Source organism: Sus scrofa, chromosome 13 (assembly GCF_000003025.6).
Source record: "Sus scrofa isolate TJ Tabasco breed Duroc chromosome 13, Sscrofa11.1, whole genome shotgun sequence".
Classification (NCBI taxonomy): domain Eukaryota; kingdom Metazoa; phylum Chordata; class Mammalia; order Artiodactyla; family Suidae; genus Sus; species Sus scrofa.
The window spans coordinates 142,176,157-142,464,514 of record NC_010455.5 but is presented as its reverse complement, the minus strand read 5'-3'; the positions used below and the strand labels follow the sequence as shown (position 1 = coordinate 142,464,514).

At 37.8% G+C, this 288,358-nt stretch overlaps 1 long non-coding RNA gene and 1 pseudogene across 1 annotated transcript; one reads left to right on the top strand and one right to left on the bottom strand.

The window, feature by feature from the left end:
• On the bottom strand, positions 42,399–45,545 carry LOC100623228 (annotated as a pseudogene).
• On the top strand, positions 263,938–269,571 carry LOC110256528. The gene is made up of 3 exons (XR_002338131.1): positions 263,938–266,650; positions 267,017–267,114; positions 269,492–269,571. It is a non-coding gene; the product is annotated as an uncharacterized LOC110256528 (long non-coding RNA).

Sequence of the window (288,358 nt, the reverse complement as noted above, 5' to 3'; positions counted from 1 at the left end):
CATTTCTGGAAGCGGCCAAACCCCACTTTGTCTCCTTTCCCATTCATCCCACCCCTGGAAGAAAAGAAACTTCAAGCAGTGATCATGAAGAAAGACACAGAACTTTCAAAACAAGAAGTTGTTTCCCTCACCTGTAATTTTCTACTTTCCTTTTATACTGTTAATGCCAGTAATGAACGGAAGTATTTGTGTTTGAGTGTGATTTCTGTCCTTCCCTCTCCTTTGCTGATGGTACTTTGAGAACCAACAGACTTCTCTATCTGTGAGGGGCAAGAACACCACCACGAAGTGGTGCATCGTTGAAGGAAGAGAAAAGATGAATAAGGATGAGGAAAAGGCAAAGCAAAAATGAAAAATTTAACCTCCAGGCTGAACTAAGCTTGTTTCAACTAAGGACTATTGAATCAAAAAGACTACTGTCTCTTAACTGTTTTGAATTTATTATTTCACTTCCAATAAGTATATATAATAAATTACTTGTCTCTGAAAATATGCTTTATTTCCCCCAAATGCAAATTCCTCTTACTATAAAGGGACATTCAAGGGCATGCAATATGAATTTTAGGGGGAACTCTTAGGTATCTCATGATCGCATACCAATATAAAGCCTAAATAAATAATTCAATTGCTGTTCACCTGGGTTGAATGATCCCTATGCAGTCTCTACAGCATAATTTTATTTGATTTGTACAGTAACACTATGATGGGGATACTGCTATTCCAAACATGGTAGAGGTAATGAGTTTATGCAGCCTTTGCAAGGCTTCACAGCAGAATGAAAACTACCAAGATGGTGTGACCCAGAAACCAGTGCTCTTAAGGACTATTTCACACTGAGATAGAGCTTATGGGATTTCCTGTGGCAGAGATTATATGAAAGGTGTTGTCACTAGATGAGAGGACTGGGTGAGAAGTCAGAAAATATGACTGTAAATCTGGGTTCCAATGTGTGTTTATTATACAAATGCTACCAAGTCATCAGTTTCCTTATATCCGTAAAGTGGGCATAATTGTTTGGTGGACTCCACTCCTGGGTTGTCCCCCAAACAAAATGAGATACATGTACTAGCACTTAGGAAACCATAAAGGCTATAAAGAATTATTTCAATATTATAAAAAGATATAGTAATCTCCTGGTTTCTTAAACGGTGGAGGAGGATACAAGTATGAGCAGAACAGAGCTGTGCAGACACAAGAAGTCAAAGAGCTCATTCCAAGTGGGAGAAACAAGGCCCATCAGTGGGAAAAAAAAGAGAAAGCTTGGTGGGCTTCACATGGCTGATGGAGCTCACAGAAAGCAAATACAGCCCGGGGCAGAGGCTCTTTCACAAGATCCAGAGGAATCAGGCCTTCCCAGGCCGGACAGAGAAGCAAATCTGATGGGGCAGAAAATTATTTGAGACCTTCTAGACTCACTCAATCTATTTCACAGGACACAGAAAAACATAAATATGATGATCTGCCAAATCTTAGACAATAATCAGTTGCATGCAATGAAAAAGTGAAGTAAACAGGGGATGAGATTTGAAATGAGGGCAACCCAAGCCTCTTTCCAAATAGGAAGGTTTTATGTGCATCACTGTGGATGTAATTAATTTTCTGGTTTTGAACATTAACCTATAATTGTAGCTTCCATTTTTACATCCATTCTTGTATTCACATGTTTACTTCTATGTAAACAATGCCAAACCTTCAGCTCCAACCTGCTGCCTTTACTGAGCACCGGTTCTGTATTATCCACGGCCTTCCAGTTCATATTATGTTATTATCTACAGCTTATTATTTATCCTCCTTCTTGTCCCATAAAATATTTCTGCTCTTTGCTTTTTTAAATTGGTTATGCTGCCATTTTTCTAATCAGCCAAGGTCAAAACCTTGGAGTTGATCATATTTAAAAACATCATCCCACTTTGATACCACTGGGAGAATGAGGCTATAGGTACATTGCTCTCACATCTAACATGTGCATCAGATTTCCCCTCTTCCCCTTAGCCCCACAAAGTACATGGGGTGGCACCCTTATTCCCAGACAATGTTTCTCCCAGCCACCCATCTATCCATCTTTATCTTTCTTTCTCATTGCCACCAGCCTAATGTAGGTCTTATAACTTAGTTTGTGTAAACTGACAGCCTTTTCTAATTGAAATCACTGTTTCTCATCTTTAGTCTTTGTAAAGCATCACTTACATGCAGCCAGATTAGTATTCCTAAAATTTTAAAAATTATTTTTAATAAAATCATTTCCCTAATAAATAATACTGGCTCACTAGTCTAAGAGGACACACCTCACCCAGGCATGTCATTCTCTTCAAAGTTTTCATTCATTACACCCTTACTAAAACCCTAGTTTCTCTCAAAATATTTTCTTTTCATTGCCTATGCACACATCTTATACTTTCCTGCCTTTGTGCCATTTATCTCATGGTACCATTCCTTTTGTGTGCTATAACCTTTTATTAACTTTGAGGCATTATGACCCATATAAACTTTAAGTCTTGTTTTCATTACCTCCCATTTACTCGTCTGAAACTAAAACTGTCACACATGGTCTATGTGTGCCTGGATGAATGGGTAATGTACAAAAGTACATGCAAATTATTGAACAAGAATCATTTGTCCCAAAGAGCCCTATCATGATGAAAATTCAGATCCTCTGACCTTGTTGTTCACTCTTATCTTGAGAAAACATAGAGACATTTCATCATGACCTGAAGGTCAACCCTCTCAGGTTCACGGACAGTAGTCCTATGTAAACAAACTCAGATGTCTCCTCTTATCTTCTTACCCATCCATCAAGCTAAGAATCCTTAAGCTGTCACAGATGCTCCCTGTGGCCACCTCCTACGTCTAGTGTTGCTAACCTTGGCAGCAATACCTCCCTGCTTTTCACCTGGTGAGAGAAATACTGGTGGTAGAACGTCAACTCAAAGCAGCGGGAAGACAGTGTTGGACTTCAACCTGCTTCCTTGGAGACGCAGCTCCAGAGCTGTTCACTGAGCACAGTGTCTGCTCTTGGACGGGTGCCCAGTGCCAGGGACTGCTCCTAAGCACAGAGGCAGAGCTCTGCCAGCAATCAGTGAGGCTCCGTGCTTCCATCCGAAAGTTAAGTTACAAATAGAGCAGAAATAGGAACAGATACAGGACTGATGCTGCATGGGGTAGGGAATGGTCATGGGATGAGAAGGGGAAATACAAAGAAGGACATGGCAGCTTGTGGGGAGGGGAGATGCGAATCCAAAACTATAGGTTTGAGTGCAGGTTCCCAGGAATCAAATTTTCATCTATGAAGAAGATTGCTTTACACGATTTTTTGGGAAATTTCAGCTCTTTGTATTCCCATAATTCTATGAAGGAAAGTATTAGAGAAAAGAAAGGAGAGAGTGGGTGCCCCCTTGACCAGAGCCAGGTAGATTCATTCGCCCATGCATTCATTCCTATAATCTTCTTTCATCTTCAACACACACTTCATTAGTGATTAATCAGGAAGGACTGTACAAGTTTACCACTCCTTTTTCTTCTTTCTTGCTTTGTCTCCTCCTTGCTTTGTCTTCCTTCTTTTGTTATGTTTCATTGCAATACCAGCCTTAGCTGCCATCAAAAGCTCAGTGGGGCTCTAAGGAAATGAATCCCATGAGGTATCTCTCCTTTTTGCCAAAGCAGAACAGAGTTACGTTGAAGGGCAGCCAGGAACTTGGCACTGGCCAGAGTGAGGATTAACAAAATATCAGAACAGTGAATCAGGCCCACTCCTCAACTTGGATTAGCTCTTTTTATGTTCTTCACCTCCCATGTCATATTCTGCTGCCACCTGTATGGCCAGAGGTAAACTGTGGCCCAGCTGTCTGCAGTTTTTAAGGAGAACAATGCAGCACTCAGCAAAGCTCGCACTGCTTGCCCAGGGCCTCTTGATCACAGCCCCTGCATTAGAAGTATCCAAGTGACTCCATGAAGTCCCTGTATCTCAAATATCTTCTGATGTCTTTCTCTAGATCAAAGGTGCTTAAGCCCTAAACACGACAGCTGAAAGAAAGGAAAATCCTAACCTTAGTTCATTAATGAAACATCGCTTTTTCTGCTCACATTTTACCCAGCATCGCTGTTTGGTAGCTCTACTTGTTTCAAGCATGTGCTTTATGATAGGTCTTTCTGGATCCTGCTACGCTAAGGCAGAAATGGGAGATTTCCATTTTGTAGCTTTGTGAATGATAGTTGTGTATAACTTTGGGTTAATATTTAGGAAGTGAGGCTACCACCAGTATTAACGAAGGCCGTCATCATCATGATCCGGCTTCTGTCATGAATCCTTGCCTAAGTCCTTCACCCTGGATGCAGTTTTCTGCATTTCTGGAGCAAAAGAAGTGAGGGATATGTGGACACACACACACACACACACGTGTTTCCTCTGGGCCCCCATCCACCTACCCACCAGCAGGTAGGGACCTAAAGACTCTGGTGACCATGTCGAAGTTTGCAGAGGCTTTAGGGAAAGGAGATTTGGGCTCACTTGCCAACCAATCTGGTCATTTTGGTCAAAGGTAAGCACTTTTCCTCCAATACTCCTTCCCTCTGCCTTGTCCACACTTTCCTTGCCTTACTCTATGCAGCAGAATAGGAAATTCCATGGTTAAAAGGAATTCACTCATGTATCAAATATTATGTATGGTGACACTGGACACCCACAGGTGAATTATTTGGCTTATGAAATTACACTTTCTGTAAGGTAAAGATAGGAATATTCCAGGATGCCCATGATCAATGGTTAAAGAATGGGAAACATAAGTTTGCAGTAGTAGATAATGAAAATGATAAAGATGATCATGACAAAGCAGAAGCTTAAATTTCTCAAGCTTTGCATGTACAGCTCTAACAACCTTATGATAATGATACACACACACAAAGATGAGAATCAAAACCATGTTCATGTGCACCCTGTGAACCCATTTTTTGTATTTCACTTATTTCTGATGTCACCATTGTATGATGCAATTTAAAGGGTTGAGAAGTACAACTATGGAATTAGACAACCAAAGTTCCAATTCTAGCCCTTATACTCACTCTTTATATAAACTTGGAAGATTCTTTAACCTCTCTAGTACTCCATTTTTTATCTTACAAAATAAAATATGAACATTTATTTCACAAGGTTATTATGAAATATATATTCATCACCCCCATAGATCTTGCCATAAAAAGTCAGGTTGGGGTACTCAAAAATGCTGATTACCACCTAGCATCCAGATCTTGATTTCTAACTCAATTCTACAATCAAAGGAACCAGGGTTCCTTGACGAAATGGTCATTCTAGGACTGGGGAAGGAAATACTCAAGAGGAACCTGGAATATCTTACAGCAGCTAAAAGAAAGAAAAGAAAGGAAACAAATAATATAGAAAGGAAAGAGCTCATAAACAAAGAAATCGAAATCCCACAATAATGGGGATATGGTCAAAGGAATAGAGGAAACAAATGAACAAATGCCCAATAGCCAAAGCTACATAATTTAAGCAATAAGATAAAATAGTGTTATATTCCAACTATAAAATAAACATCCATGAGTCCATACTGTTACAAACAATTGAATTAATAAATTGTGGAGAATAGACAAATTTCATGATCAGAAAACTGCAAATAATTTATGCAGATGTCTTACATTCAAGCAGATGGTATATGACTCCCACCCCTTCAGTGAGGGTTGTGTATAGTGATTTTCTTATAAAGAGTGCAATATAAAAAGAGGGGGAAAAAAAAACCCAGTAACTTTATGGCAGAGAAACCTGTCAGTGCTTCCTCAGCCAGGTGATCAAGGTCAACATGAACGACAGTAAGTCATATTGACAATATATAATATACTCTTGATAGGATGTGTTGAAAAGGGTAACTTTACCCTTGTGGTTTCTTCCCCCAAATACATGAGCCCAACCTTTGAGAAAAATATCAAACAAGTGTTGGTTAAAGCATAGTCTACAAAACATCTGACCAGTACCCCTTAAGACTGTGAAGGTCATCAAAAACAAGAACACCTGATAAATTGTCACAGTCTAGAGGAGCCTAAGGAGACGTGACTAAGTGTCATGCTGTGTCTAGATGGGTTCCCTAGAACACAAAAAAAGGACATTAGATAAAAAAAACAAGGAAATCTGAATAACATATAGGCTTCAGTTAATACTTATATATCAACATTGGCTCATTAATCATGACAAATGTGTACACTAACGTAACAGAGGGATATAAATGGGTCTATTGTGGGAAGCTGCTATACTACCTTCACAGTTTTTATGTAGATCTAAAAGGGCTCTGTCTTACTTATTTCATGCAATTATGACAGTCTCTAGTTCCATCCATGTTGCTGCAAATGGCATTATTTTGTTGTTTTTTTATGGCTGAATAGTATCCCATTGTGTATATATATATACCATGCTGTACAGTAGAAAATGGAAAAAAACCAGCTATAATGGAAAAAAAAACCACGATACATATAAAAATTAAAACATACACATGGTTTAAAATAAATAAATAAAATAGCTCTAAAATAAAAATGTTAAAGTGAAAAATATCTTACAATGTTGCATGCCTTCTCTTCTAACTGGTGGATGACTATTAATGCAAGGGAAGCTCAGCAGAGGTGCTAGATTTAGACAGCTGCAGTGGCTGTCTGTTAAAAGTATCTTCACTACTCCTCATAGTCCTTAAAAGGATCATGTAAGGGAACCTCAGTTAAAAGAAGGCTGTCTTTGACTCTGAGGCTGGGAAACCTGTGAAGAGCTGGAAGGAGGAAATGTGATTTTCTAAGGGCCCTGTGCTCTGGACATGGGTTGCTAGAGTGGACCATAGTGATATTATTTTATTTCCTTCAAACATAAATGGTGGAGCCCCATCACACACTCCATAACGTCTCCGGGATATCTGTGAACGACTTCTGCTCACAAATATACAGAGGGATTGCCTGAGGTGGGCAAAGTTAAAAGGGAAAGGACAGTGGCACTGGTGGGTGAGGGGGAAAGGGGAAACCAGCCCACTGAGGAACAAGGAGAAGACTCTGGATCTCTGTTAGCAACAAAAGCAACAAAGATCTCAGCTTAGGGACAGCTCTGGGCTTGGGTCCTCAGAACAGCCTCATGTATTCCCAATGTCCTCATTCCCTAGGTCCTTATATCAGCAAAAGACTGATGGCCTATGACTGCCAGGCAATCAGAAAAACTGCCAAGTCAAGGAAACTTGTGGAGGGAAATGATGTGGAAATTCCAGTTAGCTGAAGGAAGAGGCTCAACTTGCAGAATCAGGGAGGAGCGTGTTATATACATACAACGGCTCTTTTCCACTGGAAGGTATATTTACAGGCCTGCTTCCCCCACTCCCATCTATGGAGCTAGGAGTAGGGAAACCCCATATATTCCATCTCAGGCCTGTGAGCTGACTGAGGAGCCTGTAAAAAGAGGCAGGCCTGATTTATTTCTGTTGTGTGGAGCGCAAGATCTATTGACATCTGTCTTTCATTGCAAAAGCTGGGCTCTCGGATGTTAAAGCTCCATTTCACAGAAGTTATGTTAACATTTTAGAGATGGTTTTTTAAAAAAGATAGACTAGGTGATGTAACCACAACTATTAAAACCATCTTCTTCATCAATTTACCTCTAGTAATCTCCTCTCCACCTTCAATGTCACATGGCTATAGAGATGACTAAGAACCTACTAAGAACTATTAAGTCCTAGACCAAGAGAGTTAAATATGAAAGATGCTAGCAAGATGAAGGGGTAAGGAGTGGCAGCACTACATCATAACAGACTGAATTCACAGTCCACATGGCATATTATGGCAGATTTGGACACTGGAATTAGAAGCTGCAGAGCATAGAGATAAAAGCACCTCCTCTGTCAAGTAATTGGTACCCAGTTGTATGATGCTTCTGACCCTGAGCTCAGGGCTTCCAAAACTTCAGGGGCCTCCTGTATTTCCACTTGTTGAATTTCTATGGCTCCATGGAGGTCTGGTCAGATTCTGAGATACACATCTCTTCATGCAAAGCCTCAGGGAACCAAAGAAGACTGGGGACAAGAAAAGGAAGAATCTAGGTAGTCATGTTGGATTCCACCCTCTCCTTCTGTCCTGTGAGCCAGACAGCCCCCAGGCAAGCTCTCATCCCTTCTACCCAAAGAAAAGAATATCCAAGGATGGCATCCTTATTTCCTGCCTCTCTTGTCTCAATTCTATCAGCATGGCTATGACAACAGGCTGGGATGCTACTTGTCTCCTCTGTTACCCCATTTTCTCAGAAACCTACTACAGCTTTGCTTCCACATCAAGCCTCCTCTCCTTCCTCAGACTGTTTCTCAGAGGACGGTTTTCCTAATCCAGCCTGCAGCTCCTCCCTCCCAGACTAGGCTCTTCCTTCCCACCTCACCAATCAACTCATCATCCTTCAGCTATGGTAGGCTCTTGCCCACTTCAGTCTGCAAGTGATTCCTGCTGCTGGCAAGACCCTTCTCCCTCCACCCCTCCCAATCCTGCACCCTTCTTCAGACTCAGCTTAGTTTCACTCTTCTCACAGGCTCCACCTTACATGGTATATGATATGCCCACCAAGAATCATTTTTAAACCACAACTATTATTTTCCATTTTTTATGGAAAAACTTTATTTATTTATATTTCATCTCATTCTAGAAAAAAATTCACAGAGTTTCACATTTTAGTCTTTCTTTACCAATTACAAATATTAAGTTGCTTGAAGGACACAAACTATGTCTGTGCTTCCTTGTTGCCTTTAGAACCCCAGGTCCAAAGCCTGGGCTCATGAATGGATTGGACTAGTTGACAGGGGATAGAATCCATCATGATAAAGGGAAGAAGTTCTGGAATCCATCCATATGTTCAAAGACTGGCTCTGTCACTTTGCAGGCAGAGACCTCAGCACACTGCTGTCAGGGTTCAATGAAACGTCACTTGAGGCACTTAAACCAATGCCAGGTATCTAGCAAGTGCTCATTCAGAGGTAGCTGTTTCTGTGGTTTGTATTATTATCCTCATCACTCTCATGTCCAGTAACAGATATGGCCCCATATTTGAGACCTTTCCTCCATCAAAAATTTGCTCCTAATCCTTCCTTACACCATGACTTTCCACTGCTGTTTTTGCTAAGAAACGTCTCACCATCAACACACACTGCCCCGCCTTTTTCCATTCTATTTTTCGAAAGTGGTGCTTCTGAAAGGCAACTTTGATGGATTTTTCCATCATTATTCAGGGCAGGGGGTGTGCAAGGTGATTCATCCAGGCTTCCCCAGAGATGTCCAACCACCTGTGATTTTGGCTTCCAAGCCTTCTAAGAGATGGAGAGAGTCATCCTGAAGCTAGCAGGCAGGTGTATGCTGCATGGTGGAAAAGGATATCAAATTTGCCAATTAATATACTGGCATTCTGAGTTGCAAAAAAGCTAGAAACCATTTACACTGCCTACAATCATCTCAAACCTATCTATTAGGCAACCCACCTGTACAAATCTACAAATCACAGATTTTGCTTAGAAACCTTTGGGGGTGTCCACTGTGAGCTAAGGCCTTAAGTGCCCTCCTGCCCATCATCCTCATAGTATCTGTCATCTGGCAAGACAGAATTTATCTGGTTATCCTTTATCAAGGTGAACACTGGCTATTTATCCTTACTAGGGAAAGACAGAACTCTAAAACATTAAATACCAATTATTCAACTTCTGATACAGCCACATACCAGCCTGATATTAGCATTACCACTCGTTGCTCCAGTCATTGTCATGTGCCCTTGCCCTAATTTTTCCTCTATGCTCCTTCTCATTCCAGTTCTCATTCTCCTGTCAGTCAGGTCTGGACACATCCAGACTGGGACCAGCCCTCTAGGAGCACATGAGCAGCAAGGCCATCTGGAGAGGCTGACTCTTTCCTCGTGTTCGCTCTCACTCACTCCTCGCTCTGCCCACGCTTTACCCCCAGTGGATTGTGTTGAAGGCCTGTAACAATCCTGGCAAGGTCACACTGTTTGATTCTGCTGTCAGTTTAAATTATGTCTCAGCCTTTATATCTAAATCAAAATACGAGAGAATAAAGAGAAAGAGAGACAGAAAAGAGACATGGCAACATCCTACAGCAAGTGCAGAAATGACATTTCAATCAGCCAATTGATCTGTTCCCTTGACAGCTGCCCCCCTCACTCACCCAAAATCATTATTTAACATACATAAACTCTGAGCCCACTCTAAACCCTCTGTGGATGGAATGTACACCTTCTTCTGAGAAATCAAATATGTTCTATAACGGCAAAAGTAGGAACATTATTTAAAGATGATGATTTTTATTAATAAAATACTTGATCATTTAGATTAAAATCAATTTATTCTCAGAACCTATGACTACAGTGAACTTCAATTTCCTAAGTTCTTATAGAATATGTGTCTATATTTACAGTTTAGCAATAACCAAGGCAAAGATTTTAAAACAACATTTCACTATTGAGCTATGTCTAAGTAGCATTTTCTAGCAGCCAATGGTAAGAAAGGACTGATTTGGTGCATATGGCAGTTCTCCACTGGTCCTGAATTTTATAGATTGCTATTCAAGAAAAGGATAATTCTCTTTGTTTTACAAGCGAGTTGACATGGAGACTTTAACTAAAGAGAGCCTACAGAAGGTTCTTTAAGACACATGAAGGTTCTTTAGGACACCTGTCTTTTAGTCTTTAATAATTTTGAAACATTATAAGGAAAGCTGACAGAATTTGAGGAAAAACTGTTAAGTATTATATAGCCATGAGATAACACAACATTTAAATATGATGAGAATTGCTATCTTACTAATGGTATCACCATCTCATTATAAGGGGTGCAGCCAGCCTTTTTATTCTGTGATTGCCCCTTATTAGAATATACAGTCCACTAGGTTCGTAACCTTTCTTGAGTCTATCTTAGACGGAAAAACGTTTTTAAAATGGGCAGCATTTTTCCTTGTCAATCCTCAGGTGATGTTTGGTTTATTCTGATCCAGCCTTGACACACACCAGCATTTTCCAAAGGCGGTTTACATTAAAGACATTGACTGTCTTAAAATAATTTGTAATTAATTAAAAGTCAGCTGTCCTAATTCCATTTCCACTCTACTACTATGTGATCATTACTTGGCAAGTTTCTAAATTTGTCTGAGCCTCAGTTTTGTTTTTCCTTTCAGTCTGTGAACTAGAGTTACCACCACTTGACACAGGTACTTTTCAGTGTTCATGAAGGCTAAAGTGTGATAACATGGCATTGCTTTTTAAACAGGTGTTTATAAGACATTATTAGGATTTTGGCCTTGTTAACACCAGGTACTAACCACCTAAACTAAAAGGCATCTCTGGTCTTAAATTCTGCAAAGACAACTTTCTTTGAGGAAAAATTACTGTGTATTTCAATTATTTAATAAGATTTTGATTTATACCTAGTGAGATGGTCAGTGGTTAGAAAGATCTTGGTGGTACTCTAGAAACAGAATGGTTGGTTGTTACTTCCCTCTTTGGGATAATACAGTTATAAGTGGTTTGTTCTTACAATCCCTCACCAGAGCAGTAACAATAGAAGAGTGTTGTTAATCTTGCTTCCCCTCCATTCCAGTGGCAGCAGAAACGCTGACTTCACACCCACATATCCACTCCCCCCACCTTCAAGTGATAATGTAATGGTCACTTGCTAGAATATGTATCAAATCTCTCAGGAACACTATACTTTCATTGTCTTTGTTTCCCTGAGACTGAATATGTTTACTACTTATCACCATTAGGTGGAAATCATGGTTCTCTCCTGAAGCTACTGAGTATCAGAATGTCATGACACTGTTTCTTTGTTCAGACTTATTAATCTACCTTTCTTTGGTTCTTGCAAAATCTTAAAGTCATTGTTTCAAGGAGGTTTACAGTAAAAGCCTGTCCCAAGCTGCTCATGTTGCTTAACCCAAAGCCTAAGTAGGGGAAAGGAGGAAAGGAACTACAAAAGGAGGAAAGGTGGCATATTGTGTGTGGAAATGTAGGTGGTGATTTACTTACTAATATAATGTAACTGCCCATTTTTGCCACATAAAAGACCAGGTCTTTTATGCAATTGTACTTTAAAGGGTTGGTCACCTCTAAGATAAGAAAAGTGATATTATGTTTTGGGCCTTACTTCTCTTTCCTAAATCCTGGGAAAGCAGTTCCCAAAGCCAAGATAGAGCTTGGGATGGGGGAATAGTCACTCTGGGGAGGCCACCGTGTATGGGTTTTTTTTGTTTTTGTTTTTGTTTTTTGGTAAATTTAATGAAAATTTCCTCTACTATGGCCTTGACTCAAAGAGAAATCCTGAAGATGTGTAATTTGGTAGCTGGTTTTCAGAAACAGGGTAAATCCTTACTAGCCTCAGATCTATTCCAATAGGTTGTAAGAATTTCGACAACGGTGGAAGAGATGAGTCACTGCAGAATCATATTATAGATTATATCCAGCTCCTCAGTAGAGACTTGCTAAATTTTATTTATCCAAGAAATACAGAGGAAAATACTCTTTCCTTCCATCATGTCAATGAGGCCATTAGCTATGGTATATTCTGCAAAATCACTTAGGTGCTGTGGCTCTTGCCTCCCACCAAGATGCTCTTTGCAGTCTCAAAATCCAGCTGTCTCTGAAGGTCAGCAGCTGTGAGATCAATGCTTCCCTCAAGCTTTTTCTTTTTTTTTTAATTTATTTTTTAATTATTTCCCCCAATACAATTTTTTTTCTACTGTACAGCATAGTGACCCAGTTACACATACATGTACACATTCTATTTTCCCACATCGTGCTTCATCATAAGTGACTAGACATAGTTCCCAGTGCTACATAGCAGGATCTCATTGCTAATTCATTCCAAAGGCAAGAGTTTGCATCCATTAACTCCAACTCCCAATCCTTCCCACTCCCTCCCCCTCCCCCCTTGGCAACCACAAGTCTATTCTCCAAGTCCATGATTTTCTTTTCTGTGGAAAGTTTCCTTTGTGCCCTATATTAGATTTCAGATAAGAAGTGATATCATATGGTATTTTTCTTTCTTTCTGACTTACTTCACTCAGTATGAGAGTCTCTAGTTCCACCCATGTTGCTGCAAATGGCATTATTTCATTCTTTTTATGGCTGAGTAGTAGTCCATTGTGTATGTATACCACATCTTCCTAGTCCAGTCATCTGTCGATGGACATTTGGGTTGTTTCCATGTCTTGGCTATTGTGATTAGTATTGCAATGAATATGCAGGTAAATATGACCCAGCAATCCCACTCTTGGGCATATATTTGGACAAAACTTTCCTTAAAAAAAGCTTTTTCTTAAAGCCCATGTTGGAGCTTTTGCTCTTCCAATAGATGCCAAGGACATCTGGCTCATTTTCAACAATATTATTGGGCTGACTATTCCAAGCTCCTTATAAATAATGAGGATCCAGTTTCAGATTAGGGCCTGATGGCATCCGCCTTTTCCTTTCCTGATACCGTCCATAATACTTAGGAGGCTTAAGTGTTGGAATTGATACCTTGTATGTGTTGATACTGATGTGGCAATTAGAGTGGCTGCCACCTCCAGGTGCACCCCAGGCAGGTTACTGAAAAATACTGGCTAACCCACAGATGGAAAAGCTGCCAACTTAATATGAGCCTCACTAGTTCTGGCTCATTGAAATTTCCTGGCTTACCAACATTATCTCAGTGAGCTGACAAGTGCTCACTGAGGGATAGCAAAGTAGGTGAAAGCTCGAAAGCATATGCCCACCTTCTCCTGAGGTGAAGTCATCTCAACTCAGATCTAGTCAACTTCACCTAAGCAGCTGGTCATCAATGTGAACCTTGCAGTGGCCTCCCCTCACTCACACAAGGGCAGATCCAGCTCTGGTGTGGCCTAGAGTGCTAACCTATCTCAGCTTAGTGATAGTGCTTTCACAACTTTACAAAATCATGTGACTATAAAAATTCATTGCTAAGGCCCTACCAGGGGTGAGGCAGAGCACCTTGCAGGAAAGGGGGGAGAATATATGTAGCTTTGACCTCAATAGCTTTAAGCGAACTTGCCCCGAAATGCATCTTCTAAACTTAAATACTTTAGGGGGGAAATAAAGACTTATCTAAGCATGAAAATCTATCCCATAAAAAATGAAGGACCCATATAAATTACGCGTTGAACTAAGACTTTCAGTATTTGTTTAGACAATTCATTTTTTATTGTGTTCCTGCAATGACGTGCTGGTGGGATCTGCTCTGAGGAACTTTCACAGATGAGGATGGATTGCCCCTTGCGTATGAGGAGTTCAGTGTCTAGTGGTAGAGTCAAGCATATATTTTAAGTAATCAACAGATGATTAAATCATAAAGCTCTGTAAATCAAGTCATTTGACGTAAGTGATCTATGGAGACTTCTCTTAAGAGGCAGATTCTGAACTGGGCCATGAATGCTAAAAGGTACTTGTAAGCACATGTGGCCAAACTAGTTATTGGACAGAGAGTCTTGGTAAACCAAGGCCTAGAAGCAGGAGCTGCAGATTATACCCATGGAATAAACTGTTATGGCTAGAGTTCAGATCCAAGGATGCAAATGACAGAGGGAAGGAGAGAGATTTTCCATGGCACAGGAAGAAGGGAAGATTAACTAGAACTGAACTTTGGAGAGCTTTGACATGCAAACACGGAAGTGTGGTTGTTTTTTCTTTCCTATGGACCACATGAAATCTATAAAGCTCATATGAAAAACTAAATTTTGTTCTGTATAGGATAGGATTTCCTTGTATCCTTGTCAAAAGTTTGGTGAGTTTTGGAGCAGAATCGATTTGTATTAGAACCCCGCCCAGCTAGCTAGAGTAGACGTGGAGAAGTTTCTAATCTCTTTTAGCTTTTTTTTTTTTCTTTTCTTTTTTTTTTTTTTTTTTTAAGGGCCACACTTGTGGCATATGGAAGTTCCCAGGCCAGGGGTCGAAACAGAGCTGCAACTGAGGCCCACATCACAGCCACAGAAACACTACCTAAAACCTATGGCTTCAGCTTGAGGCAAACCTGGATTCTTTTTTTTTTTTTTTTTTTTTTTTTTGGTCTTTTTGCTTTTTCTAGAGCCACTTCCTTCTGCGGCATATGGAGGTTCCCTGGCTAGGGGTTGAATCGGAGCTGTAGCCGCCAGGCTATGCCAGAGCCACAGCAACGTGGGATCCGAGCCGTGTCTGCAACCTACACCACAGCTCATGGCAATGCTGGATCCTTAACCCACTGAGCAAGGGCAGGGATCAAATCCAAAACCTCATGGTTCCTAGTCGGATTCGTTAACCACTGTGCCACGATGAGAACTCCAACCCTGGATTCCTAACCCACTAAGCAAAGGCAGGGATTGAACCTGCATCTTCATGTATACTATGTTGGGTTCTTAACTTGCTGAGCCACAACAGGAACTCCATCTCTTAGCTTTATTTTATTCATCTAAATAAGCCCTTTCAATGTACACTTTCCTCATGGAATCCTCCATGATCATCCCCAAAGTGTTCTAATCACATATGTTGCATTATATTAAATTGCTATAATATTCTTGTCATCTTGTTATTTATTTCACTTCCTTTTCTGCCCTCTAAAACTTCTCTTAGAATAGGCTGTAAGCTCTTTCAAGAGCACTGGGCCATATTCAATTTTCTAGCACATATTCAGGGACCAATTAAAAACTCTGTGCAAATAGTAGGTGTTTAAAAATAATATAATTGCCATTATAAAAAAGCTAATATTTATGGAGCATCTAGATTGTGCCAAACAGTGTTACATATAAAAAATACTATACTATGGCAATCCTACAAAGTTAGTTTTCACTCCTATTTAGATGAGGAAAATAAAGCTAAAAAAATTAAAAACTTCCTCTAGACCAGTCTAGCAGGGCTAGGTTTCAACACAAATCCGCACTGCTGCAAAGCCCACCAAACTTTTCACAATGATATAAAAATAAAAGATCTACAGGTAGGGAGTTGCCACTGTGGACCAATGGGTTAAGAATCTGACTGCAGAGGTTTCTACAGAGGCATGGGTTCCATCCCCAACCTGGCTGCATTGCAGCAGCTATGGCATAGTTTGCAGTTGTGGCTCACATTAAATCCCTGGCCTAGGACCTTCCAGATGCTGCAGCGCCATTTAAAAAATATTCTACAGGTAATAATATCCACTTGAGTCTACACTGAACACAATTTAATTTTTCCTAAAAATAAAAAGACATTTAAATTATTACTATGCCTTACTGTTGGGATAGATACAATACCATCTTATCCAATGGCTTTGTCGAGACACTTATTTTTGACATTAAAGGTTAAGAGCATTCTGCTTAATAGTATATTTTATGCACTAGGTTGAGAATAAGAATGAATATTATGGGAATGTAACTTGTGATATACGTTTTTCCCATTAAAATTGTGTTGTAAATAAGTAATATCTTCCCTTACATTGCTTTATTTTCACCTGTGATTTATGATACATCATTTATGTCATATATTACAGTTACTTATGCTCCCTTCTTTGTTCCTTCACTGCCCAACACAGACAGTAAACTTCCTGAAGGTAGCAAATTAAGCTTCTTGCCTTCATCTTAATATATATCCTCAGTATCTAGCACTGCCCTTTATTCATCATACACACCCTTTCCTCCAACCATCCTAACATTCATTCATTTGTAGTATTTCTACTACGTGCCAGGCACTAGGACAGATGATGAGGCTATAAGGCAAGTGAAAGAAGCATGCACTCTGCCCTTATGAAGCTTATAATATGATGAGGAGGACAGCAAATACTTATAAAACTATGCAATTAAAATCTGTTTTATGTGCTATAAAGAAATTTTATGAGGAATACTGAAAGCATAAATAAAGGAGACTTAACTAAGTCTAAGGAGTTAGAAGTGAAATAGTAACTTTCACAGATAAGAAATTAGATGAATGACATCAATATGTGTGCCTATTGCAAGTGACTTTTAAAAAACTATAATTGGTTGTAATGGTATTTTAAACAATTTACAAATGAATAGTCATTTACATTTCACATTCCAATGGAAAAATACATTCCAATGGGGAAAAAAAAAATGACGTGCTTCTTCAAAGGCTCAACATAAAACCTGGACCCTCTCTGACCCTCCATCCTCGGCAGCAGAAACAGGCATTTACTTATTCCTGTTGAGATTTAAGTACAGAGAAAGGTTGATTTCCTTCTATCACTGAAGACAATGTTGTAATTATTGGGCCCTCGAGGAGGGAGATGATGGCTTCCAAAGCAAAGTGTGAGATCTGAGCATATTCTAGAACCATTCTGGGATATCCTTAATTGAGGATCTTTGGAAACTGGCCAGAGAAAGAAAGTGCATCACCATACTATCACGAAAATGGCTGATTTCCCTCTGAGTCACTTCCCAGCCATATCAGTGCTATGCCAACTTCTTCCATGGTTCTCACATGGGGGCTGCTCGAAGGACCCTGCCAAGTCTATCGTGACAGCTGTCTCTTTATGAGTCAGCATGAGAGCTGCTGTGGATCTGAAGCCCCTTGTTATTGCCTTTGCAGATACATGCCCATGTGATTAGGTGATCCTTGTACACACTGGCACACTGGATGTTTGATAGTACCTGATTGTAGACACATTCTAAATAGCATGGTATGTGCCCAGTGAAATAATTAAGGGGCTTAGTGTTGATCACTGACTTTTGTGTAAGCCTCAAGTCCAAGTGAACAGCAATACTATACTTAATTTGTAAATAAAATAAAAATTGATAAAAACTGAATAAGCTCCAAATATGTTTCCAATTTGAATAAGCCAAAATTAGAACTATTATCTTTCATCTGTAATCTTTATCCAATGTTGCTGATTTTATTCAAAAAGTATTTTTCTCTTATAAAATAGCTAATTACATGGTTTCTTCCCTTGCTTACACCATCCTTTATCTCTTCTCTCCATGGGTTAGTCTTCTCTCACACTTTTGAGAAATGACTTCTATTTTAATTTGATTTTGAAATCATTCATGCCCAAACTTTTCTTATCCAAGCAATGCTGTATCTTCAATCTTTGTTCTTCTTAATGGACTACGTTCATCCAACACAAATACACACATACACACACACACACACACACGCACACACACGCACACAGGCTTTCTACATGAATGGCAAGGACTAGCACAGTTCTCTATTCAATAGGTTTTTGAATAAATGGCAGCATGGAGAAAGAAGCAGGTATAGGTTATGAAGTTTTGGACCCAGAGAAAAATCTAGTACAACTTATATCTGAAAGAAGCTAGGTAGCAAGTCCACATTAGGAATGAGGAAGGACCATTCCTTAGGTAGCCCCCAATGTTGTGTACATAGCTCTGTTAGCACTTATTTTAATATAATATCATTTCTTATTTATTTGTCACCTTTCATCTTCACTAACCTATGAACTCTCTGAGGGCCAGAATGGCTGTTAGTCTCTTTGTATTGCCAGTACTTAATACAATATCTGGTTCCTAATAAGTGCTTGAAAATACTTGTGAAGAAAAGGGGAAGGAAAGGAGGGTGGAATACAAGGGAGCAACCTCAATTGTAAAAAATAGTTAGGGGATCTGGGTCAATATCAGGCAAATTGGGAAAACTTTACGGATCACAGATGTATCTACCCTGAAATGCTTGGATCTGATTATCTTCAAATTTCTTCTAGCATTGTACTTTAAGGTTGTTAATGGGAGGGGGTATATGTATATGCATTTTGCATGGTCTGTATGAAGAGCCTTGCTATGTACGTAAAAAGCAACATAGCCACAAAAGATGATGACTGCTTTAACAAAAAATTTGACATCATTGTTGTAATTAATCAACATTTCATATTTTTCCTTTGAAAACCTATAAGTGGATAAATCCTGAATTTACCTGCCAGAATTCAGATAATCCAAAAGAGGTCTATCAAAATCCCAAGCAAGAAGAGGACAAGAGAAAAGTACTATTGTAGACTTAACAGTATGCAAGCATGGAGCAAGGTGCCTTGTCTAAATATTCTAATTTAATTCTCATGACAACTTTTTTAAGTCTCACCACTCTTTAACTGAGGAAACTGAAGTGCTTGAACATGAAGCAATGTGCCCCATCTACAAAGCTAGTGGAAGACCTACCAGTCTGATCTGAGTTTGACTCTAAAAAAGTGCTCTTTCACTACTTAAAACTGCATCTGATTATAAAACTTAAGCTTTACTTTGTATTTACACTAGAACCATGTTAATAAATAGCTTACACACTCAGGAACACTGCCTCTCTGACTTTTCTTCAAAGAACCTAGAGACAGAGGGAAGGAAATGAGTACCTTTTGGACTGGCTTTAGTCACCTGATGTATCTACTGTAGCAAGAGTAACATCTGAATCCAGGTGTCTTCGACAATACTTGACTTTATTCTCCTAAATAAGAAACCTATGTTCATTTTCATATAGAAATGACAACACTTTCCTTTGAAATCATTAAGTAAAACTGACATTCCAGGAACATGTGTCACGTTTTTCAATGGCTCAGAGAACCTGTGCACTCTTGGACACCTCTAGGAATATTCGCATCTCCAGTGAAAGGCAATAGCCCAGATCCTGCATGAGACATAGAGAGCTACATATTTTCCCCCAGCCAAAATGAGGGATGTCTACTTCCTTGCAAAAATTTATATTTTTTTAAGTGTCCAAAAGCAGTGTTAACTGGTTTCTTGAACCTCAATAAATAATGGCCCTTGATCATTTTCTTTTTCTTTCTCTTTCTTAGGAGAGAGACATTTTAGTCTTAAAGTCTTAAAAAAAATAGCAAAAAAAAAAAATAACATTGTGGAAATCCTGGAAAATGTTTTAGAATATTAGAAATTAAATTATTCCTCTTGTTCCTACTCATCTAAATATGAAAGCTTGGAAAATGTTACTGTCTTTTTTTTTTAACCCTAGATATATTTTCTTTCTTTAATTTCATGGACTTTAGACTCTTAGAGCTAGAAGAAATCTTATAGATCATTTATTCCAACCACTTTTCCATATGTGAGGGAATGGAGACTCTGTGAATGAAACTTACGAATCCAGTGTGTCAGAACTAATTGGGAATAGATCCAGGCCTAGAACTCAGACCTCATGCCTCCTAGCCAGAGCTCACAGCATAACAGACACTTCCAATATTAGTTATAACTTGGCTTTCTAAAAGAATATCTCACCTTGCATTAGAATTATATTTGGGCAGGTGAAACTTCTGAATTAGAACCAAGATTTTAGACTTCTAGTTGGAGAAGATTCACCAGGACACCAAATTGCCTTATAGAAGCTGAGAGATAGGAAAGAGGCCAAGATGGGTCAAAAATGCTTACTCTCAGAGTTGTCAATGAGTTGGAACAGCTTAAAAATAGCAAAACCTATTCTCCAGCAGAATTACACGGAGTTTCACTGGCAAATACATTGCTTTCTAATTTGGTTTGATTAAATTCAAAGTTAATTATATAATATCAGTTTTAAAAGAGCATGTAGTAGATTTAAATATTGCTAATCTGATCCATTTTCTGTCTGCCCTTGGTTGAGAAATTTACAGTTTTTATGATTGGATTAAAGCAAAAAAGTAGTAGAGGGTAGTAGTAGGCTCAATAAATATGTTCTTGTCTTGTGAAGATAAAATGAGTCAGTACATGGAAGACTTTTGAACAGTTCCTGGCACATATTTTGATCTCAATAACTGTTTCTAAAGGGATTATTTTAGGATCAAGTGCTCAGGTAGAGAAGGACAGAGTGATGACACTTAGAATTAGCCTGGAGATGTTTGTTTCAAGGGGCCCCCGGGAATTTTCTGTTCTCTTTCCAGGATTTCTCCTTAGCTCCAATCAGTTCCTCAAGCTCCAGGAAAAACTGCATTTACATAAAACACCCAAATGGCCAAAGGCTTCTTCTAAGACACCAGGAAGTCAGAGACATTTCCTACTTGAACTGCAGTTCTGCTCATTTAGCAAAGTATAATTGTGGAAAATTATCTGAGACTTCTATACCTACAATATTCACTTTTGCAAAACCCTGAGGTTACAACCGTAGTGTTTAAGGAAAGAGCTCAGAAGCACTCCTAAGACGATTCTTGTTAGTTTCCTCTTAATTGAATGTCAGTTAATAGAATCAAGTCTCTATTTTTTTGCAGTGATTGCAACCCCTTGAATTCATTATGATTTGTCCTTTATTCTGGACTTTTTGGATTTCTGCAAATCAAAACGGTATCATCAAACAGAATTCCCTTTCTACTCTTATGAAAATGAAAGGGGAAGAAAAACACATAACCACTAAGATCCATACCAACATTTAGATATGTATTCATCTAAAAGATTTAATTCATATTAATACAATATCACCTTCTTTCTTGGTTTCCCATGGACTTAATGAAATTATTTAAGTTCATCCATGCTTAGTTTATTAGGCAGACACATAAGAATCTTTCATAGAATGATTTTAAATAAAGGTGCTCTAATGAAAAAATACCTAATAATTACTGAATTTATTTCTCCTATTTTCAAAAAATTACATTAAAATTAATTTTAATATTACACAGTTAATACACGAATATTGTTGAAATTCAAAGTGTATAGGAAAGTGACTGTTACTTTTAATGGATTTTTAAAAATAAACTGTGATTTATAATTAGGATGATACTGCCTAGAATGTAAGGTATACTGTTTTCAACTGTACCAAAAGATTAGGCATAAAAATAATATTTAACACTGTGTCTCCTTTACATGAGATTTGTTAAGTTTTTTTGTAGTGGGGTAATTCTTGAACATAATTCTGTACTCACGAGTCCATCAGCTCCAAAAATTCTGTCTCCCATCTCCTTATAGAAAGAGCCTGAATGATCTTGCGAGCAGCCATGGAGGTGGGCATTGCTCCTGCAGTTCTGAGGAGTCACATTGGGGGTGGGGTAACTATTTAACTGAACAGTAATAAGAGTTAGGGTAAGCATCTAGTTAAGAGATACTGTTCTTGATTAGACAGGCAACAGACAGAGTCATCTACAAGCAGAGAGAATGCCCAGGACACCCTACGCTAAGGATGCAAATCCCTCAAGGAGCTCTTTTTTGCAGCAGGTATTGGCAGGAAGGCCAAATATATAGTTTATCTATCAAATCATCTATCTTAGTAAAGAAAAATTAAATAAGCAAGTAAATTTTGAAACAAAAATTTCCAGGGTAGGAGAAGAAATTATGAGTCCAGGTAGTCAGGTAGATTGCAAGTTGAAGGTGAACAGAAGCCCTAATAGGTAACAAGTAGCTTAACAAGATGGAAAACAATATTGTATTCCCTGATCTAAGGAAGGATCCAAAGTTCAGAAATAGTGTAGTCATGTTAGGTTTCCCATTGTGCATGTGTGTGGTAATGGAGAAAACAGAGGATGAAGGAGAGTGGGGGCGGGGGAAGGGAAAGGGACAAGTTCACATAGTGTTTTCAGTATAGAAGAAAAAGAGCCTTGACATTTGCCAGATAACATTGTGGTTACAGCTCAGTTTCGGGCTTTTGAGAACAAGAATGTTACAGAACGAACTGTAGAAGGAAGTTGGGTGGTACGACCTGTTTTCAAGGAGTCATTTTCTTTTTAAGAAGAAAGCAAATCACTGTCTCAGATGACACGGTGTTGGGTGTTATGTTCTATTGGTGAGAATATGTAATCGGACCTCAGAATGGGTACCTCATGATCTGCCAATGACTTTCAGTAAATAATATATATGGAAAACATGCACTTCCTTTCCATTTCTCAAAACTATTATGAAGATCTCCTTATTAAAACAGTGGTTTGAACTCCTGGTAAATAATCTCTTAATACAATACGTAATTATTTATTTCCATGGGACAGTACATCAGACAATGACTTTTATTTAATTTTTTATGCTTTTTTTGTTTTTTGTTTGTTTGTTTTTTAGGGCCGCACCCATGGCAAATGGAGGTTCCCAGGCTAGGGGTCGAATCAGAGCTACAGCTGCAGGCCTACACCAGAGCCATAGCAACATGGGATCTGAGCCATGTCTTTGACCTACAGCACAGCTCATGGCAATGCTGGATCTTTAACCCACTGAGCAAGGCCAGGGGTGGAACCCCCAACATCATAGTTTCTAGTCGGATGTGTTTCCACTGCACCACATGGAAACTTCCAGACAATGACTTTTCGATGCAGTTTAAGCTGGGTTTAATTACCTTTTCTGAAACTTGGAAGTAGTCTGTTTCTATTTGGACAGATGCCAAGGCAACATATCTAGCTGATATAGGTTGATTTATTTCAACCAGCTCTCTCAAGTTAGTATCATCTAGTTTATAAATATCAGCTAATAGGCTTTTGTAGGTTGCAAGAAAATTAATTACAGTAGATTTAAATTAATTGCAAATTTGATAAAGGAATTCCCAAGGAACCCTCAAGTTTTCAAATGTATAATGTTGCTGCAGGTAAACATCAGATGTTGTGACTCTAGAAAGGTCCTGAGTCCTGGTTTGTTATCCTCACTACCTAAACGGTAAATGAAAAGGACAATCCTACACTTTCAGGCTATCTCTATTAAATTAATAAATAAAACATATCTACCCAGTAAACAAATATTTTGGGAGTATCCATAATATGCCAGACAGTGTGCTGGATACTGGAGATAGAAGTATAAACAGACAGAAATGTTTGGGTGGTGAAAATATTATATAATCACGTGCATCTAGTATATCTTCTAACAAAGACATAGCTGTTGAAAACAGAAATGTAGGGAGTTGTAAGGTGGCAGCGACATATGGCTCTCTGTTTGGAAGTCTCTCAGCAGGTTTCTGGCTTGGTGGGCTTGTTATAACAAGCAGCTTATGTAAAGAAAGTATCAACCCAGCAAGTCATATACATGGTGGAACCCTGGAGGAAGCATTCTTTTTTTTTTAATTTTTAAAATTTTTATTTATTTATTTATTTTTGGTCTTTTCAGGGCTGCACTCATGGCACATGGAGGTTCCCAGGCTAGGGGTCAAATCTGAGCTGTAGCTGCTGGCCTATGCCACAGCCACAGCAGCTCCAGATCCAAGCCATGTCTGTGACCTACACCACAGCTCATGGCAATGCCTTAACCCACTGAGCAAGGCCAGGAATTGAACCTGCGTCCTCATGGATGCTAGTCAGATTTGTTTCCGCTGAACCACTATGAGAACTTTGGAGGAAGCATTCTTAAACAAAGAGACCACTGGCTCTGCTTGGAATAGTTTACACTAAAATTTTTAGGGGAAAAATGACACTTTCAGTAAAACAAAAGAAAACTGTATCAGTACATGATTTTCTATCACCAACTTAGGAAAAACAAGTGGTATGGTAGAGCAGTTTTACAAGTGTTAAGCCCAATTTGGTTTGATTTTTTCCATCACAAGTAATGAAATAGAGAACACGATAACTTAAGAGCACCACCCTGGGTCAGTCAAATAAGGAATGAACTACACCAAGTTAAACTGTTGCAAGAGCAATGGGAGGACTCTCCAAAATATGTGGCCTGGCTCTAGACACTGGCTTGATAAATTTAAGCAACTGAGGATTTAAAATAGAGTAGAGAGAGAGAGAACAGTGAATACTGGGAGGAGGGCACTGAAAATGCTTAGACTAAACACACCAAATGAGAAGGAACATGCACAACTTAGAATTTTTAAACCCTCACTATCTGGGGTTGCCTGAAAAATGATCTAAATAAGTAAAAATTCTAAAATATGTAATACATTTAAAGAAATCTTTTTTTAAGGCTTTCAGAGAAACACAGTGACTAACTGCTGACAGTTTATCCAAGCATGCTGGACCAGTTTTAATGAATAGTTGAGACTGATTGTAATTAGCAGCACTCATCTGTATAAAATGAGTATCTGATAATTTATTTAAATTGGCTCCCCCCTTCCTTAAAATGGTCTGTAGAAGTGCTTTCCTTTAGAGTGAATTAAACTTAATTTTGTTTAGAGGCTTTTGTGGATATATTGAGATGTGTTCAAAACCAAATGGAGGCCTTCTGAGTTATAAAGAAGAGGTTGAAAATCATTTATTTATAACCCTATTATTGACCTAAGAAATTTCAAGATTTTACAATTAAAGTAATCATAAATTAGATCATCAAATGTTATGAGATATACTGAGTATATCTGAATTATAGATTAAACAAAATGCCAAATACATCAAGAGTGATCAACCAGTAAATACAGAAAGACATGACCAGGAAGCACTCCATCATTAATTTTTTGGGCAACATTAATTCCAGCCAAAATTTTGCTAAGCTAGAACTTCATAGACAATCACCTTACTTTACTTGCAATGTAAAAAGTACTAGTTATTAAAACATGCCCCCAGGAGTTCCTGTCATAGCTCAGTGGTTAATATATCCAACTAGGAACCAGGAGGTTGTGGGTTCGATCCCTGGCCTGCTCAGTGGGTTAAGGATCCTGCATTTCGGTAAGCTGTGGTGTAGGTTGTAGTCGTGGCTCAGATCCCATGTTGCTGTGGCTCTGGCGTAGGCCAGGGGCTATAGCTATGATTCGATTCCTGGCCTGGGAACCTCCATATGCCGCTGGTTCGGCCCTAGAAGGACAATACAACAAAACAAAAACATGCCCCCAAAAAGGTAGGTTAGTAAAATTACTAAAGCAATTTTTATCTTTTGAAAATAACTTTTATTCATTTTGTAACAACAGACTTTCATAGAGAAAGGTCACATAATATAAAAGATGTAGAAATGTGAAATGATGTATTACCTCAAATGCTACCACCTAGAAATAACCATTATTGACATTCTTTCATAATGACTCTTTTAGATATTTATATACAAAAAGAAACACATAAGGATACATTACTAGGAAAATGTCTTATATAATGTTCTGCGATCTTTTTTTTTATTTGTCCTCCACTCAACAATATGTTCTGGGCATCTTTTCAAATAAATTAATTCTACATCATTATTTCAATGGAACTACAGAATCCAATTAAAAATGAGCCATCATTCAATTAAATTATACTTGATGAACATCTAGGTTGTTTTATTATAATTCCTATTATATAGCATTCTGCTGTGAATGCTATTATAGCTTTTTACCGCTATAATAGTAGCTATAGTAACTTTAGAACTGAAATTGCTAGGTCAAATCCATGCATAATTAGCATTGGAATATTTGTATATTAGTGCACAAGAGTGGCCCCTTCTTCAAATCTTTGTGCAATTTGTTAAGTGAACAATGGTCGTTTCTCTCTTCCTTTGCCCCTTACTCTGCTCCCTCTCTCCAACCCTCTTTACCTACTACTCTCTCTCTCTCTCTCTCTCCCTCTCTTCTGGTCTTTACTAGTCGATTGCCAATTCAGATTCTTTGCCAATTTTTAGCTTTTGTCGATTGTCTATTCAGATTCTTTGCCAATTTTTATATTGAGATTACTATTTTTCACTCTTATTGATGGGTGAGAGCCTTTATATATTAATGAGAAAAATGCTTTATTCATGATGTTATTGTAAATACTCTAAATTAATTCTCATTTTATTTCAAATTTACCATACATCATTCTTTTGTCCCTAAGAAGTTTTGTGGAATATGTGATTACTTCGCACATCTTTTCCTTTATTGCTTCTAATTCTTGTAATATTACCAGAATGAGCTTTTTTACGCAAAGATTTTATATTTTATCTTGAAGTTTTTCTGATTCTATTTAATTTTTACATTTCAGCCTTTCATGCATCTTTACGTTGAGCCTAACCCAAGGCCTTAAGTCTAATATAAGACAGGGATTTAGCTTTTCTTTCTTCCTGATAGCTAGTCAGCTCACACAATTTAGTGAATAATATACCTTTTTCTGAAATTTGAAAAGCCCTTTTTGTCATATATGACATTCTCATACTTTTGAGCCTTAGACGCTCTGTTCTACGGATTCATTGTATCAATTAAACCACACTGTTTTAAGAATTGAAGTTCTATAACAGATTTATTAACTGATTAAAAAAACATATGCTTTATTTTTTATTTTTGAAATCTTTCTTAAGGTATATATGTATCTGTGAAACATATTCTTCCAGTTAAAAACTTCCAATTAAGAAACTGACCTGATGATTTAATAGTTATTTTTCTGTGCTTATGACGTCTTGACATAGACAGGTTATTCTATTCATTCTTCTTCACCAAGACAAATCATTGAATATATAAAGATACAGGCAATAAAAAGCAGGCATATATGCGTTTTCTTGTTTACTTGCTATTCCCTTCTTTAACTCATCCTTTAGTGGACTTATACCTTTTTAAAGATACTACAATTAAGGCATTCTTACCCATTATACTTCTCTCCTGTTTGAAAGCAAGATTTGACCCAGGTTATTTCAGAGCATGGCCCCTCCTAGTGATCTGGGCTTTGCATTGGAATACTTTTTGTCTTCCTTTCTCAGTCTCCCTGAATGAAATAGCAAGAGAGATCTTTCTGGAGGAGCATCTTTCTCTGAAGTGACACGGAAGCAGCATCTCTCACAGCTGGCAATGCATGCCTGCATAATACTTGGATGCCAGAAGTGCTCTTGAAGAACAAACAGGCAACCTGTTTCTTCCTCAAGCAGCAGCAAAAGCTGTCAAAACCACAGGTGCACCAGGCACCACCCCTCCATCAAGCTGTTTACATTCCTCTTTCAGTCTAGCATTTGGCAGCTGAGGTTGATTCTGGCCTTGGCAGCAGAGACAATATATCTCTGAGGATTTAAGTCATACAGATGGTGATGGAATTTAGCAGTTTAATGTTTGTCTCCCACAATGCTATGGTGTCAAAGACCCTGGGCCAGGTAGTGCAGTATTTTTATTAACAACAACAACAACAAAAGAATAGATAGGGTCATACAAGCCAATTATGCATTTTCCATCCCTGCTCCAGGTCTTTATATTCTTGCTTTGAACTAGACAGCCTAGGCATCATAACTGATAATTGGTAGCTATGGAGCTAAAAGGAAGAATAGAATGAGATGTACTTACTCTTCCTTTAAAAGTATATTGAGGGGAATTCCCGTTGTGGCGCAGTGGTTGACGAATCTGACTAGGAACCACGAGGTTGCAGGTTCGATCCCTGCCCTTGCTCAGTGGGTTAAGATCTGGCGTTGCCATGAGCTGTGGTGTAGGTTGCAGACGCGGCTCGGATCCTGCGTTGCTGTGGCTCTGGCGCAGGCTGGCAGCTACAGCTCTGATTCGACCCCTAGCCTGTGAACCTCCATATGCCGTGGGAGCGGCCCAAGAAATGGCAAAAAGACAAAAAAAAAAAAAAGTATATTGAGAATAGTTAAGTTTACAGATTCTCTTCACAAATGATTGACAGGGACATTAATATATAACTAGGTCTTTACATATACTTTTCAATGAGTATTCTCATGAAACCATTGTCTATTTTTCATTTTATCTATTTATTTTGCTTTTTAGGGCTGCACCTGTGGCAAATGGAAAGTTCCCAGGCTACAGGTAGAATTGGATCTATAGCTGCTATCCTATTCCACAGCCACAGCAACTGGGAATCTCAGCTGAGCCACATCTGCTACCTACACCATAGCTCATGGCAATACCAGATCCCTGACCCACTGAGCAAGGCCAAGGATTGAACCCACATCCTGATGGATACTAGTCAGATTTGTTTCCTATGCACCATTATGGGAACTCCCAAGAACTGTGTATTTTTAAAAAGCATTCATTTTCCCTACAGATGTAATACCATATCTGTATTCAAATTTTATAACATTCTTTACAATGCAAGCAATTCTGCTTGAAAATAACCTGACCATAATTTGATTCAAAGTGTCAGAATGAAATATAAATATATGAAGTGAACTCTCCATATTTTTAGTACTATATCAAATTTTGTTAATTAACTCAACAAAATTTATCATGAAATAGAAAATAATGTATATGCTTAACAGTCAAATGATGTTATTGCTTTAATAATAGCTTATCTGAAGCCAAAAATGAATAAATTGCTTGTTCCAGGATATTTTTTCTTTATTACAGATGACAAAACTCAACATAGTGGAGCCCTATACTCTATTTTGGTTAATCAAAATGTATACTCAATTCTTTAAGTGACTTCCTGATTTGGCCTTGTTACTTTAGCAAAGATTTTTTTTTCTTTTAAAATCAGTTCATGCAAATGTACTAAAATAAGAAATCCTAATTTTCACTAATTTTAGTGACAATACATTTTTTTCCAACCCTACCAGGGTATTTAAATGTTTTCTTTACAAACCAACTTTAAAAAGATAATACTTCCATTCCCACATCATTTGAACCAATCTATGCTTCTTTATCAGGCTTTATCACTATATCACCATCTTGTTTCTTCATTAATTAAACTACTTTCTGAGGAGTTTGAATCTTTTACTATAATCTATCTCCAATTCATGCTTACTAGGTTCAGCTATAATATGCTGGACTCACTGAGGGTTCGGGGTTTTATGCAATCCATAACCCAAATACAATATTCAATATTATATTCATAAAATACAATGTATGGCATTAGGGACTTAGAAATCCACCAACAATTTTTCTGTCAAATACACATCTTACATTATAAGATTTTATGCCATCAGGGGATTTTGAATCTATGGCTTGCATTCTGTCTGTGAAGCTGTGCTCTCCATCTAAGTAGATGAGCCAAAATCCAATAGTAAGATGTTGCCATGGTAAGACAGCAGACACTACTACTTTAGAGGCTGAGCCCTAGGCTAGCCCTCCATCAAAATCAAAGCACATAGCAGCTGTCCCTAACCAGCGTGGCTCATAGATTGTTTCTGCTCAACCAAAATCAGGAAAAACATAGACGTTTCCAAGGCTCTAGAGAGAACAGAATGCTATAATTAACACTTCTGGCCTGGTCTCTTCCTTTACCAGATACATATATGATCTTGGGCCTTAAAAATATATTAAATGTTTCTTAAGGGTTGCTTGACCCTCCTGAGGCTTATCTAATCAGAGAGGTATGGGAAGGCCCATCACAGGGCAATCTTAGGTGAGGAGATGAGCTCTCCTGGCCTCATCTCTGATTCATAAATTCGTCTTGAGATTCCCAAGTCAACACAGAAGGCTCTTTACCCTGTCTAACAGGTGGTTACTTGAGCCAAATCTGGACTCCTAGGGTAATACAGTCAACAAAAGGCCAATGTGGGCCTACCCATGAAACTTCCAGTCCAATTTAAAGCACATTATTAAAAAAAAAAAGTGATCAGCATGAACTTAGGAAGTGGCAATGCTACATGAGACCACTCTGTCAACCCTCAGTAGTTAGAGAACTTTAGCAAATGTGCATGATACAGCTCATACACAAGCCCCCATTCCAGAGAACTGGCTAGCACAGAAGGTGGAGGAAAAGGGACTCTATACAAACATAGACCCTCCAGTGGGTCTCTCCCATAACCTTGAGTTTTATCCAGAATGTAGAGGGTCACTGAAGCCATGAGCTTATTTCACAGACACCCACATATCTCGTAGACTTTGACAGGGGCAATAAATTCAGCTGCTACACTACTAGGACACAGCAATTAGTGCTATGATAAGATAGATGAGTAGGTCCTGGGATGTGGTTTCTTTAAAAACAAAACAAAACAAACAATAAAAACCCTCCTTGTTTTAAAGAAAGGATTACTGAGGGGAGAATGGGTATTCCCAATTTATAAGCTTTGACTCAGAGAGCAACTGCCTCATTCTTAGAACTGCTGATCAAGCATCATTACTCTCATAGCTATTAGGGAAATGGAATCAAATCCCCTCTGGGGTGGTAGTATACAAACTTCTCCCTGTACTTCTGGTGGAACTGACTGATTATAATCTACTTTCAAAAGATAAAGTGTTTTTGTAAGCAGCTCTTTGCAGGAAACCACCCTCAGCAGAAAACCTCTTTCCTTGTCACTTTAGCAAAGTGATATTGTAACTCCATTTTAAACCAGGCACCCCCATGGTGTACTCATTTCTGGCCCAAGTGCACCTTTCAAATATTTTAATCACACGCTTCACCTAATGTGTCGGTTCTTTCCATAGATCAAAGAAGTAGAAATGAATAATAATTAACAGATGACCACATCTCTTCTCTATCTTCCCTTTCAGTAATCTCCCAAATGAACTGTGTGAACAAGATAACAGAGTCATCAAGGAACTGCCCAAGGAAGATGACAAGGAGCCAAAAAGCCTGCATACAGAGAGGGATGGAGAGGACTCTGAGCCCTCATCTCAATGATTGAGATTACTTCCTTGATTTTCTTTAAAACTTTCATGGCCAAGCAGAATCTTGGGAGGTTTTTTCTGGGGGATACTGAGTCCACCATCTCCCCAGAATGCCAGCATCCTGATTAAAGACAACCTTCCTTTCTTATGAGTTAGATTTTGTAAGCAGTAAGCAGGAGGACCTGATTCTTTTGATAACATTTTAATATATTAGACTCGCTGCTTTAATGTTAACTGGATTCTGTCCATTTAAACTAGGGAATAAATGGTATTCTCATATCTTTGAGAAGGCGGCCTTTGAAACCAAGCACTCACACACAGGCTATTGAGTGCATAGCTATGGGTCAGGTGGTTGTTTATAAAGAGTTCCCATACTAATAACAGAGCTGGCCATACTTCTTCAAACCATTCTGCCTATGATAAATCAATGTTACCTCTCTCCAAGTTTCCCTCATAAGTTTCAAAACAATATGTATGACTGGGTCACTTTGATGTACAGCAGAAATTGATCCAACATTGTAAATCAACTACTTTAATAAAAATGAAAAAAAACCAGCTTCATCCTTATGGAGCACATTGGTAAACAAAATCACTGGGTTAAGGCATAGACATTCCTGCCATCAACAATGTCCATTTCTACCTAAGGTGGTAGTGGAGAAACTCCCCGTTTCAATTAGCTGAAAACTCAATAGCAGTCATGCTCTGCCCTCTTTGCCAAAAAATACCATTTCCCTAAAGACTGATAACATATACATACTACTGTATAAAACAGATGATTAATGAGAACCTAGTACATAGAACAGGAAAATCTAGTCAATAGTGTGTAATTACATGCATGAGAAAAAGAATGAGTATGTGTATATATATAACTGATTCAACTGTGCTGTACACCTGAAACTAATACAACATTGTAAGTCAACTATATTACAATAAAATTAAAGAAAAAAATAATGGTGTCCATTTTATTTTTCTTCTGCTTCAGGTCCTCTTCCTAGGTCAATTTCATCTCTTTTTTTTTCTCCTTCTGAATAAATGTTTATGTTCCTTACTCTTATTTATACAGAGTAGTTTGTTCCATTTTAAAAAATAAAATCTTAAGTTTTGTTCAGTTTCACTTGTAGTCATATTTTTCATGCTTGGAGTGAGAGGACAGTCCCTCCATGGGCCTAAGGCTATGACGGCTGAAGTGGGCAGGAACAATCCCACTATATTCAGGGCTGTCAATGTGATAGAGTCCATTGATTTTCCTGGCTGAGTTAAGAAGAACATGAGGTCTGAAAGATTTCTGAGCATAGCTGGCCCTAGGCAAAAGTAAAAAAGAAAAGAAAAAATAAGAAAGGTTTGTTTGGTGCTCAGTAAAAGAAGACCTTACTCTATTTTTCTTCCGAGTTCTCACTTTGTCTTTCGGGAACCATGGTCCCTGTGGTCTCTCTCCCAGATCAAAAGCACTTCTGAAGGAAGAACCAGTCAATTTCCTCTCCTGCAACAATTGTTCTTCTCTTTACTTGCATATGAAAAATAAAAGTCCATCTTCTTCTCAGGCCTAATGAAGACTGAGAATCTTAAATTTGTTTATCCATCAGAGCACCTCTCTCCATCCCCCCCTCCATTTTTTAATACCTCTTTCTCCACTTGCTTTGTCTATTTTTCAAAGAAACAGTCCATCATTCCTTGTTCTAACAAACCTACAAGCAACCAAAAGATATAAAATAACTAAACACCCAAGAATGGGGCTCCTGGTTTCCTACACCCCATTAAATGATCACCCCCTCCATGAAATCCCTTTATGCGAGCTCCAGAAACCAGATCTCACAAATACCATCTGCACCTCCTCCTACAGTTCATTCCTTATCACTTTCCCATTGGACATCTCTACTTTTATTTATTTGTTTATTTATTTTAAATTTATTGAAGTATATTTGACTTACAATGTCATGTTAGCTTCAGGTGTACAGCAAAGTGAATCAGTTATACATACCTATATATCAATTATTTTTCAGATTATTTTCCTATAGAGGCCATTGCAGAGTATTGGGTAGATTTCTCTGTGCTATACAGTAGGTCTTTGTTATTTATTGATTTTTGTATATAATAGTGTGTATATGCCAATCCCAACCATCAGTTTATCTTTTCCCCCAAAGTTTTCCCTTTAGGAACCATAAGTTTGGTTTTGAAATCTTTGAGTCTGTTTCTGCTTAGTGAAGTAGTTGCTTTGTATCAGTTTACTGGATTCCACATATTAGTGATCTCACACGATATGTTTCTTTTCCTGTGTGACTTACTTCACTTAGTATAATAATTTATAGGTCCATCCATGTTGCTGCAAATGACATTATTTTATTCTTTTTTATGACTGAGTAGTATTCCAATGTGTATGTATATACCACATCTTCTTTATCCATTCCTCTGTTGATGGATACTTAGGTTGCTTCCATGTCTTAGCTATTGTAAATAGCGCTGCAATGAACATTGAGGTGCACACATTTTTTTCAAATTACAGTTTTCTCTAGATATATGCCCAGGAATGATGTCTCTAACTTCATAAGCTTTTTTTGAAAGACTCCAAAAGGCCTCTAACAATCTAATCCAATTGCCTTTGAGAGGTTGTCTCCAATCTCTTTTCAGAATTTATTACTTGCTTTGTCTTTGGTGCTATTACTTTTTCTCCTGAGACTCTCTTCCACCAAACTGCATCTTTCTTTACTTCCTAAATGTAGGTGTTCCCTAAAGCATGTCATATGCCCCACTCATCACTGTATGTAGTCTTTCCCTTAGTGATTTCATCAATCCTCCTACTTTAACATTATCTCTTTGAATATCGACATGAAATCTACATCTCTAACCCAACTCATCTGCACACCTCTACTCATGATTCTGAATGCTTTTTGCAAAAAATTCACCTTGGTACATAATCCATTCATCAAACATCTCAAGCTCAACTTCATTACTCCTTCCTCTCTCTTTTCCTCTTCATGTCTTTTGTTATTCATTTTGCCTTCACTATTTCAGGCATCAGTTCTAAACTACATAGCTTTTAATCTCAGATGCTTCCTTTTCCTTACCTTGACACAGTCTAACAGTGTCAGCCTTGGCAGTTTTTTCATAAAACAGGTTCCTTTCCACAGTGGTATCACTGTAATTGAGACACATTTTGTCCTTTACCTGAAATACTTGGTCTTTTTACTTTCCCATAGCACTGATAGATTAATCTTTTTAGAATACAGCTATCATCTTATTATCTTATGCTTAAAAACCATCATTAGCCACTCACTACTTTCAATTATATTCTAATTACTTTACCTGACACTTAAGACCCTATATGACATAGAATTGAAGCAGCATGACCAAAATTCCAGCTAAATAAAACTACAGGCACCTTCCAAAAAAATGACCTAGAATTTTCCAAATCTCAATGGCTTTGCTGTTATTATGGATACCTAAGAAACCCCGATTCCAAGTCCACTTAAGGAAGTGATTTTCATTATTCTAGGCCAAACTAAATACCAGCTTTGTCATAACAGCCCCTCTATACTTCAAAAATTGGATGGGAGTGCTCCTTCTGAGCCATGGAAATATTTGTGTGGTCCTTTACGATAGTTACTTGGAAATGAGAGAAGTGAGAGTGAATAACTGTAACCATATTCACATGAGGAATTATCATGGGTCTGTCTTTAAAAATGCCCTAGCTTTAAGTATGACCTTAGAATATTTCATAGCATATGACACAGAAATAGGTTCTCAAAAAACATAACAGACAACATTTCATTGAATTGCATTTAATTAATTTACCCCAGAAATAAATTTGCGTGATGGCTTGGAACCAATGTTATCTTTGAGTGATATTTACATTGAAGCTTTCTTTCTAATTAGGCAAAGGCTTAGCAGTCTTTTATTAAATAAATAGGTTTTATTAAGTGGGTTTGGAAGTTGTCCTGTTACTGCCTCACTGTTTTTAGTGTGCAAAAGGGCTCTCTCAGTGCTGCTAAATTCACCCTAGCTTCTTCTGTCTCTTGGGCTTGAGACAAGCACTGTTTCTAATTTAATAGTTGTGGGGAATAACTCACCCAAAGATGTTCATCTGGAACATGTCTGGCATGCAACAGACATCATAAGTGTGTCACGTGATACCAGCAGGATGCCAATAGGTAGATTGTAACCTGTCGGTTCTAAATGAAATATGTGACTGACTCAAGCTGAGCCCAAATTCATTGTCGATAAGTCAGCAGTTAACTCCAGGAGAAATGAATAGAGATGAGGGGATCAGATTCCTTCCATTTTCTATAATCCACTTTTAGTCCACTCGGCTTGTACTGTCTTAAACTGTGTGTGTGTGAATGTGCCGCGCGCGCGTGCATAGGCAACATGTGTGTGCATACACAGGTTGAAAACAGGTTGGTTGGATGATATTTGAAATGAGATTAGAATGTACTGTAATTATTTTGCTCATGTAGAAATATGCAGAGAACATCTGACCCCTTGTAAACAATGCAGTTTGGGGAACTTAACAGAGGGCTCAGTTCTTCTTCACTAATTAGCACCTCGTTAAGCTATCCTAATACCAAAACTCTTATTAATGCAAAGGCTGCTTAAGAAATCAACAGAGAAATGCCCCTAATAATAGTATCTTCAGAATACTTGCCTCTGGTTCTACTCTCTCATCACTTTAGTTTTAAAACATAGCCAGGGCCACAGGGCATATTTTCTTCCCATCTTGCCCCATACAGAGTTGCTGCATATTTAAATCTGAAATGTACCACACACTGCATGCTGATTTAATGCAAAAAAAGAAAAGATGCAATCCCAAATATAAGTCACTCTCAATATGCTAAGAGCATGCAAAGCAGAGAATGAGAAAGAGAAAATTCTCTGTGGGGGGACAGCTCATGCACCTCTAGTTCAAGCAATTGGCCAGCCGCTTCTGTGGATTTTAGTTCTGCATCCGTGTGTGAGAAAAGCAGAGTGTTTTAGGCTAAGCAACACTCCATCACAATAGATTAAAATCAGCAACTGCCATTTCTCTGTGGACAGCAAGAGATAAATAGCACAGATGACTTTATTTTTACTTTTTTAAGCAAATGCACTGTGACATTTTGTACCATCTCAGGCCAGGTCTCTAGGATAAGTGTTTTACATTCATCTGACTAAAAGCCCAAGGACAGAGATGAAGTGACCATACTTCGGGGAAATGAGTGCGTGGGGGAGGGGTGTGGTCTAAGAGTAAAGCCAAGGGTAAGGATGAGCAAAAGCAGGAGGGGACATGCAAGGTGGCTCTTGAGTTGAGCTGGGTGTTTAATAGTGAGGGACCCGATAAAAGGGTATCTCAGGCCTCATTAGCCTCTTCTATTTATGACACAATGGAGAGTGGTAAATGTGTGTGCTGAACAAAGTTCAATCGACCTGAGAGCTGTGGAATCCTCATGTTTCCAGCTGATATAAAAAGACTGCTCCAGCAGAAGGGAAGGGCCAGGAAGGAAATCACCATTTACTGTGTATCTACTCAGTGAGTCAGTGTGTTCTTTTATCAAACACTATACTTACTATGATTTTACATTTATTTTCTTTAATTTTCATCACAACTCTACAAGTTTGGCATTAAGAGAAGCCGTTGAGACCCACGCCCCGCCATCATAAGCACATTTTTATGGGAGAGGAGATGAGTTGCCTGTACGGCTGCCAGGGGAAGGGAACCAGTGTCGGGACGCTGGTGTTCAAGGGAGACTGCTTTCTAAGTGGTCAGATCCTGTTCCTCAGCATTGGAGGAAGCTGGAGAAAAAAGGGTCGCCTGAAATTTGTTTAAAACTATAATCACATTTGAACGTACCAAGGTGGATCCCCTTTACACAGTAAAATATAATCAGAGTAGTGTAATATTCAAGTTGATTATATATGTGGTCAGGACAACATTACAAATAGAGACCTGTGGGCTATTATCAAAATAATACCATCATATCCTCCTAGAAAGCCGGGACTCCATTTATTTATTTATTTTGGTCTTTTCTGCCTTTTTTCTAAGGCCACACCTGCAGCATATGGAGGTTCCCAGGCCAGGGATCTAATTGGAACTGTAGCCACTGGCCTACGTCAGAGCCACAGCAACACGGGATCCGAACTGCATCAGTGACATACACCACAGCTCACGGCAATGCCAATACTTAACCCATTGGGCAAGGCCAGGGATCAAATCCACAACCTCATGGTTCCTGGTTGGATTTGTTAACCACTGCGCCACGACGGGAACTCCCCCTCCATTTATTTTTCAAATATTTTTTTTTACAGCTTTATTGAAGTATAGTTGATTTATAAGGTTGTGATAATTTATGCTGTACAACAAAGTGATTCAGTTACACACATGCACACATCTATTCTCTTTCAGATTCTTTTCCCACATAGATTATCATAGAATATTTGGTAGACTTTTCAGTGCTATATAGCAGGTCCCCATTGGCCAATGACTCCATATACCTCAGTGTGTATATGCCAATCCCAACCCCCCACAGTCCATTCCCCAAACCCTCCATCTGCTGGACCTCCATTTAGAATCCTCAACAGCTTGAAGTTCTGTGTCTGAGGAAGGTGGAGCTGGAAGAGCCACCCTAACTATTGGTCTCTGCCCATGAATTTCTCTACTTCTCAACCTGTCCTGGCCTCAGCCGTAGAGTGTGTTTGGGAGGAGCCCTTACCCTCATGTTCATACTCCTTGACAGCCCCTGAAAACTTGCCTGGGCCATCCCTTTCCAGGACAAGCAAGATGCCAGTGCAGACCTAGGAAATGTGTCTGGGATTCTTGGGCAGTGGGTACTGGGATATCAGTGCACAGGGTAGGAGAGGGTACCCTTCACCCTACAAGGAGAGATATGGCCATGGAAGGGCCAGGTGGAGAAGTGTGGGACCCAGTGCAGGGCTCTTCTTCCCTGGGTCTATGAAAGAACTAATAAGGCTGTGAATATACCTCAGGCACCCAGGTAGGGCCAACAACCAGAAAACTGCTCACCTAAGAAATCTTGGAACTTCTACAAACTCTGCACAAAACAGCAGAATTTTACATTCATGTCCTAGATTGAGAAGACAAAGTGTCCCGTATCATACATCTTATTATTTCTAACCACAGATGGTAACCTAATCATCAGAGATGTTTTATCATGCATAGAAAAAAAAGTTTCCCCAAATAAATCCAGGAAAATTTACCTTTTGAAGTCAACTAATCTGAAATCAAATTGGCTGTTCACCATTTACTTGTATGATTTTAGGTAAATGAATTAACTTATTGGAGTTCCAGTTTCCACAGCTATCAAAAATTAGGGCTAACACTACTTATTTCAAAGGCTGTTCAGAGGATTAGATTAGCTATTCTGTACAAACACAGCTACCACTGTGTTTGAATACATAGTAGATGTCTAATAAATATTAACTTCCCTTTCCCTCCCCCTCACTCTATTTTCTCAAGTTACATTTCTTAGAAAGCCCTTCTAATTAAGTGATAAAAAATATTTTTCATCCTAAGATTCTTGAAGGTGACAGTACACGTTGTGTATCTATGTAATTACTTTCTCCATTAAAGAAAAACTATTTTCTGTGTTTATTGCCGTATACTTATTCTTGTCTCCTTTTGTTTATCCTCCCCTTACTAAAACATATATAAATGTAAATGCAAGATAAAAGTACGCAGTGATCCAAATTTGTGCAAATTAAAAATTATTCATTGTAAAGGTGAGACTAGAAAATCCCAGAACTGTTTTCTGAACATTTTCCTCTTTTCTGTTTCTCCCTCTCCTCTCTCACCACGTTTCTTTTTTTTTTTTTTCCTATCATTTCTAACCACAAAAAGAGAACAAATTCATTTAATGCTGGGAAAGAGAAAATGGCAAATGATATAACCATAGCCAGAGGCCACACACAGAGCTAGAGGGTGACACATGAGGAAAATTGGTATCAAATGGTGCCCCTGCCCCATGTGACATCACCGCACCTTTGAGATGCACTGCCTTATTTTACTCTTTCCTTAGAATATGCATTTTGAATCCTCAGGCTCATCACTCAGTATGAAGGGACAAAATGCTGTCTGTGGCTTCTATTTGATCCTTTAAAGTGTAAATCAACAATTCGTTAGGTCCTTTCCCAATGGAAAGTTATTAAAAATACAAAATCTTGGCCTCCTTAGACCCTTTAACTTCTCTACCATACAAATCAATGCTCCATATTCATTTGGGAATCCGAACCATTTTCTGATGGGATATGCATTGAGCAGTTTCAGGCTGTTAAGCTTTAGTTCGGCTTGAGTGATGCTGCTCATGCATAAAGACGTGAAACAAGGCAGTGGAGAGACACAGATACATTTGCTGAACTAAAATGCACACACCATCCAGCAACCGCTGCTCCTTATACCTCTCCCAGAGGAAACAACAAGTGACATACACATGCCACATGAGAGGTAAGAGAAGCAAAAAGAAACCATGTTCACAAGTTCACTTGGGGATAAGCAAGAGATAATCACATACAGCAAACAAATCGGGGGCTGAGCAAGACATAAAAAGCAAAACAGACAAAAAATAGGCATCAACAGACATGGGAGCATAAGAGAAAAAAGGTCTAGGGAGAAACCTCAGTTGCACAAAGCATAAGAGGGTCACAGAATCAGTCATCTTTTGGAAGAAGGGGTGATGGCCTGTGATGACCACGAGGATGAGGTAATTAAAAACACAGAAAAAGATGAGAAGGGATGAGGAATGTCAAACTCTGGTGACTGGGGACGAAGGAGGATTTGTCCCTTGCCACTCTGGAGGGATGGAATTCCAACTCTCATGGACGCAGGTGGGGGAGGGGGAAAGGTGGAGGGACCGCATTACCACAGAGACAGAAGACTCAATGTTTTATAATCTCTATGGAATAATCTGAAAAAGAATGGGAGCTCCTGTCATGGCGCAGCAGAAACAAATTCAACTAGGAACCATGAGGTTGCGAGTTCCATCCCTGGCCTTGCTCAGTGGGTTAAGGATCTGGCATTGCCGTGAGCTGTCATGTAGGTCACAGACGCAGCTCAGATCTGGCATTGCTGTGGCTGTGGTGTAGGCCAGAAGCTATAGCTCTGATTAGACTGCTAACCTGGGAACCTCCATATGCTGCAGGTGTGGCCCTAAAAAGACAACAGCCAAAAAAAAAAAAAGAAAAGAATGGTCACATGTATATGAATAACTGATTCACTATGCTGGACACCTGAAATAAACACAATATTGTAAATCAATTATACTCCAGTAAATTTAATAATAGCTAAAAAAACAGAGAAGGCAGCTTGTGCTGAAGACAACATTCTTTTTCATTCTCTCATATGCAGATACACACATACATGTATATACACACACATAACAGCAATATTCACAGACTAGCTGGTGAAAGTTGCAATCAGCAAGGGTATTTCTGCCTGAATGGCTTGTAGGGTGTGATTACTGAATTAAATCTAATGAGAGAGAGAAAAGAGGCAGATCATAGGACAGAGTGAATTATAGTGTGGGTCTCTGAAAATTATAGGAGGTGTGCACCTTGGCAGTATGAGAAAATAGAAATATATGTCCTTTCTCCTTCCATTTTAGCAGTACATGGATATTACTGATTGATATTCCCCTCAAAACCACACAGAATTCCAGGAAGACTGTTTCTGAAGTGACTTCTCAGAATCCACATTTGGAGTGTGCTTATGGCCCTTCCTATTATCCAAAGCACAGAGCTGGAAAGAAGTTGGATTGGTTGAAAAGAAATCAGATTATGACCAAAGACTACTTAAGAACCTAAGAAATGCATTTCTCAGCATTGATCTTGAATTTCTTCATGCCTTGAGCTTGGCATCAGCCTAATGTGGTAGGGTGCTGACAAGGTTCTGCAGGCTGGGGTATTTTCTAATCTATCTGCAAAAGTAGATTAGGCAGTTGCTGGGAATGGGAAGAAATGAGTAGATCAGGGATTCGATTCTCTTTTCTCTCTTCTCTTATTCTTTCCTTTTTCACCCATGCATTCTGACTAGCATTTAAAACACACTTGTCCCAATTCATTTCTAGCCTTGTAGAGCAAGTTGATGTCATTTAGTTTGATTTAGCCTATTTAGCTCAATAAATTGATTGGTTAATAGAACATGCATTGGCTAATATGCATCAGGTGACGGGACACTCACAGGCATGTGATCATACCAGAGTACATGCACATACACACAAACTCATGCATGACACCCTTGTTAAAGATGACTGTGTGGGGTTGTATGAAAAAAAGATCAGCTCACCCCCTAAGAGACTGCTAAGATGAGGTTTTCCCATTTTAGCTCTGTATTGCAGCTATGCCCTTCACATTCAAAGTTCTGCTTGGTAGAGTTCACAGGCCATAGCAGTTCAGGAATTAATTTCCATAATTATCTTTTTAACTTCCTCATTATAAAAGGCATCATCCCTGGATGGCAAGAAGCCAACCTGCTGACCCTGACAGGACAGTACTCCACGCAGACGCCCACATCGGCATGTGCCTCTTTTGTCTCTTTCCATATTACATGAGCCAGTTGCAGGGATGTTACCTTTACTGCAAAATAAGGTTATCAGTGAAATAGTCATGTGAAATCTCAACACTCAATCACAGTGGCATCATGGAGTAGAGTGTGGACTTCTTGGTGTAATAACCAGCTCTAAGCTCACCAGCCCTGTCACAGTGTGAAAGCACAGGTGACTAGACTGAACCTCAGTTTATTCCTCTACTAGTGGAGGGTGATGGTGTTTACCAACTTGGACTGCAATAAGGTTTAGAGATCACAAATTTCTCCATAAATGCTTTACTTGTCAACAAAATTATGGGCTATTGGTTGAGGAAGTTAATTCAGTTGAGACATTTTGGAAGAAAAACTTTTAGGAATGTGGAAACCCTAGAGTTAGGTAATGCAGAGATGATATAAAGGGCATTTTTGTTGTGCCCTTTGCTTTTAAGTCTAGAGAAGGGGAGTTATAAGCACTTACTATAGCCACATTAATGTAATAATTCAGAGTGGATGAAATTATTTTCAATGTTTTACTAAATTATATTTCACAGAGAGTTTCTTTTTGTTTTGTTTTTGTTTTTGTCTTTGTTTTTTTTAGGTCCACACCCATTGCATATGGAGGTTCCCAGGCTAGGGGTCTAATCGGAGCTGTAACCACCACCTACTCCACAATCACAGCAATGCCAGATCTGAGCCACATCTGCAACCTACACCACAGCTCATGGCAATGCTGGATCCTTAACCCACTGAGCAAAGCCAGGGATTGAACCTGTTCTAATGGATGCTAGTCAGATTTGTCTCTGCTGAGCCACTATAGGAAATCCAGAGAGAGAGTTTCATTTAATCATCATGTGGTAATATAAAAAATATTTGTCTTTGTCCCTGGTGGTCATTTGTGGTACAGAGCTCCTAAAACCCTTGGGGGTTTCCTGTGTGATAGAAGCATTATCTTTTGTTACTCATAATGATCCCCTTTTGATTACACTTTAGTTTATTCTCATTAGGTGACTTAGGGTAGGACCTCTGGATAGCTCCCCAAAAATCAAATGATTAGAGGAATGGAACTCAGAAACCCACCCACTGACCTCTAGGAAGGGGAGGGGTGTGAGTTAAGTCTCTTGCACAAGGAGACCTAATGGCTTTTGAATGGACATGGCAAACTCATCCATGTGTCAGGAGGCCACTGAACCCCAGTTCCATGGAGACAGAAGCTCTTCCACTTGGGTCACTTCTGGATCACCCCATGTACTTCTGCACCTGACTGTTCCTTGTATACTTTATAATGAACAGGTAAGCCTAAGTAAAATGCTTTCCTGAGTTCTGTGAGTTGGTTTAGCAAAGTATTAAACCCTAGGAGGTGGTCATGGGAGCTCCGGATTATGGTCTGTCAGTCAGAAGTAAGAGAGGCCCAGGACTTGTGACTGGTGTCTGAAGTTGGGGGAGGATCAGTCTTGTGATACTAGACCCTTTAACTTGTGAGATTCAATTCCAGGTAAACAGTGCTTGAATGGAATTGAAATTTTATTTTTTTATTTTTTCTAGTTAGAAACATTTTATTTAAATGTGCCAAATAAAACCCCACATTTTCGGACCATAGGATGTTAATACATTCAACAAAAATTTATATTACTTACTGCTGTGAATTTACAGAGTAATAGTCCAGATCCATTTTGATTAGACGGTTGAAATACCCTTCCCTAGATTACACATTACAGACACCACAAATCCCTTACAATTATGTAAACAAAATAACTTTTCCCAAAAAGGTGAACTTAAAACCTTTATTCTACTCTTTCAGGACTTGCACTTCTTGGACTTTCTGATGGGGAATGGCTTCTTTTTGGAGATGGAGATCTGGTCTTTGATTGGCTGCTTCTTGGTTGTGAAAGAGACCTGGATCTTGATCTCAACCTGGACTGGGATTGGAAATACCTCGATCCTTTTATAGAACCAGACCTAGATCATCTGAGTGAAGCTGATCTTGATCTACGAAGAGACACAGATCTTGATCGCCGAGGAGAGGCTGATCTTGACCTCCTTCTCCTGCTCCTGCTGCATGAGCGAGCGTATCGCCTACCGCTGGATCTCGAATATGATCTAGACTGTGACCTGCTGCTTCTTCACTGGCTATAGTGATGACAACCATAAGCATAATGTCCCTTTTCTCCACACTCATAGCATCTATCACTGGGATCAAAGGGACATCGGGCAGGTGGTCTATCAAAATGAGATCTCCGAGGCATGCCTGTTGATAGTTCAACTCTCACTCGAGAACCACAAGTCACTTTGCCATCCAGGCTTCACACTGCATCTTCTGCATCTCTAGGATCTTCAAATTCCACAAAGGCAAATCCTGGAGGATTTCTGGCAATCCACACAGTTCTTAAGGGACCTAATAACTGAAAGCCCTTTCTAACTCTCCTTTGCCATGAAATTGAATTTTTAGACACTATATTAGTGTCTGGAGAATCAGAGAATTGGTAGTTGTTGGATAACAACAAATCTGTGAGGTAGCTAGAAGCCATTGCCTCCATCTATCAAATGAGTAAACTAGGGCTCATAGTGAATAATATATAGAAAAGGTCACATTTAGAATTGAGAGGGCAATCCACTTCATTGGAAGCTGATGGTAAATATGTTAGATGACATCACATCAACACTCTGGTGGATGGTTCCACCTCAATAAGCCATCATGAAAGTAATAGCTCCTCATCCATCTATTGTGATTATTATTTACATGAAAAAAAAAAAGGTAAGTGGTAGGAGTGGAGATAATCGGGGCAGACTTTGTAGAGGAAAGCCTTGAACTATTAGTCCAAGGAGAAAAAAATGTTATTTGAAGAAAACAGTAAACACCATTGCTTAAGCAAACCAGGGCCAAATCAGTAGCATTAGAGATAAACTTAGTCAAAAGAAGGACAAGGCACTGGGTCTCTGTGACTGTGCTTAGGCATTTGGATTTGGTAAGTAAGGCAACTAAAAGTCCCTGCAGAGTCATCATTTTTCTTATATTTATTTATTGGTGGATTTTTTCATTTCTGCACTCAACTGTACATTCATTCTTATATTAACTACACAAAATTGTGTACCAGACACAATGTCAGATATTATGTATGCAAAAGTAAGTAACAGATAGTCCAGACCATAGGGATTCAGGTGCAGTGCAGTGAAAAACATGTACATATTATTTGATGGTACCAAAGATGTAGGGGTGAGCGGTAATCAACCACAGAGTGATCTCTGAAGGCTTTGGGGAGGCATTAGCATTTGATCCAGGTCACAAACGATGACTGGAAGTGCTCTGGGGGACAGTGCAAATGATTGTGGGCAACTGGTTTGTAATGGACAGAACCTGGGGGAGCAAAGGCCACCTAGACCCATTACTGTAATTCAGAAACAAAGTGATTAGAGCCTAGGGTAGAGTTATGGCTGTGGAAATGGACTGTAAAGGGGGAGATCAGTAACATTTAGTAACTGATTAGACTTAGAGGTCAAAGAAAAGGGAGCAATTGCATAAATTTATGATGATGAGATGGGGGCATTGAGAGGATCCCAGTGAATCATTAATAATCAGGAGGTGGGAAAGGCTGTCGGTGCTGCTTCTCAGTTGGACGGCCCTTCTTCCCATCTGGAAAAGAGCTCCCAGACCTGAAAAGCCAGAGCATAATTTTGGCCTTTATCTATCCCTCTGAATTCCATTAATGGGTAAGGGGACAAGAGGAGACTGAAGGAGAACAGGAGCTGGTTGGCCCCTGCTGGGCACTCAATCAGTAGGTGCTCAATGGAATTTGGTCTGAGAGGTGTGAGAGGCAAGGACAGCACAGATGACAAGCCAGGGGGCATTCCAAGAGGTGGCACCGCAGCATGGCCAAATGCAGAGTATGCGGACTTAGGAGACCATCAGGGTGGAGCCTGAGCTCCCCGGGAAGTGGGCAATTAGGACAAGTGACTTCATCTCATCTGTCTCAATGTCCTTGTCTGTAAACCGGAAGCACAGTACTCTTCACAGTATAGGATATTGTGAGAATGGTGACTTGACTGTATGATTAAAGTGATTAGAACAGTACTTGGTACCGAGGAAGTGTTCAAAAAATTCTGCTGTTATGATCACACAATGAGAAGCACATTGTTAAAGGCAAGGTAGAGACCAAGAAAAAATAAAAAAATGCGACCTGAATGCAAGTGCTGAGTGCCATTTTAAAGAACTCCATTTCAGTGTGGAGATAAAATGGAACCCGTTTCTTGGAGCCATAAAGGAAGGAGACAGTACACTAAATGACACATAAGGAGAACACTCACAAATCAAAGCCTTGATGCCTAGGATGGGATTCATAAAAACAAGGGTGGTTGGGAAGGTTTACACTGGCTCAAAGTATTTAAAGAAAAGCAGCAAAGTGCTTTGAAAAAATGAAGAAAAAATATCATCAGAGAAAATACTGATGCTACTGCTGTGGCTACTATTAGCTACTATTAATAATAATTGTTAGTATTTCAAGCATGAACCACAGTACCTCTCAAGGGGAAAAAAAAATGTGAAGGGGACAGTAATCACTGCGGTGGGCAAAGGATCCATCTTTTCTAATATCACATATAAGTCTGAAGAAGACATCCTGGACATGGCAAGTATGAGCATATAACAACATCAATGAATTCTCTATCATTTAAAAGAACTGATAGTAATAGAAAAATGAGTTTGTTACCAATTAAAAATAAAATAAGACCAAATTATCACAAATGAGCAAGAGCATTCACATGAAAAATTAATACTGCTGTAAAGCTGGAAACAAACATACTCTCGGCAGTACAGATAATAATGGAAAAAGCCACATATGTGATATGCATTCATGTATTGAGTCTGATAGTAGCCACAGTAAACCTTATCCTGGGGTCTGTAGTTTTTTTTCAGGTACTCTCCAAAATGCTCTCTAGTGTTCTCCCTCTTTCTTGCTGACAAAATCTAAATGATCTAAAAGCATTTCCAATGAGTACAACAGGAAAGAACACAACTGTTAGCAAATGTGCATTTGAGCTCTACACTCCCAAGGTTTCGAAGTAATAAAAACCAATTAGATAACACTCAGCAGCTACAATGAGAGAGAACAGTGCCATCTTCCCAGTACTAATAGGATTTTTAATAATAGATGGGTTTTTCTCTGCAGAGCTGGAATTGGAAGTAGGAGTATCAATTGCACTGAGTTCTGCTGACCAATACTCAACACAAAAATGTGCCATTTATGTAGCTGGTCTGTCAGTTAAAGCTGGTCAGTTAGAGCCAGGGCAAGACTTCCAGAATGACCTCAGGGAAACCTGCATATGTAAGAATTAAAAGAAAACAAGCATTCTTCTAGGATATTATGGGCAAAGTTATAACCTATCTCAGGAGGAAACTAGGGAGATCCAATTAAAGGTACAATTTAAGGTTAAAATTGCTGGGTCAAGGAATGCTAGGGACTTTCATGCTACTAAGATATTGACCTTAAATCTAAGTAGAACAACTTTTACCAGCGGGTAGAATCATACTGCACAAATCTGTGGTACCTGATAGTAACTAAATGCCTATAGAGTTTGTTTTGTTTTGCTTTGTTTTTACCACATTCACTATTCAGTAAAAGTATTTGCCTAATGTCTCCTTGCTTGAAACACAAAGTATGTGGAAAGTATTTGTCTCGTTGTCATAGAAACCATCATTAAAATAATTCACCAACTCTACTTAATTCAACATTCCCTCCTCCCTTCAAAACTGTCAAAAGAAGGCTCTACAAAGAGAAGAAAATAGTGTCTTAGAAGAGGAAATGACTGGGAGGAGGCTTAGAACCAGCTCCTCTGTGGGCTTCCTAAATGCAGACCGCCAAGAGCTCCACCTCCTTCCACCCCTTCCAGTGCATAGCTACACTTCCTCTGTTCTTCCACACCATTCTTTTAAGTCTAATCATTTAGGTTTATGAAAGGAATTTCCTCAGGGCGTGTGGTTATAGCGAAAATTCTGTATGATCAGATCAAGCTTGTGAATAATACATTTGTCTGTGAATAAACTCCCCAGGGCATATCCTCCTAGCTGAGCCTCTGTAATGAAGCATTTGCCTGTAATTCAGTTAAGAATGCTGGAGATGTAAATATAGGTGGGTGGAAAGAGTGTAGAAAAGACTTCCAACCACAGTGAAACATTTTCCTCCATAGGATCCAGTGTTGCATTCACATGCTGCTTCCAGAAAGCAGCTGCTAGTTGGCATGGGGATGCATCCTAATAATATTTTAGAGATTTCATAGCAAAGGGGACAACAAATTGACCCTGACCAAAAATCCTGGATGAGGCAACATAATCACATGGAAAAGACATGGACAGCAGTCAAAAGATCACCTCTAGTTCTGTCCCTGACAACATCAGGACCCTGGACAACATGTTTCTCCCCTCTGAACTGTCCCATCTGCAAAGGGAAGCAATAAGATCAGTGACTCTTGGAGTTCCCTCATGGCTCAATGGGTTAAGGATCTGGCTGTGTCACTGCTGTGGCTCTAGTTACAGCTGTGGCGTGTGTTCAGTCCCTGGCCTGGGAACCTACAATAAGTTACTCCCATGGTACCTCAGAACAGAAGCTGTGTGTGTGTGTGTGTGCACGCACGTACATGTGTGTGTGCACATGTAAGCTTTCAAGCAATAAAAGTAACAAGGTAATGCTGATAGTTCATGAAACTGTGCAAAAAGGTCAGCAATGTGTTCTTAATCAATGATTTAGAATTAATGTTTCCTTTATAACTATAATAACTAATTTCTTCTGAATATGATTATTGTATAGAAATAATACATATTTATTATTGACTATCAGCTTCTTTTATTCTGCAATACATTATTTTTTTCTACTGTATAGCATGGTGACCCAGTTACACATACATGTATACATTCTTTTTTCTCACATTATCATGCTCCATCATAAGTGACTAGACATAGTTCCCACTGCTACACAGCAGGATCTCATTGCTAGTCCATTCCAAAGCCAGTAGTCTGAATCTATTGATTATTAGAGAAATGAAAATCAAAACTACCATGAGATACCACCTCACACCAGTCAGAATGGCCATAATTAATAAGTCCACCAACAAAAAATGCTAGAGGAGGTGTGGAGAAAAGGGAACCCTCCTGCGCGTTGGTGGGAATGTAAGCTGGTACAACCACTATGGAGAACAGTATGGAGGTAACTTAGAAAACTATACATAGAACTACCATATGAGGCAGCAATCCCACTCTTGGGCATATCTCCAGACAAGAACTATCAGCTTCTTAAAGCCAGCCCTCATACAAGCATTTACAATACCCAGTCCAATGTTTTAATGTACAAGGTATAGAGGAAAATATTTAGGGTATATGAATCAAATACGATCAAAGATACAATCGAATAGGAAGATGTGCCTAAGAGCAATTTAGAAGAAATCTTTATTCATAAGATGAGAAAATGTGACTGTTTGCAGTGCCAATCAAACAGTATGAAGGTGACACTGGACAATAAGCTCCTGTCCTGGATGGGTGCCAAAATTTCTAAGGCTTAAAATGTGCCCTCTCTTCTCTAAACATAGGCTCACACAAAGACCACTTTTTCAGGTCCCTGAACACTCTTCCCTCTCAGGGACTACAACATATTTTCTGCTCTGTTGATTTCATGGTCATAGTGGCTGGGGGGAGATTTGCTTCTATGGTTAATTTTGCAACCATTGACTCAGCATCTATTATGTGCAAAGTCCTTTGCTAGGATAAGTGGAGAGGGCTGAGATGCATGAGACATAACTCTAGCTATTAAAGAACTTGGAGCTCTTTGGAAAGACAGAACATATAATAAAAACTGTAAGACAGATTTCATATATATTTATATGTATCAAATTAGTACTGTTAATTCACAGTACAGAAATGAGATGAAGCAATAATTATTGACCAACCACTATGTTTCTAATACTACATCTACCAATTTTACCTATATTATCTCATTAAGTCTTTGCCTTAACCATGCATGGTGTATAATATTCATTTCGATTCTCAGATAAGGTGAGACCTAGAAATGTTTTAAGCAATGTGACCACAGTTACACCACAAGTGAGTGGTGCAACAGAAAACTCCTCCAATCTACTGATCTGTATTTAGGATGGATATAGGGAGCTTGATGTATAAGGATGCTTTTAATGATGATGACAACTTACAAAGATGGACAGAGATGAAGGGAGAGGGTCAATCATAGGCTGAGACAGAAAAGCTAAAGGCACAAAGGGGAGACTATCACTTCACTTAGAACAAACTAAGTGTTTCTAGGCAGGCTCTGGTGATGACCCTGCACTAATGAGTTTGCACTTTATCCCATATGTAATGAGTTACCACTGAAGGTTTGTGAGCTAGGGAGTGACATAATGAAAGAGGTTAAGGAAATATAATCTGCTGTTTCTGTGCTACACAGAGGATGACAGTATGTAGACAAGGAGGAAAAATTTATCCCTTAATTGGCTAGACATAAATGAATTAGCAGCTTATAACACATCATTATCCAGGCCCAAAGTCAGAATCATCTTTTCTGAGCCCTGGGTTCAGTAAACCAAGACTCCTGTTCAGTTGGAAACAGAGAATTAGAAGGCTGAAGCCCTGAGTTGGGAAGGGTTGAGAGGGAGCTGGAGAGGCCATCATCCACCCTGCATGAGATGCAAACACAGAAGAGTTTCTTCATGCAGGTGTATTCATCTGAATTAACACATGCATGTGTGAAAGGTGGAGACTACAAAGTGCACTTATTGTAAAGGGGATCCCATTCCACAACCTCTTAAAAAAAAAAAAAAACCATTGCAGAAACATAAACAGAATTCAACAGATAAAAGAACTATCAGAAGATAATTTCTTTAGGATCAGAACTTTAGGATCATTTGTGTTGTAATGCTTAGAAAAGGCATGGGGTTATGACAAAGTTGTATTTTTATAAAGTATATCCTCTGAGTTGTATTAAGGATAAATTTTTCAAAAAAGCTATGCATAAAAGAAGAGAAACTTGAGGGGGCTAAAATGAAACATTTTCCATTACATGTTTCTGGGAGAAGAGGGAAGGTTATAAAAATAATAGCTGGGACTTAGTAGTAACCACTTGTGAAGTACTATATTAAAACTTGCTGTTAATGAACTCATTTCATTCTCACAACATTCTGAGGTAGTGGGATGGTACCATTATTATATAGAAAGGAAGAAACTAAGAGGTTAAGGAAAAATATCCCAGGCTATGCAGTTAGAAGGTGGTGGGGCTGGAGTATTAGACCCTAGGAGTCTGCCTCCCAAGAACATGTTTGCTTCTTAATCACTATTCCCCTCCACCTCTTTGCCATCATTCTAAACATGCTTATATGCTCAGTGGAGCAAACAGGTTAGCAATGAACTATTGGGAATATTCCCAGGAGAATCAGCATCTCTGGGCCCAAGGGGAAACACAGTGAATTGTCAGCTGGGGTCTGTAGGACTGAGATAACCGGAACCACCCAGTGGAAGAGTCAGTGTGATGTCATAGAAAAAGTTTGAGGCCTGGAGGCCAATGACCATGTTCAAGTCTCAGCCTCTTTGCAAGGCCTCTAAGTTATTTAGTCTCTAAAAAGCCTTAGTTCCTAACCTGCTAAAGAGAGAGAAAAAGCAAATATCTGTATCACAAATGTGTTGTAAAGACTAAACAAGAACATCTGAAAACATTTAGTTAAAAACTTCAAAAGATTTGGATTGACTTTGGAGTGTTACAAGGATACTGATGTTCAAATATTTATTTTAAATTCTTTTATCTTACCACAACTTTCTCAAAAAACAAGCAAGCAAACAAACAAAACAAACCAAAAAACAAAACCTCTCACTCACCACTGGATAACTCTTCAGGAGCACCACGAGTTCAGGTGTGCCCAAGAGCATCCCAAATGAGCTGACACGATTTCTCTCTCTACATGGTATATATGCAGAGCCTGCCAGTGGGGAGCTGCAAAACTCCCTGCCATTGACCTCTGAACTTGGCTTCCTATAGAATTATGGATGCTCTCTTGGAAAATCTTATACTTGCAATTTTTTTCTTCTTGAATCAATCATTTAGAAAATTGTTAAATCAATGCTTTGTTTTCCTGTATTCATTCAAGCATCCTGAGTTAATGATCATTTTTTTTTCATGTGTCAACTCTTAGAGGAAAAATTAAAATAAATCTTTCTATAATTTGAGCTCTGAGCTTAAAGAAATTGAAAATATATGGCTTCCTGTCTTGACCATCAATTTCCTTATTTTCAAGAGTTGACTCACATGAATACGCTCCTAGAATCCCTCCCAATCCATCAGGCTGGTACAAAATTACATTCTGTAACTGATTTTCTCTTTTTGGGGGGAAGAGGGCCTCAGAATCACAGTTCAATATATATTTTGTAATTTACAAGTGGCAAAAATCAACCATTATAATTAAGTTGGGGAATGAATTAATTAATTAATCTAGAGAGACTATTTTTCAAGGAAGTCTAGCCTTCATATCTGTTCTGATGAATACCCTCTTCAACTGGCCAGTATAGAAATAACTTATTGTTGGAGTCCCTGCTGTAGTGCAATGAGATCTGCCATGTCTCTAGAGCACTGGGACACAGGTTAAGGATCTGGTGTTGCTGTAACTGTGGCATAGGTCATAACTCTGGCCTGGGAACTCCATATACAATTGGGCAGCCAAAAAAGAAAAAAATAAATAAATAATTTATTGTCACCTGAATTTATATACCATTTTATGTCCAATTGAAATGGAGCAGGATCCTATGGTCCTTCCCCCACCCCATGTCCTCCAACTGCCCTTTGTCTGTAGAAAAAACTTAGTCAAAGAGTAAGTTTAATCAGAGAAGTGAGAAAATACAGGAGCAAAGGAAAACAATCAAATGAGACCAAATGATCATAGTTTATGCATTAAGCAAAGTCAAGGACCTTTAGTTCTCCTCAAGGGGTATAGATAATATTCTGAGCCATACCCTATATTCATGTCTTATAGATACCAAAACCTCTACCAGGTGGAAGAAGTTAACTATATGATGACCAGACTGTAGCCTTGTCACAAGCTGCCACAATTTTAAGAATTGTTCTCAAGGAAATGGGAACAAACCAATCCTGGAAGTGAAGACCAACTGATTGTACTTAAAACCAAGATAACACTGATCAGACCATCTACAGCCAATTTTAAGATGACTGTCAGAGATGACTGTGCTGTTTCTGCATGTAGCCCCCTCTCTCCATCTGTAAAAACTCTTGCCCACTGATCGTCAGTGGGAAGAGTCAGAGTGTGGCTTAGGAGTCCATCCTCCCTGGCCAGGTACTGGCAACCAAAATAAAGCAGACTTTCCTTTCCACCTACCTGGCCTCTTTATTGGCTTTAGGGCATGAGCAGCCAGACTCCACTTTCAGTGACACAATAATATAGTACCCCCAGATTCATGCATTGATGTATTTTTTACTCTGTTTTATTACTTAGCTCCCCTATTTTTTTTCTATTGATACAAGTCCAAGTAATTGGATGGGTGGTAAACTAGAGGCACTAACAATACCTCAAATTATACAATCCATTTTATCTTAACTCGATGCATTTAAACAACTTCTCACTGTAAGGTATTTTTCCACTAGGATTTATTCACTAATTATCCCCCAAACTCCTGATTTTACAGTCCCTTCAGGGGATAACAGCCACAAAGAAACCTGGGACCCCAAATGTCCATGCCTTCTTACCAGAAGGACTGGGGAAGGGCAGTTGGTATTCTAATTCTTCTTTAAGAAAAAAAATTGGGCTTCATGTCTTCTTTGCTAAGCATTAAGAACCCTCCTTCAAATGCACAGTTCCACGCTTTTTATATGTAAGTATTTTTAAAGGTAATCTAAACTGCCATGAATACAACTAGGCTTTTCTCCCATTCTTTCCATTCAGAAAGAAGCTGTGTGGACTGGTGTACACTGAAAGCTCATGTCACTTTATACTGCTATGTTAAGGTGACAATATAAAGCTATAAAAAATCAAATTGAACTTAAATTTTAATATAGTTAGAGATGGGATTTTGGAGGAATGAATATATGTGTATTGCACAGAGTACACTTTTATTATTATTTGTAATACTACCTGATTATTACTGAGAAACCATTAGAACTAAAATAATCATTCCAAAGCTTTACATTAAAATTATATAAAATATTAAAAATATTCTTAGTTAAAATGTCAGCCCTAAGGTATCTCTAAAACTACATAATTATCGGTGCATTGTTACTGTTTGGGAAATTCTAGCAAAGGAGTGAGCTAAGTTATTGCTTGTAGGGAATCCACCCACCCTTGTCCCTACATTATGACAGATGAGGAAAAATATAAACCACTGAAGTTTGAATATTTCCTTATTTCAATGTGAGACTAAATACTCTTTCCCTCTAAGGCCTGGAAATAACCATGTAAGAAATGAGGTATACCCATATTTTTTTAAAGTATGAAATCATTATGCTTTTCTTATTGTGGTATAACTTGGCTGGCCATGTTATTTCCTAGATTCCTAGGTACCACCCTGACGCTTCTTCCCAAGCACAACAACTGCATCCAGAGTCAGGAGGATAAGATGTCCTCTCTCAGGTCTGTATACCTGGACCCAGCCAGTAGCTAAGACATTGGTGACATATACTCTTTAAATATCAGTTGAGTCATCCCTTCCTTCTTTATTGTGCTACTGACCCTTTTGTGTGAACCATGTGGCGGGTTTGAGGAAGAGGCAGGGAGGAAATGGATTTTGGTATCAGGCATAAATGGGGTAAAATCTTGGCTTGCTAACTAAAAGATAGGATGAACTAAGTCAAGTTACTCAAATTTCTGATTCATAATTTTCTCATGTTTTAATTAAAGTGATAGTAAAAAAAAAAAATGCCTACCCTTGGGTCTGGTATCTGGTAGGCTCTTGAAAAATGGTGCTACTAGCGATATTATGACCACACTCCTTCTGTTCTATTGAAGTATTATTATTATTATTATTATTATTATTATTATTACTGTATGATGATGATGATGACTACATGCACCCGTTCCTGTCTTTACAATACTTTTCATTTATCATAACATAGGTAGGCATATGGCTGCCATTTATATCCTGGTCAGAGATGATATCACACATATGCATAATTAAAGTGTCACTAGTCCCTGAATATCCCAGCAAATGCTTAAAAACAGTTAGAGAGCAATTTCTGTATCACTCTGATTCTTCATCTGTTAAAATGAAAGCAGTCAGGTGAAAAGCAATCTATCCTATGATATTGTAAGCATGGTGTGTGTTTTTTTTTTCCTAGGCATTTACCCAAAAGCCTTAGAAGTAAAGTCTTTAACCTAACAAGATCCTGAGCTTGGAGCTGTATGAAAAGCTCAGCATCCCTCACCTCCCTGAGGCCTGAGGAGAGGGGTGAGCTGTCAGGGATTGGAATGAAGCAGGACATAATGAGACGGATGCTTTGGGGTCAGTTCCTTATACCCAGCACCTCATTAAATCCATATCAGAGGGGGAAAGGTGCAAAGACACTTTTAGAATACCAACCTTTTCATCCCGCATTGTTACAAAATTGGCCTCGTGTAAGGAAGGAAAAAAAATGAAAGGAGTTTTTAAACTAAAGATCTTTGTGGGAAATCAAGTACATTTTTTAAAAAGCTATTTATTCAGCATGCTCACTGCTCATCGCACTCACCTTTCTCTCTATACATTTCTCACTTTCACTTCCTATAACTTCTGCCCTCAAGAGTGAGCCCAGCTGTACCTGTAGGGCAGATTGGATGTGTCCCTGTGCCTCTGCTGGCTTTCTTCTCAACCTTTTTTTCCACATTTCTTACACTCTTTATCCTCTTGGTTTGCCTTCCAGGTCTCTCTTTTCTCTTCCACAGCCTGTGCTGACAGACTTCCTTCTAAAAACAAACTCAAGAGCAGGTGTCATACTGGAAGTCATTTTTCTTACAAAAACTGCACAGTAAGCCACCTGTGGCAACAATAACAACCACAAAAAATGTAGAGCAGCTGAGATTATATTGATGACCGTGGTTACCATGGCATGGATGACAGCTCTAAAAACCTACATGTAAAGAAAAGTGACATTCAAAAATTCTGTAACCAAAGAGAATATGGACTCCAATTTTTTTGAGGACATCATGGGAAATGTTCAGGAAGGCCAGGAGTATCATAGAATGGAGCAAGGGCAAATGTGAAATTCAAGAACAAGCAGTGGTATCTACTCGATAACTTTGGAAGAAGACAGATCTGCTCTGCCCTTCAGAAGGGGCTGAACAATTGAAGAGAAAGATTTGGAGAAACCTGGGAAAGACAGCAGCCTAATTACCCACAGTTTGGCCCATTAGACACCTGGACCTCATTTACAAAGGACTGAGCCTATTTTAATGTAGGAAAACAGGAACTGCATGGGTTAAGAGCAGCCATTCTGGGCCAGACTGCTGAGGTCAATTTCAGGTTCCACCTTGGGCAAACAGATACCTTGTCAGTAAAGAAGAGCTAAAAATGGTACCTACTTCTGTTTCGATTTGATATGTAAGTGGGTTAATACATAAAGTTCTTCCATCAGCACTGGAAGTACAGTAAATGCATACTATTATATTTAGCACTATTACTACTATTATTATCATAACGCATTTATACAGTGTAAACACTAATACAGGAATGCAATTTATTTACATTTTCCTAAAATGGACCAAATACTTTCCCTCCCATTCTCTAGTTGCTCATTTGGCCAATTAAATTTTTCATTTTCCTATTGTTACAAAGTTCACTTAAAGAGCCTTCAAAGTGTCTGTTTGAGGGCCCTAAACACCTATATTTTACTGACTTTTAAGTAAAAGATTATTTGCTATCCACATCAAGGAATCTCTTTCAGCTTATAAATACCTGAAGTTGCACTAGCTTAAGAAAAGTACTAAGGTGTCAAGGACAGAGCCATGGGCCAACCCAGTCATCCATAGAATCTGGATGGTTTCTTTGTACCAGTGAGCCTGAGAACATATAGACTGGTATTTTTCTCTTAAACAATGACATATCCTCTGACATATGGCCATAAGAAAACAGAAATATATGCTCATAAATGATGCCTTAAATTTTAAAACTCCTTGATTTAAGAACTCTTATTTATTTTTTAACTCTCTGCAAAGCCCAACTAAGCTCTCCAATACAGAGATGTTAGCAAGAGAAAAAGCCTGGAAGTAACAATGACTCTACATGAAATATCCTCCTGATTTTCTTTGCATCTAGACCTTAAAATGCACCTTTAATTTGGCTAGTGATGACTGCGGCCACCAGTCACTGAGCTATGGGCTAGGCACTGAGACCAAAGCCATGTATTTAATCCTGACAACAATTCTGTGAGATAAGTCCTACTGCTGTCACATGAAAACCTGAGGCCAAGAGAAGTCACATTACCACTGAGAGCCATACACAATAAATAGAAAAATAAGGATGACACCCAAAGTCTGTTTCACTCCAAATCACATGTATTCAGGAAATGGCATCCCAAACCTCACTTTTCTCCAATCTCAGGTATAATATTCTGCATCTAAAAGATCATTTACTGCCTGTTGGTTTTCACTGTGGATAACATTGTTCACAATTCCTTTTTATGCAATGAATTTATAGATGCTTAATTATGTTTTGTGATTGTCACGCCTTTTTGTTGTACCTTTCAAGAACAGATATACAAAATTAAATCCCTCTCATTGCCAGGTAGATATTTTGAAGGCAATATAATGTATTTTTTCTTTTCTTTTTCTTTCTTTCTTCTTTTTTTTTTTTTTTTTGCTAGATTTAAAGCAATAATTGACTAAAGATGTAAAAACTAAACACTGGTCTCACTTCCAAAAAGATGATGGATGTCTATGGGGGAATAAAAGAAATAATTTTCTATGTACCATTTTAAAGGGGGTTGAGGGAAAATTTTGGAAAGATAAGGCCTCAGGCTAATGGAAGATAATTGACATTTTCTTTTAGGAGTTGTTAATTAAAACAACATTAAATATTCCCCTACAATCTTTTGTCAGTCAATAAGATAGGCCAGTGGAACTGCCACTGAGGGGCCCATCAAAGCCTATAATATTCTCTCAGAGTAGCTAATTATAGCCATTTTAAAAGGTTTCCAATGCACTCACCAACATCTTTTTAAGAATTCACTTCTATAAAACATTCAAATGTTAACAACCTGCCATAGAGAAGATACCATGTAGAAGCATTCAATCAACATCTTAGAGCAATGTCCAGTCATCATAATTTTATATAGGTCAAACCCTGTTTTTAAAAGGCCTATAAAGAGATCCAATTATATATAAACATATAATATATGACAAAGCAAGCATCATGAAACAATGGGAAGGGAAAATTAAACAATGCTGGGAAAAGAGTTTAGCATTTCACTTGAAATAGAATGCTTTATATCATATACTTTATACCATATACCTGAATAAATTTTTACAGGTGAAGAAAAATACTTAATAGAATATACAATATTGATTGGGTCATGGATAACTGTGAAATTTCTAAGACTTTAAAAAAATAAAAAAGGACAAAGTCAATCTTTCTACATAAAGTTAAATTTCTTTTCTTTTTCCTTTTTTTCTTTTTTTAATGGCTGGCTGCACCTGGGGCATGTGGGAGTTCTCTGGCTAGGAGTCGAATCAGAGCTGCAACTGCTGGCCTACACCACAGCCACAGCAATGCTGGAACTGAGCCATATCTGTGGCTGACACCACAACCTGTGTCAATGCTGGATCCTAAACCCACTGAATGAAGCCAGGGATTGGACCCACATCCTCATGGACACTATGTCAGGTTCTTAACACAAAGAGCCACAATGGGAACTCCAAAGTTAAATTTCTAAGAAAGAAAAATTGAAATATAAGAAAATTAACAGAAAAGCTTAAGTTGTTAAGGTGTATGTTATATAGATGTCATATAAATAAAATACATCAAAGACATCAATAGCTAAATGGACAGAGGCTAATCAGAAAAAGTCATTTACACAAGAAGATTCACGGAGCCCCCGTCGTGGCTCAGTGGTTAACAAATCTGACTAGGAACCATGATTCATGATTCCTGGCCTTGTTCAGTGGGTTAAGGATCTGACATTGCCGTGAGCTGTGGTGTGGGTTGCAGATGCGGCTGCAATCCCACGTTGCTGTGGCTCTGGCGTAGGCCGGGAGCTACAGCTTCAATTGGACACCTAGCCTAGGAATCTCCATGTGCCACAGGTGCATCCATAGAAAAGGCAAAAAGACCAAAAAAAGTTAAAAAAAAGAAGATTTACAACTGAATTATTGGAAATGATGAACCTGGCATCTCAAACAGAAGTCCATACTAACCTGAGCCATTGGCTGATACTAATGAGAGGAAGACAAATGCATGATGATAGTAACTCAATTATAGAAAGCAATTTAAACACAACACACTCATGAACTGCTGCTGACAAATTGTACAACCCTTTAGAAGATTTGGCTTTACAGTTCAGGTGTCATAAAACTTTTCAAAATCCTTTGACCAAGTCACCTCACATACAGAAATCTATCCTACAAGAAGGATACTGAGATAAATATATAAATAAATATAAATGTGCTTACAAGGGAGATTTTATAGTGGAGTTTACAAAAAAGAAAAAGAGAAATAGACAGGTCTATCAAGGGGGCTTGGTTAAACAAATTATCAATACATATAACAAATGAAAAAATATCAGTGAAGAATAACCACGAGGAGAAACACTCATGATCTAATGTTAATAAAAAAATACAAAGTGGAAAAATAAACACAATCAGTCTTGGAAAAAATACAGAAAAAGTGTCCATTTCTTAAAATGACAGGATTCTGATGCTGGTTACCCATTTTCAAATCTATTACTGCGACAACTTTATATGAGTGAAACATGCATAAGGAGTTTTCATTAGAGGAGATTTTATTTTAATTAAAATCTTGCTGAAAATGTCTCTAGTGTGCTGGGGTCACTGTAAAACAGAAGGGCAGAGTTCTAGGTTTCTTACAGCCAAAATTAGTAGTATAGAAATTGAAATATTTGGTGTGGGGTATTGTTTATTAGGTAATAAGTTGTTCTTTGCTGGACCAACTGCCAGCTTTAAATCTCCTGACTAATTTGTTGTGAATGGAATATATAACAAATTACATGCAAAAAGTGTACAATCAGATACTTTTAGTGTAGGAAAGGAGATGTAATTTTATTGGTATAACTAATGTATTTATCCTTAAAAATCTATAACTCCAGGCTATCCATGTAGTCATAGACAGAAACATAGAGACATAGCATCTTCCAAACACATCCTATGTTGTTTGAGATAGATTTTTATTCATATAAATTGAAGAATGTTTGCCATATTTTCCTTATTTCTAGAATAGATTGAGTCATGATACTAGTTAACATTACATATTTAATGTAAATAGGCCTCTGTTATAAATGATATAGTATATATCAAGTATTTATCAGTCACTATTAATATCCATTTTACAGGTGAGGAAATTGAGGCACAGAGAAATTAAACTACACAGCTTTAAAGAAACGGAACTGAAAATCCATTTAGTCTTATATCTTCACAGCTAATACCCTGTAAAAGACCATGCTCTTCTTCTTCAGTGAGGTGTTATTTGGAACTACATGATATAGCTTATCTATAATCCATAAAGACTAGGATTTGATTTATAAAATGGTTAATTTTGTCTTTGTGAACACTTTAAGGAGACATTATTGAATTACACCGTCCCTCACTCACTTAGTACAGAATATTAACAACCAAAGCCTCTGTTGAGCATGAATTGCAACTGTATCAATTTCCTACTGCCTCTTGGTCTAACAGCATCAGTAGGATGATGGAAAGTATCTTGAGGCTTAATATTCTCTCCATCGTCGATTGCATAAATACTACAGACAACACAAACTTTCTAAAATTCAGTTTACTTACTTGGAAGGTGGGACAATAACATTTCAAAATTGTAGCTTTATAGGGAGGATTAAATTAGATAATACAGTTGACCTTGGACAATACAGGGGTTAGGGGTTCCGACACTCTGTCCGGTTGAAAATCTGCATATAACTTCATAGCTGGTTCTCCCTACCTGCAGTACCTCCATACCTAGAGTTCAAATCTACAGAGTCAACCAACCTCTGATCAAGCAGTACTATGACAGTATTTATGGGGAAAAAAATCCACATCCAAGTGCACCTGTGCAGTTAAAATCCATGTTGTTCAACGGGCACCTGTATATGTAAAGTGCTTTCCTTAGCATCTGCACATAGTAAGCACTCTCTATTTAATGAAGAAATGTGAACATTTTTCTTGTTTAACACATATGTATTGAACCCTCACTTGTTACAAGAACAGTGATTGGAAACAGAGATGTAACTGTAGACCCAATAAACCAATTCCCTGTCCTGATGGCACTTGCATTCTCTTTAGCACAGGATAAGATGGCAGAAAACAGAAATTATTCTTAGGAACAAAGAAGGAAGGAAACACATACCGAATTCACAACTTCATTTTCCTCAACAAACAATTGTGCTAATGCATGGGATAGCACTAATAGCTCAATAACCACCATTGGATAATGAGGCAAAACATTTATTGAGACTGGAAGTGTCAACACAGGCATAATCTACTAAGATGTTAATTGTTGATGGACATTTGCTGCTTCATAGAGATTCACCTTGTCACCCACACAAATGTCATCTGCTACAGCTTGCAAATTTCCATTCAGGCAGGGATTACTTCTAAACCAGGCTGCACAACTCGTTGTAGAGTAATTAATAAATATTCATGATGCTGATATTGCTGCCAATGATGACAAATCTTGTACATTAGAAAGAGTATTATAAAGATAAGGATATTAATCTTATAAGATAAAGGCATTCTAAAATTGGTTCCAATATCCCAGGAGCCTTTGAATACTACAGCATAGACACATGTATTTGGTACTTATACCTCTGGGAAATATGGAGTCATGCTCCAGCAAGTATTTTTATAAGTTTATAACTTAAATATTTATTTACAGATCATATATACTTTCAATACATAACACAGTTTCTATATAAGCACTTGGAATTGTTATTCTCCCACTCATGGCTGCACATTAAATCTAGATTTGATTTTCATTTTGGACTCTGCAAAAATACTTTAGTTTAAATCTCTTTGTATTTACTATCATTGTTTTCCCCATCCAGATACACACACTTGTCCACACCAATATTTACTGGGCCATGGGCACACAGTGGTGAGGGTTACAGATAATGCCAACTTTCATCGATTTTTCAAACTCCTGGGAAAGACAACAAATAGGTAAACAACAGTGCATAAAGTAACTGCAAACTGAGGCTCTGTGAGAAACATTCAGGGTGTTGTGATAAAATTTGGCAGGAAAGGCCACTTCGAGGAATTAAATAATTAAGATCTGAGAAAGAAAAATAGATCCATCATGTGAAGAAATACGGGGAGAAAACTTAGATGGAAAAAAAAGATCCTGCACAAAAGCCTTAGGAAGAAAAAGAGGGTGAGGTGGAGAGAAGATGGAAAATGTACAAGCTGGTAGGATACAGTGGAGGACATAAAATGATGCTGGGATCTCTGCTACTCTTCCTGAAATCAGGGCTGAGATGATCATGGGCAGCAGGGAGGCTGGTACAGTGCCTGCCCAGCCTTAGTGGAGCCTAACAGAGAACATCTTCTAAAAGACAAGTGCAATAGGTTGCTTCCCAAACAAGTCACTGAATAATTCAGAAAGGGATAGATCGGAGAGTTGCAGGTTGTTTCCTACCAATTTTATTCATTTCAATTCACACTGTTCCCTGGGCTTGTTTAAAAACAGGAAATACGTCGAGTACTTTGAATTTGAGAAATTTCCAAAACACAAGTAAGTCAGTATTATGTTCACACCATGTTTTCTGATGCTTAAGATATTCTTACCAACTTGGTGCTAGGTAAACACAAAATTAGTTATTGATGCTAATAAGCAAAACCCCAATAATGCATCTTTTTAAAAGACAGACTTTTTAAAATTAATTTTATGTAGCACATCTTAGAGAATGTGTGTTCAATAATAACAACAAAAGTTACGAATCCACAAATTTCTTTTACATAGACATTTTGGTGGGCAAAAAGCTTTTTGAGACCCCTGCTGATAGCAAGGGAGAATTGCATCCAGGTTGCTGTTAACTTACCAGAAACTGAAGACATAATTTTCCTCACTAATCTGGTCACCTTAAGCATCTGCCATTTCTCAAATGCGGAAAATACATCATCACAAGATGAATCTATAAAGGTGAATTCTTAAAAGGTGGCAATTTTCTACATATAGCAAATTTTATTTTGCTTCAGGTTTCTAGGTCTCCGAAATAATTACATGTCTTACATAATATAAAATTACTATTTTGGTTTATTTTTAAAAACTATGAAAAACTGAACAACTCCTGAGAAACAGGCACCTGATGTGAGAACAAGAATATCCATAATTTTCAAAGATAGTGTAGTATTCTAACAAAGAATGGATAACAATGCTAATTGTATCTGAAAATAAATTCATTTCTCCAACAATTTTATTGAGGGTATATTCTCTGTGAGACACTATACTACATGTTAGGAATACAGTTTTTTATATCAGTCAAGTACTCTGCTTTCAAGAACTTACATTCTTTTGAGGGAAACAGACAAAAAATTATGTAAGATAATTTCAGACTGCAATGAGTATACTAAACATTACAACACGAAAAGAAGATAGGCTGATAAGAAGGAAGCTATGGAGGCGGAGTGGATCAGGATTGTTTCACTGAAGAGTAAAATGTGGGGGAAGTCTATCTTCTGATTAAAAACAAACAAACAAAAGACTTGTAAGGATTTTAGGTAGAGCAACAAGCGAAAGATCTGGAAATTAAGACAAGAGATAATTAGGTAAATATCAAGATTATATATAATAGGAACAATGTTGGCTCAGCCTCCATTAGATTTATAAATTGAATCTTTGTATTATCCTCTTTTCAAGGCACTGAGATATAGTAAAAAACATCAGGACAAACAAATCTTGGGAATAGTCCTAAGGCTGCTTAGAGAAACCTCAAACAAATCTCTGAACCTCTCTTAGGTAGCAGCCTCATCTGTAAATTATTAAAAACCATACTCACTCAAAAGGTTTTCTTGATAATGAAAACTGATATAGTATGTAAAAAGCCTCAGCATAATAGGCACTCAGTAATTTTTCATCACTCTTTCCTCTGATGCAAGGTTCTCTGGGCCTCACTTGACTAATAAGTCTCAGCTTAGCTATGGGAGGCAATGAGAAACAGTGAGTAATAATAATCAAAGGGCAGGCAGGCAGGCAGCTGGGTGTGAAGTTCGGTTAGTGAATATCCAAGGGCAAAGATGCCACTTCAGTCGTCTTCTTAAAACCTAGACCTAACACAGGGGCTGACATATAGTAGGGATAAATAATTGCTAAATAAAAATGAGACGCAGAAGTAACTCACTTTAGGTAATCTACATAAGGTAGTGTATGGCCCTAAAGTCATGTGAAAAGGAGATGAGGACTTGATGACCTCAGCAGCTCCCAAACACCCTTGCAATCTATGAGACAATGACCTCATTGCTTAAATCTATGTTAGGGCTAGTCAGGTACAATCACAGATCCTTAAAAAATGCCTTTATCTAACAGATATTTTATAATGGTTATAGGAGGCTCTGGATATCTTAGCATATCTACAGAAATATTTGTTCAGCACTTCCCAAAGTCTGGCTTATGATGACAAAGAAAAATCCTGACATATTTTTCATGAAAGTATTTTTTTTCAGTGTAAAGGACTTCCCACTTTTGATATTACCATATCAATTTTACTTTTGTGAAATCCATTCCCAAAGAAGTGTGAGAACTTATGGCACAGCTAATTAAATGAAGCATGGGTCCAAAGAGGGGGAAGCCTGGTCTGAGTTTCACAGGGGGAACAGGCTCAAAGATTAAGGGCATAAAGGGCTTAAAAGAGAAAGGGAGAACGATTGATGCAGAGGTTACATTATGAATAAAGGATCCAATGCAAGACTGACCATGTAAAGACTTGGACATAGCAAAGCACCCCCCCCACCCCCCCGGCCCCTTTAGAAGAAGTTGGGAGATGGTGAGCATTTGGATAACCACGAAGTTATGTCAGTCAAGAAAACAGACTAAGGCTGATGAAGACAAGAGAAGGAAAGACTTATTTCAAATTCTTACACTGTTGCTCAGTCTCTGACTACAATTCGCAAGATCAAAGTAGGATAAAAACAACACCACAAAAGTATCAGAGCAGAAAAAGATGTAAGGGGAAGGAGGTGAACACCCTGAGAATGTCTTGGCATAGAACTTCTCAGGATTCCTGGTGCTGTACTGATTCAGGTTCAGGTTGAACATGATACTTCTGCACTCCCCCAGTCCCATTACTATCCCCTCCTTCTTAAGGCATCTTGACTAGGTAAATGATAGAACCTTAAAATTTCTCTACCTTCCTTAATTTTTTTTCAATTGCATTCTGCATATGTCTTTCATGTAAGCTTACTAAGAAAACACTTATCCTCATTCATCCACAGATGAACTATTCAGCATCCTGCCTGAACTTACATAATCAGATTACACTACAATACTTTCTACCCACTGATAATATGGCTTAGCATTCATCAATCATTTTTGAATACTGTATATGCTGAGTGTTTATGTGTGTCCCCTTTTTATCCATTAGAACACAATCATCTTGAAGGCCCTGGCTTATATTTCTCACTCCAGCATAGTGTATTAAGTCTAGATTCAAATCCTAGCTCCCCTACTAACTACATGTATGAGTGTGGGAAGGGATTTAACATATCTGTGCCTCTGTTTCTTTTCCTGCAGGTGATAACAATATTGCTCTGCTTCAGGGAGTTTTCGTAAGACTAAATATTTAGAGGAGTGGCTGGTATTTAGGTAGTGATCAATAAATGTTAGCCATTGTTGTTGTGGGGATGATGTTAAAATTACAGTCTTGGGAGCAAATTTCCTTGGGATTAACTTCCAGCTCCCATTTCAGCTGAAAGATTTTAAGCAAGTTACTTGATTTCTGTGTATCCCAGTTGCCTCAACTACAGAAATGAAGATGATTAACCTACTTCAAGGATTTTAGGGAGGTCTAGGAAAGAGAATCTAGTTAAAAGCTCTTAGAAAATATTCACCATGTACAAAGGGCTCAAGTTACTATTATAAACCAAGACGGTTTTTACTTAAATCTTTTTACTTTCTGAGTGATGGATTTAGGTCAGTTCTCCATCACATATGTTTGAATTACTTCTTTTCTTCTTTCATTTTCTCTTTCCCATCTTCTTTCTTTCCCTCTGTGTCCTTATTTACTTCCTCTCTTTTCTTCTCCTCAGGTTTTGTTTCTATAATTTGAAATCAGTGTTCAAACCAGAGGCTCTTCAGAGAATAGCTTCTTCAAGAAAACAAAGGTACCTACCTTAAGCCAAGAAATAAAACTGATTTCAAAAGAAGTACAAGTCCTGTGATACTTTTCTGAAAAAGGCAGCATATGTAGCTATTTATCCTGAGATAACTCTGCCCTATCAAAATTGAATCAGAAAGTTGCCAGGGACTTGAAGCAGCATGTCTGCCCTATGCCCCCATGAAAATGCTAAAACTGCATTCTTCTGTAAAAGGAGGGACATTCCATTATTGAGTTGTTTGGGGTTCTCATAAAACTCCTAGTAGTTAATTATGTGATATACTGAGGATTAGAAAAGTGAGTAAAATCATTTGCTGAATGTGAAACACATGACAGTAAGAAAGATAGGGATACATATATCTAATGTTTTTAAAATAGAATTCTAAAGCTAGGATTGATGCCCTCATAGAGGGAGAGAAGGACCAAAGATGGAAACTACGAGAAGAGAGAGCATAGGTCTCAGGGAGAAAGACTTTTCTAATGGATTCATCCAAAGAACAAATGGAAAGTATCTTGGGAATGAGGGAGGTATCCCAACACAGGATGGATGATCACTAGATGAAGATGTCACACAGGGCTCAACAAGACTTAAATTTGAGTTCAGATGACCTCCAAGCCTCACAAATAATTTATTTGTGACAGTAAATCATGATAATAAATCTTAATCCCAAAGTAGTCAAATGACTGAAGAAATTCCGAATGGTGGATTTTTCTTTTCTTTTTAGCAGTCTAAGTTATTCCTTTATTTTGCTACTTCCTTTTATACATATGGCCCAGCTTGGATATGCAAAAGTAATTTAAAATTCTAGCCTTCCTAATTTGAAATTCTACAAGTCCAAAAGAGTAACCAGATTATGAAAACACTTGATTAATTGTGCAAACCAGCAGTTAAATATTATAGTTTAAAGACTCAAGTCAAATTTTTTTTTCCTTCAGGAAGAAATATGAATGTTAAAAATGTGGTGCCTCATGGAAGCAAAGCTCCATAATTAATCTATAGAACCATCACCACTTTCAGAAGCAGAAAGGCCCCAGAGGAACTGCTTTTCCTATAGAACAATGGCAGTGTTAGTGCTAAAGGTGATGATAAGAAAGACCCTGAAAAGTATGTGAGAATCTCCTTTAGAATCCTGCTTGGATCCTCATTCCAAGAGTATTTCTTGAGCACTTACTACTGACCAGAGAATAATCTGAGTGATTTCTGTGAATTAATTTCTTAACCACTATAAGAAGGAAGTAAAGTGATTTTTCTCAAAGTTGCTGAATTGGTAAGCAGAGGAGCAGGATATGAATGAGGGCCATTTGACTCTGGTGTACAAGTACTTGTCAACCTAGACTATTATCTTCTTCAGCCTAACGTGAAGTATGCAAAAAAAGTATTCTCCTCTGAGGATCAGATCCAATATCTGCTATCTGCTCCTTGAGCAGTCATTTGTTCATTGCGTAAATTTGAGTTGCCCTGGCCAGACAGCACCTGGAAAATTAGGTTCAATTCTCCATCTCAACTTGAAAGATACTGACTAACTGGAAAATACACAACAAATGTTATTAGTGAAGATTAAAGAAAACATGTAATCCTTCAATAAAATCTCAGGTGTTAATCACTTAAACAGTAGGGGAAAATCCATTGCATGTATATATCTGTTTGTGTGTAATGAATTCTTCAAAAAAACTATGTTCAGATAACTGTATTTGTTTTACAGAAGATGTTTCCATATGCAATCACTTTTTCATCATACCACTTCATAAGAACAAAGGACCATTGAGAATGTCTTTCTCTTCCAATCCTGAAAAGTACCACACAGCAAACTTCTGCAGATCTAGGTAGACCATTTCTACACATGATTCTATGTGTGGTTTCTATGGACTTCCTTCAGTCTCTAATAGGAGAGAAAATGATAAAACCCAGCAAAGTAACTGATATGCGTACACTACCAGACAGTTCTACAAATGTATTTACCTTATTTTATTGAAGTTTTTCAGTTATTTTCAGTCTTAAAACTATGAAAAAACATACATCCATCTATATTACTATACTTCAATTCTGCTATGCTTCCTCCCAGACCTTGACCTCTAGAAAGCCAGCAGAACTGAGAAAAATAAACCCATTTTGGAAAAGATATCATAATGTAATGGCAAGACACATCCCTGGCTCATGACACATTTTCCTGAAAACAATCAATAAAGGTAGCCTGAGGCAGACAATTTCATCATACATATACTTTCTGAAAGTAGATCATTATTACCAGAGCCCTTCTTCCTTACTCAAAAAGACAGAAAGTATGAGAGAAATGATATACATAGCATTGGCCGCAGGGGAAATTATGTAGTAGGCAAATTGCCTCCCACCTCATTGTATAGTCTTATTCTCCCCTTCCCTTTCCCAAAGAAGGACCCTTGCCTCTGAAACTTCCTTAGATACCCAGGACTTGTTTGACCTCACTCTCCATGACCTGACCAAAATCCACTGGGAGAAATGACTTTATAAATTCATTCCAACAAATGTGTAAAATAAATAGCACAGGTTTTAAGGTGTATCAAAGCCTTGTACCCAAATGATGTAGTTCAGAGGGGTGTAAACATTAACTAAAAAATAGTATTTTGTGGCAGCAGATCTTATGAATCCAAATTCAGTCTATTTGAAGGTTTCTACATAGAAAATATAATCAAAAGACAGGAGACAATGAGGATTTATAAATTCTATCAGCTTATACTGAAAACAGGAATATTTTTCACATTGTCTTGGCTACTCTGCTATCCTGGGCTGTCAGAGATGAGAGACAGGTGGAGTGAAACCATAAAATATTGGAGATGGACCCAAATTACAGATACGTCTTAGCACAGATCTGACCTACACTGAATTACAGGATTTAATAAATAGTGCCATACAGTTGCTCTGTGGAAGCTTGCTCAACATTATCAAATGGTCAGTAATTACATAAAATCTAGTGCCTGTTGTCATCACTGCCCTGGATACTTGGACCTAGGCTCTGCCACAGAGCTATTCCGCAAAGAATACATGCTAGTCAAGCTGGGAGACAACACAGAAAACAACTCCTGAAATGCACACATTCCCACAGCAGCATCACTTACCACCAGAGTAGCCACAACTATAGTAAGGATATTCTATGCAATGCTGTATAAGGAATAGTTTTCAAGGTGGATAAGATGTGGCCTTGGAGTCACACAGGTGCACCCCCACTCTCTAGTTGTACATGTAGACTTGTAGTGTCACTTCTCTATCTGTTGGTTTCTTCAATTATGAAATGGAAAAACAAAAGTTTTTATTTTTGGTCAAAGTTAAATGAGATAAGGTGATTATGTTACCTGAGATAGAGAGCTTATAGGGAGGTTAAAAATGACAGTAAAATGATTATGCTGATAATAAAAATGGTATCAACAAAGTAGGGGAGTCCAGAATAAGGAAATTTCAAAAACAACCTTCAAAGTCAACCATATTCTGATAAAATTTATTTTTTAAAAAAAAAATCACTCAGTCCTGTCATGAATATTCATATTAGTTTAGAACTTACACTCAGATAAGAAATATTTTGGACAAACAATTCAAATTTCCTATGATTAAGCTTCCCATCTAAAAAATGAGATCAGTAACAGTACCTAGCTCACACACTTGTTGTGAAGATTAAATGAATTAACACATGTAAAAAACTTAGAATGGTCCTTGACATGAAGGAAACAAGAGATAAATATGAGCTATTTTTTTATTACTATCTTTGCCAATGGTAGACATAAGAACATGGCAAAAATATGGATCTGAATCTTGATAAGTCATAGCTTTCTAGAAGAATGAGGAGAACTGAATGCTGGAAAGGCCTCATCACTTTCATTTGGACACATCTTTATTTTTTTTCCCATTCATTGGTTCACTTGCCCACTGTCAATCACAGGAGTCCAGCTGAGATTCTAGTAGCCATAACCCAGAAGTTGCTTCATTAGGACAGAGAAGGTTTGGTCATTACTAAATCACAATGGAAATGTTTCCTACTGAGGACCTATGACTCATAAACTAATAATACAACCCTCGTTACTTGGGATAATACTATGGCAAGGAAAATTGTCTATTGGGTGGTGGTCTGCATTTGCCTGGAAATGTAAAGACACAAGAAAGGCAGTGTCTAAAAGAAGCTATGGCATTGATATTCTAGGCTCAGAGCACCGTTACTATCACAACCACCATCATCATTATCACCATAATCTTCTTCATATTAGCTACCATTTATGGATTATCTATGAACTTGTGTTCTTCACATACTCACCTTGATTCCAAAAAGTAACTATATTTATACCCATTTAATCTTAGTATTTGTTTTTTTTCCCTAAAAACAGAAGTACTTTGGGCCTTTCCACTTCTGAAATTAAAAGCTACATAATGCACAGTAATACTTCCATCCTACATTTTCCACATATAGCAAGGTTCATTTTGACACACAATAGTAAACCGCTGAACAAGGCACTCAATTAACAATGGAGCAAAATGAAATGTTTAGTTGATAATAATGTATCACAGAGGGCCAATTCCAACAGTGACCTTCAAGTAAAGCTGTTCAGTCTTTTCCTGTGAGACCATTCCATTATGCTTTGTAATTAATAATTTCACACATGGATATTGACGACAGGATTCAAACAGGGAATCAGTAGCCCCTCAGAAAATCTGTCCCCATCAAGTGAGCAGAGGTGATGTCTCGCTGAGCTCCATCAGCTAGGATAATTGTTATGAATAAGGAGGTGTGTCACTTCCCTGCAGAGGTAGGGGTGCCTGTACCCAAATTACACACAAGCTGTACACAGTTCAGTTCACTGGAACATCGGAAATACCCTCGGTAAATGCAAATAGCTACATTCAACATGGCTGATGGTCTCAATGCAGAAAATGAAAACTGAATTTGAAAACATGAGAAGGAACTGAAGAATTGATAGATGTGAGAAGCCAAGAATATGGACAATCCCAGGCCAGAGGCCAAGAAGATTCACTGCCAATTTTCGAGGAGCAGTCACTGTTCAAATATTTAATAATTCCCACATATTCTTTTCCCTCTTTTTACTATTTATCTTCCATCTTGCCAACTAAATCCTAATCCACACTGCGCTGCTAAGAATTCATTTTCTTCATGTCTAAAGCTTCAACCTCCAAGTAGGTTTGGATAATGCAATGGGAAAGAAGCCATGAATTTTAATATTTTAGACCTAGAATACACCAAAAATCATGCCAATTCCATACTCTTGAGACTATCTTTTAAGAGGGAACAGAACAAAAAATGAAGTAATGACAATATAGAAGTGTTTTTCAAATGATAAGAGATACATACCTGAAGATTCTATCAAAAAACTTTAACGTAAAGCAAATAAAGAAAAGTTCATTAGATAAGAATGTCCTTTAATGGAAATCCATTACAGATAGTACTAGAAAGGGAATAACATTCCCCTCAGTACTTCTCTGCAGAAGACTGAGATTTGAATAGAATTCACTTACCTTAAAAGAAAGGTACAACTAAGCATTATATGGAGATAGAGAAATGACCATTTAAATACTTCTTAATCCTAGATTATTCATTAGTTATTTAATACTTCTGGGTTAAGACTCACGATCAAACAGAGGTGGTGGAAGACAGTGAGGTATCACTTTGTGGAATATTCAGTGGAGAAAGTCATCGTGTGCAGAGGCAATTCGGTAACCACAGTTCTGTTGCAAAACTGGATTTCACTTACCTAGAAAATATGAAAAGAAGAGAAGAAAAGGAGAAAAAAAATGTTTAACAGAAATCTTTGAAATCTGAAGGCTGTGTTTGCTTCTTGCCAACCTTTTCCTCCTTTTTCATAGTCTCTTCACTTTTTAGGAAAACGCCTCATCAGCATCTTCGTAGTGATATAAATGATTACATGAACACAGCAGAGAAGATGATGCCTATCTTTGGCAAAGGACAACAAAGATCCACCTCCTCTGCTTATTTTGCTCTGCAGTTATCTCAGGTGGGAGAAGTGAGAGACTAATTTTTTTTTTTCTCAGAATGGAAAGGCATGGACCAGTACTCATTGGTTTAGAGACACACCTGCTCATTGGGAGTTTCCCCCAATCTCATTCTGCCTTGCTTCAGAACCTTTGCACATGACCGCCCTTCTTTCACCTTCTCTCTACCACACTCCATCCTGCCATTCAGTCCTGCTGTGCACACAGTTCTCTCTAGCTGTCCAATCTTGAGGGTTCTGTTTAGAAATAGTATCCTTTAAGGAGCATGTATACATCTTTTAAGCCCAAGCAAAGTGCTTCTTCTCTGTGCCTAGCTACCTGTGTTTATGGATGAAGCAGGACTGCCCTATAGCTAATTGTTCACTTGTATGCACCTGATAAAACGTAAGCTTCTGGAAGGTAGAGTCTGTAGTAGATTCTGTACTGGATTCCTTGTATTTTTTCTTGGTGAACACACCATGATCTGGGATAAGGCAAATTTCAGTAAATATCAGAGAATGAAGCAATGAGTTAAATAATAAGTAAAGGGAATCCAGCACAAAGCAAAAGAAAGTTAGAGGGAGCTGACTGCCTCAGGAGACTCTAGCATCTGTGATTTATATGAGAGACCTAAAGGTGTTACCCTGTTTCCTTCTTGTTCAACTTCAGGTTAAGAAAATAATCAAATAAACATACAAGCTGTAGGGTAGAACACTGAGTATTTAAGTATTTCAAGGACAAAACATGGTACTTGGTAGTAGGTTCACTTGAGGATCCAAAGGAAGCAAAAACCTCTGAGTGACTCCACGTCAAAGTGTCCATTTCATGTGCCTGTCTGTGACCTTATACAAACGGCCTTACTTTCTAACCCTTACTTTTCTCAAATGGAAATGGAAATGACCATTTTTGGCCTGCCTATATTAACACTTTTTAAATTTTGTATTTTGAAATAATTATAGGAACACAGGAAACTACAAATTCTCAACAAAATTTTAGCCAACTGAATCCAACAATATAGAAAAAAGATCATATACCACGACCAGGTGGGATTCATCCCAGGTTCACAAGGATGGTTCAACATAGGCAAATCAATCAGTGTCATACACCGCATTAACAAAAGAAGAGTCAAAAACCACATGATCATCTCAATAGATGCAGAAAAAGCATTTGACAAAGTCTAACATCCATTTGTGATTAAAACTCTTAGAAAAGTGGGTATAGAGGGAACATAACATAATTAAAGCCATTTATGACAAACCCACAGCAAATACAATACTCAATGGAGAAAAGCTGGAAGCCTGCCCACTAAAATCTGGAACAAGACAAGGATGCCCACTCTCACCGCTGTTATTCAACATAGTACTGGAAGTCCAAGCCACAGCAATCAGAAAAACCGAAGAAATAAAAAGAGAAGGAAGAAATAGGAAGAGAAGAAGTAAAACTGTCACTGTGTGCAGATGACATGATACTATATATAGAAAACCCTAAGGACTCAACCCAAAAACTACTTGAACTGATCAACAAATTCAGGAAAGTATCAAGATATAAGATTAACATTCAGAAATTAGTCACATTTCTGTATGCTAACAATGACATATTAGAAAAGGAATACAAAAATACAATATCCTTTAAAATTGCACAACAAAAAATCAAATACCTGGAAATATACCTGACCAAGGAGGCAAAAGACTTATATGCTAAGAACTATAAAACATTAATCAAGGAAACTAAAGAAGATGTAAAGAAATGGAAATATATTCCATGCTCCTGGGTTGGAAAAACTAATTTTGTAAAAATGGCCATACCACTCAAAACAATCTACAGATTCAATGCAATCCCTATCAAATTACCCATGACATTTTTCACAGAACTAGAACAAACAATCCAAACATTTATATGGAACAACAAAAGACCCAGAATCGCCAAAGCAATCCTGAGTAAGAACAAAAACAAAGCAGGAGGCATAACTCTCCCAGACTTCAGGCAATATTACAAAATCACAGTCATCAAGACAGTGTGGTACTGGTACCAAAACAGACAGACAGACCAATGGAACAGAATAGAGAACCCAGAAATAAACCCAGACACCTATGGTCAATTAATCTTTGACAAAGGAGGCAAGAACAGAAAATGGAAAAAAGACTGTCTTTTCAGCAAGTATTGCTGGGAAACCTGGACAGCAGCATGCAAATCAATGAAACTGGAACACACCCTCACAGAATGCACAAAAATAATCTCAAAATGGCTTAAAGGCTCAAACATAAGACAAGACACCATTGAACTCCTGGAAGAGAACATAGGCAAAACACTCTCTGACATCAACCTTATAAATGTTTTCTCAGGTCAGTCTCCTAAAGCAACAGAAATAAAAGCAAAAGTAAACCAATGGGACCTAATCAAACTGACAAGATTTTGTGTAGCAAAGGAAACCAAAAAGAAAACAAAAAGACAACTTACAGAATGGGAGAAAATAGTTTCAAATGATGTAACTGATAAGGGCTTTATCTCTAAAATATACAAACAACATATAACTCAACAGGAAAAAGTCAACAACCCAATGGAAAAATGGGCAAAAGGCCTGAATAGACATTTCTCCAAGAAAGATATACAGATGGCCAGCAAGCACATGAAAAAATGCTCAACATCCCTAATTATTAGAGAAATGCAAATCAAAACTACCATGAGATACCACCTCACACCAGTCAGAATGACCATCATTAATAAGTCCACAAATAACAAATGCTGAAGGGGTTGTGGAGAAAAGGGAACCCTCCTGCACTGTTGGTGGGAATGTGAGCTGGTACAACCACTATGGAGAACAGTATGGAGGTACTTTAGAAAACTATACATAGAACTACCATATGACCCAGCAATCTCATTCTTGGGTATATATCTGGACAAAACTTTCCTTAAAAAAGACACATACACCCGCATGTTCATTGCAGCTCTCTTCACAACAGCCAAGACATGGAAACAACCCAAATGTCCATTGAGAGATGATTGGATTAGGAAGAAGTGGTATACATACACAAAGGAATACTACTCAGCCATAAAAAAGAATGAAATAATGCCATTTGCAGAAGCATGGTTGGAACTAGAGACTCTCATCCTGAGTGAAGTAAGTCAGAAAGAGAAAGACAAACACCATATGATATCACTTATATCTGCAATCTAATATAAGGCACAAATGAACCTTTCCACAGAAAAGAAAATCACGGACTTAGAGAACAGACTTGAGGTAGCCAAACAGGAGGGAGTAGGATGGATGGGGACCTTGGGGTTAATATATGCAGACTATTGCCTTTGGAATGGATTAGCAATGAGATTTCTGCTGTGTAGCACTGGGAACTATGTCTAGTCACTTATGATGGTGCATGATAATGTGAGAAAAAAAATAATGTGTACATGTATGTGTAACTGGGTCACCATGCTGTACAGTAGAAAAAAATAATGTATTGTGGGGAAAAAAACTACAAATTAGTACATAGAGCTCATCAATCTTTCTCCCAAATTCCTCCACCAATAGCACCATATATAACTGCAGTAGAAATCGACAACAGGAAATAACATCATTTGTTCAGAGGTGAGATGATGGAAATAAATATCTAATTTATTGTATACTTTTTTAAGGTTAATCATTCCTTACTCAAAAATTATTTAAGTTTTACTCTATGCTAGGTATTGTACTGTTCACTTGAGATACATTTATTATCAAAAGAATCTGTTCCATGTCATAATATCATTTATATTGAAAGGGAGAACACAGAAAAATGAGATGATTAAAATCTTGTAAAGTTAAATTTGCATAAGAATCTAAAAACAGGAATATCTAATTCCTACCAGAAAGAAAGATGCTATATTCAGATACGGCTTCTCAAGGTGAATTTTCCAGTCTAGACTCATTTCAAATGATGAGTTGAAATTGTGCAGGTAAAGAATCAGAGGAAATACATGCACGTGGAATGAAGAATATGAGTAAAAAAGGCAAAAAGAAAGAAAAAAAATGGACTATTTTAGTTTGTACCATGACCATATCTGTAGGATGGCAATTTTATCTGATTCAAAATAATAAGCCTATTGAGTGTATGAGTGTTGTAGTGAAGAAATAAACCTAGCAAGAAGGAAGTTCTGGATAAAATAGGGCTTGGAAGGCCTGGATAAGGATTTTTGAATTTATTGTAAGGGTAATTAGGACACAGGGATATATTTTAAACAGGGAAACCTTATAACCAAATAAGCCTATCCTGAATGCTCACAGAAAAATAGATATGATGGGGTAAATGCAGAGAAGGGAGAACTGTTCAAGGTTGTAGCATTAATGTAGGCAAGGCATTCCAGCAAGTCTGGGCAAAGCAGTGGACAAGGATAGAGAGAAGTGGGAGAACTGTTTCAATGATGGAACTGATTTAATTTGGAGATAAGCTGTATATAGATGTAAAATGGAAGTTGTAATAAATGTGTTGCCCATGTTTCTAGCTTGATCAATACATGATGTTATTAATCAGTTCAAGTGGAGGAGCAGCTTTAGGTGAGCAATGATAGTGAAAGTACTTTGTAAACTTTAAAGGGCTACCAAAATACATTTCACTGGGGGTTGGTTCCAGGACCCCTGTAGATACCAAAATCCATGGATGCTTGTGTAATTTACATAAAATGGCACAATATTTGCATATAGCCCATGCATATTCTCTCATATACTTTAAATCATCTCTAGATTACTTATAACACCTAATACAATGTAAATGCTACATAAATAATAGTAAATACAATGTGAATGCTATATAAATAGTTGCCAGTATATGGCAAATTCAAGTCTTGGAACTTTCTGAAATTTTTCCAAGTATTTTCTATTTGTCGTTGGTTGAATCCATAAATCTGGAACTCATGGATCTGGAGGGCCTACTGTGTTTTCCTATACGTACAGTATGTATAATACATGCAAATACAATTCTCAAAAGGATCAGAAAAAAAGTGGCCTACTTTTAGAAAGCTATGTCACTGCATAGCTCCTACAGAGCGTATCATAATTGGTTTGTGGTGCCATTTAGTAATGCCAAGATAATTCATTAAGAGAATCAAGAACAAGCAGGTGTTTCCATTAGAGCATGCTCTAATAAATGCGTACACACACACACACACACACACACACACACACACATACACACTCAGGCCAACCTAGGGCAGGATTAAGCTTGCTGAAGCACCCAAAGAATCCATTCAAGAAAAATGTAGTAGAGAGGCATTCTTTGTTCAAGAATGGAAACTAATACAAAATAGAAAAGAAAAATTGCCCAGGAGATTGGTAATTAAATAAGCCATCATGCTTATTACTTCTTGGTATAACATTTAAATAAATATCAATCAACAGACCATACACTCTGCCATTGTTTGGCAACTTAAATAAAATTAGGGATGTCATAAGTCTTAAGGAGCCAGAGATCAATTAGACTATTGTTTTTCATTAGATGATTTGTCATTTGTGTACTGTCTGATTCCACCTACTTAATTATGTGTTGCTTGAGACTTGGGGACATATCTTGCTTATCTGTGAATTCCCCAGAAGGCATACCAGACTGCCTTGCATGTTATAGGCACTCAAGAATATTGTTGAATTTTAGGAACTTCATTAGAAATGAAATGCACTCAATTTTGCAAAATGGTTTCTTTCCAACTTAATAGTATTGGCTGTGATTACTTTAAGAGGGTCCGAGTGTTGGTAAGGTACATTGTCAACTTTTCAGGAAGACGCCATTTCTCTTAAGTTGACAAGAGGTAATTTATCAGAGGAAAGAAAGGAGGTACTTTGCATAAATTCCAGGAAATGAATTTCTTTGAAGTAACAGGCTTATGAGTGTTACTAATTCATAAACTATGTCTAACAACAAATCTTGAAAACATTCACACAACTGTGTTATTTCTGTAAGTTTCTTTTTTTTTTCTTTTCTTCTTTTTTTTTTTTGTATTTTTAGGGCCTCACCCACAGCATACGGAGGTTCCCAGGCTACAGGTTGAATCAGAGCTACAGCTGCCAGACTACGCCAGAACCACAGCAATGCCAGATCTGAGCCGAGTCTGCGAGCTACACCACAGCTCACGGCAATGCTGGATCCTTCAACCCACTGAGCGAGGCAAGGGATGGAACTTGCCACTTCATGGTTCCTATTCGGATTTGTTTCTGCTGCACAACGACAGAAACTCCCTGTAAGTTTCTCTTAAGCGTCTTTTGTCATCCCCTTTTAACTCATAGCAAAGTGTTTAACGAGATAGATTTTGGGGAGGAAGACAAGGAGGAAATATCAGCCAGCAATACAACATTATTATAACAATTATTAACTTTAATTATCATTGGTGAGTAACCCTTCTATTCCTCACTTGACCTAAACAGATGATATTCATGACCCCACCCCATCTTAGCCCAGGGTGATTTTAAAGGCCCTCAAAAGTCTACCTCTCTCTTGGGCATAGGGCTTTTCAAATGATTTCTCATCAGTAGAGACTAAGTAGTCTATATGATTCTTGTCTCATTCCAACCTCTGCTTCATAGCTGACTGATTTTCTGCGACAGCATTACCGAAACCAAAAGGCAAGAGCTGGAGAAGCTAGGCAGAAGATCACAGCCCTGCAATTCAAGTAGACATGGCACTGACCTGTTGGTGCTGAAGGTGTTTGGAAAGAGATTAACAGCAACACAGCATGGGCATAGTATCTAGTAAACTTACTACGGCCTGTGTTTTGTCTTGTTTGGCAAAATGTGTTTTATATCCTGATGAAATATTGAAATTCCCCTGATCTTTGAACAAATTGCAATCTGTTTTTATGGAAAGTTTAGAGTTAGATATTCAGCACTACAATTCTTTGCTTTTTTTTGGCGGGGGGGAGAGAACACCTGAGGTGCCCACCAATATCCTTCACACCAGGAAGTCAGTGGGCCCCGACCTAGAAAAGCACTCTCAAAGGTGGGTTGGGGAGTGCATCCTAGCCAAGCTTTTTTAAAGTTCACAAACTGTCTGGATGAAAAACTTGGAAAAAAACACAACTGGACTGGGGGAAACTGTGATGGATGCAAGTTAATCTACCCCACGTCTTCAGAGAATGTCCCTGTTGCCACTGCTCAATGTTGTATATGGGGTTTTATAATGATAAGAAGGGAAGAACTATGAGGAAATGCTGTGTGAAGAGAGCTAAGCTTATACAACTTTTATAGAAAACTTATTGAGTTGGGATTGACTGTTACCAAGCTGCTTCCTCCTGAGGTACTAGCAGGCATTATAGGGCCAGCACCCTCTTTGCAAATTTTATAAGCAAGTTTTGCAAGTTTATGAGAGAGCTGCCTCAATTAACCTGGTGGCTTTAGAGAGGCTAACACATTTAGAGATGAGGGTGGTGTCCCAGCTCTAGAAACACCTGATGTCTGCGTTATTCAAAATGGTTCTGCAGAGAAGCACCCATGACTCAGTGCTGAAAAGAAGCTACTTTTGTCTTATCCATTTTGTTTGACACCTTTAATATTTTTCACTTGAGCAACCCAAGAAGAAAGCAAAATTCTGAGGCTGAAAGTTGTAACTAGTTTTCAACCTTGCGAGGCAACAGGAAGGTCGTACAATGATCTCTCTGTCATTAGGTTCGATTCTCTGACAGCAAGAAAGAGAACTCCTTTCTTAAGATTAGTCTGGAGCTCTTATCAAGTGGTCTCATATCTAAAGGGAGAAAAAGCCAGTTATAGCAGGAATGGGAAGTGTTTACTAGTGTTTACTCTTTCCTATCAGGCAGTATCCCAACAGATAGGTCATTTTGTGTGAACACTTATTTGCTATAGCAATAAAAAGTCAGCTGACCATTAGGGCCAGATGACTGGTTGTTGCTGATTGGTCTTCTGAAAAGGTTTTGGTGGGAATGATTACCCCCCTTCTTTTATCTAGAATGGTACATTAAAGTCCTGCTGAGTTTGAAGAGGTTTAAACAGAAAGTCGATGCCCCTAAAAGTCCCATGCAAAATAATCAACACTGTCAACAATGCGAGATGGGAGGCTTCAATCTAAAGCTATAGCTATGGTAGAGGCTCCAAGTTATTTCTGGAACTACATCTATTTGAGATGGGAAATCATTCTTGGTAAAACAGTATAACTCAGAATGGACATCTACAGCCCAAAGACATTCACTAGAATAAGGTTTTCCTTACATGAGATAAAACTACCATTTCACACACACACGTCCTCACAGCAAAGAGAGGTTTAGTTGTTCTCTCAGACTTGCGTTGTGAAGGGAGCTTCTGTGGAAGAGGAACTTGAGGCAAAAAAGCCCCAGAGAGGGCTTTCCTCAACCAATTGCTTCAGCCTTAAACCTTTAAAAGGGATGTAAGAAACAACTCCAATCTGAGCCTCCATATTCTTATTTCCTCTCAATCAAAATGAGAATGAAGGAGATTATGCGACATGGTTGATTATTGATATCTTCAAGTAGCTGCTTATACCACACTGAGTTCTAGGCTGGAAAACCTCCATTTCCTTTTCCATTCCCCAAATCCTTTCAATCTTCCTTCTAGAAATAGCTATTGGCAAAAGTTCAATTTCGTAATTGTATTATTGGCTGAATTAGTAATTGAAATAAAAACAACATTTTAATGGGCATAAAAGTCATTTGAAAATGAGATAAAATGTTCTAGGTACTGCCTGCCCAGATGCAGACTTACAGCAAAAGCACTCTGACAGTTTGATTATGCCACACATGAGTGCAATCTGGTTGGCTCTCCATTCCTAGAATGGAGTTCCCTATTTGCATAACTGTCTCTCCTGATTGTTTGCTTTTTGTTGCATTTATGTGAAAAGCCCCAAGGGTGATACTTGCTCACTGATTAACCCCACACATAGTGTCACTGCAACCCTGTGTCTTATTGGTATAATCATAAATGTCTTGCTCCTTCTTTGTACCTGGATTGGAGAAAGTGAGACCCAAAACTGTGGCTCAGCCCTCCAAACTGAGTCCTTAGAGAGGCCCCTCAGGACCTATACCACCTAACCCCTGCTTCCTTTCTGACTTTATTTCCTACTGTCTCCACCCCAACCTCACCACCCCTCTGTCCATGCCACCCCAGCAACACTAGCCCAGGCATGTAACACTAGAGAACATTCACATTGGCTGTTAATACTGATTAGAACAGGCTTCCCTTTCACCTCCTTTAAGTCTTTTCTGAAATGTTAACTTCTCAAAGAGGCTTACCCTACCTACCCCTATTTGATCCTGACACCTGACTCCATAAACTGTTTTAATGCCCAGTCCCTTAACTGGCTCAATTTTTTCTTTTATTCCTTGAACTTTTTCCTTATTAACCCATTAGTTAATTTATTTAGGTATTTCTGATTTTCCCACCAGAATTTTATATGTATGAACAACTCTCTCTCTATACACACACACACATATACTTACATAAACACACATATATATGGTATGTATATCTACATATATGTATACATATGTATAAAGTACATATAGAAGTTCCACAGTGGCTTAGTAAGTTAAGGATCTGGCATTGCCCCTACTGTGACTTGGGTCTTTGCTGTGGCACAAGTTTGATTCCTGGCCCGGGGAGTTCTACATACCACAGGTACAACCAAAAAAATATATATATATTATATGCATATATGTATATGTGTATATCTCTGTAAATGTTTAAGTGGATTAATGAAATGTAGGCCTCTTAGTGAATCTATTGTTCTCCTCCTTCTTGAAACTTGTATACCTTCCAAAGAAAAGATTATCACTTGCCCTTCCCTCTCCTAGAAACTGTTGTACCTGCTGGCACCAAATACTTGTCTTTTTTGCTGATCCTGATTTTTCTCCTTTTCCATAGTATTGTTAGGTCTACTTTCTTTATTACTATCATTGGGGTTTTTTGTGTATCTTTTTAGGGCTGCACCTGTGGCATATGGAGGTTCCCTGGCTAGGGGTAGAAGAAAATCTGAGCTACAGCCACTGGCCTACACCACAGCCACAGCAACACCAGATCTGAGCTGCATCTACAACCTACGCCCCAGCTCATGGCAATGCGGGATCCTTAACCCACTGAGTGAGGCTAGAGATCGAACTTGCGTCCTCATGGGCTCATTACCACTGAGCCACAATAGAAACTCTTCTTTATTATTAATCAAGTCTTCAAATCTCACTGTCAGTAACATTAACAAGAAGGATGTATCACTGACTGAAAATAAGATTAAGTCCTAAATGTGTAGAATTGAAGGAAATCCAGATACTATCTTTTCTGATCTCATTACCTATCAACCAATCAATGAGAATTTCTTCTCACTGACTAGGAATTCTAACACACATCAACCAACCCGGAAAACACAGAAGATTAATCCTTTCTCTTATATGCCAACCATGTAATTTAGTAATAGCTATTCAACCACCACAGACCTGCTAATTAATCCATAGATTTCTTTGTTGTGTTTTTAATCATTTCTACTGATAACTGAGTCACTTTAGAAATAGTCATTCTCTGTTCAGACTTACCCACTAAATGCTACTAGACTCTTGTAGTAATAAAACACTGAAATATATTGACTCCCTGCCAACTTGTTCTCTTTCTCTTCCTTTCTGGTCCATGTGTCAGCTGATGCTACTATGTGGACAGAATACAGAGAACGTAAACTAGCAGCTAGTAAATGAGTAGTTTGTGTCACAGGTGAGGGTGAAAAATGATTTCTCATCTCAGTCAAGAAACAAGTTGGTCCTACTCTCTCCGAATTGAAATTTTACCTTCCCTCTGACTTCCCATTGGTATTTTCAAATCAGCCTGCAAATAATGGGTTAGGATCTTATTCCCACAGTCCTCCTTTCTGATTGATTTTCATCTTCTATCACCAAGCAACAAGTGATGTATGTTTTCTGATGGGACCATATTTGCATGTGATGATTCACACAGTGTCTTCTGAAAGTGTCTGGTGATCCTACGGGAATTCCAACCTTTGATTTAAAAGGTGCTCAATTCTACCCACCATCTGAATAACAACTTAAGTGCTGGATTCTGTTTCCTGTTCTGATATTTATCTCCTGTGCCTTTGAAAATGTCAATTCACCACTATGAGCCTCAGTAACCAGGATGCAAAGATCTGGCTGCTTATCTGCCTCACAGGGATGTTGTTGAGTTTATGCACTATCACATAAAATTCATACCAACCATTACAATTTCCTCTAAAATATCATGGGAAACTTAATTTATTCATTAGCCAATGTTTGAGAGAAAAGGGAACTTAGATGTTAAATGATTCAGTTGTTCTAAGCATCTAGTTACTGCAATCAAAATAAGTGGCTCTATCAGGCTAGGTTTATGCATCATTAGCACATAGACTAAAGAAAATTGTCCTGTGTAGTCTTCCTTTAAAGGAATCACTTTTGCACCCATTTGGATTTTGCACCAACATAGGGAGGCCACCTGAGAGTGTAGGCAGGAACGTTAAACCCTGCTTGCCTTGAAGCACTGCTACCAAGGAAAGGCCTACCCATTTGGAGGTCACTTGGGACCCTGTTCCTGAGATAATAAGAGTCTTCATTAAGAACAAGTCGTGAGGGATCCAGCATCACATGACCAATAGTTCCTGTGACTGATTTTCTAACAACAGAGGAAACATTCAATGAGTTCTTTCCTTTTAAAGTTAGTCAGCTTATGAGGTCATATCTTGATTTGAATATTATCTTCTATGGTCAAACACATTTTTAGAATACCCTGATAGAAATGCCTCTTTTGTCAGTTTATAATGATGCTGACACTGATCATTTTCAAGTGTTAACTTTACCTCCCTAAACAGAGTTTTAATAACCCTGAACATATTTAAAATAAACGTGTCTTGAAGAGTTTCTGAAAAGAGAATTCTGGAGGTGTCTTGAATTATTATAGCATAGTTGAAATAAGAATATACCCTAAGGTAATCTTAGTTTTCTTACCCTTTTTTTCCCTCTTGGGACAGCAAATCATGAGGATGGAAAACACGACATGTGGAGCCAGACTCTTGGTTTAAGGCCTTCTGTTGAGTTTGCTAGTGTGCTGACGAGCAAGTTGTTTAACCTACCTGAGGCATATACACTATCCCTATCTTCAAAGTGAAGATAATAAGCATATAGCCCAGCTGATAAAGTTATTGAAAGAGAGAAGGATTTGACCTATGTAAAACACTGGAATATAATCTGGCATAAGGAGGGAAAAAACAAACAGTATCTAGTGTAGGTATTATTATTACTAAAGGCATCCTCTCAAAGGCACAAAAGATGACTTGTAAAGTGTCACACCACAAAAGAGGTAATGGGATCTTTGACTAACAGCTATTTATTGAGGCCCCAACCAAAGAGATTTATTCTTAGCCACAGCCAATCTGCCTGTACTTACATGTCCAAAGAACCTCAAGAAAATCTCACAGTGGAGACTCAGATGATAATATAGTACAAAGGATTTAGTGGGTGGGAAAAAAAAAAAAAACCCTATCTCTTGCAGAAAGAGCTATGACACTAAACATTGCTTCAGAGATATTTGATCTTTATTTTCCACAGAAGCTCAAGATAAGTGACAGACAGGGCTCTGAACCTGCAGTTCTAGGTACTGCCTGCCCAGATGCAGACTTACAGCAAAAGCACTCTGACAGTTTGATTATGCCACACATGAGTGCAATCTGGTTGGCTCTCCATTCCTAGAATGGAGTTCCCTATTTGCATAACTGTCTCTCCTGATTGTTTGCTTTTTGTTGCATTTATGTGAAAAGCCCCAAGGGTGATACTTGCTCACTGATTAACCCCACACATAGTGTCACTGCAACCCTGTGTCTTATTGGTATAATCATAAATGTCTTGCTCCTTCTTTGTACCTGGATTGGAGAAAGTGAGACCCAAAACTGTGGCTCAGCCCTCCAAACTGAGTCCTTAGAGAGGCCCCTCAGGACCTATACCACCTAACCCCTGCTTCCTTTCTGACTTTATTTCCTACTGTCTCCACCCCAACCTCACCACCCCTCTGTCCATGCCACCCCAGCAACACTAGCCCAGGCATGTAACACTAGAGAACATTCACATTGGCTGTTAATACTGATTAGAACAGGCTTCCCTTTCACCTCCTTTAAGTCTTTTCTGAAATGTTAACTTCTCAAAGAGGCTTACCCTACCTACCCCTATTTGATCCTGACACCTGACTCCATAAACTGTTTTAATGCCCAGTCCCTTAACTGGCTCAATTTTTTCTTTTATTCCTTGAACTTTTTCCTTATTAACCCATTAGTTAATTTATTTAGGTATTTCTGATTTTCCCACCAGAATTTTATATGTATGAACAACTCTCTCTCTATACACACACACACATATACTTACATAAACACACATATATATGGTATGTATATCTACATATATGTATACATATGTATAAAGTACATATAGAAGTTCCACAGTGGCTTAGTAAGTTAAGGATCTGGCATTGCCCCTACTGTGACTTGGGTCTTTGCTGTGGCACAAGTTTGATTCCTGGCCCGGGGAGTTCTACATACCACAGGTACAACCAAAAAAATATATATATATTATATGCATATATGTATATGTGTATATCTCTGTAAATGTTTAAGTGGATTAATGAAATGTAGGCCTCTTAGTGAATCTATTGTTCTCCTCCTTCTTGAAACTTGTATACCTTCCAAAGAAAAGATTATCACTTGCCCTTCCCTCTCCTAGAAACTGTTGTACCTGCTGGCACCAAATACTTGTCTTTTTTGCTGATCCTGATTTTTCTCCTTTTCCATAGTATTGTTAGGTCTACTTTCTTTATTACTATCATTGGGGTTTTTTGTGTATCTTTTTAGGGCTGCACCTGTGGCATATGGAGGTTCCCTGGCTAGGGGTAGAAGAAAATCTGAGCTACAGCCACTGGCCTACACCACAGCCACAGCAACACCAGATCTGAGCTGCATCTACAACCTACGCCCCAGCTCATGGCAATGCGGGATCCTTAACCCACTGAGTGAGGCTAGAGATCGAACTTGCGTCCTCATGGGCTCATTACCACTGAGCCACAATAGAAACTCTTCTTTATTATTAATCAAGTCTTCAAATCTCACTGTCAGTAACATTAACAAGAAGGATGTATCACTGACTGAAAATAAGATTAAGTCCTAAATGTGTAGAATTGAAGGAAATCCAGATACTATCTTTTCTGATCTCATTACCTATCAACCAATCAATGAGAATTTCTTCTCACTGACTAGGAATTCTAACACACATCAACCAACCCGGAAAACACAGAAGATTAATCCTTTCTCTTATATGCCAACCATGTAATTTAGTAATAGCTATTCAACCACCACAGACCTGCTAATTAATCCATAGATTTCTTTGTTGTGTTTTTAATCATTTCTACTGATAACTGAGTCACTTTAGAAATAGTCATTCTCTGTTCAGACTTACCCACTAAATGCTACTAGACTCTTGTAGTAATAAAACACTGAAATATATTGACTCCCTGCCAACTTGTTCTCTTTCTCTTCCTTTCTGGTCCATGTGTCAGCTGATGCTACTATGTGGACAGAATACAGAGAACGTAAACTAGCAGCTAGTAAATGAGTAGTTTGTGTCACAGGTGAGGGTGAAAAATGATTTCTCATCTCAGTCAAGAAACAAGTTGGTCCTACTCTCTCCGAATTGAAATTTTACCTTCCCTCTGACTTCCCATTGGTATTTTCAAATCAGCCTGCAAATAATGGGTTAGGATCTTATTCCCACAGTCCTCCTTTCTGATTGATTTTCATCTTCTATCACCAAGCAACAAGTGATGTATGTTTTCTGATGGGACCATATTTGCATGTGATGATTCACACAGTGTCTTCTGAAAGTGTCTGGTGATCCTACGGGAATTCCAACCTTTGATTTAAAAGGTGCTCAATTCTACCCACCATCTGAATAACAACTTAAGTGCTGGATTCTGTTTCCTGTTCTGATATTTATCTCCTGTGCCTTTGAAAATGTCAATTCACCACTCTGAGCCTCAGTAACCAGGATGCAAAGATCTGGCTGCTTATCTGCCTCACAGGGATGTTGTTGAGTTTATGCACTATCACATAAAATTCATACCAACCATTACAATTTCCTCTAAAATATCATGGGAAACTTAATTTATTCATTAGCCAATGTTTGAGAGAAAAGGGAACTTAGATGTTAAATGATTCAGTTGTTCTAAGCATCTAGTTACTGCAATCAAAATAAGTGGCTCTATCAGGCTAGGTTTATGCATCATTAGCACATAGACTAAAGAAAATTGTCCTGTGTAGTCTTCCTTTAAAGGAATCACTTTTGCACCCATTTGGATTTTGCACCAACATAGGGAGGCCACCTGAGAGTGTAGGCAGGAACGTTAAACCCTGCTTGCCTTGAAGCACTGCTACCAAGGAAAGGCCTACCCATTTGGAGGTCACTTGGGACTCTGTTCCTGAGATAATAAGAGTCTTCATTAAGAACAAGTCGTGAGGGATCCAGCATCACATGACCAATAGTTCCTGTGACTGATTTTCTAACAACAGAGGAAACATTCAATGAGTTCTTTCCTTTTAAAGTTAGTCAGCTTATGAGGTCATATCTTGATTTGAATATTATCTTCTATGGTCAAACACATTTTTAGAATACCCTGATAGAAATGCCTCTTTTGTCAGTTTATAATGATGCTGACACTGATCATTTTCAAGTGTTAACTTTACCTCCCTAAACAGAGTTTTAATAACCCTGAACATATTTAAAATAAACGTGTCTTGAAGAGTTTCTGAAAAGAGAATTCTGGAGGTGTCTTGAATTATTATAGCATAGTTGAAATAAGAATATACCCTAAGGTAATCTTAGTTTTCTTACCCTTTTTTTCCCTCTTGGGACAGCAAATCATGAGGATGGAAAACACGACATGTGGAGCCAGACTCTTGGTTTAAGGCCTTCTGTTGAGTTTGCTAGTGTGCTGACGAGCAAGTTGTTTAACCTACCTGAGGCATATACACTATCCCTATCTTCAAAGTGAAGATAATAAGCATATAGCCCAGCTGATAAAGTTATTGAAAGAGAGAAGGATTTGACCTATGTAAAACACTGGAATATAATCTGGCATAAGGAGGGAAAAAACAAACAGTATCTAGTGTAGGTATTATTATTACTAAAGGCATCCTCTCAAAGGCACAAAAGATGACTTGTAAAGTGTCACACCACAAAAGAGGTAATGGGATCTTTGACTAACAGCTATTTATTGAGGCCCCAACCAAAGAGATTTATTCTTAGCCACAGCCAATCTGCCTGTACTTACATGTCCAAAGAACCTCAAGAAAATCTCACAGTGGAGACTCAGATGATAATATAGTACAAAGGATTTAGTGGGTGGGAAAAAAAAAAAAAACCCTATCTCTTGCAGAAAGAGCTATGACACTAAACATTGCTTCAGAGATATTTGATCTTTATTTTCCACAGAAGCTCAAGATAAGTGACAGACAGGGCTCTGAACCTGCAGTTGGGCTTTAAAACTGTCAGGATATGGTGTTTTTGTATTAATGTGAGCATCTTTCAACAACTCAAGTGGAATAAATTATTACTTATCCTGCCCTTTGAATGCCAATAGTTTGTAAGCACAGAAGGAAACCCCTCTGTAGAAATACCCTACTCAAATTCCAGAGAACAAGTCCAGGAAAAGCAAATGCATCATCAGATTACTATTGCCAGACCTCACCCTAATAAAAACAGGAGATTGAAAATGATGTGGCTATCACTTATTTTTTCAATAGACCAGTCACTATCTATGGCTACCATAATATCATAATAATAGAAGGCATGTGGTCAACCAGGAAGGTATGCAGGACAGAATTTATTTTATACTGCCATGTATAACTGTACTGTCCTTACAGTTATCATTTTGCCATTGACAAGCAAAAATGTTATCACAAACTTTTACTTGGGAACAATTCAATCTACAGGCCTCCCAGGAGAAGGGTCAGATTGGCTTTCTCTGGGTGCCTCAGGCTTCCTTATTTCTAAAAAGGACATGGTTGTCCTCTTTCCACATCCAGTGGCTTTCTTTACTCCTCTTTAACTGTTTTGCCACTTTTTTGACACCCTCTTCCTTTGGTTTTCATATTACTGCACCAACCTTGTTTTCCCAGGTCATGAATTACTTTCTGTTTCTTCTCTTCAGTAACTCCAATTCCTCTTGACCTCAACTGTGGACTTTCGCTGGGGTAGAATCACCGACTCTCATCATCCCTTGACTGCTTTCTCTGAAAGGGCTAATGTATTTTCTTTTTTCATATTCTCCTTGAGCAAATGATCTCCAAATCTTTCTCTCCAGTACCAGCTTCTCACAAGATCCCCAAACCTACTGGATATTTCTTTCTCGGTATTTTATTGATTTATTTATTTTTTTTTTTAGGGCCACTTAAGTTCCCAGGCTACAAGTTGAATTGGAGCTACAGCTGCTGGCCTTCGGCACAGCCACAGCAATGTGGAATCTGAGCCATATCTGAGACCTACACTGCAGCTCAGGGCAATGCCAGATCCTTGAGTGAGGCCAGGGATCAAATCCTCATCCTCATGGATACCAGTCGGGTTCTTAACCTGCTGAGCCACAATGGGAACTCTTTTCCTTGGCAACTTAATATCATCTCAATCTCATAATTAAAACCACTTCAACTTGCTTCCCAAGATTATCCCAATTTGAGCTAAGGGGGAAATTTGTTTGGTTCATTGGAGTTGAAATTTAAAAAAATAAAATAAAAAATAAACCTGTGTCTCTTTCTCCCTCTCACCAGAGTATCTAGTTTACTGCATCTCTATATTTCCTCTTAATGTTCTATGTCTTCTGTCACTGACTTGACGTAATTATCTTTAATTATGTGTTACTATATCATAGTTACTCAGCGCTGCCTTTTCTCTGCATCACACCTGTATTACTTCATTAAAAATCACCAACATCCTATACATGTTTTAACTTTATTAAGTCTCTTTCCTCACAATAATTTAAGGCACTTCACTTTTGTTTTTCAGATCAAATACAAAGTCACCATGCTGGTACTTTAGGTCACATTGGAGTCTTGCAGTCATATTCCCCAAGGCTCACAGAAGAAGACTGATTTTTCTCTGGTCAGTCTGTTCATGTGCCAAGCTCACTCTTGTCCACCAGTCTCTAAGCAGCCCTTTCTCCCACCCAGAACACCCAATCCTTTCTCTAAACCAAAAAACCTGGTCAGGGATTTCTTTTTCCTCTGTATATTCAGATTGCCTTCTCTTTTCCAAAACTGTCAATAGGTTTCATTATTCATTCCTCAGGGTCTAATAATTCTAACTTTTCTATTAATTTTATAAACATTATTCTTACAGCAATTTTTCTACTCAAGAATGGAGCCAAGTCTTCTTGTATCTTTTTTCTTTTCTTTTTTTTGGCTATTCCTGAGGCATGTGGAAATTCCTGGGCCAGGAATGGAACCAGTGCCACAGCAGCAACCAGAGCCACATCAGTGACAATGTTGGATGCTCAACTCACTGAGCCACCAGGGAACTCCAAGTTTCATTGTTTCTCATTATCTATAGCATCTAATTTTGAACTGGGTTTCAAGTGACAAATCTCCAGTTCATTATTTGCAGCTCAATATCAAAAAAACAAACAACCCAATTTAAAAAAAAAGGTAGAAAATCTAAATATATATTTCTCCAAAGAAGGGATACAGATGGCTAAAAAACACATGAAAAGATGTTCAATATCATTAATTATTAGAGAAATGCAAATCAAAACTACTATGAGGTAGTACCTCACACCAGTCAGAATGGCCATCATCAAAAAGTCTACAAACAATAAATGCTGGAGTGGAGACAAGCAAACCCTCCTATACTGTGGGGGGAAATGTACATTGGTGCAAACACTACAGAAAAGAGTATAGAGGTGACTCTAAAAACTAAATAGAACTATCATATGATCCAGCAATCCTACTCCTAGGAAGCCATCCAGAGAAAACTATAACTTGAAAAGGTATGTGCACCCCAGTGTTCTTTACAGTGCTATTTACAATAGCCAAGACATGGAAGCAACCTAAACATCCATCAACAGAGGAATGAATAAAGAAATAGTGGGGTATATATGTATGTATTACTAAGCCATAAAAAGAACAAAATAATGTCGTTTGCAGCAGCATGGATGGACCTGGAAACTATCATACGAAGTGAAGTTAGTTATACAATGAAAGGTAAACACTATATGATATCACCTCTATGTAGAATCTTTTTTTTTAAAGGATACAAATGAACTTATTGGCAGAACAGAAACAGACACACAGACTTTGAAAACCTTATGGTTAATAAAGGGGACAGTCTGGGGATGTAGGAGGGATGGACTGGGGGTTTGGGATTGGCATATGCACACTGAGGTATATGGAATGATTGGCCAAAGGGACCTGCTGAATAGCACAGAGAACTCTACCCAGTATTCTGTGATAATCTATGTTGGAAAAGAATCTCAGACAGAATGGATATGTGTAAATGTAGGACTGGGTCACCTTGTTATACAGCAGAAATTATAACAACTTTATAAATTAACTATACTTCAATAAAACTTTAAAAAATAAAATATTTACATAAAAAACTAGGGTTTTTAGTGATCGGTTCTTTTGTTTAAAGCACAATTGACCTACAATATTGTGCCATTTTCTACTGTACAGCAAAGCAAGGCAGTCATACATATATAATCTTTTTTCATACTATCTTCCATCATGGTCTATCCCAAGAGACTGGCTATAGTTCCCTGTGCTATAGAGTAGGACCTCACTGCTTATCCATTCTAAATGTAAGTTTGCATCTACTAGTGATCATTTCCGTTGAAATATATCTTATATAGAGGGCTGTGGGAGAGTAAAGCAGACCATATAGGAAGTGAAAACATGGCTGTTGTGTCTCAACTCAGTTCTCAATTATTCATGGGATATTCCTTAGTGTAGAAAGATGTAAGAAACTGTCAGATCAGGAGTTCCCTCTATGGCGCAGCAGAAATGAATCCAACTAGGAACCATGAGGTTGTGGGTTCAATCCCTGGCCTCACTCAGTGGGTTAAGTATCTGGCATTACTGTGAGCTGTGGTGTAGGTCTAAGACACAGCTCAGATCTTGCATTGCTATGGCTGTGGCGAAGGCCAGCAGCTCTAGATTAGACCCCTAGCCTGGTAACCTCCATATGCTGCAGATGCGGCCCTAAAAAGTAAAAAAGAAACCGTCAGATATGGACTCTCTTAATATTAAGCTGTGAACTAATTGTACCCAGGTATCTTACTTTTTTCAAACCTCTGTCTCTCTAGTACCGTGCATAGAATTTGTCCAGGTTAGGCTCAATAAATTTAGCTCCTTCCATTGACTGAGGTATGTTAAATCCTAGGTTCTGAAGATGGTTGCCATACAATCAAATATTCATTATCAGTATACTTGTATCCTCATGAAAAGTCATATGCAAAAAATTTGATAATGAATGTTAGACTTTATGGCCAAGTTGTGTATGATTGAGCAATCCCATTTCTAAGTATATATCAAAAAAATGAAATAATTAGGAGGAGTTCCCGTTGTGGCACAGTGGAAACAAATCTGACTAGGAACCATGAAGTTGCAGGTTCGATCCCTGACCTCGCTAAGTGGGTTGAGGATCCGGGGTTGCCATGAGCTGTGGTGTAGGTCGCAGATGCGGCTTGGATCCCGGGTTGCTGTGGCTCTGGCTTAGGCCGGTGGCTACAGTTCAGATTAGACCCCTACCCTGGGACCCTCCATATGCTGCAGGTGCAGCCCTAAAAAAAAGAAAAGAAAAAAAAGAAGAAAGAATTATCTCTAAGATCCCCATGTGCCTAGCAGCATTACTTAAAGTAGCCAAGGTATGGAAACAAATCAAGTGTCTGTCAATAGGTGAATGGATCAGGAAAATGTGGACATACACATTCATATACATATATATACACACACTCTTATATACATACATATACACATAATGGGTTATTGTTATTCAGCCTTAAAAAAGAAGGCAATCCTATCATTTGCAACAACACAAACAAATTAAGAGGGCATTATGCTAAGAGAAATAAGCAAGACAAAGATATATACTACATCGTACAATTTATACGTAGAATCTAAATAAATGGCTAACAAAAACAGAATAAGTTGCCAAGGAAGATAGGGAAGGGTTGGTAAAAGGATGCAAACTTTCAGTTTTCAGATGAATATGATCTAAGGATCTATGTAACATGGTGACTATAGTTGATAAAACTGAATTTGAAAACCTGAAATTTTCTGTTCTCACGCACACAAAAAAGGCAAACATGTGAGCTGATGGATGTGTTAATTAACTCAATGTGGGAGAAGAGTCCTTTCACAGTGTATGTGATATTAAATCATCATCACATTGTAGACTTTAAATCTTACAATTCTATTTATCAATTATACTTCAATAAAGCTGGAGAATAAAATGATGGGAAGCAAGAAAGGCAATTAATAGAATACTAGAGCCGACAAATGTCTCAGATGTCAGGAGGATGAAGTGGTAAATTTCCCAAGTTCAGGCCAACAAAAATGGATGATTTCTAGCAAAATTCAAGGGAAAAGCATTAAATGACGGTTTTTGGACATGTGCTTGTTAGTCGTGAATTCAACAAATATTAATTAATGTATCCATGTGTTGCTGGGTACATGTTGGTAACTAAGAGACAGGGTGTCTACTCTGATGAACCTCATATTATATTGGGGAGGCAATTTAGAAAAAAAATTTAGGAAAAAAATCAATATCCACGAGGTGTCAATTGGCAACTCAAACAAGTAATGTCAAAGCTTGGAAATCAAGCTCTTGAGTGGTGAAGTAGGGCACTGCCACAAACAGTCCTGTGTGCTGCAGATTTCAGCAGGAAATCTGACTTTATCTCCTATGATATCTTGGCAAATAAGATAGTGAAATGTGATCCTTGATTCTAATTGCACTTGAAAAAGTTTCTTTCCCATTCAGCATTCAATATCTTGTCAAATTTGCAGGTGACATAAAGCTGAAAGCAGTATCTAATACAGCAGTAGACAGGAGCTAGATTCAAAATAATCTTGACAGGATGGAATACTGGGCTGAAACCAACAAGATGAGATGTAACAGAAGTAAATATAAAATCCTATATATAGTATAGACAAAAATCTTTTAAATGGGATGCAGGAAATCATACCTTTTGAAGAAAAATAACATGATAAAAATGATCAAAATTGGAAATGATGTTCATCAAAAGACAACATTAAGAAAATTAATAGACAGATTATAGACAGAGAGGAAGTATTCCCATAACATATATCTTACAAAGGACTGGTAACCAGGATACAAAAAGAACATCTACAACTCAATAAAAAGTAACTGCAACTCACATGAAAATATGTCAGAAGATGTACCAGAAATTGATATATAGAGGAATGAATAAATGTAGAGGCAATGAAGCAATTCTGCAAACTGTTTTTTTTTTTATTTTATGATTTTTATTTTTTTCCAGTATAGCTGGTTTACAGTGTTGAATTCTGAAAAATGTTAATTTCAGAATATGGATAATGAGCATATGGGTGTTTTTACTATACAATTTTCTCGTATGTTGGAAATTTTTATAATAAAACATGGAAAAATGGTTACAATTATATAAATTGTAGAAACTCTGTGCTGCTTATTTAATAGAAAAGTTAAAAGAAAAGTTACAGAAGTACTTAAAATGTTGTGTGTGTACCCTACTGTGTGTATCTTATAACTATAATGGAAAAATGGGCAATGAAAGTTTAACAGTGGCTTTCTTAGAGTAGGTAGAAACAGAGGGAGAAAGGAAATAAGTTTTCATTTTTACTTATTTGTATCTCCTAGTTGTCCTACAGTGAATGTGAATTATCTGTTTTCAATTCACATTCAAAACTATTATTTCTTGATGAAAAGGTCCCACTGTTTGGAGAAAAAGAGATGAAGTTCACAGGATTTATTCATTTAACCGGAGGAAGCAAAGGATAGGCAAAAAGGGCAGAATTGTTTGGCCTTGGTGGCTATGGGGGACTAAGTAGATGAACAAACCATAAATGGGAATGATGGTTCCATGGATGGGTAAGTAAATATGTAGGGGAAGCTACCTATCTCACCATGATCTAGACAGATAGCACTCCCTTTATTTCTCTGAACACAGCAACACTTTCCCCTTTTAGGTGTTTATTTGCCTGCTATTACGCGCTTCCTCCTCTCTCTTCCTGTCTGATTTAACTCATCCTTCAGCTCTCACTTCCCACAGAAGGATACCATAGCTTCCCAAACTTATTCAGGACTCCCTGTAACGTATTCTCATAGCATTTGCATTTTCATAGCATTTATGATAACAATAGTATGTTTATTGTAGGATCATTTGTTTATTATCAGTCATCCTTGCAAGAATGGATGTTTGTTCATCACTGCAACTGAGTACCCAGAGTAGTGGCTAACACCTTGTAAGGGATTCAGTGAGTTCTGTTGAAGACATGAGGCTACAGAGTTTAGTTCCAGACCTATTAAATTTACATCAATAGAAGGATGCCAAGCTGGTAATGTTCAGGAAGAATCTAAAGACCTATATCTACGGTTAATAAGAATAAATGGAATATAGGTAAGGTTTTGGATAGTATCAGGAAGAAGATATTTAGTGATCTGAGAGTCAATGATCCCCTCCAAAAGGAAAATATATATAAAGAAAAGGGCAGGTGGCTTCGGATCAAACCTATCTGGTTGATTTATTATTTCCCCCTTGATTCTCTTGTATCTTCTTCCATTTGCATCTCTTTATTTTGTGCCTACTTGTACTGGAAACAGGGCGCCAGTTTAACTAGCACTAAATTAACTACAGCTGTAAGGATGTGAAGTGATGATCAGCACCAGGACAAGCTCATTCTTTCCAATCTTGGCAGCTTAGACTTGGCTTCTAGCTTCTCTACTTTTCTGCATGGCTGAGAAAGATAGGCAGCAAATGCAGGAGCAGATTCTTAGATAGCACTGTTCCAATACCACAGAAATGCCAGGAACTCACAGGGCCTTGTCCTTTCACCAACAGATTCATTATTCTATTGAAGATGTTCATTCTCTAAGTGTTTATTAAATGCCTAGGATGTATCAGACATTAGGCTTAGTAATAAAGTTCACTGCCTTAATGGAATTCATGGTCATGGTCTGATGAGTCAAGAGACTACAAATAAGCAAACAAACAAGTATTCAACCACCAATTTAAGATCATGTTACAGGGAGAGGAGCAATGCAATAAAGAAAATAGGACAAGGGATACCCCATAAGATGTTTCATCTGAAAACTTAAAAGGTGAGATAGAATCAGCTTTGTGAAGGGAGATGGAAAAAGTTTCTGGTAGAAGCAGCAGCATATGCAAGGCTTGAGGCAGAAAGTTACTTAGGGCATTCAAGGCCTTGAAAGCAGCCCAGTAATATGCGAACAGACTGTAAGAGAGAAAAAGCTAGATTTGCAATGGAGGCCAGGATCCAAATCCTTCAGAGATCCATGGCTGTGTCTAGAACACTGGAGGTTAGAGGCCAATCACTGGGAAAACCCACATGGGTTTAAGAAAAGAAGTACCATGACCCCCCAGGGACCAGCCTTAGATCCTTAGATATCCCAACACTTGACTTCCAAATGGGTGGCCCCTACATTTTTTTCTGACTGTTGATTTTTATTTTTTCCTAAGCATCCTGAGCCTGTTGAGGGTTTTCCTCTTTCTCAAATGCCAAACCAGTCTCTAAATTAAAAGTTAAAAGAGCTAATCAACCAAATCCTTAAAGTAGAAAGCTGAAAGGAATTTGAACTGTGTCATAATAAAATAAGAAACAATATTTCAGCATTTAGTGCTTGTTTTATCTCACTTTAAGGAATCATTTTAAAGAAAAAAATTAAAACCTGTTATTTATGTCTTATGGTGGCTGAAAGAAAGGCAACCAACTTTGCAAAAGGGTGAAAAAGAGCCTAAGACATTACACCGGTTTTGTTATATTCCTAACAGAGAATGCTGTTAAATGCTAGAATGAGTTCCCTAGAGCTTCTTCCTGAGGCCATTAGAAATTAGATACTCATTTATATAGAATAATTATAGGGTTGCCATGTCTAAAGTAAAAAGGATGGACTGGATTTTCTTTCAAGTTTCCCCCGATATGAATAGTCCAAGAGTTCTAACAGGTTGTACAGTAGAGAGGGATCAGAGCCCGAAAAATTAGTAGGTGCTTCACAGATATGAACTGACTTCTTGGTTGAGAGTAAAAAGATAAGAGTAATGTTGCTGGGGAGGAGACTATCTGAATAATGATGAGAATCTGGTCTTTAACAATAATCATTTATACTTAAGGCACATTCCATATAATGGTGTGAAATGTTCTCAGCCACCATGAGTGAGGCAAACTGAATTTAATGTGCTTTGATGAACGCATTACACAAGAAAGATGTGGCATCAGGGTCAGACAAGTCAGAGTTACCACGAGGCCGCCAATGGAGGAAGAGAGGGCCAGCCACAATACGGAGGCAACTGAGTGTGGTGGATGGGGAGGTGGTGTTAAGCCTGGCCAAAGAGAATGGTGAAAGAAATGAGAAAGGTAGCAGAAGTAGAAGATGGAGCCCAAGGTGTCACTAGCCCCCTTGGAAGGAATCTGCCCACTGGCACAGCCGATACATTGCCAGCCAGGCAGGGGATGGCTGAATGGAAAACATCTAAATCAGGTCAGTCCAGCCCACTGGCAACAAGGCAAGCCAGTTCCTACACAGCCCAAGGCAGAATCAGTATATCCAGAGGAACATGAGATGGGCAATATCCACAGCATGGGTTTAACGGAAGCCCACCAACTGGCAAAGGATACACATTTGAGCAGAATAGGAGATCAATGTGCAAAAGCTAAGAGATGTGATCTGAGCTGTGCCAAGTGAGCAGAATGGTTGCTAAGGGAGTATCAGTTTCCTACCAACCAGTAGGCCTCTGGCACTGTGAGAGCTGCACAGATACTGCCAAGTGTGGTAGGGCAGGGATCAAGGCAGCAGGCACAGAGGATACACAGAGGGAACAGCTAAGCTACACAGTGTAGAGCCCACAGGCCCATGCATCCTGCTGCCCAATAGCCGCACACAGCCCAAGATACTAGATGTGCACTGGACAAGAGTCAGCAAGTCACTGTCCCAACTCTGTATTTGCCAAGTGATCTTGGATGGAAACGCTACCTTGTCCTGAAAACCCAATCCCTTCTTGTCATCTAGGATCTCCCTCCCAAAACTGAATCCCAGACCTGAGCTGACACTATGGCTGGGAGGTGTGCGGGGCGGGGTGGGGTGGTGTCCAGATGTTCACAGTCTTCCCTAATGCCATCATTCTCTCTGAGTTCCCCAGCTGCCTAACCATCTAAGGAAATGCTGATTAGGTTTTGCCTTTCTCCTTAATGCACACTTCTCCTTCTGCTTTTCAGTCTATGCTCTTGCATACTTTATCTGAGGGTCTGAACCACTCTCCATCACCCAGAGTTGAGACATCCTTTTCCAGAATCCACATTGCCTCCATGAGCACAGCAAGCTCCAGGTTGCAGTTATTACAATTTGGCTGACTTCTTGAAACAAAGTCATCTGTGCTGTAGGATCAAACTACAGTATTTTAAAATTCTTCATTCCAAAGTTTACCAGGAAGACTAAGACTAAAATGCAACATAAGCAAAGCCACTATTGAAAAGGTAAAATCGGAGTTCCTGTTGTGGCGCAGTGGTTAACGAATCCGACTAGGAACCATGAGGTTGCGGGTTCGGTCCCTGCCCTTGTTCAGTGGGTTAACGATCCGGCGTTGCCGTGAGCTGTGGTGTAGGTTGCAGACGCGGCTCGGATCCCGCGTTGCTGTGGCTCTGGCGTAGGCCGGTGGCTACAGCTCCGATTCGACCCCTAGCCTGGGAACCTCCATATGCCGCGGGAGCAGCCCAAGAAATAGCAACAACAACAAAGACAAAAAAAGACCAAAAAAAAAAAAAAATCATTTCTTATTATCTGAGCATGTTATAATTTAAATGTCCAATGTAGGATCCTTTTAAGGCAAAGATTTCCTTCTTCCTTTAAATTCATAATGTAAAAAATACTCATGATAACCTGAATATCTACAGTACATCATATATCAAAGATAAAACTACTCGATAAATAAATGCTACATGTGCTCACCAGAGGAAAGATCTTTCCAGAACAATAACAAACTTATTTCTATAACCACTAAGAGAAACACATCCTATTATTCTCCAAAAGCAACCTCTCCTCCTCTCCTCCCTTTCTCTCTTTCCCTTTAACTTCCAGTCTCTTAGCTTCTTTTCCTCCCTCACATTCAATCTCTCTCACAGATGTATTTACATCAAGTAAGAAGTACTCTGTGCATAGGTCCCATGAGTTACATTTCATTTTGCATTTGACTGGAGGAGGAAGGTCTCTTTTGTATTCAGTATCTGTACCAGGTTCCTTTTGCTGCATTCTTCAGTATTGCCAGAGACTAAGAACTAGAGTTGTATAGATCTTTGGCAGAAAAACTCTCTGAGGAATCTAGGGAAATTCTAGAATGGAAATGAAAGAGAAGGTGGCCAAGTTGACAAAGAGATTTCCATGTGGGAACACTGTTAGTGAAAACTTAACATTCAATTGTTCCAAACCAATGGCGACTGTCATAATGCCATACAAAATTTCTGGACCCATATATCATGTTCACATGGCATGGCTAGACAAATAAGCCACCATGAATCAGACCAACTACAATTTCAGCATTATCTGATATGGTCACAGGCATGTGGACAAACTTCAGAGATGGAGAATAGTAAGAGAAGAACAACCATGACCACAGAAATGAATTCTTGAGGAGTTTAGAAGATTATAATCTAGGGCACTGAAGATTTTTCTTTATTTGTACTCTTCTTTCTCATCCTCTACACAACTTAACTCTTGTGAACTGACAAAACTATTACTTAAGAGATAGGACTTCAGGATTGCATTCTTTTTTTTCTTTTTTCTGCTTTTGTTAGGGGTCAAATTGGAACTACAACCACAGCAATGTAGGATCCAAGCCGCATTTGCAACCTACACTCAGCTCATGGCAACGCCAGATCCTTAACCCACTGAGCAGGGCCAGGGCTCAAACCCACATCTTCATGGATACCAGTTGGGTTCATTTCTGCTGAGCCACAATGGGAACGCCAGAATTGCATTCTTATTTATTTATTGATTGTTTGATTGATTGATTGATTGTCTTTTTGCCTTTTCTAGGGCCGCTCCCACGGCATATGGAGATTCCCAGGCTAGGGGTCTAATCAGAGCTGTAGCCACCGGCCTAAGCCAGGGCCACAGCAAGGCAGGATCTTATCCGTGTCTGCAACCTACACCAGAGCTCACGGCAACGCCGGATCTTCAACCCACTGAGCAAGGCCAGGGATTGAACCTGCAACCTCATGGTTCCTAGTCGGATTCGTTAACCACTGTGCCACGACAAGAACTCCCAGAATTGCATTCTTAAGTTCCCTCTGAAATCTCTGAGAGTTGAGGTAAAATGAGTTACTGTCAGGTTTGCCTCATAATAGTACTAACAATAAATTTCAAACTGCAGGCAGGATACTGGGTTTCTAAAGGAATTCTTTGAAGAGCCATGCTAATATTTTACATTACTAATAGCATAGGTGCAAAGATTCCATCTTTTCCACCCCTTCCTTCTGATGTCCCCAAATCTTGTCACAACCAGCCCTCTCTTCTTGCAAAATCTGGCAAGGCCCAACTTCTTCCAGGTCTTTATTTCAAATACCAAATTCACCTTGGACCTATGCTAGGCAGTGTACCCAGAACCACAGAAATAATAATGACATCATTTGCTTGACTACTGGCTCTGTCCAGCACAGGCTTTGTGGTGAGGGTACCAGAAAATCCCAGGGCTTGTCTCCCCATCTGCATTGATTTAAAAGAATCAATTGCAGGGCTTAGCTTTGGCTATAGAGAATACCAGATAAGTGATAAAGAGGGAAGATTTGGGTGAAAGAAAATGAGTGAAGAACTCAGGAAGTGATAAATCAAAGGAAATACCTCTATGCCTGCTGTAAAAAAAAGTAAATGCATATGTCTATGTACAGACATTTTGTTTTTCATACAGTGCCATCTTTTAAATTCTGCTATATCTTCCATCGCCCTAATAGTTAGATCAAACACATGATCTGGATCTAGCTTTCTTCTCAGAGTTAGCAGTGTTCTCATATCTCCTCTATGGCTGGCCCTCTACACATGTGTATTCTGGCTACATGGACCTTTATTCTTCAAAAATACCACAAATTTATTCTCTCTGGGCATTTACCTCTGAAAGCTTCCATACTGATTGATGAACTTCTGATCATGCTTCCTGGTTCCTCGTAGAGCTCCTTTTCCTGATTTGCCTGTATGTTGCATTCATTTTTTTCTCTGTTCTCTACTCTGATAGTGCCTCTCCATTACCGTACTGATGGGAGGTGCAAGGCTAGTCCTCTCTGGAGCATAAAGGAATGATGATGTCTGTCCTATGTACCTCTGGCCCACTTTGATCCTTGGTAACATTCGTATTAGAGAACAGAAGCCTCATTCTCTGCATGCCTCAAATGCCTCAAAAAGTACCATTGACTGTATTCAGGGAAAATAATCTAGGTTGGGAAAGCAGCAGTCAGGCCACCGTGTCTGCTGGGCAGGAGCGAGTCTGTGTTGTCTGTGGAGTATGATGCATAGGAACGTTTTGTGTCCATCTCTCCTAGGATCTGGGTGGGGGCTGTTGATTGCTTGGACTTATGAAACAAGAGAAATAAACTCTACAAAGTGCTGAGAAACCAATACAGGAATAATCAGATTATTATTTAATCTTATCTTGAAGAGAGGATAAAAGGCATTTTGCTAAAAATACCCTTGTGACTGAATTCTGCCTCTCATTTCTGAATGTTTGTTCACTGTGATTAAAAAATAACTAATTAATGAATTAGAGTGAGGAAAGAGAAAAGACGACGCTCTGCACTAACTGATTTCCTAAAGCAGCCTCGTATCAAACATGCTGTTGTTCACACAGCAGGTACTTCGTGAATACTGTTTGATGGAATCAATTCTGAAACAAGCCACCTAGAATCAAAGTTACCAATAAAGTCAATATATATTATATTGTTTGATATAATAATACTGTCACCTTATCATAATGAATACAGACTGTTTTAATAAAGCTTCTGAACTGTTTTCTTGTTAATGTCTGTATCTTTTTTTTTTGAGTAATGATACCTTTTATTTACATTTTTTTTGTTGTAGTTGACTTATATAATGTTCTGTCAATTTCTGCTGTACAACAAAATGACCCAGTTACATACATGTACTTTCTTTTCTCATATTATCTTCTATCATGTTCTAACACAAGTGATTAGATATAGTTCTCTGTACTATACAGCAGGACCTCATTGCTTATCCATTCTAAATGTAAAAGTTTGTATCTACTAACACCAAACTCCAGTCTATCTCACTCCTCTCCTCCTCAGCTACCACAAGTCTGAGAGAAGCTGTACCTTTTTTTTTTTTTTTTTTTTTTTTGCCTTTTTTAGGGCTGAACTCATGGCATATGGAAATTCCCAGGCTAGGGGTCGAATCGGAGCTATAGTTACCATCCTACACCACAGGCACAGCAATGTGGGACCTAAGCCACGTTTGCAATCTACACCACAGCTCAGGGCAATGGTGGATCACCAACCCACTAAGCGAGGCCAGGAATCAAACCCACATCCTCATGGATACTAGTCAGGTTCTTTTCTGCTGAGCCACAGTGGGAACTCCGAGAGCAGTTGTATCTTGATGGCTTCAGCTGGCTGGTGTTCCTCTTAGAGTTGAAGTTGTGGAGAGCCTGTGCCTCATGTGGACACTCTCAATGTGTGGGAGGAGCTATGGAGTACTCCTGCATCTGGACCCTCAGCCTGTGGGTTTTCTCAAGCCACATGGCTACCCCTCCTGTTCTGGCCCAAGTCCTTTGTGGGAAGAAGAGGGACTTCTTAGCCTCCATGATGTGTTGTTTTCTAGTTTTCTTCCCTTTTTTTTTTTTTTTTTTAACCAGACCTCAAGCCTCTGCACTGGTTGGAATCTGTGTCATGAACAATTAATTTCCACTCACTTATTTAACTTCATTTTTTTAAATTTTATTTTATTATTTTTAACATAGCTGATTTACAATGTTCTGCCAATTTCTGCTGTACAGCAAAGTGACCCAGTTATACATATACATTAGTTTCTAACTCAAAACCTGCTGGCGAAGCATAGTATATAAAACACATGCCTCTTGACTCCGTGTCACTACAAAATTCCAAAAATAATTTGATATATTAGTAGCTCAGAAGTGAAATCAATACGATTCTGGAGTTTCTGTTGTGGCTCAGGGGAAACAAACCTGACTTTTATCCATGAGGATGTGGGTTCAATTACTGGCCTTGCTCAGTGGGTTAAGGGTCTGGCATTGCCGTGAGCTGTGGTGTAGGTCACAGACATGGCTCAGATCCCATGTTGCTGTGGCTGTGGTATAGGCCAGCAGCTGTAGCTATGATTTTGCCCCTAGATTGGGAACTTCCATATGCCATGGGTGTGGCCCTAGAAAAGACAAATATCATATCATATCATAAATAATTATAAGTGCTGTTCCTACTCTGGAAAGTAGAAAGGAGACATGGCAAAGAAGTGGCAGAGTTAGAGTAGGCATTAGCTGTAGGCCATTTCAACGTTCCCATAGTAAAGCAGTAAAGGACAGCTAAATGCTGCAGCATCATATAGTGGAACACACACACACATACACACACACACACATGCACACACACACACAAAACTAGGAAAGAACACATGGATTCTGAATGCTTCTCCAAGCGCCTCCCTGCCTCAACTTAAGCATCTGCACATTTAGATCTATATAAATGTTGATAGGTTTATTTCCAGCAAGTGTCTCATGTTTGTGGGACACATTGCTTCAGGACCACAACCCTACTCAGCGACCCTTCTAGGACATTTTACCACAGGACACACTAATCCCTGACATGTCCAACCCTCCTGGGAAGATACCAGCCTTCATCCTGACATTCTATGGACTAGACTCATTTTGCTTTCTAGTACCTACCTCAACATCTTACTTGCTTTCTAGTACCTATCTCAACATCTTACTTGACGATCCCAACCAGCTACCGACCCCAAGTGCCCAAAGTGTCAGAGTCGGGTGGACCAGGGTTAAGCTTCCCTCTGACTGCTATGGCCAGCCCCTTTGCTGTATATTCCCTCCATACCATGGTACTCTCATAGAAGCAGATTTACAGCCCTAGAAACCTAGCTTTAGGACATCACATGCTTGGGATCTTTATTGTCACAAGTATTGCTGTTCCGTGACATTGGATGTTCCGCCCTGCAAGAGCCTGGTGCCACCTGTGACAACTAGCATCATTCACAAAGGACCACCATGGCATGAAATTACGTGCCTGCATTTGAGATGGTGAGCACTGCTACCTTCTACTGCCAGTCTCCAGGGAAGACTGCAATCAGATCAGTGCCCCACAACCCAAAACAGATTTCCCTGCAGCTTCTTCTTGAGGGAGTGAAAGTGCTTAGAGCAGCGTGTAAATTCATGGCAAGAAGCAATAAAGGTGAGTTTTATACATTCCCATTATTGCTTCTACGTCTTTGCAATAATGTTTATTGACATGTTTGAGCGGAGCACAAGCTGCAGTTCAGTTCAACTGCCTGTGAAAATGGGACATTTGTCAAGAAACAAACCTCGCAGTTTTTAGTGGCTCTGACAGTGGGTATTAGAAAAGATATTGATGGGAAAAAAGAGAGAGGAGTCAGGCCTAGGGGAGAGGGTTAAGGAGTATACTCAACACAGATGCCTATGGTGGAGGAAGAGGGGATGGCCGAGGATGTAAAATTGAACACTAAACACATTGAGTGACTACTGGCTGCCTTGACGCATATGCCCTTGTGTGGGGAGCATCAATAAAAGCTTCCTTTGTCCCCCGAGCAAGGCCTCTACAGTGATGCTTTCATTCATGATCCGATGCCCACTGTGCTTCCCTCCTCCCCTCATGTCTATCTCTGATGATAATCCGGTTCTTAGAGTGTGTGTATCACTCTGTTCTTCGGGGTTCCCATGAATGAAAAAAGTGAGCACAGTGACTACTTAGCATGTAACCTGCATTTAGTCATTAAGTCAGTTACTCGGTCATTCATAGGGAACACACTCGTTGAGGGTGTGAGGCACTGAGTTAGGTGCCAGGGCTGTGCACAGATCTTTTTCTCAGGGGGTCCACATCTAGTAACACAGAAGTATTACACTCATTACTAATAAAGAGTAGCTCCCACATACTTAGGGAGGAAAGTGATCTCTTGGTGTTATTTTCATTTTCTCTTCACCTATAACCAAATGATTAGTTAAATGCTGGGGCAAAGATAGGCATTTAATAGATACTAACTGACATCCCAAATATGAATGCATTTCAAATGTTCAAGGCAATACAATAAAAGCTCCCAACAGCTTTTTTCTTCTCCTTGATCAAATCAGAACTTGGGGATCTCAGCCATTCACTCCAGTGGGGCATAGCAGGCTCTGCAGCCAAAATGCCAAGTTCCCAGTACAGTTTTCCAGTTTATTCTGCCTGGCTCTAGTAGATCAACCGGAACCTCTCTTCTCCTAAAGATCATTAACAGGTGGGGTAGCTTGGCCCTAAAGATTTACTTCAGAGGAAAGTTTTAACTTCTGGATATATAATATAAGAAAGAAGATAGGAAATCACACTTATTCATGGCAATTAGTTCATGACAATGGGACAAATTATGTTCATGATGCTGTAACATAAGATTAAGATTGTTTTATTTGGTAAAAGCCATCACAAAAAGATACATGCACCCCAATGTACATTGCAGCACTATATACAACAGCCAAGACATGGAAGCAACCTAAATGTCCATCAACAGAGGAGTGGATGAAGAAGATGTGGTGTATATATACAATGGTATATTAGCCATCAAAAGAATGAAATAATGCCATTTGTAGCAATACAGATGGACCTAGAAATTATCATACTAAGTGAAGTCAGTCAGAGAAAGACAAATATCATGAGATTACTAATATGTAGAATCTAACAAAAAATGATATAAGAGAACTTAAAAAACAGAAACTGAATCAAAGATTTCAAAACCAAATTTATGGTTACCAAAGGGGAAATGTGGGGTAGGAGGGATAAATTAGGGGGTTGGATTGACATGTACACACTACTATTTATAAAATAGATATGTAAAAAGAACCTACTGTATAGCTCAGGGAAATCTACTCAATACTGTGCAATAACCTGAATCTGAAAAAGAATGGATATATGCATCTGTATAAATGATTTACTTTACTGTACACCTGAACATAACACAACTTTCTAAGTCAACTATACCTCAATAAAATTTATTTTTTTATAAAAGTCGTCACAACTTATCAAAAAAGTTAGAGAAAATATTTGTACCCCTGAGGATCAAAGTTGCAAAGACATCAGCTACAACATGGCATTCATTTCTGGCAACCCTGCACTAACAAAATTCTAAAATTATAATTTCACTTAAATCCTTCTATGATGTACTTTTCCACCTAAATTTTAATCTCTCTTTCTGCCGCCTCTCTTAACCCACAGCTTAGCATTTCATTTCAGACTTGCCAAAGCCCTGGGTTCTTTGCTATCTTTTCCTTCCAAGAGTTGTTTATAAGTAAATCAAAGCCATCTCCATGATACCATGCATGGCATTCAGGAATGGACTCACAAAGTGTAAGAAGGGTGTTAGTTTAAAGGAGTTGTTCATCATTATGTGGGTATCAAGGCACTTACAGAGCATGTTTGCTGGTGACATTCAATATACAGTTTCACTCATTTTTTCATGGTATGCAAGAATGCTCCAGTTCTGATAAAATTCTAAACTTGTTTTGATTATTGCAACAGGACAGAAACTAATTTCTCTTTAATTAGTAGTCATCCCCTCCTTATAATGGGCACTATAATCTCTCATTATTTTCATGCAATTCACATTCAATTTTGAGCTTGGCTTAGCAAATAGAAATGACTTTTTTTTATTAATATATTGATGCCTTAATAGTGCTTACATTTGGAAGGCATATATTGAAGAATATATATGTGTCTGTGTGTGTGTGTTGATGAGGGTGTGCAAGTGTGCCTGTACGTATGGGGGTGGGGGAGGGCGAGAGATAGAGAGAAGTAGAGAAGAGGGGAGGAGGAGAAAGAGAGTGGAGACAGAGAATGAGAATGAGCAGGTTGATCAGAAATTACCTGGCTCAGAAAAAAGTAATTTACTGATAAATCATTATCTGTTTAGAAGTAACCAGTGTCAGCAAAAGCTGCCTTAAATTAACCTATCTGCTGATTCTTTCAGATTTCTTATGCAGGATAGTAGAAGGCAAGTCGCCTCAGCCATGTCACAGAGTCTCTAATAAACAGTAATAAATTGCCATAGATTTCATTTCACATCTCAGCAATTCTGGCCCTACCATGATGAGCCGAAAAAGAGGTGGGGGGGTTCAGGGCCAGGTTGAAGGACAGTGAGATAGCAAAGTGGCTGCACTGGCCAGAGAGACATACCTCTCAGTCAGAGCTTGCAAATTCAGACAAGATTCAGAGAGGTAAGATTCATTAGCAATAAGCACAATGACTAGGAATCAGCAGCGATGGTCCTCCCAGTTACTAATAAAGATTCTTTGGGCAAGTCACCTGAGGAGACACTGGCTACCTAGAAAGTTGCTAAAAAAAATGAAATGAGATCTTATGCATAAATGTACATGGCAAAGGATAAAGAATGTTATCTAATTACAAGTCTGTATGTCAATAAAGTTCCTACCATATGACAGCCACTACCCACATACCCTAGCTTTCAAAGTGGGCATGGCAGAGAACTATACACCCACCTTTAGGAAACATTATAGTCACTGCCAGAGGAGAAACAAGTGCAAAATGCTTTAGAAATATGAAGAAGAATATAGTTTGTGATGAGAGGCATTATTATTACGTGGCTTTCTGACACATTATTAAGATGTCAATTTTCCTTAGAAATTTGTTAAATAATTTGCACTTCAACACTGAAAATCATGTTTGCCTCTTGGCTTCCTTAGTGATTACAATGAAGCACCTGAAATTAATAATAAAAATAAACACTATAATAATTTTAATGTCTGGGGCTATTATATATTTTAACATGCTAGAATTCTAGTAACTTGGTGTAAGCATCTAATTATAGTTATTAGTTGACACTTATGTGAACTCTCCTTTAAGGGACTACTTTTAAAATGTTGACTGAAAATCAAAGTACTGAGTTTCCTTGGTTAAGTAAGCAGATCAAAGGGAGATGCAAGGGCCTTAACTCCCTCACTTAATGTTTATATGTGCATTACTCTGCTATGTATAACTCTGATGCATATCCTTGTTATAATATTGGAACTGATACATCACTATATTATATAAATATGGCTTAAGTTTAGAAAGGACCTCAATCTTATCTATCCTTTTTTTTTTTAATAATATGATATTACTGATTGTTCAAGAAGCAGCCAAGTTGACTCTTTCCATTCTATAGGTTAGAGAATGAAGTTTGGGAACACTCATTTTGAAAACAGTTCCAGAATCTGTGTCCCAGGACTCAAGTTGCCTAATTTATTGCTATCAATGTCTGTGGCTGGTATTTGCCACTACCACTGATCTTACAGGACAGCTGTACTCATAGAGTTTCTAGAACAGTATCTTAGATGCCTTAGATATGCAACAGAACTATGAGTGATTAATTTTAATTGTAAGAGATTTGATTCTTGCAACAAGCTTACTCAAAGAATAAACCACTACTTCATAAAATTGTTATCATTAGAAAAGTCTGAGGCAATATAAATGAACAATTTGAAAAAAAACTAAATTATCTAAAGCATGCCAAATTCTCTAATATGTACATAAAATTAAACTTTAAACATAGTTATAAAACACTAGATTTGAAATTTTGCTGGGGTGGGGCAAAATGCTATTGTTATCAGCAAAATAAAAACTACAAACTGAAAATTCAGCAAATATTTTAAATATTTTATCTAAGAAATGACAAACTGCACACATATTTTTAATTCTTTACACCTGGCTAACTACACACTTGGGTTTTCATCTGAATATTTTAAATTTTATATTTGAACTCAAGCCTAGTGTATCCAGCCTTTAGTATATACATACATGGAAAATTTAGCTAGCAAATCACATCCATGTGCTTCTTTTTTAACATGTGAGTAGACAAAAACTGCATGTGTATCAGGCCAGGGTGGGAAGAAAAATCCCCTGGTGAAATGTCAAAAATATGCAGGGCCTGCTGGAGTACATAAAAGCACATGGTATGCTATGCATCTATAGACCTTAGGCCATGCTAGCTACTCTACAACTTAAGACTTGCCTGTAAACATCTATTTTTGTTATTATTTGGCACTTATATGGGATCTTCATTTAGAAAGTCATAAAGCACTTTTAAAGTATTGGTGAAACTTAAACTTCTTGTAAGGTGTGTATCAACCTAAGATCAAACCTGACTCAGCTAACCCATGGTTGACACTTGGTAGCCTTCAAGATATATTTTAAATACATGGACTTTAACATCGCTGCAGATCTGGCCCCATCCTTTCTCTTCAGCTTTAACTTCTGCCACTCAACAATAAGCTCCATGATCCTTAGAGCCTCCACTCAAACCTGTACTACCTCAATACTCATAGCAGTAGAAAACCTATAGGGTTAACTGGAGCAAACTTGCAGGTTTGCTGATATTCAGTATTACTTAGCACCAAACTAACAAAAAGAAAGGTGACCTAAAAATAATTGGCTATTTTTTTTCTTTCTTAGAATACATGGAATTCAAAAGCACTGAATTTAATGTGTTGGTTGAAAGAAATAATTTGGGGGAATAGTCAATTATTAAAAGGCTTCCCTCCCCCACTCAAAATGCAATTAACTATCTTTGCAGGGCTGTATAAACACTTTAAGTTAAACAATAAACTCTTTTGAAGGAGGCATGAGAAATGCTGAAAATGGGTGGGAAAAAAAAAAAAAAAGCAAGATCTGCCACACTTCTGTTCCCTAGGATAAACACAACATATCAGTACCCAAAAGTCACTGACAAAGATGCATAGTCACTTCTGGAAATATCATCTGGTGGTTAAGGAAAAAGCCAGGCAGATACTTCATTCTACTCCCTCTTCTGGTTTACAGTGTTTGGATTTGCAGCCACAGCTTTTCCCTTTGCCAAAGGCTCCATACTGCACGCTGTCATTCACACTGCCAGACTCCAACGTCTGCCAGGATTTATGGAGACCACGCTGCTCTCTCATCGCTAAGAGCAGATGGCGGGGCTGAGGGGCAGCAGATTGCCTGAGGGCAGAGACAAGGGTGTGTGACAGGGGGAGAGAACATGGTGACCATAGGGACACCTTCATTCTCCAATGAGCCTGGAAAAGTTGTCTCTCAAGAACTTCTCCTTTCCTTAGATACTTTAGTCAGGTAAGCTTCAGGAAGTTAGGGAAGCTCTTAATTAAATACAAAATGGTCAGGCATATATATTTTTTCCCCCTGGGGTGATCTAACTACATAGATATCGCCAGAGAGTCGTGCTCTCTCCTACCTTAAAATACGGTATGTCTATAGATATTGCTATATGATACCAAGACATCTTTTGAGACATTTATACTGTTTCAATTATTTACACTTCCAGAATCTCATACTTAGAACAGCCTAAGGAACCAGTGTTCTTGATTCAAGAACAAGCAGCATAAAATATGGATCATAATAAGGAATTCTTAAAATGTTAATATAAATTATAACAAGAAAACTCACTGGCTATACCCACACTGGAGGCAGTGGGTAGTGTCATCTTTGTACAATAGAAGGTAACAAGGGAGTCCTCTTAGCAGTGGAGCAAAAAGAAGTAAGCTACCAACATCTATTCCCTCGTACTCAACTCTCTGCCATGGAACAGGAAGTACATGAGTGAAGGAATAAGGAAATAAAAAGGGAATTCCAGAAATAAGATATGAGTCAAGCTTCAAGCCAGTTAAAGTCCTACACTATTATTCGTCCACATTACCTCCTCCTCTAGGTAGCTCTCCCTGATTTCATGCTCCAGAGTGATGATGGCTAACCTTCCTCATGCTTCCATGACAGTCAAATCCCAACACTAGCATGAACATATCAGGTCCCACTTATCTCTTTACATGCTTAATGCCCTCTCTAGATGATGAGCTTTCAGAAGGTAAGAATTTCTTCTTTTTTTTTTTCTTTTTTTTTTTTTCCTTTTTAGGGCCGCACCTGGGGCATATGGAGGTTCCCAGGCTAGGGGTTGAATCAGAGCTACAGCTGCTGGCCTACGCCCCAGCCATAGCATCACCACAGCTGCTGGCCTATGCCCCAGCCACAGCATTGACAGATCTGAGCCACATCTGCGACCTACACCACAGCTCATGGCAACACCAGATCCCTAACCCACTGAGTGAGGCCAGGGATCGAACCCACAATGTCATGGTTCCTAGTCAGACTTGCCTCTGCTATGCCATGACGGAAACTCCAAAAATTTATTCTTAATCAATTTTGAATCCATGGTGCCTAATATACAATAGGCTCAATAAAAGTGGTTAGACAGGAGTGCCCATTGTGGCTCAGCGGTAACAAACCCAACTAGTATCTACGAGGATATGAGTTTGATCCTTGGCCCCACTGAGTGGGATAAAGTTCCAATGTTGCCATGAGCTGTGGTGTAGGTCATAGACATGGCTCAGATCCTGTGTTTCTGTGGTTGTGGTGTAGGTCAGCAGCTGCAGCTCCAATTTGAATCCTTGCCTGGGAACTTCCAAATGCCATGAGTGTGGCACTAAAGAGAAAAAAAAAGTGGTTAAACAAATGCACAAAATAGGACCTTTCTAGTCATCTCATTGCTAGTTAATGATCAGGCTGGACTAGGAGGGTGACCATCCTCAATGTGTAGCACAGAACCACAACTGCAATCTCTGCACATGCATTCATCTAAGACTTAGTTCTAGATTCTGTCAACACAGTCCATCATTCTGATGCTGGGGGTTGGAGGAGGTAAGGAAGGAGGGGATAAAAAAATGGGCAGTTTATGTTTGCAGCTTGGGATTCATGGACTACTTCATTAAGTTTAACTTTAATCCATCAAAGTGCTCTATGTTTTTTTATTATTCATATTAAGAGAATTTATATATATGAATTTCCAAGAGTCCAGTCCATATTTTTTCCTATGTAGCAAGTAAAGCCCAGATAAGGGAAATGACTTGTCCAAGGCTACCCAGCTAGTTGGTGGCAGGACCCAGAACCTAGAAGCAGGAGACTGAGGTCTTCCAAGTCTTAGTCTTTCTACAGTATCAAGCTGGTACAAATATTTTAATGTACATCCTGGCACAGGATAAAATAAATACCAGTGGTAACCATAATACTAATGTTGTCAAGCCTTTTGAAACATTCTAGACTGTGCCAGTTGATTGCACAAATCTCTTTGGTTCTGCAACTTCTCATAGGAGTTTAGAGGTTTTAACATTGCCAGGAATGGAATAAATCTAGGATAATAAAGATGTGGCAGAAAGACAAACACTGTGTTTAGGGGGGTTAGGCAACCAGATTGAATACAGTAAAGGGTACACTGAAGACAATGTGTAAGTGGTAAATCAGATGACAAGGCTGGTGTTCCTCCCCATCTGTGTCTGTTGGCATGGCTCCCCACGCTGCCTCTCTGAATTGTCTCAGAAGGTCTACAGTGTGCTTAAAAAGGCTCCATTCCTCTTTGTACCGGTAGACGCAAAGTCACCACGTGAGGCATCTCAGGGATGAGAATTCTACCACCCAGTATTAGCAACCGGAAAGAAAGGAGGCTTTGCACAGTCATTCTAACAACAGCCTCAGTCATTCCATCATTTTAAACAAAGACCGGTACATTTTTCTGAGAGTGTTTAGAAATATATGGGAGCATTTTTTATCATCATGGTAACTTAAGACTTCTGCCAGTATTTAGAAACTAGGAATGCCATATGCCCTGCAATGTGAGGTGTGGTCCTCGCCAACCATAAATGCTAAAAGCAACCCCACCTTGAGAATCGCTGAGAGCATACTCAGCTCCTGCGCCCTTCAGCAGCTCCAGTAAGGGACAACTAAGAAGCTTGTGTCAAGCCCCTGGTATGAGAGTGCTCCCAGGGCTTGTCTTCCATCTTAGTGAAGATTAAGGAAGAAGTGGAGGGATATGAAAAGTACAGACTGTAGATACAGGGTTCTTTTTGGTGTACCTGAGGGTATTATAAGTGGTTGTATAAAGGAAGTCTAGATATCACTCTCAAATAGTCAAATAACTATTAAAAGCATAAAGATCTCCCTATTATTAATCTGGGAATTCTAGTGAGTAAAAATCTTTAAGGAAACCAGAGTGCCATCCCTAAAACAAGTCAGAGTATAACTAGAATAAATGAGATATATAGATAGAAAATAAAGATAAGACTCCTTGATTAAACTCTCAATGAGGGTAAAGAGATATGAAATAAGGGTATAGCAAATCATAAAGAGAATATATATATATTCTCTTTATATATAGACATTTATATATATAGACATTTGAACAATGTGGAAGTTAGGGGCAGTGATCCTCCACACAATCTAAAATCTGCATATAACTTTAAAGCCTGCCCTCCCTCACCTGTGTTGTTTGAGGGTTATATAAACAGTGAGTGTGTGTCTGTGTGTGTATCTATGTGTGTGTGTGTGTGTGTGTGTAGTATACAAACAAATGTACATATGTTGTACATATATATACATATATGTATATCTGATAGATGATGCAGTACATCTATCATTATCTGATAGATGGTGCAGTTACCATAAACCAGCCCTGTGAAAATGAAAACATGAGCACATAAGAGCAAAGAACCCAGAGTAGACCACTTCCACTCAAAATACCAGCTGCTTTCTCAACCCCTACTGCTTTGCTGAAAGTGTGCATTGCCTTTCCAACCTCCCTAACCTTTAGCTTGCCTTCTTGGATCTGTGAGGACCATCTTCTGTTCCTAAAGCTGTCTATCAGACTCAGCCTTTCACTGTCACCAAGACCATGGTTCAGGGAGGTGATCAGGTGATTTATCAATTCAATTCAGAGAACATTTATTAGGAAATCACTCTTTCTTGGACTGCTTTGAAGGATACAGAATACCATTAATCTTTCAGCCACCAAGTATTCACTGAATATCTGCTGCTCATCAGGTCCAGTGCAAAAGGTAATAGGGGATGTAAAGGTGACTAAAGATGGAAGAGAGACTGTCCTCAAAAATTCAAACTCTGATAGAGAAACAATGAATAAGATTTTTAGGGAAAGCCAATGAACTAGATTTAGAACAATGGAGAAGTGAAAGAAAATATTCCATGCAGAGTTAAGGATACCTTGCATATGCCCTCTTCCTCATCATCCATCATCATCCATCTCTGTGGCTCTATTTTTACTGCCCTTATCTCAAAAACTGTTACATTTCTTAGAACCCAATTCATGCAAGGCCATACCACACAGTTCAGAACCTAAGTTATACACTATCTTGATCATTCTGTAGTTTTATTATGTAATTATCTCTTGTCTCCTGAGATGCAAAGTAATCTCCTTGAGTAGAGAAACTGCATTGTCTCTATTTTTGTCGCTTGCTCAGAGTCACACATAGAACTGGGCATGCAGCTGATAAGACAAGTATGGCCTGATGGCCCATTGCTCTCAATAGAATAAATATGAGAATTAAGGATGAGATAGAGCTGGATGAGTTGTCAAGAAAAACTGCTAGTGTGGTGAGTATGCGAAAGTCACCACAGCCACCATAAAGCTTCAGTATCCTGCATAGCACCTTGCACCAAATAAGCATGAGATGAATAGTTACTGAAGTTAATTGACATGAGAATTGGTGTTTCTACAGAATTTCTATGATTTTGGTATGTCTATGATTTCCAGGAAGTTAGGCTGCTCTGGGAAATATGTCATTTGTATGGGAGAAATCTGTAATTTTCTTCTCAAATCTGTAATTTTCTGTCTAATAATGCAGGTCACAGGACCTCCATTATCTTGCCCTAAAATGACCCCTTTTAATGCCATGACACAGGATTAATCAAGGTTGCCCTTTCTGGAGCCACCATGGAGTGGTGAGAGAGAGTGCATCTTTGTCTCCTTTGTCTTAGAGTTTTAAAGTAGCTGACACTGTTCACCCTGCTCTATCTGGTTCCATCTCCAGTAGAGACCAGGATCTGGCTCTCTAAATCCCTGACCCACATATCTTTGGCTACTGCTTTTTATGATTTGCTACCCCCTCCTTTTATATCTCTTTAATCCCGCTCCAGTTAAATCCTGTTTAACCATGAGTCTTATTATTTTTTGGCCACACCCACAACATATGGAAGTTCCCAGGCCAGGGATCAAATCCAAGATGCAGTTGAAAACTACACCACAGCTGTGGCAATGCTGGATCCTTAACCCAATGTGCTGGGCTGGAGATCAAACTCAAGCCACTGAAGAGACAATGCCACAGCCTTAACCTGTTGTGCCACAACAGAAACTCCCCCAGGAATCTTATATTTATTATCCATCTTAAATACAATACCCAGTGCAGCTGCAGGCACACAGGCACTCAATAAATATTTGCTGAAGAAAAAAGATATGCCTTTTTATGAAACTGCCTTTTTAAGATTCTCGTGCTCATTTGCTCCTGAATCAGACTATGTGCTTTAGTAATATGGGTTCTTAATCTTCTCTTAGGCTCTTCTACACAGAAGCACCAAACTTGGAATAATTGGTCTTGGATCTTTTAACATTCTGTGTTTCCAATTCTGTTCACTGCCTGCCTAGTTAAACTTACACATGCTCTCCTTCATCCACTATCAATAAAGTGGGAGTTGGTTTATAGATGGGGCTTATTCTCTTTCCTACCTCTAGTATCTTGAGCCAGAACTTGGAAAAGTGGAAAGAGGATCTTAATTAGCTGTTTCTATTCTGTGAAGTGCATGTCTCTATGGGGAGAGGGAAACATCACATACTTAGATTAATAAAGTTTAAGTTGTGTTACCTGTCAACCACAGTACGTTAAAGGCATCCTAGAGATGATATAGAAACCAGGTTAGGATCTCTGAACAAAAAAGAAGAAAACTACTATTTGAGATCTGAATTCCTACTCTTTCTAGCCTATCGTTCTTTGCTTTTTTTTTTTTTTTTCTTCTGGTCAAGTCATTGCTGGCAACCAGTTCAGGAGAGAGGCCTAGAGCATGCAAGAGATAAAGTAGTGATTGTGTCATCTGCAATTCATCCTGAGGAACTGTGATGTGAGCACACATACATTTAAATATTTGAAAAGCATCCTTTAAAATGAATTTCAAAATGACAAATAATCTAAGTCAGAGAAAAATGCCCCAGTGTTTTCTATCTCCCTTTTCTCATTATGGAGATAAATCCCAGATGAATCTCCAGACAGCAAGAGGGAGTGGGAAAAATACTAGTAATCAGAAGCACAATAGCAAAAGAAGCGTTGCAGTAACCTGCATGCCCAGGAAAATAGGGCCCCAAGTCTTGCCTGCTGCCTACAAGTCTAAGAGTGGAACACAAGAGCCTTCTAGGCTCTGAGGAGGAGGCTGGCCTGAGCCAGGAGGTGGCTAGATTGGGTGGGGAGGTGGTGAGAGGCTTGTTTACTTCGGATTTCTTCTACTGATAGCTTGAACTTCAAGAGATTTGGAATTTTGATTCAGATTAGCGTTCAAAAGCTAGGCTGTTTCTCACAACCTCATCCAGCCCACTTATGCATGTAAAACTACAGGGGGAATTTCAGGAAAATAAGCCCTCGAGGGAGCCTCTCAGCCTTGCTGCCAGAAAACAGTGTAGGAGCTAGCCAGCCAGCAAGTAGAAATGCCAGCCCTAATGAATCTTTCCCTGGTTATGACCAGAATCTCAAAGCGCTGAGGGCTGTGGAAGAGACGCAAAGGCCAGTGGAACACTGGGAGTATTTCTCAGTCTAGGCTTCAGAGGAGAAAGGGGAATGGAACTTGTGCTCACAGAGAATCCTTGGATCAGCTTCTTCGTCAGAGCTAAAGAGTACAGAGGTCATGGATTTGGAAATTCCAGTACCCTATCCTGCTGCCTAAGCTGCCTGCCTGCCCTTCTGCTGGGTTTGTCTGGGGGCTCTTGCAGGGCAGCAGGGCTTTGCACCCTGCCCAGTCACCCAGCTGCAACGTTATTTTAAATGCGATTTTGTGTGCTGCCTCTAAGAAGGGCTGTGAGAAGTACAGATGAAATGAGCGCCATCACTTTGAGTAGAGCATCTGCATAAATCACTGTCCAGTGCATTCATTCCTAGTGACAGATTAATTCCTTTCTCAGGTTTTGCTTAAGTGTGTACCACGGAATACTAACACTGTTCCTCAGAGAAAAGAAAGAGAAGGAGGGAGGGAGGAAGGGAGGAGAGAGAGGAGAGAGACACACACAGAGAGGAAGAAACTCAGATGTTCCTCTCAGCAGAGTGAAAAACAGAATGACAGTGTGTTAAATGAGGAGGGGTTTCAAGTCTGCCCAGCAGAGAAAGCTCACATGGCATTTCATCGGAGGGTATAGACTGCGGGGGAATCCTCGCCACTCACAATGTGTCTTTGCAGCCTGAAAAGGTATAGGATGTGGGATGACACTGCTGGCTATTCCAGGAGCTCGGCATTAGTCCATTCTCAGCCTCCCCTCTGTAAGCAGGGGAAGAAGATCATCATGGAGGGACGACAAAGCATATGATGTGATGTCACTCAATTTTAAAGATGTTAAGGAAAATATTCCCCAGAAGTATTCCTTAGAAAACAGCTCTGAGCAACACACCAAGTTCATTGAAATGTTAGCTAGGGGAAGGAAGCCAGGAGGGAGGGGGGAGCAGTTTACCTTCCAGGACTGGTTCCTCCCTGGGCATGTTTCTGAGCCTGCACCTGAAAAATGACTGTGATGGTATTCGCAGTTTATCAAGTCTCCCGGCAGAGGTGTCAGGCATAGAGAACTCACTTGTCACTCCAACATTTCCTGGCATTTGCTAACCACCACGAGGAATGGAGGGCAAAAGGATTACAGAATTAAGTGGTGCTGGTACAGCAGCTGGCGAGGGGCTGAGATTTAGCTGTCACTTTGAAGAAAACTCCATTTCATTTTGTGATCTAGAAGGAGTGAAAGTTAAAACAGGGGGCCAGGCCGGCTTTATCTAGGTCTGCGGGGAAACTTCAGGGGGACTCTCGGCTTGTCCAGGGGTTTCCAGCTGCCAATTTGCTCCATCAACCCATTTCCTCTCTGGGCATAGAGGAAAATCCGCTCCATCCCAATAAGATCCAATTTCACTGCTACCCTTGCTCGGGGCCCTTGACTCTACTGGAAGGTCCTCCAGGGCCTCTCACAAGTCCAGAGCTGCACCTTTACCTAAATGATGCTCCTAGGCATGTGTGCCTGATATGAATCTGCTTGTCCATTAAGACCACGTGACTCAACTTAAGCATCTCTAAGACCTACCTGCTGCCACCAAGAAGTCTTGACCATGTTACTGAATAAGTTACTACCTCATCTGAAATTGCCTGCTGTGTGCTTGCCACAGGACTGTTAAGTTTCCTGAGGCTGTAGACTGTAATATTATTCAAAAAACTTTAGTGAGAATCATCTGTGCCTTATAGGATGGCAAGACAGAAGGGATGAATAGTGCAAAGTCCTAATACTCAGAAGAGGGGCTATCCCATAGTATGTAATCAGTACATATGCTCAGGAAATAAAAGATTTTTTCCATGTTTGTTTTTCATAGCCTACCTGGACTATGTCCACGGACATGTTGAAACCTATCTGTGTATCAGTACGGCATGGTGCTTTACTTCTGTGTGTGTGTGTGTGTGCGTTAATTTGGCTCTTTGATTACAATGAAATAAGTTATGTGAACCAAAACCGACACATAACCTGAATTGCTACACATCTTTTAATTCAACTAAGCTAGAAATGGGTGCTCAAAACAAACAAACAAACAAACAAACTGGGACAGAAAAGTGAGTCAGGGTTTAAGGAAACTGCACAAGGATCTGAAAGGCAAATTGGTGATGATAAATAGCAGGGACCCTTCCTTGTTTTGTGCCTTCAGTTAATGATGTGTGCAAGATTAACCTTTTATTTATTTTTTCTATAGAATCCCTGGAATAAGAAGTAAATGGTCAAACACAACTGGCTGATAGCACTTTCAGCACAGGACTGATAATTCTGCTATTAGAAACCTACTGTACTCAGTGAATCCTTATCCTTCTCTGTCTATGTAATTGCTATTCACCATGTTTTCATCCTCGTGACAAGCACATTTTGATTTGAATTTTCATTAAACAGAAATTTTCCTCATGTTCAGCTTTTAGGAGAAAAACATACATCACAGTAAAAGAAGCTGGTGTCAGGGATTTATTCAAAAGATTAACTTTCAGGTACCGCTTATATTGGTAGAGATTCAACTCAATCCTTTGGCATTTTCTCCATGAAAATCCAAAGTGAGAAATTCAATGTTCAAAATGAAACAAATCGACATTTTCAAGGCTTAAAAAAAATGAACCAGTGCATCATGTGTCATGTCAGGCAGGGAAGAAGACAAGTTCTTTATTGCAAATATTTTTATCTCAAGGGTTAAAATGAAAATGAAAGTTTATTTAATGCTCAGTTAATTAGCAATCCTAATTAACCAGGCCATTTGACTTTCAAAATTCTCTTTTACATTCATACACTGATTCATTCATCCAACATCCTTGGTGCTGAAAGCCAAGAATGGGGAGAACAACCACGTGGTTCCTCCTCTAAGGGAAACCACAGGCTGGGAAGGGAGAAGACACTGCAATAAATAACATCAAGACCTTAAGTGAGACAGGAGACAACTTGGAACAAAGTTCCATGGTAGCATCAGAGACAGGAAAATGTCTAAGAGAAGGGAACCTCAGTGAACTTTTCCAAAGAAGCAGTTTCAATTGGACCATAAAAGATGAAAAACAACTTCTCAATGGGATGGCAGAGAGGAGGAAGAGCTATTCTAGTTTAAGGTCTCAGATGTGCCAAGAACAGAATCAGGTAACTGCAGATGCCTTCAGGAAGCTTAGCATCATTTATAGTGGAAAGAAGAAAAGCAGGTGGAAGACTGCTCTGAAGCTGTAGGGATGATAAAGATCAGATCACAAAGAACCTTGCATGCTGTGGAAGGCTTTTATGGGTTACTCTAGGGCCAGCAATGGCCTTCATCAAGGATTTAATTATTAGGAAACACTGTCCTATTTCTACCATCAACTCTTCATGGTGTTTTTCTGAATATTCCGTCTTTCTTTAATCCCCCTCCACTGAATGTCTACATAATTTAGAGTGTATAACACACAATGTATTCTTTAATCATAGATGGCTTTACTGCTAATTGATTAAGTATTCTCATCTTGTTTCTACAACTAGGTTAATACGCACTGTCAGGACAGAGGTTAGGCCTTAAACTTTCCCTGTACATTTGCAGGATTCTATGCAGAGTAGCCACTTCAGAAATTCCTACTGATTAATATTTAATTAATAGATAATTATTTTCCATTAATCCACTCTAGCTGCTGAGATAGATATTTAGAAACAAAGCACTATATTCTGCTTCATGTTTAAAGGTACATGTCAGCTCAAAACCTTCTTTCCAAATTCATCATAGCAACTGATTCAGCTCCTGTGTTCTCCAAGTCAACCTTCAAAACCTTTATCTTCAAATTCTCTTCCCCTCACTGACCACTCTACAAGGATGAGAAATTCTAAGCTGCTTTTTAAAAAAGAGTGATTTTACATATTGGCTATATATATGGCACATGTACTTCTGAACTGTCCAATAAACACAGTAATGATAGTTGTGATAATTTCAATATTGAAATATTTATTAGCTATAAAATTGTGTCTTTAAATAATATTCATGTGAGTTCCTCGGTGGTAAGCAGTGACACTGAGTGCCACCTGTTTTATCTCCCCGGAAGGCATGCTGATCTCAAACAAAGCAGGGTGCAGTGTAACCCCGAGCAGACCTGTGAGGGTGGGTTGGCTACGGGTGCTTGTCTCTGAAGGGGATCCTCAGGAGCTGCTTCTCTGGATCAAGTTGCTGTGACCCTTCATCCTTGAAGCGCTCGTTAGCCTCATCAAGTACAGAAACAGTCATAGGACATTATAGTCTCAGTCTCTTCCCCCTGATCTCACTGGCCTAAAGACAGTGTGTCAAGTGGATGTTAGAAATGGCATTCTGATGTAATGAAAATCAGCTGGTTAATTAAGGAGTCCATAATGCTGGGCTATCTCCCAACCCCGAACCTACGGGCTAAAACACAGCCCCATAAACTTGTCCATTTCAGTTAGCAACTGTAGCCTCTAATACATCATAACACCCACCTTGGTACACTTCAGAAAATAAAGAGGTTGCCAAACAGGTGAAAATTGAAAAAAAAAAAGTCAAATTTGTTGCATTATAGCCCTTCTTAAGACTATTTCAGTTCCCACTGACTTCGTACCAAAGGGTAATTTTAGATAGGTCCTAATGCTAACAGTGGGGTTTAAGTGCTTCCCCCACTAACATTGTCTAAGCCAAAGTTTATGCTTTTCTCTTCCAATCTCATTTCACTGTCACTCTCTCTAAACATACCTCTCTTTTCTGAGGCATACCTTCCCCCATGAAGATGACTGCCCTCACTTTAGTAGTCCCACAGCATTTGGATTAAAATGAATAATGTGACTATTGATAGTACAAGCCATAATGAAACCTTAACTATTTAGCACAGAGAAATATAAAGGATGATACTTTACATGTGATAAAATTCAAAACATAAAAACTCTAAAACTTAAGAAACTTTGCTTGTTCAGAATTAAACCCACATCTCTGACTCCTTTTGCATATGAATTAAGAAATAATAAAGGTAGACATCCTTTCTAACATCTTCAGGGGTATCCAAAGATTGGTCACACTTCTGTAACTAATGAAGACCCCAAGGGTGTAAAATAAATTACACAAAGTGGAATTACAAGGGAAACTTCTTCATAAAAAGTCTTGGTCATTTTCTGAAGTAGATGTATTCTGAAGGTCTCTTCAATTTGTACCAACGACTTAGTACTCTTGAGTCTGTTAAGACATATTGTTTTTTTTTTTTTTTTTCAAGAACACAGAGAAAGGACTGAGTCCAAAGAGATAAATTGGAGCAAGATTATTTATTCTACCTCTGGATCCCAGGTCACTGTTCCTATCTTCCAGTCCACTATGAAACCTGTCTTGTGAAGATGTGTCCCTCTTTCCTTGGGGAGAGATATATGAAGTGGTATCACACCCTTTTGTATTATAAATTGCCAAAAACACCTCTATAATACACTTAGAAGCTCCAGGTATTTCTTTTTCATTCAGTTAATAAATATGTATCACGCATTTTCTATTTGCTAGGGAATAAAAATACAGAAATAGACAAAACAGAGTGGTCCCTACACTGATGGCACATAAAATCTACTCATACGTTTCCTTTCTAAAATTGTAAAGCCAAATCTTCTTATCCCTGGCTTAACCCATACGTAACTCTGAAAGGTTAAAAAAATATATATGCCTTAAACCAGAAAAAAAGCTGAAAGACTGAACCTGTGGTTCTGAATGTCTGAGTCAAGAAAATGACTCACACCAACTAGAGCATTTCCCTAAAATTCCAAAACATCTTGAACCATGACCACTGTGGTTGGGACCAACAAAGTATTAAAGTTTGCCACAGCATTATGACAAATTATACATTATCTGAGCTTTAGGAAAACCATTGTTTCTTTTTCTACCAGAGTCAATGCATGTGCTATTTTGAAGCTTGGTTCTCTGAAGTTGTAGTAACAGCTAGCTTTTGTTCAGTCCATGGGGACATATTGGCAGGTGTAAATTAACCAAGTACAAACTGAAGAGCTGAAATGCCAAAGAGAGCATTGAGCCAGAGGAGCTAGAGGAGAGAAGGGTTTGGCTATTCATTACAGGAAGCAAAGCAGATCCCTGGCATAGCCAGGCCATTTGTCCTTGGCCCATGTCTTGAGCTGTGTGCATCCTGATGCAAACTGTCTGACGCTTAATGTGCCAGCTCTTTGGTCATCATACAGCTTTAATTTACAGGATGTGAAACCACAGTATTAATGCTCAAATTATAGAATTAATATTAAGTGTCTTCCTGCTTTATAAAATGGGGGATAATGCAAAGTGGAAGCTGTTTAATGGTTCCTACACATCAGCTTCCCACAAATGTCAGAGCTGAGGCTGCTTTTTAGTCAGAAGCAAATATGCCAATTTGTTTCTATTCAAGGTCATACTGTGGTTTCACTAAGAAGATTGCTCTGAACCCAAAGGGTCACAATTTCCCCATTAAGGTGGTGAAGAGTAATTGGGTCTACCCACTGCATAGTGTTTGTATCCTCTCTTGGACCTGACTGTAAACTATAAGAAGGAAAATAGTGTATATTCTATTATTTTGAAGTCTCCTTGGTGTCTAGGAAAATTATCTTCACAACAGCACTTATTCATCCATCTATTTATTCATCCAGGGTATTTGAGATCTTAAAAAAATCCATAGTAGGCGAGGATGAAAGCTGGACAGGATCTTATTTATTAACTTTATACACTATGCCACATCAAGCACAGATTTTACATGCAATAGGCACTCTTGATTTGTATATTAGTTTATATTCACTGACTCCCCAGAATCCCCAGCATGGCTGCGGAGGCCAGTTATTGAGCAAACAGCCCATAATGCAGTGTCAGGCATAAACTATAGATATTCAGGAAAAAAACAGAGAACGTTGTGGTTTGGAGGCCCAAAGAGAAGGTAGTGCCTGAGATGGGTCTTGATATCCAGAAAGGCAAAGCAAGGTGAAAGAGTATTTTCCCCAATACACACACACACACTCAGGGTAGGGGGCGGGGTGAATACAGTGCATAAAGAATCCTAAAGCTGAGATTAAGTCAAGCATGCAATAGCAACACTGAGCTAGAATATGAAAGGTCTTTAAGAGCAACTGTTCCAAGCTTCAGTTTCTTATTTGTCAAAAGAAAATAATAGTAGCTATCATGACAGCTGACTATTGCCATATAGGCAATAATCTTTCAGAGTCTTTGGAAATACAGTTAACCCTTGAAAAACAGGGGTTTGAACTGCGTAGATCCACTTATATATGGATTTTTTTCAATAAGTGCATATATGTACTATAAACATATTTTCTCATCTTTAAGATTTTAATAAAATTTTCTCTAGCTTACTTTATTGTAAAAACAGAATATATATGGACATAACATACAAAATATGTGTTATTTGTTTATGTTATCACTAAGGCTTCTGGTCAACAGTAAGCTAGTAGCAATTACATTTTGGGGGAGCCAAAAGTTATACACATATTTTTGACTCTGCAGGTGTTGACACTCTGACCCCTACATTGTTCAAGTGGCAACTATATTTCATCAAAAAATAGAACAAATGTATACTGCAATTCAGGCATTCATGGCCACTGACTACGCATCCTAGGGAAGTTTTATATTGTCTCAGGATCTTAGACTGCCATTTGGTTTTAAGAGTGAACAAGGTAATGAATGTAAAGCATTGAGGATAAGAAACATATATATAAGAACACAGAAAACATTTAATGTATAGCAGTGAATTTTATTAATAGTATGACAGAGTTGGCTATTTCTTCTCGGTAAGTTGCAAGTAAAAATAAAATATAGGTAAAATCAAGAGATGCTATAGGAAAAAGAAAGTGCCAATTTGGGGAGCTGTGGTATAGTCTATTTTCTAGAAACAGGAATAAACATTGTTGGTTGTCTACTTTTTTCCTAAGAACTTAGGAGAGCTGATTGACTAAATCCTTATAACAAGCTAATGTACTAGATATTTATTTTTATTCTCATTTTCATTTGATAAAATTGAGACTTAGAAAAATTCAGTAACTTGCCCATCTACATATAGATTATAAGTGGCAACAGATTCAAAGCCAGCTCTCTTTGGTTATAAAATCTGTGCTCTTCCCTCATAACCTATCACATGCTCAGGTAGCTAGAAATCAGTCTACAGTTAGATGAGAAGTTTTTATATGTAAATAGTCAAAGACATGTAGGCAAGGAGGGGCCTATATTTTTTCTTTCAATTTCTATTTCTACCTAATTTTTATTCCTTTATGCTTTTAATAAAAGCAAAAATATGTACATAATATGGTTTATGAATGAAAACAAAAGCCCTTTTCAGAATATTTTTTAAAACATCATAACAAGACATTACAAAACAATTTAGAATAACTACGCTTCAACATGATTACAAACTATTCACCCTCCACTTCTCTATGAAGTTAGACTAGGTCTGCCTCTGAATGTTGTTGGCCCAAATCAATCCATCAACCAGCTACTTAACACATGGCAATCAAAAAATGCTTTGGCTATTTTTGACATGGAATCACCTGGACTCCTTTGATACTCTAGCATGTTACAGAGATCCTCTGACTCTCAAAATTTCTAAAGCACCAAGAAGAACATAGAGCCAAAAATGGAACAGCCCAAGATTCAAATCCAGTTCTGCCACATCCGTTGGAATTGTGATTTCCAGCAAGTTATTTAAGCTCCATAAGCCTTGACATTCTCAATTGTGGTAGTGCCCAGAACAACCATTCCTTGTTCTATTTGGCAACAAAGCAAGTACTACAAGCTGGGGGAAAATGGTGCACAAGACAGGTGGGCTGGTCCTCAGTAAGGGAGGAAGCTATTCAACAGTTTCAAAAATACATACTGAGTATAGATAATGAAAGATAATAAAGGGCCTGGAGTTGGAATGGGAGAGAATTTGGATGAGGGCTCATGGCAAAGTCTCATAGTGGGGCCTGAGAGTCATGTAAGTGCAAGGTAAGGAGTGAAGGGAAAGGCATTATGTGAAGATTAATAGCATATGCAGCGGCTTGGAGGTGGGAAGAACTTTCAGTTTGGGAAGCTCAAAGAAAGCTCCGTGGTTTCCTCCTGGAGCAATGGAGAGAAGAGAAAGCTGAGGTCAGGGCAGGGGCCTAACTTGATGGAAACTTTGGAGCCCATGCTAAAACCTGTGGTTTCTATTTTAAGTGCACTGGAAAGCCATTAAGGGGTTTTGAGCAGATGTGATAAGAAATGTGTCAGACTTTTCTAGGGGTGTAACAGAAGTGTAAACTTGGCATTTGGTTATTGAGATTCATATCTTATCATTCCCTAAGGCTCCTTATTTCTCAACTCTCTTGAGCTTCTAGGGTTTGAGGAACCTAGAACATGCTCTGAAGGGAACAAAATGATTGTAATGAATTCTTTAATTTAAGATACAATTATATAATATGTACATATATACATGCCTTTTGTGTGAATACATATATGTATAGGTGTGTATTCACATGTACATATATACATGTACAAAGTTAGGAGAGTAATCGACTTACAGTAACTCATTTGGCTTCTTTAAAGCATTAATTTCCTTACCTATAAAATGATGAAATAAAAAATAAATATGGACAGTACCTAATGCTAGGTCTTGTGGATAGGAAGCAACTCAATAAATATCAGCTATTATGAATTTGTTGTGACAAAATTAGAAATTCAATCCCTGAGATCATAGAAAGCAGTTTTTATAGTCTTGTAGGCACTGAAAAGAAATCCAGTAAGTCATTACTTCCAGGCCATACATTAAACAAAATGACAGAGTTTAGCAAGGACCTCCAAATAGATGCTTGAAAGCAAAATCTAGCTTGTTCATGTGATTTGTTTATCTAGTGCCAGGCCTTTTAGTTTTATATTGTTTTCTCAATTTACCAATCTTTAGGCAGGACATAAAACTCTAGTTAGACACCTTGCCCCTATAATCTCACACCCCGTTGCTTTCAACAATTACATTTTCTCTTTGTCTCATGAAGATCTCAGAGTTACACATATAATGGTCCTCAACTTAGCTTGTTAGGTTTCCTCCAAGGGTATGAATATGAAGAAGTTCTTCCTCCAGTCAGAACATGAGGGTTTTAAGAAACCCACTTACTTAACTCTGGAGAAGACTGCTCCAGACTTCCTTTCTTGAATCAGGTAAGCTTCAAGCCTGTCTGATTTATCAAACTATGATCATGGTCTTGAGTACAATAACTCCTTTAGCACAGCTTCCCAAGAGATCAGGTCTCTGAAACGTTCTGGACAAAAATACGTATTCTTCCTCCTGAAGAGTCCTCCCATACCTCAGGAGGGAGTGCTCTTGAAAATCAACCGAGCCTACATGCACCAATTTATATGCAACATACCTGTCCCGTCCCTCTATAGTTACAAAACAAAGCAGAGGACATACGACCATCGTACTCAACATCATGTTCCCCATGACACTCTGTCTAGATCCATTTAGATTACTAGTTAAAATGAGCCCACAGAGAATACAATGTTCCTTTTTCTTTCTTTTCTTTTCTTTTCTTTTTTGGTAATCTTGCTGAGAAATCGGTGCCTTATGGAATTTTAAAGATATTTGCAGTTTCCCCAGATAACATATTAGAAACAGGTATGCATAGACCTTCCTCATTAAGAGTGCATGGTTTGGAACTGCCCAGAGAAAGAATCACCAGATGCCCATTAGCAGGCCATATGCTCCCCCAGGGCTCTGGACTTAGCTGCCAGTAGTCCTTAAGAAGCAGCATACCACACATGGGTCACAACTCAGTTTGAAAATTTCTTGCTACTGGAGCATGAGATGTGTGAGCTGATAAAGACAGCAATAAGGATATCAGTCAACATACAAATAAATGAATGGAATTGACACTGAATTTCATGTTTGAATAATGTTTAAAATGCCCACAGTGTCATTTTCTGATCTGGATTCCTGATTTCACAAAAACAGATATTAATCCAAGAATAAACATACTAGATCAAAGGACTACAGAGCTGAACTACCTCAAAAACAGTACCTTGCTTGTACATTCCACTCAACAACGGTGAAGAAATGGGTTGCTAAGAAAGTGGAAAAGAAATGCATGTTTTAAAATCAATCAATGAACTATTCACAGATTTCTTTTCATGTTATAATTTTAAAAAAGAAAGAAATCAAAAGTCAACAGGATTAAATTTGAAATTTGGCTGGAACCATGTAATAAAGAGTGTTGTGGTATTAAATGACTCAAGTTTTCCTCTATCATCTTCCTTATTCTGAAGTTATCAATACCTCATTTTCTCAACCTCAGTTTCATCATCTGTGAAATTGGAATAATAACACCTTAGGGGAAAATGCTGAGGGTGAGCAATTTAAAGTTTACCGCATTTTTTATAATAATAAGTTCTTTAGAGACTGGAGTAAATGTGTTATGAATACAGAATGAGGTAAGTAAATCAACATAAATAAAACCTTTGCATATATAGTATACGTATGAATAGAAAATAAATTAAATGAAGGAGGATAATAAAATATTTTCTAAGTGTAAGAAAGAAACAAAAACCTGGAAAATATAAAAATGGGTCATTCCTAATGGGTGAAAATATTCCACACAACATACTGCCCATCACCAAACATCTGATTTATACCAACCAGCTGCAATTTGAGTAAGCTTTAATGTGTATTTATATTTTTAAATGTCAAGGAGATGATAGTCTGGAAAAGGAAGCATTTGCAGTTGTGTGAGCTTTAGAATTCTTTCCCAGGAAAGCATCTGGGCTTTTCCAGAGTTTGAAAAGTATGTCGTCTTCCTCTCAATAGTTACTTTTCTAATATGTCTCATGACCACGTAATGCTATGTTGCCTGTAGTAGACGTCCCTGGGCATCCAGAGAGTCAAACTGCCTGTCTTAATTCTTTCCACACCAATGCCTGGGTACACTCGTTGAAATTATATACTGGTAGCTGGGAATTCCAACTCTGTCTTGCAGGAAAACTCAGAAGATAAGAAAATTTGCAGCCACCTTAGAAACCAGAGGGCATGTTCAAATTTTATCAGTAGCCATAGGATTTACTCAGTTTACTATAAATTTTTTTGAATACATCATTTGGCATGAGGTGCAATTCATGACAGGTCATTAGCAATGGGCCAATTTGGTGTTCTCAATCTGAGTCCCCGTGACTCAGATACTGCCAAATGGTTGAGCAGTGAAAAGTATAATGTAAGCTATTCAAGGTAAAACTTATTGTTACACTTGTTTCTCATCTATCTTCAACTATTTCCAAAATAATGAATACCTAAAAAGAGCAAGAATGGGACCAATAGGTTAATAAATCTATGCAGAGTAACTTTAAACTGGATGTCTCTTTGTGACTCCCTGCAAAGGGACTCAAATGTGATAATGCACACAAATTCACTTTGTAATGTGCACAGTGGTTACAAATATTGCAGTGAGCATTTTCTCTGGTGCTTCATTATTGTTGAAGAATAATTAATAGCCTCGTCAGCAAAACCATCTAGGCTATAAAGCAAGACTTACTCTATATCAGGATGAAAATCTTTGAAGCTCAAGGTCCATGTTCTATTAATTTTGATATTTCCCATTGCACCCAGAAGAATATTTCTATTGGAGCCAAACCCCCAATAAATATATCAATTTAGTAATGACAGAATTGTATAGCAATAAAAGCTAAACTACTGACTCAAACAAGAGGCAAGGTGAGAAAGCAAGGATGAGCTGAAGTCTAAAACAACATAATAGCAAGAAAATATTAAGGTCTCTGCTAGGAAAAGCAGGATAAGGAAAGGAGATTCCTGCTACAGAGTATAGGGGTTATAATGCTGAAAAACAATAGGAAGAAACAGAAAATTCTGAATTTGATTTCAGTGGCTTTTCTGTTAGAGGATGATGTTCTTGAGTTTGAAACAGTCAAATAATAGTCCATAGACAAATAATCAAATTTGTCAGTTAGGGTTAGGGAAATATAACTCAAGATGGGTGAAGAAATTGGAAAAAAAATTCAATTACTTTAAATTATGTTGAGTCTTCCTGCTGAAACAAATTACAACCTTGGGGCACTGATAGACCTCACAATTAAAGTAAATTAATTACTTTGAATGTTTTAAAAATAATAATGGAGGAGTACTAGGGTGGCAAAGACCAAAGATAGGCAAAGTACTTGCTTTTTAGAAGAGAAAATGTGAAATGGGTGGACTAGAGAATTTTGATGTTGCTTCTGAAAAAAAAAATAATGCAATATTCATTTAGAGATATCATGGATTCACTAAGAACAGACCAATTCAGTTTTTGGAACTCCTTTTTGCTTGTCACACCTATTAAACTTTTATAAATGAGAGATTCAGTAGGTATGATTTATCTGGATTTTAGTAAAGTGCTTCCCTCTATCCTCCCAATCTCCTTATTGCTAAAAATCAAGACCTGAGGAATGAATTACAATATTAGCTGGATTTGTAACTGATTGAGCAGTGACAACCATAGGGTATAGCTTATGAAAGGATCATTATTAACTAAGTGGTATCAAAAAGTTGACCCTGAGCTCTGTTCTGGACCTAATCTAGTCAACATTTAAAAAATAATTGTGATGATTATGTTTGTAAATAAGATGAATATGGGGACAGGAAAAGGCAATCATTTGGGTGGTAAAATTGAAGGTTTAAAATAACTCAATAACAAGAAGAAACAAATCAAAAGCAATGAAATGTCACAAATACAATGTCAGGTCTTGTTTGTAAATAACGCAAAATTAAACATATAAGGATGAAGTGAGAGGCTGCAGAATAATAGCTATGCATATGGATGAAATGGCCTAGGTTTCCAATTCCATGATATGAGAGGCCAAAAATATACGATGCAAACTTAGGCAGCAATGAACATCTAGGAATTGTCTAGAAAGTGGAAGAAGATAATTCTACTTTACTCCGAAACATTTACATCATTCCCAGAGAATTATGCACAATGCTGAGTCCTGCAGAGATATAAATAAACTGGAATGAATTCTGAAGACAGAAACTCAGACCTATCCCACAGGACATAATGGAAAAATTAGGCCACATGACCTTGGGTACAGGTGAATCTTAATATTAACACTCACTGAAAAGCTGAGTAATTTTAGAAAACAGTTCTTTCAAAACTGAGAAATCATTTCTGTCCTTTCAATTTATTTCTTGTACTTTAACAGTTATTTCATCCTGATATCACTGTAGAAAATTGAGAAAATATAAATATGTAACGCACAAAAAAAGATAGTGTTATTACTGTTAGTCCTGGGTCTGTTTCATCGCAATTTTTGTATATATTTACAATTGTACTGTAATTTTGGGTACAGTCTTTTAGCATTATATCATGAAAGCTTTATTGTATAAGATAGTGCTCAACTTCTCACTCAAGTCTGAAGATTGTTTGAGCATGTGCAGAAATGACAGTGTTTAAGTTGGCTTTTGAAATGAAGCATCTAGATTTGTATCTGATTCTCAGACCCTGTCCTGGATATTAGGGGGCCACAAAGAACAAAGGAGACAAAACCTCCACTCTTGTGGAGTTTATTACTTGAGGGTGTGTTTACTGAGAGGGGGCAGAAAAGAGACACATAAGCAAGCAAAGACAATAAAAAGATCATTTCAGATAATGTTAACCATAAAAAACTTGATTTGACAAATGTACCTCTGGGGATGCAAGACATTTGAACTGAGACCTGAATGACAAGAAGGAGAGGGCAATGCAAAAACCTCACAAAAACTTCAGGCAGAAGGAACAGCAAATAGGAAGGTTTGTAAAGGTGAGAATAAATTTGACTATTCAGGATCTTGTGTGTTTCTACACGATTTTAATATATTTTGTTCTAGTTCTGTGAAGAATGTCATTAGTAATTTGATAGGGATTGCACTGAATGTGTGTAGATTGCCTTGGGTAGCATAGCTCTGCTCAAGGGGTAGAAGAAGGCCCCTGTGGCCTGAGTTTAAGGGCAGAGGAGAGTTGAGCAAGGGGAGGTCACACTGATAGTTAAATGAAGTCATTGGCAGGGATTTTGGATTTTACACTACAAAGGGACATCTTTGGAAGGTTTTTGGATACAGAAATTACTTTATTTACTTTTTTTTTCTTTAAATGAAAGTATAGTTGATGTATAATATTGTATGTTTCAGGCGGACAACATAGAGATTCACAATTTGTAAAGGTTATACTCCATTTATGGTTATCATAAAATATTGGCTACATTCCTTGTGTTGTACACTATGTACTTGTAGCTTTCTCTATACATCATATTTTGTAACTCTTAATCCCCTATCATTATCTTGCTCCTCCGCATGGGTAAACCTGAGTTTATTCTCTATATCTGTGAGTCTACCATTTTGTTATATTCACTAGTTTTTTTTCTTTTTTAGATTCTACATATAAGTGATATCAAACAGTATTTGTCTTTCTTTGACTTATTTCACTTAGTGTAACCCCCTCCAAGTCCATCCATGTTGTTATAAATAAGTATTGGTGACTCTCAAGATGGATGATTACACAGAAGAGGAAATTAGAACTCAGTGTTTTAGAAAACCCTTTATTAATAAGCACAAATCATAGAAATAAGTCAGATAGGCTAAATCCTTATAAATGAACTCCAAGGAACTATCCTATCTATTTAATTATCACTAAGTATTGCTCTTTAACATTGGCCACGTGGATGGAGTACAGACCTCTATTTTGGTGTGCTGGGATCGGTATTGGTTGCCATTGGAATTCTCCCATGGTCTCAGTTCAAATGTTTCAAATGTTGTTTTGTATGGAAGCTGGTAAGGGAACTACACCAAGGATACAGGAAGACGCTAACGAAAGCAATCCCTCAGTTTATTCTGTCAGACTCCTGGAGCAAACTGGAGCCTCAGGGCTGGGATAGAAAGAAGACACAGCCCCCTGCATAAAGATGCACCACAGCTGAAGAAGGCAAAAACACAAGGGCACAACCATCTCGTTCACCATCCTCGGATGTCTGGAGGCAACTCCACTCCCAGTGGCCACCACGGCCGTGGGGTCAGCCTCAGTTGTTTTTCCACTGTTCTTTGTAAGTCCATTATTTTGAGCTCTGCCAATGATGTTTTTATTTGGCCACAAATACCTAAAAATGGTCAGTATCACAAAGCGTCAGTCCTAAGCCCTTTTTTTGAGTAAGCTTGGAGGAAAAGATTCAGAAGCATGCATTTATTGGACCATCAGCTTGTCTTCTAATTCCCAGATGGCCTAGTTTATTCTTTTGAGTCATCTTCCAGTGGCTATGCACTGTCACCTCAACTACATTTCAGTGATTTGGTGGTTGGACACATCTTGCCAGGTTAACAGTGTGACCTCCTCTTTTCAGGCACCTCAAATCCTTTTCTGAACAAGCAGGAATCAAACAAGCCAATTCTCCCCTCTCTGAAAGCCGACTCCGAAGGTAGATTCGCTAAGTTCAATAGAAAATACCTTGTGTGTTCACTGTAATTCTGGAGATAAATATTCCTAAAAGTTTCCAAACAGCTTTGGGGACCCATGAGAATGCTCATAGGACTGAAACTATTTTTTTTTTTTTTTTTTTTTTTTTTTTTTTTTTTTTTTTTTTTTGCTTTATAGGGCCGCATCTGTGGCATATGGAGGTCCCCAGGTTAGGGATCTAGGATGTACAGGTGCCAGTCACAGCCACACCAGATCCAAGCCATGTCTGCAACCTACACCACATCTCATGGCAATGCTAGATCCTTAATCCACTGAGCAAGGGCCAGGGATCAAACCCACAACCTCATGGTTCCTAGTTGGATTCATTCCCACTGTGCCACGACGGTAACTCCCCCCAAACTTTTCTGTTAGACTCTCCCCAAGAATGAGGAAAGAGGGCATACCCTTCAGTCTTTACTATAACAATCCTGGAAAGCTCCATTCAAACACAGAGGAAAGTCTAATTATATATGCACTAGACTTCCCTCAGGCATGTCCCCAATTTCTACCTCCAAGCCAAAAATGTCAGGTACATGCATGAGTCTCCACTTAGACATGCATGAACAAGTTTAACTTTCTCAGCTCCCAATTCAGGGAAATTCATTTCTATTTTTAAAATAGCTTATAATTGGAGTACCCATTGTGGCACAGCAGAAACGAATCCAACTAGTATCCATGAGGATGTAGGTTCCATCCCTGGCTTCGCCCAGGGATCCTGCGTTGCTATGAGTGGTGGTGTAGGTCACGGATGTGGCTTGGATCTTGCATTGCTGCAGCATAAGCTGGAAGCTGTAGTTCCGATTGGACCCCTATCCTGGAACTTCCATATGCCTTGAGTGCAGCCCTAAAAAGCAAAAAAAAAAAAAAAAAAAAAAAAAAAAAAAAAAAAAGAGAGAGAGAGAGAGCTTATAATCATCTAACATGACAACACATAGATGTTCTATTTGTACTTTTGGCTCAAGAACCGGTGATGCAGCTGGATGTCGGCTAGGACAATTAGAAACCAGCCTGCTGAAATCTAAGCACAGACAGATTGCATTTTGACTATGTTACATTCTTCTCTCTCAAAAATGAACCACCTAACTATATCCAGTGAAACTCTTTTTTCAACGTTGAAAAGGACTTGTTAACACATCTATCTTAAAAGATATTTTTAGGAAAAAAGGAAAATTAAAATCTGTTCATGGAAAAACAGATTAAAGGCCATAGAAGGTGACTTTATTTAGTTGCTTAAAAGAACTTGGCACATCAATCGGAGAGTTAAGTGAAAATTATATGCAATGAAATCCCAACACATTATGGCACCAGAAGAGACCCACACCCCTCTCTCCATGCACGCAAAAAGCAGCCTTGCCTCTTGTCCTTCTAAACACGGAAGCCAAGAGACATGCAGACTTCCTGGGAGTTGAGATGCAGCCTTCAAGTTTGCCTTGGCTCAACTCCCAGGAACTGGGCTCTTGGGAAGCTAAAGGTACAATGCTGGGCTTGAGAAGCCATAGGAAGAAACCCAGGCTTTCCCAAAGGCAGCAAAGCTATACAAACCTATGGGCTTAGGGCAGAGTTTTATTGTTCCCAGTGGAATTAGTATCTACTTTATCATGTAAGGAAGTGCAGTAAGTATACGCTGTTGAAGAGAAGCTGTATGATGTGCTTGACAGAGCATAAGATCTAGAGAAGGAACTACTGGTTTAAGTTTCAACTTTGCTACAAGTGACACTAGCCAAATCACTTTGGCCTTGAGAGTGAAGCTTCTTTACCTGTAAAATGGGAGCAAGAATAGCTATGATATGTCATGCACTAAGATAGGCTCCAGGCACCTGTGCTAAGAGGGTCATGGAGGTATCACACTCTGGGAAGGTCTTCATTCAAGAGAATATACTGCAGGTAGGTCAAGTTCATTCTGGGGTCCACATATTTGCACTGGGCTGTTCACAGACAATGACTGAGTTCATGTACTGGAGCACGGCTATTTCTACATGGCACTGACTCCTCTTGGATGAAACTTGTGCTTGGACTGAGCCTTAGGATTGCACTGAAGTCTGAAGTTCTTCCAACTCATCCCTCCCTATGCATGCCCCTGTTCCCAAGTGTCAACTGTGGATGGCAGACTGACACCTCCTTCCACCTGCTCCCTCCCTCTTTATCATTCACATGTCTTTCACATCCCATCTTGGTGTTCTGCTTGTTCATGACCCAAACAGAAGCATACCACACAACTGACATGATCCCACTGTATTTTCATAATAAGCCTATGAAACCACTGTTAATATCTTCATTTCACTAACCAAGGAACAAGGGCACAAGGGGATTAAGTAAAGATAAGATAGTTCTTATTTCACAAGGCTCTTGTGAAAATTTAGTGAGATTGTACATATGAAAGGGCTCTATAATTAGTATTTCATTTTTCAAGGCAGAGGAAAAAAATACACAAATAGAATGCAGGAGCAGAGCTTTAAATTACTCTCGTTTATTTCCTGGTCTTCCACCAATGTCATGTACTTATGGTATAAAACTTCACTTAGCCTCCAAAAGTACCCTGGAAAAGTAATACTTTATTTTGATCACACCCTTTGTCCCACAAACCCTCAAACCCTTTTCATTTGTGGACGGGAAGGGTGAAATTTGGATATGTGAGTCAGGGCACTATGACATGCTAGACATGGTGCTCTGATCTTTAAAACCAGAGCTCTGTTCTCCTAATCCTTCTAATCAATTTAATAGCATACAATTTACTAGAAACTGAGGAAGGTAAAACTACAGAAAATAAGAGCCTTTCTGCTTTTATTAATGTTCTTCTTCAGCTCTCAGGCATTTTATCAAAAATCCTAGCCTCCATATATGTACTGTACACTAAACAGTCTTTTCTCCTTCTCTGATCATTGAGCCTGACCTAATAAAAGGCGCATTTTTCTGTTCCTTTGGTAAAGCAGAAGCTATCATTATTTTTTTTTCACATTCCAGAATAATTTCTTCCATTGCTTCCTATTTTGCATCCTCCATACAACCCAGGCTTCTTTCGGAGTTATAGTTATAAGCTTGTTGAAGCCACAATCTGGACCAAAAAACTAATCTCATTTTTAGGCACTAACAGTCAGTAGGCAGAGAGTCAGTGCGGAAGTGATGTTCAGGCCAGGCATTCTTCTCATAACCCTCAGATGTTAAAGTATCATCCAGACAACTTCTAGTGTGGCTTTCCTGGTAGTGGTGGAGGAAGAGGCTGAAGAGAAGGAGAGTGAGGGCTTAACAGAGAGCCCTGTTGAGAACAATTACGGAAATGAGAGGGGAATGAGAGAGGAAGCCACTGAACAGCTCCTGAAGGGAACAGCAGGCTGTGTGTTCCCTTCAGTTTTGCCTTGAATGTAAATGGTCAAAGAAAGCTAGGAGGATGGAACTGTTGCATTTGCAAAGGTCCCAATGGTGTTTCTGAGGGAGATAGCCCATTTAGACTGACTGATGAGTTTGGAATCCTTTGGGAGTCAAAAAGCCCGTCTCCTCAAGCTGCCTGAATATCAGCCAGTGACAGATTCAGCAATGTCAGAGAAACCCAGGGAGCTCAGAAAATGATCAGAGAACAACACCTCCTCCTCCCTGCTAATTCTGACAGCTCCCACCCCTCACCATGGAGTGCCAGCTTGCCTCTCCCACAGGGCCTGCAAGCAGCAGGGAACCAAGCCCCCTGTGTGGGTCTCACTGGCTTCTCCATTTGTTTTCATTTTGCCACCAGACACTTCTATTTAAATGACTTGGAAGGATATCTCAATACCATCCTTTGCTGAGCTCCACAAGATAGAAGATGCATCTCCTCTACACTCAGCCTTCAATCCTGGTTGATCACATGGAGGCTACAAGGACTGAGGACCTTTCACAGGAGAACCTGCCTTCAGGTACTTATCAGGTTAGCAGATGGGACAGATGGTTGTTGAGCACTGTCTGCATACTATCAGTAAGTATGCATTCCAAATGATGAATTGGAATCCATTTATCACAATGAGCCTCAATAATAGACCAAAAAATTATAAACACACACCAAAAAATAAGTCTATGGCACACCTCCATTTTCAATCCAAACTGATCTTCTGAAGATTCAAATACTACATACTCCTTGCAAAACAGACCTTGTTTAACATTTACCAAGACTTGTTTTTAAATGAAGCCATGCCATATTTCCTTGGCCCAAATCTTGCAGATGATTTTGTGAGCAGTTGGGTAAATACATTGTTGGATAGGAATGTCTTCTCTCTGTGCCTCATTAACACATGGGGAAATTCTCCCTAAGCACTCCCCTGCCTTTGCTGCATCCATTCACTTCTTGCCACTGGCTAGCTAGTGAGCTGGTGAGGCCTTCCTGATGGTTAAATTGGGGATGAATAACACACAGATAGCTCAGCTTCACTCTTCCTTTTGGGAAGGGACATACCCTACAAGGTCAGAACATCCTTGTCCTCTCTGCTAATCATGCAGGAGCCTATCCCCACGGGGCAGACTCCTGGGCTATGCTGGTGGGTGTACTCCTCTCAGTCAGGGATTCTTATTTGTAAACCCACATGGCTAACAGATCCATGGTCACAACCAACTTAGCCACTATCAGTATTAACATGAATTCTAGCATCTGTTTTCCCTTCATTTTCTCCTTAACTTGCTCTGAACTCAGGATGAGAAGAGAGATCCTATCCACTGGGAGCACCTTGGAGACACAACTAATTATAATATCGATAGTCTTTGTTATCATGTAAATAAAAGGGCTTTTGTATCCTTTGGGTACAGACTACTACTGTGGGGAAAACCTGTAACTTACAAAGATGGCAACAAACAGGTGAGAGTGTATTAGGAAAACAATCTGTGGGTCACTGTGTTCTGAAAATTAGGCAACATATAGGAGTGCGTTTCAAACAAGCAAACAGAAGAATGAGAAAGATAATCACACACTGCACTCTTTTTTTTATTTTTAGGAACTTCACATGAACCTGGTGTTAGACCCAGTAACCAAACTCTTATCTCTCTCTCTCTCTCTCACACACACACACACACACTCACTCACTAGCTACAAAGACTGCTAATAAAGAGATGATATATAAGAAAAAAATCTCTTTGAAATTAGTAAAGCACTATAAAATACCAATATGGAAGGTAATATTACTTTGCTGACTTAAAATCCTCATAATCATAAGATATTAAGAGATCAGTGGGAGAAAGCTGAAGGGAGAATGTGGCAAAATGCTAAATCAAGATCACACACGTTCTTTGCAATACCTCTAAGGTGTTTCTTCTTCCATGAAGAAAAAGTCCACATGGTTTAGCTGATAGTGAAGATAGATGCTGTTACGATTTGGTACTTGGTAATTACGGTAGCATGCAGTGTCTTTAAATCATACTGCCATACATATGTTTGTTGTGCTAGGAACATTTTGTTATGAGGAAACATGTTCACTTTTGGCACATTCACCAAAGACGCGCCTATTAGCAATATTTTATTTTGTCTGTCTGTGCCAGGCATGCACAGAGTGCCAGGGGCCTTCCTCCGTAAGATACTCCTACATTTGTGAAACACAGACATAAGGATCCTGGACCTTAACTTCCTGTGAGAGAAGAGATGGTCATACAACTACCTATTCAGAGCAGAGAATCCTTTGTCCACATGTGGCACAGCTACTCCACATGGACACTCATACATCCTGGCACCTGCAAAAGGGTCACTTCTTGGTGTTGTCTGCTTATTTCAAGTGGAGGTAGATACATACAACAGTTGAAATTCTCTCAACCAAAAAGTTGCATGACCAACCCAAGGCTAAATTCTCAGAAAGTACCTGCGGAAAGTATCGGCAACTTTATCTTTTTTCTTTGTCGTGTGTGTGTGTGTGTGTGTGTGTGTGTGTCTTTTTAGGCCCACACTCGCGGCACATGGAGGTTCCAAGGCTAGGGGTCAAATTGGAGCTGTAGTCACTGGCCTACACCACAGCAACACCTGATCAGAGCCACATCTGTGACCTACACCACAGCTTACGGCAATGCCGGATCCTTAACCCACTGAGCAAAGCCAGGGATCAAACCTGTGACCTCATGGATGCTAGTCAGATTCATTTTGCTGAGCCACCGTGGGAACTCCTATATCTACAACTTTATTATCAACTCCTCCAAGCTCTGACAGCAGCAATATTCCTGAAGTACTCCTGGAATGGAACCACCTAAGTCTCTAATCAATCAGGTGGTTATTCCTCCCCACAGAATACTTGCTTCTGTAAGTATGCATGTTTTTATTTATAAGTCATACAGCCATATATTCAAAAGGGATTCAAGAGACCAATATATCTGTAAATCTAACTTCTGTTCAAATCCTGATTCATTTTGACCCCCCATATCACTTTCCTTAAATGAAAATTTTCACTGAGAATTATACTATTGATTACTTGCTTTTATGTGCATATAATTTTCTTATAAAATTAATCCTACATATTTTTGTCACAATCTTAACCACAATTCTATATTTGTTTATCTGCTTATGTCTACTGACGTACATGAAGGAAAATGATAAGACATTTATCAAACATTCTGTTTGACCAAGTGCATATGTCTGGGGATCTTGCTGGTTTGCTGCTTTGGAAAGATAGGTGTATGTGTGTGTGTACAAATTTTTTTCCTATGAAAATTAAGTGTTACAAGAAATCCAGATTTTAAGGAACAGAAAATCTTGTCTCTTATGTGAATTCAATGGCTGAATTCTCAATTTTACCTTAGGTTTGCATCCACATGAGCCACTAATGTCCCCTTTTATCACCCCAGACTAAAATAAGGTTTTAGCACACTCATTCCAATGAGACACAGCTAAAAGATATGGGCGATAGAGGCTTAGAGATAAAAGAAATCCAGGATCACTCCTAAAAGAGCTTCCGAAAAGGAAAACAACCACAGAAGAAAAAAGTGGGAGAGGAACAGATGGGCCAGCAGAGTTTTGCTTTCTATGCGACATTGTGCACTTATTATTCACAAGAGGACTAATTTATAAACCCGGATAGTGTTTATAAACTCCACCGTCCTAATGGAAATGGAAGCATTAATACAACCAGAGGATTCTTTACTTTCCAGGTTTTAATTAAAATCACAGGCGTTAAGAAGCAAAAGTGCCTTCGTGGAATACAAGTCTAATGAAGTATTTCTTTGCCTAGCACAGAGCTCCGAGTGCACACCCAGCTTCCTGGCACAGCCATTTGAAAATGTGACCCCCATGTAATCAGGGGAGCTCTCTCTGAAGATTAGAAGTAAATTATACCACTTTTTTTTCCCAAATACATATAGTTGTCACGTCAGAGTCAGGAAAAATATGAGCAAGAAAGAAGGAACACACACACACAAAAAAAACCTTTAAACATAGTATCTTATTTGACTGAGGAGAGGATTAGAGGCAAATGTGTTTGTTCTATGTGCAGAGTAGAAAACCTGAAAGAGCTAGAGTAAAGGTGACAGATTGTGAAAAAGGAAATATGGCAGAGGGACTTTAAAAGTTAAAAGAGAAAGGGAAAAGGGAAAGAATCATTCAGAGAAATACCATACCAACTAGAAGGACTCAACATTAGTTTTGCTGCAAATGATGGAGACAAAAAAATACACTGAGTCCTAGGCAACCGCTTGGACCGAAATGCCCACCAAGTGACTATTACTCAGCTTCTTTTTCTCACCTCTTAAAGGTATCGCACAGTTTACACACAGACAAATTAGGGTTATGGAAAAATTAAACTAGCTTCCCTGAAAGTGGAGGATGCAGAAAGAATAGGCTACATACGCAGAGATTTACAGCTGCTCTGTTGAGTGATGGTGATGGTGATGGTTTATGATGATGACAGTATATGCACTTATTAAATACAAGTGAATTTGTGTTCATCTATGTGCTTGCTGTTTTATGAAGGTCATTCCTAGCTCATACAACATGTCTGGGAGGTAGATATTAACCCTCTAGTAGAATGTACATATAAATTTTCCTAAATTGTACAACTTTTGAGTGACAGAACTCAAAGGATGGCTTTAAAAGAACAAGATTTAAAAAAAGAAAAACAAACAGAAAACCCCCAGCATCTGCGCTATCCCTGAAAACCAGGACACAAACATACATACACAAATTTTATATACACACACACACACATACATTTCTATGCATGTATGTATGTACACATGTAGGGGATAAATGTGAGAATACACTAACATTTTTGGGATGCTGGCTCTTTGCAAGGCATATGCTGAGTTCATATTTTATCTCAGTTCTCACAATTTCATATTATTTTAGCATTCTTTTTTGGTGTATATAAGTTTTGACTATATTCAGTAGAAAACATAAATCTAGGTTGGTCTGACTCTAGAAGAGCACTAGCAAAGGAAATATAATGTAAGCCAAGGTGTGAGCTATATGTGGCATTTAAAACTTTCTAGGAGTTCCTGTTGTGGCTCAGCAGAAATGAAACTAAGAACCATGGAGGTTGTGGGTTCGATCCCTGGCCTCGATCAACAGGTTAAGAATCCCACGTTGCTGTGAGCTGTGGTGTAGGTCGCGGACGTGGCTCAGATCTGGTGTTGCTGTGGATGTGGCATAGGCCAGTGGATACAGCTCCAATTTGACCCGTAGCCTGGGTACAGCCCTAAAAAGCAAAAAACAACAAAAAATAATAATAAAACTTTCTGGAGGATGGGAGTTCCCATAGCGGCTCAGGGGGTTATGAACCTGACTAGTATCCATGAGGATGTGGTTTGATCCCTGGCCTCCCTCAGTGGATTAAGAATCTTGCGTTGCTGTGTTTAGGCCAGCAGCTGCAGCTCCACTTCAACCCCTAGCCTGGGAACTTCCATATGCTGCAAGCGCGGCCCTAAAGAAGAAAAATGGAAAAAGACTTTCTAGAGGCCATTTTTTAAAACAGGAAAATAACTGGTCTCAGTGTACACAGCCATCACCACCTCAGTCAACTGTTACATTCTCTTGCTTCCTGGGCTGGCCCAGTTTTAAGGATATTATTTTCCCATCTCTCTTGGCATGATCCTTCAGGAAAACTCTATGATGGTAGGCAGAGTGAAGTAAGGAGTGAGTTCTCAGAGGTGCTACTGCACTTTCTATAGATGCACACTTTCTATAGATACTACAACCCTGGCACCGTCTCAGACAGAGCAACTATACCCACAGGAACAGACTTCTTTACCAGCCTACATGTGTGAAGGCATTTCCCTGCCAGTTTATTATACCTTAGTTTTAACTCTCCAATCAGAGAAATAAAATTCCTATGAGAAACCAGGATATGGGGAGTAACAAACACAGACATATGCCAACTATACTGACTTAAAAATATAATGTGCAGATTAAGAGTTAGTGCCACAAAAATGTGCAACAATGGCTCTTTTGATGATGCAGCTCAAGCATTTCTCATTTCAACACTGTTATTATATTCTTAGCTATGTTTCTTTTAAGTACCATACAGACACACGCACTCTGATATGTCTTTTTAAAATATAAACTTTGGCCCCTGTTATAAAGTGTCATATATTGGGTTTTCTTAAAGTGGGGTCAGTCCTCTAAGGAATATGTAGGAAAAAGATATTTATCCAAATATCATGAATTGACTGTAGGAAGGCACAATGCAAGTAATTATTTATCTAGTAACTATCCATTAACCCAGCAAGGTTGTTAAGAATTGAAATAGCCAGCCATCCTTAAAGACATCCATGGAAAGACATGGTTTCAGAGAAATGGACAGAATAGAAGATTTACTCAAATATACAGTGGGTTCCATACTGGGTACCTTGCATAGAAAGGGATGGTACTTGCCTTTATGGGTTTTCCAGTTAAAAAGAGACGCACTGATGATGAAAACACTGAAGTGGACAAAATAATAAGTAGTAAATATGAATGATTTTCTTTTCATGTTCATGTTCTGTGCCTACACATTCACAAGTTTTCTAGCCAGTCCTACTCTAAATTTATCTAAAGAACATGAAATTAGTAAAACACTTTTTATTGCCCACCCAGCATACGGTTTATGAGTCTAATTAGCATTAAACAATAGAACTGAATTCTTAACCAAGTAGATATTTCTGTAATCAAATCAGAACCCTTTATATTATGCACGTTTTATACACTTTCTTTCAAAATCACTTGATAATTTCATATTTCTCTTCTGAAACTCATTCAAAGAATCTATTATATATTCTTTGGAATTTTTAGTGATTAAAATTGTCATTTTTTTAAAGTGTAGAATCTGGCATTTATTTAACTCCTACTGGGCATTAAGCATTATGCTAAGTGTATAAGATGTATTACATCACAGCATTTAATTCTTGAGCATCCTAAAACATAGATATTACTATTCCCATTTCACAGATGAAAAACTGAAAATCATAGACATTAACCAATTAACAAACTGACACAAGAATACACAACTGGTAAGTGGCTGAGTCAGGATATAAATCTCAGAACTCTCTGAGTTCCGTAACCAGAAAAAGTAACCTTGAGACGAGCTGTAAATAAACTGGGATTGCTCAATCTGGGTAACACCATTTGTGCCAAAAATAAAAGCTGATTTTTAAATGATCAGATTAGTTTCCTGTGTAATTGTTAATACAATTATCACCCCCCCCGAAAGAATTTCAGTACTAAAAGCAGTAATAGTATTACTTAGAACAATGACCTATAAATCTACAATCACCTTTTCTATATACATGTTCTAGTTTACTTATTCAAGCCTTGATCGTATTATTTTATAGTCTTGTATTCTAACTGTCTGAGCCGGTAAAAGGCTGAAAGTTAAATCTGATATCCCTAAAGGTGAATCCAAAAGACACTGGCCCTTGAGCATTTTCCAAAAGGATGGCTAAAGCAGGAATAGAGTAGGCACATAATGCTTGAAGAGCTAAAGGGGGTGGTGGACAGTAGAGGCATCACAACCTAACAGCAGAGCAAGCTCAGATCAGAAGCCATTGATAGGTTTTTAGTTCCTGATCATGGGTCACTTCCCATGCGTGTAAGATAAAATTATCAACACTCAATTCACACAGATATTGTAAAGATCAAAAGAAAATATTATTAGCTATGGTCTGACTCATAGCAAACATTGAGTGTGAGTACCTCCCCCTCCTCGTTGAGGCTCACTCATGTCTCATTCACCGGGAAAAATTCTCCGAGAGTAAAGACAAACACAAAACACACCAACAGCTAATCTGCACTGAAGGGTTGGCCTGCACAATTGAGAATTCCTATCAGTCTGTGAGATTAGTATACTTGCTCTAATTTAGAGGAAAGTGGAAATGGAACCAAAGACCAGGGTGAGGAAAAGGGATGGTGTCTTGACAGAGCGGCTGCATCATGTTTTGTTTTCAGTAGTACAAAGGGGTACGATGTTCCTTCATAGCAGATATAACCATGATGGAATGGAAATGCACACACTCGCCCTCAGACACTTCGGGTATGCAACTGTGTGATCTGGTAACCACCCACACGTGTGTGCCTGGATGCTATGCTGAGCTGCTTGGAGAATGAATGATGTTCACAGAAACCTTTGCTATGCAAGGTTTTGTTATATACAAGATGCTTTCCCCTCAGAACTACGTCTCTCCAGATATGTCTTCCCAGAGAAAGACCCAGCCTAGGGAGGGAGGAGTCAGAAGAGGAGTGAAACCCTGGGAATTCCCATCGTGGCTCAGCAGTAAACCAACCCGACTGGGATCCATGAGAATGTGCGTTTGATCCCTGGCCTCACTCAGTGGGTTAAGGATCCCACATTGTTGCAGCTGTGATGTAGGCCTGCAGCTGCAGCTCTGATTTGACCCCTAGCCTGGGAAACTCCATATGCCTTGGATATGACCCTAAAAAATGAAAAAAAAAATTAGAACAGCAACAGATGACAGATATGAATGGCTTCAGGAAAGCACTTTTTTCATCTCTCCATTTCACACTTGGATGGCTTCAACATTTTTATGGACCCTTCCAACATTACCCCACCTCCTGTAGATGTTTGCTATAGAGTCGCCTATCGGTTGTGTGGGCATGATGAACATGGCAGGCGTGCTGCCAACACTCGCCCCCAGGAGCAATCGGCTAGGACACAGTCCAAGAGAAAAGATCAGAATCATGGAAATACGTTCCTCCTAAGGTAAACTGCAATAGAAACATCAGACAGTAAGACACCGACTCTCAAACATTTCATGTAGGGGCTGAGTATTCTGTTGCTTCTGAAAGGACTGTGGGTCAGGGGCTGCCTGTTACAGTTACCAATTCTCTGTTGGGTGGGATAGAGGTAGGAGTGACAGAGCCACCTATTAGCCACAGAGGAGATGATGGATAAGCCAGAAAAACCAGGCAGCGAAGCCCAGCCTCTCTCACAAATCCATTTGTTATTCCTGGTCTCTCTCTGTTTCTGCTGCTCTCACACTGCAGCTAATCAGTAGTGATAGATGAGGGTGGAGATTCACGCTTTCCTTCAGGCACCCTATTGCATTTTCTCTCCTTTGGCACCAGGTCTTTCATCCATTTCTCAATGAGCCCTTTATTCAAATAAGAAAGGAACAGCGCCTTCCCCTAAAATTGACTGTTGATGCAAGAGTCCCTGAGCATTGGGAAAAAAGTAGGAAAGGAAGGCAGGATCAAAGGGTTTCATTGTTTGGCTCATAAAGAGACAGAGAGAAAGCATTTCCAGGAGGAGTACACTGAGCAATTAGGGTTGAATGTTGAAAAGGAAGTTCAAATAAAAGTGAGAAATTAGAGACCCAGAGTAGCATGATTTGGCAAGAGTCTATCCCTCTGCCCCATGTCCCCGTCTGACTTGGATGTAATCATTCCAAATGACTCATTAAGGCAGCCCAGTTACCAAAGTGCCTGGTGTTTACAGGACCTTGTCATTTGCCTGGCTGTACTGACGACCCACTTAAATAGAAATGGACAAATTGTCAGACGTATCTCATTTTTATTTACCATCTTCAGCCAGTATGAGCCACTGAGTAAAGCTGTGAAATTAAGACTATGGCTGAGTTGGTATAAACATTGTGGAGTCAGAACATTCAGTGCTTCACACTGGCTGAGATTCCTCTTTAGAACCAAGCCACATGATGCATACTCAAAACATTGGACTCAGCATCTGCCTGTGACGCCAAAACAGCCTCACAAGAAGCAGTTAGACTGGATATTTTGGCCCTAATAGATTTAGCTGTGCACAGAGGGATCATTTTGAATCATGAGATCTAAGGCTGAGGATGGTGATGTTGCTGAAAATAATCACAGTGATGACAAAAAGATCATGATAATTATGACAGTCACAGTGATGACAGTCTGCAAAATGATATATATGAGTCTCCTCTTCCTCAATGGACTTTTTTTTTTTTTTTTTTTGGCCTGGCCTGTGGCATGAGGAAGTTCCTTGACCAAGGGATCAAACCTGCACCACAGCAGCAACCTGAGTAACAGCAGCAACAACATCAGATCCTTAACCCACTAGACCACCAGGGAACTCCCCTCATGAGCTCTTCTAAAGTGATTTGAAGAATTAGTGGCCACCTTTCCTAAAAAGAACTCTAGTTTATACTTCCAGGCCTTAAAAAAACTAAACTAAAATCTGTGATCTCCTGGCAAAACTATCTTTTCAATAACACTTCAGGACTAGGCCTTACTACTGGAAGGTAGCCTTCCTACACTAAAAGCAGATGTTATTCCATTTATATATAAGCATTGTTGAATGAAGCATGGAAAAATGATTCGCCCAACCTAGTTGGTGCCGCTTCCTTAGGATAATCTCTTAAAAGCCATACAGAGCTGTTCCTACTGCATATGAATGTATTGGTAGTATTATCAGATTTTCAAGAAGACAAAAATTTTTAATGCTTTTATCTGAAAAGAATTAAAATCAAGGAAAATATTGTATATGTTCTTGCCTTGCACAAAATTAAAATATAAATTCTGGAATATGGAACTGTATATCTGTTTATATATCATTTAAATCTCTTTAATGACAGTATATGCCTACCATTACAACATTAATCCTTATGGTTAAACAGACAAAGAAAATAGGGATAGATGGGTGTGTCCTCTCATGTCCAACACTATTTCTAAACTTAAATTGCATCATTATCTGTAGTATATAAGATTCTTGAACTGGTTCCCCTGATAACTGTAATACTTCTGTTCACTTAAATTGTCGATTTAGCAGCATTAATATTGCTTTAAAAATAATACTTGTGTAAAAGTACATGGATCTTATTAGGAAAGTAATACTGGAAAAATCAATTCAGTGCCTTAAATTAGAAAAATGAATGAAGCCCTTTGGGGGTAGAAATCATCAGCACCTGGCTGTCCCTTAGCCTAGAGTCAACATCATCTTCTTTACCCAGTTATAAAATAGGTGCTGCAAATATTACCCTGAATAAAGGTATGACTCTGCAGTCGAAATAACTAAATGATGTTCCCTTTGGTACAGTTATTTAAATTGCTTTGACAGCCACATTTTCAGCCCAAATTATTTTGTAGCAATCGACCTTTATAAAAGAAGAAAAAAGAACCAACTATGAAGCTGACAATTTGATTATCACCTTATACTATAATCCATGCTCATGAGTGACCTGGAACTCTCCTATAAATTGACTCTTCAAATTGAGAATTCTATTTGCTTTAAAAAAAAAAAATTCAGGCCCTAAATATCTAAACAGATGAGTTAACATTCAGGCCCTTGATTGTCAAATGATTTTCCAATTCTTAATTCATTGGATTATTATTCAACCCTAAATGCTGTTTTAATTACAGAGGATACATTCTGAATTATTTCTATGAATGAGGTTTCCAGAATTGCTGCCATGCAGTGATTTTCTTTCTTTGTTCTAACAGAGTGGCCCTCTCCCCCAGGAAGAGCAGATAACCTACCCAAGCAGTACCAACCTATGAAGGCACCATCTGTCAGTAGTTTGTATCCTGAAGGCACACATGTTTGGATAAGTATCGACATTTCACCCTTCATCAATGCTAAAATTTAGCGCTGGGTTCCTACAATAAAGGCTTACGTCTTCGGCCTTTTTCTTATTAATCCTATTATGCTTGTCTTTATGAGCTCTCCTAGTTCCTTTCACTCCCTCCGGGGCTTAGCTGCAAATGAGATTTCACATCTCAGTGCAAAATAACCTGAACATTTTTCTATAAAATTAAATAAAAGTCCTCCATCCTGGCACTACATGCCTAGAATCCAATTTCTGGAACCAATGCCTTCCCCAACGCCTCATTGTCTTCTTGCCATCTCACTTTTCTTAGCACTGAGGAACATCTACTTGCCTTTACACTCAGATGATTTATTATTGCAGGAAGGGAAAGGGGGCAGGATTGGGTGGTGAAAGAAGAGCAGAGAGAGACAGAAGCCTGGGGTTCTGTGACCACTTTTCTGAAGACAGCACATGACTAGGATTCAAAGCCGGTTCTCTCCTGCAGTACATGCAGTTCATAAACAGACTGTTTTACACCTTTCCGCAGACTCTGTTTCTCTCTGCCAGTCTGTGCCATGCTTTCTATGTGAACTAGCCATACACACGTACATACAATATCTGTTAAGTCTCTCCTTGAAAAAGCATTAGAGTTTCTTAAAAAGGCGGCAACTCGGAGGAGAACAAAAAGTCCTGGGCTGAAAGATTTGGCCCTTTCAAGGAGTCTCAAGTACCAGAAGCTTCTCATACTCATGGAATTAGGTCCAATCACACAAGTCAACCTCATGTCAGACATCTGAGGAGCTCCTTAAAGCTTTCCATCCAGTACATCCAGGTGTGATCAAAGGTAAAGAGAATTGTTCACTCCCTTTTTCTAATTCCAGGTAGAATTAATTTCTTATAAAGAGTAATTCTTATAAAAGGTAACAAAAGAAAATGATTTATTTGAATATGTTGCAGCACTTTCAAGATCTTATTTAAATATAGATAGCAGGTGCATGGTTAATAAAATGCAACTTTCTGAACTTTTCCTTATGTATAAATTGGCAATGGATGGCAATGAATTATGCACATGAAAAATATCAAGTAAATCATAGCATGGCGAGGAGTATGTTAGATCCTTTTCCTAGATACATTCAGAGCCAAGAAGAGACTCCATATTTTTAGATTTCAGCAATTACTTGGGAGAAGATTGTTCACATCATCTGAGCCTAATATTTTTATTCACCTCAAAGAGAAGAACCTCTACAGAGACCTAAACACAAATGCCTTCATAGTAGGTAACATCAGGAGGGAAGCAGCTGGGTGAAAGGTAGTAGCCAGTGTTTAGGATTGAAGGAAATCTGACCACATCTTTACATCTAACCTAAAGATGTTTACATCCTCAAACAGAACTATATAAAATGCATACCAAACAGTTTGAGGATACTAGCCACCTACTGGGAAATCTTGGAAGCAATGAAGCCCAAAAGCTTCTTCTAACGGTCGAAGATTCTACTATAACTTATTTATTCTGATATTGAGAAATAATTGGTGCACATGGACAAGGTGATATAAATATTAGACATCCCTAAAAAGTTTCAATGAGATTAAAATAACCCACTAATATCAGGCTAGGCTTACTAAGTTCTTTTTCCACAGGAGGGAACTCAATCCAAAATTGTTTAGGTCTCTCTCTGGTTGAATTAAAAAAATAATAATTCTTTTCATGTGCCTATGGCTAACCATATGTCTTCTTTGGAGAAATATTTATTTAAATATACTGCCCACTTTTCAATTAGGTTATTTATTTTTTTGTCGTTGAGTTGTATGAGCTGTTTGTATATTTCAGAAATCGGGCCCTTGACTGTTGCATCATTTGCAAAGATTTTCTCCCATTCTGTGGGTTGTCTTTCCATTTTTTTAAATGGTTTCCTTTGCTGTGCAAAAGGTTTGGGTTAGAACATGATGGAAGATAGTATGAAAAAAAGAATTGTACATATATATTTATACATATATGCATGTGTGTGTGTGTGTGCGTGTGTGACTGCATCACTTTGTTACAAGCAGAAATTTAAGGAACATTGTAAATCAACTACCCTCAATAAAAATTTAAAAAACAAAAAAGGAAATTAATAATAGGTAAACACTCAAAAAGGAAAAAAAAAAAAGAAAAGGCTGATCATACCAAGTGTTCATAAGAGTGTGGAGTAACTGGAACCTTCATTCACTACTGGTAGGAATATAATAGAGTAATGACAATTGACTTTGAAAACTTTTCAGCAGTTTGGCAATAAAGTCATGCATAAATAAACTGAAAAAGATAATTCTTACTGCAAAGAATCCTCTTCTATAGAAAACAGAAACTTACTGGGAAAAGTATCATCATTAATCAGAATTATTCTAGTTGTGATGATTTCATATTAAGAAGGCTGAATGTGTATTTATATATTATAAATAAAAGTCATAAAAGAGGGATTAACTGCCTATATAGAAAGCTCAGAGAGAGTACTTGAAAATGTAAATGTGAATTATGCTACTGGTATCTTCTATATTACACTATAAGCAAAGTGAAGTACATCAAGAATCCATTGTGGAGAAGAGATTTCAGTAGCTTTGTAACTAAATATATTAAACAGCAAATCCATCATATTAAACAGCAATGTATTTTAATGACACAACTTCCAGAGAATTTGTTTATGCAAATTCACAGAGACCGTATCAGGCCTAAATTTGAGGCAAGTCCCATCAATAGTGATCATTTTCAAAGCATCATAGCCAAAGTATTTCTAGGCTACATTAATGGCATGGCATAACTACATCACCCTATGGAATCTCAAGGGTAATTTTTTAAAAGGCTTAGGTAAAAAAAAAAATTTTATTGTTCTCTTCCCTTGGTATTTTTTCTGTAAATGAACAAGAAGCCTCTAAGATTCCTGATGGATTTACCAAAGTCCAGTGATGGTTTTACTGGCCTCTCATGATTCAATATCCCTTCACAGAACAGAAGGTACTCTATGTTGACTGGACCTCTGTATAAAAAAAGATCACTCTGGGCTCTTAACCCTAGAACTCATGTGTCAAGCAAATGCAAACATGAGTCTACATATCAAAACCAAAAGTCTATGCTGCTTGTGGGTAAATCCCTGCCTTCCATTTGCCAACTCTCTGGAGGCATGCAGAATTTTCAGGAGTTTCTGATGAACTAGCACATTAAATCCAACTGCTCTGACCAACCTTTTTAGAAGTCTTTTGTCATCTGGCCTTATCCTATCCACCTTACAAACAAGTTCTGCTCATATTCTGTGGCACACACATTTATAGTGCCAAGCCTTTCCTTCCATTGTTCCTTTTAGTATTTTCTTTCTTGTCCCTTCACCTAATGAAATACTAGCTGTCCTCTAGCTCAAGTTTGAATTCACTTTACCACAAAGGTTTAGCTAACAGCCCAAACCTTATCTGATCTCCTATGGATTTCCACAGAACACAAAATGTATGTATCCCCAACTAACTATAAAGTACATCCCATCTCTTTGAATATTTTAGTCTTCCCTTTCCAAGTATACATGATCTCCTTATAGTCTGGGCTCACATTTTATAATTCTTCTAAATGTCTCACTATGTTTAGTAGGACTCTAATTATAGAGTAAGTACGGAATGTGAACTGAATGAAAAATAATATGGTCATTGAATATAAAACAATGAATATTTTAGGAAATTGATCTTGTCAAACAATTAGAAAAGAATATGTCTGTTTATGGTAACATATAGAGTGGTTCAATTTTTAAGAGATGTTAAAAGTATACAACTGGCTTGGAATGGGCTGGAGTTTGAGAGGGGTATGCTGAGCCATCTTTGGACTGACTGACTATGGGAACCTACCTAACCAGAGATGGTCTCCTCCTTAGAATGGATTGATATGAGAAATTAAAATCAGAGTAGACTTACAAATATGAGGCAGCAGCCATTGCCTCAGATACAGTTTGCGCAGTACTGAGACAATCCCCTATCCTTGTAAAACACCTGAGAAATTAGCAAAGTGGATGTTAATGATAGAAGCCCTTTGTTGACTGAGAAGAAAGGAAAAGATCTGATCTCCTCACATTCCTCAAAGTGAACTGTTGTTCCTGTGCAGACACCAACAGGACTCCAATTTCTTTTGTAATCATCTAATTTTGAAGAAGTTTCCAAGGTTTATTACTCATGTTTAAAATCTATAACTGTATATTTAGCAAATTTAGCAAAAGAAAAAAATAGTACCAAAATAAACATATTTTAGGGTTTGCAAATAAAAATGCATTAAAATTATGTTTTTGAACTTCCATCTTGCTTTGGAGGAAAAAAAGAAAACAGCACCTTTTCAGATTATGTGACCTCCTAGGTCTCCATGTTAATGAAGCCTGGAGACTCCTCCTCTCAATGGGATGGCTGTCTGCCTTCCTGTAGAATAAAGATTTCCTCAACTTAATTATCGCATAAGGATGCCTTGATACTGATATAAAAAGGATAAGGTGATATTGGTTAAGCCATTCCTATAGCGGTTCTTTCAAACTTGCTGCTGCTAACACACAACTGTCTTGAACAGAAGCCAGACTCCGTTTAACTAATTTTACATTTAGGTATTAATAATGCATAATAAGCCATGTCTGATGTGACAAATTACAATAACTATTAAACCATTTGCCTATCCAATATATCTGATTAATCATGACATACCATGTGACAAAGACAAACCTCTCAATTTTTTAAAAGAAAGCTAAGTGAATTGAAAAATAGAATAAACCCAATATTTCTCATTGGTATTAATGATCCTGATCTCAGCTTCCCATATTGCCTTGGTAGGAAGAGAAGAATAAATACTGTGACTTCCTTTTCTTACTTCCCCTTTGTGCCTATCTAGCTCCTGAATGAAAGGCAACACTATCTTACAATCATGTTTGTGTTGTAGGCACTTTTCTCCATGAATGGAGGAACCTGAAAAGACTGTGTTTAAAAAAAAAAAAATCCCAGAGGAAAAGTAAGTGCAGCCTATCAATGGTTTCACACTTTAGAATGTTGCCTATACCAGGACTCACTAGTAGAGTTCCATAGGAATACATGGAGAAAGAATCCCCAAGCATTCAAAGCAGTGTCTAAAATGGTACCCAAGGTTGTCAAAAGCAAGGTATCCAATTTCTCACACTATACTAGTGGGGAATAGCCTGGACACAATATTCTAAGTTTGAACCTTTCCTCTTTACACTTTTGTTGTTGTCTTGGAATTTGCCATCATAGTTATCTGCACAAACCAGCACTTGAGCACACATGTCCACTGTGTTCCCCAATATTATCTTGCCACTCATGTTTGTGTGTATAAAATATACTTTGATTATTTGAAAAATATATATGAAACTTTCTGGTTTATTTGATACTTCTCAGATTTGGACAATGACATCATAAAGTGCACTCCTGCTTAATCAAGGCTCCCCTAACTGTATATGAAATAGAAAAACACTAAGTTTTCATGAGGCACCGTTTAAAAACCAAAACATAGAAAGATGAAACCTATTTTCATTCTGTGTAACCTTGAACAACTTACTCATCCTTTTTTACACTCAGTTTTTGCATTGACAACATAAAGGTATTAATAGTCTCATAAACACTTATCAAGATTAAAAAGTGCTACCACAGAGTGAAGCTTAGTAAATATTATCCATTATTAATATTATTATTGTGAATAGACCCAAAGGTGATGCCAATGATCCTGCTTACCAGTGTCCACAACTTTGTGTAATCATCTTTCCCTGAGTTTGGATAGGAACCTGTGACTTCTTTCTAACAAATAGATTACAGCAAAGGTAACGGGATGTCACTCTTGTGATCAGGTTACACTGCATAGCAAAGGTGATAAGAAATGTCACTTCCATGGTTATGTCACATTATATAAGACCCCATTTTAGGAGACTGATGCTAGAGACTCCTTGAGGGCATGATGATGTAAGCAGTCATGCTGGGAAAGTCCATATGGCAAAGAACTGCAGGTAGCCTCTAGGAAATGAGGGCAGCCTCCAAGTCAACAGTCAGTAAAATGTTGGGGCCCTTATTCCTATAGCTGGTAAAGAAATGAATTCTACCAACAACTGTAAAAGCCTGAAGGTGGATGTTTTTCCCAGTTGAGCCTCCAGAGAGAACACAACACACGTGCAAAGTAACTAAGGTCTTGTGAGATCTAAAGTAGGGACCCAACAAAGTTATGTCCATGTCCAGTCTTCTGAATTACAGAAACATATAAAATGTATTGTTCTAAGCTGCTACATCCAGGGTGATTCCTTATATAGCAACAGATAGATAATATCATTAAGTGTGTATAACAAAATGACAGGCAATAAGAAGAACATGCTTCTTGCATAAAGGTAATAATGCCTAAAACTATTGAAGAGGTATTAAACAGAGTTAAGAAATCTAGATTTCTCTTAAATACTTCACAGAACCTCAAGGTAGAAGAGATGCATCTTAGAAGTGATCTTGTCTAACCCTTTTCCTCCATCACCTTGCAGGTAAAACAACCAAGCTGTACCATGGATAAGTAACTGGCTGAAAGTCATGTGACCAGCTAATCCTATAGCTGGGACTTGAACCTAAGTCTTTTGACCTATTGTTTCACATCACCACACTCTTGCCAAAGCTGTGACTTCCCATTTGGTGACACTTTGTCGATTCTGAGCTAATGGCATTTAAATCAAACAGAGCAACTATAAACGCTGACTAAATCCTGGATGATCATCTGACTCAATAATTACCCACTGCATCTTCAGGTCACTTACTCTCACTCTAATACAGCTTGTTTTCAAGGTAACATTGGGTTGATGTACTACCTGTCAAGCCCCAACTGTGTAAGAAACACAGTAAAAATTTGGTAAGTGCAGAGCAACCAAGACTCTGTTAGAGTGTATAAAAGCAAGTAGATAAAGGGCAAAAGGTTCAGTTAATCCATGAAAATGTCACCATCCACTTGGGATCTTTGTCTGAAGGTTAAGTATCACAGACTAAGGATTAGATGGTACCAGCAGCCAAAATTGCAAAATCAACCCAGGTGATGATTATGGTAACAGATGTTATAATCATATTGCCTGTTTGGTCAAGTCAGATGATGTGACCATAATACAATCAGAATGTAATTCAAAGGGCATATTTTTTCCCAGTTTTTACAGTGGTTGATTAATCAGATTATCCCCCACACACAATTAAAAAGTTCCAACATCTTTCCATTTCCCCTTGCCCATCCCCAGATAACTAAGTTCTAGAGATCTAATGTACAACAATGTGACTAAGACTATACTGTATTCCTGAAATTTGCTAAAAGGGTCTATCTTAAGTGTTCTCACCACAGGAAAAAAAGAAAAAAAGTAAGTATGTGAAGTGATGAATATGTAAATTAGCTTGATTATGGTGATTGTTTCACTATGTATATGTATATCAAAACATCACATTGAGATCTTTAAATATATACATTTTTTAAATTGTCAATTATACCTTGACAAAGCCAGGTAAAAGTTTCAAGAGATATTATATTCAGACTATACCTCCAAATTTTTACATAAAACATATCTTAAAAATATATTTGAATATATATATATATTCTGACAATGGGCCACAATTTTAGAAATCAGGATTATTCTGGACATTGGTACTATGTATCTATTTTTCCTTCTCTTCTATTTATTCCCTTTAATAGTTTGAATCAAAACATTTTACTTACTCTGTGGGTAATTTTGAAAAGTTATTTTACCACCCTAACTTTGAACTTCATCTTGTTTGCTAGAAGATAGCCTCTTGGGATAAATAGAATCACATATAGGTAAAATGTTTAGCATAGGATTTATTGCATACATTGCTGCCTTTGCCTTTTCTTTTAATTTTCCCCATGGAAAACACCTTTCTCTTTCCCTGAAGACTTTGGGACCTTTGAAAAGAAAAGAGCATGGCAATCCCAAACTTAGTAAGGTGTCTCATACATTTTTGTATAGAGAAGCATTTTTCATTTTTGTAAAGCTTCAAGTTCAATCTAGCCTTGCCTTGAGATTTATATGGTGCCTATGTGGACAGCACTGAGTCAAGCATGGACCTACAATGCCTGTTTTGTCCAAGCATGATAAAGGGCAAAGATCCATTCCATGCTTTAAGACAGCCAACCTTTTAGCAAATGAAGGGGAAAATTGAATTTAAGTCAGAAAGGGGAAACAAATCCTCCTGTCCAGTAAATTTCTTTAATCAACAAAGTGGTTTTTCAAGACTCTCATTCAATGTCACAAAGCTTGCTAGGTTCCCCCACACCCCCTGCCAGGTACACAAGGTCACGGCAAGTTCTCATTTCAGAAAAATCTAAAGTAGAACCTCTTAGGAAGAAACGGAAAATTACACTGGCAAAAGAAATTGCCAAAATGGCATAAAGGTGTTTAGAAATACTTAATGTACCCTCATTTATCTTTAGATCAAGTTTAGAATAGAAACAGAATCAATACAAAAGAAATATTATTAGTAGACTTGTCAACTATTACGAACTGCACATACTTTAATTCTCTGGTTTTATCCCATGGCCCAAATATCTGAGTGTTTGAAAAAAAAAAATAAGGTAAAAGCACATGTAATTTACCCAGTGATATATCACAGCTTGCTCTGCTAGGAAAGGTAAGTAAATGAGCAAATCTGTCAGGAAGCCCAGCATGAATGAGGGTGGAGCTGGGATCACAAAATAGTTATGTCACATTCAAATTCTTCAAGAAAAATACTGGTAATACACAAATTTAAGTCTGAAAAATAAAACAGCTTTTGTTCATATATATTTTATTTTTATCCTATTTTCTTTTTATACATTTCCTAATATCCCTTTTAAGTTTTCTTTTATACTGTATCTATACAATACTCAGACATTTGAACGAAGATTAATGGATAAGTTAAATATATGAGTATATTACCTATTCAACTCCAGCCATGTAGATATTCTAAAATATCTTAATATTCAGAAATATCTAGCAATTTCATGACATTTACAGAAAACAATAACATATTAAACTAAATTCTAAGAATTACCATATGCTTAAGTAAATACCTCTATTGTACATTTACTTTTGAGGTTTTCTTTTTCCTTAAGCTACTGGTCAATTTACTAATTATAACTTATTTTATTTTTCTAGATTAAAAACTGTCTTCACCATTACATTGATTCTCTTTTTTAACTGTTTTGGCAACCATTGTTTTCTTGCCTTCACCCTTTGTCCATTGAGCATGCTGGTTAGTCTCTTTTTCTTTTGGAAAAATCCCAGAAAGCAATGTTTTCTTTCTATAACTTATTGTAAGACTGGGAAGGAGTAAAAGGCAAGGGGGCATATACCTCTCTGCAGTGAGTACTGTGAGATCTTCGGGGGATGTTTCTTTTGCAGGAAGTGAGGGTGGGGTAGACAGAACCAGTGTAGGCAACATTTTGCCCAGCCATAGAACCTTACAATTAGTGTTTTGGTTTTCTTTTACACATGGATCTAAGAGTTACCACAAATGGCAGAGGAGCTTACCTAGACCATAGAGCGAAAGTAACGAGATCACATGACTTATGTGGCATTTTAATAAACTGGGTGTTTGTTTATAGACTATATAAACAGACATAAATCTATATTTTCTAATCGATTAAGTAATTAAACACAATTCATGTGTGAATGACTATTTTATATGCAGTGTGATTTCTGTAAACCTAATTTTTCAGAGTATGGCTTCCTCACATTAAACTTTCTCAAATGGATTTTAACAACCTCCAGACTCTGAAGCATAAATCAGAAATCTGTTCTTCTAGGCCAATCTTCCAGAACACTCTGTAACTGTCAGATTTCTCTGCTAGCAGCTTTAGTTACCATAGCTTCTCAAACCATTCTCTTTTTTTTCATGTTCCCCCACAGAGAAATGCACAACAGACCCTCTGTTCTCTTTTCTGCTCCATCATTGATTTAAGGTTGACCTACAAAATGCTACAATTTTAATTTTGAGTCAATTGCTCAGTGCATGTTTAAAGGAGATGTGAGTTCACTTGGGATGCATATTGGCTTGGTCTACACATATAAAATGAAGGATGAAACAGTATCTAGACATATTAAGGCAAACACATATGTTGAACTGCCTTGAGGACTGAGGCCAGACTTTGTAAAATGCTACTTTTTTGGAGGACTAAAATGCATACAGATTTTCCATTTCACTTTGCATGAGGAGAGGAAACCTATGATAAAGATTTGGTTTTATCTATTACTCTCCTTTATAGAACTCAAAAGATTTAACAGACACTCTTTACTCTTCTCAAGTATATTGTTGTTTATTTTGCTTTTCTCTCTATGGCCACTCAACCTTAAAAAAAATGGTAAAATGAGTTTTTCATTAAATGGGTTGTGATGACTCTAGACTTAAAGTAGTAAAATTCCATAGTAGTAAAAATGTAGAGGTCAATAGTAGAAATTTGTTGGAGAATCAGAGCCAGCCCTGAAGATGAACTGGTGACCTACATGTCAGAATGCTTCTATCTCCTTTTTGGCATTTTATTTGATGATTTATCTGAAACCTCATCCTCTAACACACACACGCATATGCAAGCACACACACACCCCTCTCCAGTATTTATGCTATAGGCTCTCTGAATTTGAAATTCAATCAAAACAAAGTTCAGGAAAAGGTCTTGATAAATACACTGACCCTAAGGTTAAATGGCTGACACCAGGGTAAACTCTTAAGCATCTCTAAATTTAGTTTTGAAAATGTTAGTATTGGGTAAAAAGTAGATAAGGCCTTTTTTTTCATGTGCTTGAGATAATATCATTTACCTTTTCCATCTTAGAGCCATATTTTTGCTCAGAGTTTGTCTTAAACATTGTAAAAGTCTTTATGTTGTACTTTTATAAAAGAGATAATGATGACTTTATATCAGTAAACCTGGTTGACATTTCTAACTTTTAATACTTTATTAATTATATCTTGTTTATCTCTAAAGAGGACCCATTATACAATAAATTCAATGTCAATGTATGAATAAGAGAAATATTTAGGAGCTCCTGCTTTGGCACAGTGAGTTAAGAATCTAACTGCAGTGGCTTGGGTTGCTGTAGAGGTACAGGTTCCATCCCTGCTTTGGTGCAGTGGGTTAAAGGATCTGGCCTTGCCAGAGTTGCGGTGTAGGTCACACCTAAAGCTCAGATTCAATCCCTCGCTCTGGAATTTGAATATGCTGAGGGTGTGGCCAAAATGTTTTTTTTTTTAATTAATAAAAAAGAATTATTTATTTGGTATATATAATCATTATATGCCTTTATCCTACTCTCTCGCTCTCTTCTGCATAAAATATGTGAGGTTTTTTTGAAGAAGTATCTCATGCGCCTCACACCAATTCTTGTAATCATAGAATCCCCTTCCTATTTTCCTGCCTGGTTACTATACTCTTTCATCTCATGCTAGATATTCATCTCATGCTGGATATTCTCACTTCTCAGTTCCTCTGCTTACTTCCAAACAACTAGGGTGAAATAAAAGACAGAGAAAGAGGTTCACAGAGAAGACATGGCATTAAGAAACTCTGAAGTAAATGAAAATTTAACAAAAATTTTCTCTCACCTATCCTAGTTGTTACCTAGTATTTTACCCCCAAATTTGCTTTCCTAAACATACACAATACAAATAATTTTTCACATTACTGCCAATTAAGTACCAGACACTGTCTGTAAGTAAATGAGATTGGAGATCAGAGTTGTCTAGCAGGAATAAAGGCTTTAAAAGGCATGCATGTAGACATAAACACACATATAAATAATGCTCTTTGTAGACGTTATTATTCTCCAAATATACCCATGATGTGTTCCTTTTGTGCCAATTAAAATAACATTCAAAGAGTAAGAAAGACCTTTACTTTTCAGCTTATTCTACTTTCTACCACTTTGATTTAATTTACAGAAGGTAAAGAAGTACTTTGTGACTGATGCCAGTCTTCTTTGAGGAGAAGCAATTTCTATTCTTTACTATATAAGAAGTCACAGTTTAAGGGAAAAGATAAAATAAAACCAAGGCATACTTTTATACTGAGATATTCATGCAAGCTTACTTTGTCCTGAAATCCTTCCAAAAGTAGAAAGGAGAATCCCAGTCAAAACATGGTTTCATCCCAAGAAGCTATGCACACTGACCACACAATACCAGGGATAAAACATTCGCTATTTCCATTGTACCTCACAGACTGTATCTGAGTCTTACCCCATTTCTACAGCCTCTCGGTTGTTCCCCAAGGTGGTCTTTCCCTAACTATTGCCTTATAAATAACACCCTCTGTAAAAACGGGAATCCCGTAAATTCTTTGTACCCTGAGAGAGTGACCTTTTTGATGTTATAAAACATGTTAAATTACCAATTTTCAATAACTGGAGAAGAAAGACCTCAAGTTTTCTACTCCCTCAGAAGATGATGTGTCTTTGGACTTAGGGGATAGCGCAGATTCCAAGATAGGAAGGGAGAAAATCATTTAGGGGAAAATAGATGAGGACATCAGAAGATAATCCTCTCAGATAGCTGGTAGAGGATAACTACATAGATTTGGGGAAAAGGATGCAGAATAGTGAGCGTTCATTTAACATTATTAGCTCGTCTGTGCTCAGCATTTTTCTAGATGATGGAAAATCACCACTGACTAAGTCTGACAAGGATCCATGGGAAGAGTCAGGCAACAAAAGTAACATCAGATGACAATAAACTCTACGAGAACCCTAACCAAAAATGACACAGTACAAAGTGCAAGAGTCATTTTGATTAGTTGGTTTATAAAAGCCTCTGAGAAGATGGTATTTGAGTGGAACCCACAATAACAAGAAAGAATCAGTCATATGCAGAGCCAGGTAAAAATTTAGGGCAGAAAAAACTTCAGAAAAGAAAGAGGATGCAGGGAATACAGGGGTTTGAGCATAGGAATCCTTTGCAGAATTGACCATTCTTGGCATGTAGACAGAACCAGCTAGATCACAGACCCTCAGTAGGTTCTCTATACTAAGACGAACAAAATAGTTGCCTCAACTTAACAGTTCTGTTGATTCCCAGGAAAACCAAAACAAAACAAAATAAAAAGTTAAATTATTCTGATTGCCCTTAAAAAGACTGACTTGAAGACTTGGTTCAAAAAGATCTGGACAGATAAGGCAATGGACCAATTTTGAGGCTATAGCTAACTGGAACAAATGTCAAATCCTTGGGAAGCTACAGGAGACAACATTTTGACTGCCCTGCAAGAGAAAGAGCTCCAACTAGGACCCATCCCCTGGATGAAACCTGGGTTTCTCACCTGCCGCCTTTCCCATCACTTTCTCTTCCCAGGACTTCGCTACCTTTCATTCTCCAGGACTCTGCTCCAACACTTCTCTTTTCTCCAGGCCTACCCCTGACCCTCCTAAACTTGTTTGTCATAAAGGTCTACTATTTACATATTCTGGAACTTTTGAATACATCTGTTTTAAAGTAGTTGTCTTTCCATAAGATTGTTTTTATCTGCAGCAGCAAAGTAGAATACGTAAGGGCTGTCAGGAGGATTTGGAAATAGTCTTGTTATACATAACCAGATGTTAAAATGCATTTGTGAAAACAATTTTACCTAGGTAGAATTTATCAAACATTCTCTCCTCATGTAATAGTATCTTATTTTCTCATTTTTATATGTGTTCTTTTACTGAGTAGGTATATTCTAATGCAGCCGACCATAGGATACCAAAATATTGGTTTAATTCATCCACTATTTCCATGTTATACTGCTTCATAAGAAGAAATACATTTCAATTGTTTGCTACCAACATAGTACCCTTTATTGCCCAAAACAGATGGAAAGGACCCACTTTTTGGTCCCAACATATGTGACTACTTATACCTGGGCATGGACTTCGCCTCAATTTGTTTTAAGGCCCATGGACAAACAAACACTCCAGCCTCTCATGACTGCCCAAGATGTATTGCCTCCAAATGCCATAAAAATAAGTACCTCCTTTCAAGGAAATACGAGGAAAAGTAGAAAACTGGAGTGTCCCAACTCATTAAACTGGAGAATAAAACACCTTCAATGCACATGGAAACAAGTCATGTGCGCACTAGAATCTTCTCAGCCTACCAAGCTTATCAGACACAATCTTACACATGATAGTTAATTAGAATAAAACTCCCGAAACAGTAAAACACTACTGTGGTACTATGCTTCAGATTCATATTTGTATAAACATGATTTTGTAACCAGGCCTGGGAACTGAATGTGGAATATTATTCTGATGGGAAAATGTATTCCAAGATTCAAACTGTCTTGCAAACCAATTTGTGCTGTAAACTGGACTTGCAAATTTGAGGCTTAGGAGAACTAAGAATATGTCTTAGTTCTTCCTCCTTTCTAAGAAAAGGCAGAACAAACTTTACACTTACTCAAGCAGTGTTCAATGTGTACCTATTCTGTGCTGCAGACAAGTTCCTGTGGAGAGTAAATAACACAAACTGTTATAGTTCCTGTCCTGAAAAAAATGTGAAAAAAAGTATATACACTTATTTAAAATAATTAGAGGACAAAAAAATGTTGTACATAATTAAATGCTAACAAAATTACTATCCATTCTTAAGAGAACTACCCTGAAATCAAACTAACCTGATGTTACCTAGTGGTTAAATATGCCAAGCTTAAAATATCTTATACAGTTAACTCATGTCTTTACAAGCTTGGCTAATTTCACTGTCTGATTCTCCATGGTTGTCCATACAATTGCACTGCTGAGACTAAAAAATGCCCCAGGTAACTGAATGAAACACTCTCTGCATCCCTAGGTATAATTTCCCCACATGGCAAGATAGACCTAGCTAAATTTAACCACTTAAGATGAGATGAAGGAAGTGCAGTGAGGATGATTTCAAGCAAAGCTGAGGATGCTTTGAAGAAAGAAGAGCCCTTCTCAAGGCATCATGAAAACAGGGAAGCAGTTGGCCAACAGTGCCACCTGGGGAGCAGCAACAGACTTATTGTGCCCAACCCCCAGGTCTTCTCCTCTATCTTTCTGGTAGAGCATAAAATGGAATGGTTTTATGTCCTTCTCTCTCTTCTGTTCTCAAAGGTCCCCGCTGAATGGTGCCCCCTGGAGCTGGGCAATGAGGCAGTCTAGCAACTGCTCTTTACTCAGAAGGGTAGGTCAAGTTCAGGATTTGTTTTGAATTTTGATAATAGTTTTCCTCCTCATACTAAACACTGACCTGTTTTCAATGACAATGTGCCCTGTGGATCATTCTGTCAATAGTGATAATATGTGACAATGAGCCAATGGCACCACTGCAAGGACACCACTGCCTTGTTGTCATGCAAACAAAGAAGCACTCAGTGGGAATGTGGAGTGCAGTCTGGGCACATAAAAAAGAATCTCTACATTAAAAAGATAACATTATCTTATTTTCAAAGAGAAAAACCTCTGTCTTCATAGCCAATACTCAAAATAACAAAGACTGAGATAGCACCAAAGAAAGCAAACCTATGGCACAGACAGAAACAACCTTGGTCACTATTTTATCTCAAAGCTTGGTGTGATGGGCAGTCTTTTCTTTTCTTTCTTTCTTTCTTTCTTTTTTTTTTTTTTTTTTTTTTTGGCAACTTAGGGCTGCACTCATGGCATATGGAAGTTCCCAGGCTAGGAATCAGAGTTGCAGCCACCAGCCTAAGCCACAAGGACAGCAACACCAGATCTGAGCCCTGTCTGCAACCTACACCACAGCTCACAGCAACGCTGGATCCTTAACCCACTGCCTAAGGGCAGGGATCGAACCCACAACCTCATGGTTTGTAGTCAGATTCATTTCCGCTGCACCACAACAGGAACTCCAGGCAGTCTTTTCTTACACAATGGTACTATTTCCATCAGGGACAACACTGACTCATCATAAACTCGTTACAAGTCTGTCTGACTCTTTTAAACATTTCCAAGTTTACTAAAGCACCACAGAAGAGTGAGACTTTTAGAACTTCATGACCACTTCTCTTCTGGTAGCTAAGCATTCTCAAATTGCATGCAGGCTTCTTAATTTTCAGAATGGCTAAAATATTTCCTGACTGCATCCAACTACCTCTGCTATGAATTCCTCTTGGCTGGCTTATTTCACAATGGCCATAATTACCAACTATAGGCCCAATGTGCTTCACTAGTCACTTACATGAACTGTAATTTTTTATCCAAGGCAACGGGCCATCAAACTAGGTTAGGGACAGTAAATAAGTCTGAGTTAACATGCCAATAGTTTGTGGAAAGATGAGTTGAGAAAAATTTAGAGGCCAAGTCCCAGTGCAGAGGACAGAAGTTACCAGAGTAGTTCCCATGAATAGAGGAATTAAACTGGACTCTCAGTGAATCTCAACAACAAGATAACCAGTTTCACTTAAATAAAATGAGAAAGTTGATCAAAAAGTTACTTAGAATTATGACTATGAAAAATAGACTTTAATACTATTTTTTTTTTCATTTAAAAGTAGTTAAATTTTAAAGACCTGGTAAATATCTCAGTGAAAGTTCGTCTTGCTTAGAGGGCTGAAGCTAGAAACAGAGGAGACACACTTCTCAGATCATTTAATTCTGTTTAAAAACTAAGTAATGTAAAAGTCTTAGTGAAACAATATGGATCTTAAACTTACTAAAAATTAGTGTAAGAGAAAAATATCAAAAACTTTTGGCTAATATTTGAAGTATTAAATATGAATTCACAATGTAAAAGTACATTTACACACACACACACACACACACACACACACACACACACACACACAGTTCTGTTCACTGAGAGTTTCTGGAAGCAGTGGCTTCCAGGCAATAGGGAACACTTCTAGCATCCATATCCTGGCTTCTAAATACCATTCATTGATAGAAGGAAATATGGCTCCTTGGATAAATGACTAATTCCAGATTTGGGTCAGGGAAAGTGTAATGTAAACACAGAATCTAATGCTGGAAAGCAAGGAAGTTCACAGAGATCAGCAGGGACACATGCAAAAGACATAGGAGCCAGTTTTAAGAGGCTCTCAACTCTTCAAACAATTTGGCCATCAAAAAGAATAATGACTAGAACTGATTATATGATGCTCATTAGAAAGTCTGTCCATTTTGATACAAGAGATAAAGAGAGAATATAAACATTTATAGAATATATGCTATATTTAGAGGTGATTTTACCCCAATTTTGTTCTCTGAAAATTAATACTTGAATGAAAAGAATCAGTATTCTTCATTTTACAATAAGAACCCAAGTTCACCTCTATCATGTTGACAGAAAAACATCATTACAAAAAAAAAAAAATGCCAGAGATCAATGTAGAAAAAATGGTAACAAGAGAAAATCACTACTCAGCAACCATCAATGAAATAACTGATTCAGAAAACCAGAATAATCAATGAGTATAAAACAACTAGGTCACAATTTGATAATGCTGAAGTATTACCCCAAAGTTTGCTTGCTAATATTGAAGGGGAACACATATAATGACAAAATGTAGCAGTCATCATCTCAACCAACTGAATAAATTTACTATCACTGAATGTAGGATAATCTGACATCATGAACTTCTTACATAGATGTATATGAAGTACTCAGCATTATTTATAAAGTATTCTTGCCAAAAAGTCTTCCTTGGTCTTGATTAAGCTTTGACATTAATCATACAGTTTACAGGAAATACAGAGGATAAAGGGACAAGTTAAAAATCACCATCAGAAAACAGAAGAGTGAAGAATGTGGTACAGGATACAACAAAATTTATCGAGTTTCTTAGAAAAAGAATGTCATGAAAAAAAAATAAAGAAGTTGGACCTCTTTCATAGATTAAGAGAGAAAACAAAACATAGGAAAGTTGTTTGGATATTAGTTGAAAAAAGTTATAAAAAGTATTGACAAGACAATTGGAAGAATGAATAAATACACAACATAGATATTATAAAGAACTGCTATTTATTTACTTAGGTGTGATAATAATATTGTGGCTTTATATGAATTTGCTATTACTGTGAAATGTCTAGCAAGTATAGTGGTATCTATCTAGAAAGGCAAATTAGTAGTAATTATGTCCTAATGTTAAATTTTGGTGGTGAGTACACTGTGATCATTATTCAATTCTTTCAATTCTTCTGTATTTTGAGAAAATTAAAAAAGAAAAAAATCAATATAATGCTAGCTCCTCCAAATGGATAAAAAGCCTGAAGCACAAAGAAAAATGGTTAGACTCACAGAGGCCTTTTATCTTCTCAGCAGAATACAGGGCCCTGCATACGGCACTAGGCTTTTTTTCTCGTTCTTGACTCCTTGATGATTTCTGGCATCTATATGCCAGTGAGAAAATATTAGGGGCTTTGATTCTTGACTCATTAAACAGAGCACATTCTTACTCCTCTGTGACCTGTGTTAAGGCCAGTTTAAGGAGCCATCTCTCATGAGATCATTAATACAGCAACTGGCTAAGAAGGTGAAGATATTCATCTAAAATTAATTTCTTGACCTTTTCCATGAAGACCTAGAAGGGAATATTTTAGTGTTCCCAACTGGAGGAGCAGCTCCGCTTCTACCCTGTTTTCCCAAATGTGGTAATTAGAGAAACAGAGCCAAGAAGGAGGGACATGGGGGGCAGTTAATGTTTCCAGAACCCTCTCAGTGAGGGAATGCCTCAGGCTACCTGCAAAGGCAAAGGGTGGGTTTGGAGAGAGGTGAAAGAGGTCACTCACCGACAGCTAACCTAACACATGACCTCAGACAACTCTGTGGGGCCAGAGAGCGAGGACAGGCAGAAATACAATCTGATGGAAGCAGGTTGTGGCTGCAAAACATTTCAGAAGACTCAAGCTGCTGCAGGGGCCAGTGTCAAATGATTCAACCCTTAATCCAGCCCAGCCAGTGCTATCTAATAAATGAGACAATGCCTTACTCTCATCATAGTCAAAGTTAAATATGAATACAAAGCCAAACATTTAGCAAATGCCAGTAAACTCTGAGTCAGAAAGGCAAATCCTCAGATTCATGAGTAACCTTTACGGGGAACTCCACGATGCCATTTTGAAGGTGAAATAGATATAATAAGAAAGCCTCTGATCCTCAGAGAAACGCATTTAAAAATGAAAACCAATACTTATCTGCCCTCTCCTCTCATCTCTTTGTAATCTCCAAGTTGTAGAGGGCTCTGAGAGTACATATAGGGGCCAGTGAAGATTCACAACAATTTCTTCTTTTCATTTCTCTTGTTGTTTCTAAGGCTTAACCTTTTCAATGATTGCTAATATGGAATGAAATTCTGATTTCACAGCATCTCTGCCACATAGCCAGTGATGCACACTTTGGGAGGGGACAGGAAGTCACAAAAGGGGTGATGTGAGTAACCTGAAATGTTTTTGAAGGGTGCCATGGTCTTACCACTGCTCTGGACTTTTGCAGAATTGAATTTATCTTTTTGCCTTTTTTTTTTTTTTTTTCTTTTTCTAGGGCCACACCCACGTCATTTTGAGGTTCCCAGGCTAGGGATCTAATCAGAGCTACAGTTGCCAGCCTATACTACAGCCACAGCAACTCGGGATCTGAGCCCCGTCTGCAACCTACACCACAGTTCACGGCAATGCCAGATTCTTAACCCACTGAGTGAGGACAGAGATTGAACCTGCAACCTCATGGTTCCTAGTCAGATTTGTTAATCACAGCAGCAAGACAGGAACTCCCGCAGAATTCAATTTAAAACAGAGTTCCCTGGTGGCTCAGTGGGTTAATAATTTGGTGTTGTCACTGCTGTGGTCCAGTCATTGCTGTGGTGCAGGTTTGATTTCTGGCCCAGCAACTTCCACATGCTGTGGGCAGGCCAAAAAATAAAAATTAAAAAACAAAACAAAAACACTGACAACCAGATACTGGCTCGTCACCAGGTAACATATAATTTAGAAAAAATGAACATACATGAATATGACCTTGTATAGAGTAAATGTTTCATAAGTGTTCAATTAAATTCACTTAAATATAACTGGAACTGGAGGAGGGAGATGGCCAATGGGTCCCTGCTAGTTCATGACACAGAAGAGCTAGGACTGGGTTGTAATGATGTAATATTCGCTACCATCATTATCATAATACTTGACTCAGCACTTTGTTGTGACAAATAACAGGCATAGTCAACCTTGTCATTTAGTTCATATGAATTATGCACACTAATGCTCGCAACAAATATGTTTTTTTTCCATTGTATGAGAAAACTAAATCTTAAAAAAGGACACATTAAGCAATTTGCTCAAGGTTCTGTGAGCATGAAGTGATAGAAGTAGCATTCAAATTAACACCTCTATAAAATGTTCAAATTTAGGTCTAAAGTCCTTCATTTTATCCAAAGATATTTTCCCAGAGGTTTCACGCACTGTCTTAAGTTCCCACCATGGTATAAGGGCACTACAATATTATCTACCATTAACTTACCAGTACCCTGGTATTAGATACAGAGATCCTGTGAAGAAATTTCAAAAGGATCTCAATATTCATAAGGATAGAAAGACTAGGAAGGCAGAAGCAGGTCTTGGAGGTTTTAGGAGAGACTATTGGGTGAGGGCACATGGGGTGGTAATGGGGAAGGAAATTTAGGAAGTGATGAGAACACAATGTATCCTGAAGAAAGTTCATACATTCTGCTCTTTTCTTTTTTTTCTACCCTGAACCCTGCTTAGAGTCATAGATCACCAACCCGATTGCAACAATTGTCCCTAAATTGTATCTTTTTGCAATGTAAAAGTTGGCCAAACTCATTTAAAATTTTAGAAAGTGCAGCATTTAGAAAAATATGAAAAATATCCCCTGCCAAAATATGACAACTGTTAACATTTTTATCTCTTTCCTTCCAGCTTTTTTTTTTCTCCCTATGCCTGTAATTCGGGGCTTTTGAAAAACAGTCAAGATGATAAAACATGCACACATTTGGATCTTGTTTTATGTTACATTTTAAGCATTTCCCATGTTATTTCTCTATAGGATGTAACAGTCTAAAATCACAGCCAAGTTGTTCCCCCTCCCTGATGTAAGTTGCTTCTCTTTTACTCATTCTGTTGCCTGCCCTCACCCAATCCCTGCCAAAGCAGCAGTTACAACATTGTAAATTATTGGAAGGCTGTGGGGCCAACATCATAAAGCCGAAGGAGGCTGGACCACTATCTTACAACCCATGGCTCTTTTGTGCAAGAGGTCATTTTGGCCTGAATGCCCATTTTTCTTTACCCTCCTTTTCTAAAGACAAAAAGGGTAATGAACCAAAAGGAAGAGTAACATGAAACGAAAATTTCTAAGGTCATGCTTCCAACCTGTTGCCTTTAGCTCCCTCTAGGGAGGGGGTACATGATCCATTCTTCTCAAATCACATCATAATCCCCTGGAATGTGAACAGCAGGTCAAAATGTTATGACTCAACTGTTATTCAATCTTTTCAATAAGAGTGGATTATCAATCTATTTTAATATTAGTGCTGTATTGCAAAAGTCACCTCCAATGATCTACTTACCGTTCCAATCTCTGTTTCTCATCATAGGTAAATACTGGATAAACAAACAGGCACAATGCAATAATAGGAACTCTGTTGCCTCTGACACCCTGAAAAGGGTGATTTTTAAAACTGAAAAGAGGCAAATTTCACAGGCTAAAATGGTAGATTTATCTCAAATTTAATAATGATCTTGCAACAGAAACCAACTTTGTTGACAGGCTTTGTGGTTTTTGTTGTTTGCTTTTGGTTTTATTTTTGTTTTTTGCTTTTTGGGGATGACAGAAACAAAATCAGTGCAAAATAAAATTTAGGTTTTACTCTTGCTTCTTGAGGCTATATGAGAGACTCTTAGCAGTTTGAATTACACAGAGATGAGAGAAGAAAAATTACCAGTTTTCTATGAATTATGATTTGAAAGTTCATCTCCATCAACACGAAAGCAGAAGAGTATATCACTATCACTATATCCAAATGCATTATATCAATATATCAACATGTAGATTTGAGGTTGTAAGTAGATGGCTTAGAAATGATACTTATTTTATGAAGGTCTCTGTTTTTTTAAAAGATAGTATTTCTTTAAACACCATTCTCCATTAAGAAAATGCAAATATGATATAATATATGAAAGTGGGCAGTATGAATTTCAAGAATATGTGTACAAGAAAAACTGGGATACACATATACTCTAAATACCCTATTACTGGAATAGATTTCAAGGCTGTTAAGATGCACACTGTAAACAACCCTAATTCTACCTTTTCATTCTAGATTATGCCTATAAATTCAATATTAATAACATGAGTGGCCATAATATGGTCCATATAATGCAGCCTTATGCAAGAATGCCATCTTCTCATGAGGATCAATGCCCAGGTACATACTCTAGCCCAGAATAGCTGTTTGTCAACTTCTGCTGGTGGGAAACTCCTCTGAGCCATTACTGTCTACAATAAATCAATAATCTCAGGACTGACAGCCAGCTCAGTGGATTACAACTTTCATGTGTCTGAGAGTAATGTCATGTAATGGTGAAGGAGGATAGGAGAGACGCATCAAAATCAGCTAGAAACATTTAAAAAATCTTAAGGCCCTGCTCACTTGCTTTGATAGGTAAGGTGGAAGGGATCATTAACACACATTACATTTACACTGTTAAAAGCTTCAGAGACAATTATGATTAATTTCCCACAGTAAGTACCATTGCCTCAACCATCAAATATAGTACATCTGAACAAGTCTTTAGTAACTGAGTTTAAGATATAGCTCTTGCAGTACCAACTCTGCATCTTGCAAGTTGTGACACGGTGGTCCTGTATCTTAATTGCTCTACATCTTAGTTTCTCGTCTGTAAAAAGAAAAATGTTTTTCCCTTTCAGGTTGTTTCCAGGATTATGTATGTACACTGAGAACAACGCCTAATACATAGTTTGCATGCAATGAATATTATTATTTTTCACTAAAAACGTTATTATACTATGAAAAATGGGCTAAGATGCCTTTCAAAATCTTCCATCTCTCAAATATAAATCTTTAGCTAAAATCTCTCTATGGGTTTGAGTTCCAAAATCCTCCCAACTATCCAGTCTTGGCTCACTGATATCATAAACCAAATGTAACCTCTGTCTATTTTTACTCACATTAGTTGTTCTTCCCAATTCTTAATGGGCCCTACGTATTAAGAGGACTGGCCCTACCCAGTCCTCTAGTTACCCAAGCCAGAGACCTAAGGATCTTCTAAACACTTCTTTATCCTTCTTAAAATTAAATTATTATTAGAAAAATGCAAATGAATACTACAATGAGGTACCACCTCACACCAGTCAGAATGGCAATCATTAACAAGTCAACAAATAAAAAATGCTGGAGAGAAAAAAATACCCTCCTCCACTGCTGGTGGAAATGTAAATTGGTACAACCACTATGGAAAACAGTATGTAGGTACCTCAGGAAACTAAATATAGAGTTCCACTGCTGGGCATATATCCAGACAAAACTTTCACTGAAAAAGACACATGCACCTGCATTATCATTGCAGCACTGTTCACAATAGCCAAGACATGGAAACAACTTAAATGTCCTTAACAGATAAACAGATTAGGAAGATGTGGTACAAATATACAACAGAATATTACTCAGCCATAAAAAAGGCAAACTAATACTATTTGCAGCAACATGGATATAACTAAAGACTCTCATACTAACTGAAGTAAGTCAGAAAGAGAACGACAAATACCATATGATATCACTTATTTGTGGAAGCTAAAATATGGAGCAGATGATCCTATCTAAAAATAACAAACAAACAAAAAACAGAAACAGATCATGGCCAAGAAGAGGAGACTTTCCTTTGCTAAGGAGAAAAGAGGAGGGAGTGGGATGGATGGGCATTTTGGAGGTTTTTTGGATGCAAACTGCGATATTTGGAATGGATGGGCAATAGGATCCTATACGGCACAGGGAAGTGTGTATGATTGGGTCATTTTGCTGTACAACAGAACTTGACAAAACATTGTAAATCAACTATACTTTAATAATAATAATAAAGAAAAAAACTATTTAAGGAGTCCTCACCATGACATAGTGGGTTAAGAATTGACTGCAGTAGCTCAGATTGCTGCAGAGGTGTGGGTTCAATCTCCAGCCCAGCAGAGTGGGTTAAAGGTTCCAGCATTATCACAGCTATGGCATAGGTCACAGCTGTGGCTCAGATTCGATCCCTGGCCCAAGAACTTTGATACGCCATGGGTGTGGCCATAACATTTTTTTTAATGATAAAATTTAAAAAATATATTTTGTTCTTTTTTATGGCTGAGTAGTATTCCATTGTGTATATATACCACATCTTAAGCCATAAAAAAGAAAAAAATAATGCCATTTGCAGCAACATGGATGGAACTAGAGACTCTCATCCTGAATGAAGTAATTCAGAAAGAGAAAGACAAATACCATGTGGTATTGCTTATATCTGGAATCTAATATAGGGCCCTTTCCACAGAAAAGAAAACCATGGACTTGGAGAATAGACTTGTGGTTGCCAAGGGGGAGGAGGAGAGAGTGGGATGGATGAGGACCTTGGGGTTAATAGATGTGGACTACTGCTTTTGGAATGGATTAGCAGTGAGATCCTGCTGTGAAGCACTGGGAACTATGTCTAGTCACTTATGATGAAGCATGATAATGCGAGAAAAAAGAATGTTTATATGCATGCGTCACCATGCTGTACAGTAGAAAAGTGACAGAACACTCTAAATTAACTATAATGGAAAAAAATAAAAATCATTATATAAAAAATAAAATACACACATACACAAAAAAATATTTAGTGGCTCCACATTCTTTTGACTCTGGTTTCTAAATATTTCTTGAATATATGTCCTCCTGGATGTCTATGCACCCCAATGTTTGAATATCACGTTTCTCATTAGAGTTATACCTCTCTGTTTAACCAGTGTTTTTCAGAGCCCAGGGAACAGGGTAGGGGCTTACTACAAAGGGGTAGCAGGAGAAACCTGGATAGATGGGGCTTGTTAGAGCTGATCTGTCTCTGTATGGTGATTGCAAATGTAATTACCATGACTGCATGCATTTTTCAGACTGTGTAATAAAGAGTAAACTTTACTGCAGGTCAACTTTAAAAAGCAGAGAAGAACAAAACATAAGACAAACCACACCCACAATTCTCTTCCCTGACTTCCCAATGCTTTTGTAATAAGAACAACAGCTGAGTGTAGCCTAGAGCCCCTCAGTGTCTGACCTCTGCCCACTTTTCCAGGTACATATTCCCCTGCCTCCCCAGCTCTCTCCACACTTGCCTTGGTCCCTGTTCCATTCCCTCAAAGCACTGTTCTTCTCATCCTCTTAGAGTCTTTATTCTACCCACTATGTTCTTCTGTGGCTCCTTCCACCTTTTGTTTAGTTAGCTACTATGCATCTATTAGACAACATGACAAAAAGTCTTAAAGATCTCAAGATATGGAGAATAGATTCTTGTGCCAGTGGAAATTAGAACCACCACCACCACTTTAGTGGAAGTGTTAGGGAAAGGATGGACTAGCTATTGTATGTGTAATGTATCAATATGCAACAATATTAGAATTTTTTCATACTGCTTCTCCCTAACTTTTGTCAGTTTCAGGGATACCCTGCATTTATCGTCATGGTATTTATCACAGTGTTGAACTCCATAGTTGATCTGTGTAATTTTTTTTTCTTTTTTTTTTTAATTATGGCCTGTCTCCACCACTAGATAGCAAGCTTCACAAGGGCAGGAATCATAACTACCATGCCACCATTATGTGCTCCTGATTCCTAGCATAGAGATTAACCAAACACACAGTGAATAACAGGATAAATGAATGATGAGTGAGATTTTCAAAAAGTAATGCAAAGCCACTATTATTTAAGGACTTCCTTTAGATTCTTTCACTTTCGTAAACTGAATCCAAAATCCTTGGTGATTTAAGGCTTCCAAACATCCACTTTGCACTTTATCCTTTCCTCTGTGTTTTTTGGGTTTTTTTTAACCTTTTTTTGTAGGCTGAAAATGATCCTCTGACAAATATTCACATCCTAATCCCTAGAACCTATAAATGGTAACTTATATGTAGAAAGGGGGAAAAAAAAAAAGATCTTTGCAGATGTAAATTAAGGATCTTGAGATGAGGAGATTATTCTGGTTTGTCCAAGGGGCCCTAAGTGCAACTGCATGTGTCCTTAGAGAGGCAGGGGAGTACTTCACGATCCATGTAAAGAGGGAGGTAGAGGTCAGTGCAGGGCAGCCACCAGCCCAGGAACGTCAGCACCTTCAGAGACTGGAAGAGGCAAGAAAACATGCTGCCCGTGAGCCTCCAGAGGGAATGCAGCCCTGCAGATACCTTGATTTCCAATGCTATCAATTTCAGACTTCTAGCCTGGAGAACTGTGGAAGAATATATTTCTGTTTGATTTCAGACACCCAGTTTGTAGTTAATTTCTTACAGTAGCCATTGTTAACCCGCTACTTCCCAGAACTTTCTGATTCTGGCTAATTCTTCCAATTATCAGCTCTGTTTGTACTGCTCTCCTCTATTTTCTTCCTCACACCTTCAAGGTGGAAGTTCCTATCTGTTCCCATGGAGAGGGGTCAGCATAATGGAAAGAACATGGTTTCTAAAATCAGATCCGAATTTTAATCCTTACTCAATTAGAAAATTGTATGATCTTAGGGAAATTTTTCTTTCTGAATAGCAATTTTTCTGAATATCAATATTTCTGAATGTCAGTCTTTCTGAATATCAGATTCATCAGCTTTAAAATGAGTGGAGAGGAGTTCCCATCATGGCTCAGCAGAAACAAATCTGACTAGTATCCATGAGCATGCAGGTTCCATCCCTGGCATAAGCTGTGGTGTAGGTCGCATATACGGCTTGGATCCCGCATTGCTGTGGCTGTGGTGTTGATCCCTAGCCTAGGAACCTCCATATGCTGTGGGTGCAGCCCTAAAAAAGCAAAAAAAAACAAAACAAAAAAATGAATGGAGAAATCCTTTTGCTTTGCAAAACTCTTGATATCTAATGAGTGCCCAATAACTTCATTCTTCTCACTTCTGATTAACTGACTAAATTAATCCAACTCAAAAATCAGCTTTGCAGAGAAATAGTTCTGACTAAACTAAATTACCATTCCTCTGACTCTTCACTCCCCATCACCCTTTCATCCTTTATCCCATTTTAGTTTCTTCATAGCTCTAATCTAAACACCACAGCATGTGTGTGTACATGTGTGTTTAGATTCTGCACTGTCCACCCCACCCCCCAACTAGGTTTAAGTTCCATGACAGCAAGGACTTCTCTGTCATTTTCATTTCTGTACCTCAGAGCTGATAAGATTACCACATATATACATGCTAATCCATAAATGTTTTTGAGTGGGTAGATGAATTTTTCTCAGCTAGTTGTTCATAGTCCACTTAGCTGTCCTGTGGAGAACCAACTTCATAATTGGAAAGTTTTTAATTGAAAGCTGCCATTGTGTTATTATAGAACAAAGCCAAGAAATGAACAATGGATTTATAAAAGTCAATGAAGCCAGCAGGCATTATAAAGGTAATTAAAAAGTCATAACTATGTCTCCATTATATATAATCTTCACTACAGATCTCACAATAGTTAGGTATCTATAAGCATACATATGCAAAAACTATATTATTGAAACATATGTTAAATGCTAAGATGTCAGCTGATGTGTCACTATCATTTCAAACCTATGATCATCAGCATAATAGAGTACTCTGCTTCATTTCTCCTTTCTAACAATTGGGCTCCTTGTTCCCTGAAATTCTATCATTTTGTCCTTTAGTCAGTCCAAAAAAAATGAAACATTTAAAAATGCATATTACACTGTTGCTACACACTTGGCTAAAATTTTATTTTATGCTTAAATCATTTCAATCCTTTTGGAAACTCCTAGAGATTTTCTAACAGCTTTTATCCCCATAACTCCTAAATATGTCACATGGGGCATTTTGCAGGCAGTAGCTAAATCTTTAGGAACCAAGGTATTTTAAGTTAATGGAGAGGTAATTTTCCCAGGCTAAATTCTAGAAATTTAAGTTATAGTGCATTTATTTTTCCAAACAAATGTTGACACCATTTTCTCTTTATTAGTGTGATTTGTTCTCAGATGCTTTCTTCTCCTTTATGCACAGAAAATACTAGCTAAATATCCTGCTGATTTCAGAAAAGAGTTTACCTTGTATTTCTTTTAGCTTTCTTAACTCTTTCTTCCAAACTAAGGGAAAGGGGAGAAAAATGTTTGGAATGGCTTTTCTGAACTTTTCAACTATCACATGTTCAGGACAATGGGAATATGTTAAAGGAATGAAAGAACATAAGAAAAAGTGGAGGAAGTGGTGCCAAAAGGAAAAGAATGGAAAAGCAATGTGATCTTAAAGGGTAAGTATTGCACTTACAGACATAAAGAAGTTTTTAATCCTGGCTGTGCTGCTCATTAGTTATGGAACCCTAGGCATTGGGCCCTCTGAGGATCAGGTTTCTCCTCTGAAAAAACAATTATAATTACATCATAGGGAGGTTCTCAGCAAATGCAGATTCCACTCTTTCAGCCCCTCTGTGTTGTCATGCTTGCCTACATCAAAGGTTTTCCCTCTACCATCCACCCCCATAATCCTAGGTAATTTAAAAAGTACATGTTTCTTTCTCCCCTGTCACCTTGGTCTCACTCCTTTTGAACTTCATCAGCTCCCATGACCTGCTACTTCAAGCAGCCTTACCTTAGCCCCCAGGATTTCTTCCTTAGCAGTCAAAGCTTTCAATCCATGATCTTCACCTCTCTAAGTCTACATGCATGTCTGCTCTTCTACTTCTATACTTGCCTGTTGTCTGCCCTTTTCTCATGGTTACTTCTGGTCAGATTTCAACTCTTCCACAGCATTACAGGAAGTATCCTGGGCCTATTTAACTCTCCTCTTAGAATAAACATATCCACTTAGCAAATATTTAGTGGATCCTATTGCATGTCAATCAGAGATTCAAGCTCAAGAAATATAAGGATAAACAAAACTCATCAAGACCCTGCCTTCAAGAAGCTTTACTTAACTGAAGTAAGAGAAGGACAAATACCACATGATATCACTTATTTGTAGAATCTAAAATATGGCAAAAACGAACCTATTTACAAAATAGAAACAGACTCACAGACATGGAGAACAGACTTGTGGTTGCCAAGGAGGAGAGGGAAGGAAATAGGAGTTTGGACTTGCAGGTGTAAACTATTGCATTTTAGAATGGATAAGCAATGAAGTCCTACTGTACAGCACAGAGAACTATATCCAATCTCCCAGGATAGACCATGAAGGAAAATTATATTTTAAAAGAATATATATATATATATATATATATATATATATATACACACACACACATATATGACTGAGTCACTTTGCTGTATAGCAGAAATTCACATATTACAAATCAACTATACTCTGAAAAAGTAAATTTTAAAATAAGAAAACAGCTAAGCCAAAAAAAATTAAAAAATAGAAGTAACTAAATTTTAAGGGAATTCTCATGACTCAGCAGGTTAAGTACCTGACTAGTATCTATGAGGATGTTGGCTTAATCCTTGGCATTGCTCAGTGGGTTAAGGATCCGGCATTGCATCAAGCTGCAGCTTAGGTAGCAGATGCAGCTCAGATCTGGCATTACTGTGGCTGTGGTATAGGCTGGCAGCTGCAGCTCCTGTTGGATCCCTACCCTGGTAACTTCCATATGCCACAGGTATGGCCCTAAAATGAAAAAGAAGAAGATTTACTTACACTTTAGCAGTAAAAAATAAGCAAAAACATGACTATAAATAGAATGTTCAGTAGTGATCTAGAAAAGAAACTGCACAGAGGGACAGACAAGGTGGAGGGTAGTACTGTTTTAGATTGAAGTGCTGAGAAAGTCTCTCTGGGACAAATGAATGATGGCAGCACCATACAACTGTCTGGAGGAAGAGCATCCCAGGACAGCAATTTCCTTTTTGTTTGTTTGTTTTGTTTTGTTTTGTTTGCGACACCCAGGGCACGCAGAAGTTCCTGGGCCAGGGATTGAAACCAAGACACTGCAGTGACAATACCAGATACTTATTCCATTGAACCACAGGGGAACTTCTAGCCAGGATTTAGGAATTCAGGATTTTTATTTTCTTTCTTTTCTTTCCTTTTTTTTTTTTCCTCTTTTTATGGCTGCACCTGAGGCATATGGACATTCCCAGGCTAGGGGTCGAATCAGAGGTATAGCTGCTGGTCTACACCATAGTTACAGCAATGCCAGATCCTTAACCCACTGAGGCAAGCCAGGGATTGAACCTGCATCTTTATGGATACTAGTCAGGTTCCTTACTGCTGAGCCACAACAGAAACTCCCTGGATAGTGATTTTCTTAATCACTACTTAGCAAAATATTTATAGTTATGTTTTAATTTATCTTTTACGAACAAAATATAAGTAAAGCTTCTCGAGGGCAGAGCCTTGATCAGGTTGTTCATCTTTATATTTCTTGGGCTTGAATCACTGACTGGCAGGTAACATGATTCACTGAATATTTGGTAAGTGGAAGTATTTATTCCAAAATGAGAGTGACCACTTCCACCACAAACTCTCTTCATTCTGGAAACTGTTACATTGTCATTTTCCTGCACATCTTATCTAACTTGGGTATGCCACAGTTGTCTTTCTCTAGAGCTGGGCTTCTGACTTCTGTGTTAGAAAAATCACAAAGATAAACTGATTGGCCCTATTGCAAATTATTGCCAAGAGCATCTGGAAACTCTGACAAAGCCTGGTCCAGGGATACATCAACTAATTTTTGGTGAATGAATGGATTTTGTAGAATCCCATGCCTGAACATACTTTTTCCAAAACGACTGTTATCATAAACTTTTTCATAAACTCAAACTAACAGCTGAAGGATGTAAATCCTCAAGATTCTCTTTTAACACTACTTTTTCCTAATATATGTTACTCATCTTTATACGCATTTAAGAAGAAGAAAAAAGAAACTGAGAGGCAGTTTTCCAAAACCAGAAAGTATTATTGAAAATTATTCAAGTTCAATTTTGAATAAAATCCCCTGAGGTTCCTGTAAAATCTCCGCTGAATAAGTTCACAATTCCAAGAGTACCATTTTTAGTAAAATCTTCTCTTGGTTTACTTAGTAATTCAGCATTCTGAAATAGGAAGGTGTGAAGATTAAGCAAAAAAGTCCTACTTGAACACAATCTCTAACTTTGGATTTTAGAAAAGTCTGATAAAACTTATTTTTTGTTACAAGTTATGTTTGGTGTTTATAGGCAGTGAAATCTGGACCTGCTGAACAGTTCAGGACCATCAACTGCCTGATTAATCTAAAACACCACTAAATTAACACAGACATAACACTTCCTTCAGCAAAGTGCTTTCTAAGTATATAGAAAACTGATAGAATCACTGTAAACCGAAGTAATTTTAGAGAATGTCCTCATTAAGGTCCTCCATGGCAAAACAGGAAGCTAAGAAGAAATAATTTTTTTTTCTTCCTAGTCCATTTTGTTGTGTCCTACAATGGGCTATCCGCATTAAGTAATCAACTGGGGATCAACTTCACATGGCAAGATGAACCCTTTGTTGGTAGAATATATACTTGGAATTGCTTTCCTTGCAGCGCACTCAAAGGAACCAGGGGTATACCAGCATGTGGCATTGTGCCCTTACTTGCGATGGGGACTTTGGTCCAAATGTCTGAGAACAAAGCTCAAAAAGGTGGAAAACTGTTCTTAACTTCTCCCTCATCCTGGCCCTAAAGTCCATCACAGACATCAAATCATCCCTACCTTAAACCTGGTTAATTATGTGATAGGGCATGAATTTTCAGGGTGGGTAAGCAGTATTCAGAGGTATATATTATGGCCCTCAAATAGAGTTTTGTTAGTTCATTCATCCAATCATTTATTCAATAAGCATTTCTGTGTACCCGTGCCAGGCACTGTCCAAAGCATTAAGTTATGGAGCTGAAAACAATTTTATACTTCACCTTAAAGAGCCCATGATCTAAAGGGAAAATAGACTTATTAAGAAAATAGAAATATGACTATGTTCAATGCATTTTAGATATTTTAACATGGTGTTAAGAGAGCACAGAGGAAAAAACAACTTACTTAAAAGTCACTTAGTAGTTTCACTAGAAGCTAATACTTGATTCAAATCCAGAAGCTCCAGCCTGGAGATGCATATAAGGCAAGTAAGCTTCTTTGGTTAAAGTGCTAAGCCACGCCTCTCACACTGGCCTAATCCACACAACTGAACTTCTGTTTTGGCTTTCTAGGGTACTGAAGATGCGGCTAGAGCCCAGCTGAACTACATATGACTCCCTAACCACTCCCTCTTCCCTTACATATGTGCAATTCATGGCCAGGTTCCTTCTCAGAAGTACTTATCTCATTCAAAACAATCACCCTGTAAAGCTCTCAAGAATATGACTTCAAGTGTTATGACAATGCCTGCAGTGTTATTCCCATGCCCCACCAAGCAGATTGGCCTTCCTTAGATACACAAAGAGATGCTGGCTCAAAAGCATATCCCCTAGTTGAAACTTGACTTGAGTCCATTATCCCTTTTAGTTTGCTTTAACATATTATACTGACTATCCACCCTGACCCTCACTTTGGCAACCATTCCCATTCAGTTCTCTCCCCTGTGCCACACGCTCTCAGACCCTCCCTTCCTCTGTACCAGCTGCAATGTGAGATCCCCAGCATTTCTGATACTATATATGATGCAAAAACATCATTATTTTCAACAAATGTTATTCATAAAGTGACATTAAGGTGGGACACAGGCTTGAAAAACAACAAGGGCTCAAATAGGTTATGTGTCATCCAAAACTGCCCAGGCAGTAGGAATAAAAACTGACCCCCCAAGCCATATTTTCTACTGCCATTTCAGGTGTTTTTTGCCTGACCACATGGTATGGGCTAGGAAGAGAGGTATGGCCTATCTCTCTCTGGAAGTGCAGTGGAATTCATCTTGTTGAGGTTATAATCCTAAAGAAACAGAAACTTAATAAGAAAATAACATGATAACCAAGACCTAAATTGAAAAACAAAACAAAAAATCAGAAATTGAGGCCAAAAATGAGAATAAGCAAGCCTTAAGACTTAGAAGTCAAATACACTGTGATATTAAAAAGGAGCAAAGCACCCAGGTCTGAAGGTTTGAGGCAGCCTAGAAGATCACCCAACAATCCCACCTTGAGGTTTCAAACACTAAGCCATGTTTGGTCATCCATACAAAAGTACAAGCTTTAAAATTAGATGTGTCCATCAACAGATGATTGGATTCAGAAGATGTGGTATATAAAGACAAGGGAATACTACTCAGCCATAAAAAAGAATGACATAATGCCATTTGCAGCAACATGGATGGAACTAGAGAATCTCATACTGAGTGAAATGAGCCAGAAAGACAAATACCATATGATATCATTTATAACTGGAATCTAATATCCAGCACAAATGAACATCTCCACAGAAAAGAAAATCATGGACTTGGAAAATAGACTTGTGGCTGCCTGATGAGAGAGGGAGGGAGTGGGAGGGATGGGGAGTTTGGGGTTATCAGACACAACTTAGAATAGATTTGCAAGGAGATTCTGCTGAGTAGCATTGAGAACTATGTCTAGATACTCATGTTGCAACAAACAAATGGTGGGGAAAAAAATGTAATGTATACATGTAAGGATAACTTGATCCCCTTGCTGTACAGTAGGAAAATAAAATAAAATAAAATATTAGCAAAATAATTAGATGTGGCTTTGATGAAATGATAGGTTATCTATTTGCTAGTTATGGCTAAAGTTAGTCAAGATACATGGTTATTAGGACTTTCAGATAGAACAGGAGAGGATAAAATTTATGATTGCTTTGAATTATTATTTCAATTTGAATAAGCAGAGAGACTAACATTTCAAATCGAGGAAACCACATGGACAAAAACACTTGTTCTGGACCAGTTAAATAAAGCAGAGTATAAAGTATATGGAGAGGTGCCTGTTCCAATTTGGACTAAAGTCCCCAATTCAGGGATAATTATTAGCATATTTGTGACATATACCTCCAGTGTCAACTAAAAATATCTATTTAAAATGAGGTGGTTTTATTCTATTTCAGTCATTATTAGCTATCAAAATGATCAAGTATGTATAAATTTTATGTATATATAAAACCTAGCAGGGGTCCACTCTTAATCAGTATTTTCCCAGAATGACATTTCTCAGGAAAGAAGAAGATCTTAGTTAAGCTAACAATTTTTTTTATCTTTCATAGGAAAACTCCAGACAGAACCCTAATTAATGAATTGGCATAATAGCAGTTCCTTGTTTATAACTCATAACATACACACACTTATAAAGAGTGGGAAGCAGGTCTGCAAGGAGCAGCCTAAGGAAGTGGGTGTAAAGAGAAGGGAATGCAATATAAAAAATGAAACCAGACAAAGGAAAATAGTTTTGTCAAAGTTACAGCAAGAAAACCACCTAAGAGGCTCTATGTTACACAATTGGACTCTGCTTGCACTGCATAAAAGGAGAGAGACTCTGAGAGAAGAAAATCTTTCTCTTGTAATCACAAATGCCATTTGTGGTTGCTTTGATTCATTTCATGGTCTTAAGGACAATTATTTGGCTTTCATTACTAAAGGTTCTCCTCAAAACAAAAGACTTAAGAGTAAAGAATTCATTTCTTTCCATAGCATTATACATTAATTTGGAGTGTGCTTTGTTCTATTAGGTACAATTTCAAATTACTTCCAATACACCAAAATGCCATTTTTGCAATTGATAATGTGAATTTCAATTCATTTTTTTGCTGTTTTGCCAAATAAATACAGAAAAATTATGTCTTAGTCATATATAATGATGGTGATGTTTGGGAAAATAATTAAATGATACCACAGTTGCTATTTAATTATACTGGCTCTGCTGTGTATTTTAAGATTACATTACTACACTTTTTCACAATTCATTTCATATTTCTGTCATTAATCCCATCATTCATTTCAGGTTCTTTCATAAATCCTTCTCAATGTTTTGCTCTCTCCTTTTCTCTATAACCCATTAAGAAAGCATATGATCACCAGAGTTATCTAATTTTCAAGGGTTATGGACTGAAAAAAAATTAATGAGAAATATGGTAGAACTTGGACCATTTGCATATAATGTTTAATATTAATATGGATACTGATAAATTCCAGAATGGCACTAATTATTAACCAAATTCAAAACAAGCAAACATAGCTTCAGTTTGGATTAGGTCAGTTATTCTTTTTGACAAAATTTTTCTCTTACCTGATTTTAGGTCACTTTGTGATGCCCACTGAGTTGGACAGGAAGCTCTTATCTGCACCCTACAAAGCCCAGGCCACAGAACCCACAATCTTAAATGTGGATGTCAAGTCTCACTCTCTACCCAGTCCTATTCAATTACATTCCTAGGGGGATTTTGAGTTTTTTCTCTGAGATTTGAAATTAGGAGGTCTACATATTTCCCCAAATCTCTGAGAAATTACATCATGCAAAATTAGGCAACTATATATATTAGCCATACCTGGCTTACAACCATCTAATTAATTCAGATCATCTATAGGTATTTTAGAGCAGGCGCTTTTTATTCTGTATGGATTTTCTGTAATTCATATTTTCAAAGAATGGCTGGTTATTGTTAAGTTTGGGCTGGATCATCTTAGCCAATACTTGTTTACATTCAAATGTAGATATTAATTGAATGCCTGGTGTGAATTAGTACCAAGCACTTCAGAAGCACAGATTAATAGACATATGTTATATGCAATAAATTAATGTGAATTTTGTTTCAGGATGATCTTGAACAAGAAGAAACAAATCTGCTGTCAAGAAAATCCTCATAAGAAATTTGAAAATGTGTGTGTGTGTGTGTGTGTGTGTGTGTGTGTGTGTTTTGGAAGGATGAGAAGTAAAATGCAGTAATTTTTTTGCCTCACAATACTCATAAAACAATGTGTTCCTTTCTTCTACCAATGATAGAAATATTGGTGATTGGTGATGCTGAATTTATAGCAATTGTTTAGTTGAAATAGTTCCTTTGTGTTTTCTAGTGCTTCTTTGAGATCAGTCAAAAAAGAATAGTTTTCTTGGATATACAGAGAGTTGCCTGAAAACACTTCATTTTTTCTTAAATAAAATTCATTATCAGATTTTGTAAATGATTTTAACGAAAGAGTATCAGTTTCAAAGAGTATCAGTTTCAACCAGGCTGTTTCAACCCTATTTCAAGCCTCTATGGATCCAAACTCTAAGAGATCTGCTATCACAATTCTAATTCAGATGAGCTCTCCTGCAGGTTATTACCGAATATTACTCCAGTTCACTTACTGGAGCTCTTCTTTTATCTTCATGTATCTTTGAAGTTCCTTTTGGAAATAAAAGTTTATCTTCCCATGAAACCCAGAAAGACTTTATAGATGTGAAACAAAGAGCTTGAGGTTTTGGCCATTCATTTCAGAATATCTAAACTTTCTATTCATAAAGCTACCCCTGACTTCTGAATAGGAATAAAAATGAAGTTCTGCCTTAAATTGAATAAATGCTAAAAAATTTCCTGAAAAAATGATGAAATGAAAAAAAATGAAGGAATTTTAGTAGTTATTTGTTAGCATTTTTACCTCTTTGGTTTGCTAAGTTCCTCATCTGAGGAGTCTATTCATACCATTTATTTCAAATGTGCCAAGATGTGATTTATGTTGTAGAACAGGGTTTCCCAAGTACTAGTCTCCAAAGACTATATTCTGGAAGATGGTAATAAGTATGTGAAAAAAGTCTCCGAGTTAAATAATATCTGGGAAGCTATGCAGAATGTATTCCTCCACCCTGTTTAACATCAAAGCCTATGAGGATTTCTGTAATAGAGAAATCTGTTTAATTTTGTTTAACACAGCATTTCTCAAAAATATTTCGCTATAGAACCCTATTAATTTTTTCCTAGTACATAGTCATCCTTCGAAATGCTATTTAGGAAAGAATGCTATAGGGGATTTCCTCCAATTTTAAGCACTGAACTTTCCAAACAACCATATCTTAAGCCAATTGTTTTAAGAATGTTTAAAAAATAATTTTAAGAATATTTCTGACTGAAGAACTAGTGCCTTCTTATATCTGAGACATTATTAGAAACTGTCAAATGATATCATAAAAACTATACTAAATGACATGTCAAGTAGTAAAATATTAAGTGGTAAGGTTGGGAATGGTAATTACACTCATAGGGTCATATTCCTTCCCTGATTTCTCCACTTATTGATTGACCCAATGAATTTCTTCAAAATATTCTATGTGCAAACAACTGTACTGGGACATTTTTTCTTTTTTGGCTGTGCCCATGGAATGTGGAAGTTCCCAAGCCAAGGACCAAAGCTGAGCCACAACAGTGACAACAATCCACAGCAGTGACAAAGCCAAATCCTTAAATGCTAGACCACATTTTGGGCAATTTTTAATATTTAGTTTTTTTATAATAATTGCAAACACACGAGCCATTGCCTGATGTCATGGTTAACTAACTGTGTCCCATAAGGCAAACCTTGCCTGTTTTTTGTAAATAGGGTTTTATTGAAACACAGCCACCATATTTGTTGACATATTGCCTAGTGCTTTTGTACTACGATAGCAGAGTTGAGCAACCACAAAAGAGACCACGTGGTCTACATACAAAGCCTCAAATATTTACTATCTGGCCATTTAGTGAAAATGTTCATTGACTCCTGTCCTAGATCGCCTTCATATTATGTCATATAAGACTTGCAACAACAAACCTCTGAGGGTTTGTTCTCTCCTTATTTCATAAATTAGGAAGTTAAATTGCAAACTAGCATGAGCCACTTGCCAAGTGTAAGTAATAAATCCAGATTCAAATCCACATGGTTGACAATAAATGCCACGAGCTTTCCTTTACCTTCCAGGCAACATAATGGTATTAAGCACATTTATTTCTTTGGGGAATTAAAACATTGCTAAAATATCTCTGCTATTTTATAGAGTAAGCAAAGTAAATTGTATTTTAGAAATCACTTGGTCTTCTATTTATATGGATCTTGTTAGCACCTTTCAAAACAATGTGTTTGTATTCACTTTTGAGTATCTGCCTCTCCATCATCAGCATTGCTCTGGCTAAATAGCTCTTTTGTTTCATACCTAATAGCTCTCCCTTCCTGAACTCTTCCTTTTGCAGACCACAGTTTAAGAAACATTGCTGCTGTGTTATAAAAAGATAAAATATTCCTATTTTTTGATGTATGGTTCAATTTTTCATTCTTGTTATAGATCTTAAAAACTGCTCCCCTTTGATGGTTCTCAAATTAACTTAGGGTTTGATTTTCTTATTTGATTAAATATCTTGGTCTTTAGAGTATTGTTTTTGTCGATTCATTCAAAAAGGAACATTTTACTATTTTTTTCTTTATAGATTTAGTTCAGTTTCATTTAGTTTTGTTTCTACTTTTCCAACGCTGAAGGTAGAAAAACAAGTCTTTATTTTGAAATTTTTGGTATATGCTTTGGTCTCTGGAGAACATAAAAGATTTAGCCATTTCTAGAATGATAGGAAGATAAGAGTCAATATCAAAAGATTCAGAGAAGCTTCCCAATCCTAATCAATTCACTTTAACAAGAATCTATTGAACATGTAAGTGCCCTGGAGCTATATATGGAACAAAGCCAGTGCCTGTCAGAATGAGGCAATAGTCTCCAAAGGGGGAGCCTTGCTATGCCCTGGGGAAACAGAGATGGTCAAAGCAGCTTCTGCATAAATGCTATAGGGTATTGGTGGGCTATAAACCCATTTACTCTAAAGCCTGAGGACTTCTGATGGTCTTTCACTTAAATGCAATAGTAATGACAAACATAAATCGAAACAAAGACCAACTGCCATGTTGGTACCAAACATCAATGTCCTTCACTTTGATCTTCAACACACTCTGACATCCTCTTCACTAGGATTGAGTCTCTTTGTTCTTTTCTTTTAAATGAATATATATTCAACTAGTTATTCTATGCCAGTAATTGTTAATAGGCATATTCATAAGAATTTTATGAGTTTAGAATAAACTATTTGGAGAAATAGAAAAATAGAATTTTAGACCTGTAAGAAACACTCCTTATCAACCATTTGCTTACTCAATACATACTCAATGCCTGCTGTGTCAGCACTGTGCTTGACTCCACAGAACACACAAGTAAGAGTCTGTCTCTATATGCTTGAGAATTTGCTGTCTAGTAAAAGAGATAAGGATGTTGCAAAAACATAACAAGGTAAAAAAGACACTCTTAATAGCTAACACTTAATAGATACTTTTGGGACAAGAACTATTTTTTTTCTTTTGGTTTTTTGTTTGTTTGTTTGTTTAAAAGGTTTTTATTTTTTCCATTATAGTTGGCTTAAAGTATTCTGTCAATTTTCTACTGTACAGGCACATGACCCAATCATATAGATATATATATCCTCCATCATGCTCCATCACAAGGACTAGATATAGTTCCCAGGGCTATACAGCAGGATCTCATTGATTATCCACTCCAAAGGCAACAGTTTGCATCTATTAACCTCAGATTCCCAGTCCATCCCACTCCCTCCCCCTCCCCCTTGGCAACCACAAGTCTGTTTTCAAAGTCCATGAGTTTCTTTTCTGTGGAAAGGTTTATTTGTGACATGTATTAGATTCCAGATATGTGATATCATATGGTATTTGTCTTCCCTTTTCTGACTTACTTCACTTACTATGAGAGTCTCTAGTTGCATCCATGTTGCTGCAGATGGCATTGTTTTGTTCTTTTTTGTGGCTGAGTAGTATTCCATTGTGTATATATACATCTGACAAGAACTATTTTTGAAAATATACTTGGATAATTCACTCTGTATAGAGGAGGAGCCCCAAATCATAGGCACTTTAAGAACCTTGTTAATTAAGAATAAAGACGTGTTCAAAAAGTAAAATAATGAAGGAAAGAACTCCTTCAGAAGGCAGTTGAATAGCAGGTGATAAACAAGGGGTGAAATTAATTGAGAAACTTTTTTTTTTTGCCTTTTGCCTTTTGTCTTTTTAGGGCTGCACCCACAGCATATGGAGGTTCCCAGGCTAGAGGTCTAATTGGAGCTACAGCTTCCAGCCTACACCACAGCCACAGTGACGCCAGATCCAGGTGACATCTATGACCTACACCACAGCTCACGGCAATGCCAGATCCTTAATCCACTGAGCAAGGGCAGGGATCGAACCCGCCACCTCATGGTTCCTAGTTGGATTCGTTTCCGCTGCACCATGATGGGAACTCCAATTGAGAAACTTTAGTTATAGGACAATCAAAAATATTTACAGCTAGGAATGTCTAATAGACAGTCTTAAATTGAGTCTGCATGCTGGGTAAATCAGAACTGCCCTTTTGACCTACCACATACATGTTCAGTGGGTGGTTGTTTTTGTTTGGTCGATTTTTGCTTTGAGCATTTGATGAATTGATTGATTGATCTTATGGGATAAGAGAAAAGTCCAAGTTTCATATCTGACTCCATGTTGTTTAGAAGAGACAGCAGCTTTCAGAATTACAGAGGCAGGAGTAACAAAGAAACATGTCACCCAGACATTCAAAGAAATCTTAGGGAATTTGTGAAGGGCTCTAATTTTCTACATAGCTGTTGCACACTGAAAGTTCAAGCCAGAAGACCATATTTAATTGTTCACTAATATAAGTAATATATTATTTAATTGTGCAATACAAAAATTAAAATGCAACTTAGAAAAGCAATGCCTCTTCCCCACTCCATACATGTATATACTTAAAACAAATTGCTAGATAATATTCAACACATTACGAAAAAAGATAGATTATTTCCACCTGAAGTAGAATTCTAGAAGACTAAGTAGTATAGTAGGAATATGGAGACCATCTCAAGAAGAACAACGAATAAAATTATGCAAGACAAAAATACACATTAAATAGTAATTCAGTCTTACTGGATCAAGAAATAATTTGAAAATATATCAGAAAAGAAGACTAGAAAGATATGGTTGTGACTTAATCATGAATTGCCTTAGATTTTAGACTATGGAGTTTGGACTTTATTCTATAGACAGTGAAGAGAAAGTGATTTTTTTTTCCCAGAAAGTGGTGATATTATCAGAGTTATAGATAAAAGTTAATCTAACAGTCATGGTGCATGAATAAAACTGGAGGAAGAAAAAAACTAGGTGAGAAAGAATGATGGTCAAAATGACAGTATTTGTAGCTAAAAGGGAGATCATAATGTTTATAAGAGACACATTGGAGGGAAGAGTACACATCTGTTCATTTTTCTGATTCACATCTGAACAACCTGTTCTAATTTAGAGAATCCCCCATTGTTCAAGTATCGTTGGGCACTAGGATCTCCCATTTTAGAACCTTACCCATCCTGTCCCTGGTAACTTGGGTTCAACTAATACACTGTTTTCTCTGAGGACTTTAAATCTGTACCATATAATATAAAGACCAGTAATGAGAAGAGATCTGAGGTGGTGGTAACATTGTTTAGTATCAATGGTTTAATGATATTTCCTGGAAGAGTTGTGTATACTTTGTATCTCTACATTCTCATCTCCCATTCTCTCCTCAGTCCCTTTTATTTGTGTTATCACCTTCACTTGACTGAAGGAATACTTCCTAAAGTCCCTGTGGCCCACATCCTGCTAAAGGCAATGGTCCATCGGATAGATCAGCAGGATTTGACAAGGCTGGCTGCTCCTTATTTTTGTTTTTGTTTTTGCTTTTTTGTTTGTTTGTTTGTTTGTTTTTAAACTTTTCATTTCTTTTTTTTTTTTTTGTCTTTTTTTTTGTCTTTTTGCCATTTCTTGGGCCACTCCCATGGCATATGGAGGTTCCCAGGCTAGGGGTCCAATCGGAGCTGTAGCCACCAGCCTATGCCAGAGCCACAGCAACGCGGGATCTGAGCCACGTCTGCAACCTACACCACAGCTCACGGCAACGCCAGACCATTAACCCACTGAGCTAGGGCAGGGATCAAACTGGCAACCTCATGGTTCCTAGTTGGATTCGTTAACCACTGCACCACGACGGGAACTCCTGCTCCTTATTTCTGAATCACCTTCTTCCTAAATTTCCAGATCTCCTATGTTACTGAAGTCTCATCCTTTATTTATTTCAATGGTTTCCCTTTCAAGAGCTCTAAGTATTAGTTCTTTGGGATTAGTCCTCAGCCCTCTTCACTTCTCAATTTGTCCTCACAACTTAGATGACCTCACTTCATTTCATGGCTTTAAATAGTACACAATATGCTAAAAATAAAAAGCCCTAAATTATATGTTAAGTCCTTTATTTCCCTATGAAATCCAAGTATTTCTAAAGGATTGCTTTATAATCATTCAAATTCAAAATAAACATGTTGACTCTCACTCCCCCTTGTCTGGTTCCTCCCCAAGCTGAGTGTCTATGCAGTCCAGAAAAACAGAGACCTTGTTACCCTTGTTTACTACTTCTACCTAATACCCAAAATACTGACCAAACACGGAAAAGGTAAAAAATACATATTTAATAAGTAAATTAATTCTTCCATGATGATATCTAAAAGGCAGTTAAAAGTCTCTCCTGCCTTTTGTTAAGGCATATGTGGAGACCAGTTTAAAAGAAATGAACTTTTCAAGGTCATGGTACCATCAGTGGCAAACTTGGCCTACTCACTCTTTGACCATACCACACAGTTTCAGTTGCTGTCATTACCACTCGTACCCAAATTTCAAGCCTGTCAAATGAGACTCAATGGGTCTGTTGTAAAGATTCTTCCCCTGTCCCTGAGTTTGGTCAACATACAAGAAATATAGTTGAAACTTCAGAAAGAACAAAAGACTTCCCAACTGTACAAGATATCTAAGATGTTTTTCTGACAATTAACTGAATTATCTTTCTTTTTCAAGGGTGTGTCTGGATGTAGACATTTTGATTAAGACAGGTCTCTTCTTCATGCAACAAAAGCTGAAAAGGTTCAAGCACCCCCTTCCCTTTTCTCTGGCAGCCAAGTTACTCCATTAACCAGATGCCCCAGCCCAGGTCTTTGAATCTGAAAGTAGAGACACAAGGACATGGAATTCTCAAAGAACAAGAATTCTTGGTCCTGGCAGTGGGCACAGCATAGCAAAGGGTGTGTACTTTCCAGTGATGAGGTATCAGTGGTAGCATTATAGGCAGACTTGTAGCCTGACAGGTAAGCCCTCTGCTATACAGTCTCCCTTTATTCCTGGCTGGGGCTGGTTGTTTCCTAATTCTGCTTAAATTAGCCAGTTTTCTTTTGTTTGCAACCTAAAGCACTGATTGACTCATCAATGACCTCCAAAACCATCTTTTTGTCATACACTGACTTACCAGCAGAGATGTTAGTCTGCTCCTTACACCTAAACTAATCTTGTCTGTGTTATATTCCCTCAGAAACTGGCTTCCTGATTGGCTTCCTAATCCAACAACCAGATTCAAACTGAAGGACTAACAGCAAGTAAAAGAAATAATCTGTAAATCTCATGTTGTTCTGACATTAAACTGCAACCTATATATACCAAGGTAAATAGAGGTAAATATTTTAGGCACAATGTGAAGAAGAGTTACTTTTGGGGGCAGGGGAAATTTTACCACCAGCCTTTTCCTAAAGCCATTCATTACCACTCTTTATTGACTAATTTATTGTTTAAATCTCAGCTTGTTCAAGTTTCCTGAGCACCATCTTTGGTTCATAACCTATCACTGAAAGTCAAAAGGGGCTGCTAGATCTCACCACCTCAGTAAATCTTCTCTCTAGCAAAAAGGGAAGAGTAGTAGCTAATTTGATTTTCTTTGTTAAATAATAAGGCATTGTTTGGCCAACATTTTTGCTTTTTAGGGCTGCACCAGTGGCCTATCAAAGTTCCAGGCTAGGGGTCTAATTGGAGCTGTAGCCAGCAGCTTACACCACAGTCACAGCAACGCCCATGGGATCCAAGCCATGTCTGCAACCTGCACCACAGCTTATAGTAACAATGGATTTCTAACCCACTGAGGGAGGCCAGAGATCAAACCCGCATTATCATGGATACTAGTCAGGTTCATTACCACTGAGCCACAGTGGGAACTCTTATTTGGCCAACTTTTTCATGGGATGGCTGGGTGGTAAGATTGGGCTTTATTGAGAAAAGGGTCCTGGCTTGGATTTGGTCTTAATTTAGATGTCTAGACACTTCAACAAAAAGCCATGCATTAGACATTAGGGCCCACAGTTTAATTTTATCTTTTACATGCAGGGCTCCCTTTGGTAAATTCATGTGAGAGAAGCAACTGAGACAAAGCAAAGTTTATACATTTATAGGCCTCTACCTAAGAGTTTCTTACCTCACCCCAATCCCTAACAATGCCTCATTCCAACAGTTCTTAACTTGTTATGTGTCATATTTCTTGAAACTAGAATTTTCTCAAGGAAAAAAGGAAGTACACTCATACAGGTGTACAAACACACAGTTTGTAACAGAGTGGAGTTCACAAATTAACTTGTAAGCACACCCATTATAAAGAGTCATAACCAAGCTCATAAAATCATATATTACAATATTTGGACCATTACACTGTTCTTAATTATTTATATGATCATTGCTATTAATCTGTGAAGTCCATGAGGTCAGGGTATCTCAATATCTTATTTATCTTTTTACCCAGAATACCTGAACATTGCCTGGCATATCTTGAACACTTAATAAATGTGTGTTCAAAGAAAGAGTGATTCAATCTTTTAAATTGCTTGACATAGATGATATGAGACAGGTGCCTTATTATCCCACCTATGCATGTTTAATCACCCTATACTTCAAAGATCTTACCTGTGAAGAGGGCATACAAATCTCCTCTTATTTACTAGGGAGTTATGAGCATTGCATCTAATAACAACTACTAACAGGCACTCTATAAATGTCAAGAGGAAAAACTGTGTTGATGAAATAATAACAATTTATATAATTGGGATAAATACATATTCACTTGTCTTCCTGGGCATTTCATGGAAGGGTAAAATAGACAAGGAGGCATTCCAGAATAATCCTATTCCGTCAACAAAGCAAGAACATCATTGTCAGTAATGACAAGTACCATATCCGATCTCTTTTTAAACAGCATTTCCTTCTGCTTGTTCTCCAGATCTTGGGAAATCCACTTAATCCTCCATGTAAAGGCTGAGGACAAATGACATGAATGAGACATGGCATGTCTTCATTTCACTGAGCCATGAGGGTAACTCTGAATAAAGAAAGGCTTGTTACCCCATAATTCCTCTTCTAAGCTTATGAAGATGATGTATTATATAAAAAATGGATCTCATATTTCACACATTTGAGACACTTCCAAAGCCACAGAGTATTTCCTTCATGTACAGTATCTCACAACTGATCTACTGCACTTTGTTAGTATACCATCCAGAATGGGTCTAATGTCAGCCCTAGAAATGGGACAATGGATTCCCAGGAAGACTGGAGTTATGAAACACTAGACCCACATTCTCTGAACCAAGGACAGTTGCATGCACAGGCTGCTCTTTTACCTCCCATCTATCTAGCCTGTGTGGGACTTCTGTGGCATGTCTGTAGCTTCCACTGGTTGCCAATTTTTTCAACTCAAGAAAGTGCAGCCAGGAAATGAAAAGGGTTCCCAGGATGTACCTGCTCTCTGTGCCTACCAAAACACACCTGGGAGCATTAATTTTTTGTTCTCATCAGCTGTGACAGCAAAGCTGCAGCATTAGTTAATTCATAATCAGTGAAGGGTAAGTGTGTTTATAGACTGTATGTTTGGAAGTCAAGGGGAATCTCATACAGCTTTTCACTGAAGTGTCATCATTGATGGGGGATGGGTTTGGGGGAAGAAGTGTTAGGTGTACAGTTGTTCCAGGAGGAAAATGAATGCCTTAGCAGGTCCTGAAAGCAAGTAAGTATCCCAATGTATATCTTTAGACTTCTGTTATAGACACACAATAGTTCCATGATATTCCCTTTTGTAAAATTATATAATCCATATATATCTAAAAGAACAATCCTGAATACATTCATATTGTAGAATATAACAAAAAAATGGAAAAAATTGAATACTTTCACCTGTATAAACCTAGGCAAATTACTTGGTTCTTCTGAAATTTAATTGCCTCATCATTTAAAGTGAAGATGGAAAAGAACTACCTTACAAGACTATTTTGCTTGGCACATAGTAGGCATACAAAAATGCTATGTTCACTTATCTACTGTCAAGTCTAATAAAGTATTCATTTAAAACTAACACCCACTGCCTTCACTTCACAACCATGACTTTCAATAGAGGGTTTGACTTTTATAAATTCACAAACATTTCACATAATTTACATTTCAACAACTGAATCTGAGGTGCAGTGAATGTATTCAATACTGAACACTGCAATCAAGGCAAGACACCTTACTTAAGCTAACAAATGATTACCCTTCACCGCAGACCTATAATTCATCAATTTGTTCCTTACAGAACCAGAAAGGCACAAACTAAAGCAATGGAGGGCATAAGGACACAGCAAACTCTTCTTAGATGCCTCCCAACATCTAGCAGTTATTCTTAGAGAGACATATTTCCTATCTGTCTTCCCTAGCTCAGTAATCATACGTGGATTGGGAAGGGTGGTGCCTGGAACTGTCTCCTACCTACCCAGATTTCCTAATAACTGTTTAAGGCATCGCATGAGTAGGTCTTCCATACCAATTGTGAGAGTCACTGCCTTATCACAATTCTTGAAGATGGCAGAACTTACGCTCTTAGAGTAGGAGAAGGAGAAAGGCAGCATGTGGATAAAAACCAATTCTTGACTTTCTCCACTGATAAGAAAGCCAAAAAGTGGCTTTCAGTGGTAGAAAGAAAAAGTCTAATAATATAATTAGACTTCTTTTAAGGAGATCTTTAGGTAGGTTGTCCAGGCAAATCGGAAAAGAGTCAAGATTTCAAGAATTAAGTTACGATAATTCAGGTTGGAAATCTTGTGGATTTCCTCATCCATGATTAGCTCTTCTTACCTTTAAGCTATTACTTATAGACAAAGTCATATGCTGGGGAGTGAAGAATGAAGAATTCCTAAGCACTCTTTAGAGAAGAGATAATGTACAGGGATATTTTTGCCATGAACACAATATTAAATGTAAGGTACCATTATAGTTTCTTCCTCTGAGTTGCTTATTTTCTATTTCTATCTTGATTGTGTATGTGTATATATATATATATTCAACTGTTTCATCCTTATTTTCCAGTAGAGAAATGTAGAAGGCACTGTTCACCAATTAACTCACTCACTTTCTCAAGTTCCTTCTCCCATGTCACCTCTACATTAGATAGCAGAAAAGCAAAAACATTCATTTCTTTTTTTATCATCCTTTGTAGCTAGGAGTAATATGCATGAGATGTGGAACAAACTATTGATATGGGCAGTGAGATATAGGCAGAGGTCACCTAAGGCTTCTATGAAAGCTTCTGGTTTTCCTAGTGAAAGGGACAGAAGGATGACATGACTCTTTTTTCCTCTTCCTTATTCCTTTTTATCTTGAATTTGAACATCTTGCTGAGACCTAAAGCAGCCAACTTGGGACTGTGAGGCAATAATCATTAGGGAAAGTACAAAAAACGTCAGAAAGGCTTACTGACTAGGACATTATTGAGCTACTGACAACAGATATTAACCACCAATTTATTATGTAAGAAAAATGAACTTCTATTTAAGATATTTAACTCAGATTTTATGTTACTACTGTAAATACATTACTACTCATACACAGGAATTTTGAGTGAATTCTTCCTTGTGTTATGTAAGTAATTTAATTCATTTTCACTCAAAGAATTAATTCTTGCAGAGTAGACCTGTCATTGCTACACAAGACCATTTGCTATCTTTTGCTGGACCTTCTTTTGAAGGCTGTAAGACTATTAATTAGGAAAGAATTCTACAGACTATAGGAAATTACTAATTAGGGATGATATGTTTAAATGTAAGTATCAATAGACAGAAAGTAGGTGGGGGGAAAGAAGGAAATTCCAAGATAAAAAGGAAATAAACAAAAGAGACTGAGAGACAGACAGACAGGAAAACATACATGGAAGAAAGAGCCCAAATGCAAAACTAATGAGAAAGATAAACAGAAAGCAGGACTCTAAAACCGAACGCTTAAATTCCAACCTGGAGATACTGTAAAAAAGACAAGTTAAGGCAACTGTCCTTGACTCTATTACTATGCTAATCCTTTCTTCTCACTTCCAGTCCCTGAAGGGCAGTGCCCACCTGGTGCCTTCCCTCCTCACTTTCTTTCCTCCCCCTGCCTGTGCCCATTCACAGCTCCATACTGCTTGTAGTGACTGATGATTCCTCAGACTAGAAACATGAAGAAGCCATGATAGACTAAGTGTGACAAGAAAAAAGTCAACTGCATCAAAGAAAGGCAAGTCCTGTCTTTCTCACTGAGAGCATCAGGTGAGGACCTTGGGATTTAGCACTTTTCAAATCCTGCTATTGGATGGACAATACGTGAAATGGCTCACTTGGCCTAAGCTGAGAGGAAACAGGGTTTTACATGCAAGTTGTGAGGAACAGAGAGCTTCTTCATTCCCAGTCTTCCTCCAAAGAAAACCAGAATGGAAAACTAACTATCCAATGAAACAAACACACACTCAAACGTATGGGATTATGCATCTCTCAACTAAAACTGCTAAGAGGAAATGATAGAAAATTCAACTTCTGTATTGAAATTAATTGTAACGATTATGTTTGTGTCCTCAATATAAAAGGGCTTGCAGCTTTTTTAATTCGTAGAGTCTCCTTCATTTAAATCTAGTGATAAAAACGATAAACTACAGAAAAATAAAAGCTTTCAATTAATTTTTAATGAAATTATATTTTAGAGGAAAAAAAAGACATAGATAAAGATGATATTCTATGTTTGAGTCTACTACCCACAAACAGATAATTAAAAATATACAAAAACAAGAAACAAAGCATATGGGTAAAAAAAAAGGCAGAAATGTTTTTGTGTTAGAAAGTGTTATATACCACATTTGCTTTATCCCTACCCATTTCTGCTCTTTATTCAAAGTACAAAAATGATTAAGGGAGACACAACATGAAACTCCATAATTCATATAGAATCTTATTCCACAAATTAATATTGCCACCAGAAGAACAGTGTTTAGAAGCCTAATTAATATATTGCTTTTTGGTGGCAGAACAGAAAAATGAGGCACAGCTTACTAAGTTCCTGTTCTTCAATGTGTGAAGCACAGGTTGTACTGCCTGAAACCGTAATATCAGCATATGCTGTTGCCACATCCCATGGGGACTAGGAAAGTAACACGGAAAAAAGAAACCTCAGTAGAAATTGTGTATAAGAGGAAATGAGCAGAATTCATTTACAGAAGTTTTATATAGCTCAGTAGCATATTGTATAGAAAGGGAAATATGCAGTATTTTTTTTTGTTTGTTTGTTTTGTTGTTGTTTTTTTTTTTTTTAAGATACTTAATAGCATTAAGAGAGAGAGAGGAAAGGCATGCTTCCTCCATAGTTGTTAGAACACAGAACGAAAATAACAAAAAAAAAGAATGCAGATTTGAAATTCAGGTTAACTGGGTTTCAGTCCTGGCTACCTTAATATCTGTTACCTGGGCTATAGATTAATAGCCTGAAATTATATGCAGAAATATTAGTATATTCTTGTATTTTCTACGGGAGAGGGGCCACAGCTATGTCAAATCCTTAAGAGCCTACTACCCAGAAAGTGTTAAGAACTATTATTATACAAATTAATTCATCTTTGCTTTGGTTTTCTCATCATTATAATGGGAATACCAACATTTATCCAACCTCAATCATTGTGAAAATTTAAAAAACATCCTGAGGAAAAAAAGTATTTTTTAGAGTTAATGTTATTTTTCCCTAACAACATACACAAAAATAAACTCCAAATGGATTAAAGGTCTAGATATAAGACCAGACACTATCAAACTCCTAGAGGAAAATGTAGGCCAAACACTCTCTGACATAAACGACAGCAACATCTTCTCAGATCCACCTGTCAGAGTATTGACAATAAAACGAAAGATAAACAAATGGGATCTAGAGTTAATGTTATTTAAATATTTTAGTTTTAGCCCTTTCATATATTTATTAGAAAATTACTTCTAATATGATCATAGAGTTTTCCATAAATTTATCAAAACACTGTTCATAACTGTTGCTTTTTCTTGAACCCATTTATGAAATTCTTTGGAATAACATCAGTAAAGAAGGAAATATCTTCATATGTGAGTATATTTGCTGTTCTAAAGTGTCATTATTAAAAGTTAATAAGTCTACTGCCCATTCAATGGTCATAGAACAATTTATAGGAACCTCTTATTTAGATAATATATATCAGCATATGCTATTTACACAGAATGTGACAAATGAAAGCCAAGAAATAAAATCATTTTAATGATACCACTGTGTAAAACAATGCAGCTAGTTAGTCTGACCAAAAGTCATGGTCAAAGGTGATTCTCAGAGTCCTTCAGGCACCACTGAACACTATTGACGTGTTCAAAATCTGATGAGCAAGGCTGTGCTTTTAGTTGCTATGATTTATTAACCATTGATGAGGGACATATTTGACAAAACCCGTCATTAATAGATTTTTGTTTTCCTTTCTGAGACAAAATTTGCTGTAAACATCTCATTAATAGGAATAGAGCAAGGGAGGATAATTAGTTTGTATCATCAATCAAGTTTTCAACTTCTATACCCCAGTCAAGGCTCTCAACCCTCTTTCAGTATTTAATGTACAGGAAAGCAAAAGGAACTCAGTGTTTGTGAAACTTCACAAGTACCAGCTGTAAATCAACTTAACTTGGAACAAACCAACTCTGAGAACTTGCCATGGGCATGAGTAAATTTTTGTGCAAATCCTGTGGTAATTGACTGGAAAGATACCATCTCTACAAAATTTCTAATTACGATCCTATGAAAACATTAATACAAAATAAGAAACCATTTTAGAAAAGAGTAAGCTTTATATCTAATATGAAATTGACACAGTACAGAGCAGCTAATTCATTCTGTGAATGATGGCTATATCATTTGTTTTTAATTTGACACAGGTACTGGCCTACTACAGTTATACAGCAAATGAGGATTCTAAAGATTAAAAACAGCAGAGATGAGAGAGCAGAAGTGGAAGAAACACCTCACACAAGAAATATGCCTTAGCTGCACACAAGAGATCTCAGCTTAGAAAAATAAAATTATAGGAGACAGAGCAAGAGGTTGTGGAACTCACCTCCCCTGACAGACATATCTACATGTGTAACAATTCCCACTTAAAAATAATTGGAAAACAGCAGAAGGACTTCAGTACAATCAAGGATGAAAGAAAGAGTCACACTTAATCAGGGAGGAAGAGAAGAAAGTGATCGGTTTGGAATCTGTGCCCCTGGGAGGGGACTCAGAGGAACAGGGGAGTCACATGGGTAGAAATGTAATCTATTTGAATAGCAAGAGCCACAGAATGGGTGTCCCAGGCCTGGGGTCTGATGCAGGGGACACGGGCCCCCTGACTGGACCTGGGGTTGCCACAATCAGAGAGAAGACTTGACTGTGGGATGCAGAGGTGTGCCAGCGCCTGAGTAGAGCCTGGGTTGGCAGTAGCAGCCATTGTTGACACTTAATTAATGTATCAGAAGCAGCCCAGAGCTCTGATGATGGCTGCTCCACTATGGCTCATCTTCCAACACATGCCAGTATCCTTCAAGGCTGACCTGCCTGCCTTGTGGTATGGCTCCACAGCAAGGCAGGGGCAGCAGAGACTTGGGACACTGATTGGCTGGGAGGGGGAAAAGGGAGACTTGCACCTAAGGCTAAGTCTGAGTGGAGCAAGAGAAACAATTGTGGCCACCTGCACAGGTAGCACATTGGAGATAGCTCAGGTTTCTGTCTTCAGTACTCCCCACTTCTGGAGCAAGAGTCCTAATCTAGGGAGAGTGGAACATGCTTAAGTAGAATAAAATCAGTTTGGTTCTGACCACTAGGGCTTCTGCTTCAGGAACTTGGTATCAGAGCCCATCCCTGGTAGGGCAGTGACAGTCACTGAGTAGAGGGGAAGTATGGCCTCACTCCCAGTTCTACCTCTAGCCCCTCTATGTCCAGTCCCAACCCCTACCAAAGTGACAATTTCCAGTACACCCTGAGGAAAGATATGACTTGCTTCCATATCAAATCCAGCTCCCCGACCAAAGGTATCAGGAACATGCAGTCTGTACAGGGACACTCCCAAATAAGAACCTCCCTGTCAGAACAAAATAGGTCATTGTTTGACCCAAATTCACAGAGGCAGGGAAAGTTAAGCAAAATGAAAAGGAAGAGAAACTGCTCCCAACTGCAAGAGAAAACTCCTGAGAAAATGAAACAATTAATTTACCACATTAAAAAAAAAAAAATTCAACCATTCCTTATCAATAAGTTAGCTGAATTAGGGAAAATAATAGACTTAAATAAGGATGATTTTAATAAGGAAGTAGAAACTAAAAAAAATCATAAATGAAGAATTCAATAGCTGTATTACAAAACACACAAGAAGGAATAAATAGCAGAGTAAATGATACGGAAAAACACATAAGTGCTCTGGAAGATAGAGTAATAAAAATCATACAATCAGCACAGCAAAAATAAAAAAATAAAAAATACAACAAAAAAGTCTAAGATAAGAGGTCTCTGTAATAACATCAAATATATAACAATCTCATTATAGGAGTCCAGAAAAAGAAACTGAGAAAGGGGCTGAAAAAATGCTTGATAAAATTATGGCTGAAAATGCAGCAAACCTAAAGAGGGAAATAGATATCTAGATATAAGAAGCACCAAGGGTCCCAAACAAGGACCTGAACAGTCCAAACCAAGATATATCATAACTGAAATGGCCAGAGTTAAAAATAAAGAGCTAATTCTAAACACAGCAAGAGAGACACAAATAATCATGTAAAAGGAAATCTCCATAAGGTTATCAGCTGATTTTTTTCTGCAGAAGTTTTGCAGGCCAGAAGGAAGTGGTAAGATATATTCAAAGTGTTCAATGGGAAATATCTTCAAACTACAATATTCTACCCAGAAATATCATTTAGCATTGAAGAAGAGATTTAAAATTTCTCAGACAAGAAAAAATTAAGAGTCCATCAATATTAAACTTACTCTAAAAGAAATGTTAAAGGGTCTTCTGTAAGTGGAATCCATTGGAAAAGGAAAAGCCAATGAGGAAATGCAAATATATAATAAGGGTTGAGGACAAACCACTTAAAGAAACCAGTACAAAGATTAAAAGGCAAAAAAAAAAATTGTAAAAGCAACTATAACTGCAATAAACAGACTGTGATATTGTAAAATATCACATCAAAAACATAAAATGTGGAGAGGAGAGTAAAAAATGTGTATCTTTTGGAATGTGTTTGAAATAAGTGATTATCAGTTTAAAGCAAGTATATATATTTAAAGGTCAACATATATGAAGACCATGGTCACCACAAATCAAAAACCTAGAATAGATACACAAAAGCTAAAAAGAAAGGGAACATAAGCATTGTTATTATTATTATTATTAAAGAAGATCATCAAATCACAAGGGAAAATACAATAAAAAGAAATGAATAAAATAGAAATACAAAAACAACTGGAAAACAAGTGTTAAAATGGCATTAAGTTCATGCAAACATATTGATAACTACTTCAAAAATCAATGAACTAAACGTTTCCATCAAAAGACATAGGATGGCTGACTGGATTAAAAACAAGACCCTTCAATGTGTTGCCTACAAAAGACAATTTAGAGCTAAAGAAACACACAGACTCAAAGTGAAGGGATGGAAAAGTATTTCATACAGAGAGAAAAGCATAATAAGGTGGGTGTAGCAATACTCATATTGAAAAACAGAATTTAGTCTTTAACAAAAGACAAAGAAGGCTATTATATAATGATAAAGTCACAAAACAAGACTCAAAAGCTTATGAAGACAAATTATATCAAGAATCTTTTCCAACCATAACAGTATGAAACTATAAATCAATTATATAAAGACAAATGGACTAGGAGTTTGGCATTAGTAGATGCAAGCTATTACATTTAGAATGGATAGGCAATGAGATCCTATTGTAGAGCACAGGGAATTATATCCAATCTCTTGTTATATCCAATCTCTTGGGATAGAACATGAGGGAGGATAGTAAGAGAAAAGGAACATAAATATGTGCATGAATAGGTCATTTTGCTGTACAGCAGAAATGAGCATAACATTGTAAACCAACTATACTTTAACATTAAAGAAAAATGACATTGTAAACCAACTATACTTTAATATTAAAGAAAAATGACATTGTAAATCAACTATACTTTAATATTAAAGAAAAATGGGAAAGGAACAAACACAGAGACTAAATAACATGCTACTAAAAAAAACAATGGGTCAAAGGTAAAATCAAGAAAAAATTTAGAAAATACCTCGAATGAAGCAAATTCCCTAACACATCACTCCAAATTTATGGGATGCTGCAAGAGCATGCAGTTCCAAGAGGGAAGTTTATAGTAATATAGGCCTTCTTCAATAAATAAGCAAATGAAAATCTTCTACCATTTAAATGAAAGAGAAAAAGAAGAAAAACAAACCAAGCCCTAAGTCTTTAGAAGGAAACAATACAGGTCAGAGAGGAAATATTAAAATAGAGATTAAAATAATAGAGAAGATAAATGAGATCAAGCAATATTATTTTGAAAGAATGTAATAACTGATAAACCTTTAGTCAGGCTCATCAAGAAGAAAAGAGAGAGAATAAAATATTTTTATAAAAGAGAGAAGTAACAACCAATACCACACAAATTAAAAAAAAAAATAAGAGAATACTATGAACAATAATATGTCAACAAACTGGACAGCCTAGAAGATGGAAAAATTTCTAGAAATGTACAATCTGCCAAGACTGAATCAAGAAGAAACAAACAATATTAACTGACTGATCACTAGCAATGAAATTAAATTTGTAATTTAAAAATTCCCAGCAAACAAAAGCCCAGGACTGAACAGCTTCATAGGAAAATTCTACCAAACATAAAATAAAGACCTTATAAGAATCCTTCTTAAACTATTCCAAATATTGAAGAGGATGAAAGATTCTCAAATTCATTCTACAAGGCCACCACACCCTGATACTAAAGCCAGGCCAAGATACTACAAAAAAGAAAATTACAAGCCAAGCTCTGATGAATGCAGATGCAAACATACTCAAAAAATATTAGCAAACCAAACCCAACAATATATAAAAAGGATTTATTCCAGGGACCCAAAGATTCTTCAATAATCACAAATTAATGCAATATACTACATTAACAAAAGGGAGAATAAAAATCGCATGGTTATTTCAACAGATGCAGAATAAGCATTTGACAAAAGCCAGCATCGATTAAACTCTCATCAAAGTAGGTATAGCGGGAATATGTCTCAATATAATAAAAGTTAATTATGACAAATGCATAGTCAACATCATACTCAAAGGTAAAAAGATGAAAGCCTCACCACTTCTATTTAACATAGATGAGAGTTCAAGACACAGAAATCAGACAAGAAAAAGTAATAAATACATCCAGATTGGAAGGGAAGAAGTAAAACTATCACTATTTTCAGATGACATGTTACAGTATAGAGAAAACCCTAAAGTCTCCACCCCAAAACTATTAGAATAAATGAATTTGGCAAATCTGTGGGATATAATATTAATATACAAAAATCTGTTGCTTTTCTATACACTAATGATGAACTGTCAGAAAGAGAAATAAAAAATTCCATTTAAAATTCCATGAAAAAGAATCAAATACCCATAAATAAACTTAAACAAGGAGGTAAAAGACCTGTACTCTGTAAACTATAAAACAATGATAAAGGAAATTGAAGGTAGTACAAAGGAATGGAAAGATATAGTTCACTCTTAGAAGAATTAATGTTATTAAAATGGCCACACTTGTAAAAGCCACTTATATATTTTATGCAATTCCTATTAAAATGTCCATGACATTTTTTATGTAACTAGAACAAATAATTCTAAAATTCATATGGAACCTCAAAAGACCCCAAATTTGCCAAATGAAACTTGAGATAAAAAAATAAAGCTGGAGCTCCCACCCTCCCAGACTTCAAGCAATCCTACAAAACTACAGTCATCAAAACCATATGATACTGGAACAATAAACAACAAAAAGATACACAGATCAATGGAATAGAACAAATAACTCAGAAATAAACTCGTACGTCTGTGATCATTTAATTCACAAAAAAGGAGGCAAGAATATGCAATGGAGAAAGGCAATCTCTTCAATTAGTGGTGGTGGAGAAACTGGAAAGTTACATGAAAAAAATATTATTATTTTGCATAACTTAATAGAGTATAATCTATAAAAATAATAAATCAATATACTGTATACCTGTGGAGTTCCCGTCATGGCGCAGTGGTTAACGAATCCGACTAGGAGCCATGTGGTTGCGGGTTCGGTCCCTGGCCTTGCTCAGTGGGTTAAGGATCCAGCGTTGCCGTGAGCTGTGGTGTAGGTTGCAGACACGGCTTGGATCCCGCATTGCTGTGGCTCTGGTGTAGGCCAGTGGCTACAGCTCTGATTAGACCCCCTAGCCTGGGAACCTCCATATGCTGCGAGAACAGCCCAAGAAATGGCAAAAAGACAAAAAAAAAAAAAAAAAAAAAAAAGACACACACACACACCCTATACCTGAAACAAATATAATATTGTCAATCAATGGTATTTCAACAAAAAGTACATAAAAAATAAAAATAATAAAAGAGAAAGGAAAATAAATTCATGTATTGTCAAGATCTGTCTTATATCACACTATAGACAAGTGTTTGTTAATTAAAGGATAACTTATTGGAGTTTCCTGGTAGCTCAGCAGGCTGCATATCTGGCATTGTCACTGCTGTGGCTCAGGTCACTGCTGTGGTGCAGGTTCGATGCTTGGCTCTAGAACATCTGCATGCCATGAGCATGGCCAAAGAAAGATAAAAATGAAGGACAAGCTATTGTAACACAATGTAAAGCAAAAAAAAAAAAAAAAAAAAAAAAAAGATATTAAGCTATTCTGACCAAATGAAGGAAGTCTTTAGGGAGGATTATAATTCTCAAATTAGCAAGGATAAAGAGGCTGCCCCTCTCACTTTTATGTAACATGTTTGGGAATATGTAATGGTGCATAATATTGTTGGGAATTTTCCCTAAAGATAGTTGAAAAACCTGGAAATCATATCACCATTTGAAATCAGAGGATGTTTTCCCAAGCAGCTGTGAAGCCTTCATTTCTACCAATGTGTCATGCAACATCACTCACACCAGCTGCCTGAAGGACATGTATAGTGCCTGGGTCTTAGCTTTGCAAGGTAACTTTAAAGGTATGGGCAGCACTGAGTTAGATTGCTCAGAGATTGATTCAAGACTCCTTTGTCTAAGGTAAAAAATGTACATGCAGCTGAAGCAGCTACAGACTGTTTGAAAGGAAATGCTATGACCAGGTGTACATCTGATCAGTTCTTTGGCTTTGTTCAACAATTTGGGGACTTTGCCATCGTTTTTACTTAACATGATTAAATTCAGATTCTACCTTAGAAAAAAATTTTTCTTAATGTATATCTTTTTTGGAAGTCTAAGGCATTATTTACCATGTGCTCTATCAAGTTCTGATAATAACCAAACTCACAACTTGGGTCTGTGCTTCCAAAGAGACATCCCACTTAGGAAAAAAAGAGCTCAAAACAGAAAGGTCTCATTCACACAGTTGGACAAGTACTTGAATGAAGAGTTCAAGAGTAAGACTTCCTACTAAAGAGAGATTTGAAGCAAAATGAAGCTCAGAATTGAATACCATGATGTCATCTCATGGCCAAGGATTACAGTTGAAAAAATCAAGCCTCTAAAAAGTTAAAACATAATCACCTTCAACTTCAATAGCCAAGACTGGTTTAGCAGGTATTTAGACTCCATGATCTCAAACCCAAACATGCTACCCACCAACATCCAAGAAACTATTAAGTTTCAAGCCCTTAGGGAAATTGAAATTTCATTTACTGTTAAAGAAAAAAAAATGGAATAATACTAATAATACAAATAGCAAGACCTACTATTGAATTGGATGTAACTGAATATTAAAATGAAGAACAAACAATCCCCATTCCAAGTTTTGTCAGGAATGACATATGATGAACAAGCACCTGGCTCAACTTTCAATGAAAAATAACAGACCTGCATCCTAGTGCCATCTAAAATTGGAAGAAAACCTTTTCCAGGGTCTGGAACAATATTAAGAGAAAGGGATGGAAGCTTACCCACATTCTGCATTAAAACTATCTTCATACTTGAAAAGAAGAGAAAAAATTAATTTATTACTCCTTTATTTGCCTACTTACTGGCTTAGAGATCCAAGCTCTTTGACAAATAGAAAACTAGGCAACCATCCCCTTAAGTATGGCACAAATTCATTCTTTCTTTAAGACAGAGTACTGGCTGATTAAAAGTGTTTTAATTAGGTTTACCACTTTTTTCTAATTTCAGAAAAAAAGATTTCAGAGCACTTAAGAAAAACAATATTTGTTAATTTGTATTTTCTTTTTATATATGCATACACACATTTTTTAAGAGTTAAAAAATAGCCAGAGGCTATAAATTAAATCAGTGATGAAACATCGAGATAACTGATAAATGTTCTTAAGCCTAATCCTCTAAATATCAAATACATGAAAATTAAAATCATGAGGAATATTTTAATAAAAATTTTAAAAAGACATCTGTTTATATAATATGGCCCATGTATTTAAGAATATATGTGCATAATTGAAGAAAATGCACAGAAAGACATAAAAAGACTTGCAGTTATCTGTTTTTGAGATTGTGGGGATTATTAATAATTCTTCCTACTTCCCTGTTTTCTAAGTATTAATATATATACTTAAATAATTTGACTCAAATATGCAGTCTGAGTTTTAAAGAAATTTCCAAACAATGGAAGCACTTAAGCAAAGGTGATAGGTAGGGCTGTGCCTGATGTAAATGAGGAGAATGTTGCTGCAGCAAAGGGTATATGTGATGGGGAGGAGTTGGAAATGTCACTGGACAGCTAAAGCATGACCATCTTTTAGAAAACCTGGGAAATCAGAATGAGTGATATTCTTGAATCAAATATCAAATTTGAAAACATTGCTGAATGCAAAGCTCCCTTTGGATTAATATATAGCAGAACAGCATATGGACCAGATGCAATAAGGAAATGAAGGTATAGAAAAGTTATTAATTCAATCTTCTAAATGCTTCTGGGAATGAACTGATAATCAGAAACATTCTGAATTCTTCCCCTTAACAAAAGACATTATCAGAGAATCTGCACAAATTCCCAAAGGAGAGTTCTGGAGAGATTTAATCAGGAAGATCAAGATGGTGTTGAAAGGGTGTCATCCACAACAGAGATTTAGGTTTTTCCTCTAATTTACCTTCTTTTTGCATAATATCTGAGAATCGGAGTTCTTCTCCATTCTGAATGCTATTCCAATTATTTCTGATCCAGCCTGTTTCCCAACATGATGGACATGCTTCTTTCTACTTGAGACACATTTCCAGTTTTTTACCTCCAGCTGTCTAGAACTGGAATACCTATGACCTCATCTCAATTAGTCTGCAGATTTCAGACACATCTGATTTCAGGCTTGGTTCACTCTTCAGTAATTAAATGACTTCAAATACATTACTTAGTCTCAGTTTCTTTATAAGTAAAATAAAAATAATGCTCCTAATTTTGACAGGTAATCATGAGGACTAAACTAAATGAGCCTATGGGATGTATCTAAAACATACTAGAGGTATGTGTTATTATTATTCCCTTCATCTCTTATTTCATCTTCTGGTATCAGAATGTGGGAGTTTCTAACAAAGGCAAGAGAAACATAGATATAGTAGGTACAATTGGGGACCAAAGTTTTCCCTGTTGCTATTGTTGTTTTTTGTCTGTCTGTAATGGTTATGATGCCACTTTATCAATCCAGAGGATATAACTAGAATATTCAGTTGCAAAAAAAAATTTAATTATTAGAAAACCAATTCTTGTAACTTTGCCTTGTGGTTAAAAATAAGTGATTTTTAAAGAGCTTTTAAATTTGGATCTATATAATATAAAACAATGTGCATTTTATTCTGTCCATACTTCTTAGAGATAAGGCCTAATGACCTATAAGGTGAGGTACTTTCCTGTCTTCATTTGTTTTATCTTCATAAGAAATGACTAAAAATGGATGCATCCACCTTGTCTGGCTCACTCCCTATTGTGATGACTAACTTTCTGTGTCACTACTTGGATCAAACCAAGAAATCTGCAACCATGAAAGACTGAATCAAATGATATATGAGGAAATAAAATGCACACCTTTGGCTTCAGCAGCACCAAATATTAATTTAGTTTAACTGGTCACAGTGAGACCAAATGAGGGGAAATATTGTTTTCATGCCATGGAGAGTTTAAATGTGATGAAGCCTTGAAGACTGCTGCAGGACAGCATAGTGTATTTTATCATATTTATTTTTCATGAGTTCTCTCTTGCCTGGCTTTGTAAAACATCCATCCCAATAAATGATTTACCATGGCGAAAAAGTTGCAGGAAATTGATCTGAGCTCACCTTCAAACATGATGAAGGCTCTGAAGTCTAATCAGGTTCCTCGGAGGTTTCTGAGGTGGCAGACATTTATGAACAGAAAAGGGGAAAAAACACTAGGAAAACATTGCCAAGACTCCTCTTTCATTTTAACATATGGCCATGCTGAATTTCCCTGCTTTGAAGAAAGCCATTCAGTTGAAATTTATTTTCAGTTAATGAAGGTAACCTTTTCAACTCTTTTAGCACCTTCATTCTCAGCCCAAGTGTAGAGAAGCCTGTGGGATTTGGGAGAATACCCATCCTCTCTCTAGGAAATGTGTTTAATAGTGACCCAGGGCTGTGCTTCTGCAGAATCAAGATTCAGCATACTCCAGAAAGTCAACTTGGACTCTCCAAGAGCCAAAATCTAAGTTCAATAAACTGTCTAATCTTTGAGAAACAAGAGTAGACTAGAATCCCAGAGCCTTGGGTTTTCTTAATCTTTTGCCAGGAAGCCCCACCCCAAGAGGGCACCATGTTTTCTGGGAGAAAGAAGGGTTGATTCTTAGAGGAACTAAATATTGTTTCACTAAGGCCTCTGTACCTCTGCATATATAAGGGTAAGCAGAGTCTACCCTTGGCAAAGAGCTACAGTACTGAATGTGGTATGCAGAACTGGAAATGGCAAAATTAATCACACAGTTTAACAGATCAATGGGTCTGGAAGTCAGACATGGATTTTAATCACAGCTTATGTACTTACTAAAGAAGTTATTATTTGAAATCCATTTGGTATTCTAGCTTAAGTCCTATGCAGAAATTCCTGGGGGTTGAGCAAGAGTTAAATAGGGATGAGTAAATCATTGTGCTTAAAAAAAAAAAAAATCCTTGATGTTCCCACAAGTTACCTCTGAGATGTTTTCAGACTTCCAAACTCAAATATTATTTCTCCCATCACAGGTAAAATGACCCTGTCAGACTCTTATTGAGAGTTCCAGAGTCCATATAAAGAATCAGGGTTGTTCTTTGGAATTTATATTGGAGTGTAGACCCAGGTGATGGGTTGGGGATTGGCTATTCCAGATCTAGCTCCCAGCATGGCCTGCAAATCCTAACCTTGGCAAAGTTATGAATTATGCCTTGAAAACGGCCTTTGGGTTGTTCACAAGTTTTTAAAAATTTGGACTGTTAAATCCTGGAATTCGAAGAATCTACTGTATTTCACAAAATAGATGTAGCAGCATGAATTATCAATGAAAACTTAATGCTCTTTAGAAAAGTAATTTTGGGGAAGAGATCAATGAGCCCTGAACAGAGGTTAAAACCACTCTGCATTCATTTTGGTGACAGACATGTGGGATTTTCCACATGTGATTCTGAAGAGTTAATTTAGATTGTGTCAACAAACACAGTAATCCCAACAATAAAACATGTGATACCTGTGAGTGCACCATAATGTCATCATTAACATAAGTTCCCTCCTAGCTGCAATGGGTGTGTGAAATCATACTGAAGAAATTAGAGCCTTTCTAAAGTCATATGATTTAATCATTTACTTGAGGGCTAAATGCAGGGAAAAAAATCATGCACTTCCCAAATCTGGGCCTTATTCATTTAAAAAATTAACCTGACATTCAATCATTATGTAATTTTAAGGTACTATGGACAAAGTTACCCAACAGTTTCTGAACCTAGGCCTCAGTTTCATCCCACATTCACTGATAAGTGCTTTAGCTTTGATAGTAGAAATTGACATATATATATTATATATTATATATTTATATATAGAAAATCCATCCTCCTATACATCTTGGGTCTCACCTAATTATGTTTGAATTATGTGTGAATTTCCTTTATCATCCTGAAATACATATTCTTAAATGAGGGCAGTAAAATAAGCCAATCATTCTTTTCTTTCTGTTATAACTACATATCAAAAATAAACTATACTTCTACTTCCCTTCATAGGCCATCTCTTGAATAACCAAATATTTCCTTGGCAATTTATTCAAACTATATTGCCCTTTTTCTTTAATCTATATGCAATAGTTCAACTACTGGTGCAGAGTGATGCCTCTTTCCAGGGACATATAAATATGGTAGTAGAACAATGTGGTAATGGTAAGCACCATTTGCCAGATTGTTTGGAGGTTTATGGTGACAACACTATTAGCTGAGCTTGTGCTGTTCCAAGAGAGTTATGGCCATAAGCCCTGTAAGCCCACTGAGATAACAACCTTGAGTCTCTTGTATTCAAGCCAAGAAGAGCTTTTGGAAAAGTGAGAGTGTATTCGTTTTGCCAAGGCACCCCCATGATCCTTGTGAACCTGTATTATCAAGTACAAACATTAGCGGTTACTTGGCACAGAAACAGCAAAATTTAGGCAGCACAATAATCCAAATGGATTGGATTTGTTAAAGGTAAACACTCTCACTTGTTTCACCTCAAGCTTTCACTATCTTGCCTCTTTATTTCTATTCCCCTACATGCAGCCCCGTTTCATTTTCCTGTAAAACCACAGCTTTTATCTCAATCTCACCTATCATTCCTCCTTCCAAGTCTTTGACTTCAATTGCTAACTTCTCACTTCTTCCTTTCTATTCTCAATGTGTACTTCATTCTCTTCCTGTATTTTAAAGTAATATTTTGATTTTTTTCTATTCATACCTCTTCTACAGCTCATGTATAATGTTCCACAGACTTCAAAGTACTTTCTCTCACTTTAATGAATCAGATGCTTAACACGGTAGTATAACATTGGTAACAAGAGATCTGTCTTCTTTATATAAATGAAGATAATGTCACAGGTTCCGACAGATTAATTCTGCCCAAGTTTCCCTAGTGTGTAATGCTCTGTTCTGAAATTAGAATCCTTATCCCTTTGTTTCTACATTATTATATCTCTCTCCATCTTGGACTGTTATGGCTGTACATCAAATCTCCTGAAATGTAGGAAAACACACACCTTAGCAAAAACAGACTATGTCTTTAAGACAGTTGGCCCTGCTAATGGCCAAGCTGCAGAAAACTATCGACTAATCCTCTGAGCCTTGGAACCTGTGGGATGTACTGCAAAATACATCTTAATTAACCACAGAATCAAGAGATCAATGTGAGCCGTTAGAAGCGCAGTGCTGTACCAAGTATAGCGTTGTGGGAAGGCAGGTAAATCCACTACGCTCACCCAAAAATGCAGATGTGCACCAATAAGCTTATCGAGTCTAGCCTGGGGATCACACTGTGACAAGCTGAGCAGTCACACTTCAACAGCAGGGGGCATGGCACCAAGGTTTTTTGTTTTTGTGTTTGTTTTATGACTAAAACACTTTAATGTCTGCATGCCACTTGACATAAATGTATATCCTATGATAATAAACCTGGATTAAGTAAATAATTACCTGTGATCTTTTGTAACTACTTTCCCACTTTGGAGTTATCCTTTCATTGTAAAGGTTTAGCTGATCTCAAGTTCTCTACAGTTTCAACTGACGGCATGTAAAGTAAACTACACAATCCAGTAGTTTCACATAAAAACTACATTCTTATGCAGTGATTCTTTTCACTATTTATGATAGTGGTTTGATTAGTGGGTCTTCAAAATCACTCCCTGAAATCAGTTTTAATTTGTTCATTTTCTTTGCCTGAGAAGTTGCTAAGAAAACTCATCATCAAGACAAAATTTAATATCCAGATGAGCCCAAAATGAAGTACCGTACTGTAATCTATTTCACACAGAAGATGTGAACATGTTCTTGAAAATACTGGGCTGCACTATCTCCTATACAAACCATGGTCCATTCTGGAAATTCCTAATCTTTCTAGAATGTTCTCAACTGTACATTTCCCAAATGCTGTATTTCATGAAAGTACGTCAATTCAGTAAATCTCTCTTTTTCATCAGAACAAATAAATGTAAAAAAAAAAGTCTTTCTGGCCACAATCATAAAGATAAACACTGGAATGAGATGTTAAAGCACAACTTTAATACACATACTTCTTATGTGTCATCTAGCTTTTCCAGAACTTTCTGGTGGGTTGAAAGCAATTGCAAAAAGAAATCTTTTCTGACCATTAAATTGATGCACATACTGATGTTTAATTTAAGGATGCAGAGCCCACTGGAATAGAAGGATTTCCATAAAGAAAACAGATTTTAAATAATAATGTTAACAGCTTTCGGGAAAAAACAAGGAGGTACAGGATAACAGTCATAATGATTTGGAGTCTGGACTCTACCTGGACAAATCATTGCAAAAAAGCAGCAGCATGTAGAGAGGCAAAGAAGGGTGTTTGCTTACTGCTTATGTATATCATATCTTGTATCACGTGATGGGTTTAGTTGTTGACTTATTGATTAGCCACTGCATTTCCTTTCAGTAGTTACACAAAATATCCTGACCTATAAAACCAGGTTACTAATCTTCCAAGATAATTCAATTGTTATATTTCAAACTCGTTTGTAAAAATGCTTGTAGCTAAGCTACATTATTTTTTAAATGGAAACAAATACTTGAAAGCAAATTTTTTAACAGAGACAAATAAAATACAAAAACCCACATAAAATAACTACTTTTTATTAAGCGTTCGCTATGTATTGTTTGGTTTTGTTAGTGTTTTACAAATATTATTTAATCCTTACAACTCTATAAGGTAAATACTACAGCCTCAGAGAGATAAATGTGCCTTTGATTATACAGCTTTAAGTCGCAGAACTGCATTAAAACTCAGACAACCCAGTTCCATAGTCCATTTTAACCACAAAACCCTATGACGTCTCTTTTACCTAGTTTTCTAAACTCCATATTCTAAAGTTCAAAAGTGTCCTGATGGCACCATAAATTTGTGATCCTCAAACTCAGGAGACCCTTGAGCACTTGTCCATCATGTGCTTTCACTCTCCTCAAGACTATTCTAAACTACCCATTTTCTCAGGTTCTCCACACCTACATTAAACTGCACATTGACAAGAACTCATACATTTCACAGAAAATTATTATTTCCAGTATGAACAATCGCCAACTGTTTCATATTTCTGCAAACCCTCACCTCGGAAAAACAAACAAAAAAATAATGCAAATTTGAAGTTAGGCTTCTACCTGGATTATTGCTGTGTCATCTCCTGTGCTTTCAATTAAACTTTTCTATTACTAAATGTTTAGTCTTTCTCCCCCTACATCCTCAGTTTCCTCCCATCACATACATGTTCCTCTGCAGTTCCCTTCTGACATAGCTCCTTTATCTCTTCCTTTCTTAGCCAAGTTCCGAAAATATAATTGCTAATTGCTACTTACCGTCTCATTTTCACTTTCTTTTCATATTCTGTCATTAGTTTTCTGCATCTCTAATTCATTGCTAATGGTTATGGATTATGTCATAATTATCAAATCTAATGCATTCTCCCTAATCTTTATTTCTACCCTGTGAGGCCCACTACCTGTAATTTCAGTTTGACTCTTCTCTTCTGACTGTGTTCCTCACTCTATGTCCCTTCCCTGTGACCAACTTTTGAAGGTACACATTTCAGAATGTTATGGTTCTGCCTGTATCATCTCCCTAAACATTCTTTTTACTAGATGGCACTCTCTTCTGTGTCCCTAACCCATATATCTGACTGCTTACTACTACTTACTAAGCTTACTACTTCTTGACACTTAAACTCAATATGATTTGCGGTGGCTAGCCTCTAAGACAGTCCTAACTACTCATGCCTCCTATTCCTCCTATTAGTCACATTCTTTTAGTATCCTCTCCCACGTTAAATGATGCTGACCTGTGTAACTGCTGGGATTTTCCAGAAATGATATGAGTGGCTTATGAGGCTGAATCTTAAAAGATATTGTGGCTTCATCCTTGATGTCCTTTGAATAACACGTACTTTGACAGAAGCCAACTACCATGTCATGGGGACATTTAAACAGATCTGTAGAGAAGCCTGTGTAATACTAGCCAAGAGCCAAGTGAGTGAATCTTCTTAGAAAATCATCTTACATCTTCAGTCAAGCCTTCAGATGACCACAACCCCATCCAACATCTTGAAGCAACCTCATGAAAGACCCTGAGACAACCACTCATCTAAGCTGCTTCCCAGTCCCTGACACAAAGAAAATATGAGACAATATGAGCTTATTTTAAATTGCTAAATTTAAGGATACTTTGTTACCTAGCGAACAGAACTCTTCCTCAACAATTCACTTTACTCCTTTTTTCAATTATTGACAATAATATCCACTAAATCATCCAAACCACATAGCCACTCATGTCACCAATTCATTCCTTCCCCCCATCAATTATCCCTCATGTCCAATTAAGGTCTAGATTTTCTCTATCTCCATTATAAACCATCCCCATATCAGTAACTCTGCCTAGTCCTACCTTCTACTTCCCTCCTGGATTACATCAGGAGACCAGTTATTTCCATAACATGTGAAATTTATCCTTCCTCCTCTTTAAATACAACTATTAGTTACTATTCTTCAAAATAAGACCCTTTAATGGTATACCACATGGCCTAAGGCTGCATGTTTGTAATTTTATCTCTTGCCGTGTTCTACTAAACTTCATTTTCCAGGTCCCACACTATTTCATGCTTTGAAAAGCTTTTCTCCTAGAATGACTTCCTTCTTCTTTCCTCTGTCCTCCTTTCCTCTATCCTCCTAGTTGTTCTTGCAATCTTGACATTGACAGCCAAAAGGAAGAATCACTTTTAAAAACAATACTGCTGTATATCATTGACAATTTTTTCCTAAAACTACTACTGTGTCCCCCATACAATTCCATCAATGTCCTGTTTTTAACATTGATTTAACATTGTTAGCTTATAGGTTTACCTTTCACTACACTAAAAACTCATGACAGATATGGATTATGTCATTCTCACCTTTGCATCTTCAAGGTATGGGAGAGGTCTTAGCATATATTGGATGCGCAATGATCACTTGAATAAATACATGCATCTTGATAAGTTTATTTCATTTAACGTTAGTTGATTCACATTCCAACAAATATAAAAGAATAAATCTAATAAGTATAAAGGATCATCTACTAGAAAAGTATAGACATCATCTTAATTCAACAAAAACATTTTCATTCAGATAAATCTACATAAGAATAGGTAGGAGGAATTTTGATGGGAATGTGAATTGATACAGCCAGGGAAAACTGTATGGAGGTTCCTCAAAAAACTAAATATAAAACCACCGTATGATCCAGCAATCCCACTGGGCATACATCTGGAGAAAATCATAATTTGAAAAGATACATACACCTCTAGGTTCACAGTAGCAATATACACAATATCCAAGACATGGAAAAAACCTAAATGTCCATCAATGGATGAATGGATTAAGATGTGACAATATTTATAGGTCTACCTTTGTGTATATAGTATATATACAATGGAATACTACTCAGTCATTAAAAAGAACAAAATAATGCCATTTGTAGCAACACGGATGCAACTAGAGAGTCCCACCAAGTGAAGTAAGTCAGAAGGAAAAAGCTCAATACCATATGATATCACTTATATGTGGAATCTAAAGTATGGCACAGATGAACCTATCTAGAAAACAGAAACAGTCACAGACATGGAAAGCCTATCTACAAAACAGAAACAGACTCATAGACATGGAGAGCCTCCTTGTGGTTGCCAAGGGGTGGGGGAGTGGGATGGACTGGGAATCTGTGGTTAGCAGATGCACACTATTACATTTAGAATGGATAAGCAATGAGGTCCTGCCGTGTAGCACAGGGAACTATATCCAATCACTTCTTGTGACAGAACATGATAGAAAATAATATGAGAAAAGGTATATATATATATATGGGTCACTTTGCTGTATGGCAGAAATTGACAGACCATTATAAATCATCTAGCTATAATAAAATTTTTCTAAAAGAATAGATATAGGAAAATACCTATTTTCAGCTAATTTACTATGGTTGTGCAAAAAATATCCATAAGTGATTGTCCCCCTATGTTCACACCATGAATATAGCCTGGCTAAAAATAAAGTATGCAAGATATTTTACTTTGGTATTCTTATGCTATATGGGAATGCTCAGAAGAGAAAATAGTGAGTTGGAAATAATGGGGTAGTCTTGAGTCTTTACAGACAATTGCACTTTTAATATTGGTCCACATACTCATGCTTGATCATTCATGTTCTTTCAAGAAACACATAACTACCAGCGAAAGCAATATTAAATCATTGACCCTAGGAGTTCAGTCATGTTTTAACAATATCTCTAGTAACAACTTCCAAGGTCTCATATAAACCTAACACTTAACTGTCCATTTTAAGATTTTAAGAGTAGTGCTAATCAAATTAATCAACAACAGCAGTGGAAAGGCTTATAGTGTCATTTTTGGAAATGCATTTTTTAAGATAATACTTGTTACAGCTACTCATTTATTAAAAGTAAAAATGTTACAATTGTTATTACAATGATATGTTTTTTGTAAGGGAACTGGAGATGGCACCTGGAGCATTTTTTGCTAGAAAGAAAAAAAGGGTCTGAAGAGTGCTCTACCCGGCAATGTGAACAGAAGATATGTTCCTCTTTTAATTTGAAAATACTTCTCTTCTAATTTAGATTTTTTGATAATTAGTGAGTAAGTATGAAACAAAGGAAAAGGGGTAAAGATTTCCAAACAGTTCATAAAAGGGTTGGTGTAAGACCACAAGGCTTTATAAAAAATGAAATCAAGAAAACTGGAATTAGATTATTAGGGGTGAGAGGGAAGGATGTGGCTGAGGAACACAAAAAGCTGAGTGGTGGGGAAAGGAAAATAACACAAGCAGATGAACCATTATGAGCATTTACTCATGTAATCCTCACTAAGAGCCAAGAGTAATTATTATTATTATTATTATTATTATTATTATTATTATTAATTTGCTTTTTGGGGGCCACACCTGTGGCATATGGAATTTCCCAGGCTAGGGGTCAGATGGGATCTGCAGCTGCAGGCCTACACCACAGCCAGAGCAATGTGGGATCCAAGTTACATCTGTGACCTATACCACAGCTCATGGCAATGCTATATCTTTAACCCACAGAGCAAGGCCAGGGATCAAACTTGCAGCCTCAAGAATGATAGTCGTGTTCGTTACTGCTGAGCTACAATGGAAACTCTCAGAACCAATTATTATCTTCACTTATAGATGAGGAAACAGCTCTAGCAAATATAGATCTAGCAAGTAGCTAGAACAGGACCAAGCATGTGTCTGTAGATTTTAGTGATTTTTAATTGTTATTGGAAGTCTTTGATTATGTAAAAGGATTAAAGCCACTAGCAGTTGTATGCTTACAACTGGGTCATGATGTTGCATTAGCTATACAAAGAAAGCTACAATTAAGTTTAAGTCTTCTTCTGAGAGCCTTAAAATAAGTGATATTTCTGAGTCCAAAAAAAAAACCCTCTCATCAGATAGGAAATTTTTTCTAGAATGTTGGATATATTTTTTTTAATATCATCATCCTGGGCTTTTGACACATTCTTCAACATCCTCATGTTTTTCTTTTGTAATTTACTGTCCCAGTAGAGGAATATAGCTGTGGGTTTTTTTGGTGGTGGTGATGGTAGTTTTTGTTGTTGGTGGTGATTTGTTGTTGTGTTTTTTTGTTTGTTTTTTAACCATGCAAACAAGAGAGGTCAGCTTAAGAAAGGAGCTTAGAGTGCCTTAAATCCAAGTAGACAAGCAAAACCAAGTATTCTGGAGGTCACCAAAGGGAAGGAAGGATCAGGAAGGTCAATGAGTATGTTCTTAGTGAATAGAGTAATTGCCTGAGGTGAGATTGCTTGCTCTTAATCCCTTGTTTTATGTGGGAGGCTTTGTGTAAATGTGTGTTGATTAAAATCAGGACTTACTTCACAACGCCAAAGTGGCTAAGACCTATGAGGGAGCAAAAACAAGCCAAAGGTCTTCGATGGCTATCAGAGTGGAAGTGGTGTGTACGTAATCTTTTATACTGTATGTGTGTTTTAAGTCCAGTATGTGGCTCCTTTGACAGCTGTATGGTATGTAGCCTCTAATTAAACTATTCTTTTCACACATATCTTAACATTCCCCTTCTCAAAGTTCCTACCACATAGTTCTACCAAAAGATAGAGTAAATTCTTGGTTAAAGGTTCATCCCGAGCTGGGCATGGCCAGGGTAAAGTTGGGGAACTGCAGGTCAAGAGACTGTTAATCCTAGGTTAAAACACCAGGTTTAAAAATTAACCTCAAATATGCCTTCTAAAATACAGATCACTTTTATTTTCCCCACAGATGCCTCAATATTCTGGGAACTACTGCATGAAATATGTGTGTAGGGGCAACTTGTGAAACATTTGAGAGTAGGAAACTCCAACATAAAACCCCTCGTGAATACCCTAAGCACAGTACTCCTTGTGTTACAGTCTTCTTAATCTGCTTTGTAAGGCCTCAGGATGCTGTTTGGGAGACAGCTGCTAGGCTAATGATGCCAGGCAAAGTTAACGCTTCTATGTATAAGCTCTTCTTACAGGGGGGAAAAAAAACCAAAACAGGAGCATGATCAAGAGTGCTGTTTTTCTCTTGGCTCCCAAGAGGCCATGTTACTGAAGCCCTCTCAGATGTAAAGAGGGAAAAATGTATTAAGAATCTAAGAACATACATCCCATGATGGAGCAGCTATACCTTGGGAGAAAAATGACAAAGGATCTTGATTTCTCTGAGCATACCACATCAGGGTAGTATGGATTCAATGACCACTCAGTGGGGTACTCAAAAAGACTGGAAGATACAGGGTCTGACCTCATAGAACGTATAGTCCAGCCAGGTACAAAGATAGTTGCTAGAAAACTGGGACAAATAACATCTCAATTCTCTTCCAACACAAAGATTTTCTTATTGTCTTTCTTAAAATTAAAAAAAAAATTGAAAAATAAATTTAAAGTAATCCCTGCTTAAAATAATTATACAGAGAAAAAGGATAAAAATTTGTTAACATTTTGGTAAACCATTTTCATCTTTGTTTAATAAGGGTAATAGTAACATTCTTTTCGTACCTGCTATAAATCAGGTCTTATATTAAAAAGGTTTGTACTTACCATCTCTCTTTAATGTCCGTGATAACCTCAGTAAGGTAAGTTCATTTATACCCTCACTTTACAAATCAGAAAACTGAAGCACAGAAACATTAAGCGTTTCACTCACAGTTATACAACTGATAAGAATTAAAATGTTGGCAGTCTGACTCCAAAGTGCATGTACTCAACAATTATGCTCCATGGCCTCAAGATTTTACAATCAAAAAGAGCGATCCAAGTGTGATCTTCTCTTTAGATAATAAACTGCAATCCTAATGTACATTGTATTTTGAAATATCTCTTATTTTACCCAACAGTGCATTGCGAACATTACTCCAGGTCAAAAAATAGAGATCTAAATCAGCATTTTAAATTTATGCTAGTAATAATCTGTAACTTTCTACCTATCCTATAAAATATTTTGTTGGCTCTGCGATAATTAAATTTAATTCAATTCAATAAGCAGTTATGGAGAATCTGTTTGTTAGGCATGACACTAGAAGAAATGATCTGATGACTGTTCCCAGCAGCTCTGTAAACTCAAGTGTCTCACAAGTTATATAGGTCACATCTCCCAACCTCACTGGATGTACCTCTCATTTCCTAGGCCCCTAATCGAGGGGATTTTGTAGATATTCAGTGAATTTAGGATAGCATAGACAACCAATTCAGATAATTGCTAAACTTTTTTCTAAAATTATCTGTAACCTAGTTCATCTCACCTGTGAGTGAGTGATGGGTAGGGTATTACAGTAGCTTCTAACACTGGGGCCATTCAGTATCTTGCAGGCCAGAATAATCAAACTGCATCAGAAAGAACAGGACAAGCCTGCCAGTGAAAGATTAGGTGGTTAGGAAATCCCACACATTTTATCATCCCATTGAATTATGATGTGTCATCCTTCATCTCTTTGTAATACTTGCACATTGACTCACATTATTCTGTCAGTGTTTACTCCCTCTATTGTTTAACCCCTTCTACCTGGTTTTGCTAAATGCAGAAAAATGAATGGTCTCTGCCAAGAGGAAGGTACCACAGTAATGGGGAAAAACTGGTGGTTGATAGAGAGATTTAATGTTAAAAACCATGTTAATGCTGGGAAGTAAAATAGGGTAACATCTGAGTTAGAGTCCCACCCCAGCTCCAATGCTAAATTTCTATTTATTAATCTTTTTCTGTTTATTATTATTTTTTTCTACTCCATGGCTTTGGGACAATGCTGGTACTCATCCTCTAGGGCCTTTTTGGAGAATACACTAATTGATGTTTTTAAAGCGCTCTAAACTGCACCTGACACATAGTTAAGGGCTCACTAAATGCTAGCTTTATGACCTTCAACAATCTTAATATTCTCTCCAGCATTGATTATCCTTGTTTTGTAATAGTTCCAATTTCCTTTGCAAAATATTAAATATCAAATGCAAAGTAACCAAAACAAAAGACATAAATAATTGTACTCAAACACGCTCATCTGTTCACTGGATATTTCCACTTGGATACCCAGTAATTATAGCAAAATAAATATGTTTAAGATTTTAAAATTCATGTTTCCAATCTCCCTTGAACCATTTATCTTAATTCCTATTATTACTATCACTGTTTCTTTTACTCTTATATTCTCAACCCTATTCATATCTGCTCATTCTTCCTAGGGTCTCTTTTCCAAAACTGCTTATGTGTGTCAGTTTATCTAGAATTTCTATTCTGTTTTGAACAAATTCCTGTACATTTTTTACTAAGACCATTTCTTCCTCTTGGCAAATGTGGCTTAACCAAAATCACCAAAGATTGTCACTTGTCCCTCCCCTGGACCCTACCACCTTTATCACCTCAAGGGGCTGGAATGAGAGATCTGCTTATTCTCTGCTTCCCACTGGGTTTCAAACCTACTTCTATTTCACTATCTTCTAAGCTTTCTTTTTCCTCTTGTTTGTAATGAAAACGCTTGCCTCCAGACAGTACTCTGGCTCATAATTAATTCCTCCATGTCCAGGAGATGCTCTGGTGTTATATTTCTTCAACCTTGGCACCACCCATTATCTTATATCATCATTGGAAATTAGAGTCTCAAATTTGATATTCTCTTTCCATCAGTCACCCAGCAGATTTTGTTTTACATCTACTATGTTCCAGATGCTATGTAAACGCTGAGGACACAATGAAAAATACATTCCAATCTCTGCCCTACAGGGACATCCTTCCGTCTATCTTACTTTGCCCTTCCCATAGAATGCATATTTCATCGTCATCTTATCCTCTAGAATATTAAAAAAAAAAACCTTCATTCTTCTACTAGTCCATTGGTGTAATTCTGCCTTCTTTGACTGAACTCTATGATCTAATATTTCAGGAATAAACGATACCACAAACGAAGACCCCAGGCCTTCTAACCCACCCATTTCTAATCCCTGAATTCTTCTCATAGAAGTGTAATATCCCAAATGTTTTTGGCAAAGTCCACCAAAACATGCTGACCTAATATATACCACAATTCATTTCTTGTCTTGGCAATTCTATTATACATCCCTTAATTGAATATTAAAGGCACAAAAGCATAGGAGTACAAGATTACATAACTGACAGCAGGGTATATGACCATGGCTTTGTTCCAAGTACAGCCCTGGGGCCCAATCCCTAAAACTGGGCCACAGGATAAAGCCTGACGAGCAGCCAGACTGACGTAACTCTGAGCTACCTAGATGAATTAACTGAAGCTTCATAAATTTCTCCTCCTTAGAAAAAGAATTGTCCCAAAATGTGGCCGCAGGTAAGCCAAGAGTTTGGAGGTGGTTAGTCCTGAGGATTTCTTCATTATCCAATCCCTCCAGGCCTACAAGAGTCGATATAGCTCTCTTTAATGCTAATTTTGGCTTTAAGTATATACCACCTCTTATCATCATGAATGTGACTTTTACATAATCTATAAAATTCCAGAAAGCAAGCTCTGCATTTTACATTTTTTAAATCCATCTCCATTACAAGTTTTACAGAGTATGAAGTCAATAGAAATCTAGAGAGTGAAAGAATAAATTGGACTAACAGGATAAACAGATCTCTAAATATGGATCCATTTGGTTCCATTTAGATGAAACCCTATGCTATATTTCTCTCTTGTCAGTGAATCTGTGAATTCCTGATAACAACACATTTGGAAATGAATCACTCCTAGATAAGGAAAAAATACCTATATGAAGGATATATATTGAAACATACTATTTATTGATAAAACAATAAATATGCAAAATTATTATGGAGGCACTTGAAGAAATGGTTGACATGTAAATAATGCAATTCTCCATCACACATACGAGGATTATTGATAGTGTGTCACCTCTGAGGTCACTATCCTCCCCATATTTCATACTCAAAAAGCACTGTTTTCTCCCAATGTGTCTCCTCTCACCCCCATTTTTCACCCCAGCCCAGGCACCATTAATGACCTCTATTGGTCCTCTAGAGCTGAACACTATTTTGATTTCCCAGTCATCTTTTCATTTACATCTTGTGCATTTCATCTTGAAAGCAGGTGAAAATCTAAAATAACATTCTCAAACTTGGAGAATATTTTCTTCCCTGTCTTCTTTCATTACCAGATGTCTCCATCACCTGGACTCCAACAAAATCATGGAACACAATCATGTATTCATTTCAACCAACATATCTATCCAAGAGTTCAGTTAGTATGTACAGTTAGTACCTGCAGCATGTTAGATCATTTTGCAATAACATTTAAGAGAGCTAAATCTGACCAAATGTTATACTCTATAAAAGGAACAAGAAAAAACTTAAATTCAATTTTGACTACAGCAGATCATCTGAAAACAAAGTGGTAGTTTATGTATTTTCCATATGGCCAGTTTTGTGTAATTCCTAACATATTTCAATGAATTTTGGTGGCTGTGCAGCTGCCATGGGAATTCCATACTCTGAGAAGTACCACAGTCACAGAACCACTGGTTTCCTGTATCATACAGACACAGCTGACTGTTAGAATATATCAAGGATTCATCAGATGACAATATTGTCTTGGATCCACTTAGTAATTAGTATTTAAGAAGAGTCAGTCAATAGAAACAAGACAATTTCTCTGGTTCTCTGAATAAAGTGATTAGAAAGTTGTTATCAGTTCTTTAGCTAACTCAAACTTTAGACTAAATTTTAAAAAGAGATGAGAATTCAAAGTTATCCTGAGCAAGTGGAGAGGTAGCCAAGCATAAACAGCAAGTTCAAAGAATAAAAATGAAAAACAATGTTGATAAAGGAAAAAAACGAACTAAAAAAAAAAAAAAGATTAGTAAGAAAGACAAACAACTGCAAATGAAAAATCAAAATTTATTAGCCAAATAGCAATGTAGTTAAATGTATCCATTAAAAAAATGTATACTTGCATCTACTCAATATAAATCATTGATACAGAAAAAGCTGGGATGCACGAGTGGTAAGCTAATATCTTAGAAACCTGATACTCATAGTCATGCCACAGCCAGGCTAGCATATTAGCCAGATTTCTGTCTTCCACAATCATGGGCCATGATTTAAAATGTGGGTTCTGGTATGTAATATGAAATACATTGCTTTAAGAGATTATTAGGGTCTTCAAATGAAGGGGACATCTTTGTGCCTATGCAACACTAAACAGCCGTGGGAACAAACAAAATTGTCAAACACCAGATGTTTCTAAAACATCTGGACACTTAAACGCATGTTGACAAAATATCTGAATGTCTGATTGTCTATTCCTCTTCTCTTTTGGATGTTTACTTTAATAAAACAGAGCCATGAGTTGTGGTGCAGAGATGTCAATTCTAGCAACAATTTCATTTACATTCTTAAATTACCAAGTATGTTCATTAAATCTCCTACATTACTAAACTGCTTTCTTCTCTAGAATAGGAGAGAAGTAAACACAAGGGTTGAAAAGAAAATTTTATTCAATGATTTTGTTAAAGTCAAGCGCTGGGGGTTTGGGATGGAAATGCTATAAAACCGGGTTGTGATGATCATTGTACAACTATAAATGTAATAAAATTCATTGAGTGATTTAAAAAAAAGTAGTTCAAAAATGCACAAGTAACCAAAACTTGAACTAATGTACACAACGGGATATTGTTTATAAAGAAAAACGATCCTGTGATGTGCAATAAATGGAAAATGAGAAGAAATCATTTGACTCCCTTCAATATCTGCTATACTTCAATTATAGCCATGTCTCACTGTGGTCTTCCTCATATCAAGTTAGAAGAAATAAGCCGATCTAGGAGTTGAGATCAGGCCATAAAAGAAGTGTACACTGAAATGTGGGTTTAATACTAACAATAATGATTTGAAAAATCACTGGTGGAGAACTATCCTCCTGAGAGAAAACTTCTTTAGATATATAAGAATTTCAACAAAGAAAAAAGCTACCAAAGGGAAACAACATACATATATGTACATGTGTGTATATATATCTTTTCTCAAAACCATATATATATTTGGTCAAAAGATATTGTCTAGATTTTAATGGTGTTTTCATCACAATTCCTGACAAAATATGGCAAAAAATAAAACAAGAACTTTTTCTCCTCATTCTCATGCCTTCAGCATGTAATCTACTGTAATTCCAATTTATTCATTTTGGTTTCATTTACAATTTCTGAGAAGTGACTCTATGAAAAAAAAATAACTTCTTTTGCACAGGCCCTGAGGTATATTTTCATGCATTCCCCCCCAGGGGTTCAAGGTGGTATGAGCTGAGCTTGCATCGTCCTAGGAATTTCCATGGACAAATAAGTGGAGCAAGCACAATGCTCAACAAAGAAAGAATTTGATTCATCAAGAAGTTTCTTTTCATAGCTTCTTGATGAGCTGTGCCTGATGGTAAACCATGAATGCTAGAACTGAATAAATACAAGGACAAGAACAGCAACAACAAAAACCAAACCAGAGCAACTCCCAATAAAATGAGTAGTCATTGCAACTGTTAGAGTACCAGATCCAGACAAAAAACAAAACAGGGAAATTGCCTTATTAGCTAAAGAATTTAGGGTAGATCACAATATTCCTGCCTGGATTTTCCAGATTACTTATAGGGCTAATCTGCAATCTTCCAGATTATCAGGTTTCTATGAAATTGTACACACTCATCAAGAGCTAGTCACGTTATATCTTGAAATAGAGCATGGTGCCCTGTTCCCAGTAGAAGTTTGACATGAACTGACTGACTAGTTGTAATATAAAAACCATTCTAGAGCCTCTGGCTGGTTTAGTTACACTGAGGAAGAACTGATTAATTGACCTGGGAAAACGTCTTCCTAAAACAACACTTTCTCACACCAAGGGAAACAGTAAAGTACATTTTTAAAAAGTAACCTTTGAATAGACTTTCTAAGATGGGAAAACAAATATAAACAAAAGTTCTCAAGTTGAAGCAAAGCAGATATCACATAAAAATTTTTTTAAAGAAAAAAAGACCTGTAAACTATAGAGAAACACTGCTATCAATGGCTACTCATGTCGTCCCTCCATCCATTTGCCTACAAACACTTTCCAAAGCCCAAGCCCTAGGTTTATCCATGTCCTGTGGCTATGGTATAAGGAAGGTTTTATTGTAGTTTCTGGGTAAATAGAAGAAATCTTAAGAGAGCCTGAGTAAGCACATGTTCTAATGAGCACTTAGGTCAATTTTTATTCTGTCTGGACTGGCTTTTCTATTTCTTTAAGAAAAATAAGAAAGAGAGAAGAGAGAAAATTTTAAGTGAGTATAAAAACACTTGGGGTAGATAAAGCTTGGCAGTATCCCAAGTGGCAGTATTTTCTTTAGAACATATCTATCTCATGTGAAACACTCCAAGCTATTTTATTATCTGCACTAAAAAGCCAGCCACGGCAGCTGTTTCTCCTAAGACCCTAGCATTCTCTATTTGGCCTCCCACCTTCATACCACCCTCCCTTAGGCCACAGGCAGAAGTGAGTATGTCAACCAGTACCTCAGTGACCTGAAACAGACTCCAGGGCTCAGAAGGCAGTTCAATCTCCAGTACAAGTTCAACACCATCTCTGGGTAGAGACCCACTTTCCTCTTCCAAGGAAAAATGAGAAATGACTACTGCTTCTCAATTTGTTTCATCACATTTGCCCCCAGACTAATCTGAAAATACTTGTATTGCAATTTTTCTCTCAATTTTATTGCCAGTAGTGTTATAAAAAGAACACAGAGATTCCGAATGAGCTCAGAATCCATAGGGAGAGCAGAAAAGTTTGACAACTAAAACATTCACATTTTCAAAGCCATGTGCACAGTGCCAAGCAAAGGGGTATCTATTCAGACCTGGTGTGTGGGTGACGTTTTATTACATTCTAAGATAGAAACTTGACTTGTCTGATCCAGGGTAGAAAGCAAAGGACCACCAACAAGCATATTTAATTTCAGAGGAGATGTGTACACTAGCTCTCCAGAAATAATCCCAAATGACCCATGCTAAGAACTGTTGTCAAACACCCAAGACTGACTTCTACAGTAAATGAGGAAAAAGTTTATTCTTTTTTTGTCATTTTTTAACATTTTATTGAAGTATAGTTGATTTACAAGGTTGTGATAATTTCTGCTGTACAATAAAGTGATTTGGTTATACATGTACACACATCCATTCTCTTTCAGATTCTTTTCCCACATAGATTATCATAGAATATTGGGTAGAGTTCCCTGTGCTATACAGCAGGTCCCCAATGGCCAAATATTCCATAAACCACAGTGTGCATAGCTAGTCCCAACCAAGTCCATCCCTCCCACAGCCTGCCCCTTTGGTAACCATAACTTTGTTTTCAAAATATGTGAGTCTGTTTCTATTCTGCAAGTATGTTCATTTGTATCCTTTTTTAGATTCCACATATAGGTGATGTCATATGATGTTTGTCTTTCACTGTCTGCCTTCACAACAGTGACAATGCCAAAGACTTAAGGATCTGTTAGGCCACCAGGGAACTCCAAACCCTACAACCAAATGTCATTTCTCCCCCCTCTTTAATTCATTCTTTTTTTTTTTTTTTTTGGTCTTTTTTTGTCTTTTTTTGCCATTTCTTGGGCCATTCCCGCAGCATATGGAGGTTCCCAGGCTAGGGGTCTAATCGGAGCTGTAGCTGCCAGCCTATGCCAGAGCCAGAGCAACTCAGGATCCGAGCCACGTCTGCAACCTACACCACAGCTCACGGCAACGCCGGATCGTTAACCCACTGAGCAAGGGCAGGGATCGAACCCGCAATCTTATGGTTCCTAGTCGGATTCGTTAACCACTGCGCCACGACGGGAACTCCTTTAATTCATTCTTTAAAAGACAAGGTCTTGTGAAAGTTTCATAAGATGCATATTAACAATCAGTGTTTTACTTGTTTAATAATGAAGGTCATAGGTGGGAAGAACTATGCCAAGATGCCAAGTCTTGGAAGCATAAAAACTTCCTGTACGATATCAGTTCAACTACTGTAGTTTCCCTTTATTACATTGTTTTATATAGTGAATATTTTTTAACCTTACATAAATTATTTATTTTCTTATATATAATGATTTTTTTTCTCATTATACCTGGTGTACAATGTTCTGTCAATTATCTACTGTACAACATGGTGACCAGTTAAACATACACGTGTACATTCTTTTTTCTCACATTATCATGCTCCATCATAAGTGACTAGATACAGTTCCCAGTGCTACACAGCAGGATCTCATTGCTAATCCATTCCAAAAGCAATAATCTGCATCTATTAACCCCAAGCTCCCAATCCATCCCACTCCCTCCCCCCTCCCCCTTGGCAACCACAAGACTATTCTCCAAATCCATGATTTCCTTTTCTGTGGAAAGGTTCACTTGTGCCTTATATTAGATTCCAGATATAAGTGATATCATATGGTATTTGTCTTTCTCTTTCTGACTTGACTTCACTCAGGATGAGAGTCTCTAGTTCCATCCATGTTGCTGTCAATGGCATTATTTTGTTCTTTTTTATGGCTGAGTAGTAGTCCATTGTGTATGTATACCACATCTTCCTAATCCAATCATCTCTCAATGGACATTTGGCTTGTTTCCATGTCTGGGCTATTGTAATTAGTGCTGCAATGAACATGTGGGTGCATGTGTCTTTTTTAAGGAAAGTTTTGTCCAGATACATGCCCAAGAATGGGATTGCTGGGTCATATGGTAGTTCTATGTATAGTACTTTAAGGTACCTCCATACTGTTCTCCATAGTGGTTGTACCAGCTCACATTCCCACCAACAGTGCAGGAGGGTTCCCTTTTCTCCACACCTCCTCCAGCACTTGTTATTTGTGGACTTATTAATGATGGCCATTCTGACTGGTGTGAGGTGGTATCTGGTGGTAGTTTTGATTTGCATTTCTCTAATAATCAGGGATGTTGAGCATTTCTTCATGTGCTTGCTGGCCATCTGTATATCTTCCTTGGAGAAATGTCTTTTCAGATCTTTCACCCATTTTTCCATTGGGTTGTTGGCTTTTTTGCTGTTGAGTTGTATAAGTTGCTTTTTTAGCATTGCAGTTTCATAGATGCTGGGAGAAAAGAATATGTTAGGTTTGCAGTAGGTTGTTCTTGGGCATGGTTTACTTCACAGACCAGTAGCCACCTTTTTTTTTTTTTTTTTTTTTCCTTAGCAGGTATAGTGGTAGAAAGAACTAAGCCCATTTTCTTCTAAATTTCCTAAATGGGACTCCATTTAGTGAATTATAAAGGAAAAATCTAAGGGTTGACATGAAGCTTAGGGTCAGTTTATCCTATCCAGATAGTGGACTCCTAGTGTAATTAAAAAGCCCTGAAGTAGGATTCAAGAGAATGTGATTGAAGTCTTCACTATATTCACTTTAAAATTAGGTGACTTTAGGCTGGGCTTGTCACTTTTTTTGTCTCAACTTCCTTTTCTTATAGATGGATATACTCAAACCCTGAAATTTAAAGACTTTTTAAAAAGTTTTATTGAAATAGAGTTGATTATTATAATTTCTGCTGTACAACAAAGTGATTCAGTTATACATATAAACACATCTATTCTTTTTAAGATTCTGTTCCCATATAGATTATCATAGAATATTGGGTAGAGTTCTTTGTACTTTACAGCGGGTCCCTGTTGGCCAATCATTCTGTATACCACAGTGTATATATGCCAATCCCAAACCCCAACTCTATTGCTCCCCGCCTTTGGTAATTTTATGATTGTTTTCAAAATCTATGAGTCTGTTGTGTTCTGAAAATAAGTCCATTTTTATCCTTTTTGGATTTCACATATAAGTGATATCACATTATTGTCTTTCTCTATTTTAGTTCACTTAGTATGATAATTTACAATATTTCACATATTGGCTGCAAGTAGCATTATTTCATTATTTTTTATGGTTGAGTAGTATTCCATTTCACATATGTACCACATGACTTTTTTTAACTCAATGGTAAATTAAAAAAGTGATATTTGACTATTTTTTTCTATCTGTCATAAGAATTTCAATTCTGAGAGCATCTGGAAAAAAAGAATGGGAAAGCAGAATCTGACTTTAATTCCCAGACTACTCTTGATGGCTATGTGTTCAGGAGAGGTATTCTGTCTTCATGGGAAGGGCTATTGGAGGAATCCTAGCCTGATGTAGGGGGAAGTTCTGTCTAAAACTGCACCCTCAATTCATAGCTAGTCTAGCTGGAAGAAGTAATTAGAGATGAGTGCCTTATAGACAGAATTAAAAAATAGGAATGACATTTTGTTTTACAGAAAGAGAGCATATTACCAAAAGAATGAAATGCAGGAAAATTTCCTCAAAGAATTAAGAATTACAAATTTTCAAAGATTTTTCATCTAAATAGAGTGAAAAATGTATGTATTAGGTGGATTAAAAAGGGGAAAATAGAATGAGTAATGATAAATATGTGCGCATAAGGAAGTGACAAAGAAAATAAAAAACAGCTCAAAGGTGAATAAAAACATAAGGGAGATGGTGATGGAATGTGAATTAGAGAGTTTAAGGTGGGATGGATAAAATGAGAAGGAGAAAAGTGGAAGACAGAGGGTCTATGAATCACTCAATATGAACAGGGCAAGTTTCTATCTTTAGGTGAGTAATGATGGATATCTAGAAGGGAACTGGCATTGCTTGTATGTTAATTCTCCTTAAAACTGTCAAGGAGGAGCTCTTTTTCTTGTTGGGATTATTTCAAGAGCCCCAAGGCCACTGTAGGAAAATGGCTTTATATAATAGGGGTGAGGATTCGGGATGAAGAAGAACTTGGGGGAGGGGTGCTCTAAATAGAGTCTCATTAGCATAGTCAAGCTTCGTGCTGATTAATTATGGAGCTCTTGATAAATAACACCCTGAAGTGATGGAAATCAGGAGAAAAGGTACAGATAATTGAATGGAATTGAAGAACTGGCTGTATTGAGAGCATCATTAACATATTTTTGCTATTGTTGTTTTTGGAGTTTGCCCTTGTCACAATTGACTCTGGGCTTTGGCAGCTGCACATTTTGGAGAAAGAGAGGAAGCTGAGATGGTGGATGAGGAAAATATGACAGCAAATTGAAACTTGTCCTTTATAGAATCCCAGAGGTCCACCAGGATTTGCAACCAGTCTTGTCCTCTGGAGTAGTGGGTGCCTTTATCTCTTTCCAGTATGAAGAATTAACTTTTTCAGGACGTGAGATTAACATCCAGAAAACAGTCACATTTCTGTATGCTAACAATGACATATTAGAAAAGGAATACAAAAATTCAATACCTTTCAAAACTGCACCCAAAAAATCAAATACCTGGGAATGCACCTGACCAAGTAGGTGAAAGGCTTATTGCTGAGAACTATAAACATTAATCAAGGAAACTAAAGAAGATGTAAAGAAATGGAAATATATTCCATGCTCCTGGGTTGGAAAAATTAGTGTTGTAAAAATGGCCATACTACCCAAAGCAATCTACAGATTCAATGCAATCCCTATCAAATGACTCATGACATTTTTCACAGAACTAAAACAAACAATCCAAACATTTATATGGAACAACAAAAGACCCAGAATCGCCAAAGCAATCCTGAGGAACAAAAACTAAGCAGTAGGCATAACTCTCCCAGACTTCAGGCAATATTACAAAATCACAGTCATCAAGACAGTGTGGTACTGGTACCAAAACAGACAGACAGACCAATGGAACAGAATAGAGAACCCAGAAATAAACCCAGACACCTATGGTCAATTAATCTTTGACAAAGGAGGCAAGAACAGAAAATGGAAAAAAGACTGTCCTTTCAGCAACTATTGCTGGGAAACCTGGACAGCAGCATGCAAATCAATGAAACTGGAACACACCTTCACACCATGCACAAAAATAAACTGAAAGTGGCTTAAAGGTTCAAACATAAGACAAGACACCATCAAAATCCTGGAAGAGAACATAGGCAAAACACTCTCTGACATCAACCTTATAAATGTTTTCTCAGATCAGTCTCCTAAAGCAACAGAAATGAAAGCAAAAATAAACCAATAAGATCTAATCAAGCTGACAAGATTTTGTGCAGCAAAGGAAACCAAAAAGAAAACAAAAAGACAACTTACAGAATGGGAAAAAATAATTTTGAATGATGCAACTTATAAGGGCTTAATCGCTAAAATATACAAACAACTTATACAACTCAACAGCAAAAAAGCCAACAACCCAATGGAAAAATGGGTGAAAGATCTGAAAAGACATTTCTCCAAGGAAGATATACAGATGGCCAGCAAGCACATGAAGAAATGCTCAACATCCCTGATTATTAGAGAAATGCAAATCAAAACTACCACCAGATACCACCTCACACCAGTCAGAATGGCCATCATTAATAAGTCCACAAATAACAAGTGCTGGAGGAGGTGTGGAGAAAAGGGAACCCTCCTGCACTGTTGGTGGGAATGTGAGCTGGTACAACCACTATGGAGAACAGTATGGAGGTACCTTAAAGTACTATACATAGAACTACCATATGACCCAGCAATCCCATTCTTGGGCATGTATCTGGACAAAACTTTCCTTAAAAAAGACACATGCACCCACATGTTCATTGCAGCACTAATTACAATAGCCAAGACATGGAAACAAGCCAAATGTCCATTGAGAGATGATTGGATTAGGAAGATGTGGTATACATACACAATGGACTACTACTCAGCCATAAAAAAGAACAAAATAATGCCATTGACAGCAACATGGATGGAACTAGAGACTCTCATCCTGAGTGAAGTCAAGTCAGAAAGAGAAAGACAAATACCATATGATATCACTTATATCTGGAATCTAATATAAGGCACAAGTGAACCTTTCCACAGAAAAGGAAATCATGGATTTGGAGAATAGTCTTGTGGTTGCCAAGGGGGAGGGGGGAGGGAGTGGGATGGATTGGGAGCTTGGGGTTAATAGATGCAGATTATTGCTTTTGGAATGGATTAGCAATGAGATCCTGCTGTGTAGCACTGGGAACTGTATCTAGTCACTTATGATGGAGCATGATAATGTGAGAAAAAAGAATGTACACGTGTATGTTTAACTGGTCACCATGTTGTACAATAGAAAAAAATTTGTATTGGGGAAATAACAAAAACAAAAAAAAAAAACATATTTAAGCAAAAATACATACATGGAAAAATAGAAATTGTTCCAAAATTATCATTTTCCTACTTCATCTTGATAATGATTTAGTTTTAAGTTTTGTGAGGGTCTGGGCATTGATTTTTTTTTTTTTAACCTTATGAACTACTTAAGATCAGAACCTCTCAAGCACGAATACTGTTAAATTTTTTTTTCACGGCCATATCTGTGGCATATGGATGTTCCCGGGGCAGCGATTGAATCCAAGCCACAGCTGCACGGTTGCAACCTATGCTGTATTTATGCTAAGGCCAAATCTTTTAACCCAATGCACCAGGTGGGGGATCAAACTTGGTGCCTCCACAGTAACCAAGCCACTGCAGTTGTATTTTTAACCCACTGTGCTACAATAGGAACTCTAGTGCTCTAGTTTTTTATTTGGATGATAGCAATATAGGTGTATACATGTAATTTATTAACCTTTTCATATCTAATTTTATCAATAAAAGTTAAACTAAAAACTAATAATAGAATACAGGTTTAACTCTGGCCTTGTACAGGAGAAAAAATGTTTCATCAAAAAGTGATTCCAGCATAATTCTTTAAGGACTAAAATAAAACAGAAGTGAAAAAAATATTAAAATCTACTCAGCCATACAAAGAACAAAATAATGCCATTGACAGCAACCTGGATGAAACTAGACTCTCATACTGAGTGAAGTTGAAATAGAAAGACAAATACCACTTGTATCTGGTATCTAATATACAGCACAAATGAACCTTTCCACAGAAAAGAAAATTATGGACTTGGAGAATAGACCTGTGGTTGCCAAGGGGGAGGGGGAGGGAGTGGGATGGATTGGAAGGTTGGGGTTAATGTATGAAAACTATTGCCTTTGGAATGGATAAGCAATGAGATCCTGCTGTGTAGCAGTGGGAATTATGTCTAGTTACTTACGACAGACAAGTATAATGGGAGAAAAAAGAATGTATACATGTATGTGTAACTGGGTCACCATGTTTACAGTGGAAAAAAAAAGAATTATGTAAATAGAAAAAAATAAAAAAATAAAATCACCAGCCAGTGTTTTTCGAACACTTGCTATGTGTACATCCACAAATAATAAAGCAAAAAAAAAAAAAAAAAACAACTGATCTCAATGGAAAGAGGAACTAGATAGGTTTTTGAGGTTGAGACAATCTACCGAAAGGAAAAAAAATTAACAAAACAGAGAAATATAAGTAGACATTACTTTCTGACTATTGTTTTGAATACTCTGCAAGTATAAAAAGCTACACATGAAGTGGAAATATTTTGGATACATTTTACATTATTGGACTAGAGAAAGCAATGAGGTCAAGACATAAATCATTAATCTGGAAATCACATGAAGAAAAGAGAAGAGAGAGTGAGTCCTCAAGGAAACAATTAAGGAATACCTGGCTAAGAACCAAAGTTGGAGTGTCTAGTAGGTAAATTAGGCTAGGCCTGAAGAAGAACCTGAATGGTAAAGTCCATCATCACAGAAGTTCCAGTCATTGGAATACAAATATTCTGTCCCTCGTTTTGAGCATAAGATAGTATTGTTCCCTGCCTACTTTGAAGTTAGGAGTGATCAGGTGATATTATTTTTTCAACAAAATCTGAACAGCTTTAATGTGCATCACTTCTGGTTAGAAGGTTTAATAAGCAGTATAAGGCCTGCCAAAACCCTTTCCTCCTGCTAGAGTGATCATGTATATAATGAAGATAAGGATATGGATCCTCCATCAGCCTGGGTTCTGGATTGATTACAATACACAGAGAGCCCTAATCTCTAATTTATATTGGACATGTAGCATGAAAGCTAAGCATTCTTTATATCCCTGTCTTGAGGACCTCATCTGCCCTATAAAACCTCAAACAGAGGTCAATTCTACAAATAAATATTTTCTGTTTCTACATTCAGGTAGCCAAGCACTACTAGGAAAAATAAGTAATACACGGCTACAAATCCTCAATCTGCAAAATCAAGGGGTCTCAACATTTTTTTTATCTGAACTCAGTTCTCTCTCCCATTTCCAAAACAATTTTTCCAAACATTAATCATTCTCTTCTCGACCCCAGGCTGTCTCAGCAGAGCATCTCATCTGCTGAATCAACAAGAGCAATAAGCCTGTAAGATATGTTTTTCTGTATATTCCCACTCCCCCCTTCTACTAACTTAAATTCACTTCCTTTCAGTCTTCTAGAATGAGGTCTCCTTATTTCTGTTTAAGCATTTCCTTCACCTAAAATCTTTAGTTCTGTCTCTCCTCGGACCTTTTCCTACCATATAGTCCTTCTCTTATCACATTCAGTTTGTTACTCTTAACTGATGCCTTCTCCTTTTGGTCTATGAATATGCCATATAACCTGGTTTGAAATTAAATCTTCCTCTAGCTTTCATCTAATCTCCCTCTCATTCACAGAAGAGAAGCAGGCTTACTCCTGAATCCACTACAGTCTTACATGTGCCATTTACTGCAAACTATTCTAACCAGAATCACTAAGGACCAAATAATTGCCAGTAGGTATACATAATTAAACCTCTCTCTTATTCTTGGTTGCAGTGAAAACTGCTGACTTCCTATTGAAACTCTCTAGTCTCTTTGTGTCTGACTTTATTTGCCATGTTCCAATGTTCCTTCTCTCTCCCTTTACATCATGGACAGCTCTTCTTCCAGACCTGCTGATGGTCTGTGGAGTTCCATCCTTGGCTCACTCTTCTCATTCTGCACAATATCCCTCAATACTTCATTTGTACACATGACTTCAACATTTCCTATATGTTGATAAGGTCTAGACCTAAATCTCTTGTTCCAGATCTTTCCCTTGCCATTGAAATCCATAATCACCTAGTATCATGTAAAGACCTCAAAGATAGTATGTCTAAAACTAAATAATTTTTTTCTTCTTAAACATATTCCTCTTCTTATACTCTCTAATTTAATGTAATTACTAGCTAGCCATTGAACCAGAACAAGATCCAGGAGTGATTTCAGTTTTTTACCAAGTTTGCCACGATATATGTTACCCTGCTTTTATTTCCTAGGGCCTTACCATTATAGTGAATGCTGTGATTTGCTACTGAAAGTCTCTTCTTAAATTTTGATGAAAAACTTTGCTGGGTAGAACATTCTCAGCTGGCATTTTTTTTTTCCTTTCGGCACTTTGACTATATTCATCTGACTCCCTTCCGGCCTGCAAGATTTCTGCTTTAAGATCTGCTCATAGTCTAACAGGGGTTCCCTTGTAAGTAACAAGTTGCTCTTTGTTTGATGCTCTAAGATCTACTCTTTAACTTTTGACAATTTAACTGTCTAGGTTTGGATCGCTGTTTTTTTTTTTTTTTTGTTTCTCTTTCTAGGGCCACACTGGTGGCACACGGAAGTTCCCAGGCTAGGGGTCGAATCAGAGCTGTAGCTGCCAGCCTACACCACAGCCATAGCAATGTAAGATCTGAGCCATGTCTTCGACCTACACCACAGCTCACAGCAACACCAAATCCTTAACCCACTGAGTGAGGCCAGGGATTGAACCCTCATCCTCATGGATCCTTGTCAGGTTCGTTACCACTGATCCATGACAGAAACTCCAGGGTCTCTTTTGACTTTTTTGGGTACCTTTTTGTCCTCCTGGATCTGGAAGCCTGGTTAGTGAAGTTTTCAGCCATTATTTATTTATTTATTTTTATTTCTTTTTTTGGTCTTTTCTAGGGCCACTCCTGTGGCATATGGAGGTTGCCAGGCTAGGGATCTAATCAGAGCCATAGCCACCAGCCTACACCAGAGACACAGCAACACAGGATCCAAGCTGCATCTGCAACCCACACCACAGCTCACAGAAATGCTGGATTCTTAACCCATTGAGCAAGGCCAGGGATCAAACCTGCAACCTCGTGGTTCCTAGTCAGATTCGGTAACCACTGAGCCATGACAGGAACTCCTAGCCATTATTTCTTGAATATGCTTTCTGTCTTTTTTATCTCTCTTTCTTCTCCTTCTGAGATCTCTATAATGTGTATATTTCTCCATTTAATGATGTTTCATTAATTGCTTAAGGTATCTTCACTCCTTCATTTTTTTCTTTTTACTCTTCTGATTAGGATGAGTTTCATTGTTGTACCTTCAAGTTCAGTGATCTATTCTTCCACGTATCCTAATCTGCTCTTGAATCCCTCTATTGAAATTTTAAGTTTGGGTATTATATTCTTTAGCTCTGTTATTTTTATTTGATACTTTTAAAATATTTTATATTATTTTATTATAATTCTCACTTTTATTTTTTATTGATTTCCTGTTGTTGGTGAACTTCTTTATGACTATTATTTTGAACTCCCCTCTGGGAAAATCACTTTTTTTCTGTTTCAATAAGGTTGATTGTTGGAGGTTTATCTTGCTCTTTCATTAGAACATGTTCTGCTGTTTCTTCATTTTCCTTGACTTCATTCATTGGTTTCTGTGCATTAGATTAAATAGTCACCAGTCTTGATGTAGGAGATGAACCTTGTTAATTAGCCCAGCCAAAGGTCCTGGTTGCCTCTCATAACTTTGATTGTCTAATCCACTTGCTTGTTATTAATGGCTAGCAGTAGTTGAGATTGTGTCAAGATTCATCAGTGTCCCAAAGAATGCAAAATGCCAATATACCTGTCCAGTCTTCAAGAGGACTACAAATCTTCTGTCTCTTCAGCTTCCCAATGCTGACTAATTGGAATCCTAGCAGCTGTTGGTAAAGTCAGGATGTTACATATGCAGTTTGCCCCTATCAGGGAGAAACCATGCTGTGGATGTTTTTGCCCACACTGTTCTAAGCCTATGGGAACAGACACTGAGAGAGCTTGTGTACTGAAATATAACAACTAATTTGTTTTGTATGGTCCCAGAGATTGAATGCCAAGCCCTCTCAGCCACCAGAGCTATGTAACATGGAAGCCAGTTCCTCGAATGGTGCAACAGCAGCTGGGTGCTAGATATGACAGGCTTCTCCCTGGGGGAAGCTGGCAATTTGATCTCATTGGTGGAGTGAGCCAGAAGGAGAGTGGGGGAAAGTCCCTACCAGCTCTTTCAGAATCCTGAGGGGATTGCAGTCATCATCTACATGCAGAATTAGTAGAAGCTAGACCCTCAGGCAGCATCTGGGAAGTTTTGCAATCAGACTTCTTCCAGGCAGAAACTAGAAGACTGTTTTTGTCTGCTGCCTCTGTGTTGAGCTTGTGTGTATAGCCATGGTGGAGGCAAGGTGTGCTCCTATACCCATTTAAGATCTACTCTGTTTGCTATAATCCTGTTAGACTTGTGAATGCAAGCCCCGTTAAGTTTCAGAACTAGATGATTTGAGGGCCTATCCCTCAGACGGTAGCCTTAAAAGCTAAAGTGCTAGCCATGTGATTCAAACCCTTCACTCCTCAGAGAGAATCTGGGAGTTTGTGGTTCCCTCCCAATTTTATGGTGCTATGCCAGGGGTGGGGCTTATGGTGAGAGTATGTCTCAGCCTTTGCTACCCATTTTGATGTGGTCATTTTACCTGACGTATGGGAGTAACTCAATCAGCACCTGTATTTCTCTCATAGGGAAATGCTCCATTTGTAGCTGTATATTCAGCGTCTCCATGGGAGAAGAGAAAATCAGGAGCCTTCTATGCTACCATCCTGGTCCAGATTCTCCCTAGGGTAGGATAACTTTAGCATATGTTCTGTACTGCCTTCCAAAATTCCTCAGCAGGATTAAGCATCAGTTACCTGTAATGGTAGTATGCTTGAAAATGTCCCATTTGCTAGCCAGATTACCCTCCCTGTTTTACCTCCCCATTTCCATGCTGGCATTTTTCTCCCTCTCCAAACTACACTACTTTCATTTCCATTCTTATAGCCTAGTGAAAACAAAACAAAACAAAGAAAAAAAGACACCAACTCTTAATTAACCACATAGTCAAAAACTTGAGTTGGTAATCATGTTTGGACTCTAACTACTTTTTTTTTTTTTTTTTTTTTTTTTTTGTCTTTTTAGCTGTTTCTTGGGCCACTCCAGCGGCATATGGAGGTTCCCAGGCTAGGGGTCAAATCAGAGCTGCAGCCACCAGCCTATGCCAGAGCCACAGCAACGCGGGATCCGAGCCGCGTCTGCAACCTACACCACAGCTCACTGCAACGCCAGATCCTTAACCCACTGAGCAAGGGCAGGGACCGAACCTGCAACCTCATGGTTCCTAGTCGGATTCGTTAATCACTGCGCCACGACAGGAACTCCTAACTATATTATTTATACTATCATTTACACTTACTAAATCTCTTACCAAGGCTTTTCCAAGACCCTATTCATGTCTTTGTTTCTAAACATGCCTACCCCTATGCTAACCTCTGAGTTAGTTATTTTAAAAGCAGATCTACTTATGCCATCTCCTTAACTGAAATCTTTCAGTCTCCCAGCACCTGCAAGGCAGAGTTCAGGTTTCTGATCATGTAAAGTCCATCATGATCTGGTTCCACTTGTTTTCAGCCTCATTTTCCCTACCTCTCATGTTACATTCTAGTAATACAAACTGAACTGTGCTCTCACTCTCTATGTATATGCATAGCTAGATTTCACCACTATCCTACTTTTTTAGAAAGCTCCTTTTCCTCTTCTTAACCTATGCAAAGCCCTTTACATTTCAGTTCAGCATTTTCTCATCCAAAAATATTTTCTAACCTTCCAACAAAAGACTAAAGTTCATATGCTCTCATATAATTGTCCACATGTATTTCTTCCATGGGTTATAATTTTCAACTTATGCCTAGATTATGGAAAATGTCTCTTTATAGATCTCCATGCCTTGAACTTTTTTCTTTTTTGGAATCAAAATGAGACATTTCTACCAAAGTTAATCTTCTAAAGAAAAGTTAATAGAAAGATGCAGCCAAACTATCTATCTAAATTTCTAACCACATCTCTAATCACTCCGTTCCAATCTTCTCTTTAAGTCAGATCAAATTAAATTGCCGTCCTCCATTTAATGTCATGCTGCAAGGCACTTGTATGTTACTATGTTGTTGTGCATGCCACTGACTGCATTGGGTCTTCCCATCTATAAACCCATCACATTTTATCTCAAACATAGTTGTTCTATGGTACTTTCTCCAATATCTCCCCTCCCTACTAGTTAGCAATTCAGTCTACTGGATTCTCTTAGCACTTGGCAAATATTCCCTTCATAAAACTCATCACATTTCCTTGTAATTATTCGTAAGTGCCTTAAGGGCTGTTCTTTCTCATCTTAGCTCAATATCTGATACTCAGTAAATGTTCAATAAAGAATTGTTGAGAATGGATAAATGAATGAGTAAATTAATGGAAAGAATAACTAGTTTTAATGAAGATAAAGACAATCACAGATTAGTAAATAATTTCACTCATGATACAGCTGAGATTTAAAGCATTTTTATCCTTTCTGGTGACAACAAAATTCTCACTTTTAAAACTTGAAAGTAAACTTGGAAACAAAAGGTAGAAAAGAAGAAACTGAGGCTAAAAATGAGGTACAGGAGGAAGCACAGAGTGGAGAGAAAGGCAGGTTAAACAGAGAAGGGGGGAGAGAGAGGCAGAAAGATTGCAAGTCACACCCTCACCAATTCTCACCTTCTAGAGCTGAGGAGTCAGCTTCCTATTGTGATAACATGATTTAGTCCCCTACCTAAGGACCCTCACATTCTGCTTCAGCTCAGGAGACACATGATCACAATAACGCAAGCAATGGGAGAGTAAAGCTAATTTCCCCTATCATGGTTTCCCTATTGCCACAGGGATTTAAACTACCAGCCATGAGAAGCTGCACATTGTGTTAAAGCCCAGAAACAGACATAGGCAAAGGCATTAACAAAATTAAGCCTCAAGGGTCTCAGGTGGAAGTAGTATTATCCAAAATAAAGTTAATTATTTAATGGACTACAGCTACTGCTGGTCACTGCAGTGGCCAGATGGATGGAAATGTATCCAGTCCCCTCTTTTGGGTGGGACTTCATGTTCTGAACATCTGCCTGCTATAAGCAAGAATATGTTCTGATTCTATTCAGTCAGAGATATACAGAGCTCTAACAAGAGCTAGAAATTCAGTGAGACAAACCAAACATTCAGGCTTTGCAGCAAGGAGTGTTGAGGATTATGCAAATAAATAAATAAATAAATAAATAAATAAATAAAACATCACTCGGGAATCAGGAAATAGATATAATAAGATAACAGATTTCTTTTTCTTTTTTTTTTTTTTTGTCTTTTTGTCTTTTCTAGGGCCGCTCCCACGGCATAGGGAGGTTCCCAGGCCAGGGGTTTAACTGGAGCTGTAGCCATTGGCCTACACCAGAGCCACAGCAACACGGGATCTGAGCCAGGTCTGCAACCTACACCACAGCTCACGGCAACTAGGGATCCTTAACCCACTGAGCAAGGCCAGGGACGGAACCCACAACCTCATGGTTCCTAGTCGGATTAGTTAACCACTGCACCACCACAGGAACTCCAAAGATAACAGATTTAATTCAAATGCTTACTCTTAGATCCAATCTAAAGCCAAATGGTAGGAAGTTGTGAAACCGTCTCGTATGCTAATAATTGGACAACAGTGAAATGGTTTAGTTATTTTTCTCACTACATGCCCTCAGTCCCAACAATTCACTTTTTTCCTCCCAGTGAAAAACCCAAAGTATAGCAGTTAAACACCAGAGATACCTAACCCCTTCCTGGTAGGTTCTGAGGTTGTTTTCTCTCAGTAGGGTTCTCTTCTCTCACAGATTTTCCATTAAGCATAGGTCAACAGATGAGAGTCTTGGAAGACATAAGAACATCTCTCTAGTAACTTTCATTAATCAAACAGCAAGACAATTTTCCCATTCCCTTGAGTGATGTTTTTGCTCCATCCCATGGCCCACTTCCCCACCTCCCTTCCCTCTGTCTCTCTGTTTCTATATCATCCTATTATAAAAACAAAAATTTCCTCAGAGCTATCAAACATATCACACCCTGGTAGCAGCCTGAACAAGAATTTTCTTTTAAAGGCTATGTCTGAATATGACAAATGACATTAGCCCCATGTTTGGCAGAATCACAGCCAAAGCCGAATCTGATATTTACAGTATGCTTTATAACACCATAAACATACTCTTAAGTCCCATGGGATGTCATGTCACACAGAACTTATGCAATTAATCTTCTGTTGTGAAATGTATCACCTTTGTCCTCAGGCAAACCTCTCCAGGGATGGTTAAGTAGCCATGGCTGGAGCTGCCACCTATTAGCAATAGTCACATATGTGTGTTGCAGGGTTTAGCACCAGTGTAATACCCTACTTGAAGCAGCAGTGCCATAAAGTAGTAAGCCTTGAAAAGAGGTTCAAGCTCAACAGGTCATGTAGCAAAATCCTTCCTCACTGGAATTACATATTCAGTGTTTGAAAAGATACTGTCCTTGGGGAATTGAATACTTTTAGTTTTAAGCATTATATGAATTTGGCTGAATTTAGCTCTAGCATGACCATTTATTTCTAGACTTGAATACACTTGTAGGTATAGAAGTTTCAAAACTGGAAACTGGATTTTAATCTCTACAATTCCCTGAATCAAGGCAGTGTTAACCAAATAATTTGAATAGGTAACTACAGTTTATTGAAAAATATTAAAAGCTATATCTCTACAATCAATTAATATTTATATGCCATATCCAGGATTCTAATTCCATGTCCTACTCCTTTCCTCTGATTGGTGCTCAAGCAAAGGCCCAGAACCAGATACTTAAATGTCCCAAGTGTCCCTGTCCAACATTATGAAGACCATGTAACTGAGGGCTGACTTCCATTTCTCAAGCTCATTTTGGAACAGAAAACTCTTATACTTCTTCAGCCAGGGTAGTGCCTGTTAATCCCAGCCAGAGAAATTGCTTAAGCAGTAGTTGTCAATCCTGATGACAATAAGATCGACATTTGTTTGTGATCCACTTCCATGAACACATGCAAGGTTAAGTTCCATTTGCAATTGTTGGCTTTAACTCCACATTTTCTCTAATACTCAAGAAAGCATATTGGTGAGATAGAGTGTCCTTATTAGAAACATTATGGAATCTAATGAATATAAAATTAAATCACTCACATGTTAGTATTTCACTATGAGTAACAAGATACTTGCAACACAATCCAGAACTCATGGGCCAACTTTAGGGTGTCAAGACCCTGTGTCTGATGTATGAGTCACCCTGTGGTTGCATGTCTTCTGTGGCAGACACAGTGCTAAGGACTTTACAGATTATCATCATCACAGGCAAAAACTATGAGATTGCCTGACCATGGTCACATGACCAGTAAAGTTTTGGGTCCAGGACTAGAATCTAATTTTGTCCTACTCCAAAGACTATGCTCAATCATTATCCTTATTTATAGTAACTCCTATCTCATTATCACCTCAAAATTTTGCATGCTCCCAATGGCATAGAATCAATATGACTATGATCTGTATTTGCAATCTTCTAATCCCTCATAATTTGAGACCCAGGTCAAATGAATCCTCTCTAATGAGCCTTCTCTGAAAGTTCCACAGATATTATGGTTCTCCTCTAGTGCAATGGTTACCAAACCAGGGCAATTTTGATTCTCAGGGAACATTTTGGAATCTTTAGAGACATTTTTGGTTATCACAAATAGAGGGATGCTATTGGCATCTAATTGGGCTATTGATAGCACCAAGTATAGTAAAATGCACAGAAAGTATTCCACAACAAAGAATCATCCATTTGTCTGAAATGTCAATAGTGGGATGTTGATAATAGTCTTTGCAACTTACTTATGGGATTTAACATTTTCTTCCCCACATTACATACTTATTTAATATCTCGGAGGTCAAAGACGATGCATCATACAATTTAGTTTTCTACATTTCTTTCAAGGGTAACTAATGAATTCAAATACATAATAGGTGTTCAACAAATGCTGGAGGTAGGCTAAATGTTTAATAATCATTCCACTAACACCTGATTTTTTCAGGGTAAATCCTGAATTGCATATCAGAAGAGCGATGTAGAACAATGGCTATATCATAGAATTCCACAAATTTTGGAGATGGAGAACATATTCAAGAAACAACAATCTCATTTTAAAGACATGGATGATGAGGATGAGAGAAGTCAAGTGAATTGGTTAAGGTCACGGAGTAAGTGCCACTTGCTTGGTCCTCAGACTGGGATACACCTTAAATAACAAAAAAAGCTATGTGAGAAAAACATCAAAAATAGAAAGTACTTTAAAAAAAATTTATCTCTTCCCAGGAGAGTGAAATCCTCCTCATGACATGCGTTAAGTGCATGAATTGTTTCTTGTTTTTTTAATCATAAACATGCTATGCATCAGTGCTTCCTCTAATCATACTGACAGTGGCGATCAATGCCTTTTACAGAGATTTGTGGAAACCACAAAGAGTCAAACGTTGCTACTATGGAGATAAATGTCCTTGAAGGCTCTCAGCCTTAGCTCACCACTAAATGCCTCCTTGGAGGATGTTTTATTTTATCCCCATGCTATTACTGGAACGGGGCAATGGTTCAGAACTGACTCAGAAAAGTATCCAAGATTCTATGTCAGGACTTCAGTTTATGACTCATATGAGAGACAGCTTTATATTGAACTCTCTTTCTTATCATCACTTGTCCCAGTCCTGGTGATTCTTCATCCAATTAGTCACGAGATCTCTTAAACGACAATGGAAAATTCTCTAATTATTAAACACACATGAGTGCGCACACACACACACAAACACATACACATGATCTGAAATTTGATCCAGATTGTATTCTCTGTAGAAATTAAGGTCTGTGCATCCCTCCTTGATACATCCACTTCTGTTAATAACTAGTTTGCCACGGCTAACAAAAAATCACTACTTAGTAGTATGAAACTCTTACAATGTGTCAAGGTGTGCACCATCAAAAGAGACCAAAAAGTTTAAAGCACCTCACTTTAAACTATTACTGTAGCCTCAACAGCTTGTGCTGATTTCAAAGAAACCAAGCACAAGAGAATGCCACACTAGGCCAAGACTAAGGCAAGATGCATTTGGTGCCAATAAATAAACACAGTCACAAATAATGGAGCAAAAATAAACCTGCTATTCTTACAGTTATCCTAAGTCTCCAGATCTCTCTTCAATTAATTTACCAGGGACCTCCTGAGTTACATGAAGAGACAGACCTCCATTCGCCCTCCATTGCACTTATGGGCAAAACAAACAAACGAACAAACAAAAACAACAACAAAACATGGAGTATTTTCTTCCACAAAGGGTAACTCTTTCCTCTTCCCAAACTGGACACTGATCCCCATGTTAGAGTACTGCACTGCATACCACTTTTCTATGTAACCCACTACTCTCTCACATCACCCCGTCTTCTATTTAACCCACTACTCTCTCACAGAAAGTAAAATCCTCACATAAATATTAATGAGTGTTAGACCCAGGAGCAGAAAGGTATGAATCTGTCAGCATTTCAAAATGATTTCACTTCTCTCCTTCAAAAGCCACAATTAAATCCCAAAGGGAAAATTATCTTTTGCAGATAATGCAAATAGTGGGTCTCTTAATATATGCACAGATTCATAATGATATTGCTATTATTAATAGTGACAATAATGAATAAATTTGCTACTAGAAAATAAGTAGGTAGTCCAGATTTTATAATCCCATTAAACATCTCTGTATTTTATATGTTGCATATTATTTTTTCTTTATGAGATGACCTGAGTCACATATGCACTTTTATAGCTTCCTAGAGATACAAGAAAATGAAGCTATAACTTTTCATTTTCTATCACATGTGCTACGTATAAGAATATGCATATGTATCAAAAAACTTTCCTTTGCTTCAGCTCTTTGATCTGAAGAATTGAGATTATTTTCCATTTGATTTTATGCAAAAAAAGCCATTTTCAATTCCTGAGACATTTAAATAAAAAGGAAATAAATTAGCCACCAAAATCATTCACCAAAATAAAACTACCCACAAATAGTGTGTTATTTCCCGAATGACTTTTGTCACTGACCACTCTAAATAGGGGAGCCTAAAAACAAGCAATATTAAAAGACTGCAGAATGAATACTAAAATCGGTCTGAGTGGTCAACTTGTTGACAGTATTAAATGATGTATGTGGATATCTCACATTGATATGATCCCCCAAACACCTTCAATAATCTGCTAACTTCTCTTACTATATAGGACATTATCAGAGGAGAGATGAGGGAAAAAAAAAACACTATAACAAAAATCTACCAAGAAGAGGACCAAATGGAAATGGGACACAACTGTATTGCTAAGTGACAATTAAAAAGAGAATGAGTATACATCGTCTTAAAGTCACTGAAGAATTCATCTCATTGTCTAGTTGATTTCATGCCCAAACATGCTCATTTGTTAACCATCCAGTTGTTTTATTATTCTGTGTGCAGCCAGACAGTATGGAAGTGCAAATGCATTTTTGATCATCTTGGACTTGAAGAAAATCTTACAAGTTTTCTATTCTTAGTTATTTTAGTACTTGCTAAGTCAGCAGGGTCAGGTAGGTTTGGCCTTTTGCCACACATGACAGGCAATTCTTGGTGTTTTGTACTAGCATGAAGATGTGGACTAAAATAAGGTTAACCCTTGAAAGGAAGCATGGAAATACACCTGCAGTTCCTAATATGCTCAAGGCTGGAAAATCCTGAGTTCCTCAAGTGATGCTGTGGTTACCTCTAATCTTCCTAGTTGATGTTCTGCAAAGTTTATTCCCATGGATTTCAAAATGTACTGTGCATCAAAATCATCTGGAAGCTTTTAAAGTACAGATGGCTGGGCCCCGCCCTGAGACTTTCTGACCTGGAAGGTCTAGAGAGCCTGAGAATTTGCATTTCTAAAGAGTTCCTAGGTAACGCCTATGCTTCTGGCTCAAGAACTACATTTTGCAAATCACTGTCCTCTTAAATTATGCACAGATTTCCAAGATGATCTTGTAATGGGTTCCACAATAATTAAATCCTATCTCTAATTTAAAAAAAATAATACCATCACAATCTGGGGTTGAATATTAAACATTGAATGAGTTAACTTTTATCTGCTTGATATCAAATATTCACATGGATAAAACCATTTAAATTCATTGGTAATGGTATTCACAACAGGATATGGTCTAATCTACAGCTATGGATTTTTGTTCAAGAATATTTAATTCCACTGACAGATAAAAGAAAATATAGGGAATAATCTCATCTTTTGTAATATGAGTTTCTTTATATGTTAAGGAAATATTATGACCTGTGTATAAAAAGAACAGATTATGGATCTGATATCTGGTTTCTAAATTTTAAGTTTTTCAAAGCCTATCTTCTAAGGGTATTTCACTCAAAAAATACTTCCTTAAACATAAATCTGTAAAATGCCAGAAAAAAAAAGAAGATGTAAATTTTTCACTTTGACAAAAATCACACACACACTCACTTATGGGGACATCATAGCATATAGTAAAGCAAAAGATAAAATATTAACTCCACAAGAAAATTCAGGAGTCATAATATTTTAATAGAAGCATGATAAAGTGTTGTGGGTAGCTTACTTTTTTGAGAAGTCCTGACTTTATAGTTTTATCAATAGAGGTCATCTCTTCCGTTAAATTTCTAGGCCCAAGATGGAGCTGCCCCTGCTGGCAGTGACACATCAGCAAATCAAAACTTAATTAACTTTCATGTCCCTGTAAATGCTCTTGACCAGAAACTCAGTATGTCCAGTCAGGCAATCTCCAAAAGTCCAGCCAGTTCTGGGCTCTGTACTGATTTCCTTATTCCTTCTCACCCCAAACAAGGTTGACCATGGTGCCAGTCATTCAGATAATTTCCCTCTTTCTCATTTTTGTTCTTTATCCTATAAAAGTTCCCTACCTCCTGCCCCACTTTCAGTTCTCCAAATGGAGACGATCTGCTTCACGAATCGTTCATTTATATCACCGAATTTGTATTCTTTCACTCATTTTTAACACCACCAAGTTAATTGATGTGGAACTTACCATGAACGTTTTCTATGTCCCTTATTCTGTTGAGTACTGTTATTTATCTCTCCAGTATTCTCCTCTAATAAAATGATCCCAATTCATTTGACATTTCACTCAAGCACCATGAACAGACTTAGATGATAGGCACTTTGCCAGGCAATGAGGAGCAAAACTGATCAGACAGCAGAGCATCTTCCTAAAAGCCCATACAGTCTAATGAGAGAGAAGTAGAGGCATTCATGCTACGGTGTGGTAAGTACTCAGACGAGGGAAGAGCTTTTCAGTCATATGTGGTAAGGTTTTTCTGGATGCCCTAGTATCTGAGACAAATCTTGAATGAAAAATAGGAGGGGCCAGAGATCATGTTTGGAATGGAGCTACCTAGCAGAGGGAACAGCATGTCAAATGGCCTTCATCATGGTAGAACATAATGTGTTTAAGAAAATTCAAGCTGTTTAGTAATGATTAGAGGAAAAAGGTGTGAAGAAAAAATGAAAATAGCCCACCAGTAAGTTAGACCCCAAAAGAGGAAATTTTCAAGTCATCTTAAGAAATGTATGCTTAAGGAGTTCCTTGGTCATTCAGTTTGTTGAGGATATGCATTGTCTGCTGTGGCATGGAATTGATCCCTGGCTTAGGAATTTTCACATACCAGGGGCACAGGCAAGAAAAAAAAAAAAAAAAAAAGGAACTTAGGTTTAAGGGAACTGGAAACCACCAGAGTATTCATTAGAGAATCATAGGTGGTGGTTCATTTTAGAAGGAACAATCTGACATTTCCTAAATTGATCATTTTAATTCTCTGAATGTTCAATACATTCTTTGGCTGCCTACATTTTACATGAAGAAAGCAAACTAAAATAGTGATAATAACTGAAAATGTAAACTCATTGTCCACATGATAGGCTTTTACACAGTCAAATGTGCAGATGGTCAAATGGCCACTCTGGTTGATTCTGTTTTATCATGTCTCTTGAGGTGTTTTGTTAGACATAGTCTCCACTGAAAAATTCCAGCACCAGATACAGTAAAGGCTGTCCTCATTCATTTCTCACCATCATACAATTACTTTTCACCAGTCCAAAAAGGGTGAGGTATGCCAACTGGTGGTCTCATTGATATCCATTATGGCTCACTGTAGATTTTTCTACCCATGCTGCAAAAACACATCTTGCTTTGTCTTACAGCCTTATGCTCAGAATTTCCTCTGCAGGATTATGTTCTTTGTTCTTTCTGTGCACTTCTCAAGAAGTTTCTGACTGCAGTTTAAATTCTCCATCATTTGGAATTTTCACCCTTTTCTTTGGGACATAGCTCCTTCATGCCTTATTGTTCTGGCTTCTTACTACTCTTCATTTTCTGGTTATGCCACACTCTGTTTCCTGTCTCTCATTTTCACCAGCTTAAGTTCAATAAATGTATTTTCCTAATCTTTGAGACTTGTGCTAAAAATGTGATAAAGGTATTTTTACTATAAACCTTAAAAGTATGGGGAAAAAGGAACCAAAATTGTCTGAACTTTAATGCATTTTCCCCTTTTTTTGAAGAAAAATTTTAAATGAGTACCTGGAATGTTCTCTAATATCTTTGAAAAACGCAATTTAATCAAAAATCAGAGCGCTTCTAGTTAATTTAATTCCCTCCAGACCCACATTCCTTCCAAATTGCACACTTCAAAACTACAGAGCCAAAGAATTTTAGATGCCTTCTGAGGATGCCTGAAGAGAAGGGGGAAAAGGTCCATGAAAGAAAATGAAAGTAAAGCTAATTTATGGAGAGAAAAGGGGAAAAGAGTAAGGAAGTTTCAATTAATTTGTGATTGATTTAACACTTAAGAACAATTGTTAAGGAAAAATGCAATATTAACATTTAATTAATTATTTAGAAGCTATTGAAGGGAACATATTGTATAGTGTATCACCCCTATAGCCCACATGAAGGGTGGATTGAAACTCAATGGGAAATTACTAGCTTGAAAATCTAAAGTATGCTATCCCATAGGGACACTCTCATTACAAGTTTAAAGATGTGGGACTAAAAATACATGAGAGAGAAACGGTCACAGACTATGAGGTGGACAGAATTTGATGTACCTAGACAGCCTACAGTCATTGACAATTGGGTTTTATTTGAGATAACTGAAGAGTCTAGAGTGACCCACTGCTTACCTCTAAATTAGTAGACCTTCCAGATCTTTGTTGCTGGACCAAAGAGCAAATCCATTCCATATAGACATTGCAGTATTTGAAAAAGTCTAACCTGGGCTATGGTTTCACAGGAATGATCAGAATAATTAGAGTAATTATTTGTCAAAGATATACTCTGTAAAACTGCCAGAGTAACTGACATACAAAATGATGCAATGGATCTGAGTCAGGATGACAATTATCCCTTATAACTAAATAAGGTGTTATTCTAACAATAGTTGCTCTTGTCAGTTTTGTTTTTGATCAGGAAATCTTGTTCCCTGTATGCGTCTGTGAAGGTGTTAAAGCCTCTACACCTAGCTCTGCTTGTATCCAAGACTGAGCAAGGAGGAAAGAGGATAAACTTGTCTCTGCAAATTAGTTAGTGTTGAGTGGAAGAATGTGCACTTATGTGAGTGTGTGCACCACACACACACTCACATCCATACACATGGGTATATATATGTGATTCTCTGCCTGCTAGACACTATGCTAACCACAGCTCCCATGCCATGCATATATGTGCACTGTCCGGTACTGTGTATCTGAAAAAAATTCATTCTCCCGGTCATTTTATCCTCATCTCATATCTCCTCATTTTGGAGTCATCACTGTGGCTCTGAAATGGTGCGGAGCCCTCTTCCTCTCTGGCTGCATTAAGCTCAGTACCCATCCAGCTATCTTTGCTCCTATTAGTAGCAGTCTCTAAGCACATAATGATCCAGACTCTGTTTTAAACACTTCATAGTAATATTAGATATCATAATTACCAAATAAATTGGTGCTACTTGTATTTTCATTTTTCAGATGGGAAAACAAAGGCTGAAGTATATTAATTAACTACCCAAGTCCCAGAACTAGGAAGTAATGAAACCAGAACATGAATTTATTAGTCTCTGCCTGGAGAATCCACATATCCACATTTTTTGTTTGTTTTTTTGGGTTTTGTTGTTGTTGTTTTCTGCTTTTCTAGGGCTGCACCTGAGGCTTATAGAAGTTCACAGGCCAGGGAGAGAATCCAAGCTACAGTTGCCAGCCTATGCCACAGCCATAGCAATGCCAGATCCGAGCAGCACCTGTGACCTATGCCACAGCTCATGGCAATGCTGGACACTTAATCCACTGAGAAAGGCCCAGGATAGAACCTTGCATCCCCATGCATACTAGTCATGTTTGTAACCTGCTGAGCCACAACAGGAACTCCTGAGAATTCACATTCTAAACTCTGTACTAATAAACTTCTGCCTTCCTTCAAGGGGCAGAGGAGCTGCAAACATCAGCATTGTTACATTTTAATGTTAATCCCCCTTATCATTGCTCAGAATTACACTAAACCCAAACCTACATTCCCTTCTTGTTGACATGAAACAGTCACTATCTTTTTTTCTCCCTGCCCATCAATTGATATTTTGTACTATAAAGTATTTACCATGCAAATTAAGTAAAGAAGCAGAAGGCATGCTGTCAGACCTAAGGTTATCATTCAGCAAAAGAATTGAGGAAAATATGCAATGGAACATGAAATGTTTTCTTTCCTCACATATGGAGGAAGCTGGATGAATTTTAGACACGTATATTAAGATTTTAGGATTGAACATTAGTTCAAGCTCTATTAAAACTTAAACCAAAAGCTTTAACTGTAAGATCAGGGCTAGAAAAAGTTAAAAGGACATTTTGCCGAAGGCGCATAGAAAGAACAATTCTAACTTCAGCTGCTGACCGTCTTCTGCCTCCGAGGGCATTATTAGCATGTCCAGAAAGTGCATTAACTTGGGTGCTCCCATCCCCTGCAATATCTAAAAAATTTCCAAACTACATAAAGCTTATCAAAATGTACACAGAGTTACCCCTGCTGCTATCAATTAAAATGCAATCAATGAAAACTACAGGACAGTTTCTCCCTAAACTGAAAATGGCATGCTAAAGATCTGTCCTCCAAATATTTCCAACACTCCTGATGACCCAGCCATAATTCTTTCTTTAGAGCTTTCTCCTTCACCCTCTTCCTTTTAATGTCAAGTGATGCTGATCTCTTTTCATCTTATTCATCTCTTACAACCTATTGCACATATGAATCACACACAATTTGCTCCAATGAAGTCTGGTTCAAATGCCCATCTCATGCTCATCAGCTGTGTGAATTTAACCTCCCCATTTTCAGGTCCCCAGTTATAAAATGGGTATCATAATAAACATCTTTGGGTTACTTTGAAGGTTATAAATGTGAATACATGAAATTTATTGAGTACATTGCCTGATATATTGTGAGCTCTCAACAAATGGTGGCAAGTACTACTATCACATGAAGCCTACCTTAGAGCAGAAATTCAAGCACACCCTGGGGAAAGCCATCACTCATACATCACATCCAGCTCTCCTACCAAAGCCATTGGCACACACAGACCCTATAGTAACTCTCCAACACAAGGACACCCCCTCAAGACCACATAGGTAACTATTCCACCTAATTTCAGAGATAGAGAAGGTTAAGCAAAATGAGAAGACAGGAATTTTTTTTCAGTTCAAAGAATAAGAGATAACTCCTGAAAAAAAATAGAGCAGAAATAATTTACCAGATAGGAAATTCAAAGCATTAGTAATAAGAATGCTAACTGAGTTAAGGGGAAGAATAGATGAATATAGTGAGTATTTTAATAAGGAACTAGAAAATATAAGAACTAATCAGAAATGGAGAGTAAAATAACTGAAATGCATGAAACTGCATTAGAAGGAATTAACAGACTAGGTGATACATAAAAATGGAAATCAGCCAATCAAAACATCAAAAAGAAAAAAAAAATGAGAACAGCTCAAAGGACCTCTGGAACCACATCAAGGGAATGTTACATTATAATTAACATTCACATTATATGGGTACCAGAAGGAAAGAACAGTGTCAAAAAATGTATTTGAAGAAATTATGGCTGAAAACTTCCCAAACTTGAAGAAGGAAACATATATCCAAATATAGGAACCACATAGGGTCCCAAACAAAATGTGCCCAAATAGATCCACTCCAAGATATACAGAATTAAAATGGCAAACTCTAAAGATAGAGATCTAAAGGCAGGAATTGAAAATAGTAACTTAAAGAGCTAGTAGCTGATTTTGCTAAAGGATCTTTGCAGGCTAGAAAGGAGTTCATGATACATTTAAAGTGCTAAAAGGAAAAAACCTGTAACCTAGGGTATTCAATGCAGAAATATTATAATTTAGAATAGAAGGAGAGATAAAGAACTTCTCAGATAAACAAAAACTAAAAGTGCTCATCAATAATAAACCCAAACCAAAAGAAATGTTAAAGGGTCTTCTCTAAGTGGAAAAGAATAGATATTCAATTAATTCTTACTTTCCATTATGAGAATTACTTGATCTACCATCCCAACAAAAAGTTTATGTATATAAAATGCACTTTGGGTTCCTCTCTCTGTCCCAAGTATGTTTTATCCTTTAGCCAGGGAATTTATTATGTATTTTGCTATATTACCTTTTTTTTTTTTTCAAGCACTTATTACTTAATACCCTTAAGTGATCAAGAACATCTCAAAACTTCCTGTGGTTTTTCAAATTAAATGTAAATTTCCCTGCTCTTGACTAACACACCTAACCTGCCTCCCCTACCAAACTCTTTTCTTATCTTTCATAAACAAACTATTGCAAGATGGCCAAGCTAAACCCACTGTCCCAGGTATACCTTTACCTATTTCACCTGGAAGCTTATGGATTTTTTTATTCTATTTTATCCCATGCAGGAAAGAAAAAATCTATGTATTACTATCAGTTCATATTTCTCCATTTTTACTAGACTACATGCCATTTCTGTTGAAGGTTTTTGAATTAAGCCACTCTGTACTGAGCTAGTCTACCTATATGCACTCAAAAGTATTTGCTTTCAGTTTGCATTTTACTCGTGTGTTGTATGGAAAAGTTATTCAATATTTGTTTGTCCTTCAGGTTTTAATAACCTCTTTGAAGCAAGATAACAAACATTTTATATGCTATCTATCCCAAAGTTAGTGAAGTACCAGAATACCAGAATAAATATTCATAGACTGTACTGTTTAAGAGCATGTCCAATATCAGAGCCAGAAGGTATATGTGTGACTGTTTTCCTTCATCCAGGCCTCAGATTATTGATGTTTCTACCCCCTACTGGGAGAATCTGGAATGGAAGGAATTCTGATACTATCTTTTATTCCTCTTAAGTAATTAATAGTCTAGCGCTGACAGTTTTAGAACAGGCAGCTCATTCACTGATGTTCAGAACCGAAATCATAGTAAAGTTCCACTTTTTTTCCCCCTCTTTCATTCCTTTCTTTCTAAGAATGTTGCTATGGAAACTGCACTGGGTTTTCATTCTCTGTCTTCGTCACACTTCTGCTCAAAAGCCAGGGAGAGAGAGACATTGATCAGTGAGGCAATGAGACAGCCTCTGGGGATAGAGAAAGGCCATGGGGGTAGCATGTATTTTCAGGACACTGGATCACAACTACTCTTTCAGCAAAGACAGGTCTATTTGACCATCCTTTAGGGGGATTTAATTAAAAACCTGTCTGGGCCAGCCTTTATGCAGCACGGTGGTAACATGGATCACCACCATCCAATAGTGGCATGTCAAAGAAGGCAAGGGTTACTCAGAAATGGCCACACACGTATTAAAGGTTTCTGTTGTATGCTGCTGTCTAGAAAGAAATTCATCTGGTGCTTATCCTTTTAGCCAGGGAGACTTACTGACTATGAGTTGAATTCACTTTCCATGTTGTTAGGTCACTGGGGACCATGGTCCCATCCCTCCTTAGTTTACTCAGTGACAGGGACCCTTACATAGTTTCATTGATGGATTAAAGGAAACACTTATGCTGCAGAAATTATAAACTATGCTTTTAAGGTACTCCCACTCTGACCGCCGCACTGGCTGCTGCTGATATTTTTGCTGTAATATCTTGGTATGCATAACGTCACAGCTTTACAGATACCATTTTAATTTTCTACATATTTTTATTTCCTCCTCTGTTAGGGGAAGATATGAGCTGTTGGTGCCCAGAAAAAAAGGCCTCCTAAAAAGCCCCCTGTGAACACCTGACACATTGTCGGCAGTGGATTTCTGGTTCCTGACTTGGAAAATCCTCATGTCCGTTTGCCAAGCAATGTTTCCTGGGAGTGAACTGTGCCAGCTTTCAAGGCATCTGGCAAGTAGGGCACATGTTCTGAGAAATATGAGACTTGATGGCCATATGTAGTTATCTCTCATCTGCATTGTCCAAATCTTTCAAGCTTACTCTCTTCTGATTCTTACACCTGCCAGTTCACATTTTCTTTTACCTTCATTCCTGCTCCCTCCCTTAAGTCCTTTACCTTTTATTCAATCCTTCCATTACAAAGTTCTTAAGGTTTCAGACTCTGCAATCACATGGTCTCCATTGTACCTCATCCTTTCCATACCATACATGGAAAATAAAATAAATGTAAGTTCTGAGGATCTAATTTCTTTAGTTATAAATTTTACCTCTGACACTAACCAACAACATTCCATGTGAACCTACCACTCAGTCATATACAGTCTTTCCCTAGACATAACACATGAATGTGTCTGTCTGGTGTATGAAACACTACTGGTGTATTAGAAGAGCTCCTGAATGGTAATACAGGTCTCTTAATGCAAAAAGTCAATGTGAAATATTCCCAACTAAAATTATGAAATCAGGCAATGCATTGTATGTTGGAAGCCCAAGAGAAAACAATGGTACCTAACTCATGGAATTTTCAACCTGATAGAGGCACATGTAAGTAATCAATAACAAGGGGCTCTTTTTGTTTGTTTTGTTGTGAACAAAAAAAGACCTTACCCATGGCATATGGAAGTTCCCAGGCTACAGGTCTTATCAAAGCTGCAGCTGCCAACCTACACCACAGCCACAGCAATGCTGGATTCTTAACCCCAGGGGTGGGTCCAGGGATCAAATCCATGTCCTCACGGATACTAGTCAGGTTTGTTTCCACTGAACCACAATGGGAACTCCCAGCAATAACAAGGTTTGACTAGAGTAGTACACGGTGTCATGGGGCACAGAAAAGGGGAACAAAATTTGATCTAGAGATGGGAGAGGTACATAAGAAAACAGGAAAATTTTGAAGTCATATCTAGTTTAAGACCTAAATAATGAATAGCAATTGGTAGTTAAACAGGAAAGGAGATTAGGAAAGTAGGGTGAGAAGAATTTTGGAAGAAGAAATAGCATACACAAAATCACTGTAGTAAGATATAGCATTGCACATTTAAAGAGCTAAAAGGAATTCAAGATGGCTAATGTTTGGGGGATCAAGAGATATTATCTGAGGGTTAACAGAGTTCAGATCCTCTAGGGCCTCATAGGTTATAGCAAGGATTTAGATATTTGGCCTGACAATGAGTACTTCTAAGCATGGAAATAATCTGATCAAATTCTTAGAATATAGTAGTCCAGGAAGAGAATAACAGTTGCTTGAATTAACGCTATTGTAGTTAGGATGGACAGAAATGGATGGGTGCAGGAGATAATGAAGAGGTAAAATTAACAGAATTTGGTGATAGACTAGACTCCTAAGGGTAGGAACTGTGCTTGTGTTTCTCTGCATCCCTCACAGTGCCTGCCATGGTATTTTAAGTGCAGAAGGGACCCGATAAATATTTGTTGAGTGAATGAATAAATGAAGCCTCTAAAACCTCTCTCCCTAGAAGAAATATGAATTACATTCATGTTTCATTTATAAGGAATGTGATGAATGCTGAAAGCAGAAGCAAAGCCTTTTCTGCATCAGTCTTGTTGAAGGAGCTAGTAAGTAGGAATTTCAGAGTACTGCTGTGTGCGGCCCCAGGAGGACCACAGCTGGTTTGAGGCCAAGGACTCGGGGCTTCAATCGCAAAGACAACTATGGTAATACCAAGCAGTTAAGGAGGTAAAAGGGCAGCAGGAAATCTAATTCCAGAGTTTCGTAACATAATGCAGATTCCTGGAATCAAGGCTGGCTTTTGAAGTGATGCAATTACCCATATCAGAAGAGAGAATATGGCACGTGAATGTCCATGCTGGTACAAAAAAGTTGAGTTTGGCTGGTGAGAAGGCAATGAGACGACTAGTTAACAGGTGGCATTCTGAAAGGTTAATTCCAACCTAGCTTCTTGGCTAGGCACAAGCATGTAATTGGCAGGTTATTTCATTTGGCTCTACACCCTGTTTCCTCTCTTCTATTTCACCCTTTCTCTATTGCTTGGCTCTTCCCTTCTCCAATTTATCTTTTCTTTTTTTGCTCTCAGTCTCTACTTCTCAGTTCCACCCTCCCCATCAGCCTGGTATCAGTGTTTGAGGCAGGAAATTAATTAGCAATTAATTTAAATCCTACCTAAATTATTGGGGGTAAGATAAAGCATATTTGCTTTCAGCCCAAGTCCCCGACCAAAAACTTGCAATAAACACACAGAGAATTGGTAGCTGAACACAATATTTATATTTGATGTCTCTTCACCAACATTAGCAGTAAAGAAAACTGTTAAGAAAATGATTGTACTTCTAGACATACTGCCATGTAGCCATCAAAATGCTGTTTGTAAAGGGATTTAAAAAGACGGAAAATGCTTTTGCTATCAATGTTAACATGGAAGAAAGTCAGAAAACAAAATTATATTTTAATATGATTTCAGTTAGGTAAAATAGGCATTTAACCACTAGAAAGTCATATACTGATGTGTTAGCAGTGATTAACTTTGTACAAGGCTTTAATTTTCCTTATCATACAGTTTTGTAGTTCCAACTTGTCTGCAGTGAGCATGTGTTAATTTCATTTCAGGATGAATACTTTAAAAGAAAGGTACAAACAAGACATCAAGTGTTGTGTATGTGTGGTGAAGGGAAATATTCTAAATATTCCTATTTGGCTTGATAATAACATGTTGGTCTAAGAAAGAATGAAAGTTTTAGGTTCTGGGTGGAGGCTACATGGAAAAGAGTTAAATGACCTTTTGTTGGCCCTGATGGTAACTTAAACTAAAGGAGATGAATTAAGCCCAGAACATTAAGTATAAGAATCATGAATGAGGCCAAATGATCTTGCTTAAAAAAATTTCCAGGGGTTTCCTATTGTGGCTTAGTAGGTTAAGAACCTGACACTGTTTCTGTGTGGATGTGGGCTCAATCCCTGGCCTCACTCAGTGGATTAAGGATCCAGTAGGTGGAAGGTGTTGTGGGGGCTATGGCATGGGCCCAGCTGTGGCTCTAATTCCACCCCTAGCCCAGGAACTTGCATGTGCCTCAGGTATGGCCACAAAAAGAAAAAATAGGGAGTTCCTGTTGTGGCGCAGCAGAAACAAATCCAACTAGGAACCATGAGGTTATGGGTTCAATCCCTGGCCTTGTTCAGTGGGTTAAGGATCCGGCATTGCCGTGAGCTCTGGTGTAGGTCACAGACGCAGCTTAGATCTGGCATTGCTGTGGCATAGGCTGGCAGCTGTAGCTCTGATTAGACCCCTACCCTGGGAACCTCCATATGCTGCAAGAGTGGCCCTAAAAAGCAATTAATTTATTAATTTATTTCCAGCCATTTTTTCAATATAGTTGATTCCATAATCCATATTAAGTTCAGAGTGCTGTACTGTACTTAAATTTTTACTTCTTTGCTCTTTATTGGAAACTACCCTACCCCAATAGAAAATTTTGTGTCAGCTATTTATGTATTTGACTTATTTTTCAATATTGTGAGAGTTTATTTTATCCATAAATAGCTTTGGATCCTCCTATGTATTGTTGTTATTTTTGTTTTTGCTTTAAATCTTTTGGCTGTACCTAGTTGTGTGAGAGTGTGTGAGTACACATTATTTGCTTGTTTTTAATGACCAATATGATTTTAGCTCTAAGTCCAAAAAGGCTGAATGATGAAATTGAGTGTAATCTTTGAAAACATAGGTTCTGGAATTAGACATGTTTGAATTCAAGTCCCTGTTCTGCTAACCGTTAAATGTAAAACTTTTGGGGCAAATATTATTGCTTTTGTAAGGCTATTGGGAATATCATGAAATCATATATGTAATGAATCTGTTGGCACGGTCATTGGTCAATAAACATTATTTCTTACTTTGATTACCTGAGTACCTATACTGGGCCCTGGCTAAGACATTATCAATACTTCTTGATGAAGATGGCAAGAAGGGCATTTTCTAACTTCCCTCATTTCCTCAGAATTGTACATATTGAAAAAACATACAGACTTAAATTGTTCTGTCCTATTACTTATATCTCGAATCTTGTTAGATGGCACAAACAAACCTTTCCACGGAAAAGAAATTCATGGACTTGGAGAACAAACTTATGGTTGACAAGGGGTTGGGAGAGGGATTGGGATGGATTGAGAATCTGGGGTTACTAGATACAAACTATTGCATTTGGAATGGATAAGCAATTAAATCCTGCTGCATAGCACTGGGAACTATATCCAGTCACTTGTGATGGAGCATGATGGAGGATAATGTGAGAAAAAGAATGTATATATGTATGTGTGACTGGGTCTCCTTGCTGTACAGTATAAAATTGACAGAACACTGTAAACCAACTATAATGGAAAAATAAAAATCATTTTATAAAATTAAAAAATAAAAAATAAATTGTTCTGTCCTTCCTTACCCTGTCTTAAACATCAACAGACAGAACTTGGAATAGTAGTCATGGCTTCTTCGATACATGCAAAATTTTCTGTTATGTCTCCTGACAGCTAGTGTTCTGTCCTTCATATGAACTCATCTGCTTAGAGGATATATATTGTGAATCTTGTTAAAGTGTTGCTACCCATCTTCAAGGGGTTCTTATATGATTTACCAATTGTAGCAAAATGAGGGAAATTTCTGCCATGTAACATCTACAAGAAGAAAATGGTTCCCCATAATTAAATTCCTTCTTAGACCTAAGAAGTGAGGAACAGATCTTTTCGAATGATGCTAATCATATCAGTCAGTCTAACATATTGATGCATTAATGTTCAACCCTTTCTGAGGGGAGAGTCGGCAAGGTTGACATGAAAAGGAATGCCTCTAGAAATGGAACTTCACGCACCTTGATACTTGGATAGAAATGATTTGGGGGTAGAAAAGCTTTTCCGTCATCTCTCAAATCATACCACATATGTAGTCACATTCTACCATCTGAAAGGCCAACTTAGATCATCCCAGACATCGGTGGAAAGACAAGACAAGATCATCAGCAATGAAGTCTGAGAGAGTCTACCAGCAGAGAAGTGATTCCTGCTACAGCACAGCTCCATTCATCTGGAGAAGCACAGAGAATGGATAGCAGCTGTATGGCAGATTGAGTATAAACAGGGTCAGAGAAAAGAAGTAGTAAAGTGACATATTAAAACACAACTTCAGTAATGTCACATTTCCATGAAATGCTGGGAAGCTGCAGCAGCAACATATAGAATAGGTTGGTTTAAATCAATCCAAGAGAGGATGTGTCTTTTCCTATAAGTATAGCCTGCAATGCAAACAAAGAGGCCAAACAGTAACAGTAGACTGTCCAGGTAGGAGCTACAGTCACAAAGCAAAAAGCAGTCTAGTAACTTACTCATGTGTTATATAACAATAAAGCCACATGTCTATTTTTGTTGTTGTCGTCAGTTATAGATACTAAGAAGCACGCAGGTGCACGCGCACACACACACACACACACACACAGAAAGTCGAACAGGCACACTTCTAAATACATACAGCTATAGAACTATAGAATAAACTTGGAATTCCTTTTCTGCCTCTTAGGTCCCAGTGCCTTTACAAACATGATTCTTTAAAAACAGAGTTCACATTTCTTTCTCAGTTCATGGCATTTTTAAAGGTCTTAAACATCTCCTTTCTGCATATAATACTGTGTATAATGCTATCCTAAAGAGCATCTGTGAACCTACTCAAAAACATCCCAGTGGCATACCTTGGGTATTCCAAGGATGAGTAAATCTGAAAGATGAGTGCATCTTTTAGTGCCTTCCATCTAGCAAAACATCATGCCACTCAATACAGACAGATCAGAAGAATGTATCTGTCCTGAGTTAAAGATCTGTGAACTTATCTGTTAGAGTTTTAATGGGCCAACAGATTCCCCAGAGGGACTTAGAATTAATTCTCCCCGTAAGAACCACATTGAATTAGATTTGCCCAACATATTAACAAATATATCTTGTATATGTCTATCGTTTTCAAAATCCCTAACTTACCCTGGGAAGGAAAGGAAAATGAAAAATGCAAATTTATGGTTTTCCAGTTAACCATCTCTACTATTACTTAGAAAAAGGTGGAAAAAAGTAGAAAACAGTACAAAAATAAGAACTAGTTATAAAAAAAAATATGATCTTAACAGTCCTAACTATACAAAGTGTGACACTTAATAAGACATTATAACAAGTCTTTCCAAAGCCAGATGACGGCAAAGGTCACAGTCTCTCACTCACAGTATAAGTTGGTAAGAGGGGTGATTTGAAAACAATGGTGGTAGTAGGACCATCTTAAGGGAAGTACAGGGCTTCAGCTGCTAGAGTATGGAGAGACATGAGTGCAATAACTGCTGTTGACTATCTGAGGTACCGCCTCACCATCTTACCATTCCTGGAAACAAATGCAGAGGCCTGACAAACAACTGAAAGGTGGTGTAATATAGAAGGAGTATAAAAATAAGCAAGGTTGCAAAGGAAATGGGATAGGCAGAATTAACTAAGAACTCATGGGAGATTCTTGACAGTGGGAAAGACTACCTTTGGGTGAGCTTCTTGACAGTGGGAAAGACTACCTTTGGGTGAGCTTCTGGTCAAGTCGGACTAGTATACTGGCTTTGTTCAATATGGCCATAATCAAACTTCCTAGAAATGGCAAAGTTAGCACCTATACCTCATTCTAGGCAAGCTTTGATGGTTGGCAGAGAATGAAGGATAACCAAATCTAATTACTGCCAAAACATTAATACCAAGGTCATTCTTTTATTCATGAAATGTTGTCTAAGCACCCATCATGGATCAGTTATTAATTTAAGACTAATGATACAGTAGTAAGCAAGACAAAGAAGTCTCTCCCTCGAGCAACCCATCCCATTCGGAAAGATAGACAATATAAATAACCAGTGAGGAAGTGATGACTGGAAAGAAGAAAAATAAAGCAGGATAAGGGAATAGAATGTAAGAAGGTACTATCCTAGTTAAGATAATCTGAACACTTCTCTAAGGAATTAATCTTGAACACAAGGCAATGAAAAGAAGATTGAACCAGATGCAAACGTTTCCTGGGACATCACTCCAGGTAGAGGAATAGCAAGGGCAAAGGATCTGATGTGGCTGTGCACTTGGCTAATTCTGAAACCATTGAGGGGTCTGGAGAACTTTGGAAATGAGTGGAAGAAAGTCAACTCAAAGGTCTTGGAGGGCCAAGATTTTGGAGGTTCTTCTTGGCCATTCCAGGACATGTGGTTCTTACCTAGAAGGATCAGAAAGCAAGAGGAGGGTCAAAAATTATGGCAGCATCTTATTAATTTTGGGATGATTAGTGAGGTACCAGAACTAATTTGAGTACTTGTATAATGCTTTTTATTATTGTTGTTAAAATATAAAGTCCTATAGTGCATATTAATTGCACATCCATTTTTGTTTTAAATGTATCTAAGGAGGCTAGCAACAACTTCAGGGGTGGGGTGTCATTTTAGTAACATTGGTAGTTATAAGAGTTAATGCGTGGCTCTGGGTGGATTTTAGAAAAGAGTAAGAGGTTCACTCGGTAAAAGTTTATATGGATGATAAGAAAAGCACGGACAGAGGTAGAAGTGGCTGTGGGGACTTAGAGAGATTTAGATTTAGATGCACTGAATAGGTGGGACTTGAACTGCCTGTGAAAATTAGAAACAACTAACTTAATCAGCAGTGAAGTTGCCCTCTAAAAATTAAACTGTTAAATGAGCAAAGGTTGTTACTATTAAGAGGCAAAATAGCTCCTGGATCATGTCAACCTTGTCTAAGAATTATCTACAGAAAGAAAATGACAATCTGAAGCAGAGATAGATAGGTCAGCTATGAAACCACAGACAAAGGCAAGTCTCAGAGGCACCTTCTGCTCCTGTCCAGGAAAGGGACATCCTGGCATTGTCAAGCTGCTCGGAGTGTCTGTTCTTTTCGGCAGGTAGATGGAGATGGATGTGTGCTGCCATTGGAGCCTGATGAGTCTAAGCATTTGAAACAAGCATCGTGCTCACCAAGCAACCTTCTGTTAATGTGGCTCCCTCTGTAGCTTGCCTGCAGGGCAGGAATTCACTGGTCAGACTGATGCAAATGTCTGGTCCAGTTAACGGTAATATTTTTCATTGTAAATTAATACAGTGGCTTTCCCATTTATATGCTTCAGTCTTTTGTGAGTCGGTACAAGTCATCCCCTCTGAATAATCAGCTCTGGGCATTAACCAGACCAAATGCTGGGACCTGCATTGCTGAGGTCTGGACTCCAGCTGTGATGAATTCACCCTGAAATGTTACCCTGCAAGGTCTCTTGGCAGCTGGCCTTCTCCTGGGACATAGTGACCTTGAAGTACCTGACATCTGAAATGTCGACATATGCATTCCAACACTGGCTCTCCTGGGAACAGTCACTGCTGGGGCATATGTGCAGGGAGTTGTAAGATGTGATTAATTGAATATTGAAGAAATGTCTCTACTGGTGGGAAAAGAATTTTAATTATGTATACTATAGACATACTCTTTAAATATGATAATAGCTAATATTTATTGATTTATTGAGCATGAAGTGACAAACATTATTCTATGCATTTTAAATAGGATTTAAGTTCTATATTTATTCCCATTTTAGAGACTGTAGAAGCAGAAGGTATGACTGATTAAATCATTTGCTTAGGGTCATATCAGTAGCAAATGATGGGATAGTGATTTGAACTCAGACTTATTACCCCCAAAGTTAAGAGAATGTACTCTGGAGTCAGATTTGTCCTAGCTGGAAACTCAACTTTACCACTTAATACAGTTTTGACCTTGGATAAAACACTAACTACCCCCCCAACCTGCTCCCCGCCCCAATCAGTCTTGTCTCTAAATGCTTAACACGTAGGGTTGTAATAAAGCACAAAAGGAATTATAAAAATAAAGTACTTAGCAATGTAAAGTGCTTTGTGATGCATCTTGTGCAGAGTAAGCTCAAGAAAGGTTATCTGTTAATGCGACAGAGTGTCAAAAATATTTAATATGTGAAAAGTAATACCACATACCCAGATCAGTGTCTGGGTCTAATTTGTCATGAGTATCCATCCTTCTCACTCCAGACAAACACCTCTGATATTTCATAATACAACTTAATTTATTATATAAGCCTCACTCTAAAACTTCAGGTCAGGTTTTAAAAATCTGTAGACAGAGATAAACAGACAAAATAAGGCCCAAAAGAATATCAAAAGGAAACAAAATGTGGTACGCATGTATTTCTATAACTGATTTGAATTGCACAGCTCATCTGGCTCTAAGCTCCTGAGAAGCCAAGCCAAAGGGGTAAGGTGGTGAGTTTAAGGCTCACAGTCCCCATAAGATGAAAATGAACCTCTTTTTCCATAGTTTTGAAGACTGAGAGAACTTACCCACAAGGGTCCTCATAAAGGTGGTATTTTGTAAAGTAGCTTCATTGTCAACCATCTAATCCCCTACCATGCTTATAGTAATAAACCTCAATAGTTTTAAAATAGCAACATCACATTTCAAGAACCTAAAATAAAAATTTAAAAACTAACTAAAAATAATGTGGCAGAGTTCCCAGTGTGGCACAGTGGGTTAATGACCCAGCTTGTGTCTATGGAAGTGCAGGTTCAATCCATGGCCCAGCAAAATGGGTTAAGGATCCAGTACTGCTAAAGCTGTGGCTGAGGTCACATATCCTGACTTTGATTCAATCCCTGACGTAGGAACTTCCATATGCCATGGTGCCAGCCAAAAGTGAAAAAAAAAAAAAAAAAGAAACTAAATTAAATTAAAATTAAAAAAATAAAGCACACACTCAAATGCATGGCTTTCCTATTTGCCTGAAACTGGACTGCCTCATGATCATGGGTCCATGCCCACAGTCTGCACCTTCAGATCCCCCAAAGCCTGCTGTAGTGTCCTGTCCTTGTACAGATATCCCTCTGCAAAATGCCAGGCTACACTTTTCCTCTCATCAGCTTTATTCCAGAGACCTGTGCTTTTTTTCTGTTTTATTTTCAGTTATATTTTCCATTTCTCTGGCAATGCAGAGAAGAGGTCAAAGTCGTTCATCTGGAACTAGGAGGAAGAAAAAAAAGAAAAGAAAATCTCCACCAAACAGCAAGCTTACTATTCCAAATAGTAAATGGATGGGAGAGAGCAAGTGCCTCTGGAACTGGAAAACCCGGCTTCAGACAATAAATCAAAAGCACTTAAGTGAGTACCAAAGCACCTTGGGCTTTCATACCTGACTAGCAAAAAATTGAAATGAAAAATAAGAAGGGTAGGGATGAGAAATAGACAAAGGCATTTTCCCTAACAGAGCTGTGAAAATGATCAGAATATGGTCCCTGGCGTGCTTAGTGTCTGCTTACATACGCTGCCCAAACACATCCCACATAGGCATCCATGCCACACCTCCCTTGGCTGTGCCTTCAAGTCCATGGCCTTTATTTCTTCCCCTTTGTCTCATCCCTTTGTATCAGGTTCACCTTCAGAGGTTACATAGACACTGTCACTTGCTTTTGAAAACACTCATCCTCATCTCTACCCTCCTTACTTTTTTTCTTTTTCTATCTGCAGAACTGTATGCCTGTTCACAACCCCAGAAAGACCAGAAGCGCCAGGGCCAGACTAGCGTGGAAAGGTCATTCTCATACTGTTTTCTGCAGTCTCAAGGGGTAAGTCCCCTGGTTCTCAGAGAGGGAGCCTGTCTTTTTCTATGACATTTCCAGATTTAGCTTCAATGAAATAACCGAAACCCTGCCTTGGACATTTGAGAACAGCATGTTGTCTGATAGGTCTGATTTTGATTGCAAATCATATGTTCTGCTCGGCACTCAGCACGTGGTTGATAATCCTCCAGTCGCAGTTTCCATCTCTCTGGCCAGGGAGAGCTCATTGAATGGCATTGTACTCTGCCTTCCCACAGCTTCCCCACGTCCTCTTCCCCTTCAGCCACAGCACTCTATTCTTGGGAGAGTTTTTACCAGCTGCGTTGTGGCTTTCACCTTGGCTGGACACTTAAAAAGATGAGATAAAGAATATGAACAGTCTCTACTTGAATGTACCATTTCTTATTGTGGGCGACAAGGTAGGTGACAGTCACCAGGAATAGGGGCTGGAGAGGATCATCTCGCCTCCTTTCCATGTTCATGAGCCCCATTAACTTTCTTTTTACTCAGGAGGTATCTCTCATCTCCAGTGGGGAACAGTTCCTCAAGTGTCCTGGCCAAAGCCCTCAAGAACTCAGTTATTCTATGTTTAGGTTAAAAATAAGTTTGGTGCAAGAACAGCAATACTGAAGGTCATAATTTTTCCTGACAAATGAACTTACAGTCTCTAAGGACTGAGGATGAATTCAGTTGTGTAATTTTCCTAACACTCCCGTAGAACAAAGGAAATATGGTATTCTTTGTCTTTCCAATGATAAAACTGCAAAGGAAGTTGACATGGCTTGCTCAAGGTCATGGAAGGGTGCCGAAAGTTTACATAAGCAAAACAAAGAGTTTCCAGATGCCCAGTCTGGCGTAGGATCACTTGGCAATCCTGATCTCAGACAGTGTCCTCTGTCGAAGGGGAACATGTCTATGAGAGAGTTGAGATGGTGGCCTGCATGACGTCCCGGCATTATGAACTCAGAGCATTCCGTGTCTCCATCTGCCCCTGATTTAATGCGGATGGCAGTATCTCTGCCACTGACAAGAACAGCGTTTCTTGTCGCTTCGTGTACTAAGCTATTTCTGCCGTGGCATATATCAACAGGACCTGGATCCTGAGGATTTATTGGGAGTGTTAATAACTGCATGTGAGCCAGGTCCCGACTCCTCGTCTGCAGCCCAGGGGAGCCCTGCTAAACGGAGGCAGTGTATATTCTCTTTTGGACAGGGAGCTCATATTTAACACATAGCTTTGTCTTCCCTGGCTGCCCCCTGAAAAATTATGTTTAGAGTAAATAAATATTTAACAGATTTACTCATGTCTGCCTGTTCTATTCGTTTGGCTGGATTCAACAGCCAGGACTGTGAAAGAAAAGTGTAAGACAGAATTCTTTTGTAAAAAGTAACAATGGTATTGTTTTCATGGGTCCTTTTTTATCTATGTGGGTTGTTTCTTACATTCACATCCCAATTTCCTTTTTGACATATACATAGCCATATTTTTTCGGCTTTTGAATGGTGGTAAAGAGCGTGGATTTGAAGAGATGGGAAACACATGGTATTATTTGATATTAGGAAACCTGAAATCATGGAAATTCTTCTACTCCCATTTAGTATTATCCTCTGTTGCTTCTCTGACCTCTTTCCCAAAGCTAGTTTCCCAAACTGTTAAGAAGACATAGCAAAACTGGGTTTGCTCCATCTTATCCAAAATAAAATTGAATACAACTAAATCCATTATGTATTAATTAAATATAAGTAGAGAGCATCTATTCACTTGGTCCCCAAACCACTACATCTATCAAATTTAAGTGCCTCTGGGTTTTGTTTCAAGCATTTTCAGACGAAGCCAACTGTGGTTAAAATTCACAACCTGTAGATACTCTTTACATCAGATATTGCGATTGCCTGGAGATATTATTTTTATGGGCGTTCATTTATTTCCAATTTCCACCACATTCTGGGAAACTTCCATAAGAAAGGCAAAAGGCAAAAATAAAATGCATAGCGCCAGGTTATATTCTGATGTATATAGCTTTATATCAGTGACATTTATTTCCTGCTCCTTAATGTTCATAAATAGTAATGTTTTTCTTTGTACTCTGATTTTTTTATTTTTGGTTTGTATAATAATATTATTCCTACAACATGGGTATCTTTTGTCTTTTGGGTACATTATATTTATTTATATGATCTCCTATTAATTGGGTACATCTAAGAAAAAGTTTAAGTTTATAACAAATGTTACTAAACTGTGTGCCTTATAGTGGCTGAGAAGCAAATGAGATGGGGAAGGAAACGAAAGAGACCATGAGTTGCAGGAAAGCAAAACATGTGTTTGTATTTAAAAACTAGGGGACCTAATGGAAGAACCTAATCTAAATATCTTCTTTTACAGATGAGGAAACTGAGGGTCAGAGGGGTTCGTTTGAGGTCTCAGAGACAGAGGCACATCTGTACCTAAAATCCGGAGGCCAGTGCTATTTTCATGTTGCTGACTCAGAGCACCTGGACAAGAAGGCAGCTGTCCCTTTCAACCGAATTTCTTTTAGCTCTGGTTCCAGGATCCTGTGTTGCATTTAAAATCCAAATTAATCTCCTACTCTGTCCTCTACCCACCATTAAAGGTACCTATAAGATTCCTAAGACCCTTTGCTGCCTCCTCCTGACATTTCCTCCCTTGTGTTTACCTGCTTAACATTTGAGGACATATGTGTAGCAAACAAGATGAGGATGTCTAGAGAACATTAATACCTCATGTCTAATACAGTAGGCAACCAATTATGTCAGATTCTGAATAAATGTGCAAATGAATAAATTCCAGGGGATGTGAGATCTAGAACTGTGTCCCAAGAAGTGAAAAGAGACAACAAAGTATTTTTTATATCTTACTTAAACAGTCTATTTAGACAAACTAGACAAACTACACAAATAATCCTGAGGTCTCTATTACACTGAGGAAGACAATTAGAGACTCAAAGAATAAAAATGTGCCCACTTCAAACTAATCTCCCTTGTTCAACATATCTGTCTTATACTTTAAACACAATATAGAAACACAAAAAGCAGTGACTTTATATCAACCATTAGAAAACAGTTCAAAAAAGAACACATCAAGATCACGAAGCCATCATCTGCTAGTGTTGGAATGTCTGGGTGTCTGTGATGAATGCATTTGCAAATATTGCTGTGAAGTAATTTTCTTCCATTTCTGGAGTACTCCAGATAAATTAGATTTCCCTCTAATCACATCTGCTGCCTGTATATGAGAAAAGATAAGTCTGTCTGCATAAGAAACATAATATGTACTTGGAGGGTAGGGGGCAAAGAGGCTTAGTGGAAATTTACCACATATAATGGGGAGTATACAACCAAATAAAAAGTAACAGGATGTTTCTCAAGCCACCCCAGATGTTGCTATAAGATTACAGGCATGTGCAATTTACCTGTCAATTACAAACAGCACCTTCCACAAATGTGGTACACCATGTTGAGAACTGACTAGCCTAGGTTGAATACTTTAAGTAAACAAATCATATTTACCATGCTATTATAGCCAATGCATCCTCCAATAAAACCAGAAAAGAAATGAAGTATCAGGATAGTAGAAGAAAATTTAAACTGAAACACAACTGATAAAATGGCTAGATATAGCTCTAGCCTATGTTAGAATCAAAGATTGTTCCAACAACTTAAAATAATATCTTGTCATAGAGTGTGTTAGAATTGAAAAAGAGAGATTAAATACAATGCCCCTCATGTATTCAAGGATTCCTTAATTGTTACCTGCTAATGGCAGATGCTATTCAGTCCACCTGTCCAAATTCACGTGGAAGATTCCATCTCAGAAAAGGTTGACCATGTCCTATTGCAAGCCCACATGACTCTCCACTGGAAGGTTTTCTCTTGGCATTCAGGAGGCAGGCTAAAAGTCCCAGGAAATTAAGGTCCCTAGAGATAGCTCTCACCTAATGACAGGTAAAATAGGAGGACTAATCCCCAGCTTCTTTGCCGTTAGGTGCAAAGGCTCTGAGACTTGTTCCTCACGGTGCGCCAACATTTCACAGTGAGGCTGACCTCTAGCAGTACCTAACACACCCACGATGTCTTCCCTGCATTCTTGGTTATACTTCCACATTCCATTACCCATTTTCCTGAAATTATTTCCCAAATAAATGACCTGCACTCAAATTTTGTTTGAAGTCGACTTCAGGAGAAACACAACTTGGGACATGATGCATTCAAAACAATGACAAGAATAGAAAATGAAGCCACAAAAACAGGTCTAAGAATGTCCAAAGGTTATAAACATCACATACCAAAGTGCATATACTTTACAATAAGAATAAGAAGTAGTAGGGACATTAAAGAAAGAAGCAGAAAACTTCCAAACAGATACAATAACTTAAGAAGCATTTAGAGTAGGGACAATCAGACTTTAATAACCTAATAAAATCCAAAGGCTTAATACAGTTTCTCAAAGTACAGTTTCTATTTATACTGATGGTCTGGGTCATTAATCATTAAAAATTTGAATGGAAATCCAGGTGTTCTAAGAGTGCTGAATAACTGGTAAACATTTACAATTAAGAATTGTTAAAAATAGCTATTTAAAAATTAAACTTCAGTTACTTGGAAAACATTAATGCAGAATATACCACTTTCCTGGGACTGAAGAAAAACTGGATGACGTAATATAGTTTTGACATAACTTAACAGAGTTAATAGAGTTCAGAAAAATTACCTGGTGCTGACAATCTACCTCAAAAGTAGGGAGTTCTCACTGAGGTGACAAAGTTGAGGAACAGAAGAAGTAACCCACAGTTAGGGAGAATATTCATCTAACATTTGAACTGTGAAGATCTTGAGCTGATTTTTCATAATTTCTTAAAATCTCATCCCATTCCTTTTAGGATAAATCTGTGCTGAACTGTATGGGCAGAACTATATTCGTACATTAGTAAAATAAGCTTAAGCAGTGAGTGTTGATGTCATGAAAAGAACCAGGCTGTAAAATTGTCCCCCATTGTTTTTTTGTGTTTTTTCTTTCTCATTAAAGTTTTTTAATGATTTTTATTTTTCCCGTTATAATTGGTTTAGTGTTCTGTCAATTTCTACTGTACAGCAAAGTGACCCAGTCACACACACACACACACACACACATATATACACATTCTTTTTCTCACATTATCTTCCATCATGCTCCATTACAAGTGACTAGATAAAGGTCTCAGTGCTATATAGCAGGATCTTATTGCTTATCCATTCCAAACAATTTTTAAAGTTTTATTGAAGTATAGTTGATTTACAATGTTGTGATAAATTTCTGCTGTACAACAAAATGATTCAGTTATACATGTACACAAATCTATTCTCTTTCAGATCCTTTTCCTGCATAGATTATCACAGAATATTGGGCAGAGTTCTCCATGCTATATAGCAGGTCCCCATTGATCAATAGTTGACGCCTTGAATTTTGCCACTAGCAGCCTGAATTTTTGGTTTAATGGCTATTGTGTTTCATCTTCTGAGATGAAACTATGCCTAAGGGGAGTATCACTTCAGATCACTCACCTTAGTGTGAATAAATAATATTGAAAGTTTTGTTTAGTGACAAAAGGGACTTCCAATTAAAGAAATGAGGGATACAACAAAATGGTGATATGATGATGGAGATATTCTTTATGATTAAAGCATAGTTGTTTTACAATGTTCCTTCAATTTCAGTTGTACAGCGAAGTGACCCAGTCATATATATATGTACATTCTTTTTTTTTCATACTATCTTCCATCATGTTCAAATCTAAGAGATTGAACATAGTTCCTTGTGCTGTACAGTAGGACCCCACTGCTTACCTATTCCAAATGTGACAGTTTGTATTCTTAAAGCCACTTTAAAAAATAATTTCCTTATAAAAGCCACATAAAATCATATTAAGCTATACAATTCTCACCTCAGTGAGAACTCTCTACTTCCTGTGTAGATTGCAGGCACCAGTTAAATTTGCTGAACTCATTAACTCAGTTAAGTTATACCAGACCTGTATTATGTCATCTACTTTTTTCTCCAAATGCAAAGAAGCTTTCCTTTCTTAAAAAATAAAATGTCAAATATTTAAATAAGCATAGAGCGTGAGTCTCACAACTTGGTATCTTCCCATTTCTATGAACAGAAACACTAATTTCATATATACATGTATACATATATGTACACGTACACACGTATACGCATATATACACATATATAGGTATATAGCCAGGTGTCTTCATCTCTATTTTGTTCAAGTTCTTTGTCTTTGTCTCATTTCCCATTCTCGACACCTATATTCTGAAACTATTCCACCCTCCAAGCTCATCCTGCAATAGCTGACCTTATTCCTTCTATAACCCTGTCCTCTACACTGAGGAAAATCCCAATGCACTATACAGGACTGGCCTAGGCAGACAGATGGCCTGGAACACTACCAACAGCCGAGCATAGAAAAAGAAAGTAGCAAAGGGGGAAGCAGTCCAGTAAAAATCCAGCAGTGTACAGCAGCACTGAGATCAAGATGAAAAGTACATTTCAGGTGTCCAGCCTTATCTTCCTTTTTGTTAAGTTAGATGTGACTGATCCAAATGACATTTTCTGAGGGATAGGGTATTAAAATAAATCAACTCAATTCAAGCGTTTTGAAGTATTTACCCTGTGACAAAGCCTATGTCAGGAAGAGGACAGAGTAGTGGGCAGGTCACAATCTCCACCTCTAAAATGTAGAGGATCCCTTCAAACAATATTCTGGAACCAGAAGCAAGTGGCCTGTCCCGACTGTTGAGGGAGGCAATGTCACCCGTGCAACAGAAGCTCCTTTAGAGTTCACCCTGTGCTTTTTAACTGCCATGGTGGTGATTTAAACTGCCAGTCAAGGAAGAGTGTTTTCTGACTTGTTTCCATAAACTCTGACCTAAAATACTGGAAATCCTGCCAATAACTCACTAAGGAGGGAAAAAATGCAAGACCTGTCTCTGCTCCTTTTAATTAGCTCAGAAATCTGGCAACCAGAAACCCTAACACGGAAGAGACAAAATAAAGTCTTATTTAAAATACTGTGGGAGGCTGACTCTGGAACACTGGCCAGGCCCCTTTTGGGACAGGGGAGGCAGCTGGGGTGAATGATAAGCAAGAAGTAGCTCAGCTCCAAGTTCTTATTTAAATTCCCCTGTGCATCTAGCATCAACCTGCGCTGATTTGCATTGAGGCCAAAGACCCCAGAATGGGCAGGCTGACAGAGCAGTCTGAACACCAGTGCGTCTTCTGGTCATCTTGGCAGTTCTTTCTTCTTCAGGTGTGACAAACACAACTCCTGAGAGGCACTGGCAGGCTTCCAGGTTCTGCACTGTGTGTGCTTTGAAGGGAATGACAGAGATGCTAGGAACACGTCATTAGAGCATACTTTCTTCACACTCTGATTTTCATCTGCAATTTTTATTCATTCAAAATTCTCTGCTTCATCAAAGAAATGAGTGCATTGTCTAGTGCACCACGCCCCCTCTACAGACTCAAGCTCTTGCTCTCCTCTTCAGTCCACATACCCAACACTAGCCCTAAACCCTAAAAGCTTTCATTAAAAAATGCAAACGTGGATGTGGAGTGGGGGCTTCTTTTTCCTCACACCCATTATTCAAAGTCTCAGGAAGAGAAGGTATTAGGATTTCTTTTCTAATCCTCCTAGCTAGCCTTGAAATTACCCAAGCCCACCTATCATGCTGGTTGTAAGTGAAAACATGAATACATATATGGTGCCTCTTACCTCAAAGATGATGTTTTAAAGTAGGAAGATAGAATGGAAATATTTACAAAAACAGTGATGCAAGATTTCAAGACAAGTTATACACACACAGGTACATGCACACCCATACACAGTGGAAACACTGTAACAGTGCAGTGGCCATTCATGGGGGAGTATAGCAACTTGAAGCTTTTAGGATACAGAGCTAGTCTCTCAGGAAGAAATCATGATAGAGTAAGTAGTGAAGATGTAAAGGGCATTTCAGGTGGGCTGAGTTTAGTGAATAAAAGCAAAATAGGCATGTTTGAGGCTATTCAAAAATGAACATGGAATTTTAGAGAGATTATTGTAAAGTATCTTAACCACTCACCACTTTTCCCTAAAGATTAAACTCATTGCCTAGTCCTCTACAATGGAGCATCCAGACAGAGCTGCCACTGACTCCTCCTCCCACCCCACTTCCTCTGCTTTGGACAGAATTGCCTGTGTGTTCCCTGGGTGACAGGGAGGATGGCTGAGATGTCACCCATGACAGGCCTAAGTGGCTAGCTGAGGACATCAGTTGCTAATACTGATCTCGGTGCCCTACAATATGATTACTCGGATGATTAATGGGATTTTCATGACAGTTTTGTAGCATGTTTCTTTTTTTTTTCTTTCACTTTAATAAAAATGGGATTACCTTATTTTTATCATGCTAGCTCTGAAGAGGTAGTCAAGTTGACAAAAGAAAAAGTGAGATGTATTTTGAGAAGGGGGAAGGCAGAATAGCTTAAGTCAGCTTCATTTTTTTAAGTGTCCAAGTACAGAGACTCCCGTTGCTTTGTCTGACTGAGGCCTTTAATTTTGTGCCTGTATTTGGAGGCTGAATGCCTCTGTGCATCAGCCTTTCTGCCTATGAAATAAGGCTAATAATACAGATGTAGCACTGAGCAAAGCCATAAGGATTAATTAATAAAACATGATTGCTAAACCCACTGCAAACATGAAGCATGGTCTGAAGCTACTTGGCTAGAAAGTAATAAAGTGAAGCCTCTAAAAGATCTTGGTGGGGCTGCTGCAGGCTGAGTGCCTTACTGCATCTTTCCAGCATCCAGGCGAGCACGGCCTGCTCTGTGCCCTCACCATGGAGATCTTACCCCAATCCCACACCACAAGTGCCTCCCTGAGGGCTCAATACCCACATGTGCTTCTCTCTCCTTCCACTGCACCTGCTGTTCCTCTGAATGCTGGCTCATCTCAGGTGCTGGATTTTGATTCCACCTTTCTCACAATGGTATTTCTCCTCTCAATTGTCTCAGCAAAAACTGTTCTTCCTATAGTAGAAAGAAGTCCCCATCATGCTCTTCACCCAGCAAAGTGGCAGGCCTTGCTGCTGCTTCTTCCTCACCTCTCTAGTATCTGTCTGTCTGTCTGTTTGTGTCTGTCTCTCCCCTCCCTCTGTGCCCACAAATGTGCATGTGGTAAGATTACAATGATTGATTGAGTACCGCGTGACAAGAGAGAATACCTTCTCCAGGAAGTGGATTCTAAAATACTAATTGGGCTCAGTTAAAAAAATTCAATTTCATTGAAACAACTATTTATCACACATGTGTTTCTGGAAAACACTGCACACGCTATAGTGTGGAACAAGGTGACAAGCTCAGGCCCTTGCCCTCAAGGAACAATAACTTAAGCAGAGCCACGATGATCTATAAGACATAAGAAAGAGAAAGATAGATATCATCCTAATAAAAGGAAGGAAGGATAGATGAAAAGAATAGACAGAAAGAAGCCTTACATCTATAGAGTGACAGGCATGTCCCCATCGGAACACTAAATGCTTCCATATACGTTACTGAAGTGAAACTTTCCAACTACTCTATGGGGTAGTATCATTTTTACCATGTTAAAAGCAACAATCAGAAAAGTAATTTTCCTAATTTGTCAGTTTTTATGGTAGAGTATGAAGTCAAGAGCACATTCACAATACAAAATCTAGGGTTCTGTTGGTAGTGGCAAATACACCACTACTCAGAGCTATGCAAGAAATAACACATTATATAAATTAAAATATAGAGTATAAATCTTTGAGGGGATTGGTGTGAATACTTTTAAACTGTCAGCATTACATTAACCCATGCAGTTGCACAGCTGCTAAGTGGCTAACTGGAAACACGTTCTAAGAATAATATGACATGAAGCAGCACCCCAACTTCTCTAATAGGTATCAGAACAAGTAGTTTAGGAGTTCCCGTTGTGGCTCAGTGGGTTAAGGATCCAGCATTTCCATGAGCTGCAGTATAGGTCACAGACGCAGCTTGGATCTGTCATTGCTGTGGCTGTGGCATAGACTGGCAGCTACAGCTCTGATTTGACCCCCAATACAAGTAGTTTAGTATGGACGCATTCATAGACCCACAATAAAGTGGATTACCCACAAGTGGCAAAGGCTCACTGGAAAATCTTGACCCATCACTGAAAAGCACTGTCAACAGCTGAATGTCATGAACCACAACTTTTAAAAGGATATGAAACTAGAATGTATTACAGGAATAAGTAAAACATGCACAATTTATAAGGTAGGATTCGATGTTAAAGATAATCCATCTTAGCTAAGATAAACGGCCAAGGTGTTAATACCTAAAGGTGTTAACACCTATTTTCTAATATTATTTTAATTAATTTAATTTTCCATTAAATATCAAATGAGTAGCCTACTGTCTATTTCAGAGCAGACAGGGCATCTGATATTCTTAGTAGCTGTGATTTTCCCTAAGGGTTTAATGAGTCTGTGTAATATTTGTACAAAGTAATATTATCATTATCATAAATGTTTTCTAATTATTTCTTGGGATTAATGGAAACATGCTGTATTATTGATGGATTAAGTACAATATTTATAAAACAGTGATAGGATTAAAGAGAAATAAATATGTATATCTTTCTGCATGTGTAAATAATAAATATTAATTCTCGTCATCAATTTTGTGCAAAGTGGTTTAGTACATACTAATAACTACTAAATAGTTCAGTTATCTGTTGTGGATTTGAGGTATGAACAGGCTGCTTTTTTATCCACAAGCTAAAGGAATTCGGTAAAGTCCTTGAGGACTGTAAAAGGCCAGGATCTGAGACATGGACTCAAGAAATAACTGTAGGATTTTCAGAAAATAAAGGAAATATACCCAATAAACTTTCAAGGGGAAGGAACTTCAAAAACTTCTCTCGACAATGAAAATAAAGAACTTTTACCAAGAAAAAATTAAAATCCCAAGATGTATCATAAATCTACACAGCAAATAGTCATGTGTATACAGTTTTGGTTGACATATATGCATATTATTTATAATATAGAGGCTCTTTAACACCATGTTTTGACCTGTGTGATCTATTCTTTTCTCTATACCATTTGTGCAAGCTTCCTGCAGACAGCATTGAAGCATTTATGTGACAGACTGTAAACCAACCAGGACTGGAAGACAGAAGATATGGCTTGGAATTTAGACTGCAGCGTAAGGGCTGAGAGACGTTTGGAGACAGTAATGGTGTGCATCACTAGCTTATTCTCTTGCCATCATTTTCAATAACTAGGTCAATCCTTTATGGCAAGGACTTGGTTTTGATATAAATGCAAAGCTATTTATCCTCCAGAACGGAAAAGTGTAATACCTTTTAAGCCTAAGATATGAACCATTCAAGAAACATATGTTTGCTGATGAGGTTTTGAAGAAATTACAACAGTGAACTGATGGAAATCACTTACACAAATAGATTCATAAGAGACTACCAAAGTGATAATACAGTTTTAAATCACAATGCCATCTTTGGTAGGTGTAGAGTTGTTTTTCCTTTGAATTAATTTATTCTAAGATAAGACATAATGGTTCAGGAATTAGAAAAAAAAATACGAAAGCTCTTTGCTTTCTATTCTAGTTTATGAATACATAGGAGTTTGAGTAGCATAACCTTCCTGTATTTCCCATTTGATTAACAGGATCAATTTAATTTCTGTTTTAAATAAGTCTGTTTCTAACACATTATTCCCTCTTCCTATGGGCAAAGTTGTTGTCAGTAACTCACGGTTCATTATCCTAGTCCTAAGAGATTTGTTAAGAGTAGAATAACATCAGTTGAAGAGAAAACATTTACAAAATTAGATTATAAAGTCTAGGTCTCAGCATCCAGGTTGATTTTTACCAGAAAGTAATCCAAACAGTGTGGACTTTCCAGTAGTTTGCCAGGGTGACAGGTGGCTGTGTAATGACATGCACAGATGTTTGTGAATACAGGAGGCATTTCTGGGTCACCCCAGAAGTTTGAGCCTTCACCCCAGGCATCCCAAAGGTGCAAGCAACCTTTCCAAACCTTCACCTGTCCCAGAGGATCCAGAATGCCCATGACCCAAAGTTTGCTAAAGCATCTGTTCTTATTGCAGGGCTAACTTTTAAAAAATGGTCATGTTGCCAGATCAACATGAGAATAAATATTGTTTCTTAATGTAAAGGAATTTGTAAAAACCTGTCCAAGCAAGAAATGATCATTTATGCTTTTTGCTGTTTATGGGAAATAAGGTTTAGTATCATATTTCTCTAAGCAATTTTAAGTCCTGTTTATATTTCCAATCTAATTTAGTTCACAAAACATATGTCTAATCAGCTTATTAGTGCTCCATGGCCACCCAAATTGAGAATAAAGGCACCCTCTAAGTATCTAAGATGCCTGATTAACTGGTACCCAGGCAACAAGAGTGATGAAAACAGGTACAAATCAAATTCAAGAGGCAGAAAGTAGAGCGATCAGGGCTGCAGAAGATTGGTGATCTGTGTGTAGGTTGCCTCTTGGAAATCTTATTCATCACCAGAGTCAGATTTAATCAGGATTGGTCAAATTTAGGAAGTAAGAGGCTTTATCTTTTATAGGCCAGGTCATTTATTCTCCCAATTTAATGAAACCTTAGCTGTCTAGGAGTGTGTGTTAGCTTAACAGAGATTATTAGAAAAGGAATATGATCCTATAAATAAATTAGCATAAAGATTTGAAACTAACTATAAATATACTGTTATATTAAAATATAGTGGATAACAGTGGTTCTTTGAGCCCGGTCCTCAAACCAACAGCATCAGCCAACACCTGGAAACTTATTAGAAGTGAAAATTCTTGGACTCTGTCTCATGCTTCTTTAATCCAAAACACTAGGGGTGGAGCCCAGCAACTTGCTTTCAATGAGGAGCATTGCAGAGAAATTTATGTCCTTAAATTTGAATCAGAGGCATATTTATTCCTGGCCATTTCCATATAGAAATTAATTTAACCTTCAGTTCATTGGAAACTTAAGTCAGCTCTAATATTCTAATCCTTGATCATACCTGTTGATTAAAACATTGTAGTTATCTTTTCTATCACAATATTTAGAAACTTATTGATATTAATATTTAGAACAGCATCTGATTAAATACCACAGGGGTTTAATTGTGGTTACAATTCTAGCAAAATATTTTAAATAGCAAGAATATAAGATAGGTGCTTTAATGTTTCTAAGCCACAGCCAGTATACTGGCTTTAACATACCTATTAGGAATTATGTCAGAAAATAAAAAATAATGTCAAAATTGCACAATATCACATTAACTATTCAGAAATATTTAAGATCTGGTGTGACTTGAGAATAGAATACCAAATATCTGTTTATAGAAGTCTCCTGTGGAGTTGAGGTGGAGAACTGCAGGGCAGAATAATATTCTCAAATCTCTTGGGGATTTAAATCTTCTGAGCAGCTGAAAACTGGTGTAGAGACTGCCTGATGCTTCTGTCTTCCTTCCTTTATCTTCTAATTGCCCTTAGTCAAATCCAGAACCACTGAGGCATATAAAAGTTCCCACCCTCTCCAAGAATGAGTGATTTCTAAGTTGTAGATAACTGTGTTCTGAATTTCACAGTGCTGAAGCAGAAAATTGCAGAAGGTGGAAAGTGAAGGATGAAAAGGACTTATTCAGAGGCTGACAGCTGGTAAGGAGCAGAGATGAGACAATTAGGGACAAGCTCATCAAATTTGGGAGTGAAGAAAGTAGAGAATTAGGCAAATGGTGACAAGGTAGTCAGAACTGGTCAGGTTAACAGCAAGGGTCGTGAAAAATGGGAAGGTCAAGAAATAATTAAGGAGGGAGGAAAATATGCAACTTCCTTCAAATCCTATTGCAAACCCTATTCTCATGATTCTAAGTTATTTACAGGACGCTGGCAAGTTAATGAATGTACACTTCATATACTAAATTTTATGATTCACCATATTGGATGGTGTCTAGTACCTGGCTACTTTTTGCCTTTGACCTGTAGAATAGAGTATTTATCTTGAAGTACCTCAGTTTGATCAGATCACCAACCTTCTTCCTCCTATTAGGAAGCAAATGCAAGATGTCAGCTCACAAATTTGCCTGGAGGGAAAACCACACTCATTTGCTTTTTACCAGGTTATACAAAAGTGAGAAATCTTTTTATTTTTATTTCATATTTCTCATTAAAGCATAGTTGGTTCACAATGTTGTGAATTTCTGCTGCACAGCAAAATGACCCAGTCATGCATATAGATACGCTCTTTTTCAAAAAGTGAGAAATCCTAATGGAATGATTTGTTCTTTCTCACTCTGCATATTCCCAGATACCAGGGTAAGAGTCCAGGCCATCAGGGCTCATCCTTCCCAGCCCTGAGTCAAAATAATACAGACAAATGATAAGCAATAGATAGATATCCAACGGTCAATCTTATCTGGCTATCTTAATGACTAAAACAAGGAGCATTTAATTCTTTTAGCCAGTGAAACCACAAAAATCAGATCATAATTCTGGAAGTGATGGATGAGATCTGTGACTCTCTAATTAAAGTAAAACCCAGATAGTTACAGCATGTAGACCTAATCCAGCTCTGAATCATTAAACTTGAAGGCAGCCTCAGATGTGAGCCTTACAGGTCCAGATCCAGAAAGGAACAAAGGTCCAGAGATGTTGAACACTTTTGTCCAAAGGTCACACCAACAGTGACAAGAATTAAAACTGCACCCAAGGCTCCCCATTCTCAGGCCAGTTCTCTCTCCTTTTCGGTCAACCTGAGTTAGGCTGAAGTAATATGGCAATTATCTGATACATATGATGGATGTGTATGGACAAACAGGGATAATTATTTTCAGAAAATCCAATTTATGTCAATTACCTAGACTATATACATTGACCAAATAAGCTGGAAGATGGCCCATAACACACTCTATGTTGTGCACCTATAGCCTGAGAAGCACTTCATTGTGTTTGTGAGATTAATAGGAACACACACACCACTGATATAACTATAAAGAACAAATGTGAATGGATTCATCTTCCATCAATGAACAGATCTGAAAGTTATCCCAAGTCTTTTATTGGTAAGTCGAGGGAAAATACTATAGGAACTAAAAGTGTACACATAGAATTTCTCTGAAGAAAGCACTTAATGCTGTTTTTTTTGTCCGGGTCCTTTGTTTCATCAAGGCTATTATTCTTTCAAATGAATTAACTGTAATTAGGTTCACATTGTAAGATGAAAAGACTAGACACTAAAAAACCTCAATAAATCTAGGCCATTCTTGACTTCATTCTAAAAATTATATAGGTCTCCATCGTGAACTTAAACATCACACATAGACTATCTGGTCATGGATAAGAACACTTGAGGAAAGGGGTTTTCCATCAATGCCTGTAAAAACTTTCCTGCAAGATACCATGTTTTAAAGTAAGAATTCTGCCAACCTAATTTAGAGTGCATGGCCTGTGCAAAGTTTCAAAAAGAAAACTGTACTTCAAACGTAAGATGTTTCTCTCTGATTTTAAAAATAAATAGATTCGGAACTTTTTGTGCCGACATCAGGAACACAAATGGCTGTGCATCATGATTAGAGGCTGAGAAGATAAGCAGGGGAAAAGATGAATCCCAAAACAAGATACAATTTGAGGCAGTGCAAATGATGTTGGACTGGGCATCACAAAACTGGGGCTTTACTTCTTCATTTGGCAAGAAGCAGCTAGGTTATGTTAGACAATTCACCTTCTCGATGGACTTTAGTTTCTTTGTCTCTAAAATGATAAGGTTGACTGGATGAGTTTCCAGTTTTATCTCTCCAGGACTTTAAGCCAGAGATTAGCAAACTAAAGATGATGGGCCAAATATAGACCACCACCTGTTTTCGTAAATAAAGTTTGATTAGAATGTAGCCTGCTTCTTCATTTGCATATAGCCTATGGCAGCTTTTATGCTACAAAAGCAGAGCTGAATAATTCCAACGGAGACTGTATGGCCCACAAAACCTAAAATGTTTACTGATTTGGCCTTTTCCATAATGTTTGCTGATCTCTGCTCTAAGTCACTGACAGTATTTCTGACAAAAGGGGATACTGGGGCTTCCCCGCTAAACCAAATCCGTATCTTAATGGATTATATCAATTGCACAGGGCACATTTTCATTCCTCTTCTGCTGAAGGCCATGATCAGTGACATCCCTTGAGTAATGATATTTTGTTGTCCTTTCATAGTCTGGCCATTGGATGTACTATTCCTTCACTGTAACTTCAATACCAAAGTGGCAGCAATTAATGGCAGCATTATCTGAAGGCCTTCCTGTTGGTAGGGCTGATGTAGGTGATTAAAAGTTTGTTCAAAAGTGGCCAGTTCCCAGGTCAGGAAGAAGTCTTCCCCCATCTAAGTCAGGAAAGTAAGTCAAGAGATTGATACTAAATGAGAGAGGTAAGAGAAACAGCTTTGGAATGTCTATAAAGTAAGAGAACAAAAGAGGGCGCATCAAAGACAAAAGCAGTGTAACTCAAGTAACTTCCCCCTTCTTGAGGAGCACAATTTATGTTGAAGCTGAAAATCTATAGTGCAACAAGACCCTACTGTATATCACAGGGAACTACATCCAGTCTCTTGGGATAGAACATGACAGAAGATAATATGAGAAAAGGAATGCATATATACACACGCGCACACACACACACACACACACACACACAGACATATATATATATACACATACAGCAAAGTGACCCAATCATACATACACATATATATACACACACATACATATATATACATTCTTTTTCTGGTATCTGAGAATATGCATAGTGAGAAAGGACAAATCATTCCATTAGGATTTCTCACTTTTGAAAAAGAGTATCTATATGCATGACTGGGTCACTTTGCTGTGCAGCAGAAATTCACAACATTGTAAACCAACTATACTTTAATAAGAAATATGAAAAAGAATGTATATATATGTATGACTTTGTTGTATAACAGAAATTGCCACAACACTGTAAATTAACTATAGTTTAAAAATATGTGCATCAAGAAAGGAAGAAAGGAAAGAAACAAACAAACGAAGAAAGAAAGAAAGAAAGGAAGGAAAGAAGGAAGGAAAAAAGAAAAGAAATTATTCAGACTCTGAAATTACCTAAATGCCTTAAAACTCAAGTAATTCAAAGGAAGGAAATTCATAGATGCTCCTTATTATCCAATCTAACTTTTCACAAAACCTCACTATTAAACTGGAGGCCTCTCAAAGCCACAGCAAGAGGCTTCCAGTGCGGCCATACCTAAACACTGCACTTCTGTCAGCCAGGGGCTCGCTTGGCCCTTCACCTCCTCAACAAACTTTCTGCTCCCTGCCATACTAAGACCCTAGAAAATACTTCCCCTGGAAAATTCAAGCAGCTGGCAAGGATATACAAAAGCCAAATCTCCACTAAATTATTTATTATAGAATTTTTAAGAGAGTAGTAGGAGCTGTACAAAGCCTTCAAATATACTCTGATGCTGGTATCTGCAGAGCCAACATGAGGAAGTGGAATAAGAGCGGGATTTGGGGTCGATCACTTTTGATTTAGAATCTTGGTTCTGTCATTTTCTTATGGCATGAAATTAGTTACCCAAAGCCTCTTAACTTTGATTCTAACCAAGGAAATGGAGCCAAAAATGTCTCCCTTAGAAGAGTATTTGAATTTCTTAGAACTTTATGCAGCTATATTAAAAATCTGTTGTCTTTTGAGTCATCACTAGAAACCAGGTACAAACATAGTTCATTTAGTCCTCAAATATCCTTGTCAAGATTGGAATCATTAATTCCATTTTACAGAGAAGGAAACTAAAGGCTAGACAAATTAAGACCTTTTTCAGGAGTCACATGGCTATTAAATGATGCAATAGGTATTTCAGTTCAGGCCTTTCTGACTCCAAAGCCTATGTTATTCTCTCAAGTCCACCTTGTCTCCAAGTGATTATTTCTTCTGTCTACCAATGTCTACTCTGGTTCCTAGGCTGTAGTAATAACTGGGATAGAAGGGTAAGGAACAGCTCAGTCTCTCTATTCAGAAATCATCTGCCTACCTACCATCCAAAAGGCTATGTTCAAGGCCCTAATCCAGTTTTTCCTTGCTGCCATATGCCTTGGCTCAGGGACTAATGCTGGACAACTGACTCCACTTCCTACGTAGTTTAGAGCTTTGCCCTGTATCTCAGTCCATTCAGCTTGGTCTATATAATCATGTAGTTCCTGCTATTCATCAATTTCCCTCTTGCCCAAAAGAAAACATGGGGGCACCTAGTAACATCTTGAAACTTTCTGGTGGAGTCTGGGCATAACTAAAAGAATGCCCAACAGTGCAAAGATGTCATCTCCATGGAAAAGCTGTTACCAGAGCTTCCCACACTGATCAGATTTCATGGTCATTATGCAACACTTCCATGAACCATGTCCATTTTGAGATTTAAATCCAAAACACACATTAAAGACTACAGAGAGAGTCAGACTCAGTGAGTGGTCATCTCACTGCCTTTGCTCCCTCTGCCCCTGGCCATGCTGCTCACTTCTCGTCCTGCCTCCCTCTAGTTTCTGCTCAAGGTCTGGGGGGATGTCAGGAGCTGGGTGTTCTGACCAAGGAGCTAGACTGCAGACTCAGTAACCTAAGAAACAGGTAACTTACTTAGCTAAGGAGCTTCTGCACATTTGGTTGGGGCAAGCACTCACTCAAACCCAGGCTTCCATATGCATCTACTGGAGAGAGAATGGAGAATCAAGAAGAGAAAGAACTGTTGCATCTGGATGTTTAACAGAATGTTATTTTATGTAAACACTCTGTTATTTGTCAAAGGCTATGTTTTCTTTGGTGAAACAAATGAGATGTGAAAAATCTTTGCTTAAAAATTTTGCATGTTTCCTCTATAAAGCATATTGAAATACTTCATTCTAGAATGTTCTTTTGTAACATTAAAATTTGCTACAGCTCATCATAAATGCCTCTAAAGTCCCAGAGGAAGGATGCAAAGGAGATGCTTGGAAATTATGGAAAAACCTGTGAAAGGTTTCTCTCCTTCCCTTCTTCTCAGCAGCCTAGCTCTCTTTCCTTATGTCTTTAAAGTATATATTGCAGCAGCAAATCAAAAATAGGAAAAGATCACCCATTGTTGGCTATCGGTTCTGTCTGCTCATTTTAGAAGAAAGCTTTAAGTTGGGATTATAAATCATAAATTCATATAGTATAAAGACTTAAATGAATCAAGAAACTTCCAAACATATTAAATACATGAATCTCTTTTCTAAAATATTAAAAACTGAATTTTTAAATCATTCTCCTTCAAATACATTAATTCTCTCATGACTAATTCTTCCACTCTGCATTAGAAGACTAATTCTGCTACCTTGCATTAGTCATTTGTAAACATAATATCTCAATTATTACAGTTAGTCCTGAGAACAAAGTCCATTTCAGACACCAGAGTTTTTCCCCAGTACCCAGTGCAGTGTCTGTTATATAGCAGTTCCTAAAGGGGCAGGGGGGAGATGAATATGACAGATTCTCAGTGCTCAGGATATTTGTGTTTACCCTTTCATGACAGATGTCACTAGAGAGTTGCTGTCAATCCAAGTACTACATTCTCGAGTTTATCCCCAATCAATTTTAATTTTATTAAGCTATCGAAATATGTCTATTTGCTCCAGTCACTAGAGTAACCCTAACACAATGAACATATAATTCAATTAATCAACTAATTGGCTAATTAATAGCTAAATGATATTATCCAATACTAAAAATTAATGGCAACATGTTAACAGTTTTTATAAATTTTTCCAAAGCAATTTTGTATTATTTTTCTTAGAAACAGACCCCCAAATTGTAAAGGTCTCAGGGTCCACAAAAAACTCTATCCGTGGTTCAAGATAAAAGAGCCTGGTGGTACACCATGCATAAAGTATGAAATTTGTATTTGGAATGCACAGAAAGTCGATCCCTTTCACTGATGTTGACTCTTTTATTAATCAGAATGTCATACAATCTAAAGTAGACTGCAATTTATTGTAACATTCTCTCTCATTAGTTTTTCTATGACGCCTTATGCAGAAAGAATTGCCTCATTAATAACTTTGACCAATAGCTTTTGCAAGATGTTGATTATTTTTTTCCTTTTGCATTTGACAAAGCTTAGAAATAGGGCCAAAGTGTCTTTCTTATAATAGTGTTATGTTGGTTTTAGTAATGAGTCAGCTATGAGAGTTTTAATCATTTCCAGTAAATTCCTTTTTGGGCACAGATAACTGCGTGATACCCAAATTAAAACACAGACACACACCTAAAACAATGAGTTTATGGAATGCTTAGAAAATGGGAAAAAAGCTAATCAAATGTTTGACTGAAGTCAGCTTTCATATATTTAATGTTTTGGTATCGGGGGGAGAGAGAACTTATAAAAAAAGTGACTTGTACCTATGGGTATGAGTTTGAGTTTGCAAAGTATATACAATGGAATATTTTACCTTAATCCTTGGTTCTATCCATACCTAAGCAACAGGGGCGGCATCTGTCACTTGTTTTCATCTCCCCAAAACTCAAGTTAACAGCTGAACATTAAAACACTGAACTTGCATTGAGGAATACCCACTTACTAAGTTTCATTTCCAAGAAATTTCAAATAAGCTATTATAGAATAAATAATTTGATCATTCTATGTGCACTTCATCAATGAATGTTTTTATTACTGATACCTGTAAAGGTAAATTTTTATTAGGACTCAAGCACCATTATCCAAAAGAAAAGAAAATATTTTCCCTATTATTTTCCCTAATTCAAACTCCCTTTTGTTAAGCATAGGCCATTTGAGTATTCAATAATTAACTTTCGTATCAAAATTATCTCTTCCTTAACTCTTTAAAAGTTACTTTCAACACACGGAGACTCCCTAATTTTACAGGGAGCAATCAGTTAAATAAATAATTTGACTGGGACCCTAAACACAATTTAATAACTGGGTCACCATGCTGAACAGTAGAAACAAAATAAAAGGTTAAAAAATAATAATTTCCCTAAACATTTGTGAAAAGAAGTGAGTTGATGAATGTTAACTGTAACACCTGTAACTGCTGGTAGCTTTTCACTGCCCATGGCCTCCCCAGCAATTTAGCTCAGAAATATATCTATTGAAACAGCTAGATAGTGGTCAA